The 288,358-nt window shown below is 42.9% G+C and overlaps 10 protein-coding genes, 1 long non-coding RNA gene and 3 other non-coding genes across 25 annotated transcripts; 2 read left to right on the top strand and 12 right to left on the bottom strand.

Annotated features, from left to right (window-relative positions):
- Positions 1 to 5,010: 5,010 nt before the first annotated feature.
- Positions 5,011 to 8,065, bottom strand: LOC139553096 (large ribosomal subunit protein uL22). Its single transcript, XM_071365083.1, has 7 exons — positions 8,011 to 8,065; positions 7,498 to 7,547; positions 7,146 to 7,186; positions 6,710 to 6,844; positions 6,168 to 6,266; positions 5,464 to 5,655; positions 5,011 to 5,090 (listed from the first exon to the last, which is right to left on the bottom strand). The coding sequence occupies exons 2-7, from the start codon at positions 7,535 to 7,537 to the stop codon at positions 5,043 to 5,045; spliced, it is 555 nt and encodes a 184-aa protein (XP_071221184.1). The 5' UTR covers positions 7,538 to 7,547; positions 8,011 to 8,065; the 3' UTR covers positions 5,011 to 5,042.
- On the bottom strand, positions 5,181 to 5,250 carry LOC139540224 (small nucleolar RNA SNORD58). The gene has a single exon (XR_011668128.1). It is a non-coding gene; the product is annotated as a small nucleolar RNA SNORD58 (small nucleolar RNA).
- Positions 6,366 to 6,435, bottom strand: LOC139540221 (small nucleolar RNA SNORD58). The gene has a single exon (XR_011668127.1). It is a non-coding gene; the product is annotated as a small nucleolar RNA SNORD58 (small nucleolar RNA).
- On the bottom strand, positions 7,269 to 7,338 carry LOC139540226 (small nucleolar RNA SNORD58). The gene has a single exon (XR_011668131.1). It is a non-coding gene; the product is annotated as a small nucleolar RNA SNORD58 (small nucleolar RNA).
- Positions 8,066 to 13,164: 5,099 nt separating the features above from the next.
- Positions 13,165 to 51,925, bottom strand: LOC139536867 (malignant fibrous histiocytoma-amplified sequence 1 homolog). The gene is made up of 3 exons (XM_071337567.1): positions 48,525 to 51,925; positions 16,886 to 17,225; positions 13,165 to 16,713 (listed from the first exon to the last, which is right to left on the bottom strand). Exons 1-2 carry the CDS (start codon positions 51,463 to 51,465, stop codon positions 17,095 to 17,097), a joined length of 3,072 nt encoding a protein of 1,023 aa, XP_071193668.1. The 5' UTR covers positions 51,466 to 51,925; the 3' UTR covers positions 13,165 to 16,713; positions 16,886 to 17,094.
- A 1,068-nt stretch (positions 51,926 to 52,993) lies between these two features.
- Positions 52,994 to 55,840, bottom strand: LOC139536861 (3'-5' exoribonuclease 1-like). The gene is made up of 7 exons (XM_071337553.1): positions 55,630 to 55,840; positions 55,324 to 55,502; positions 54,739 to 54,961; positions 54,491 to 54,574; positions 54,261 to 54,370; positions 54,031 to 54,145; positions 52,994 to 53,916 (listed from the first exon to the last, which is right to left on the bottom strand). The coding sequence occupies exons 1-7, from the start codon at positions 55,714 to 55,716 to the stop codon at positions 53,674 to 53,676; spliced, it is 1,041 nt and encodes a 346-aa protein (XP_071193654.1). The 5' UTR covers positions 55,717 to 55,840; the 3' UTR covers positions 52,994 to 53,673.
- A 22,586-nt stretch (positions 55,841 to 78,426) lies between these two features.
- LOC139536850 (myb/SANT-like DNA-binding domain-containing protein 4) lies at positions 78,427 to 82,208 on the bottom strand. 3 transcript variants are annotated; one of them, XM_071337543.1, is made up of 11 exons: positions 81,750 to 82,208; positions 81,388 to 81,458; positions 81,124 to 81,300; positions 80,972 to 81,033; positions 80,803 to 80,889; positions 80,674 to 80,715; positions 80,432 to 80,605; positions 80,317 to 80,352; positions 79,664 to 80,218; positions 79,273 to 79,384; positions 78,427 to 79,178 (listed from the first exon to the last, which is right to left on the bottom strand). In XM_071337543.1, exons 1-8 carry the CDS (start codon positions 81,905 to 81,907, stop codon positions 80,317 to 80,319), a joined length of 807 nt encoding a protein of 268 aa, XP_071193644.1. In that variant the 5' UTR covers positions 81,908 to 82,208; the 3' UTR covers positions 78,427 to 79,178; positions 79,273 to 79,384; positions 79,664 to 80,218. The 3 variants fall into 3 exon arrangements, with proteins under 3 accessions (XP_071193644.1, XP_071193636.1, XP_071193627.1); XM_071337535.1 differs by having other exon boundaries at positions 80,317 to 80,605; XM_071337526.1 differs by having other exon boundaries at positions 79,664 to 80,605.
- Positions 82,209 to 82,299: 91 nt separating this feature from the next.
- Positions 82,300 to 88,373, bottom strand: LOC139536837 (protein phosphatase 1 regulatory subunit 3B-like). Of its 3 annotated transcripts, XM_071337510.1 has the most exons (3): positions 88,011 to 88,333; positions 86,824 to 86,908; positions 82,300 to 84,568 (listed from the first exon to the last, which is right to left on the bottom strand). In XM_071337510.1, exon 3 carries the CDS (start codon positions 84,519 to 84,521, stop codon positions 83,676 to 83,678), a length of 846 nt encoding a protein of 281 aa, XP_071193611.1. In that variant the 5' UTR covers positions 84,522 to 84,568; positions 86,824 to 86,908; positions 88,011 to 88,333; the 3' UTR covers positions 82,300 to 83,675. The 3 variants fall into 3 exon arrangements, with proteins under 3 accessions (XP_071193611.1, XP_071193602.1, XP_071193595.1); XM_071337501.1 differs by lacking the exon at positions 86,824 to 86,908 and having other exon boundaries at positions 88,011 to 88,373; XM_071337494.1 differs by lacking the exon at positions 88,011 to 88,333 and having other exon boundaries at positions 86,824 to 87,999.
- A 26,140-nt stretch (positions 88,374 to 114,513) lies between these two features.
- Positions 114,514 to 137,629, top strand: LOC139552878 (G-protein coupled receptor-associated protein LMBRD2B). 2 transcript variants are annotated; one of them, XM_071365019.1, is made up of 18 exons: positions 114,514 to 114,632; positions 120,657 to 120,874; positions 121,516 to 121,631; positions 122,826 to 122,924; positions 123,066 to 123,233; positions 123,428 to 123,638; positions 123,757 to 123,831; positions 125,628 to 125,741; positions 128,052 to 128,235; positions 128,620 to 128,801; positions 129,007 to 129,140; positions 131,212 to 131,317; positions 131,406 to 131,503; positions 132,709 to 132,812; positions 132,905 to 132,951; positions 133,062 to 133,191; positions 133,453 to 133,579; positions 133,725 to 137,629. In XM_071365019.1, the coding sequence occupies exons 2-18, from the start codon at positions 120,701 to 120,703 to the stop codon at positions 133,786 to 133,788; spliced, it is 2,133 nt and encodes a 710-aa protein (XP_071221120.1). In that variant the 5' UTR covers positions 114,514 to 114,632; positions 120,657 to 120,700; the 3' UTR covers positions 133,789 to 137,629. The 2 variants fall into 2 exon arrangements, with proteins under 2 accessions (XP_071221120.1, XP_071221112.1); XM_071365011.1 differs by having other exon boundaries at positions 114,582 to 114,706.
- A 139-nt stretch (positions 137,630 to 137,768) lies between these two features.
- LOC139552719 (calcyphosin-like protein) lies at positions 137,769 to 147,689 on the top strand. Of its 3 annotated transcripts, none has more exons than XM_071364771.1 (5): positions 137,769 to 138,016; positions 140,634 to 140,782; positions 141,077 to 141,254; positions 141,366 to 141,575; positions 147,140 to 147,689. In XM_071364771.1, the coding sequence occupies exons 1-5, from the start codon at positions 137,999 to 138,001 to the stop codon at positions 147,239 to 147,241; spliced, it is 657 nt and encodes a 218-aa protein (XP_071220872.1). In that variant the 5' UTR covers positions 137,769 to 137,998; the 3' UTR covers positions 147,242 to 147,689. The 3 variants fall into 3 exon arrangements, with proteins under 3 accessions (XP_071220872.1, XP_071220932.1, XP_071221009.1); XM_071364831.1 differs by having other exon boundaries at positions 137,772 to 138,086; XM_071364908.1 differs by having other exon boundaries at positions 137,981 to 138,086; positions 140,641 to 140,782.
- On the bottom strand, positions 147,644 to 151,411 carry LOC139552621 (interleukin-7 receptor subunit alpha-like). Of its 2 annotated transcripts, none has more exons than XM_071364551.1 (8): positions 151,215 to 151,411; positions 150,867 to 150,987; positions 150,529 to 150,677; positions 150,216 to 150,367; positions 149,713 to 149,872; positions 149,494 to 149,587; positions 149,311 to 149,392; positions 147,644 to 149,217 (listed from the first exon to the last, which is right to left on the bottom strand). In XM_071364551.1, exons 1-8 carry the CDS (start codon positions 151,294 to 151,296, stop codon positions 148,786 to 148,788), a joined length of 1,272 nt encoding a protein of 423 aa, XP_071220652.1. In that variant the 5' UTR covers positions 151,297 to 151,411; the 3' UTR covers positions 147,644 to 148,785. The 2 variants fall into 2 exon arrangements, with proteins under 2 accessions (XP_071220652.1, XP_071220746.1); XM_071364645.1 differs by having other exon boundaries at positions 147,644 to 149,214; positions 151,215 to 151,409.
- An 11,515-nt stretch (positions 151,412 to 162,926) lies between these two features.
- LOC139552509 (unconventional myosin-Vb-like) lies at positions 162,927 to 246,896 on the bottom strand. 2 transcript variants are annotated; one of them, XM_071364351.1, is made up of 40 exons: positions 246,651 to 246,896; positions 222,354 to 222,464; positions 221,530 to 221,701; positions 218,885 to 219,029; positions 218,165 to 218,321; positions 215,934 to 216,077; positions 215,083 to 215,164; positions 214,760 to 214,867; positions 214,475 to 214,584; positions 214,078 to 214,343; positions 212,938 to 213,019; positions 208,134 to 208,274; positions 207,492 to 207,614; positions 203,859 to 203,942; positions 201,253 to 201,405; positions 200,476 to 200,573; positions 198,591 to 198,677; positions 197,531 to 197,642; positions 196,717 to 196,928; positions 196,369 to 196,525; positions 193,743 to 193,982; positions 193,233 to 193,469; positions 192,121 to 192,214; positions 185,141 to 185,274; positions 184,932 to 185,051; positions 184,692 to 184,826; positions 184,371 to 184,433; positions 180,379 to 180,621; positions 177,952 to 178,046; positions 172,017 to 172,094; positions 171,290 to 171,488; positions 170,982 to 171,075; positions 170,634 to 170,780; positions 170,313 to 170,464; positions 170,059 to 170,148; positions 169,642 to 169,792; positions 168,999 to 169,287; positions 166,319 to 166,493; positions 166,059 to 166,139; positions 162,927 to 165,968 (listed from the first exon to the last, which is right to left on the bottom strand). In XM_071364351.1, the coding sequence occupies exons 1-40, from the start codon at positions 246,726 to 246,728 to the stop codon at positions 165,816 to 165,818; spliced, it is 5,592 nt and encodes a 1,863-aa protein (XP_071220452.1). In that variant the 5' UTR covers positions 246,729 to 246,896; the 3' UTR covers positions 162,927 to 165,815. The 2 variants fall into 2 exon arrangements, with proteins under 2 accessions (XP_071220452.1, XP_071220534.1); XM_071364433.1 differs by lacking the exon at positions 172,017 to 172,094.
- Positions 246,897 to 257,455: 10,559 nt separating this feature from the next.
- Positions 257,456 to 258,444, bottom strand: LOC139536834 (uncharacterized). Its single transcript, XR_011667406.1, has 3 exons — positions 258,294 to 258,444; positions 258,045 to 258,170; positions 257,456 to 257,959 (listed from the first exon to the last, which is right to left on the bottom strand). It is a non-coding gene; the product is annotated as an uncharacterized lncRNA (long non-coding RNA).
- Positions 258,445 to 263,653: 5,209 nt separating this feature from the next.
- On the bottom strand, positions 263,654 to 286,839 carry LOC139536822 (rapamycin-insensitive companion of mTOR-like). Of its 3 annotated transcripts, none has more exons than XM_071337474.1 (37): positions 286,428 to 286,839; positions 286,244 to 286,291; positions 284,930 to 285,027; positions 284,235 to 284,299; positions 283,904 to 284,035; positions 283,749 to 283,812; positions 283,436 to 283,562; positions 283,181 to 283,350; positions 282,993 to 283,060; positions 282,765 to 282,832; positions 282,539 to 282,621; positions 282,194 to 282,281; positions 281,981 to 282,071; positions 281,824 to 281,890; positions 281,602 to 281,682; positions 281,327 to 281,427; positions 280,474 to 280,639; positions 280,281 to 280,382; positions 280,123 to 280,169; positions 275,117 to 275,252; positions 274,697 to 274,896; positions 274,341 to 274,467; positions 273,963 to 274,127; positions 273,724 to 273,800; positions 273,559 to 273,637; positions 273,258 to 273,455; positions 272,213 to 272,305; positions 271,682 to 271,788; positions 271,294 to 271,547; positions 270,061 to 271,141; positions 268,466 to 268,643; positions 268,193 to 268,277; positions 267,817 to 268,011; positions 267,514 to 267,645; positions 267,268 to 267,391; positions 267,001 to 267,139; positions 263,654 to 266,923 (listed from the first exon to the last, which is right to left on the bottom strand). In XM_071337474.1, the coding sequence occupies exons 1-37, from the start codon at positions 286,474 to 286,476 to the stop codon at positions 266,849 to 266,851; spliced, it is 5,160 nt and encodes a 1,719-aa protein (XP_071193575.1). In that variant the 5' UTR covers positions 286,477 to 286,839; the 3' UTR covers positions 263,654 to 266,848. The 3 variants fall into 3 exon arrangements, with proteins under 3 accessions (XP_071193575.1, XP_071193558.1, XP_071193568.1); XM_071337457.1 differs by having other exon boundaries at positions 267,514 to 267,672; positions 286,428 to 286,838; XM_071337467.1 differs by having other exon boundaries at positions 267,514 to 267,672; positions 271,309 to 271,547; positions 286,428 to 286,837.
- Positions 286,840 to 288,358: the final 1,519 nt, after the last annotated feature.

The following is a 288,358-nucleotide window of genomic DNA, read 5'->3' as shown; positions in this document are numbered from 1 at the left end:
CACAAGACAGGTAAAACAGATCAGGGTGTGACAGAAATTGAAACAGGTCCGCAATGCTTCATGCTAGAAACAAGCTGTAAAATACAGTGCATTCGGAAAGTATTCAGACCCAGTGTCGATTTTAGCATATAAATCTTGGGGCAAAAATAATATAAATAAATGTGGGATGTATGCCAGCAAAGCCACTACACAACACTAAACAATGCATGAATTGCACTATAACGGTGACAAACGGTGCCCACAAACTGTTAGGGCCTACATAAAGCTGTCCCAACACCTTACCACTGCTACACCTGGCTATCAGCAGAGCCTTGTCTGGCAGCGAACCAGTTCATTCAGCCTCATTTACTGCCTTAAAAAAAACATAGCTGGGTTCCCGAGTGGCGCAGCGGTCTAAGGCAACTCAGTGCTAGAGGCGTCACTACACACCCTGGTTCGATTCCAGGCTGTATCACAACCGGCCCTGATTGGGAGTCCCATAGGGCGGCGCACAATTGGCCCAGCGTCTATATAAGGTCCCATAGTTGACAGTGCATGTCAGAGCAAAAACCAAGCCATGAGGTCAAAGGAATTGTCCGTAGGGCTCCGAGACAGGATTGTGTCGAGGCACAGATCTGGAGAAGGGTACCAAAACATTTCTGCAGCATTGAAGGTCCCCAAGAACACAGTGGCCTCCATCGTTCTTAAATGGAAGAAGTTTGGAGCTGGCCGCCTGGCCAAACTGAGCAATCGGGGGAGAAGGGCCTAGGTCAGGGAGCTGACCAAGAACCCAATGGTCACTCTGACAGCGCTCCAGAGTTCCTCTGTAGAGATGGGAGAACCTTCCAGAAGGACAACCATCTCTGCAGCACACCACCAATCAGGCCTTTATGGTAGAATGGCCAGACAGCTGTCTTGTTAGACTTTTGACATTATTGATTATAGTCTGCTGCTGGAAAAACTTATGTGTTATGGCTTTACACAGTTACTTGCCTAACAGAACACAGTGTTCTTTAATGGAAGCCTATCAAATATAATACAGTTAGAATCAGGAATTCCCCCAGGGTAGCTGTTAAGGCCCCTTGCTTTTTTAAATTTTTACTAACGACATGCCACTGACTTTGACTAAAGCCAGAGTTTCTATGTATAGGGATGACTCAACGCTACACACATCAGCTACTACAGCGACTGAAATGACTGCAACAACGAGCTGCAGTTAGTTTGAGTGGGTGGCAAGGAATAAGTTAGCCCTAAATATTTCTAAAACTAAAAGCATTGTATTTGTAACAAAACCCTCACTAATGTGGAAAATGAGAAAGTTCAGATGACTAAACTGCTTGGAGTAACACTAGATTGTAAACTGTCATGGTCAAAACATATTGATGCAGTAGTATTCCGTCTATAATAAAGCGATGCTCTGCCTTCTTAACAACACTATCAAGAAGGCAGGTCCTACAGGCCCTAGGTTTGTCGTACCTGGACCACTGTTCAGTCGGGTGGTCATGTGCCACAAAAAATGACTTTTTTTGCAATTGAGCCAATTGCAATTGGCTCAGAACAGGGCAGCACAGCTGGCTCTCTGATGTACACAGAGAGCTAATATTAATAATATGCATGTCAATCTGTCTTGGCTGAAAGTGGAGGAAAGATTGACTTCATCACTACTTTTATTTATGAGAGGTATTGACATGTTGAATGCACCAAGTTGTCTGTCTAAACTACTGGCACACAGCTCAGACACCCATGCATACCCCACAAGACATGCCACAAGAGGTCTCTTCACAGTCCCCAAGTCCAGAAGACTATGGGAGGCACACAGTACTACAGTCGTGGCCAAAAGTTGAGAATGACACAAATATTTTGTATGATGGCAATTTGCATATACTCTAGAATGTTATGAAGAGTGATCAGATGAATTGCAATTAATTGCAAAGTCACTCTTTGCCATGCAAATGAACTGAATCCACCCAAAACATTTCCACTGCATTTCAGCCCTGCCACAAAAGGATCAGCGGACATCATGTCAATGATTCTCTCGTTAACACAGGTGTGAGTGTTGACAAGGACAAGGCTGGAGATTACTCTGTCATGCTGATTGAGTTCGAATAACAGACTGAAACTTCCAAAGGAGGGTGGTGCTTGGAATCCTTGTTCTTCCTCTGTCAACCATGGTTACCTGCAAGGAAACACCTGCCGTCATCATTGCTTTGCACAAAAAGTGCTTCACAGGCAAGGATATCGCTGCCAGTAAGATTGCTCCTAAATCAACCATTTATCAGATCATCAAGAACTTCAAGGAGAGCGGTTCAATTGTTGTGAAGAAGGTTTCAGGGCGCCCAAGAAAGTCCAGCAATAAAACACCTTTTGGAACAGCGGGGACTGTGAAGCAACACAAACATTGGCACAGACACTTGCATACACACGATAACATATGCACTATACATACACATGGATTTAGTACTGTAGATATGTGGTAGTGGCTGAGTAGGGGCCTGAGGGCACACTGTGTTGTGAAATCTGTGAATGTATTGTAATGTTTTTAAATTGTATAAACTGCCTAAATTTTGCTGGACCTCAGGAAAAGTGCTATGACAGCAGCTAATGGGGATCCATAATAAATACAAATACTCAGTAAAAGGCACATGGCAGCCTGAATGCTAAGTGTCACGTCTGGAGGAAACCTGGCACCATCCCTACCGTGAATCGTGGTGGCAGCATCATGCTGTGGGGATGTTTTTCAGCGGCAGGGACTGGGCGACTAGTCAGGAGAGGGAAAGATGAACGGAGCAAAATACAGAGAGATCCTTGATGAAAACCTGCTCCAGTGTGCTCAGGACCTCAAACTGGGGCAAAGGGTCACCTTCCAACAGGACAACGACCCTAAGCACACATCCAAGAGTGGCTTTGGGACAAGTCCCTTAATGTCCTTGAGTAGCCCAGCCAGAGCCCAGACTTGAACCCGATCGAACATCTCTGGAGACCTGAAAATAGCTGTGCAGCAACACTCCCCATCCAACCTAAAAGAGCTTGAGAGAATTCGCAGAGAATAATGGGAGAAACTCCCCAAATACAGTGGTGCCAAGCTGGTAGCATCATACCCAAGACTCGAGGCCGTAATCGCTGCAAAAACCTGTTTTTGCTTTGTCATTATGGGGTATTGTGCGTAGATTGTTCAGGAATAAAAACGAATTAATCAATTTTAGAATAAGGCTGTAAAGTAACAAAATGTGGAAAAAGTCAAGGTGTCTGAATACTCTCTGTATATTGTTTTGTTTCTTTGACATTCAGAGGCTGAGCTACAGCCTATAGCCTACGAGACCAAAAATGGATTTTGCTTGAGAAGTAATCTAATTATGTTTCTATCAATTGAATTAGCGATTCACTTTCTGTACAATATATGTTTAAACGCAGACAGCTTTTGAGGTAACAGTTGTGACCTTGTCTTGTTGGGTTAAGCAACGGAAGGAGAGTAGCCAGCAGTTAAAGCTTTAATCTTTTGGTGTCCGTAGTCTAACTCTAATTCTTACAGGACGAAGTGTCAACAACTACATATCTAAGGCTGGTGATCTGTCTTCCACTTTGTTTAATTATTATTTGGAATATATGGGTAACTTTTCTCAAGCATTCAAGGAGTGCTTAGGTGAATATATATTTTTCTTAAGGGACGGCCATAAATTGGAGGTAACCCTTATAACGTTTACTCCCTAACTTGCCACTGAGTCAGACATATGGCTCCAGGTGAGACCGGAAAATTATTTTTATTTAAATCAGGCAAGTCAGTTTAGAACATATTCTTAATTACAATGACTGCCTACCCCATCCAAGCCCTAACCACGCTGGGCCAATTATATGCCGCCCTATGGGACTCCCAATCATGGCTGGTTGTGATACAGCCTGGAATCGAACCAGGGTCTGTAGTGACACCTCTAGCACTGCGATGCAGTGCCGTAGGCTCCCGAGTGGCGCAGTGGTCTGAGTGACAAACTACCAACCGGGGGAGGAAACGGTAAGCTACTCCACTTGGACGTTGCGCAGCATAATGGTATGTACTGAACTACACGTTCCCCTAAAACATTCAAACATTATTGAACAGGAGTATATTCATTCAGCCGGACGAAACAGGGAGACTTGAATTTGTCCAATAAATTTGCAAAACAGAACATTTGGACTAATAATTAGGCCTACACCCGACACGTACGCTTGCAGCGTTCTCCAACCGACAACCCCTCCCCATTTTTCAACGTGTCGTTCAGAACAGCACTGCATACGGTTAATTCAACGTTGCAATGTTTTTTCGTACTGAAAGCAGACCAGACTGGCTCTCAAATTTGAGTAGGCTACACCTGCCCTCTGTTGGCGGTCTTGACTAAGCAGTTTGTAACTAGCATTCGATTGAAAACTAATTGTAGACAAAGTCCTTCCATGATGTAGGCCTATTCAAACAGGCAGATGTTACTCAGGTGACTATTATTCGAATATTACTAAAATGTTGCCATGGTTAATCCTGTAGAGGCCTACATCATGGGTAGGGCTCAAATCTGGACATTGGCACCACCAAGTGGAGAAAGGCAATTATCCAAGTGTAGACTAAGTCAAATGCACAATTTGCTCCTTCATGTGCACAGCCCTGGTCTAAAATGCTTGAGGGGGTTCCTGAAATCCTCAGACATTTTTGTCTATCGTGGACTCAGTCACTGCCATCTTTACAGATCCATCCACCCCTCCTATGAATAAGACTGCATTAGTCACAAATGCTTGCTTTCACCATGTACATGCATGCTGTGGTTGTTACAGAATTTTACAATGGATTCATCTCTTATAAGGCCGCAATATTTTCAGTTCTGCGTGTGATATTTCAGCAAGTAACAAACTGCATCTGAACAGCATTGCCGCTAAGCTACACGACTGTCCATTTATTATGTCGGTTTGTTTGAAACCATTTGCCTCGATATGGAATATTGGATTTAAACATTTTACACGAGCAGTAGGGAATTTCCAAATACACTCATGAAGTAATGAAGCGTGAGACTGTTTTGGTAAGAATGGTTCCATTTTATTTACATTTACTCCCGTGCCATGAGTTTCTGCTTCTTCAGCTTCTTCTGAGAAACCTGCAGGACAAAGATTGTCAGACCAACATATACACCATACCAATTCTGACAATACCCACATTCGAACAGAATGACAAATGTAAATGTGTGGTTGCTCAGCCTCGTTCACATTTCTTTTCATGGGTAATCCAAAGGTGTCCTAAGAAAGTCATCACTGCAACCATCTCATACAGGAATGTATAAAAATCATAATGGTAAGGTCTGATTAGACTTCATGATTTATGATGCCAGAAGGACAGTAAACCATTTTGTTCCCATCTGCAGAACTGTTGTTCCTTCTAATGATGCTACTTTTACATGAGAAATGTGGAAGAGTAAATATTATGAGAAAGATACTAAGCAGATTGTGCAAAAGGCTTTGGCGCATGTGCACCTTTTTCTTAGTGGCGACCTCCTCCTCTGGTTTGGGAACAATCTGCTCCTTCTCTGTGAGGATCATCTCAATGTGGCATGGAGAGCTCATGTAGGGGTTGATGCGACCGTGGGCACGGTATGTGCGTCTGCGCATCTTTGGGGCCTTGTTCACTTGGATGTGCTCGATCACCAGGGAGTCAACATCCAAACCCTGTCAGAATAGAGCGAAGACAAACCGGTCAACAAGTAAAGCCACGTAGTTGTCAGATTTATAGACAGTACCTAATGCATACCAAGTTAGATTGGTCATACAAGAATCATGACGACTCAATTCCAAGAATTTTCATGGTTAACGGTCATTGCAATCATGAATTGTGTGCATTACACAGCTTGAACACAAATAAAAGAACAAATCCCAAACATGCAGACTTTGCTACAAGCTTGATAGCATCATACTTTCACCCATCTCTCCACTAGGGCTAGGAATTGCCAGGGACTTCACAATATGATATTATCACTATACTTTAGGCGCCGATGCAACATGTATTGCGATTCTATATGTATTAAGATTCAATAATGATTTTATTGAGATTCCATGGTCCAAACACATTGCTCACCATGTCTACAGCAGAGGGACAAGAGAAAGCCATGAAAAAAGTACTACTCTCCACTACAGGCACGGCACAATAAATCTCAGGCCTCTAGCAAATAACTCAACCTTACCTTAAGCTCAGCGTTGCTCTCAGCGTTCTTCAGCATGTGGAGAAGGAACTCTGCGCTCTTCTTGGGCCAGCGTCCCTGTGTCCAGTCAAACTGCTTGGCCTGCAGAAGAAAGGTTGTCAGTTGTGCATACCAGACTGGGCCAGAATAAGTGACCCCATTTCTGGTCCACATTAACGTAGACATAAGTGCAAATGTATGGTTGCTCAGCCTCATTCATGTTTCTTTTCATGGGTAATCCAAAGGTGTCCTAAGAAAGTCATCACTGCAACCATTTCATTTCAGTCACCATTTCATTTCAGTCACGCATTAAAAAAACATGCCTAAGTACAAGGTCTGACACCTTTTCAATATTGTAAGGCATTTTGTACCAGTCTCCAAAGCACGTAAAAAAGAAAGAAAAAAGAAGCAATTTTGTAATTTAAAATCCCGCTACTTTTAAAAATGGGAAATATAGGAAAGAGTTAACATTCTCATAAAGATACCAAGCAGTCCCCACTAAAGCCATTTCAATAGAGGCTAGGTCAAATATAACTGAAGCTCACCTGGGCACACCTGCCAACACCCCCATTGTAGCGGCGGAAGGGAACACACTGATGCTTGATGGTAACATCCTTCAGGTACTTGGTGGCCTTACGGATGTGCATGCCTTTGATGGCCTGAGCTGTCTCACGGGTGTTCTGTTGGGAAAAATAAAATATCAATATACTGTAGTAGCTACATATATAAATAACATGTTATAACTTTTGGTCCAATAGGCATGGATGCAAAATTGCTCAGTTATTTGTTAGATATTGTCACATTTGATTCCAAAGGTCTCCAATGTTGTCATCATAGCAAAACACCACACCTACGTCTGTACTCATTTATGTCTACCAATAAATACCACCAAACGTAACTCCCACATTGATAGAATTACAGTAGACAACCAGACTGAAATCAACTTCCTGTCACTCATAGTTAGAAAAGACAACGACTTACCTTGAAGTGAACCCGGAGATTAGAGCCCCTCGACTTGCATGCTGGGGGGGGAAATCCAGCAATAATCAGTGAGGTCACAAAACAAGTATGGTGATTAAACAATGATAAGTTTACGAATATGCGGTTGCTCAGCCTCATTCATATTTATTTTCATGGGTAATCCAAAGGTGTCCTAAGAAAGTCATCATTACAACCACTGCATATAGGTACGTATGACTTAATATCATGGGTAATTGCAATGTCCGTTAAGACTTAACCATGCATGCTGCCAGAAGGATAGTACCTAGCTAGCATTAGCGAGCTAGCCAATGAATGAAGCCAGGGAGACAATCACCACCCAGTAGATACTCACACTTAGTCGGGTTCTCGGGGTCGAGCGAATAGCGGACCATTTTCAGAGACCTGCAAACGATAAAAGGTTTGTTCGTTTGTAACAGACCGGTGCCCTAATCGGCGAACATGTCAGTGGGTTGTTTGAGAAAACAAATCCGACATACTGGAGGATGCGATACGTGTTAGCTAGCTAACATTAGCATAACTAGAACGTTTCTGCTTTAGTTACAACCAAATACGAATAAATCACATAACTACGTCAATACGACAATGCATTTTTTATAAGGATTCAGTCATAGGACGTTTTCTTGTTGGTAGCAAAGGTAAAAATGGCTGGAAACCGGCGTGCTACATTGGGCCAAGAAAATCCCCAATATGACAATATTTTCTTGAAAAGATACAAGCATGAACGCCGACGTTTCTTGTTAGTAGTTGGAATACATGTAAATTAAACATTTAAAGAGTCGGGATGCCGTAGATATTGAAGAGATTAGATGGATTTTCGGACCCATTTGTATGTCTGTTCACTTACTTTCTCAGGCCGCGGAAGGGAAGAGGTAGAAAAGAGCATTCTGGGAGTAGAAGTCGTGAATGTCTTCTCGCGAGATTTTATGAAATTTCAACGGTTTTTTGGTGTAATTTCTGACAAGCATTTATTCCAATGGAAAGAACAATATTAATACTTATTGATGACACACATTTCTCTAACTACCTTCGTATGTATCATATAACATCATACATCCTTATGTGCTTGTACTGTTTTTTGGGGGACCACTCATCTCCACCACAAATTATAAGGTGTGCTGCAGGTCTTATCACTAGAGGGGCTAATCATTCAAATGTTTGTCAGCTAAAAGAGTCTCTCATTTCCTGGTGCTGCTACCTTGGCAAATATTCAACATGGGACCACCTGTGACATCACTGATCTTCAAAAGAGCTCCTTGTTATCAGATAACTAATGCAGATTGTCAGGTAGATCCATGATCATGTTTTTTCTGGATCGCTTATATGTGTTCTCCCTATAGAAGAGGCATATTGATATTTATACTTGGGATATCGCTTTTCAACAGGAAAAGTAAAAAAATCACTGGAGGGCTTCTTTAACCCAAATATTTGTATCAAGTTTTAACAAATTATACTGTAAATATATAAACAGTACCAGTCAAAAGTTTGGACACACCTACTCAATCCAGGCTTCTTTTTATTTCCACTATTTTCTACATTGTAGAATAATAGTGAAGAAATCAAAACTATGAAATAACACATATAGAATCATGTAGTAACCAAAAAAGTGTTAAACAAATCAAAATATATTTTATATTTAAGATTCTTCAAAGTAGCCACCCTTTGCCTTGATGACAGCCTTGCACACTCTTGGCATTCTTTCAACCAGCTTCATGAGGTTTCAATTAACAGGTGTGCCTTGTTAAAAGATAATTTCTGGAATTTCTTTCCTTCTTGGTGCGTTTGAGCCAATCAGTTGTGTTGTGACAAGGTAGGGGTGGTATACAAAATATAGCCCTTTTTGGTAAAAGACCAAGTCCATATTATGTCAAAAACAGGTCAAATAAGCAAAGAGAAATGACAGTCCATCATTACTTTAGGACATGAAGGTCAGTCAATCCGGAACATTTCAATAAATTTGAACGTTTCTTCAAGTGCAGTCAATAAAACCATCAAGCGCTATGATGAAACTGGCTCTCATGAGGACCGCCACAGAAAAGGAAGACCCAGAGTCATTAGAGTTACCAGGAATTGTAGCCCAAATAAATGCTTCACAGAGTTCAAGTAACATACACATCTCAACATCAACTGTTCAGAGGTGACTGCATGAATCAGGCCTTCATGGTCGAATTGCTGCAAAGAAACCACTACCAAAGGACACCAATAAGAAGAAGAGACTTGCTTTTGGCCATTGGACATTAGACCAGTGGAAATCTGTCCTTTGGTCTTTTGAGTCCAAATTTGAGATTTTTGGTTCCAACCGCTGTGTCTTTGCGAGATGCAATTTGTGAACGGATGATCTCCGGCTGTGTGGTTCCCACCGTGAAGCATGGAGGAGGAGGTGTGGGGGTGCTTTGCTGGTGGGACTATCATTTTTTTTTCAACAGGAAAATGACCCAACACACCTCCAGGCTCTGTAAGGGCTATTTGACCAAGAAGGAGAGTGATGGAGTGCTGCATCAGATGACCTGGCCTCCACAATCACCCAACCTCAACCCAACTGAGATGGTTTGGGATGAGTTGGACCGCAGAGTGAAGGAAAAGCAGCCAACAAGTGCTCAGCATATGTGGGAACTCCTTCAAAACTGTTGGGAAACCATTCCATGTGAAGCTAGTGTGCAAAGCTGTCATCAAGGCAAAGGGTGGCTACTTTGAATAATCTCAAATATAAATATATTTTGATTTGTTTAACACTGTTTTGGTTACTACTGTCACACCCTGATCTGTCTCACCTGTCCTTGTGCTTGTCTCCTCCCCCCTCCAGGTGTCGCACATCTTCCCCATTATATCCCCTGTGTATTTATACCTGTGTTTTCTGTCTGTCTGTGCCAGTTTGTCTTGTTTGCCAAGTCAACCAGCGTTTTTCTCCTAGCTCCTGTTTTTCCTCATCCTCCTGGTTCTGACCCTTGCCTGTCCTGACTCTGTGCGTCAGAGTCCAAAATGGTACAAGGCGGCAGGCAGACTCGAGGTCAGGGTCAGGCAGAATGGTCTAAAATAAATATCAGAGCTCAAACCATCTGCCTCCCGTGTCTGCATCTAGGTCTCTCCTTGTGTCGTTATAACTACATGATTCCATATGTGTTATTTCATAGTTTGATATCTTCACTATTGTTCTGCAATGTTTAAAATAGTAAAAATAAAGAAACCCTTGAATGAGTAGGTGTGTACAAACTTTTGACTGGTACTGTATATATATTTTTTTATGTCACGTGCACAAGTACAGTGAAATGCCTTTCTTACAAGCTCCAAACCCAACAATCAATATCAATGAAGCACTAAAACTAATATACGGTAGAACAAAAACAAACAAGAAATTGAAATCAGAAGAACATGAGAAATTAAGAAGCTTTATACACGGTCAGTTCAAATACCATATTTACAATGTGCAGTGATACGGGAGGGATAGAAGTAGATACTGTATGTAAGTATATTGGTAAGGTGACTAGGCATCAGGATAAACAGTGCCTTCAGAAACTATTCACTTTTTCCACATTTTGTTGTGTTACAGCCTGAATATATAATTGATTAAATTTAGATTTGGTGTCACTGGCCTGCACACAATATCCCAATATAGAAGTGTTTTTAGAAATGTTTACAAATTAATAAAAAATTAAAAGCTGAAATGTGTTGAGTCAATAAAACATTTAAACATAAAATGTTTAAACGTGTTAACCCTCGCAAGGCTGCAGACCCAGACGGCATTCCCAGCCGCGTCCTCAGAGCATGCGCAGACCAGCTGGCTGGTGTGTTTACTGACATATTCAATCAATCCTTATCCCAGTCTGCTGTTCCCACATGCTTCAAGAGGGCCACCATTGTTCCTGTTCCCAAGAAAGCTAAGGTAACTGAGCTAAACGACTACCGCCCCGTAGCACTCACTTCCGTCATCATGAAGTGCTTTGAGAGACTAGTCAACGACCATATCACCTCCACCCTACCTGACACCCTAGACCCACTCCAATTTGCTTACCGCCCCAATAGGTCCACAGACGACGCAATCGCAACCACACTGCACACTGCCCTAACCCATCTGGACAAGAGGAATACCTATGTGAGAATGCTGTTCATCGACTACAGCTCAGCATTTAACACCATAGTACCCTCCAAACTCGTCATCAAGCTCGAGACCCTGGGTCTCGACCCCGCCCTGTGCAACTGGGTACTGGACTTCCTGATGGGCCGCCCCCAGGTGGTGAGGATAGGTAACAACATCTCCACCCCGCTGATCCTCAACACTGGGGCCCCACAAGGGTGCATTCTGAGCCCTCTCCTGTACTCCCTGTTCACCCACGACTGCGTGGCCATGCACGCCTCCAACTCAATCATCAAGTTTGCGGACGACACTACAGTGGTAGGCTTGATTACCAACAACGACGAGACGTCCTACAGGGAGGAGGTGAGGGCCCTCGGAGTGTGGTGTCAGGAAAATAACCTCACACTCAACGTCAACAAAACAAAGGAGATGATTGTGGACTTCAGGAAACAGCAGAGGGAGCACCCCCCTATCCACATCGACGGGACAGTAGTGGAGAGGGTAGTACGTTTTAAGTTCCTCGGCGTACACATCACGGACAAACTGAATTGGTCCACCCACACAGACAGCGTTGTGAAGAAGGCGCAGCAGCGCCTTTTCAACCTCAGGAGGTTGAAGAAATTCGGCTTGTCACCAAAAGCACTCATAAACTTTTACAGATGCACAATCGAGAGCATCCTGTCGGCTGTATCACCGCCTGGTACGGCAACTGCTCCGCCCACAACCGTAAGGCTCTCCAGAGGGTAGTGAGGTCTGCACAACGCATCACCGGGGGCAAACGACCTGCCCTCCAGGACACCTACACCACCCAATGTCACAGGAAGGCCATAAAGATCATCAAGGACAACAACCACCCGAGCCACTGCCTGTTCACCCCGCTATCATCCAGAAGGCGAGGTCAGTACAGGTGCATCAAAGCAAGGACTGAGAGACTGAAAAACAGCTTCTATCTCAGACTGTTAAACAGCCACCACTAACATTGAGTGGCTGCTGCCAACATACTGACTCAACTCCAGCCACTTTAATAATGGAAATTGATGCAAATTGATGTAAAAATGTATCACTAGCCACTTTAAACAATGCCACTTAATATAATGTTTACATACCCTACATTACTCATCTCATATGTATATGTATATACTGTACTCTATATCATCTACTGCATCTTGCCATCTTTATGTAATACATGTATCACTAGCCACTTTAAACTATGCCACTTTATGTTTATATGCCCTACATTACTCATCTCATATGTATATACTGTACACTATACCATCTACTGCATCTTGCCTATGCCGTTCTGTACCATCACTCATTCATATATCTTTATGTACATATTCTTTATCCCTTTACACTTGTGTGTATAAGGTAGTAGTTGTGGAATTGTTAGGTTAGATTACTCGTTGGTTATTACTGTATTGTCGGAACTAGAAGCACAAGCATTCCGCATTAACATCTGCTAACCATGTGTATGTGACAAATAAAATTTGATTTGAACCCCTTTGTTATGGCAAGCCTAAATAGGTTCAGGAGTAAAAATTTGCTTAACAAGTCACAATAGGTTGCATGGACACACTCTGTGTGCAATAATAGTGGTTAATATTACTTTTGAATGACTCTCTCATCTCTGTACCCCACACATACACTTTATCTGTAAGGTTCCTCAGTCAAGCAGTACATTTCAAACACAGATTCAACCACAAAGACCAGGGTATTTTCCAATGCCTCGCAAAGAAGGGCATCTATTGGTAGATGAAAAAAACACAACAACAAAACATACATTGAATATCCCTTTGAGCATGGTGAAGTTATTAATTAGACTTTGGATTGTGTATCAATACACCCAGTCACTACAAAGATATAAGTGTCCTTAACTCAGTTGCCGGAGAGGAAGGAAACCACGCATGGATTTCACCATGAGGCCAATGGTGACTTTTAAATTGTTACAGAGTTTAATGGCTGTGATAGGAGAAAACTGAGGATGGATCAAAACATTGTAGTTACTCCACAAAACGAACCTAAATGACAAGAGTGAAAAGAAGGAAGCCTGTACAGAGTAAAAATATTCCAAAACATGCATCCAGTTTTCAATAAGGCACTAAAGTAAAACTGCAAAAAATGTGGCAAAGAAATTCACTTAATGTCCTGAATACAAAGTGTTATGTTTGGGGCAAATCCAACACAGCACCTCACTGAATACCGCTCCTCATATTTTCAAGCATGGTGGTGGCTGCATCATGTTATGGGTATGCTTGTCATCGGCACTGACTTTTTTAAAGATTTAAATAAACAAAATAGAGCTAAGCACATCCAAAATCCTAGAGGAAAACCTGGTTCAGTGTGCTTTCCAACAGACTTTGTAAAGTTGAAAAACATTGCCTGGTACGACGAATAATGATTCCTGTTGTGTCATGCATGCTGATGGCAGTCAGGCTGTTCTGGAGGCAAAGGAGGGTCCGACCCGGTACAAGATGGGTGTACATAATAAACTTACCACTGAGTGTATATCCTGATGCCTTGTCACTTTACCCCTGCCTACAGGTACATATCTACCTCAATTACCACATATCCTTGCACATTGATATGGTATTGGTACTACTTGTATATACTATAGCTTCATTCTTGTGTGTTTTGTTTCTCATTCATAAAAAAAAATCTTATTTAACTCTGCTTCGTTGGGAAAGAGCTTGTAAGTAAGCATTTCACTGTAAGGTCTACACCTGTTTTATTCGGCACATGTGACAAATACAAATTGATTTGATTTAATGTGTAGTTGGCAGAACCAGAGTAAGAACTTCCATTCAAATACAGAGGGTAGAGAAACTAGCCTCTCGACTCTCATCAATATGTAAAATGTGTGACATTTTGTTTCAGAAATGTTATTTGTTGTGATCCTCAATGTCAAGATATATAAACAGTCATCGAGCAGTATCAAAATATTATTCCCATAAAGGTCATAGAGCCATCATATCTACAGTAGTAGCACAGATAGAACAATGAGACAGATATTTCACCAGATGTATAAATGTGAAGCATCAGCTTGGCGTTACCACGGAGGAAGCCCAGTGGCTGGCAGTAGGAGAAAATGGAACGAGATGGATTTTGGCCGAAATTATGCTAATTTTCTCATCGATTAAACATTTAATCTCAATACAGTTTTCTGTTTCCAAAACTAGAATCTCTAACAAAAGTTTCAATTTTTTGTTGTTGTTTAGGAGGGAAAAGGCTAATTGAATTATTGCACACGCGCAATTCACAGAGTATGCCTTCCCTAACAGACATATGCAAATGTATGCTAGCTCGTGCTTGGCTCTGCCCACCTCGCTTCTATAACTGAGTTGTTCGCATTTGAAACGACAGGCTGTGGTCTATCTTGGTTTAGTTATAAAAATCTTTGGTAGTAATGTGTAAAAAAAAGTAGAAATGAAAAAGACGGGGCCTCCCGGGTGGCGCAGGTCTAAGGCACTGCATCGCAATGTGCCACCAGAGATTCTGGGTTCGAGCCCAGGCTCTGTCGTAGCCGGCCGCCGTCCGGGTTAGGTAGGGTTTGGCCGGCAAGGATATCCTTGTCTCATCGCGCACTAGCGACTCCTGTGGCGGGCCGGTCGCCAAGGGTATGTTTCCTCCGACACATTGGTGCGGCTGGCTTCCGGGTTGGATGTGCGTTGTGTCAAGAAGCAGTGCGGCTAGGTTGGGTTGTTTTTGGGAGGATCTCGACCTTCCCCTCTCCCGAGTCCCTACGGGAGTTGCAGCGATGAGAAAAGACTGTAACTACTACCAATTGGGGAGAAAAAGGGTGAAATGAAAAAGACTGAACAATATGGTAATATTAAAACCAGTACTTGGCATACTTTGACCAGCTACATATAAAATTGTATGTACACTCTCACATTGGCCAAGACAGCCACAACATCGCACTGTAAATAATGTTGAGTGGTGACAACTTGTGTTGACATACAAAAATAAAGATATTACAAACAAATGGTGTATTAACTTGTTTCTTCCATGTTTGAAACATATTGCAGTATCTCCCCATGGCAGTGAAAAAACATATTGAAATAAATTCCTCTTCCAACATGACCACAAAGTCTTATGACTCAACAGAGGTCTTCTTTTTCTGTTTCCTTTAGAGAACATTATATTTTATTTACATACAATGATAATTTTTTAACAAGTCTAATGAGAAACCGAGTACCTTTCTTACTGAAGTTGAAATGGCATATCACATATACATCACACCATGGTTTGGTCAGGATATGTTAAAATGAAACATCTTTTCAAATCCAGCTGAACTGGAATTTCCTTGGCATAAAGGCAGTCCCCTGATCTTACATAATACACTCAACAAAAATATAAAACACAACATGTAAAGTGTTGGTCCCATGTTTCATGAGCTGAAATAAAAGATTCCAGAAATTTTCCATCCACACAAACAGCTTATTTCTCTTACATTTTGTGCACAAATTTGTTTACATCCCTGTTAGTGAGCATTTCTCCTTTGCCAAGATAATCCATCCACCTGACAGGTGTGGCATATCAATAAGCTGATTAAACAGCATGATCATTACACAGGTGCATCTTGTGCTGGGGACAATAAAAGGCCACTCTGAAATGTGCAGTTTTGTCACAAAACACAATGCCACAGATGTCCCAAGTTGAGGGAGAAAGCAATTTGCATGCTAACTGCAGGAATATCCACCAGATACTGACTGGTTTGATGATCCATGCCCTTATTTTTTTAAAGTTATCTGTGATGCATATTTGTATTCCCAGTCATTTGAAATCCATAGATTAGAGCCCAATTCATTTATTTCAATTGACTGATTTCCTTATATGAACTGTAACTAAGTACAATATTTGAAATTGGTGCATGTTGCATTTATATTTTTGTTCAGTATGTCTGTCATAATATGTAAGACCCAGCATTTACTTAATATGATACATCTGTCCATTCACAAAGGCTAAAGCAAAGAATAAGGTCTGTACATGGGTAATGTGTGTTCAGGAGAATGTGGTTCATGTATTTGGCTATACAAGACAGTATTTGGTTTACAAACAGCATGATAACGTAGGAGGTTAAGTCAGTTCTCTTTCCTACGTTCATCAATCACAACCTTGACATGTGGACAGAATATGCAGCATTACTGGAAGTTAGAATGGGTAGCAGTCCAGCCAAGAGGTTTCCAACATTTCATGACACCACTAAGTAGTAAAGAGAGAAACCAGTCCAAGTCTTTGCCCACTCATCTCTCTTGTTGTTGAATTGATAGCATGGATAGGTTGATTTCCTGTGTTTCGTCTTGGGTAGGTTGTAGGCAGAGGTTTGTCAGAGTTTTGGAGGGCAGTAGAGAGTAGTTGGAAAAGACACTGCTTGTTGATGGCTTGCATGGGTCTTAACAACCCAGGTTTGCTTTCAGCCAAAGTCCTTTAATACCATCTTTGTCACCATGGTGAGGCATGTAGTAACAGCTGGATAACCTAATAAAATTAAGGGGGAAAAAAGGACAATATTAGACACTCTTACTTATAATTAGATAGTTTGTCAATTACATTTCAACAGTGAATAGAAGGCTCTAAGCATCCAACCCTCTAGTTACCAACCTATGACCCTTTCGAGGCCAATCCTGCAATAATATTTCAGGATACTTACAGTTATCTGCTCTGCTCCATCCAGCTGACGGTGCATATCTCTGTGACCTTGCATGGCTATGTGTCCAGTCAGGCTGCTGCCTGGGTAGGTTGAGGAGATTCAGAGGGAGAGCTGGGGTGTGGTGTTCAGACTCAGGAGTTGGCTAGAGAGGCAGACAGCGTGAGGGTACAGTCAGACAGGACAGGACAGTAGAGGCTAGGCAGAAGGGCTCATTTGAGACAGGGGCTGACCACGGTGGGCATAGGAGGGTAAACCAGTGCCACGTTGACCCGCTCCGAACCGTTCTTTGGGCAGATGATCTCAGTCAGCCCCTCGGGGCGCGGCTGGCTTAGCAGCTCACCTGAGAGAGCGAGATAGAGAGAGCGAGAGAGAGAGCGAGGTGGCAGAGAAGAGGGTGAGTTAGTTTATACAGTTGAAGTCTGAAGTTTACATACACCTTAGCCAAATACATTTAAACTCAGTTTTTCACAATTCCTGACATTTAATCAGAGTAAAAATTCCCTGTCTTAGGTCAGTTAGTATTACCACTTTATTTAAAGAATGTGAAATATCAGAATAATAGTAGAGAGAACGATTTCAGCTTTTATTTCTTTCATCACATTCCCAGTGGGTCAGAAGTTTACATACACTCAATTAGTACTTGGTAGCATTGTCTTTCAATTGTTTAACTTAGGTCAAACGTTTCAGGTAGCCTTCCACAAGCTTCCCACAATAAGTTGGGTGAATTTTGGCCCATTCCTCCTGACAGAGCTGGAGTAACTGAGTCAGGTTTGTATGCCTCCTTGCTCGCACACGCTCTTTCAGTTCTGCCCACAAATTTTCTATGGTATTGAGGTCAGGGATTTGTGATGGCCACTCCAATACCTTGACTTTGTTGTCCTTAAGCCATTTGCAACATCTTTGGAAGTATGCTTGGGGTCATTGTCCATTTGGAAGACCCATTCGCGATCAAGCTTTAACTTCCTGACTGATGTCTTGAGATGTTGCTTCAATATTTCCACGTAATTTTCCCTCTGATGATGCCATCTATTTTGTGAAGTGCACCAGTCCATCCTGCAGCAAAGCACCACCACAACATGATGCTGACACCCCCGTGCTTCACAGTTGGGATGGTGTTCTTCGCCTTGCAAGCGTCCCCCTTTTTCCTCCAAACATAACGATAGTCATTATGGCCAAACAGTTCTATTTTGTTTCATCAGACCAGAGGACATTTCTCCAAAAAGTATGATCTTTGTCCCCATGTGCAGTTGCAAACCGTAGTCTGGCTTTTTTATGGCGGTTTAGGAGCAATGGCTTCTTCCTTGCTGAGCGGCCTTTCAGGTTATGTCGACATAAGACATGTTTTTACTGTGGATATAGATACTTTTGTACCCGTTTCCTCCAGCATCTTCACAAGGTCTTTGCTGTTGTTCTGGGATTGATTTGCACTTTTGGCACCAAAGTACGTTCATCTCTAGGAGAAAGAATGTGTCTTCTTCCTGAGCGGTATGATGGCTGCGTGGTCCCATGGTGTTTATACTTGCATACTATTGTTTGTACAGATGAACGTGGTACTTTCAGGCATTTGGAAATTGCTCCCAAGGATGAACCAGACTTGTGGAGGTCTAAAAAAAAATTATCCTGAGGTCTTAGCTGATTTCTTTTGATTTTCCCATGATGCCAAGCAAAGAGGCACTGAGTTTGAAGGTAGGCCTTGAAATACATCCACAGGTACACCTCCAATTGACTCAAATGATGTCAATTAGCCTATCAGAAGCTTCTAAAGCCATGACATAGTTTTCTGGAATTTTCCAAGCTGTTTAAAGGCACAGTCAACTTAGTGTATGTAAACTTGACCCACTGGAATTGTGATACAGTGAATTATAAGTGAAATAATCTGTCTGTAAACATTGTTGGAAAAATGACTTGTGTCATGCACAAAGTAGATGTCCTAACCAACTTGCCAAAACTATAGTTTGTTAACAAGAATTTTGTGGAGTGGTTGAAAAACAAGTTTTAATGACTCCAACCTAAGTGTATGTAAACTTCCGACTTCAACTGTATATAATACTTAACTATCTAATTGACTGAGAGATTATTTATCCAATGATATCAGGATATGGTGGATTTTGTACAGGAGCCCAAGTCAATGTTTAGCCAAGATTGAAAGAGATTTGATCTGTAAAAAAACAGTTCTTTATTTGTTCCCTAGATGGCGATTTGACTTCATTACCACTGATTTCCAGAGCCCACAACAGAGCAAAATGAGCACAGTAACCACATGTTCAATTCCCTAGAGACCACTGGAGTGGAGGACTCCATCACCTGGCTTAATAACTGCAGATCAACTCATATTGAAAGGGTTTGTCTTCATCAGCAAAATCACAAGGCACTGGCAGGTTGTTTGGGAATGTGTGTGTAAGTGAGAGAAAGAGCCTGTATGTGTGTGTTTGACTGAACGTGCATGTGTGTGTTAATTATACAATTTCCTGTACTCAAGACCGTTTCCTGACTACCAGCACAGAACAGGCAGACACCTCAGCAGTAGAGTGACTTCAGAAAGTATTCACACCCCTTTACTTTTTCCAAATGTTGTGTTACAGCCTGAATTTTGTATTTATTAAATCAAGATTGTGTCACTGTGTCACATTGTGTCACAAGATTGTAATAACAATAAGCAGACGCTGATCCCTTTAAGCATGGTAAATTTATTAATTAGGCCTTGGAAGGTGTATCAATACACCCAGTCACTACAAAGATACCGCCATCCTTCCTAACTCAGTTTCTGGAGAGGAAGGAAACTGCTCAGGAATTTCACCATGAGGTCAACGGTGATTTTACACCTCCATTGCTTGCTGTTTGGGCTTTTAGGCTGGGTTTCTGTACAGCACTTTGAGATATCAGCTGATGTAAGAAGGGCTATATAAATACATTTGATTTGAAAACAGTTAGAGTTTAATAGTTGTGATATGAGAAAAATGAGAATGGATCAACAACATTGTAGTTACTAACCTAAATGACAGAATGAAAAAAAAAAGGTCTGTACAGAATACAAATATTCCAAAACATGCATCCTGTTTGAAACAAGTAATAATGCAAAAAATGTGGCAAAGAAATGTACTTTTTGTCCTGAATACAAAGCATTATGTTTGGGGCAAATCCAACACATCACTGAGTACGACTCTTCATATTTTCAAGCATAGTTGTGACTGCATCATTTTATGGGTATGCTCATCATTGGCAAGGACTAGGGAGTTTTCCCCCCTAGTCCTAGGAATACACCTAAACACAGGCAAAATCATAGAAGAAACCCTGGTTCAGTCTGCTTTCCAACAGACACTGGGAGACAAATTGACCTTTCAGCAGGACAATAACATCAAACACAAAGCCAAATCTACACTGAAGTTGACATTGAATGTTCCCGAGTGGCGTAGTTACAGTTTTGACTTTAATAGGATTGAAAATCTATGGCAAGACTTGAAACATGCTTTCTAGTGTCACGTTCGTCATAATGATGAGACCAAGGACAGCGTGAGTAGAGTTCCACATATTTAATAAAGAGAAACTCATAAACAAAAATAACAAAAAGCACAAACGAAACGTGAAGCTAACTGATGTGCACAAAGGCAACTATACGTAGACAAGATCCCACAACACAAACGAGGAAAATGGCAACCTAAATATAATCCCTAATCAGAGACAACAATAAACAGCTGTTTCTGATTGGGAACCATATCAGGCTAATAGACATACAAAACCCCTAGACATACAACACCCCTAGACATACAAAACCCCTCCATTTCAGAACAATAACAGGACCAGAGCAGGTGCAGCATGACGGAACAGAATCAGGAAAACAGCAAAAAGCTAAAACAAACATCCCCATTCCTTCATCCTCTGCTGCATCCTTAATGGAAGGAAACTAGTTCTAAAAGTAGTCCTGAGTGGCACAGCCAGGGTTCCTCCAAACGCTGTCAGCCAGTCCACAACTAACACGGTATGGGATGTTGTGCAGGAGTTTGTTTGTGATGCTTGGTATTGGTCTGGAACAATGGGTTGTTACATCATTCGTCACTCAATAACATTACGGTCATCCCGCCTGGCTGCCTCCACCTATGACAGTAATGCAGTGCAGCACATACTAAAGCCACTCACTGTCTGTACAAACAGTCTGACCAAACACTGCTACTGTAACTAGCTGGATCATGTACTCACATAGTGTTTTGAAAGGCATGAGACAACAGTAGTTAAATCCTGTCAGTAATACTATATATTATAACATCTCTGTTGCATGCTGGAAAGGTAATCCCAATCAATCTTTTATAGAAAGAGAGAGAAAGACAAAGAGAAAGAGACGGCACAAAACAGAGCACAAGGAGAGAGAGGGAGAGAACATTGCATGCTACTTTTTCTGTGCAAGCTATACTCCCCTGTACCATGTTCAGAGCTCACATGGTTTTTATAGTTAAACTATGGGAATGGATTAGGCCTCAATGTTAATTATTAAACCCTTTTCCTTGGCTAAATACTGCTGCACCCCTCTTGTTTTGAGCAAATCATAATTGGCACTAAAAACCTCTGTTAGGCATCTGCCTAGATAGCTCACTAATATTGTATTGACCCATCAACAGGAGGATCTGGGCTTATCTGCTACAGACACAGATTGACCTGGATTCACTATCTGAAACCTCATATCCTCCAGACCTGCTGGATCAACAGACTGTAGCTCCAGTACGGTCTCATGGGCTGTCTGTGTGACTATGTCTGAGTGTCACCATGCTGTAAAACTAGAACCCTCGTAGCAACCCTATCCGAAAGGTAATGGGGATAGTTAGTTACCAAGGATATGGCTAGTTACCATGGTTGATATTTTCTCTGGTCTTGGTATTTCTAATTAATTTCAAGCGGTGTCCATTTCTTTTTCTGTCTTTTGTCCTGGTTCTGAAACAATGGAGTTCACACATTTTATTTCCTACACAATGTACTTCATAAATTGTTTTCATATAAGAAATGGATGTGTGAATTGAACGGCTGGCTGCAGAGCACTAAGTTACAGTGGCTGAGAAGGCTACGGTCTTCAAACAGACCTTTGGCCCAGACGTAGATGTTTCCAATGGAGTCTCCTGTGATGGCGTCTCCGTTCTCAATAAAGGCCACACACAGCACGTAGTTGGGCTTCTCGTTTTTCTCGTGTACATAACATCAGGAACACCTTTCTACTATTGCATTGCACCTAATTTTGCCCTCAGAACAGCCCCAATTTGTCAGGGCATGGACTCTACACAGGGTCTTTCCACAGGGATGCTGGCCCATGTTGACTCCAATGCTTCCCACAGTTGTGTCAAGTTGGGTGGATGTCCTTTGGGTGGTGGACTATTCTTAATACACATAGGAAACTGTTGAGTGTGAAAAACCCAGCAGCATTGCAGTTCATGACACACTCAAACCGGTGCCGGTAATGGTATTTCTTGTCCTGTTAAATAGGTGTGATTTTTACAGCATTTTGCTTGTAGTGTTGCCGAACACTGCAAAACAGTCAATGTATAACATTAGTTTGCTATACAGGACGTCCTGACATGATGTATTAGTGGTTCCTTCCTGATAATGTTGCTGGCTCCAGATCTCTCTGTGTGGAAATAGGGGGAGGGAGTCTGTTACAGGAAGCAGCACAGATGCTGAATCACACAGCCAGTTATCTCTGCCTCTTCATCTTGGTCAGAGAGAGTCACTGAGAACACTAGTCTCACCTTCATCACTCCTGACTGGGTGTCGGCTAGTAATGCAGTATGCAGACGGATAGAGGAATTGGTTGACCCTGACATCAGGGACTAGGAATGTGCAATTCATCTCAACTCCCCCTCACGGAAATATCATCAGCAGGCAGGTAGAATAATGAGCCTGTACATTCCTGTGCTACTGCTCTGCCCTGCTGGGCTTGATCTTCTGCCAGGCCCTCCATTTCTGCTCTTTCTCTATTTAATTCTCCAGAGAGCTCTACCGCTGCCTCCATAAAAGGAAAACTGATATTTCTCCAGAATTGCTATCATAAGATCCCTTTCTCTGTCTCTAAGAAAGTCCCAGTAGGATGCTGAACATGTTTGGAAATCCCCAAGAGTTTAGCTGAGAACGTCCACGTCTGATCCTTTCACAATGGACTCCAGAGGCCTCAGTCCCTTCCACTTCTCCTTCTTTTGTTTCCTGACATTAGCAGCATGGTCAGAGAGGGAGGAGGCGAAGAGGGTTTGGGGGTTGGAGGAGGGTGCTCATTTCAAAGAAGGCTATTGACAATGATCGATGACAATACACGCAAAGAGATGGGTGGAGAAGAAGGATATGTTTCTGAGGGTGTCTGGCTCAATTACTTTCACATGTCTTTCTCTGTACAGGTTGTTTCTGTAGGAAGATCAGATGTGTCACTTATGGCCAGCCCCTATCCCTGCAAAGGGAATGACCCCCAGCATCCAATCAACAGACTGATTTTACAGGCCTTGTCCCGCCTCCTCCATTCCTTCACAACGTCATAATTTTCCTAAGTTCCAATCAACATCGTCTGATTTTACACACTAACTTCCTCTTACTCATCTCATCCATAGATTACATCATTATCCAATAAAACAGAGGGGTTCCCTCCCTCTTTCCACACCTGCACTTCTCTCCGCAATGGTAGCTGAGAACTCAAAATCACACTAGGGTTTGAAGGAGCTCTTGATAAGCTCGATACAAAGTTATTCACAGGGAAATTACTTGTCAGCTGTTCATTGGCAGTTACTTTGTCAGTATCTGCCAATGCCATGACAAAGCTGGCAGTGTGCCCAGGTCAGGCCTAAAGCAAACAGGGCTGCCAGCTAGCTGCCTTCTGCCCTGTCACTCCACATGAATGAGGGGAGAGGATAACTTTTGACAGCTAACTCAACAGCCATGGATGAAAAACTACATCAAAACGAAGTTCACACGGAGAACAAACACACTGAGCATGTTACAGCCATATCCATAATCACCATTAAGGCAAAACAGGGCAGAGGGAGGGATTGGACAAAGAACAAAATATTATATTTAGTCTCAATACTGAAATCTGCTTAGATCACAGCAAAGGGATTTCAGGAACCAATTCCACAGTTTAATCCTCCAACCCCATGGATAATGGTCCTCGTGATAACATCTACACATGCCTCAGGCAGCCCCACCCCTCTACTGCAGCATTACATGTGCCTGCCATAAGAGTAAACAGATCAATTATTATTCTCTTAAAGCATGTCCACACAAAGGAGAACATAACATTACACACTACACACCCCTACCAACCTCTGTCTGCCTACACAGCCCCCTCTCCCAACTGTCTGTCTGTCTGTGTGTGTTGGGGGGGATATGTTTAACTATACTTGAGGACCAGATGTCCCCAAGAATAGTAATCAAACCATAAATTAGACCAACTGGGGACATTGCCGGTCCACACAAGGAAAAAGGCTATTTAAGAATTTACATTTTTAAGTATCGGCGCATAGCAATTTGAATGATTCAGAGGTCCAAAACTCTAGCACACAATGGCCACACAATTGGAGAGGCTGTGCGTGTGTGTGAAAGAACGCCCACCGCCCAATCATCCATAAGCATGCACACTCAACACACCAGAGGAGGATCTCTACAAGCTCCTGTGTGCTAATTAGTCACACAGGACTGACTGCAGTTTCTGTTGAAACAGCCTGAATAAACAGCCTGAATAATCTGACAGGGAATCAACCTGTATATGGGATTCTCCACGTCATGTGCATCTTTGAAAATATATGAACTACAGATATCTAAGGCTGTGTTTAGAAAGGCTTCCCAATTCTGATGGGTTTTCCACTAATTGGTCTTTTGACCAATCACATCAGATCTTTTCACATCAGATCTTTTTCAGAGCTGATCTGATTGGTCAAAATACCAATTAGTAAAGGGATAAAAATCACAATTGGGCTGCCTGTCTAAACGCAGCCTAAGAATGTCAGGTTTATGGACTTATGTCAGAAATTACCACACTTTGTAACGCCTGGTGTGTTGCTTTAAATACTGCATTTGAACTAAGCCCCATGAATACTGTTTATTGTGTTGTAATAACATCCTGTAATAAACTATACCAATACAGTCCTAACAATCTATTACGTTTTCAGTGGTGCATTCAATAGTGCTGAGTGATTAGGGCTTTTTGAGGACGGCTCGGTTTTGTTTAGAATCGTTAAAATTATCATGTTTTCATAATTTTTTGGACATTAAATGCACTATACATTGTGGGTTGAATTTCGTAACAGAATAAAACAATTCATAAAAGTCCTATGATGGTAGTGAATGCCCATTACTGCTGATCACTTATTAACCATCATTTAGTCACATAACTTTAATAAAATATTTTGTGGTATATGACCAATATACCATGGCTAAGGGCTGTATCCATGTTGCCAGCCCTTAGTTGTGGTATATTGGTCATATACCACAAACACCTGAGGTACCTTATTGCTATTATAAACTGGTTACCAACGTAATTAGAACAGTACAAATAAATGTTATTTTTAGGGTGATTTATCAGGACAGACAAGACTAGCCTGTATCTCAACAACCTCAAATCAGTACATAAGATCATCTTTCACTTCTTCAGGTGAAGTGTCCTCTGTCCTTCAGTTCAACAGGCCCACACATGTCCCTCATCAGCAGCCTACCATTTGACACGTTCACAGAGAAGAGGGAAAGCCAAGTTCAGGTTGCCTGTACATAGTCAGATCAGTTCAGGTTATTCCTGTAAAGTAGATCAGTGTGACTCATACAGTTAGATCAGGAATTAAGGATGTTTAAATATCAAAGTGTTGTTGAGACAGTGACCTTTGAGTTTCTAGTAAACAGATCAGACATCTTGGACAGTAGAGAAGACACAGCGCTTGGGTTGCTACCAGTCATGGAAGCACCCATGCAGCAGTGCCTGGTGTGGGCGTGAGTGAGCAGTGAGCGAGAGGGATGCAGAGGGCAGAGGACACAGCCAGCTGCTCTGAGATCACAACCAGAGGCCAGCAGCTCGGTCAGAGGACTAGCACCACAGTGGGTTAAACAACAATAAGGCCAAGCACGTCACATGAAGCACCCGGGCCACACTAGTCACGATCAACACATTGCCAGACATAGACTGACATAGCACAGTGCTAAATACACACACACACAGAGAGAGAGAGCTTAGCAGCCTTCTAGTGGTCAGATGCAGTTGAGTCAGGGCTGTGCGCTAATGAGATTTCCACACAGGCAGCTGACTGCTCTGCCCACTCTGCACTGTATTGGTGAGAAGGCTCAGGCCCAGACAGAACACCAGTCAAATGTCTTAATGAAAACCACAGCCCCCTAATAACTCTTTCTACTTGCATAACACACATTTTTATCACCAGGGTCATTACCTGCATAATGAGGGTTTTAGATCACCAAACGCCCTGTTCTCTTCCTAGCCTGTCTGACAACGTCTGGTGTGGAAAGTACATTTTGGTCTGGGTAGCCTCAGCCAAGACCTACTCTGTCTCTGTTAACAATTATGCAATCTGATTGCCTTTGGGTGTTGGAACTCGCTTTCCTTGGCCGGCAAACGTAACACCAAAGCTTTCCAGTTTTAGTTGCTGCGTCAAATTGGACTGCCACCTCAATGAGCCCATCATTCGTCTGATGAGGTAACTGACTATAGTTGTTTATGAACAATGCACAGCGCCAGAAAATGGGCTTGCGAATTACACAGCGTTTCCTTCTTAGGCCAGTCGATCATTGACTAATTGAACAATTCCATGAGCTGACGTGATGGGGACAGAGTGACGAATTGGGTTGCCACCTGGGTTTGGGTCAATTTAATTTAAATTCCAGTCAATTCAGGAAGTACACTTAAATTCCAAATTCAATTCTTTTCAATGCTTTTCAACTACGAAAATTAGGAATTGGAATGTGGTTTACTTTCTGAATTGACTGGAATTTAACTGGAATTGACCCCAACCCTGGTGGCCACTAACTAAACATTTCCTACATTTGGGCTCAGATTAACAGATTGCACAAACAGTAGTTTGTGACTCTTGGACTCATTCTACAGTGAGAGAAAGCAGGCCAGAGGACATCTTAGAGGCTAAAATCTAAAACTGTGGATGAGCATTCTCTTCACTGGATCAAACCAGGAGCTGGGAAATGACTAAAGGTTACACAGACATAGACTGGAGACACGACTATCTTAGAGACTGCTTAACAAAGAGAGACAGGAAGATATCGTGAACATTTTCTCAAACACGTTAAATTAGATTAAACTTGTTTGAACAGCGAGCGGGTCCTGCCTCCTGAAATGGATGGGCCCACAGCCTGAGGAATGTGTGCCCTACTCTGTCAGAGGAGATGACTAAAAATGACCCATTCAATAGAGGGTTGCCTTGGAATCTGTGGAGTTTGGCCTGCCCTGCAAACAGCAAGTGGCCCTGCAGAGACTCTAGGGACCTTTAAGATGGAGCGGAAGGTGTGTGTGTGTGGGGGGGGGGGGGGGCTTCCAGCAGCACCTTTGTGTTCAAGATGGCTGTGGTTAAAGTGGAGCTTAATCCAGGCAGGCAGAGGTGAGTTTAATCACAGGGGCATTATCCTGCACACAACTACACTAAAGAGAGGGGAGGAGGCGGCAGTAACATAGTGCAGATAGGAGCCTATCATAGCCAGGGTAGGCAATGAGCTGGGATAAATATCAAATTAATACATCACTCTTCTAGTCATCTGATGGCTATGGAAGGAGTACTAGAAGACCATTATATTCTCCCCTGTACATTGCATTTGTATGTACTCAGAGACAGCTGCTGGTCATCTGCTTGGACAGTGGTGCATGTACCATGAGCGCACACGCTGCAGGGTCAGATGTTAACATCTGCTGCATAATGAGCTGATCACCCTGCTGCAGCACAGCAGGCAGAGCAGCCCCAATGTGCTCCTCTCACTGAAGCTGTCCAATCACATTAAAATCAGACCACTCACACTGATGGGCCTGGCTGATAAGGATGACATAGGGCCCCAAATTACCATCATGTTGATTTTGGACTGACACAATCATGGGGTTTTTCTAAAGGAATGCTAATTAAGCAATAAGGCCAATATACCACAGTTAAGGGCTGTTCTTAGGCAAGACTTAGGTAGAGTGCCTGAATACAGCCCTTAGCCGTGGTATATTGGTCATATACCACAAACACCCGAGGTGCCTTATTGGCATTATAAACTGGTTACCAATGTAACTAGAACAGTCAAAATAAATGTTGTCATACCCGTGGTATACAGTCTCATACACCACGACTGCCAGCCAAATCAGCATTCAGGGCTCAAACCACCCAGTTTATAATATACACTAATGCACTTTTGGATATCTGTTTAAACGCTGGGTTCTGTATATCGGCTTGTAGCATGAACAGATACGCAACAACGAAATGACTAAACATGGGTTTAACTTTGCCAATTGGTGACTGTATCACGCAGGCAAATACACCATATGGGGAAATGGGAGAGAAAGTGAGAGAGATTCCCTCTGTCACGGCCGTCGAATGAAGTGGACCAAAGCGCAGTGTGGTGAGCGTACATATTCCTCTTTATTTGAAATGACGCCGACAAAACAATAAACAATACAAAAACGACCGTGAAGCTTAAGGGCTATGTGCCACAAACAAAGTTAACTTCCCACACAGAAAGGAGGGAAAGGGGCTACCTAAGTATGGTTCCCAATCAGAGACAACGATAGACAGCTGTCCCTGATTGAGAACCACACCCGGCCAAAACATAGAAATACAAAATCATAGAAAACAAAACATAGAATGCCCACCCCAAATCACACCCTGACCAAACCAAATAGAGACATAAAAAGGCTCTAAGGTCAGGGCGTGACACTCTCCTAAATTAATGTAATGATTGTCCACTCAAGCAAAAAAGCTAATTTTCCTCTGTTTCAAAACGTGTTGCATAAACTCTGTAAAATAAATAAGCTCCCAGTAATGGGTTGGGTAAATCACCCGCGTTTCGGCATCACTGTACCTTCTTCAGGGTAAAATCAGGAATGCTCACATTCAAATATAGCCTATATCAAAACATTGCAAATGAACACAGTTCAGTATCCTCTTAAAAATCAGCTAGAGCATTGGATATACATTAATTACATGGTAATATGGCAAAACATGAAAGAAACCATATATACACACAAAAGTATGTGGACACCCCTTCAAATTAGTGGATTTGGCTATTTCAGCCACAACCGTTGCTGACATGTGTATAAAATTGAGCACACAGCAATGCAATCTCCATAGACAAACATTGGCAGTAGAATGGCCCATACTGAAGAGCTCAGTGACTTTCAACGTGGCACCGTCATAGGATGCCACCTTTCCAACATGTCAGTTTGCCAAATTTCTGCCCTGCTAGAGCTTCCCCGATCAACTGTAAGTGCTGTTATTGTGAAGTTGAAATGTCTAGTAGCAACAACGGCTCAGCTGCGAAGTGGTAGGCCACACAAGCTCACAGAACGGGACCACCAAATGCTGAAGCGTGTAAAAATCTGTAACGATGTGCGCTGAGAGTCGTGAACCAAGTTCAGGGAGTGAGTGTTTTAATAAATAAACACACCATAATACAAAATAAGAAACACAAACAACGCACAGACATGACACAGGAACAGAAACAATAATGCCTGGGGAAGGAACCAAAGGGAGTGACATATATAGGGAAGTTAATCAGGGAAGTGATGGAGTCCAGGTGAGTCTGATGACGCGCAGGTGTGTGTAGAGATGGTGACAGGTGTGCGCCATAACGAGCAGCCTGGTGACCTAGAGGCCGGAGAGGGAGCACACGTGACACTCACTACCGAGTTCCAAACTGCTACTGGAAGTAACGTCAGCACAAGAACTGTTCGTCGGGAGCTTCATGAAATGGGTTTCCATGGCCGAGCAGCCGCACACAAGATTAAGATCACCATGCGCAATACCAAGCGTCGGCTGGAGTGGTGTAAAGCTCCCCGCCATTGGACTCTGGAGAAGTGGAAACGCTTTCTCTGGGGAGATAAATCACGCTTCAACATCTGACAGTCCAACTAACTAATCTGGGTTTTGCTACCTGCCCCAATGCATGTTTGGTGGAGGAGAAATAATGACCAGGGGCTGTTTTTCATGGTTTGGACTAGGCCCAATACAATTACATTTTAGAAGATTCTGTGTTTCCAACTTTGTGGAAACAGTTTGGAGAAGGCCTTTTCCTGATTCAGGATGACAATGCCCCCGTGAACAAAGCGAGGTCCATACAGAAATGGTTTGTCAAGATCGGTGTGGAAGAACTTGACAGGCCTGCACAGGGCCCTGACCTCAACCACATCAAACACCTTTGGGAGGAATTGGAACGCCGACTGCGAGCCAGGCCTAATCGCCCAACATCACTGCCCGAGCTCACTAATGTTCTTGTGGCTAAATGTTCCAGCATCTAATGGAAAGCCTTCACATAGGAGTGGAGACTGTTATAGCAGCTAAGGGGGGGACCAACACCATATTAATGCCCATGATTTTGGAAGGAGATGTTTGACGAGCAAGTGTCCACATACTTTTGGTTGTGTATTGTATATCCACCAATTGTGAAAATCAATTTTTATTTTATTTATTTTTATTTAACCTTTATTTAACCAGGTAGGCAAATTGAGAACACGTTCTCATTTACAATTGCGACCTGGCCAAGATAAAGCAAAGCAGTTCGACACATACAACAACACATAGTTACACATGGAGTAAAACAAACATATAGTCAATAATACAGTGAAAAAAAAAAAATAAGTCTATATACAATGTGAGCAAGTGAGGTGAGATAAGGGAGGTGAAGGCAAACAAATATATGTATAAATAAATAAAAATATAAAAGGCCATGGAGGCGAAGTGAGTACAACACAGCAAGTAAAATAAAAACTAAAAATAAAATAAAAAATAAATAAATAAAAAAATAAATAAAAATAAAACAATGGAATGGTTGGTTTGCAGTGGAAGAAAGTGCAAAGTAGAGACAGAAATAATGGGGTGCAAAGGAGCAAAATAAATTAATAAATAAATACAGTAGGTAAAGAGGTAGTTGTTTGGGCTAAATTGTAGATGGGTTATGTACAGGTGCAGTAATCTATGAGCTGCTCTGACAGCTGGTGCTTAAAGCTAGTGAGGGAGATAGGTGTTTCCAGTTTCAGAGATTTTTGTAGTTCGTTCCAGTCATTGGCAGCAGAGAACTGGAAGGAGAGGCGTCCAAAGGAAGAATTGGTTTTGGGGGTGACTAGAGAGATATACCTGCTGGAGCGCGTGCTACAGGTAGGTGCTGCTATGGTGACCAGCGAGCTGAGATAAGGGGGGACTTTACCTAGCAGGGTCTTGTAGATGACCTGGAACCAGTGGGTTTGGCGACGAGTATGAAGCGAGGGCCAGCCAACGAGAGTGTACAGGTCGCAGTGGTGGGTAGTATATGGGGCTTTGGTGACAAAACGGATGGCACTGTGATAGACTGCATCCAATTTATTGAGTAGGGTTTTGGAGGCTATTTTGTAAATGACATCACCGAAGTCGAGGATTGGTAGGATGGTCAGTTTTACAAGGGTATGTTTGGCAGCATGAGTAAAGGATGCTTTGTTGCGGAATAGGAAGCCAATTCTAGATTTGACTTTGGATTGGAGATGTTTGATGTGAGTCTGGAAGGAGAGTTTACAGTCTAACCAGACACCTAGGTATTTGTAGGTGTTCACATATTCTAAGTCAGAGCCGTCCAAAGTAGTGATGTTGGACAGGCGGGCAGGAGCAGGCAGTGATCGGTTGAAGAGCATGCATTTGGTTTTACTTGTATTTAAGAGCAGTTGGAGGCCACGGAAGGAGAGTTGTATGGCATTGAAGCTCGCCTGGAGGGTTGTTAACACAGTGTCAAAAGAAGGGCCAGAAGTATACAGAATAGTGTCGTCTGCGTAGAGGTGGATCAGAGAATCACCAGCAGCAAGAGCGACATCATTGATGTAAACAGAGAAGAGAGTCGGTCCAAGAATTGAACCCTGTGGCACCCCCATAGAGACTGCCAGAGGCCCGGACAACAGACCCTCCGATTTGACACACTGAACTCGATCAGAGAAGTAGTTGGTGAACCAGGCGAGGCAATCATTAGAGAAACCAAGGCTGTCGAGTCTGCCAATGAGGATGTGGTGATTGACAGAGTCAAAGGCCTTGGCCAGGTCAATGAATACGGCTGCACAGTATTGTTTCCTATCGATGGCGGTTACGATATCGTTTATGACCTTGAGCGTGGCTGAGGTGCACCCATGACCAGCTCTGAAACCAGATTGCATTGCGGAGAAGGTGTGGTGGGATTCGAAATGGTCGGTAATCTGTTTGTTGACTTGGCTTTCGAAGACCTTAGAAAGGCAGGGTAGGATAGATATAGGTCTGTAGCAGTTAGGGTCAAGGGTGTCCCCCCCTTTGAAGAGGGGGATAACCGCAGCTGCTTTCCAATCTTTGGGGATCTCAGACGACACGAAAGAGAGGTTGAAGAGGCTAGTAATAGGGGTGGCAACAATTTCAGCAGATAGTTTTAGAAAGAAAGGGTCCAGATTATCTAGCCCGGCTGATTTGTAAGGGTCCAGATTTTGCAGCTCATTTAGAACATCAGCTGACTGTATTTGGGAGAAAGAGAAATGGGGAAGGCTTGGGCGAGTAGCAGAGGGGAGGGCAGTGCTGTTGTCCGGGGTAGGGGTAGCCAGGTGGAAGGCATGGCCAGCCGTAGAAAAATGCTTATTGAAATTCTCAATTATAGTGGATTTGTCGGTGGTGACAGTGTTTCCTATCTTCAGAGCGGTTGGAAGCTGGGAGGAGGTGTTCTTATTCTCCATGGACTTTACGGTGTCCCAGAACTTTTTTGAATTTGTGTTGCAGGAAGCAAATTTCTGCTTGAAAAAGCTAGCCTTGGCTGTTCTAACTGCCTGTGTATATTGGTTTCTGGCTTCCCTGAAAAGTTGCATATCACGGGGGCTGTTCGATGCTAATGCAGAACGCCATAGGATGTTTTTCTGTTGGTTAAGGGCAGTCAGGTCAGGAGAGAACCAAGGGCTATATCTGTTCCTGGTTCTAAATTTCTTGAATGGGGCATGCTTATTCAAGATGGTGAGGAAGGCATTTTTAAAAAATGACCAGGCATCCTCTACTGACGGGATGAGATCAATATCCTTCCAGGATACCCCGGCCAGGTCGATTAGAAAGGCCTGCTCGCTGAAGTGTTTCAGGGAGCGTTTGACAGTGATGAGTGGAGGTCATTTGACCGCTGACCCATTACGGATGCAGGCAATGAGGCAGTGATCGCTGAGATCTTGGTTGAAAACAGCAGAGGTGTATTTGGAGGGCAAGTTTGTTAGGATGATATCTATGAGGGTACCCGTGTTTACGGAATTGGGGTGGTACCTGGTAGGTTCATTTATAATTTGTGTGAGATTGAGGGCATCAAGCTTAGATTGTAGGGTGGCTGGGGTGTTGAGCATGTTCAAATTTAGGTCGCCTAGCAGCACGAGCTCTGAAGATAGATGGGGGGCAATCAGTTCACATATAGTGTCCAGAGCACAGCTGGGGGCAGAGGGTGGTCTATAGCAGGCGGCAACGGTGAGAGACTTGTTTTTAGAGAGGTGGATTTTTAAAAGTAGAAGTTCAAATTGTTTGGGAACAGACCTGGATAGTATAACAGAACTCTGCAGGCAGTCTTTGCAGTAGATTGCAACACCGCCCCCTTTGGCCGTTCTATCTTGTCTGAAAATCTTGTAATTGGGGATGAAAATGTCTGAATTTTTGGTGGTCTTTCTAAGCCAGGATTCAGACACGGCTAAAACATCCGGGTTGGCAGAGTGTGCTAAAGCAGTGAACAAAACAAACTTAGGGAGGAGGCTTCTAATGTTAACATGCATGAAGCCAAGGCTATTACGGTTACAGAAGTCATCAAAAGAGAGCGCCTGGGGAATAGGAGTGGAGCCAGGTACTGCAGGGCCTGGATTCCCCTCTACATCACCAGAGGAACAGAGGAGGAGTAGGATAAGGGTACGGCTAAAAGCTATGAGAATTGGTCGCCTAGAGCTACTAGAGCAGAGAGTAAAAGGAGGTTTCTGGGGGCGATAAAATAGTTTAAAGGAATAATGTACAGACAAAGGTATGGTAGGATGTGAATACAGTGGAGGTAAACCTAGGTATTGAGTGATGATGAGAGAGATATTGTCTCTAGAAACATCATTGAAACCAGGTGATGTCATCGCATATGTGGGTGGTGGAACTGAGAGGTTGGATATGGTATAGAGAGCAGGGCTAGAATCTCTACAGTGAAATAAGCCAATAAACACTAACCAGAACAGCAAGGCATATTTACATTAAGGAGAGGCATGCTAATCGAGTGATCAATAAGGGTCCAGTGAGTAGAGGTTGGTTGGGGTCGTGGCGATCCAGACAGCTGGCCGGGTATATGGCTATCGGTAGCAGCATAGGATGGAGGTCTGTTTGTAGATACCTCGTGCGTTTCCGTCGGTAGGTTAGTGGGGTTCCGTGTAGTGGGGTTCCGTGTGGTAGAGGGGATCAATCCAAATTGGCAAAATAGATATAGTGACCCAAGGAAAAAATAAATAAATAATAATAATAATAATAATAGTTGTCCAATATACTTGTTCAAATAGCAGCCGATAAGACAGCTAACGATTAGCGGGCCTCAGATGAGCGTTCAGGTAACGTCGGGACGGAGGTGCCAGTTGGATAAATCCCTCGGGCAGATAACGTCGGCAGTCAGTCGCGGCAGTCAGTCGTGAAGGCCCGGTGGGGTTCCGTATCTGCAGCAGCAACAAAAGAAACGGGTCCGGATGGTGATGGAACTCCTCAGCTGGCTAGCTCCAGAATGATTAGAGTTTGCTCCGGGGTCGACGTAAGCCAATAGTCACACGGTTTGCAGCTAGCTAGCTGCGAAATCAAGGTACAAGTGTCCAGAGCCTGCGGCTGGAATCCGGGGAAACTGAGAGAAAAAAAGAGTCCCGGAATGCTCCGGTCCGAGTCGCGTTGCACAAAAGTGCCGGTAGATTATCGAGCTAAAGGAATAGCTGATGACCACTAAACGTGGGCAGCTGAAACACCAACGCTAGCCAGCAAACCGGCTAATTTCGGGGCAGCTACAGATTAGCTTCTGGCTAGCTATCGGAGTAGCTTCTGGTTAAGCTTTCAGGCTAGCTTCTGAATTAGCCCCTGGCTAGCTTCCACGATGGATTTTCAGATTGAGGTAAGTAATACTTTTTGTAATTGGTGAAGCGGGTTGCAGGAAAGCTTTTGCAGGAAAGCTTTTGTAGTTGAGTTCTTGGATAATAAAATAGATAAAAGATATGCGAAGAAAGGTGTAAATATATATATATACAGGACACGAACAATACGGAACAGAAAAAGACGTCTGAACTGCTAAGCCACCTTGGATTATTAATTAAAGTACAACCAACAACAGAGGAGTTCATAAAACAGAAGGGCTCCTAAAATAGCTGTCCATGCCTGGGGGGGGGTTGGGGGGTTACCACTCCAGGGGATCATTGTCCGAAGGGGGCTTGAACAGGCTGTGGATGGAATGCTGCTGAACAGCCCTGTGTATTAATTAGGAGCTAACAGTAGTAACTAGGTTATTATGGTCATTAAAACAGACAGCTCGCTCATCTCTGCAATGCTTCCCATCCCCCACCACATAAACAACCCACATACTATAAATATATACACTGACTGGTTGGGTTTAAAGCGGATTCATTTATCGTTCCTTGTGCAGAGCTGAGTAATAGACAGGAGGGCTGCGCTCAGTACAAAAAACCTAGTGGAGGGTTCAATTAAACCGAAACGGTGCTGTTCTGAACGACCAGTTAAAAAACGGGGAGGGTTTAGGTTGTGGGTTAGGGCTGGGCGATATGGCCAACATATTATATCACGGTATTTAAAAAAAAAATTGGACGGTAGTTTTTGTTTTTGAATAATAAAAGTTGTACATTTGCTTTATGAGTAGTGAGTGATCCTAGGGTGGCAACACATACATTCTAAGTGATTTCAATGAGTCTTTCTCCATTCTGATTGTTTTATACAAATTTCAGCACTTTTATCATTTCTGCATTTCCTGTAAAATACTACTCGAGTAAAAGTCAAAAAGTATTTGGTTTTAAATATACTTAAGTATCAAAAGTAAATGTAATTAATAAAATGTACTTATTAAGTATCAAAAGTAAAAGTATAAATAATTTCAAATTCCTTATATTAAGCAAACCAGATGGCACAATTTTTTATATATTTCTTAATTTACAGATAGCCAGGGGCACACGCCAACACTCAGACCTAATTTACAAACAAAGCATTTGTGTTTAGTGAGTCCTCCAGATCAGAGGCAGTAGACAACCAGGGATGTTCTCTTGACAAGTGCGTGAATTGGACCATTTTCCTGTCCTGCTAATAAGCATTCAAAATGTAACGAGTACTTTTAGGTGTCAGGGAAAATGTATGGAGTAAAAAGTACAGTATTTTCTTTAGGTATGTAGTGAAGTAAAAGTCAAAAGTAAATACAAAAATAGAAACTTAAGTAGTACTTGAAAGTATTTTTACTTAAGTACTGCTCAATTGAGAATTTCCACACTGCCACGTAGGGCTGAACAATATGGGCAAATAATCTAGGACTTATTTTTAACCAAATGTTGCAATTGCAATTTTACCTGCGAATTAGAGAAAAACTGTTGGAATCATGGAAACAGAATGACTATTCTAATTCTATAGTTAGAATATAAGAGTGGGCACTTTGAATACAGTGTTGTTTGAGATGACAATGAATTAAAATACCAGGGAGGAGTTATTGTGACTGTCACGCCCTGACCTTAGAGATCCTTTATTCTCTATTTTGGTTAGGTCGGGGTGTGACTAGGGTGGGCATTCTAGTTTCTTTATTTCTAGGTTGGCTTCGTATGGTTCCCAATCAGAGGCAGCTGTCTATCGTTGTCTCTGATTGGGAATCATATTTAGGCAGCCTTTTCCCACCTGTTTGTTGTGGGATCTTGTTTTTGTATTGTTGCCTTAGAGCACGACAAACCCGCACGTTCGTTTCTTTGCTCTTTATTGTTTTTGTGACGGTTCTCACAATGAAAGATGAACCCAAACCACGCTGCATTTTGGTCAGATTCTTACAACGTTCGTGACAGTGACAGGGTAGGAACTAAAGTGTTGATAAGTGTTTCCTAGGGTACACTATAAGCTTTGGCTACATTGCATGTTTTCTCTTAGCTACTTCATGTAGCTAACATATTCCTCTGATTTAGAAGATACTGTTGCACAAACATGCTGATTTAGGTCTACACCATCACTGGTATAATCAGGCTGCATTAGCTAGCTACGTTTGCTCTTACTCAGTACATTTATTAGCTAGCTATTAGCAGCTAACAATTAGCGTCTCACAAGATTTAGGGCAACTTGCTAAGAAAAGACAAACTAGCTGATGTAAGAAACAAACTAATAGTGTCATTACAGAATGCTAGTGGATTTATATTAAGGAAAGTGAAAACAGAATTGTCAACAATGTTGCATTTGCTGCATTGACCATGCAGACTGAACGCAAGTGTCTCGTGGTTGAGGAACATCAAATGCTCTCCTTGAGTGACAGGGGGCATGGCTAGGTCTGTGTGGAAAGCGGCACGGAGAGAAAGAGCGGAGAGAGATGACTCAAGTAGCGAGGTAAACTATAAAAATTGACATTACACATGGCGTATCACATTTAACAAACCAAACATTCGAATACCGGTATATTAGGTAAAAAACCCAAACCGGTCCCTGCATTAATACCGGTATATCATAAAATACGGTATACCGCCCAATCCTATTGTGGGTTAGGGTACAGTCAGCATGGCCGCTGCCCTTTAAATTCATCGTTGCTCATTGCTTCAAGCCACACCCCGCCACACGCAAATGTACCTCAAAGTCTGTTCAAGAATGTTGAAGGTTTTGAGGAAACTGATCTGAGTACTGCTTCCTTTTCCTTCTTCCTCCCCACAGCTCTACATCCTCAACCTTTCCCTTGACACCACATCCTCAAATTCAAGGATCTATCTCAGCGGCTGCCTGCCCAAGCCAAGATGGAGGAAAACACAATCTGATCTTGAACTCTTTATTCTTCACCGTGACACTGCTTTACTTGACTTACTGGCCTGGCAGACCAGGAACAACACAAGTTATACAGCTGAAATATTCAAAAGCAGCAATTCAGGTCAAGTGCTCATGCTCCATCCAAGACTGTCTGACCAATGGCCCATTTCCACTATTACTATCAGTTCCAGATCTCTGACCACGTCTGACCGGAAGGAAAGCCTGAAGGTGCAGGGCTATAAACAGGAGTGCCCTAATTTAATTTCCAGACACCAGCTCTCTTTCACGGTAGACAATGGCCTGACAAATTCAAATAAGAACTGCTCCCTTCTAGGAAAACTCTACGTTTTAGTCTTGATGGCTTTGTTCATGTCATATTCATTCAACACATCCAGGATTTTGACTGATGCTAGTGGGCAACCTATGTTGAAAGGGATTTGATATAATTCATAACACAAAACGAAGGCTGGCACCAGGCTTCTAGAAACCATAGATGATGAATACAGCAACACCACTATCTTCGCACAGGATTGTGGACGAAAATAAATCTGCAAGGAATGCTGGATTCACTAGAAAATATATTGACTAGAAACAGTGGCGGGACGAGCATTTAGCAGCAGTGTCGCTGTGGTTGCAAGGCCAGTGTTTAGTACACACATGGTTTCAAACTCTAGCCAGCCTCTTGGCTGTACACTATAACAGTCCACTCCAGACAATTTTCAGCCCAACAGCATTTCGCTACACTCGCATTAACATCTGCTAACCATGTGTATGTGACCAATAAAATTTGATTTGAGTACTGTAGATGTGTTCTGGGAGGAATACACAGTAATCACAGCAACATAGCAAGTAAGTTAAGTCAAGTCATTATTTTGTATTCTTATTTTTTAAGAAAATTAATCTTGACAGACTAAGTCAAGAAAAACAAATCTAGACTTTTATGGCCAAACATTTCAAGAGTCTATGCAAAGATTTTATTACAATATACTGTGTAATGCTCATGACTCAGCCATAGAAAAACAACAGTATTTGATATAGTAGATAGAAAATTGCCTTTTTTGTCCGTCTGGGAGTTGTATGTAAGCCAATCTTGTTTAGAAGAATCCTTTATTCACCTCTTTAACCTCAGACATTATGTCTCCACCCACCCCATTGGTGTACCGCCTATGTGATGAGGTCAGGCTCCCAGGTGACCATTGACATCATTGCCTCTGTGGTCCTACAGAATAGAAGCTGTGAACCAATTCCACCCCCACTACCACCGTCTCCGCCACGTCTGAGAGATAATGCAGCAGACAGGCTTACTGCTTTCAACTCCAGGCAGATTTCATACAGCAAAATAAAATAAAAAGTAGAAAATATGAAAAACATTTAGAGCAGACTAAACAATCCAAAACCTGCAGCAACCTACAGCAACTCCCAGAACTGATTTAGCTCACTGGTGTCTCATCTACCTAAGCCGTGTCATTCAGTGTTCATGTGTGGTTGAGAGGACAGGAGTAATTCCTCAGGCTCTCAGCCAGATATTTAGCTCCTAGCTATAGCATGAATGAGATGTTCTTATTTTCTACCTGTATCTTAGTAGGTAGACCTATGTTGCCCTATTTAACTCTATGTAAGGTCCATATTTACTGAGAGATGTCCATAAGACCATTACCCATATGATGGCTACAGTGTTAAAAACAAAACGGCCTAATCTTCTTTCATGTCAACAGCTCATTCACCACACAGACATACACACACAGAGAAAGACAACTCAGAAGGTCACAGCAGCACGAGGGGCAATATGAGCTCTATCCTTTTCACTTCCAGGCTTGTCCCCGAGCCAGGAAACTCAAAACATCTGAACCTCTCCATCAATGCAGAACCTCCCCCAGGTTCTGCCACTAATACGATGGCTACAGGTAACTGCAAAAATAATGGAAACACAAGTAAATGAGGGATACAAAGTATATTGAAAGCAGGTGCTTCCACACCGGTATGGTTCCTGAGGTAAGTAAGCAATTAACATCCCATCATGCTTAGGGTCATGTATAAAAATGCAGGGCAGGCCATCATTTTGGCTACAATGGCTATGCCCCCATAGGATGACAATGCCCCCATCCACAGGGCAATAGTGGTCACTGAATGATTTGATGAGCATGAAAACAATGTCAACCATATGCCATGGCTGTCTCGGTGACCAGATCCCAACCCACTTGAATGCATGGGAGATTCTGGAGCGGTGCCTGAGACAGCGTTTTCCACCATCATCAACAACAAAAAACGAATTTCTTGTGGAAGAATGGTGTCGAATCCCTCCAATAGACTTCCAGACACTTGTAGAATCTATACCAAGGTGCATTGAAGCTGTTCTGGCTCGTGGTGGCCCAACGCCCTATTAAGACACTATTTTGGTGATTCAGAGGGGTTGGTTAAATGCGGAAGACACATTTCGGTTGAATGCATTCGGTTGTACAACTGACTAGGTATACTTTTCCCTTTCCTTTATTTTGGCAACCTTTATGTCTCTGCCTCAACAGTTGTGATTGACCCACATTCACTAGATATAACAACTAAACATTAAATGTAGGCCCTTCAGCAGCATACAAAGTTAGTATTAATCAATACTCTTCACTTCATGTGTATTTGTAGTCTAGTCTGTGAACTCTCAGATCTCCAGTCCATGGAACTTTCCCAAAAACAGCTTTACTTTGGTTGTGAGATTCTGGCTCATTCTGCCAGAGTTCCTTGTGCTTGGCAGTTACTGTGTGGCAACAATCATCCCCAGCCTTGAGTGTCTCCTCCTGACCCTGCAATCAGTCCTTGGCCAGAGTGTCTGAGCTGTGTCATTTCCCAGCACTTCCACGAGCAGAATGTTTTTATTGGTAAAACACTGTCATAACCGGCCGGGAAGTCCCAGCTCAAGAGCTTGCAAGAGACTGACAGACAGGATTTCAACTTTTGCCTCATTAATACTCTGTATTGCCAATCCATGTAATCAATAAAGCTACTGGTACTGACAGCTACATATTCCTCAAGATTTCTAAAGCTGGTTTGCTCAATTTACAAACAATAAAACTTAGCCGATCCTGACATCTTCTCTGTGATTCCTGTGACAGGTATAAATGTTGTGACTTCTCTTACTTTCTCTTGGAGGCCTTTGGTTACATTGGCAACACACACACCCATAAAATGAGACAGTCTTCTCTGGCTCCTGGGGTAAAGCACACCAAGTTATCTTAAGTTGGCCTAAGCTTTTTCAGGATATTCCCCAGGGGATGTACAGAACCTGTAAGAAGCCCAATTAAAATGTCTGCCATGTGGTGAGAAAACAATACATGATGACTGTATGACTGATCTATGCTCCTAGATGGAAGGAAGAGGATAGACTAAGACTGTAATAACTGGCAAGCAGGGAGCCCTAGGGGCATGTATGACTCCACACTATTCATACTCAGAAAACAGCTAGCTCTTCCACAGTGAAAAGACTCCAGTTTTCATATTCACTTCAACAAAAAAAGGTATCAGGTCAGAATTAAACTGAAATAGTGTCCAAACAAATGTTCCAGTGAACGGAGTTGTCTTCATACCATCGTTACTGGGCAGGCAGCCGCAAGTCTTTCAGCCAATCGCATCTTTCATAATACAAAAGAGTGCAGCAATTAAACAGGAAAAACTGTCTAACTATTATACCACTAAAGGTGTGGGTGGAGGAGGCTGTGAGGCTACACTATGTAAACAGCTTGAGGGTAAATGGCTTTTGGTGTTTGTGTGATTGTATCTATGTGACTATGAGTGTGTTTTCTGTGATTATCTAACCATCTCACCTTTGCCTTCTTGGCCAGTCACCTGCAGGACACTTCTCACTAGCGGCCTAATCCTATCATATCTCCTAACTGGATTAGAGGGGCTTCCTCAGCAGTAGTGAGTCAGAGGGGAAAGTGCTCAAGGATTCACCTGGATCCCTACCCCTCAACTGTAGGCTATACTTCAACCTGGTAACCACAAAGTCAAAAGGACATAAATATGATTTCAAAAGAGTTTGATGACCCAAAAGACCAACCTTTTACATATCCTACTTTGAAGTCACACCTTTTATTGAAAAGCAACAGTGATATGTAAGAAAATACACCATGGTATGCCAATGAAATGCATCTATGTTGGTTATCATCTTGGGATGTAATTGCACCATGTATGCTAAGTAGTTCACAGGTTGTCAAGCTGATAGGCCAGCGGGCCAAATATATTTGTTGTAATGTTACTGTACAGCTATTCTCAGAGTAGTAAGCAGTTGGCCAGGCAGTGAGCAGGTTGTGGTACTGTACTGGAAAAGGGCAGACCGTGGGTGTCCAGCCAGAGATCAGGCTCTGGTTTCTCACACGTCTCCCACTCAGGGTCGACTGACGGCAGCTCGGATATCTGCACACACACTTTGATCTGCTCAGTTTCAGAAACATATACCATACCTCCAGCAAAGCCCCAGGGCATGTCCTCAGCAGGGTTTCCGTTATTTTATTTTTTGTAAAGCCGATAAATAAAAACTTCCACCGACCAATTGTCCCATTGCGAAAATGTTTTTTTTGCCTATTCATTGATGGAAATACGTACATTTAAACCAGTCATACTTATCGGTCTATGGGTTAATTTGTATAATTTAGTGGAATTAAATTGCTGTGTGTGTATATATTCATTATGCATCTTATTTATCACACATACACAGCATAAAGATACAGCGCCTTTGAGCGGAAAATCTGAGAGACAGCGTTTTTATGAACCCAACCATTGCACAACAATTCTAAAACTGCAATCGTGTGTTAAAAATAGTTTTGATGGCCACGATTAAAAAGAGATACTACTTTTAGGCCTATTTCTCAACCGGTAGAATAACTAAAGCACACTTCCAATTCACCATTCAAATGCAAAGGCAGGCTTCATCAGTAACCTATATCTCTCATGTACTTTGACATCAGTGTTTTCCTGCTAATTGTATTATTAAACTAACGTTTGCACGTAGACTATGGCCTTGTGAGCATTACGGCACTTATAATGTGAAGATCTAATAGTTTATCAACATTTTAAGCTAAATGTTCTGATCGGTTGCATCAGACTCATTGCTTTTAAACTTTTTTTTATTTTTTATGTAGCCTATGCCTAATGGTTGTATGAATTTAGGTTCTATCGTCCCACAACTGTCCCAGAGTCTGCCTGGAATAGGCTATTTCTTTCTCGACAAGCTGACCAATAGAATAGGTCAACTTTTCTACTGTGGGAGAATAGTATATTGATGTAGGCTAGTGATTGTTGCTCATTACTCATGTTGTTGACTGAGGAAAAGTAAATGTGGACAGTTACGCTAAGATCTTCGAAGTCCGCATCGGAATTCGGTAAAACGGGCGCACATCCTCGGCTTGCATGTTCTGTTAAAATGAATTCCCATAATCTAAAATGTGATTTTTGTTATTCTGAGCACCATGGGTGGATGCCCTAATCATTTATGCACCCAATGCATATGGGTCTGGTAAATTTCTCAAATGTCTGGTCAATTAAAATGCTGCTGGTCGAATGTCCGGGTGCCACGATTTCATAATGGACACCCTTGTCCTCAGGTTAACCCCATGTGGATGCTGTACTCAACACCAGCATCACACAAATGACCCTGAATGATGCAACAGGGTGATGACTTAACAAAACAGGTCTAGGGGACCCTATATACAAACTAGCCCAATGTCAGGTCTGAAGCTGAACCTTTTCATATCAGTCTGTCTGTAGGTCTACAACACCCAGTTCAAAACACAGCAACATTGTTAAGCTCAAGGTATGCAATGGGACCAAAATATCCACTGTTCCAATAACCTACAAACATAAATAGCACCAGTGACCAAATCTACATCTGGTCTGACACAGGAGTTGCTCACCAGAAAGAACTCGCCAAATGACATTCAAATACAAGTAGGACTGTTTTTCCCATGAAATCCCCTAGGAGGAGGTCAATGACAATTCCACCAAAACTAGGAATATTTGAACAGTCTATCACATCCTTTCAGTTCACGATAAGTGTTATTAACTGTCAGATGAGCAATGAACCAATCTGGGTGTGTGGAAATAATTAACAGCACACTACTAATTACATTTAATTAAGTCATTTAGCAGAGTGACTTAAAGTAGTGAGTCCATATATTTTCATACTGGTCCCCTGTGGGAATCAAACCCATAACCCTAGCATTGCAAGAGCCATGATCTACCAACGGAGCTACACGGGACCACTACTCACTCACAACCCTCATTCTGTCATTTAACAAATGCAGTCACAGTCACAAGCACAGACTCTCTCTCGCTTACACAACAAACATATGTTAACACACACACACACACACACCATAAGGTTGGAGAGGTTACATCGTGTAGGCATCTGCATAGCTGAAACTTTTTCCAGCCATACAGAGGCAGATCAGGTCATGAATAGAAACAGGAATGTATGCCTTTGTTTGATTCAGAGATTTAGCAGGAAACAGATGCAATTAAAGGTTATTGCAATAGAGGTCTTCCCTATAGATTTCACAGAAGAATGAGTGTATTCAAGAGCCCGCCATGTTCAGTCAAACGGAGAGAGCCCCAAAAGTGAATCAACAAGCAGTAGCAGCCAAAAATATGTCTATATAACAGATAAAAAGCTGTGCAGTTAAACGGAGGACAAATAGGTTGTGGAAAAAGTAGTCAATTTGTATTTCTTTACGGGGACAAAGCAGGGGCAAACATCACATTCTAAAGGAACTGAAATAATCAGACAGCATGCATACATGAGAGAAATCTATAACAGCTACCATTGAGTTGCTCCAATTAACAGGGCACAGTCCATGGCGATAGACAGGTGCAGCTGAGAGCCAGTCACCTGCAAAAGTAAGTACTTGAGTCACTGTATGCTTCTGCTTAACCTGGTCTTGACACACACACCATGGGAACAGTGGTGGGGGTGGGGCATTCCAAGTGCTTCAGGGAGCTGCCAAACAGACGAGCACATCCTGTCGCAACGCAAATCTAGGATAAATCCCTCATTAAACTCTCTAGGATAACACTCAAGGGAGGATGTTACCACCATAGAATTAGGAATTAGAATACTACAATGGACATCTCTATGGTTACCACCTTTACCAGGGCTTAGGACCTCAATGAAAACAAACTCCCTCATAAAACCAAGGGAGAATCAGTGAGGGAACTTCATTTAGGATACATTGATGAATCATATGCCAACAGTCTAAATGAATGGCAACATTGTAAGGATTGAAAACAATCTATATCCTTTTTCCAATCAATTCATGTCATATATTTGAAGCTCTGTCCACCCTTCCAGTTGTTCCAGTTCAGATATTGGCCAGTCTAGATTATGAAGCGTACAGTTGGTGAGGGTCAGGAGTAGGCTACAGGGCTAAAGTTCCATTCCTTGAATTCCAATCACTAACCTGTAACACATTACACCCCCCACTCCATCAACAAAACAGTCACCTCCCTTCATTCCTTCTCCCACCCCATTCACTGGGTCAAAGTCTCCCAAGTATCCAGATTGACAGTTGAAGGAGTTCCTAAGTAAATTGTGATGATAAACTGAGAAGGCCTTGGTGTGGATGGAAGTGGACACAGAGAGAATGTAGAGGAAGTTGCAGTTGTACTGTAGAAGAATAAACATTCAACTTTATGAGAGATCAGATGCCATAACATTGCTGCCTCACAAAAATGTGTTGCCGACAAAGTAGAGGAAATGCTTTGACCCTTCCAAATAATGTCAGGGTTGTTTTTCTCTGGTCCAGACACTAAAGAAACAGTTCTTTTCAACTCAAGCCAAACCATCAGCGTATGATAGCAGATCCAAACTTACTTCATTAGCCAAGCAGAAAGCCTAGATTGTGGTGAAGTAACTAACTCCTATCTAGCAGAAATTACAACGAAGCATGCCATGAAATGTGGTACATTTACATGAACACAAAGCCATCACCATCTACTTACTACGCAGTTAATTTTTTTTTTTAAATAAACTGTTTAGTACACCAAAACAGTTGACAATCATCTTGCTAAACTTAATGTCTACACTGAGTATATCAAATATTTGGAACACCTTCCTAATATTGAATTGTCCCCACCTTTTGACTCTACAAGGTGCCGAAAATGTTCCACAGGGATGCTGGTCCATGTTGACTCCAATGCTTCCCACAGTTGTGTCAAGTTGGCTGGATGTCCTTTGGGTGGTGGACCATTCTTGATACACACGGGACACTGTTGAGTGTGAAAACCCCCAAAAGTGTTGCAGTTCTTGACACAAACCAGCACCTATGTTACAGTCCTTGGTTTTTCCATTTTATACTTGCAGGTTGGAAGTGCACTGATTTGTGTCACCTCGTTAGTCAGTCTATAGTACACCTGTGCTGGTTGGTCATCTCGTCAGAGGGAAGGTGTTTCACCTGTGCTGGCCCAGGTGCAATTTAAGAGTGGCTGGCCCAGTGCTACAGTTGTCTTGAGAGGCCGAGGGTTAAAACCTTTAGTTGGCTTTCCCTATTCTTATTTCTAGACAAACAATCCTTTATCTCATTTAGTTTTTCTTCCTGTCTTTAAGTTTGGTGTGGGGTTTTCTTTTGTTTTGCTCTTCTTGGGCAAATTTAGTGGGCGTGCATGGTAGGTGTCTTTTAGGTTCCAGATGTTGTTGCTAGTTAACTTTCAGTGGACACCCCCATGAGTATCTTTCAGAACCCCTTTTAAAACCCCACCTGTTTGGTTTTGGTTGTTGGTCAGTGACTCTTAGTTAATTCCCTCTTCTGTTTGAGTGACATTTTTGGTTTTCTTCCTGGGGAACGTAACACCTACCATACCCTGTTCAAAGGCACAAATCTTTTGTCTTGCCCCTTCACTCTCTGAATGGCACACATACATAAACTGTCTCAATTGTCTTAAAAATCCTTCTTTAACTTGTCTCCTCCCCTTCATCTACATTTGATTGAAGTGGATTTAACAAGTGACATCAAGGGATCATAGCTTTCACCTGGATTCACCTGGTCAGTCTGTCATGGAATGAGCAGGTGTTCTTAATGTGTTGTATACTCAGTATATGTTGTGACTTGTGAAATGTGGCAAACTACAAGGGCATACAACACATTGTGCTTGTATGTATTTTCCCATGTCTCCTCTTCTAGTTAGACTAGATGTCATATACTGTATCTGCCAGAGAACTGCCTTACTTTGATCTACCAGCCAGTTTATGTGCCTAGCTAAGCTCCAGTGTATTAGTATAGTAGGGGCTGGTCTGTGTCCCGGCTCCCAAACCAGTCAGACTGACAGTTGCTCCGGAAGCCCAGGCATGCCAGTGGAAGAGCTCTGAAAAAGCACTGCCTCGTGTCTAATGATTCAAACCAGCAACAGCGCAGATGTGAACTAATCCACAAAGAACGCCAAAGCGCTCCCTGAACCAGAGAGGGGGATGAGGGGAGCGGAGCGTGAAAACGAGAGTATGTGGGGAGCTGACACAGGGAAAATGAGGAAGAAATAAGACGAAGGCCAGGGAATAGGGTAGATACAGCTACCCATCCAGCTGGCAGAAACCCAGCTGTCATTCTTGTGCCTGCTCCATTCAGGGCCACACCTACCTCAACAATCCTGGTTGGCGCATAGCTCCAGCACTAGACTGCTTCAGCACAAGATACAAACAAGATCTGCAGCATGAAAAGGCCTATTTAAAAACACTATTTAAAATGGAAAGACATTTTAAAAAGATTCTCAGAGTCAGGCAGACTTTCTGTCATAACATAGGGGCAGGAAAAGGAGTAGGTATTCTATTCACACTGAGGAGGTAATACGATGATATCACAGCAAAATTCTCTAAATAGTAATGAGACAATGTACACTTGTTCCCACTGAAAGCACAAATAGGGAAATCTTTACTGATTTTGCCATATGTGCGTACACACACCTACGGATGTCAGGATGGCATCGTTTATATCATAACAAAGAGCTGACTATGGGCTTGCTCATGCTGTATGATCTATTGTACTCTAGTCACATTATAAGAAAATAAAGGCAGTTGCATTGCCATGGCAACTCTCGGTCTACACAGCCATGTCAGAACTTGTCCATGATCTCAGCAGGAGGCCCAGAACAGACAGCTACGAGGCCAATTTGTGTCTCTGAGGTGGGGCTTGGAACCCACCTCACCTTGTTTAGCCTCCATCCCCACTGACTGATAGAACTTCAACCTAAAGAGTAATCTTCTCACCCACAGCAATAAACCCCTATTTCTATTGAATATAGAACAAGGGCAGTGCATGAATGTACAGTATGGTTTTCTCTTTCTCACTCAAAGCAAGAGATATTGTTTTTAGACATTTATAATAGGAAGAAACGTTGTTATTAGCGTTGAATTATTCCCTTTCATCCAATAAAATGTATCAGATGTCCCTTCCATGAGATATTTCCATAATGCCATGATTCTAAACCCCTGGTAACCGAGGGGTGGGGGGGGGCAGAAAGAGAAAGGACAGCATATTTACCCGGAAAGGTGTGTGGGTTGGGTGACCCTCTCTTGAGGCACTTGGAACACAGAACATGAACAGTGTAGTAGAGCCCGGGCCACTCCTGCAGAAGGACATTCAGCTCCTCAACCAGTGGGATTATCGCTTGCCAAGCAGTCCAGATATTTGGCAGGGAGGCATGGCTGGCTATGGACAGTGACTCGGCCTGCAGCCTGCCCCGAGCCGGCTGGTAACTGACCACCACAGGCACTTTACCGCGATAGGCAAAGATCTGGTGCCTACCGTCTGACCGCTGAACCACATGGCTGTTGATCTGCACACTGTAGCGTGCAAACAGTCCAGGAGGGAAGAGAAAGGGGAAGCTGTATTCAATCTGCAGCTGCTCCACAGAGAAGAACTGACTAGCAGCCACTGAGCTGCCGTTCACCCAGGCCTCGGCATGGGGCTCCTCATTGCTGACATAGCTGGGGAACTTGTACCAGACGGTGGCCCCGTTCAGAGGCTTGCTGCGGGGCTTGTTAATGCAGTAGCAGACCCCCATCTTCTCTAGCAGCTCCATGATGAGGTGGAGGTCCTGCTGGGTTTGGATGAGAGGTCTCAGGAGCAGCCGGATGACGTTAGAAGGCAGGAGGCCGTGGCTGAGGAAGCCCTCCACTTGGTGCTGTAGATGGGTAGCCCTGAGGTTCTCTCCCTTCTCCCCATCTATAACTACACTGGCCCTCCTCTTGTCCCCCTTCTCACTGTCCGATAGTAGTCTCTCCAGCAGCGTGGACTCATCCCTCTGGAAGAATACGTTGAGGATGGCAATGAAGCGTGGCAGGTTGTGGAAGACATACTCCTTTAGTGTCAGACTGTCCTCGAAGTAGAGTAGCTTCCCACTCTCGTGTAGGTAGGACAGGGCACTCTGCAGGCGGTCCTCCGTGAGCCCAGCCTGGAGGCCCAAACGGGCCGAGTCCCACCACGAGAGCCACAGATCCTGGGGCTTAAAGTGCAGCTCCTCCAGCATCTGCCAGGACTTGGGCAGCACGCGGTGGAGGTTGGGGAAGATGTCGCGATGGTCAGCCACTGACATGAGCTTCTCCCTCAGCCTCTGGATATTTATCTGGCTCTCCGTGCAGCTGACACACAGGACAGGGGACAGGATCTGTAGCCTGTGGTTCAGCATGTACTGCAGCTGGGCTTTCTTCCGTCTCAGGTTTTTGTCTGTGACGCCGTAGAAGAGGATGTGAGGGCTGGAGGTGCGGACGTTGTAGCCCTGCTCCAGGGCCTGGTCCACCTGGTGGGCAAGGCTCCGCAGGCAATGGGTGTCCCACTTCTCCTGCAGGGAAATCTGTCTGTGGATATCAAGGCTCTTCCCCTCCACCTCCATGTCTCCACACAGGTCTGTGTGCGTGCCCACCATGCAGACCACAGCGTGGGGCACTTTGGCATTGAGGAGATGGAGGAAGTAGCCCACGTGGGTGTAAAAGTTCTTGGGTGAGTATGTTTTCAGATTCACAACAAGGATGTACAGAGCACCAGGTGAGAGAAAAAAAGGTTTGATGAGGTCATAGTTTGGCTTCCCTGACAGGTCATACACTAGAAATGTAAGACTGCGATCGGCGTCCGCTACCCAGTTAGTCACATCAACCCCTTTGTTTCCCTGAGCAGAGTTGGCATCCTGCTGCTCACTCACAACACTCTGCCTGAGCTGTGTTTTCCCAGCATTTTTCATTCCCATCAGGACCAGTTTTAACCTGGGTTTCACAGCCAGCTGGGAATGTGCGAGTTCCTTTTGATAAGCACCGATGTAGGGGATCCCTTTCATACAGACCTCATAGGGAGGCTGGATGAGGGGGTTATCCTTCACCTTCCAAATGTTTACCTTCGAGAGTTTTCCAAAGTTATCTGGAAGTATGGCTATTTGGTTACCCTGTAAAACAAGCTCCTCCAATCTATTTAGCTCCACAATGGAGTCGGGAAGATAAGTAATGTTATTATTGTCTAACCAGAGGTTTGCCAGCCTATGCAGCTGGCCTATCTCCTCTGGAACAAAAGACAGTTTATTTCTGCTCAGGTAAAGCTCTTCTAGTCCTGTGATGTTTAGGATAACCTGGGGAAACTCCTCAAGCTCATTAGAGGATAGATTGACCATTTTAAGTCTCTGCAGGTTGCCAAAGGAATGAGGCAGAGCTGTGAGGTTGTTACTGTCCAGCATCAGGCTCTCTAGGTTGTGCAGGTGACAGAACGTGTCTGGTAACGTGGAGATGTGAATGCTGCTGAGCCACAGGTTCTTGATGGACTGCAGCTTAATGATGTCATCTGGTAGACACGCAAACGTATTTCCAGAGCAGTCGAGCTCCTCCATGTCACTGAGGGCAAGAATCTCTGGGGGAAACTGGTTCAGCTTGTTGTGATCAGCATCCAGAGAACGGAGCCTCTTGAGCTGTGAGAAGGACCTCGGGAAATCACATATGTCATTGAAGCTTATGTCCAGCTCCTCTAAACAATGCAGTGCCCCAATCTGTGATGGCAGGTACTGGATGTTGTTGTGACTGATGCAGAGCTTTTTCAGCCCCTTCAGCAGGCCTATGTCCTCAGAGAAGTGGCCCAAGCAGTTGTGGCTCATGTCCAGCTCCACAAGAGGACCCAGTTCAAACACCACAAAAGGAACTGTGACAAATTTATTCCTGCGGAGGACAAGGCTACGCAGGTTTGTGAGGGTTGCCCCCAATCCTTCTGGTAGCTCGTGCAACGAGTTATTGCCCAGATTGAGTACCTCTATATCGTTTATATTTTCAGGTAGAATGATTTTCTCCCTGTTTTGGGAGCAGAGGGTGAGTTGTCGCAGGTTGCTTCGCAGCTTCCTAGAGCGGAGTGCAGCATCTCTCCACAATTTAGCCGTTTTGAGATTGTTCTCCTTGTCCCCCATGGTTTTGCAGACCGACACCTCCTCCTTGTTTTCATTGGGAGGAATCATCAATTATCCTGGCAATATGGTGGTCTAGGTGCCCTTGTGTCATCGATTAGTGTTCTTATCATGAACAATCCAAACAGAGAAAACGACAGTAATTCCATTTCGAGCAAGAACAAGAAAACATCATGCTTTTCAATCGAATCAATACTGGACTTGGCCAGCAGTGCTTCACGCATCTTTATCTACGGCCGCGGACCGCACAATGAACAGGGAAACTTACCGAAATTTCAAATCCATTTTAGAACACAGGCGGTTGGGCTGGCCTAGCCAGCACATTCTCTAGTATCGTGGCATCCAATCGCGTCCTATTATCAAAAAACAAAGCATGAAATCAAACAGCGGCCAACGTCTCATCCTTGTGCCTCGCTCGCTCATCTCTCTGCCTGTGATCTCTCGTAAACTAGTCCTTACTGCTCAAGAGGGAGTGGAACAGCAGCAACGCCTAGATTAACACTGCGTCAGATTTTTCCCCTACTTGGTTTAGTTCTCGATTGACTGCCCATGATGACAATGTATTGTTATTGCTAGGCAAGAACATTTATAAGATTAAATAAAGGAATATGTATTTTATCTAGAGCGAGAGGTGATTTCCTTATTTAGATTTAAAAAACTTTTTTTTACATCTATTTTCCACACCCATTGAGTTGAGAAAGTTAAATGTATTATTCTATATTAAGCTAATTTTTCCATAATTATTCTGGTCAGGTTGGATATAAAATTATTTTATAAGAAAAATACCAAATAGTATATAGAATGTAGTTTCTGCAATGCTGTTTTGATCAAACACCAGATGTTATTGCGGAAGATAAAAATATCCCTCTGCGAAAAGGTTATTTTCAGTAGCAGACATTGAAACTTACATGGTGCAAACATGACTCACTGGGACAAATACAAAACACGTACCACTTTCTCTTGATGGGAAACAGTGCGTGTTCTTTCGGCGCGTTATCTGCTATGTCTCCATCTAATGGCTATGATGCGACTGCACCGGGTTAAGCAAAACCATTACGTCACCATATTGTATAGAATGTTGAAATGTATTTAATTTAACTAGAAATCATAGACTTACCGCTTATGGTAGAAATTTGATTGGTTTTGTACTTAACAAAAAAAAATCTTGAACCTGATGCCATGAAGCACAGATGTGTTAGAAATGTTAGGGGTTGTACCAATTGTACATTGAAAGATTTAATGCAAATGTTATGCTAGTGTGTATTACAATTGTCCTTATCCATCGATCAGTTGGCACTGTACATCGAGTCCATCAAGTTCAAATCGATTATAAAATGCAGCATAACAAAAACCAGACAGACAATACATGTCAAGGTCTGTCAAAGGCCTTTAAACTATACTGCCCCCAGAAAGTGAAGAAAGCAGGCTAAAAATGAACATCACCCACTACTAACTCCTATTAACCAGAACTGGCAATAGTTAAGCAGTATAATAATAGGCATTTATATAATTACCAGTGTCAGGGAATTAATAGAAGTACATTTTAGTTGCTTAAAAAAAATAAAACAATTGTACTTGGTATGGTTTGTAACAAGGCAGTAGAATTACTGGAGTTTATACATATTTATTAGTACTAAAAGAAATTGTTAAGACAATAGCTAAATAGTTCATACATTGTTTGCATGTGAGCTTGTGCAAAAATGTATCATGTAAATCACAAAGTATATGCATTGCTTTCACCAAACTTAAAGCCGACATCCTCAATTGTCTTGAACCGATTTTAAAAGCCTTGTGTGCTCTGTAAAACTCATGCAAGGCCTCTAACAGACACAGTCAAGTAAATTTGTCTGCTTTACACTAGCAGCCCATTTCTGATCTTTTGCCCAATTATGGGCAAGAGATCTGATCTGATTGGTCAAACGGTTAATTAGTGGCAAAAGATCCAAAGTGGGCTGCCTGTGTAAACTCAGCCTTCGAGGGTTAGCAGCAAAGATGTTTTTGTTTTCAGACAATATGAAAGACAAATTTAAAAATCATTCTTTAAAGAAAATCCCTAGCAGATGGCACTACTAGTCCAATTAAACAACTATCCACACAGTCCCACAATTTTGAAAAAAAATAAAATAAAAACAGACTCTTCGATTGAGTGGGAAAAGTGCTATGATTTTTTTTAAAGCCATGGGGGTAAAACAGACATGGGATGCCTGCTTGAAGGCCTCAATGCAGGACTCTCAGAGCCAGGGGATGCGGAGCCGAGGTCTAGTCTCTGCTGCGGGGGGTATGTGGGGGTGGGGCTCCTTCCACAGGGGCAGAGCTGGGCACAGTCCGCAGCTGTCCTTCGTGCATGCGCTCGTTGATGCGCAGTTGGCAGCCGTCTTGCAGCATGCGCATCACAATGTGGGCAATATTGCGTGAGTCATCCAGGCCAGAGTGAGGGCGGCCCTCGTATTTTAGTCCCAGCTTCTCAAGCATGCTACTCAGCTTGGTCTGGGTGCGAGGGACCTGTGGAAAAGGGAAGATTCTATTCTACTCAACATAGTGTATCTAAGGAATGTCTTACATGCTTCTACATTTAGAGAGATTTCAGCTAATTGCATATCATACAAAAAAACAAACCTTATAGAAGTTCCCGTATAATTTTTTGATGTTGATCCACTTCTTTGCAAACTGTGGATATCTGAGACGATTTAAACGGCACTGGGTGTTCATGAACTTGCTCATGTCCCAAGATCTGTGGAAATAACAAAAGCATATAGTTGTATACTAATGAGAACACTTAATATCTTGCTAGCGTTATCATTAATACACCAAAGCAGTGTTAGTACCCTCTGCCCACACTGACATACCCGTCTGTAAGAAGAGTGTATTTGTATTTTGTGCCAAGCTCTTTCTCCTGAAGCCAAAGCACAACCCGCTCAAGGACATCAGGGAACGTGTCTGCGTCATCAACCATTTTCTGGCCAAAAAAAAGCAGTTACAAACTCTTTTATCAACATTACATTGTGTGAAGTATTTTGAATCATACTATTCAAGTCCTTCAAAATAGTTCAGTCAACGTCTATGCCTGGTGTCTCACCTGTGTTATTCCTGTCAACTTTACACAGAACTCTGACAGCTGTGTGTTGACTTCTGGTCTGACATATTCCTGAAAGGTGTCTTCCTACAAGTAAAACCAGTGTCAATCATGATACCAAAACATTTGTGTATTATTTGCGTCAACAACTAATGTTAAATCAAAAGTCTATACAGCTATGACCTGTATGATCGTACACACAAGCCTAACAATGCATTGCTTCTAACAATGTCCCCTCCATTCCCACTCACAATCTCTAAAGTGTGCGTGTTGAGCAGGACCATTGGGAACTCAATGATTTCATGAGTAAAGTCAGCGGGGTTGTCCTGTTCACACGTTGCTTCAAAGTCCACCACGCAGACGTAGTCGTAGTAGGTATCCGTGGCTTCACCCGCTGTCACAGACTGCGTCATCGACAGCTTCTGTTTCTTGTAGTAGTTCTTCAACCGCTTCTTCATCACATCCTTCACACCCCTACACACACACACACAAATTGGGATCATTTAACATTCAGTGGAATGGACCTTCTTCAGTGGCATGTCTAGCAGCTCTGGGATTTCCTAACACAGAGATCCTGGGGCATATTCATGAAGCTGGTTCTGTTGCAAAACGTTTCTTAAAAACAGGAGCAAACGGAATGGGGAGGGACCAACTTGAATTTGTCAAATAAAAAAATCTCGATTTAGTTTGGAATAATGATTACACCCCCGATCTCCAATGGATTATGATTGTAGCCATCTCCTGCTGAAACACTACACTAGTTACAGGATTGTAACGTGGTATGTGATTACATACAGCACAATTCCTTAGCAACTGAAACAAGTGTTCCTACATACCTTGTGTCAAGCTTCAATTCTGCCAGTTTGGCCCGAAGCTCATCCTTGTTCATGCGGTTGATATGTCCATTTGCAAGAGCAATCTCTTTGTAAACAGGATCACTGAAGTCGCCGTGAGTAGGAGATGCTTGAGGGACGGGTTCACCGATGTTACTACAAACTCTGACTCTGCTGCAAGACTTTGACATATAGGAAGGAATGTACCGTCAATGTTAGTCACATACTGTAGCTTCCTAGCTAGTTTAACATATCCCTGGATTATATTTCTACTCCAATCTTGCAAGCTAGCTAGCAGTAGCTACTAACCTTGTCATCTTCCTCCGGTTTAGAGGACAATTTCACATTGCCACCCCTGTCTTGAACATTCTCCTTGTATTCCTCCATTTTTGACATAGGATTGTCTCAACCAATTTGGGGGGAGGTTAGCTTGCTAGTTGCTAGCTAACTGGTAGGGTGTATCTTGACTGTGCTGACTCTTGACTGTGTTGTTTCCGCGCTTTCTTCCCGCGTCAGTGCTCTATTACGCGCATTAAATTATTTATATATTTTTTAATATCCGAAGTGTATCGCTGATCAACGTTACATGATAATAGAAAACCACTGTTTTTATTCATGGTTTTCCAATCTTGTTCTGACAAGACACGTTGTCTTGTCAGAAATAGTGTGTGAAAAATAAACAAACATTCCGGTGTGGTGATAATCATGATTTGTCGACGGCACAGATGGTTTGTGTACATAACAGGTTAGGATAATTAACGTGGCAGGTTAGGAAAATTAGGTTAAGGTTAGGAAAAGGGGTAGGCTAATATTACAGTTGTCAACAACTTGTCCCCGACGCGACCAGTAGATGGCGCTGTAGGCCTACTCCATCTAGCCAGACGGGTAGAACAAGAGGTGGTGCTGAATCCAGACCCCTCCTCTCTATAGGAAACATACGGACAGGAACACCTTCCTTAGAGGTGACAGTTTTCCTCCACGTCTACTTATTAAAAGTCTCCCTGTAAATCAATTCAGCCGCACCAGAAGAGTATGCAGCTCTGATGCTTCTTACCAGAAACAGACCATGTACCTCACACAAAGATTTAAGGAAAGGGGGTACAAAGACAATTGGGCAAAACATACCAATTATCGTTTTGAAGAGCTAACACAGTTGGAACGCCTTCTTCCAAAAGTTAAAGAAAACGCAGAACATGTCCCCCACTCTTCACCCAATACTCACCATTGGGGAAGGCATTTAAAGACATTATCAGGAAGCACTGGTACATTATTGATAGTGACCCACAATTGAAACCCATCTTTAAATATCACTCAAGTATGGTCTTTAAAAGACCCCGAAATGTGAAAGAAATTGTGGTCAAATTTGATTATCCATCAGAGAAAAGGGAAACTTCTTGGACAATGTTCTGGAGGGTAATTACAAATGTGGCCAATGAGCTCAATGCAGTTTCAAGTACAAATTTGACTAATTTACCCACCCCTGCACAGGACGAAGATGTAAGATCAAAAGCCTGATTACCTGCATGTCAACCAATGTTTACATATTGAAATGTCCTTGCGGTCTGTCTTACATAGGGAAGACCCGTAGAAGCCTTAAGACCCGAATCAGTGAGCACCGCAGCAAAATACCGACTTGTGAGACAAAAAATCAGGTTGCTGTTCCTTTTGTACAAGCAGGACATCCTATTAGTTCTTTGAGATACATTGGAATAGAAATGGTCAAGATGTCACGCAGGGGAGGGGACATTGAGAGGAAACTTCTTCAATGGGAATCTTTCTGGATCCACAGGCTCAACACACTGTCGCCACTTGGTCTTAACGAGTTCGACTTAAAACTGTTTTTAGATTCAAAATGTCCAAATTATTTCGTTTTTTTTATCCTAATTGAATATTGTGTGTATATACACAGCACCAGTAAAAAGTTGACACACCTACTCATTCAAGGTGTTTTTCTTTATTTTTACTATTTTCTACATTGTAGAATAATAGTGAAGACATCAAAACTATGAAATAATGCATATGGAATCATGTAGTACCCATAAAAGTGTTAAACAAATCAAAATATATTTTATATTTAAGATTCTTCAAAGTAGCCACCCTTTGCTTTGATGATAGCTTTGCACACTCTTGGCATCAGGAAGTGATGTCACTGAGTACTGCCCCAATACTATTCATGATTAACCACTCATGGTGTGATCGTGATAACATACAGAAACTCGACCTAGAATACCTCACAATCAAATGCCGACCGTATTACCTCCCAAGAGAATTCTCTTTGGTTATAGTCACAGCCGTGTATATTCCCCCTCAAGCCGATACCACAATGGCCCTCCAAGAACTTCACTGGACTTTATGCAAACTGGAAACCACATATTCTGAGGCCGCATTTCTTGTAGCTAGGGATTTTGACAAAGCAAATTTGAGGAAAAAACTACCGAAGTTCTATTAACACATTGACTGTCGTACTCGCGCTGCTAAAACACTTGACCACTACTACTCCAACTTCCGGGATGCCTACAAGGCCCTCCCCCGTCCTCCCTTCGGCAAATCTGATCACGAATCCATTTTGCTCCTCCCTTCCTATAGGCAGAAACTCAAACAGGAAGTACCCGTGCTAAGGACTATTCAACGCTGGTCTGACCAATCGGAATCCACACTTCAAGATTGTTTTGATCACACAGACCTGGATATGTTCCGGGTTGCCTCTGAGAATAACATCAACGAATACATAGATACGGTGACTGAGTTAATCAGGAAGTGTATAGGAGATGTTGTACCCACTGTGACTATTAAAACCTACCCTAACCAGAAACCGTGGATAGATGGCAGCATTGGCGCAAAACTGAAAGCGCGAACCACCGCATTTAACCATGGAAAGGTGACTGGGAATATGGCCGAATACAAACAGTGTATTTATTCCCTCTGTAAGGCAATCAAACAGGCACAACGTCAGTATAGAGACAAAGTGGAGTCGCAAGTTAACGGCTCAGACACAAGACATATGTGGCAGGGTCTACAGACAATCACGGACTACAAAGGGAAAACCAGCCACGGACACCGACATCTTGCTTCCGGACAAGCTAAACACCTTCTTCGCCCGCTTTGAGGATAACACAGTGCCAACGACACGGCCCGCTACCAAGGACCGTGGGCTCTCCTTCTCCGTGGCCGACTTGAGTAAGACATTTAAGCGTGTTAAACCTCACAAAGCTGCCAGCCCAGATGGCATCCCTAGCCGCATCCTCAGAGCATGCACAGACCAGCTGGCTGGAGTGTTCACGGACATATTCAATCTCTCCCTATCCTAGTCTGCTGTCCCCACTTGCTTCAAGATGCCCACCATTGTTCCTGTACCCAAGAAAGCAAAGGTGACTGAACTAAATGACTATCGCCCCGTAGCACTCACTTCTGTCATCATGAAGTGCTTTGAGAGGCTAGTTAAGGATTATTTCACCTCTACCTTACCTGACACGCTAGACCCACTTCAATTTGCTTACCGCCTCAATAGATCCACAGACGATGCAATCACCATCACACTGTACACTGCCCTATTCCATCTGGACAAGAGGAATACCTATGTAAGAATGCTGTTCACTGACTATAGCTCAGCATTCAACACCATAGTACCCTCCAAGCTCATCATTAAGCTCTGGGCCCTGGGTCTGAACCCCGCCCTGTGCAACTGGCTCCAGGACTTCCTGACGGGCCGCCCCCCAGGTGGTGAAGGTAGGAAACACCTTCACTTCGCTGATCCTCAACACAGGGGCCCCACAAGGGTGCGTGCTCAGCCCCCTCCTGAACTCCCTGTTCACCCTTGACTGCGTGGCCACGCACACCTCCAACTCAATCAATGAGTTGAATAACTTCACATAATTGTAAGGGAGGGTTTGACATACATACATTAGTCTAAATATAATATTTCTGGATTAGAATTAGGCTAAAGGTAAGGCGTCCTTATGTCCTACATATGTCCAAGCAGCTGGCCGTAAGGTGTTCAAGCTGAGTTTGTGATGTCTATGCAATGTATCTGTATGAGTTTCATGTCAGGTCATGCTGCCAAGGGAAATGCACACTCTCAATGTGGAATTTTGTCTTTTCTTAAAAATTAAAATTACCTAAATCACATGTGTCTTGCTCAGCTGTGATATGAGAGTGATATGCCTTCGAGAAACACACACAAAAGTAGGTAGTCATTACTGCCCAGAATCCCACCAGTCTAGTCTCACAGTAGTTGAGCAACATAACTGAGGATGATGTTTGTGATGTTGACTCAACTTCATGTCAGATCATGCCAAGGGAAATTCACACAAATTGTAGAGCCCTTTTCCTTAGTAAAGTTTGTCATCACTTAAAGGCGCTGAATGGTCAATCTGACATCTGCATTTGCCGTTCAGCATTTACGGTGGTATGGCCTCTGCAGAAGTCAGGGCATTCATACTTATTGCGCTTTGCGAAGCAGCGCAGAGCTGTTGTCAAGATGGTAGGTCTACATGGGATCAGACACCGCAGCCTTCCAGTGGCAATAATGCTTACGTTTGTTATGTAAATTTGTTTAAAAGTCATTCAGATGTCATGGAAAATGTGTATAAACCCTTAATAGTGAATAATCAGGTCTCTATAGCATAATGTAATTTGTGAATTTCTGTGAACATAGTCTAATGGACCGACTTGGAAATAGATAGCTCCTGCACTTCTTTCATCCCAGGTCAAGTACTGCTTAAAAATACCATTTATAAAGGCAGCATATTGCTCTTTGTGATCAAGACAGATCAGACTATTCTCCTCCTCACTTAGTTCACCTTTAGTGAAATTGTTTTAGGTGTATTTGACATAGCCTAGCAGTGAACTCTTCAGCAAACAGTCATCTGTTAATGGGGCAATCTCAAATCAAATCAAATTGTATTTGTCACATGCCGAATACAACAGGTGTAGACCTTACTGTGAAATGCTTACTTACAAGCCCTTAACCAACAATGCAGTTAAGAACATTTAGTTGAGAAAATATTTACTAAATGAAGTTAAAACAAAAAGTAAACTCAAAATAACAATATATATATTTTTTCACCTTTATTTAACCAGGTAGGCAAGTTAAGAACAAGTTCTCATTTACAATTGCGACCTGGCCAAGATAAAGCAAAGCAGATAGACACATACAACACAGAGTTACACATGGAGTAAAACAAACATACAGTCAATAATACAGTAGAAAAATAAATCTATATACAATGTGAGCAAATGAGGTGAGTTAAGGGAGGTAAAGGCAAAAAAAGGCCATGGTGGCGAGGTAAATACAATATAGCAAGTAAAACACTGGAATGGTAGATTTGCAGTGGAAGAATGTGCAAAGTAGAAATAGAAATAATGGGGTGCAAAGGAGCAAAATAAATAAATAAATACAGTAGGGGAAGAGGTAGTTGTTTGGGCTAAATTATAGATGGGCTATGTACAGGTGCAGTAATCTATGAGCTGCTCTGACAGCTGGTGCTTAAAGCGAGTGAGGGAGATAAGTGTTTCCAGTTTCAGAGATTTTTGTAGTTTGTTCCAGTCATTGGCAGCAGAGAACTGGAAGGAGAGGCAGCCAAAGGAGGAATTGGCTTTGGGGGTGACCAGAGAGATATACCTGCTGGAGCGCGTGCTAATAATGAGGCTATATACAGGGGGTACCGGTACCGAGTCAATGTGCGGGAGGTAATTAGTCGAGCAGCAGTGCAAAAACAAAGTGGGGTGGGGGTGCAATGCAAATAGTCCGGGTGATTAATTCATTAATTGTTCAGCAGTCTCATGGCTTGGGGGTAGAAGATGTTAAGGAGCCTTTTGGACCTAGACTTGGAGATCCGGTAGCGCTTGCCGTGCAACAGAGAGAACAGTCTATGACTTGGGTGACTTGAGTCTGCCAATTGTTTGAGCATTCCTCTGACACTGCCTAGTATATAGGTCCTGGATGGCAGGAAGCTTGGCTCCAGTGATGTACTGGGCTGTAGGCACTACTCTCTGTAGCGCTTTCTGGTCGGATGCCAAGAAGCTGCCATACCAAGCGGTGATGCAACCGGTCAGGATGCTCTCGAAAGTGCAGCTGTAGACATTTTTGAGGATCTGGGGACCCATGCTAAATCTATTCAGTCTCCTGAGGGGGGAAAGGCATTGTCGTGTCCTCTTCACAACTGTCTTGGTGTGTTTGGACCATGATAGTTTGTTGGTGATGTGGACACCAAGGAACTTGAATCTCTCGATCCGCTCCACTACAGCCCCGTCGATGTGAATGGGGGCGTGTTCGGCGCTCCTTTTCCTGTAGTCCACTATAATCTCCTTTGTCTTGCTCACGTTGAGTGAGTTTGTTGTCCTGGCACCACACTACTAGGTCTCTGACCGCCTCTGAATTCTGCAGTTCCTACATCCGTTTTTGGACTTATAAATGAATGATATATACCCATTGATTTTTGAAGAATATAACTTATAAATGCCTCATGAGCCTAGTTCAACTGTCAGAACCCTAAATATAAGCTTGCTTTACTCCAATGTTTGTAAACAAAGTAAATGTAAACAAACTATATAGCCTCAAAACATGGTTAAAACTACAATTTTGATATTGTGGATGGTCAGACCTTGCATCCATAGCTTTATTTATTTAGTGGTTACATATTTTCAGCCTCATTCCTCAGATTTGACCAAAACAGTGGTGGGGAATCACTTTGTTATTCTTTCAACTTCTGATTGCTGCTTTAATGTATGGCTTGGTGCATATTGGTGTCTGAGGGTCTTTCTGAATATAGGTTGGCTGGTAGACCTTTGTACAGGTTGCATGCATCAGTCACATCTATAGATATCTGTAAGCTACAGTATCGGAGTTCATAGTGACTAGGTCATCATTAATGATGAGTCAAATAAACCTTTAGTTATTCTTTTAGCCCTGAGTGCCAGTGAGGGGTATCCTATGGAGCAGGTTTGAGGGGTTAGCGATGCAACTTTAGTCAACATTATTTGTGTGTATTATGGATCGTCATTAGTTGGGGTCAAGCAAAATTAAGGCAGTTATACAATTTTAAAAACGTTACAATACATTCATAACATATTTCACAACACACTAAGTGTGTGCCCTCAGGCCCCTACCTGTCACACCCTGACCTTAGAGAGCCTTTTTTATGTCTCTTTTTGGTTTGGTCAGGGTGTGATTTGGGTGGGCATTCTATGTCCTTTATTTCTATGATTTTGTGTTTCTATGTTTTGGCCGGGTATGGTTCTCAATCAGGGACAGCTGTCTATCGTTGTCTCTGATTGGGAATCATACTTAGGCAGCCCATTTTCCCACATGTGATTGTGGGTAGTTATCTTTGTTAGTGGCACTTAGCCCTGTAAGCTTCACGGTTGTTTCTTCGTTTGTTGGCGACATTTACTCAAATAAAAGAAAATGTACGCTGACCACGCTGAAGTTTGGTCCACTTCTTTCGACGGCCGTGACACTACCACATATCTACAACACAAAATCCATGTGTATGTTATCATGTGTGTGTATGCAAGTGTCTATGCCTAAGTTTATGTTGCTTCACATTCCCCACTGTTCCATAAGGTATATTTATATGTTTTTTTTAAATCTGATTCTACTGCTTGCATCAGTTACCTGATGTGGAATAGAGTTCCATGTAGTCATGGCTCTATGAAGTACTGTGCGCCTCCCATAGTCTGTTCTGGACTTTGGGACTGTGAAGAGAACTGGCATGTCTTGCAGGGTATGCATGGGTGACTGAGTTGTGCGTTTGTCGTTTAAAAACAGACAGCTCGGTGCATTCAACATGTCAATACCTTTCACAAATACAAGTAGTGATGAAGTCAATCTCTCCTCCACTTTGAGCCAGGAGAGATTGACATGCATATTATTGTTTGCTCTCGGTGTACATCCAAGGGTCGTGCTGCCCTGTTCTGAGCCAATTGGAATTTTCCTAAGTCCCTCTTTGTGGCACCTGACGACATGACTGAACAGTAGTCCAGGTGCGATAAAACTAGAGCCTGTAGGACCTGCCTTGTTGATGGTGCTGTTAAGAAGGTAGAGCAACGCTTTATTATGGACAGACTTCTCTCCATCTTAGCTACTGTTGTATCAAGTCCGAGTTCAACTCCGGATAACCGGTCATACGAAAGTGGCTTACTTTTTATACAGATACATTTCTATGCTAACGAATCCTAACTTGTTCCAGGGCAGGCTAACACGGCTAATTCCACTTACCCTGAATGAAATGACTCTGCCACAGTGCTTGACTTGAGATGAAAGAAGTGCAGGATCTTTTTCCATGTCTGTCCATTAGACTATGTTCACCGAAATACACAAATGACATTATGCTAAAGACACCTGATTATTCCCTGTTAAGGGTTTATACACATTTTCCATTACTTTTAACCAAATGTTCATGACTATTATTACAGCCTACATGAAAAAGTAAGCATTGACACTGGAAGGCTGCTGTGTCTGATCCCATGTAGACCTACCATCTCCTGCCGTTGATCTTAACCCCCAATTTCAAACCGTTTACTGTCACGCACAGATTCAGACTAGCGGCAAATAAACTTGAACAAAGCGGAATCAGGAAATGAATGCCCCCTCTCCATTCTATTCAATGTAGAACCCGCCTTCATTCTGCTTTGATCAATCGATTTTGCCTCAGTGTGTGTATCTGGGCCGGCGATAGGCTACTTAGTTTCATAGAAGAGGTGGTACGCAATTCCTCCAAAATATTAAGTGCCGTTACGGCACTATGGACAGCACTTGCCCAAGTCAAGCACTGCTCTGCCACAAGTTGAAGACCAATTAAATCAGATTCCCTCCCTCTTGATTTTTAAAATGTTTCACTAAAGTAGTGCACTGAGACTTTACAACAGCTGTATTAGCGGACCAATACAGCCTTCTGCAGCGGGTAGAAAATGTGTTACACACACACACACACATTTTAGAGCAGTTGTTTCTAAAAATGTGTATGTGGGAATAAAGTTTGTGACCTGGGAAAAGTCATGACCTGGGAATCACCAGGAACTTCACAATACGATATGATGATAATTAGGTGCGGATACGATATGTATTGTGATTCTCACAATTCTATGTGTATTGCGATTAGATACCCCCACACCATCATACCTCCTCCTCCATGCTTCACAGTGGGAACCACACATGCGGCGATCATCCGTTCACCTACGGTACTCTGTGTCTCAAAGGCACAGCGGTTGGAACCAAAAAAAGGACAGATTTCCACCGGTATAATGTTCATTGCTCGTGTTTCTTGGCCCTGTTGGTCAATTTCTTCAACAAATAATCAGGTCTATATAATTATCAAACATACATTAGTAATGGAAAGGAAACACAGACTCTAAGTATTAAAATACTCCTTTTAGTAATACAATTTTAGGCAGAAGTTGATACAGAGTATTGTATAACAGTATATGATAGTTCTCCCTAAGTTCTGAAAAATGTCTAAGACATCCTGTAACTCATATAGCCTCCCCAATCCCCCATACGTAGCTTTCCCTAGCAACAACATTTTTATAAATCTAACCTCCCACTGACAGCAGGATGAGTTTGACCGAAACTTGACCTTTCATCACAAGTATAGAGCCATAACAATGTGATCGAGTGTAAGCATATTCTGATAGGTGGCTGGTTTCATCAGGTCTGTGGCAGCCTTGTGTTCTCGGAAAACCAGATAACCACGGTGGGATCCAGACAGGAGGAATCTGAATGTAGACGCCTTCTGATAGTGTCTGAAGGTCACAACACTCAAAACAGGTTTTAACACACACACAGAGGTCTCCTGAAGAGGAGACCTTACAGTTTATCATAACATCATTTATTAACCCTTTAAAAGGTATAAGGCCTTGGTTTAACCTTCTTCATTCCCCCTTTGAGGCCACCAGACCTCAACAAAAGTAAAGCAACTCAAGCATAGTAATTATAAGAATCATCCATAAAAGGTGTATTAGATTGCAAGCAATCCTCAGGAGATTGAGGATAAACAATAAGGTTCTGGGGGATGAGGAACATGAAGCATAAACATGCCTGGCATAGCCTTATGAAGTACACATTTGCCAGCTGCACAGAATGCACAAATGCAAATCAGCAGAACAAGCACGGGGGCCAATAATGGGACTAAAATGGAAAACAACTTAAAACCAACATTTCCTAGTTTATCTTTCAACCACCCAAACAGGAACCAGGAGTCTTCTCCTGTGGGGGTGTAGGTGTCAGCCAACTGTTAATTCTTTCAAAATCTCTTGTCATATTATCAGAGGAGTCAGGGAGAAGCATAACACATTCCGTGGCAGAAATAGAATTTAGGGCCCTGCAATATCCCCCCTCCTTAGCTAGGATATAGTCTAATGCCAAGCTATGCCTGGCTGTAACAGCTTTAAGATTCTGAACATCAGTGGAAAGGAGGGCAAAACCAGCAATAGTCAAATTCATATGAGCCTGCATGGAGTAGGTGATGTTGTTAATCCAATCACCTATGACAACTGATCCGAACAACTCACTCTGACCTGAGGGTTTTTCAAAACGACTACAAACCACTAGGCGTGGCTCGTCTACTCAGATTTTGGACCATGTTTACCCATTGATTACTGGTTTTCAATTGGTTCTCCTGGATCTCTATTCCTTTGAGCAGAGACTGCTGGTACAGAATAAGAAGCACCAAAAACATGTACCTTAAAGGTTTACCCCAAGTTTTATTTTTAACAATGTGACCATAGTGGTCATGTGTAATAACATCTGGGTCTGGATGTGCACTCTTATCTGTTATGATGGTTGGGACGTCTTCTGGCAGTGTGATAGGTGGTGCCATCCCTGGCGCTCCTGGACCTTCACTGCTCTTGGTGTTGCTGCGATGACCTGGTATGGGCCCATCCATCTGGGGTGGTTCCATTTTCTCTTGTGGAACTTCAGCTTGATCCATTCTCCAACATCAACAGGTAGGCTGTCTGGGTCGCCCTGTTCTGGAACTTCCTGGGCCTTCCTGTATTGGGAATACAAAGACCTAACAGCATGGGTTAGTTCCTTCATATATTTGTTCAAATTATCATCCAGAGCAGTCAGGTCAGTCAGTTTTGGAGTCATTCGTCTGTGTCTGAACGTTCATTGGACGGCCAGTTAAGAGCTCATGTGAGCTAAGCCCTGTTCCGCGGTTTATACTATCGTGCATTTTCATCAAGACTAAAGGGAGACACTCTACCCATGACTTCCCTGTGGATTGGCATGCTTTGGCAAGCCCCCCTTTTATGGTTCGATTAGCCCTCTCAGTAATCCCGTTACAAACAAACCTCTGGTCTATCCCCAATTGGGCAGCCACCTGTGCAACCACATCTCCTTTGAGATGGGTGCCATTGTCTGCGGAGAGAACTTTCCTTACCAAAAGTTTTGCTACCGTTTTAGCATCACAGTGCACGGTTTGAAATGCTTCAACCCACCTGGTAAAGCAGTCAATTATTACCAGGCAGTATGTCTTTCTTTCATTTCGTTCAGCCATGTCTATGAAATCCATAGCTAAATGGGTGAACGGGCGGGCCGGCGCTGTAAATTTCCCTGGTTTCAGGGGGGTACCCTTACCAATGTAGTATTGCATGCATGTAGTACATTTATTTTGCAAATTTCAGGCGACACAGAGGAGACAAAAGGCAGAACTGGTTTTCCAGAGAGTGATTGCCTCCACAGGCCATCAGGGCCTCTGGAGCAGGCTCTAGACTCCCACAAAGGGTGATTAAGTGCATCCACAGCCTGGTGTTGGTCCAGATCAGTGATTTCAGACGTACACAGGGAGGCAAGCAGAACAGCATGAGTATGGCAGCGGGAAGCAGCATTCTTAGCAGCAGCATCAGCAGCTGCATTATCCAAACTAACACTGTCAGTGTTACCTGTGTGGGCAAGGACCTTAATAGCCAACTTGGCAGGAAGCAACATAGCTGCAAGCAAGGCTTCTATCTGTAAATGGTGTTTAATAGGGGTACCAGACGCATTAACAAAGTTCCTACCTTTCCAAAACCCCTATCCAAGACAGGCAAACACCAATGGCATATACAGAGTCAGAATAAATGTTAACCTTCAAACCACTACCTAATTTACATGCTTCAGTAAGTGCTAGAAGCTCAGCTTGTTGTGCTGAGCAATGTTCAGGCAAGGGCTGTTCAATCAACAATGACCTATCCAGTGAGACAATATCAAACCCTGCATGTTTCCTACCAGTCTCCCTATCAATAAAGGCAGAGCCGTCAACAAAGAGAGTAACATCGGGGAGCTCAATAGATTCATCATAAAGGTCAGGTCGGGCCTTTGAATCGCATTGGACTTGGTCAGGAAAATGTTGCTTATTCTGCAGTGGGAACCACGGCTGGTTTGTCACAGGAGGCTGTTGGGGCCATCCATATTGTCAACCATTCATTGGTTGAGTCTGAGAAAAGCAGGTTGTGGCTGTCCAGTGTAGGCTGATCTTCCACCTTGGAAGTTCCCTCTGCCAGCGTTCCCTCTCCATTGACCTCTCCCTCTCTGCTGCCAGGGTAACTGCTGCTGTGGTTGGTGAGGCACATGTTTCGCATATGGCCTGCCACACCGCAATACCAGCACACTGGCGGTTGTCTCAGTGTTGGTAGGTATGCTTGTGGGTTCCCATATGGTTGAGGAGGGAACGGAGTAGCAGGTGCTTGGGTAAACTGTGGAGAAGGCAGTGGAGGAGGCTTTTTGTTACAGCCACCATTAGATTGGTATTTCCTGTGTCCAGTTGGGCTAGCTGGGCCTTCTTGAGCTGTGTCTCAAGGCCAGTCTTCCTTGCTTTTTCTTCAGTCTTCATCTTTTTCCAGGCTCTGCAGTGATGCGGGGCAATTGTTTCGCTGTGTCCAAGTCCCCAAAACTCCTTTTGCTGCATACTCTGTGAACCGACAGCACACGCATGAGAGTCCTTCAGACTATCGGGAAACTCGCCTTCTTCAATTTCAGCTCCACTTTCATGTTCTTTCAATTGTTCACGTTCTCTCTCTTTTCTTCCCACTGTCTTATGTATTGTTCACTTCTTGCTCTTTCTTCACTTTCCGCTCTCTCTCGTCTTATCTCCTATTCTCTTCCTTTGTTAAGTTACTTCCACTTATCCTTTTGTCTCGGTCTTCATCATCACAATGTCGTCTGATTTTGTCAACAGCTTTATCCATTTCTCTCTGCACCTTCTTTTCTTGAGCTGCCATGAGGTCCTTTGCCATGGTAACTCCAGGATAGAGAGGTGTTGATTGTGTCTTGGCATCATTCCATACATCTCCTAGTTCTTGATACATTCTACCTGGTGCCGGTGGTGGAGAAGAATTATCGCCTGGAGCTACTAGTTTGTTTGCGAGTAGTGGATAAATTCCTTTAAACCTATCTCTGCAGTAGGGAGGGTGTGGTGGAGCGCTGCACTCTAGAGGAAACTTCTGTCTTGACGGAGGCAGGGTCTTTCATCTTTGTCAATTCCTTTTTCAAACAGGTAGCTTTCTGTTGAGTCCAGAATAGGTTACTGATAAAATAATTTAAATGTTGAAAGATAATGCTTAAATAATTCCACTCTGAAACCTTATAATTGTATGAAATTGATTAGAATCATAAAATTATAATATAATGATGTGTGTAGTTTTAGTCAGAATTAGGTTAAACAATGTATCTGTATAGTGGAAAAACACAGACTGTCTGAGCAAGGCGTAGCTCAGGATTTGAACTTGTATGTGAGGGCCGAAGAAAGATACCGAGAACAGTTAAACTGTGTTTGGACCGACCTGGCTAGGCCTCTGAGGAATTTATGAGGGCATAGGGAGTACTTCTCAAGGTTTCCCTAATCTCGGGGGAATGTAACTGTCGGCTGGGTAGTGATACAGTGGTGAGAACTATGGAGAAGGATAAAACTCACCTACTGTTTGTGTGGAAGTATGTGCGTAGGATACCTACTGTTTGTGTGGAAGTATGTGCGCAGCTATAAAATGGATGTCTTTGTATAATGGACTTCAGAACATTCTCGTGAATAAACACGTTGATTTTTGTAAGCTGGGACTCTTGTCTGCTTCATTCAACCAGAATCTTACAAACTCTGGGTTGCAGACTGAGTAGATTAATTGAAGTTTATGAACATTGATAACAAAATTCTCATAACAGTTACCCTCAGTTTTTAACATCGACCAAGCAGTCACAGAAAACAGGGTGGATTTTTTAAATTTTCCTCTTTCCCTTGGTCTTATTTTCCTGCCTTCTTTTCACAATGTCCTGCACATGTTGATATTTGGTTTTATTAAATGACCCATCTGTAGGTCATCTATATTCAGTGGCGTCTTTAAAGCTGAAAGCTGAGGTTAAGTATTTTTTTATAGTGGGGTATTTCCCAATTAAAAACTGTAGAGGGGTGGCAGGTTTAATTGTGAGCGGCCCCTCAGACAACTCTGAGCTCCCGTCTGCCATATAAACAAAAATGTTCTTATTTTTTAATTAGGCTCTGCGTGTAATGTGAATATAGATAAATGAATGCAAAATAACCCTATATGTGTATAATCTGTCCCTTAACTCGCATAAATTCATTTAAAGCAGGGTGATAAGTAAGTGACAACTGAATACCATGTAATGTATGGGTGGTGTAAAATAATCATTCTCTATAATCATCCTCTTTTAAAAATGAACCTTTCCAGAAATAAGTCTCTCACTGTTGCCGCCTGCTATCGACCCCCCTCCGTTCCCAGCTGTGCCCTGGACACCATTTGTGAATTGATCGCCCCCCATCTAACTTCAGAGTTCGTTCTGTTAGGTGACCTAAACTGGGATATGCTTAACACCCCGGCAGTCCTACAATCTAAGCTAGATGCCCTCAATCTCACACAAATCATCAAGGAACCCACCAGGTACAACCCTAAATCCGTAAACATGGGCACCGTCATAGACATTATCCTGACCAACTTGCCCTCCAAATACACCTCCGCTGTTTTCAATCAGGATCTCAGCGATCACTGCCTCATTGCCTGTATCCGCTATGGGTCCGCAGTCAAACGACCACCCCTCATCACTGTCAAACGCTCCATAAAACACTTCTGCGAGCAGGCCTTTCTAATCGACCTAGCCCGGGTATCCTGGAAGGATATCGACCTCATCCTGTCGGAGGATGCCTGGTCATTCTTTAAAAGTAATTTCCTCACCATCTTAGATAAGCATGCCCCGTTCAAAAAATGCAGAACTAAGAACAGATATAGCCCTTGGTTCACTCCAGACCTGACTGCCATTGACCAGCACAAAAACATCCTGTGGCGGACTGCAATAGCATCGAATAGTCCCCACGATATGCAACTGTTCAGTGAAGTCAGGAACCAATACACGCAGTCAGTCAGGAAAGCAAAGGCTAGCTTTTTCAAGCAGAAATTCACATCCTGTAGCTCTAACTCCAAAAAGTTTTTGGACACTGTAAAGTCCATGGAGAACAAGAGCACCTCCTCCCAGCTGCCCACTGCACTGAGGCTAGGTAACACGGTCACCACTGGTAAATCCATGATAATCGAAAATTTCAATAAGCATTTCTCAACGGCTGGCCATGCCTTCCTACTGGCTACTCCAACCCCGGCCAACAGCTCCGCCTCCCCCGCAGCTACTCGCCCAAGCCTCCCCAGCTTCTCCTTCACCTAAATCCAGACAGCAGATGTTCTGAAAGAGCTGCAAAACCTGGACCCGTACAAATCAGCTGGGCTAGACAATCTGGACCCTCTCTTTCTAAAACTATCCGCCGCCATTGTTGCAACCCCTATTACCAGCCTGTTCAACCGCTCTTTCGTATCGTCCAAGATCCCTAAAGATTGGAAAGCTGCCGCGGTCATCCCCCTCTTCAAAGGGGGTGACACCCTAGACCCAAACTGTTACAGACCTATATCCATCCTGCCCTGCCTATCTAAAGTCTTCAAAAGCCAAGTTAATAGACCATTTCGAATCCCACCCTACCTTCTCCGCTGTGCAATCCGGCTTCCGAGCTGGTCACGGGTGCACCTCAGCCACGCTCAAGGTACTAAACGATATCATAACCGCCATCGATAAAAGACAGTACTGTGCAGCCATCTTCATCGAGCTGGCCAAGGCTTTCGACTCTGTCAATCACCGTATTCTTATCAGCAGACTCAATAGCCTTGGTTTTTCTAATGACTGCCTCGCCTGGTTCACCAACTACTTTGCAAACAGAGTTCAGTGTGTCAAATCGGAGGGCATGTTGTCCGTACCTCTGGCAGTCTCTGGGGGTACCACAGGGTTCAATTCTCGGGCCGACTCTTTTCTCTGTATATATCAATGATGTCGCTCTTGCTGCGGGCGATTCCCTGATCCACCTCTATGCAGACGACACCATTTTGTATACTTCTGGCCCTTCCTTGGACACTGTGCTAACTACCCTCCAAACGAGCTTCAATGCCATACAACACTCCTTCCATGGCCTCCAACTGCTCTTAAACGCTAGTAAAACCAAATGCATGCTTTTCAACCATTCACTGCCCGCACCCGCCCGCCCACCACCCTGGACGGTTCCGACCTAGAATATGGGGCCAACTATAAATACCTAGGTGTCTGGCTAGACCGTAAACTCTCCTTCCAGACTCATATTAAACATCTCCAATCCAAAATCAAATCTAGAATCGGCCTTCTATTTCGCAACAAAGCCTCCTTCACTCACGCCGCCAAACTTACCCTAGTAAAACTGATTATCCTACCAATCCTTGACTTCGACGATGTCATCTACAAAATAGCTTCCAACACTCTACTCAGCAAACTGGATGCAGTCTATCACAGTGCCATCCGTTTTGTTACCAAATCACCTTATACCACCCACCACTGCGACCTGTATGCTCTAGTCGGCTGGCCCTCGCTACATATTCATCGCCAGACCCACTGGCTCCAGGTCATCTATAAGTCTATGCTAGGTAAAGCTCCGCCTTATCTCAGTTCACTGGTCACGACAACACCCACCCGTAGCACACGTTCCAGCAGGTATATCTCACTGATCATCCCCAAAGCAACACCTCATTTGGCCGCCTTTCCTTCTAGTTCTCTGCTGCCAGTGACTGGAACGAATTGCAAAAATCGCTGAAGTTGGAGACTTTTATTTCCCTCACTAACTTTAAACATCAGCTATCTGAGCAGCTAACCGATCGCTGCAGCTGTACATAGTCCATCTGTAAATAGCCCACCCAATCTACCCACCTCATCCCCATACTGTTTTTATTTTATTTACTTTTCTGCTCTTTTGCACACCAGTATCTCTACTTGCACATCATCATCTGCTCATTTATCACTCCAGTGTTAATCTGCTAAATTGTAATTATTCGCTCTTATGGCCTATTTATTGCCTACCTCCTCATGCCTTTTGCACACACTGTATATAGTCTTTCTTTTTTCTACTGTGTCATTGACTTGTTTATTGTGTTATTGACTTGTTTATTGTTTACTCCATGTGTAACTCTGTGTTGTTATCGGTGTCACACTGCTTTGCTTTATCTTGGCCAGGTCGCAGTTGCAAATGAGAACTTGTTCTCAACTAGCCTACCTGGTTAATTAAAGGTGAATTTTTTAAATTAAAAAATAACAAAATAAATATGGAGCAACCACGAAATAGTAAATGGTTCAAGATGATTTAACCTCCACAACAATCCTGGGATCTCTGTGATAATCTTTTCCTTCCAAGGGAGAAACTATTACTTCAACACTATTTCTTTTTAAAATAACATGGGTCAGTAACACACGGGTAGGTCTATTTCCTAATACAGCAAGGATGTATGTATTAAGTTTTATACCCCCACAGGCAACTCTTCCAGCATCTGATCCGAATGTCCACTCAGCTAATTCAAATACACGGGCATTATATTGTTTATAACGAACTCCTGATTTAAATGTCCCACCATCCAATCATACCACACAGAAGACATGATACATAGAACAATTACAGAATACCTTATCAGAATAATCTCAACAATCGGTGTTTATACTTGGAATTTCACCTTAAATCCACTCACCAAGTCTCACAATAATAAACATGTAACCCAGGAACGTATAACCTATTTCCACCTATGTGGTCTTCCTCCCACGGGTTGTGTAACAATTATTCCACTATTACAAAGAAATGTAGGTTCATATAAATTTAATAGCGAGGCGCCACTTACTTGCCAGAATGACTCATTAACCACAACGTTCTATAGATAATTACAGACTTCAGATATAACAGGCGTCTGCTTACCTTAAAATTTTGTAGCGCTTGACGTGGATCAATGGTCAGTCCAGCGATGTGGTCACTGACTCCTGGCTAGTTCGTCAAAATGTTGGTCAATTTCTTCAACAAATGATCAGGTCTATATAATTATCAAACATACATTAGTAATGGAAAGGAAACACAGACTCTTGTTTAAGGAGTAATATATTCCTTTTAGTAATACAATTGTAGGCAGAAGTTGATAGAATACAGTATATGATAGTTCTCTCCCAAGTAATGCAAAAAAGTCTAAGACATCCTGTAACTCATATAGCCTCCCCAATCCCCCTTACGTAACTTTCCCTAGCAACAACATTTTAATAAATCTAACCTCCCCGACAGCAGGAACCATCTTACCAGCAAGTAAAAACTCAGAAATGGGTTTGACCAAAACTTGGACCTTTCATCACAAGTATAGAGCCATAACGATGTGAACGAGTGTTAGCATATTCTGACAGGTGGCTGGTTTCATCAGGTCTGTGGCAGCCTTGTGTTCTCGGAAAACCAGATAACCACGGTGGGATCCAGACAGGAGGAATCTGAATGTAGACGCCTTCTGATAGTGTCTGAAGGTCACAACACTCAAAACAGGTTAACACAAGAGACCTTACAGTTTATCATAACATCATTTATTAACCCTTTAAAAGATATAAGGGTTTGGTTTAACCTTCTTCAGCCCAAGCAAGTCTCTTCTTATTGGTGTCCTTTAGTAGTGGTTTCTTTGCAGCAATTTGACCATGAAGGCCTGATTCACACAGTCTCCTCTGAACAGTTGATGTTAAGATGTCTTTTACTTGAATTCTGTGAAGCATTTATTTGGGCTTCAATTTCTGAGGCTGGTAACTCAAGGATGCTTGTCCTAGGTCTCAAGAAACAAAGAGATCTTCTGTTGAATCTGATAATTAATCTTGATGGTTGTACTGTCGTCTCAAATAAAACTGTGAAGGACCTCGGCGTTACTCTGGACCCTGATCTCTCTTTTGACGAACATATCAAGATTGTTTCAAGGACAGCTTTTTTCCATCTATGTAACATTGCAAAGATCAGAAATGTTCTGTCCAAAATTGATGCAGAAAAATGTATCAATGCTTTTGTCACTTCTAGGTTAGACTACTGCAATGCTCTACTTTCCGGCTACCCGGATAAAGCACTAAATAAACTTCAAATAGTGCTGAATACGGCTGCTAGAATCCAGACTAGAACCAAAATTTTTTATCATATTACTCCAGTGCTAGCCTCTCTACACTGGCTTCCTGTTAAGGCAAGGGCTGAATTCAAGGTTTTACTGCTAACCTACAAAGCATTACATACCTATCTTTACGATTTGGTCCTGCTGTACATACCTACACGTATGCTATGGTCACAAGACGCAGGCCTCCTAATTGTCCCTAGAATTTCTAAGCAAACAGCTGGAGGCAGGGCTTTCTCCTATAGAGCTCCATTTTATGGGATGGTCTGCCTACCCATGTGAGAGATGCAGACTCGGTCTCAACCTTTAAGTCTTTATTGAAGACTCATCTCTTCGGTAGGTCCTATGATTGAGTGTAGTCTGGCCCAGGAGTGTGAAGGTGAACAGAAAGGCACTGGAGCAACAAACCGCCCTTGTCGTCTCTGCCTAGCCGGTTCCCCTCTCTCCACTGGGATTCTCTGCCTCTAACCCTATTACAGGGGCTGAGTCACTGGCTTACTGGTGCTCTTCCATGCCGTCCCTAGGAGGGGTGCGTCACTTGAGTGGGTTGAGTCACTGACGTGGTCTTCCTCTCTGGGTTGGCGCCCCGCCCCCCCCTTGGGTTGTGCCGTGGCAGAGATCTTTGTGGGCTATACTCGGCCTTGTCTCAGGATGGTAAGTTGGTGGTTGAATATATCCCTCTTTTGGTGTGGGGGCTGTGCTTTGGCAAAGTGGGTGGGGTTATATCCTGCCTGTTTGGCCCTGTCCAGGGGTATCATCAGATGGGGCCACAGTGTCTCCTGACCCCTCCTGTCTCAGCCTCCAGTATTTATGCTGCAGTACTTTATGTGTCGGGGGACTAGGGTCAGTCTGTTATATCTGGAGTATTTCTCCAGTGTCCTGTGTGAATTTAAGTATGCTCTCTCTAATTCTCTCAGGGGACCTGAGCCCTATGACCATGCCTCAGGACTACCTGGCATGATGACTCCTTGCTGTCCCGAGTCCACCTGGCCATGCTTCTGCTCCAGTTTCAACTGTTCTGCCTACGGCTATGGAACCCTGACCTGTTCACCGGACGTGCTACCTGTCCCAGACCTGCTGTTTTCAACTCTCTAGAGACAGCAGGAGCGGTAGAGATACTCTGAATGATCGGCTATGAAAAGCAAACTGACATTTACTCCTGAGGTACTGATCTGTTGCACCCTCGACAACTACTGTGATTATTATTATTTGACCATGCTGGTCATTTATGAACATTTGAACATCTTGGCCATGTTCTGTTATAATCTCCACTCGGCACAGCCAGAAGAGGACTGGCCACCCCTCATAGCCTGATTCCTCTCTAGGTTTCGGCCTTTCTAGGGAGTTTTTCCTAGCCACCGAGCTTCTACACCTGCATTGCTTGCTGTTTGGGGTTTTAGGCTGGGTTTCTGTACAGCACTTTGAGATATCAGCTGATGTAAGAAGGGCTATATAAATACATTTGTTTTGATTTATTGAACTTATCCTCTGCAGCAGAGATAACTCTGGGTCTTCCTTTTGTGTGGCAGTCCTCATGAGAGCCAGTTTCATCATAGCGCTTGATGATTTTTGCAACTGCACTTGAAACTTTCCAAGTTCTTGAAATGTTTCATATTGACGGACCTTCATGTCTTAAAGTAATGGACTGTTGTTTCTCTTTGCTTATTTGAGCTGTTCTTGCCATATGGACTTGGTATTTTAGAAATAGGGCTACCTTCTGTATACCACCCCTACCTTGTCACAACACAACTGATTGGCTCAAACACATTAAGGAAATACATTCCACTAATGTCCTTTTAACAAGGCACACCTGTTAATTGAAACGCTTTCCAGGTGACTACCTCATGAAGCTGGTTGAAAGAATGCCAAGAGTATGCAAAGATGCCATCAAGGCAACGGGTGGCTAATTTGGAGAATCTCAAATATATTTGGATTTGAACCCTTTTTGGTTACTACATGATTCCATATGCATTATTTAATAGTATTGATGTCTTCACTATTATTCTACAATGTAGAAAATAGTAAAAATAAAGAAAAACCCTTGAATGAGTACCTCTGTCCAAACTGTTGACTGGTACCATACATACAATTCAAAAGTTTGGGGTCACTTAGAAATGTTCTTGTTTCTTGTTTCTGAAAGAAAAGCACATTTGTCCATTAAAATAACATCAAATTGATCTGAAATACAGTGTAGACCTTGTTAATGACTATTGTAGCTGGAAACGGCTGATTTTTTATGGAATATTTAGATAGGCGTACAGAGGCCCATTATCAGCAACCATCACTCCTGTGTTCCAATGGCATGTTGTGTTAGCTAATCCAAGCTTATTTTAAAGGCCAATTGATCATTAGAAAACCCTTTTGCAATTATGTTAGCACAGCTGAAAACTGTCGTTCTGATTAAAGAAGCAATAAAACTGGCCTTCTTTAGACTAGTTGAGTATCTGGAGCATCATCATTTGTGGGTTCGATTACAGGCTCAAAATGGCCAGAAACAAATACCTTTCTTCTGAAACTCAGTCTATTCTTGATCTGATATTATATAAATTATAAACCGGTAGACTAATAACTGACATCAACATTACTATTAAGACTAAGTGAGGTGTTTGTGTGTTTTGTTAACAAATGGCACAGTATGATTCTCTATCAAGAAGAGTGTCTTTTAGATCTCCCAGTCTTGTTTCAGTCGGGAACTGACCAATAAAAATATGTTAAGAAACGAAAAACACCCTCAATCAAAACCGTCTAATTACAGAGTGCTGGTATAATCGCTGTTGATCCTCCCACTTGTTGACACACCCACTTTCAGACACTCCACATATGTAGTTAACCATACTTGTAGCCATGTGTGACATGCATGCGCAGTTACAAGCCTGCTTAAGTTAGCGGCAGGCGGACGAGCAATATCCACTGTCGTATTAAGGATGAAGCCTGGGGCCTGTTGCACAAAACTAGGATAAGGGATTAAGCCAGGATATCTTGGTGATCCTGGCTCAATTGATCCGTAATCCGGTTGCACTAAAGATGGATAGGGGGCAGGAGGATATGTTATGGTATAAATTACCATGGAGATTTATTCTGTGGAGCTAGCCTGCTCCAGACCAGGCTAAATTCCAGGATCTATTTAATCTCATCCCTAATGTCAGTCAGCAGTCACCACAAATGGAAACCAATAGTTATTTCACTGCTCACTATACATTGTTATCACATATAACTAGACCCACTGTTATTATTTAAACGTTTGTGATCATTAATTTCAATGATTTTGGATAAAAAATGATTTTTAGATGATGTTGCTATCATTAGATAATTTACAGTTTCCCATAGACTATAAGGCTATATATAAAATGATAGAATATTAGGGCCACAGAGGGGAAAAAAACACAAGTCATAATATTGTAACCAGTTGTTTTAAAGGAGGACAGTTGTTAAAATGACAGATGTGGGGCATTTCGTGAAATTGTACTTCAGTATGGTTTCATAAACAAAGACATGCTGATGTGCCAGAATATTAAGTATCACATTGTCATAAGTATCAAAACTGTAAAAACAATATGTAGCTTTTCTGCAGAAAGAACCAGCCTCATAAATTTATGACTTTATCCTTTTTCTTCAGTGTGGCCCTAGTACTCTGTCATATAAACAAATACACATTCCATATGAATATAAAAACACAATGTGTAACATTATGTTCCTTTATTGAATAAGGACAAAACAAAGCAGGTAAACCATCAGCTCCTTTCGAAACTGAAGTCACAGTGACTCTACAAGATGGAAAGCACAGAATCCAAGCATATTATACAAAATGATACATACACATTCAAAGGTCTGTATATAACACACCCTGCATGTCTGCACACTAAAATAAATGCAGGACAAATCCATACACATCAACTGAACAGACAAATGAATGGATGCAGTAGCCTCCCTGCAGCCTTGTATTACACACAGTATACCGCACAAACATCGTAAGAGGCCAAATTCGTCAAAAAACGAACCCAAAAAAAACCAAATTCCTCTGCCACCGCAGGACATATTTAACCAAAATTGAAAGCACACATACTAACTAAAATAATTCAACACATATTGGTCCCTCAGCAGCCGACCACTGTCGTCATCAGGGAAGATTGCCGGATTGTCCCAGTCCATGGCTGGTGGCACTCTGGGGGCCCTCTCCTTCCTCAGGCAGGCCACATTGTGGAGGACAGCACAAGCCACAGTAATATCACATGCCCTAACAGGGCTGACCCTTAATTTGTGAAGGCAGTGAAAGCGTGCCTTCAGGAGGCCAAAGGTCATTTCAACTCTGGCCCTGGTCCTGGCATGGGCATGGTTGTAGGCCTGCTGTGCTTCCTGGGGGTCTGTGAAAGGTGTCAGGAGAAAAGGCTGGCAGCCATACCCCCTGTCTCCCAGCAACACACCAGAGAATTCACCTGTCAACACAAAATCTCATCATTACTACCTCATAAACACAGTGATATTCTTGACACAGCCATGATGGTTATAAATAGGGGTTGTGTGGCTTACCTTGTGATAGGCACTGATAGATTTCAGAGGCCCGAAAGATTCTGGAGTCATGGACTGAGCCAGGCCATTTTGCCACAACATTGCTGATCACACAGTCAGCATTGCAGACCATCTGAAATCATAAGATGAGGAATATTACACCAATCAATGCACATCACTGGCAATGCAGTGTTCGTCAATGGACAATATCAAAAAGTTATGTTCACCTGAACATTAATGCTGTGAAAGGATTTCCTATTCACAAAATCGGCCTCATGGGCACCTGAGGGGGCTTTTATCCTTATGTGTGTGCAGTCCACTGCACCAATGACATTGGGGAAACCTGTCACACAAAGTAATGAGTATCCTACTATGTGTTAACAGTTGTCCTGTAATTTGTAGATCCTCTTACCTGCAATCCTATAGAACTCCTCTTTGATGTCACAGAGTCTTCTGTGGCCAGGGAAGGAGATGAAGACATCTGCTAATGCTTTGATAGCCAGACACACACTCCTTATTGTGCGGCAAATTGTGGCCTTGTTCAGCTGTTCTGCATCCCCCACTGAGTACAGGAAGGCTCCACTAGCAAAAAAGCGCAAGGCCACACAAACCATTTGCTCCACACTCAGTGCATGGCTCCGTGCAGTGCGGTGCTTAATCCTGGGACCCAGTAGTCTGCATAGATACCTGATGCCATCTGCAGAAAACCTGTATCTTTCATATAGATGGTCATCAGGGAAGGCCAGTGGGTCCAACCGGTCCCTGAAGACCCTTTCTCGCCTGAAGGCTCTCCTCAGCACAAGTGCTTCTTCATCCACCACATCTCGCACGAATGGGCATGCCATTGTCAGAGCAGAAAGGAACACACAATTTTGGGCCTTCATATAGGCTAGTGGCCACACCTGGTGCTGGGGGGGTGGGCAAAAGAGGGCGATGCCTTATAACGATGACTTGGTTGTACTGATTGCTGGGAAAATAAAAAAAACCTTAGAAAGATGCCACCGTCCTGTGTGCTCACAATAAGAGCTCATATGTCATGGCTCACTTGACTTTACGAGAATATACCTAATTTTTATTTTGAGCTGTGTCATCTTCTTGGAGCTGGGGGAGGAAAGAAAAATAATGATTAATACATTTGTGTTACAGTTAGCATACAGTGTACATTGAAGGCATATCTCACCTCCCTCTCAAGTTTTTTTATTTCAAGGTCCAGTTTCCTAATTGTCCTCTTTTTTATTTCGGACTCCAGTGCAAGATTTTCCATCTTTTTCTTCTTGTACTGAATGTCTATGTCTGCCAGTTCTATTTGGCGCCGGAGGTGGTTGCCATACAACTTTCTGATAGCTTGTGAGCTCTGTGAACACAATACAATTAGCGCAGCTGGAATTTGGCAGGATGTGGTGTCCTTTTATTAATACGCACTATGTTGCCAGGCTGGTTTTCCCACTGTATAGCATCTGGGTCCTGTAAAAGAAATTAGATTTTTTGATTTTGATGAGGACTCCTCACCATTGTAGAGTAAATAGTACTTTCACAGTCTTAACATGATACCTCATGCCTTCTGGAATCCAGAGAGATGGTCTCCTCCTCATCATCGTCTCCATCATGTGCTGTTGCTGCTGCACTGGGGCCTTCACCCTATCACATTTAATCGGATTCATATTGAAGCTAGTAGACAAGACATGCCAGGCCTACAGTATGCCTTTGATGGAGTACTCACTGGATCAGCATCGTCTGGTGCTTGTGCTGGTGGCTCTAACAGGAACACAGTGCTGCCAGACACTGCAAGGCAATAGGTAAACCAAAGTCAGACAGTCCAAATTGATTCAATATGAATGTGGTTGTATCCCATGTAGAGATGGAAGGACATACCTTGAATGAAGCGGGTGGCATCTTGGGAGGAACCTATGCTCGTCTCTTTCCCCCCAGGGATCCCCTCTAAGACGGGCCTGCCTTTATTTAGCTCCAAGGCCATGTCCTCTGCTGGGGTAAGGTCAGCCTTTGGTGACCCACCACCCGTGCCTTGTCTGTGGGTATTCTTTTTCACTGCTAAAACAGTACAGACAATGTGTGAGCAGGCACCTTCTGGGTACAATATATGCTTGTGCTTTGTTAAATATTAGTCAGGGACCATACCATTCTGCAGAATGTTCTTGTATTTGATTTTGACCTGCTGCCATGTCCGTTTTGGCCCGTTCATGTTTAATCTACACACACACACACACACACACACACATTTAATGGAGTCACACTGCAAAAAATTACTTGGTATTTTTGTCTTGTTTTCAGTAAAAATATCAAAAAATTTATCATAGCTTTATACAGTGTGATGGAGTTACTTTACACAATTTCACTCATATCTGCAGTGCATTTCAAATAAAAATTTAACCGTTTCATAATTACAGTACAACTGCATTTTTGGAGATGTGAATTAAATATTTGAATTGTAATTGTGATGTTTCAGCGGAGCGGTGAGTGTGTAATTGTGCACTACTTACGCATTCAGGCGGTCTGCAATACTTTGCCACGCTTTTTCTCTTTGCTTTATCACTGTGGCGGTGTTGCCTTTCTTCTTAATTATATCTTTTACCTCCTCGTATGCCTCCATGAGGATTTGTGCTTCCGACGGGGAAAAGTACGCGGCTCTAGTTGCCATGGTAAATCAGTTAATCTGTGGCGGGGTCTATTTGAGTGAGCCGTGAGCGCGCACCTATCCAGGATTGGTTTCACCTGGCTTAATGAATCCGTGTCTGCTCATCCTGGCTTGGTCTTTGTGCAACCAATTAAGCCTGGACGCACGTTTTGGCTTCATTGAGCTCAGCTGAGTCATTTATCCCGGATGTCTTAATTCTACTTTTGTGCAACAGGCCCCTGAGCTGGAATGTGAAGCTAACTGAAGCTGGTTAGTTTTTAGAAAACCCTGAGTAGATATAGGTTGCTTCAAAGGATACCCATTATCATTTACCGATTTGTAATCAAAAAGCTTTTCATATCACCCACAGTAATAATACCACCTCTGTACTTCAAAGAGTTTAAACTAACAAAATATTCTTGAGCTCTGAACATTTATTTCACGTTTTCAGAATCAATATAATACAGCATCTTAAAAAGATAATTTATCTGACCTACAAAATCCATCCTAATACTTGTTTTTAAAAACATATCCAATTACTTATTTACATCAAGCAGCATAGTGAACACAGTAAAACATTTCAATTGGAGTAAATGAAAACATGAGCAAACAGAAATGTGCATTTCTAAAGTTGAGTCCCAAATTAATTCCTACCGTTCCCTCCTTTAAAAATGGAAGGAATTAACACACAACCACACCAGAATGAACTTTGTACAAACGTATGGTGCAAATCCAGAAGTGACTTAAAGGCCCCATTTCAATTCCGAGGTCTATTACTTAACAGACATCAAATTAAAGAACTCAAGAAATGTGACTTGAGGACATGGACGTTTGGTTTCCAAATAGATTATTTAAATCACTGAGTTTGACATCCATAATTAGAAACACCGTTCTTCCAATTATTCAGACATTTATACATGTTATGTGCATCATACAGATCATCATAAGTGAAAAGCTATACAAGTAGTTTTTTTTTTTTTTAACTAGATCAGCTATAGCTCTTTTCTCTTTCATGAGATAGTTGTTTTGCATAATCTCTTGTTTTGTTGCTTTTTGTGATAAAAAATATATTTCATATTCAATAGGCTACATTGATATTATATTAATTAGTCTTACCAGTTAGTGTAATTTTCCTGTTGAGTCAACAATGGCTCATCTCAACACATAGATAAAGATACAAAAGATAGATGGTCCAGTAAACACCTACACTGAGAAATTTCTGTTTATTAAACCGGTCATGCAATCAGTAAAATGTCCCATCTGAGCATTGAAGTTTTGATCATCCACAGAGAGTATATAGCCCCCATCCAAAAACCTTAATATCCTTATAACACCCCCTTTCTTTTTCTTATTGCTTTTGTTCCACCGAGCATGGCAAGACTGGCCTCCTGTTGAGTGAATTTTAAAAGAAATTAAAACATTTCACAACTGATCTGGAACAGCCCTTTGAACAAAAACACACTTTAAAAGGATACTTTGGGATTTTGGCAATGAGGCCCATTATCTACTTCCCCAGAGACGTTTTTATGTCTGTGTCCAGTATGAAGGAAGTTAGAGGTAGTTTTGCGAGCCAATGCTAACTAGCATTAGCACAGTGACAAAGTCTATGGGTATCTGCTAGCAGATACACATAGACTTCCAGTCATTGGGCTAACACTAGTTAGCAATTGCGCTGGCGCTAGTTAGCAACTTCCTTCAAACTGCACGCAGATACAAATGGTATCTACGAATTAATACGACTCTCATTGCCAAAATCCTGAAGTATCCCTTTAAGTATGATTTTTTTTTTCTTTCAGTAGTAAGGTCGAATCTCCTCATATCCTGAATATCTTGGCCACTCTGGGCAGATCCCATGGGAGTACCTGGGACTACCGTAGTGATCGAAGTGAATTCCCAAATCAAAGGAGTGCATCTGCTGGGTACTGCTGAAGCTACCCTGGCCATCACTCTTCAGAGCAGACCGGATAATCCTGTAGTTCTGGCCCTGGTTGCTGTCCCAGTATGTCTGGCCATTGACTTCATAGCAGATGGCAAACTCTACCTTCTCGTGTGGTATCAGTGCAGCTGGAAGGGAAACCTCGAAGGAGAAGGTGTCACAGTCCGAGCCTGTGTATGTGTCCTTGACATAATGGCACTCCAAGTCGGTGTAGCTTTTCCAGGTGTCAAAGGTCAAACGCACCTTTAGAGACTTCTCAAAGGACAAGTTTTTTACCTTCACAGTTCCAGCCAGTGCCCTCTTTTTCAACATGCAGTTTTCCAAGCAGACAAGCTCGGTCTCCAAACGCTGGCGGAAGAGCAGGTAGTCAGAAGAGGGCTGGGTGAAATCCAGCACCAGTCTGTCCTCATCTGTTAATTTGAGCGCAGCGCTGAACAGATCTGTGATGTTGAGTGGAATGTCAATGGCATCGTCGAACAAGGAATAAACCTTCACCTTGGTGAGGGCCAGGCCATTGTGGTCGGCAAAGGACACTCGCCTTTTGGGTTTCCCATTCTCCTCATGAATAGCACCCTCTGATTTAATCTGTTTAGGAGGAGCAGAGGATTTGAACCTCAGGCAAGGGTTCAGACAGGGTCGTAGTGGTTCCAGTGACTTTGGGGTCCTGTAGCAGAAGTCGTCGTTCGACAGGTAGAGCGGCATGGCAAACTCAATCAGCCTGGTGGACTTGAGGAAAAAGGCCAAATACACTAAGGGGAAGAAAAAAAAAAAAACATACCAGAAAGTTGTGGTGAAACAATTGTCATTCGACATCTGCTTCAGACAATGTTTGCCAGAGAACAAATTCTCTACTGAAATGCATACAGTATTCTTGCTGAATTTGCACACAAAACATTGTGCAACAGTAGGCTACATGTGTGGTCACAGAGAAACATAGCGTCTTTGACTTTCATGAAAGGAAATAGCCTATTTCAGCTGACAGAGGTCCCGATTTATGTGCAGCCATCACATGCCTCTGTGTTGTATAAGATCAATGTTTAAGTTACCAAAAGGTATTCTCTAACCTTCTTGTTCAAGGTGTATTTGTACAGTCATTTGAAAAAAGGGAAGATGATCATTTATAGCCTTCTGAAATGCTGTTTTTTTATTGTCTCCATACCTACATTTCATGTACTTGACACTTGATTGGCTAGTCCTGTCTTGAGGTGGTGAGGCAGCAGCACTGTCATCAGTCCACTGATATCTGACTAGGCAGCATACATTGCATTCGGGAAAGTATTCAGAACCCTTCACTTTTTGTTACGTTACAACCTTATTCTAAAATGGATTCAATTATTTCCCCCCTCAATCTACAGACAATACCCCATAATGACAAAGCAAAATTTGGTTTAGAAATGTTAACACATTTATTTAAAAAAATAACTGATATACCTTTTTTTACAAAAGTAATAAAACCCTTTGCTATGAGACAAGAAATTGAGCTCAGGTGCATCCTGTTTCCATTGATCATCCTTGAAATGTTTCTACAACTTGTTTGGAGTCCACCTGTGGTAAATTCAAATGATTGGACATGATTTGGAAAGGCACACCTGTCCATTTAAGGTCCCATAGTTGACAGTGCAGGTCAGAGCAAAAACCAAGCAATGAGGTCGAAGGAATTGTCTGTGGAGCTCTGAAACAGGATTGTGTCGCGGCACAGATGTGGGGAAGGGTAACAAAACATCTCTGCAGCATTGAAGGTCCCCAAGAACAGTGGCCTCCATCATTCCTAAATTGAAGAAGTTTGGAATCATCACAACTTTTCCTAGAGCTGGCCACCCAGCCAAACTGAGCAATCAGTGGAGAAGGGCCTTGGTCAGGAATGTGACCAAGAACCTGATGGCCACTGACAGAGCTCCAAAGTTCTCTGGTCTGTGGGGACCAAGCTTGAACCTTTTGGCCTGAATGCCAAGCGTCACATCTGGAGGAAATCAGACATCACCTGGCCAATACCATCCCTACAGTGAAGCATGGTGGTGGCAGCATCATATTGTGGGGATGTTTTTCAATTAATCAATTTTAGAATAAGGCTGTAACGTAACAAAATGTAGAAAAAATGAAGGGGTCTGAATACTTTCCTAATGCACTGTAGTTCCTGTAAACTTTGCATTAGGCGTATGGTTGTTTTTGTCATACTAGTTGGCGTTGTTTGGTATGCCTACTTTGTCTGTCCGTATAACTATTCTATTTCTAACGACATCTGTCGGTATTTCGTGATCCAAGCCCATGCTTGCTTGATATTATTTATTCTCGCCTAGGCATGTTTACAGAGCGACAGATCATTAGAAAATAAAAAATGTAGATAGTTTAAGTGTCGGGAAAGAATATTTTCACTCCGCTCGAAAGTGAAACATGGGGCAAGCGATTTAGCCTAACTTAATCTAAATCTGTGTCTGGAATAAATGAAAGCAGTAGTAGCCAGCCATGCATGCATTAGGCTATTTATTAGCCTATTTTGTTGATAATTGAATAGGACTTAGTAAATCATGTGCATTTTCATCTGTCGGGGTCGTTTACCTTTGAACAAAGATGCGCTCTGAGTGATAGGCTTCTGGTTCATAGTATGAGGACAAAAAAAAACATAACTAGTAGCTAGTATTTTAATAATCTTCGATTTGATAGCGTCAGTACGTTCAGACCCGTGGGGTTCTCCAGCTGTATTTACAGCGCACTTCCGGGTTTTCCGATCATAAGTCAATCTGATTACGAGTATCAACTGTGATAAAACGGATACGATAACGAGATCGGCACAACCCTAGTGTTCACTTAAGACCATGCAGCAAAACGTTGTAGCAAATTCAGAGTGCAGGCTGACATGGACTCAATCCTAGGTCTCTTTGCATGTCAGTGGCAGAGCCAACAGTTTCTTCACTTGGTTGTGCTCATAGCGCACCATGGTCGTTAGATTATACCTATAGTCTGAAGTTGCAGGGAGAAACGATGTGTGTGAACAGTGAAACCTCACCCACAAAAGGCCCCAGTCCTTGACTCACAGCATTCGCCTTTACCCGCTGTCCTGTCTGCTCTGGGGCACCTGTGAAAGATTTCGCCTCAAATGCACACATTCATTTACTACTGTGGATGAGCTGGGTCTCTGTCCTGCACTGTAATATTAGCGTCCACTTGAACCATTTTAGAAATCACTGTTTTCCTAACCACCAATATTTCAACTTAAATTTTTCAAACTACAAGGTAAATTAGAACATTTGGGAAAACGTTATAAAAATCTATTTTACAGGGTAAAACATTTTTAAATGTAAGCATTTTAAAAAGTTTAATACTTTTACATTTTACGAGTGCGTCTGAACATTTTGAAAGTTAAACATACTAATATCATTCAATTTGAACGATCATATTCTATAATTGGATTAATAAGAGTAACACGCCCCCTTGGACTATACATTGTGGTTTACCAACAGCATGGCTCTGTACATTGTGGTTCAAAGCGATGTTCTACGTGCCGTTCCCAAAATGAAAATGGCTGCTGTGGCTTCTGTTACATAGTATGAGGACAAAAAAAAAAGTGCGTTCCGACCTGTGGGGTTCTCCAGCTGTACTTACTGCTGAATACACAGGTCGGACCTATTCTGGCTAATATCTGGCTAGTCCAATGCTAGCGCCTTGTATAGGGCTGGCTGTATGCCCCCATTGGTTCTCGAGAGCTAATTTGCCAGACTTTTTTGGCTACACTACTAAACTTTAACCACTTACATGGATTTCAGAACAGTAATGATACAGATATGGCTATTATTTACTCAGTGTTACGTACATGCTGTCCTGTATTTAGTATTATACCAGATGAGATTCGTGCCCTGCATTAAGTATTACGCCAGATGAGATTCGTTCTCCGCTCTATTCTTTTAGGGGTATATTCATTCAGCCCATTCGGTTGCAAAACGTTTCTTAAACAGAACCTACAGGAACGAAAAGGGACGGACCAAAATGAATTTGTCCAATAGAAGTTCCGAGTTTTGCTCAGTTTGGTTCTTAAACGGTTTCCGTAATGAATATACCGCTGGTTTCAGCTTCTTTGAATATGGAACAAAAACAGTGAACTCAATGTTATAGGCTAGGTTACTAAAAACTGCAAACTGGAGTGGTTAGTAACTAACACAAAAGTTATATTTTTATTCAGTCAAGAAACAAGCTTACCTTGTGCAATTTGTGAGAAATATTTGCAATTAATTAAGTGATAGGGTACGTCTGTCTACCAGTCAGAAATCACCATTGCACGGTCCTCAGCGGTAAAAGCTCCTCTTCCGTGTCGTTTATATGTGGGCTACAATGTAGGTATAGATATCACTTTTGCAGCAATGTTACTCTATAATTGCTACAAATCAATGACCTGTCGCAACTTCACGAACTGTATCCAGTTTCAGTCATGCCACCGGCTCTTGCTTTAAACGCCATACTGGGTTCACAGGGTATATAAATAAAAGAAAACATGCTGGTTTCACGTGAACGTGTACCTGTAGCCAATCACAGTAGGCCGTGAAGGAATGCTCGGTGAATGATGGGGCCTGTTCGAGACAGTGGTTATGGTTTTGTAGAACGACTGTGAGACCGTCTGTTCCGGTGACTTTTTCAAAGGACATTCTACTCCAAAATGAATGAAAATAAAAACATAATCTCAATATAATAGAATTAAACCCAATAACATATTGGTCCATATTATCAGATTATGCTGTTTTGCAATAAGCATTATCACCTGTAGCCCAACTGATCGTCAGTAGTAAGGGGGAAATCAATAGTTACATATCGCAATATTATTTTGAATGATATTATATCGATGTTTGGACTCCGCTAGTATCGATTTGTAAAAATAGGTAGTGTTAGCTAGCGCTAGTCGGCTGTATTTGCACCTGCACCAGGACTCTGATATTTTTTATGTTTTTAAATAGTCTGCCAACGTGTTTTCAGCTCTTTTAGTTCCGTTACTGATCAAAACTCATTTTCACGTCTCGCTGCAGCAGACATATAGTGAGCAATATGTTTGGAACATCAAATCGCAGTATCGAATCACAATACATACACGAAGAGAGTCAGGAAGCAGGTACAGAATGAGAGTTTAATAACAATGATGAAAGGCAAATGAACATAACAGGAGATGCATACTGAACATGAAAACAAACCAATACTGCCTGATGACTGAGGCTAAATAAAGGGAAGGTAATCAAGGTGATGATGAAGTCCAGGTGTGCGTAATAATGTGGAGAAGGTGTGCATATAATCAGTTGCCAGAACCGGTGGTTAGTAGACCAGCGATGTCTAGCGCTGGAGAGGGGGAGCAGGTGGGGGTGTGACAGAATCGGGAGAATTGCAATACATATTGTATCGGCACCTGAGTATGAGATCATATCGTTTCGTGAGGTCCCTGGCAATTACCAGCCCTAATAATCAGTGGCTATAAATAAAAAGGCTGAAGGAGAGGGTTGCCCATCTGCATTTACACCATTGGGCTAGTCATTACCTAGTCCTAGATCACAAACACTACAATTTATTTTGTTGTTAGTTAGCAATATATGACTTGATTGTCCCCCAAAAACATGTATTGAATGCTTTTAAACCTGTTAAACCCGATCTGTGTTACATTGGGTGTGTTTGAGCAGTAAGGCTAGATGAAAAGTAGACGAAAAGTCAAGGAGTGAAGTTGGGGGAGGTGCATCTGCGACAGCTGAGTTGGACACTGTTGTGGTTTACCAACAGCATGGCTCTGTGCAACATGGCAGTGTTGCCATTGTTTCTAAAAGTTTTTCTTTGTAATGTCCAAATAAACACGTCTCCAACCCCCATATCACACACTCACAAGGTGTCAAAAGCATTCCACAGGGATACTGGCACATTTTGACTGCTTCACACAGTTGTGTCAAATTGGCTGGGTGTCCTTTGGGTGGTGGACCATTCTTGATACACACAGGAAACTATTGAGTGTGAAACACCCAGCAGCGTTGCAGTTCTTGACACAAAACGATGCGCCTAGAAACTACTACCAAATCCCTTTCAACCAATCATTAGGGTGTTTTTATTTGATCCACACGAACGTGACCAAAGAAGTGACTGAAACAGGAACCAACTTTGGCATTCATGTATACATGAATGTGATATTTGAGGCTCTCTCTCATTAGTGGCAATTGTGTGTAACGATGCCAGAACTCAGATATGATGTCATTGTTTTAGCACTATCCACTGAGTTTTTAAAATACGGCGCTCACTATGCTTCAATGTGCCAATAAATCTACTTTTTAGTTTTTTTCAAATTGCTGGTGTCTTGAAGTTAAAATTGGGATCATGTGTGCTTTGCTAATAACCATACCAAAAAAAGAGCAATGTACGATACTGCGAAATTAGCAAAATTTGTGGTAAGTGCATTGAGGCCACCATCTTTATGCACCTCCGCTACTGATAGTAAAATGTACACACATATATTTACAGTTTGTTAGTGTGTGATATAGGGGTTAGAGACATGTTTATTTTGACAATACAAAGAAAATATTGTATAAACAATGGCAACACTGGCATGTTGCACTGAGCCTTGCTGTTGGAAAACCACATCAGTGTCCAACTTTCTGCTGTAACGGATGCACCTCCCTGATTTCCCTCCTGCAGTCGGTTGCTTCAGCCTTACTACTCAAACAAGCCCTTGCAGAGAAACTACATGATCAAAATCACATCACTTCATTGGTCTGACATCATATAGAGGGGAGGAGCAAGCTTCAAACTAGAAGCTCATCAAAGCACATGGTAAAAAATAAAAATAAAAAAAGCACATGGTAAGATCAGTGACATAGCTTTTTTTAATGTTTTAATGTTAAGGTTATAAAACTGTCATAACTAATGCACTGTGCCAAATTGTGACGTAAACATGCATACTATGTACTTGTACATCAAAATAAATTAAAAAGTTGACAATATTATGTTTACATTTTCTAATTGAGTAATCTTTGTTGTTGTCCCGCTTTACAAACTATAGCTAGCTAAGGTAGGACAGTATTATAATTGGATCTCTTTCCAATGTAGGAAAAATATCCAGTTTACATCAGGATTCCCTGTACTTAGGTTAGGCAGGGCTCTGGTTCCTGTAGTACCGTTATCCTGTTTAATTTACATATGTGCCAATACAATGGCATCAAACAGAACAATAGTAGGGTGAATTCAGAAAAGTGGGACACTTTTTGCATTTCTGTCTTCTGTGAGCTCTTTCGATATGTATCCCACACATGATAATATAACAACAAAGCATAAATTGAATTGTACTAGTGGTACAATTAGGACTATAACAATGTTGTCCGAGTTTATCTAACCTTCTGTCCAGTTTACCAAAAGCAAACTGAGAATATGGTTTGGCTCAGTGTACACAAATGGGTGTGCCATGCCTCCTGTGAATAGGATATCAACATTTGTCCTTTTTGTGTGATTAGGAAACATCTTGAGGATTTCAGAAATGTATCATGTGTTGGACTAATATGTTGGATATATGTCGAAAGAGGTTACAGAAGACAGAAATTAACTTTTTTCTGAATTCAGCCTAAAGATCCACTGTATATGTCATGTTTTGTCTTTGATCTTCATGTCTTGTCCCTGTGCTTCCCTCTGCTGGTCTTATTAGGTTCTTTCCCTCTTTCTCTCTCTCTCTCTCCTCCTCCCTCTCTCCCTCTCCCGCTCTCTCTCTCTATCGTTCCGTTCCTGCTCCCAGCTGTTTCTCATTCTCCTAACGACCTCATTTACTCTTTCACACCTGTCCCCTATTTTGCCCTCTGATTAGAGTCCCTATTTCTCCCTCTGTTTTCCGCTTCTGCCTGGTCGGATTCTTGTTTGATGTTTGCTGTTCCTGTGTCCTTGTTCCGCCCTGTCGTGTTCTTTGCCTTCTTCAGATGCTGCGTGTGAGCAGGTGTCTATGTCAGCTACGGCCAGTGCCTTCCTGAAGCGACCTGCAGTCTGTGGTCGCGTCTCCAGTCGTTCCTCTCTATTGACGAGAGGATTTCAGTTCCTGTTTTGGATTGACCATTGATAATATCCAGGAGAATCATTATTTGTTTAATACTGGAATAAAGACTCTGTTACTATTACGTCGCTTTTGGGTCCTCATTCACCAGCATAACAGTATACATCCAGTTGAAGTCAGAGGTTTACATACACTTAGGTTGGAGTCATTAAAACTATTTTTTCAACCACTTCACACATTTCTTGTTAACAAACTATACTTTTGGCAAGTCGGTTAGGACATCTACTTTGTGCATGACACAAGTAAATGGACAATGACCCTAAGCATACTTCCAAAGTTGTGGCAAAGTGGCTTAAGGTCAACAAAGTCAAGGTATTGGAGTGGCCATCACAAATCCCTGACCTCAATCCTATAGAAAATTTGTGGGCAGAACTGAAAAATCGTGTGTGAGCAAGGAGGCCTACAAACCTGACTCAGTTACACCAGCTCTGTCAGGAGGAATGGGCCAAAATTCACCCAACTTATTGTGGGAAGCTTGTGGAAGGCTACCCCAAATGTTTGACCCAAGTTAAAAAATTTAAAGGCAATGCTACCAAATACTAATTGAGTGTATGTAAACTTCTGACCCACTGGGAATGTGATAAAATAAATAAAATCTGAAATAAATCATTCTCTCTACTATTATTCTGACATTTCACATTCTTAAAATAAAGTGGTGATCCTAACTGACCTAAGACAGGGAATTTTTACTCAAATTAAATGTCAGGAATTGTGAAAAACTGAGTTTAAATGTTTTTGGCTAAGGTGTATCTACACTTCCGACTTCAACTGTATGAATCAGGCCAAAGTTGGTTCCTTTTTCACTCCAGCTTTGGTCACGTTCGCGTGGGTCCAACAAAAACATCTTATTGATTGGTTGACATATAGTGCCTCCCACAAGTCAGTCGATGGCTGCATAGTGCTTCCGGTGAGAAGCAACTGCAGCAACATCAAAAGAGGCATGACCTTTGATCACATGTAGGTTTATGCAGTTGACATGTAGGCGTAAGTCTGAAATTTTTATCCCCATAATGGAACAAACTTTGAAAGGCGTTGGTCACTGATGTAGCAAAATAGAGCCGCTAGAACTCCGACCATTTAGTCCCGGTGTCCCCTATGCACTCAAAGTAAATGCTGAGCAATATTGCCAAGCAATGTTGCTGGCAATGGGGTGGGGTATGATACACTGGACCAATGAGGAAGCATATATTAACTTAAAACAACATTTCCCCATTGAATTACTCATCTCATATAGTTTGTTGTTGCCTGTTGACTGCCACATATGTAGTGGAATGTAAACTCAGCAAAAAAAGAAACGTCCTCTCACTGTGAACTGCGTTTATTTTCAGCAAACTTAACATGTGTAAACATTTGTATTAACATAACAAGATTCAATAACTGAGACATAAACTGAACAAGTTCCACAGACATGTGACTAACAGAAATGGAATAATGTGTCCCTGAACAAAGGGGGGGGGTCAAAATCAGAAGTAACAGTCAGTATCTGGTGTGGCCCCCAGCTGCATTAAGTACTGCAGTGCATCTCCTCCTCATGAACTGCATCAGATTTGCCAGTTCTTGCTGTGAGATGTTACCCCACTCCTCCACCAAGGCACCTGCAAGTTCCCGGACATTTCTGGGGGGAATGGCCCTAGCCCTCACCCTCCGATCCAACAGGTCCCAGACGTGCTCAATGGGATTGAGATCCAGGCTCTTCGCTGGGAATGGCAGAACACTGACATTCCTGTCTTGCAGGAAATCACACACAGAATGCGCAGTATGGCTGGTGGCATTGTCATGCTGAAGGGTCATGTCAGGATGTGCCTGCAGGAAGGGTACCACATGAGGGAGGAGGATTCTTCCCTGTAACGCACAGCGTTGAGATTGCCTGCAATGACAACAAGCTCAGTCCGATGATGCTGTGACACACCGCCCCAGACCATGATGGACCCTCCACCTCCAAATCGATCCCGCTCCAGAGTACAGGCCTCGGTGTAACGCTCATTCCTTCGACTATAAACGCGAATCCGACCATCACCCCTGGTGAGACAAAACCGCGACTCGTCAGTGAAGAGCACTTTTTTACAGTCCTGTCTGGTCCAGCGACGGTGGGTTTGTGCCCATAGGCGACGTTGTTGCCGGTGATGTCTGGTGAGGACCTGCCTTACAACAGGCCTACAAGCCCTCAGTCCAGCCTCTCTCAGCCTATTGCGAACAGTCTGAGCATTGATGGAGGGATTGTGCGTTCCTGGTGTAACTCGGTCAGTTGTTGTTGCCATCCTATACCTGTCCCGCAGGTGTGATGTTCGGATGTACCTATCCTGTGCAGGTGTTGTTACACATGGTGTCACACAGCCAGGAGTGGTGGGTGCGGAGTCAAGCGCAGAGAGCAGAGGATAATGGGGAAAACCAAACTTTATTACGGTATCCAAAAGTAACGCCAAAAACGACAGGCGAAAATAAATATGTCCAACCCAAAACTGGACACCAAACAGTCAGTGAACATAACACGCAACCAACCTAGACAAACAGAGAACAAGCCCGCACAAAAGCAGGCGGGCCTAACAGGCTGAAATAGCCCTGAAACAAAACTCAAACAAGAAACAGGTGCAACCAATAAGACATAACAAACAGAAAAGGAAAAGGGGATCGGTGGCAGCTAGTAGACCGGCGACGACGACCGCCGAGCGCCGCCTGAACAGGCAGGGGAGCCACCTTCGGTGGAAGTCGTGACAGTATCCCCCCCCCCCTGACGCCGCCGGCCTCGAGGGCGACCCGGAGGGCGAGGCGCAGGGCAATCCGGATGGAGGCGGTGGAACTCCCTCAGCAGTGATGGATCCAAGATGTCCTCCACCGGTACCCAGCACCTCTCCTCCGGACCGTACCCCTCCCAGTCCACGAGGTACTGTAGGCCCCTCACCCAGCGTCTAGAGTCCAGAATGGAACGTACTGTGTACGCCGGGGACCCCTCGATGTCCAGAGGGGGCGGAGGGACCTCCGGCACCTCACCTTCCTGCAGGGGTCCAGATACCACCGGCCTGAGTAGAGACACATGAAATGAGGGGTTAATACGATAGTAAGAAGGAAGCTGTAACCTATAACACACCTCGTTTATCCTCCTCAGGACTTTAAATGGCCCCACACAGTGCGGCGCCAGCTTCCAGCAGGGCAGGCGGAGGGGCAGGTTTCGGGTCGAGAGCCAGACCCGGTCCCCCGGTGCGAACACGAGGGCCTCACTGCGGTGACGGTCAGCCAGCTTGCTTGAGTGATTCCTGGACGGCTCTCCAGGTCTCCTTTGAGCGCTGCACCCACTCCTCCACCGCAGGAGCTTCGGTCTGATTCTGATGCCATGGTGCCAGGACCGGCTGGTAGCCCAACACGCACTGGAAAGGTGACATGTTAGTGGAGTGGCGGAGTGAATTCTGAGCCACCTCCGCCCATGGGACGTACCTCGTCCTTTCACCTGGCCGGTCCTGGCAATACGACCGCAGAAACCTACCCACATCCTGGTTCACTCTCTCCACTTGCCCATTACTCTCGGGGTGAAGAGGTCAGGCTGATCGAGACCCCCAGACGCTCCATAAACGCCCTCCAAACTCGGGACGTGAATTGGGGACCCCGATCAGAGACGATGTCCTCAGGCACCCCGTAGTGCCGGAAGACGTGGGTAAACAGGGCCTCCGCAGTCTGTAGGGCCGTAGGGAGACCGGGCAACGGGATGAGACGGCAGGACTTTAAAAAACGATACACAACGACCAGGATCGGGGTGTTCCCCTGAGACGAGGGAAGGTTGGTGAGAAAATCCACCGACAAATGAGACCACGGCCGTTGTGGAACAGGGAGGGGCTGTAACTTCCCTCTAGGCAGGTGTCTAGGAGCCTTGCTCTGCGCGCACACCAAGCAGAAGGAGACATAAAACCTCACATCCTTGGCTAAAGTGGGCCACCAGTACTTCCCCCTAAGACCCCGCACTGTCCTCTCAATACCAGGATGACCCGAAGAGGGTAGCGTATGGGCCCATCTAATCAAACGATCACGAACACCAAGCGGCACGTACTGAACACCCGCTGGACACTGAGGAGGTGCAGGTTCCAACCGTAACGCCCGCTCGATTTCCACGTCCACCTCCCATACCCCCGGTGCTACCAAACATGAAGCTGGAAGGATGGGAGCAGGATTGATGGACCGCTCCTCGGTGTCATAGAGACGGGACAGCGCGTCGGCCTTAGTATTAAGGGAGCCTGGCCTATAGGAGAGAGTGAACCGAAATTTGGTAAAAAACATGGCCCACCTTGCCTGACGCGGATTCAATCTCCTCGCTGCTCGGATATACTCCAGATTACGGTCAGTCCAGATGAGGAAAGGGTGCTTGGCCCCCTCAAGCCAATGTCTCCACACCTTCAGAGCTTTTACCACAGCTAACAACTCCTGGTCCCCCACGTCATAGTTCCGCTCCGCCGGACCGAGCTTCCTCGAAAAGAAAGCGCAGAGGCGGAGCTTCGGTGGCGTGCCCGAGCGCTGTGACAGCACGGCTCCAACCCCAGCCTCAGACGCGTCCACCTCCTCTATGAACGCCAAAGAGGGGTCCGGATGAGCCAGCATGGGAGCGTTGGTGAACAGCTCCTTCAGAAGACTGAAGGCTCTGTCCGCCTCCACTGACCACCGCTAACACGCCGGCCCCCCCTTCAGCAGTGGGTGAAGGGTGCAGCCCTTGTGGGTGACTGGGTGAAGGGTGAATGGGTGCAGCCACCTGACCAAAACCCCGGATAAACCTCCGGTAGTAATTGGCAAACCCTAAAAACCGCTGCACCTCCTTTACCGTGGTCGGCCAATTACGCACGGCTGTAACGCGGTCACACTCCATCACCACACCAGAGGTGGAAATGCGATAACCCAGGAAGGAAACGGCTTGTTTGGAGAACACACATTTCTCAGCCTTGATGTACAGGTCATGCTCCAGCAGTCGCCCAAGTACTTTACGCACCAGAGACACATGCGCGGTGCATGTGGCGGAATAGATCAGTATATCATCGATATACACCACCACACCATGCCCGTGCAGGTCTCTGAGAATCTCGTCTACGATAGATTGAAAGACGGCTGGAGCATTCTTCAACCCATACGGCATGACGAGGTACTCATAATGGCCAGATGTGGTACTAAACGCGATCTTCCACTCATCTCCCTCCCGGATACGTACCAAATTATACGCACTCCTAAGGTCCAGTTTTGTGAAAAAACGCGCTCCGTGAAATGATTCTACATCCGTGGCGATGAGAGGTAGCGGGTAACTAAACCCCACTGTGATGGAATTTAGACCTCTATAATTAATGCACGGACGCAGACCTCCCTCCCTTTTCTTCACAAAAAAGAAACTCGAGGCGACAGGTGACGTGGAGGGCCGAATGTACACCTGTCCCAGAGATTCAGTGACATATGTCTCCATAGCCACGGTCTCCTCCTGGGCCAACGGGTACACGTGACTCCTGGGAAGTGCAGCGTTTACCTGGAGGTTTATCGCGCAATCCCCTCGTCAATGAGGTGGTAATTGGGTCGCCTTCTTCTTACAGAAAGCGATAGCCAAATCGGCATATTCAGAGGGAATACGCACAGTGGAAACCTGGTCTGGACTCTCCACCGTTGTCGCACCGATGGAAACGCCTCTGTACCTACCTGAACACTCCTCTGACCACCCTTGGAGAGCCCCCTGTTTCCATGAAATCTTAGGATTGTGATTAGCCAGCCAGGGAATCCCCAGCACCACTGGAAACGCAGGTGAATCAATAAGGAAGAGACTAATCCGCACCTTATGATCCCCCTGCGTTACCATGTCCAGTGGAACCGTGGCCTCGCTGACCAGCCCTGACCCTAATGGTCGGCTATCTAAGGAGTGCACGGGGAAGGGTTGATCTATCGACACCAGCGGAATCCCTAGCCTCAACGCGAGTCCATGATCCATACAATTCCCAAAAACATGTGACCAACAGGGAGCTCTGGGTGAGTCTGGTGCTGACTAACTCTGGGGTGACCGAGAAGTGCTCTGCCTGCCCTCTCGACTCCCAGACGAGCTCCTCCAGCACTGATCGGCAATGTGTCCTCTCCGACCACAACTGGTGCAGGAGGAGCCTCCTCCTCCGGTCCCCCTTGATGCGGCCCCCCTAACTCCATAGGGATTGGCGCGGGAGGGCCAGGAGGTGGAACTAACAGGGCCCGTTCTGGACGCCCGCGGGCAGCCAGCAGGTTGTCCAGTCGGATCAACATATCAATGAGTTCGTCGAGGGAGAGGGTGGCGTCCCGACAAGCTAGCTCCCTGCGGACGTCCTCCCGGAGGCTACACCGATAGTGGTCCATCAGGGCCCTGTCGTTCCACCCTGCTCCAGCGGCCAAGGTCCGAAACTCCAGCGCGAAGTCCTGCACGCTCCTGCACGCTCCTCGTCTCCTGTCTAAGGTGAAACAGCCGTTCACTCTGGGTAGTGGTCCCTAGCAGAGTCTGGGCCATTCCACACTGCATTGGCCCACTCCAGGGCTCGACCCGTCAGACAGGAGATGAGGACACTCATGCTCTCCTCACCAGAGGGAGTCAGACGAACGGTAGCCAGGTACAGCTCAAGCTGTAGCAAGAACCACTGGCACCCAGCCGCCGTTCCATCGTACTCCCTGGGGAGTGCGAGACGAAGAGCACTGGATCCGGACGCCGCCAGAGGAGTAAGTTGAGCAGGCGTAAGTTGATTGTACCCTGATGAAGACAGCTTGCCTGTCGAAACGTTGGTAAATTAAATATTTTTGCATCTGAGCTCCTAGAGTGTGCGGCTCTCCTTTATTTTTAAGTTTTCTACTCCGCTAGCCAGCACCTCGCCTAAATAGGTGTGCGTTTCTTTTTCTTCTAGAAGTCTCTATGGGGGTGCCACAGGGTTAAATTCTTGGGCCGACTCTCTTCACTGTATACATCAATGATGTCGCTCTTGCTGCTGGTGAGTCTCTGATCCACCTCTACGTAGACGACACCATTCTGTATACTTCTGGCCCTTCTTTGGACACTGTGTTAACAACCCTCCAGACGAGCTTCAATGCCATACAACTCTCCTTCCGTGGCCTCCAATTGCTCTTAAATAAAAGTAAAACTAAATGTATGCTCTTCAACCGATCGCTGCCTGCACCTGCCCGCCTGTCCAGCATCACTTCTCTGGACGGTTCTGACTTAGAATATGTGGACAATTACAAATACCTAGGTGTCTGGTTAGATTGTAAACTCTCCTTCCAGACTCACATCAAACATCTCCAATCCAAAGTTAAATCTAGAATTGGCTTCCTATTTCGCAACAAAGCATCCTTCACTCATGCTGCCAAACATACCCTCGTAAAACTGACCATCCTACCGATCCTCGACTTCGGCGATGTCATTTACAAAATAGCCTCCAATACCCTAATCAATAAATTGGATGCAGTCTATCACAGTGCCATCCGTTTTGTCACCAAAGCCCCATATACTACCCACCACTGCGACCTGTATGCTCTCGTTGGCTTGCCCTCGCTTCATACTCGTTGCCAAACCCACTGGCTACAGGTTATCTATAAGTCTCTGCTAGTTAAAGCCCCGCCTTATCTCAGCTCACTGGTCACCATAGCAGCACCCACTCATAGCACGCGCTCCAGCAGGTATATCTCACTGGTCACCCCCAAAGCCAATTCCTCCTTTAGTCGCCTTTCCTTCCAGTTCTCTGCTGCCAATGACTGGAACGAACTGCAAAAATCACTGAAGCTGGAGACTCATACCTCCCTCACTAGCTTTAAGTACCAGCTGTCAGAGCAGCTCACAGATCACTGCACCTGTACATAGCCCATCTGTAAACAGCCCATCTATCTACCTCATCCCCATACTGTATTTATTTATTTATCTTGCTCCTTTGCACCACAGTATCTCTACTTGCACATTCATCTTCTGCACATCTACCATTCCAGTGTTTAATTGCCATATTGTAATTACTTCGCCACCATGGCCTATTTATTGCTTTAACTCCCTTATCTTACCTCATTTGCACACTGTCACGCCCTGGCCATAGAGAGGTTTTTATTCTCTATTTTGGTTAGGCCAGGGTGTGACTAGGGTGGGCTTTCTAGTTTCTTTATTTCTATGTTTTCTATTTCTTTGTTTTTGGCCGAGTGTGGTTCCCAATCAGAGGCAGCTGTCTATCGTTGTCACTGATTGGGAATCATACTTAGGCAGTCCTTTTTCCCTCCTTCAGTGTGGGATCTTGTCTTTGTTTTGAGTGCATGTAGTTTGCACAACGAAGCTGTTCTGTCGTTGTATTGTTTATTGTTTATTGTTTTTTGGTGTACATTTAAATTAAAGAAGAATGTACGCCTACCACGCTGCACCTTGGTCTCATTCCGACGACAAACGTTACACACACACTGTATATAGACTTTTTGTTTTCTTTTTTTCTACTGTATTATTGACTGTATGTTTTGTTTATTCCATGTGTAACTCTGTGTTGTTGTATGTGTCAAATTGCTATGCTTTATCTTGGCCAGGTCGCAGTTGCAAATGAGAACTTGTTCTCAACTTGCCTACCTGGTTAAATAAAGGTGAAATAAAATAAAAAATAAAAAATATTTTATTCTATACTATTCTACGGTATCTTAGTTATTACTTAATAATGTTTACATATCTTGCATTACTCATCTCATATGTATATACTGTATGCTACACTATTCTACTGTATCTTAGTCCGTTCCGCTCTGACATCGCTCATTCATATATGTATATAGTCTTAATTCATTCCTACTTAGATTTGTGTGTATTGGGTATATGTTGTGTAATTTGTTAGATATTACTTGTAGACATTACTACACTCATATTCTTGCATTATTACTGCACATATAGCCCAACGTTTCTAGAACTAAAGTTACATGAATAACATCAATAACTCTAAATAAAGCATATAGGAATACCTATTTCGTTGTGAACCGCTCGACACAGAATAGCCGCATGTGCACACCCCTCAAATCGTTTGGAGAAAATATCCTTTCAATTTTATTCAGCTTTGTTCAATTGTATTCTTCATACTATAAAATAATGCCACGGAATTCTAAGAAAATCTTGTCTGCTAAATGAACTTGTGTAGCCCACAGCCATTTGGCATAGCCAGATCAGAACCTAACATAAGGACAACTCAGTGTGTCACGGCCGTTTAAAGGAGAGGACAAAGGTGCAGCGTGGTAAGCGTACATTTTCTTTATTTAAATCAAAATGACGCCGAACAAAACAATAAACATTACAAATACAATCCGTGAAGCTCAAAGGGTATGAGCCCTAAAGAAAGTAAACTTCCCACAAAGACAGGTGGGAAAAAAGGCTACCTAAGTATGGTTCCCAATTAGAGACAACGATAGACAGCTGTCCCTGATTGAGAACCATACCCGGCCAAAACATAGAAATAGAAAATCATAGAAACACAAAACATACAATGCCCACCCCAACTCACGCCCTGACCAAACCAAAATAGAGACATAAAAAGGATCTCTAAGGTCAGGGCGTGACAGTACCCCCCCCCCCCCAAAGGTGCGGACTCCGGCCGCAAAACCTAAACCTATAGGGGAAGGTCTGGGTGGGCATCTATCCGCGGCGGCGGCTCAGACGCAGACCCCGCTCCACCGCTGGCTCATCCCACTTTGGTGGCACCTCTGGTGCGGGGACCCTCGCCGCCGACCCCGGATTGGGGACCCTCGCAGCGGGCCCCGGACTGGGCACCCTCGCTGAAGACTCCGGACTGGAGAACATCGCTGGAGGCTCCGGACTGGAGACCGTCTCTGGAGGCTCCGGGCTGGAGACCGTCTCTGGAGTGGAGAGACACACAGGAGGCCGGCTCTGGGAGCAGGCACAGGACTCACCAGGCTGGGGAGACATACAGGAGGCTTCTTCCTTGGCCGAGGCACCGGATACACTGGGCCGTGGAGGCGCACTAGCGGTCTCGAGCGCAGAGCTGGCACAACCCCTTCTGGCTGGATGCCCACTTCCACCCGGCAAATGCAGGACGCTGGCACCGAGCACACCGGCCTGTGAATGCTCAACCAAGACACAGTGCGCATCACCCCATAGCACGGGGCCTGACCAGTCACATGCTCGCCACGGTAAGCACGGGTAGTTGGCTCAGGTCTCCAACCTGGCTTAGCCACACTCCCCGTGTGCCCCCCCCAAAACATTTTTTGGGGCTGCCTCTCGGGCTTCCTTGCCAGCCGTGTTAGCTCATAACGCTGCCGCTCCGCCTTAGCTGCCTCCAGTTCCTCCCTTGGACGGAAAAAAGGCTACCTAAGTATGGCAATTGAATACTTCTTCCACCACTGGTAAGGTTGGATGGGGAGCATTGGTCTCTCTAAAGATGTTCGATCGGGTTCAAGTCCGGGCTCTGGTTGGGCCACTCAAGGACATTCAGAGACCTGTCCCAAAGCCACCCCTGCATTGTCTTGGCTGTGTGCTTAGGGTCGTAGTCCTGTTGGAAGGTGAACCTTCGCCCCAGTCTGAGGTCCTGAGCAGTCTGGAGCAGGTTTTCATCATGGATCTCTCTGTACTTTGCTTCATTCATATTTCTCTCAATCCTGACTAATCTCCTAGTCCCTGCCGCTGAAAAGGATAATCAATGTAAACAGGATGCACCTGAGCTCAATTTCGAGTCTCATCGCAAAGGGTCTGAATACTTATGTAAATAAGGTATTCTGTTTTTTATTTCTAATACATTTGCAAAAATTTCAAAAAACCTTTGGGGTATTGTAATTATGGGGTATTGTGTGTGGATTGATGAGAAAAAAATAATAATTTAAGCCCTTTTAGAATAAGGCTGTAACGTAACACAATGTGGAAAAAGGGAAGGGGTCTGAATATTTTCCAAATCAAATCAAATCAAGTTTATTTTATATAGCCCTTCGTACATCAGCTAATATCTCGAAGTGCTGTACAGAAACCCAGCCTAAAACCCCAAACAGCAAGGAATGCAGGTGTAGAAGCACGGTGGCTAGGAAAAACTCCCTAGAAAGGCCAAAACCTAGGAAGAAACCTAGAGAGGAACCAGCCTATGAGGGGTGGCCAGTCCTCTTCTGGCTGTGCCGGGTGGAGATTATAACAGAACATGGCCAAGATGTTCAAATGTTCATAAATGACCAGCATGGTCAAATAATAATCAGGAGTAAATGTCAGTTGGCTTTTCATAGCCGTTGAAAACAGCAGGTCTGGGACAGGTAGCACGTCCGGTGGACAGGTCAGGGTTCCATAGCCGCAGGCAGAACAGTTGAAACTGGAACAGCAGCAAGGCCAGGTGGACTGGGGACAGCAAGGAGTCATCATGCCCGGTAGTCCTGACGCATGGTCCTAGGGCTCAGGTCCTCCGAGAGAGAGAAAGAAAGAGAGAAGGAGAGAATTAGAGAGAGCATACTTAAATTCACACAGGACACCGGATAAGACAGGAGAAGTACTCCAGATATAACCAACTGTCCCTAGCCCCCCGACACATAAACTACTGCAGCATAAATACTGGAGGCTGAGACAGGAGGGGTCAGGAGACACTGTGGCCCCATCTGATGATACCCCCGGACAGGGCCAAACAGGAAGGATATAACCCCACCCACTTTGCCAAAGCACAGCCCCCGCACCACTAGAGGGATATCTTCAACCACCAACTTACAATCCTGAGACAAGGCCGAGTATAGCCCACAAAGATCTCCACCACAGCACAAACCAAGGGGGGGCGCCAACCCAGACAGGAAGATCACGTCAGTAACTCAACCCACTCAAGTGACGCACCCCTCCTAGGGACGGCATGAAAGAGCACCAGTAAGCCAGTGACTCAGCCCCTGTAATAGGGTTAGAGGCAGAGAATCCCAGTGGAGAGAAGGGACAAATAGTGTGTGGACTTTAAATTGGACTTTGAATTGCCTTCAAGTCGCTGCAGTTGCTTCTCACCAACTGCACCATGCAGCAGTCACCTGCATTGTGAGAGACACTATTTGTCAACCAATAACTAGGGTGAATTTGTTTGACCCACGAAAACGTGGCCAAAGGCATGACTGAAACAGGAACCAACTTTGCACCAATTCTAAAGCTACAGGGGATACAAAGGAAAGTCATATTTGATACCTCTCTCTAACCAGTTCATTGTACACACGTTATGTTTTCAGTTTGTGAGTGTGTGATATGGGGGTATAGAAAAGTTTATTTATACATTTATACAGAAATACTTATATAAACAATAGCAGATATGTTGACACTGCCATGTTTGATGAGCCTTGCTGTTGGAAAACCACTAGTGTCCGACTTTCACAGATGCACCTACCAAGAGTTCACTCTGCTTCTATAGCGTACCATATGCTTCCCAGTCTAAACAGTTCACACATATATTAGGACAACATTTTAGCTTTTGTTCGTTTTGGTCTTCAGCATTTAATTTTTTGGGCTGTTCGTGCATACATCTTTTTTTATTTTTGGCATTTGGCAGACGCTCTTATGCAGAGCAACTTACAGGAGCAATTAGGGGTAAGTGCCTTGCTCAAGGGCACATTGACAGGTTTTCACCTAGTCTGCTCAGGGATTCCAATCAGTGATCTTTCAGTTACTGGCCCAACGCTCTTAACCGCTAGGCTACATGAGGCAAGTCAAAGTTTGGATGCCAAAGTTTTCGTCAGTGATTGGTCAAGGGTACTACCCCTAGTTTGTTGTCATTCAACGAGATGATTAGTTTTTATGTTTAAAAAATTCACCTGAGAAACACTGCCCCAAGCCCCTTAGCTAGATGTAAAATTGCATGACTAAGGCCTCCTTTGCAAAAATTCAAAATTAATGACAGATTTCTTGATTTATCTTATATTAATTCTGACTATTCTGAGGAAGTGTTCCTGGTTATGTTGTTGCTATAGTGGCCCAAGAGGGACAAACAACAGTAATATTGCAATTTTTTTCTAGTTTTTCAAACAACAGTCTTTTGGGAGTATGAGAGCACAGACGGTTGCTTCAACAAGCCGAGTTCGGCTAAAAGCCAATCGAACCTATGTTTGCTGACGCTTTTAGGTTTACTGCTCAAATACACCGATTGTTTGCCACAAAACTATTTGGAAATGGTCCTTGCTATCAGGAATCCTTGGGACGTCCCTACCCCATTGAAGTTGACATTTAAAATGCTTAAGGTTAGGTAAGGGTTATGGTTAAGGTTAAGGTTAGGGTTTAGGATTTAGGACTCACTCTAAATTCTTCCGCTGTTCTTCTTCTTCTTAAGTATTATGAAAAAAAGTTTATAGGTGCATGCCACCACCTATTGTATTGGCTGTGTACCACACTACTATTCTGTAGTATGAATTCATTACACTTTGTGAAAAAATTGCCTTACCAACTAACCGTACACCCATTAAGACATCATCACTATTCCACTACTTTGGCTCTATCTGATCCTACACCAGGCCAGCAGCCTGGGAGGATGGGACACTATCGTTCAAAACACCTTTTAACTCTTCTGCAGTAAAGCAGTCCTTCTCTGCAGCTGCCATCACAACATCTATCCTCTGTGATTTATGTTCCATTCCTGCAGTACAGTTGACAACCATGGCGATGAACACCAAAAAAAAAAACCTTAGTGAAGGACATGCTATTCCTATCACTCTCTATTGACCTCAGCCTACTTACAGGGATCTTCTTAGGATCCCTCACCCTGGACCCATCTACTACGCTCTTCAAATCAAAGTCTATTACCATGAAATGCTTAGTTACAAGCTATTAACCAACAATGCAGTTCAAGAAATAGAGTTCAGAAAATATTTACTAAATAAACTAAAGATGAAAAAATAACAAAATAAAGTAACACAATAAAATAACAATAAAGTGGCTATGTACAGGGGATACCGGTACCGAGTCAATGTGCGGGGGTAGAGGTAATGTGTACATGTAGGTAGGGGTAAAGTGACTATGCATTTATAATAAACAGCGAGTAGCAGAAGTGTAAAAACAAAGGGGGGATACATTTTTCAGCAGTCTTATGGCTTGGGGGTAGAAGCTATTAAGGAGCCTTTTGGGCCTAGACTTGGCGCTCCGGTATGAACAGCGAACAGTCTATGACTTGGGTGACTGGAGTCTGACAATTCTTTGTCCCTTCCTCTGACACTACCTAGTATTTAGGTCCTGGATGGCAAGAAGCTTGGCCCCAGTGATGTACTGGGCTGTAGGCACTACTCTCTGTAGCGCTTTCTGGTCGGATGCCAAGAAGCTGCCATATCAGGTGGTGACGCAACCAGTCAGGATGCTTTCGATGGTGCAGCTGTAAAACTGTTTGAGGATCTGTGGACCCATGCCAAATCTTTTCAGTCTCCTGAGGGGGAAAACATTTTGTTGTGCCCTCTTCACAACATTCTTGGTGTGTTTGGATCATGATAGTTTGTTGCTGATGTGGACACCAAGGAACTTGAAACTCTCAACCCGCTCCACTACAGCCCCGTCGATGTTAATTGGGGCCGGTACGGCCCGCCTTTTCCTGTAGTCCACGATCAGCTCCTTTGTCTTGCTCACACTGAGGGAGAGGTTGTTGTCCTGGCACCACACTGACAAATCTCTGACCTCCTCCCTTTAGGGTGTCTCGTTGTTGTCGGTGATCAGGCCTACCATTGTTGTGTCGCCAGCAAACTTAATGATGGTGTTGGAGTCGTGTTTGGCCGCACAGTCGTGGGTGATAAGGGAATACAGGAGGGGACTAAGCGCGCACCCCTGAGGGGCCCCAGTGTTGAGGATCAGCGTGGCAGATGTGCTGTTGCCTACCCTTCCCACCTGGAGGCGTCCCGTCAGGAAGTCCAGGATCCAGTTGCAGAGGGAATCAAATCGAATCAAATTTTATTTGTCACATACACATGGTTAGCAGATGTTAATGCAAGTATAGCGAAATGCTTGTGCTTCTAGTTCCGACCATGCAGTAATATCTAACAAGTAATCTAACCTAACAATTTCACAACAACTACCTTATACACATTATTAAAGTGGCTAGATTTGAGTCAGTATGTTGGCAGCAGCCCCTCAATGTTAGTGATGGCTGTATAACAGTCTGATGGCCTTGAGATAGAAGCTGTTTTTCAGTCTCTCGGTACTCGCTTTGATGCACCTGTACTGACCTCGCCTTCTGGATGATAGCGGGGTGAACAGGCAGTGGTTCGGGTGGTTGTTGTCCTTGATGATCTTTTTGGCCTTCCTGTGACATTGGGTGGTGTAGGTGTCCTGGAGGGCAGTTAGTTTGCCCCCAGTGATGCGTTGTGCAGACCTCACTACCCTCTGGAGAGCCTTGCGGTTGTGGGCGGAGCAGTTGCCGTACCAGGTGGTGATACAGCCCGACAGGATGCTCTCGATTGTGCATCTGTAAAAGTTTGTGAGTATTTTTGGTTACAAGCCGAATTTCTTCGGCCTCCTGAGGTTGAAGAGAGGCCTTCTTCACCACACTGTCTGTGTGGGTGGACCATTTCAGGTTGTCCGTGATGTGTACGCCGAGAAACGTAAAACTTCCCACCTTCTCCACTACTGTCCCGTCGATGTGGATAGGGAGCTGCTCCCTCTGCTGTTTCCTGAAGTCCACGATCTCCTTTGTTTTGTTGACATTGAGTGAACGGTTACTTTCCTGACACCACACTCCGAGGGCCCTCACCTCCTCCCTGTAGGCCGTCTCGTCGTTGTTGGTAATCAAGCCTACCACTGTAGTGTCGTCTGGAAACTTGATGATTGAGTTGGAGGCATGCATGGCCACGCAGTAATGGGTGAACAGGGAGTACAGGAGAGGGCTGAGAACGCACCCTTGTGGGATCCCTGTGTTGAGGATCAGCGGGGTGGAGATGTTGTTACCTACCCTCACCACCTGGGGGTGGCCCGTCAGGAAGTCCAGGACCCAGTTGCACAGGGCGGGGTCGAGACCCAGGGTCTCGAGCTTAATGACGAGTTTGGAGGGTACTATGGTGTTAAATGCTGAGCTGTAGTCGATGAACAGCATTCTTACATAGGTATTCCTCTTGGCCAGATGGGTTAGGGCAGTGTGCAGTGTGATGGCGATTGCGTCGTCTGTTGGGACGGTAAGGAAATTGGAGTGGGTCTAGGGTGTCAGGTAGGGTGGAGGTGATATGGTCCTTGACTAGTCTCTCAAAGCACTTCATGATGACGGAAGTGAGTGCTACGGGGCGATAGTCATTTAGCTCAGTTACCTTCGCTTTCTTGGGAACAGGAACAATGGTGGCCCTCCTGAAGCATGTTGGAACAGCAGACTGGGATAAGGATTGATTGAATATATCCGTAAACATACCAGCCAGCTGGTCTGCGCATGCTCTGAGGATGCGGCTGGGGATGCCATCTGGACCTGTAGCCTTGCGAGGGTTAACACGTTTAAATGTTTTACTCACATTGGCTGCAGTGAAGGAGAGCACGCAGGTTTTAGTAGCGGGCCGTGTCAGTGGCACTGTATTGTCCTCAAAGCGAGCAAAGAAGTTGTTTAATTTGTCTGGTAGCAAGACATTGTGGTCCGCGACGGGGCTGGTTTTTCTTTTGTAGTCCGTGATTGACTGTAGACCCTGCCACATACCTCTCGTGTCTGAGCCATTGAATTGCGACTCTACGTTGTCTCTATACTGAAGCTTAGCTTGTTTGATTGCCTTGCGGAGGGAATAGCTACACTGTTTGTATTCGGTCATGTTTCCGGTCACCTTGCCCTGATTAAAAGCAGTGGTTCGCGCTTTCAGTTTTGTGCGAATGCTGCCATCAATCCACGGTTTCTGGTTGGGGAATGTTTTAATAGACGCTGTAGGTACAACATCACCGATGCACTTGCTAATAAACTCGCTTACCGAATCAGCGTATTCATCAATGTTGTTGTTCGACGCTATGCGGAACATATCCCAGTCCACGTGATCGAAGCAATCTTGAAGCGTGGAATCCGATTGGTCGGACCAGCGTTGAACAGACCTGAGCACGGGTGCTTCCTGTATTAGTTTCTGTCTATATGATGGGAGCAACAAAATGTAGTCGTGGTCAGCTTTTCCGAAAGGGGTCAGGGGAGGGCTTTATATGCGTCGCGGAAGTTAGAATAACAATGATCCAGGGTTTTGCCAGCCCGGGTCGTGCAATCGATATGCTGATAAAATTTAGGGAGCCTTGTTTTCAGATTATCCTTGTTAAAATCCACAGCTACAATAAATGCAGCCTCAGGATATGTGGTTTCCAGTTTACATAGAGTCAAAGGAAGTTCTTTCAAGGCCATCGATGTGTCTGCTTGGGGGGGAATTTACACGACTGTGATTATGATCGAAGAGAATTCTCTTGGTAGATAATGTGGTCGGCATTTGATTGTAAGGAATTCTAGGTCAGGTGAACAAAAGGACTTGAGTTCCTGTATGTTGTTATGATCACACCATGTCTCGTTAATCACAAGCCATACACCCCCGCCCTTTTTCTTTACCAGAGAGATGCTTGTTTCTGTCGGCGCGATGCGTGAAGAAACCAGGTGGCTGTACCGACTCCGATAGCGTGTCTCGAGTGAGCCATGTTTCCGTGAAACAAAGAACGTTACAGTCTCTGATGTCGCTCTGGAAGGCAACCCTTGCTCGAATTTCGTCTACCTTGTGGTCAAGAGACTGGACATTGGCGAGTAGTATGCTCGGCGAGCGGTGCGCGATGTGCCCATCTACGGAGCCTGACCAGAAGACCGCTACGTCTGCCCCCTCTGCGGCGCCGTTGTTTTGGATCGCCGACTGGGATCCGATCCATTGTCCTAGGTGGTGGACCAAACAGAGGATCTGCTTCGGGGAAGTCGTATTCCTGGTCGTAATGTTGGTGAGTTGACGTTGCTCTAATATCCAATAGTTCCTCCCGACTGTATGTAATAAAACCTAAGATTTCCTGGGGTAACAATGTAAGAAATAACACGTAAAAAAACAAAATAGTCCTAGGGTCCTTAGCTTAGTGATGAGCTTTGCGAGCTTTGTGGGCACTATGGTGTTGAACGCTGAGCTGAGCACCATGGAGCAATATGGTGTTGAACGCTGAGCTGAGCTGTAGTAAATGAACAGCATTCTCACATAGGTGTTCCTTTTGTCCAGGTGGGAAAGGGCAGTGTGGAGTGTGATTGAGATTGCGTCATCTGTGGATCTTTTGGGATGGTATGCGAATTGGAGTGGGTCTAGGGTTTCTGGGATGATGGGATGATGGTGTTGATGTGAGCCATTACCAGCCTTTCAAAGCACTTCATGGCTACCGACGTGAGTGCTATGCGACGGTAATCATTTAGGCAGCTTACCTTCACTTTTTTGGGGGGCACAGAGACGATGGTGGTCTGCTTGAAACATGTAGGCATTACAGACTCGGTCAGGGAGAGGTTGAAAATGTCAGTGAAGACACTTGCCAGTTGGTCCAGCATGCTTTGAGTACACGTCCTGGTAATCCGTCTGGACCAGCGGCTTTGTGAACGTTGACCTGTTTAAAGGTCTTGCTCACATTGGCTACGGAAAGAGTGATCACACAGTCGTCCGGAACAGCTGATGTTCTCATGCATGCTTCAGTGTTGCTTGCCACAAAGCGAGCATAAAAGGTTTTTAGCTTGTCTGGTAGGCTCACATCACTGGGCATCTCGCAACTACTGTAGGTTTCCCTTTGTAGTCTGTAATAGTATGCAAGCCCTGCCACATCTAACATGCATCAGAGCCGGTGTAGTAGGATTCAATCTTAGTCTTGCAATGACGCTTTTCCTGTTTGATGGTTCGTCTGAGGCCGTAGCGGGATTTCTTATTAGCGTCCGGATTAATGTCCCGCTCCTTGAAAGCGGCAGCTGTAGCCTTTAGCTTGGTGCGGATGTTGCCTTTAATGCAGTACATGGCTTCTGGTTGGGATATGTACGCACTACCACTGTGGGGATGGAATCGTCAATGCACTTATTGATGAAGCCGGTGACTGAGGTGGTATACTACTCAATGCCATTGGATGAATCCCAGAACATCTTACAGTCTGTGCTAGCAACACAGTTCTGTAGCGTAGCATCCGCGTCATCTGACCACTTCCGTACTAAGCAAGTCACTGGTACTTTCTGCTTTAGTTTTTGCTTGTTAGCAGGAATCAGGTGGATAGAATTATGGTCAGATTTGCCAAATGGATGGAGAGGGAGGGAGAGCTTTGTATGCGTCTCTGTGTGTGGAGTAAAGGTGGTCAAGAGTTTTTTCCCCCTCTGGTTGAAAGGTAAAACGGATTTAAGTTTGCCTGCATTAAAGTCCCCGGCCACTAGGAGCGCCCCTTCTGGATTTCCTTGTTTGCTTATTGCCTTATACAGCTCGTTGAGTGCGGTCTTAGTGCCAACATCAGTTTGTGGGGGTAAATAGACAACTACGAATAATATAGATGACAACTCTCTTGGTAGATAGTGTGGTCTACAGCTTATCATGTGGTACTCTACCTCAGGCGAGCAATACCTCGAGACTTCTTTAATATTAGACGGCGCGCACCAGCTGTTATTGGCAAATAGACACACCCCCCCGCCCTATGTCTTACCAGACGAAGCTGCTCTGTTCTGCCGATGTACGGAAAACCCAGCCAGCTCTATATTATCTGTGTCGTCGTTCAGCCACGACTCGTGAAACATAATATATTACAGTTCTTAATGTCCTGTTGGTAGGATAGTCTTAATCGTAGATCGTCCAGTTTATTTTCCAATAATTGCACGTTGGCCAGTATTACGGATGGTAGTGAAGGTTTACTCACTCGCCTACGAATTCTCACAAGGCACCCCAACCTCCGCCCCTTTTTTCTCTGTCTTTTCTTCACGCAAATGACAGGGATTTGGGCCTGGTCTTGAGAAAGAATCTTTGACCAGTTCGAGGTGAGTAACTGTTCTGATGCCCAGAAGCTCTTTTCGGTCATAAGAGACGGTAGCAGCAACATTATGTACAAAATAAGTTACAAACAATGCGAAAAAGCAAACAAAATAGGACAGTTGGTTTGCAGCCTCAGCATATGACACCTTCTGCACTACTCTGATCATGGCAATCTCAACCTGTCTTTCTCTCACCGGACACCTCTGATCTCCAGCACCATGGGTACCCCTACAGTTTACACACACAACTTTTTCCACCAATACTAGACATTCTTTTGTCTCGTGTCCTCCAGCACAGTTCTCACATCTAGGAATTTCCCTCCCTACACACTGCTTCCACATGACCATAAGCTTGACACCTAAAAAACTGTAATGGATTCGGGACAAAAACTGACACATCCTAACTTGACTTCATCTTGTATAAACTCTGCACCAAAACTCACTAGTACAGAGAGTGTCTTCTCTCTTTCACCAGTGGGTTCCACTGACTCCAAGTCCAACATCCATTCGGGTGTACCCGCCATCTTGTGACTCATGAGAGCCGCACGTGGTGATCCTGCAAGGGAGACTGGGTAAGACAACACGTAACATCCCCAGTTCACGGGTTGTCCTTCCACTGCTCTGTTGTTCGCTTAATACACTGAACAAAAATATAAATGCAACATGTAAAGTGTTGGTCCCATGTTTTATGAGTTGAAATAAAAGATCCCAGAAACTTTCCATATGCACAAAAAGCTTATTTCTCTCAAATGTTGTGCACAAATGTGTTTATATCCATGTTAGTGAGCATTTTTATCCTTTGTCAAGATAATCCATTCACCTGACAGGTATGGCATATCAAGAAGCTGATTAAACAGCATGATCATTACACAGGTGCACCTTGTGCTAGGGACAATAAAAGGCCACTCTAAAATGTCACACAACACAATGCCACAGATGTCTCAAGTTTTGAGGGAGCGTGCAATTGGCATGCTGACTGCAGGAATGTTCACCAGAGCTGTTGCCAGAGAATGTAAAGTTAATTTCTCTACCTTAAGGCACCTCCAATGCTGTTATAGAGAATTTGGCAGTACGTCCAAACGGCTTCACAACCGCAGACCACGTGTAACCATGCCAGCCCAGGACCTTCACATCCGGCTTCTTCACCTGCGGGATCGTCAGAGGGGGGGGTGCGGAGGAGTATAATTCTGATTGGCTGGGCCTGGCTCCCAAGTGGGTGGACCTATGCCCTCCCAGGACCACCCATGGCTGCGCCCCCGTCCAGGCATGTGAAATCCATAGATGGGGCATCATTTATTTATTTCAATTAACTGATTTCCTTATGTAACAGTTTAACTTTACGTCCGTCCCCTCGCCCCGGGCGCGAACCAGGGACCCTCTGCACACATCAACAACAGTCACCCACGAAGCATCGTTACCCATCGCTCCACAAAAGCCGCGGCCCTTGCAGAGCAAGGGGAACCACTACCTCAAGGTCTCAGAGCAAGTGACGTCACCGATTGAAAGGGTATTAGCTCGCACCACCGCTAACTAGCTAGCCATTTCACATCCGTTACACTTATATGAACAGTACCTCAGCAAAATCGTTGAAATTGTTGCATGTTGCATTTATATTTTTGTTCAGTATACTTTAGTCTGAGACTGCCATCATTGAAGTTGTCTGTGGTGACGAGGGGCACGAGGGGCATTGTACAAAACAATCGTCTCTAACCAATCAGATTATCAAAGCCAATGACACATTTTCAAACTACTGCTTTACCCATGTGTGTTCTGGCCCTGGCCCAACTCATCGGTTTCTGACCAATCAGACGGCCTCAAATGTGTTGGCATTCGGTGAAGTGTCAGGGAGATACTCAGATCCAGACTCATTGTGGAGAATAAATGAATGTCTGTGGGCGTGGCGTTTGGCTGGAGCAAGGGGGTTTTCTCATTTGGAAAAAAGACCATCTTCCATCCTCCCTCCATAACTTGGAAAGGTTGAGTAGTCGAGGATTGTGTCAATTCGTTAGTAGTCACATAGGCAGTGGTGGAAAAAGTTCTCAAATGTTATACTTGAATAAAAGTAAAGACACCTTAATAGAAAATGACTCAAGTAAAAGTGAAAATCACCCAGTAAAATACTACTTGAGTAAAAGTCTAAAAGTATTTGGTTTTCAATATACATAAGTATCAAAAGTCAATGGAATTGCTAAAATATACTTAAGTATCAAAAGTAAAAGTATTAATTATTTCAAATTCCTCATATTATGCAAACCAGACGGGTAGCCAGGAGCACACTACAACTCTCAGACATTAATTTACAAACAAAGCATTTGTGTTTGGTGAGTCCGCCAGATAAGAGGCAGTTGGGATGATCTCTTGACAAGTGCGTGAATTGGACCATTTTCCTGTCAAAATGTAACGAGTACTTTTGGGTGTCAGGGAAAATATATGGAGTGAAAAGTAAATTATTTTCTTCAGGAATGTAGTGAAGTAAAAGTTGTCCTAAATAGTAAAGTACAGATACCCCAAAAAACGACTTAAGTAGTTCATGTATATCCATGTATATCCTCCAACGGAAGAATGTGGAAATCTGCCAAACCCCCATATTGTTTTATCTATAAAATGTCTTGCACAACTAATTTCATTAGTTTTGATCACAATATGGGATCCACCCCTGTAAACATAATTTTGCCTAAGGACCATCTCATTTCATGCAAGCGTATTCACGTTCACTATCCTCGACGAATCTCCTCGATCAACTTTGACCAAAATCAAAAGGAGGCGAGAAAGCACGCAGTAGGTAAGCCTGTCTTGTTGATAAAGGTCCAAGGTAGCAGGCTAGGGAAGGCTCAAGGATTCTGGATAGCACTAACGTTTTAGAAACGCATACACTACCCATCATCCCCGGCTGCCATTACGCAAACCAGGAAGAACCAAGGACGTGACGCTAATTCTTCCATGGTACACGGTAGCTGTATTTTACAATATCATAACTGTGGTACTGTGATTTTGGCTGGATCCCTAACAGTCGAATGGTGAGATAATTAAGCGTACCAGCAACACTGTGTGTTCGCGAGTCGTGGTTCGCTTATGTTAGCGAGCATTTTTGATAGGTCGTTTGTTGCTATTAAGTATTATTTCGACGGGGCCCCAAACGCGGCAAAACATCCAAGGGCAAGGCAAATGAAGCATTAGCCTGTGAAATTAGATTGTTTTTAACAAGTGTGAAAGCGTCTTTGCTCGTTTGTTATTGATTTAACTACCATACCAGCTAAATACGTTGTGTGAGTTACCGTAGCAAGCAAGGTGGCGCTGTCTTTGCTCAATTAACTTGAGTGAATTCTTACATGGGCTTACATTTCTTTAGTTACTGTAATGACCCTACACTGGTGATATCTCTCTCAATTTCAATTATATTTAAAATTAAGGGGCTTTATTGGCATGGGAAACATATGTTTACATTGCCAAAGCAAGTGAAATAGATAAACAAATGTGAGAAAATAAAGAATTTGCAGTGAACATTACACACACAAAAGTTCCAAAATAATAAAGACATTTCAAATGTAGTTGTCTATATACAGTGTTGTAATGATGTGCAATTAGTTAAAGTACATAAGGAAAATATATAAAATATAGGTTGTATTTACAATGGTGTTTGTTCTTCACTGGTTGCCCTTGTAGCAACAGGTCACAAATCTTGCTGCTGTGATTGCACACTGTGGATATGGGAGTTTATCAAAATTGGATTTGTTTTCTATTTCTTTGTGGCTCTGGGAAATCTGTGTCTCTATGGTCATACATTTGGTTGGAGGTTAGGAAGTGCAGCTCAGTTTCCACCTCATTTTGTGGGCAGTGTGTACATAGCCTGTCTTCTCTTGAGAGCCAGATCTGGCTTTGTTATGGAATGTTTGGGAATCGCTTCCTTATAGGTGGTTTTAGAATTTAACTGCTCTTTTCTGGATTTTGAGCATAAGCATTCTGCTCTGCATGCATTATTTGGTGTTTTACGTTGTACACTGAGAATATTTTTGCAAAATTCTCCATGCAGAGTCTTAACTCAGACTGTTCTAGTGCCCTGGGCCATTTTGTTGATATATATGTTGAAGAGGGTGGGGCTAAAGCTGCATCCCTGTTTCACCCCCCTGGCCCACTGGAAAGAAATGTGTGTTTTTTGACCATTTTAGCCGCACAATTTTAGCCGTTTTAGTTTGTTTGTCAATTAGGGTGTACGTGGTGAATACGTAGTAGCCACATAGCTTGTGTGTAAGTCGTGGTTTGCTTATGTTTGCTAGCTAGCATTTCTGATAGGTTGTTTGCTGCTGTTAAGTATTATTTCAAAGGGGCCCCAAACGTGGTAAAAACATCCAAGGCAAATTAAGCATTAGCCTGTGAAATTAGATTCATTTTTATTGTTTAACAAGTGTGAAAGCGTCTGTGTTTTTTGCCAGTTTTAACCGTACACTTGTTTGTATACATGGATTTTATGATGTCATATGTTTTGTCAATTTGTATAGCAGACCCTCATGCCAAATTGAGTTGAAAGCTTTTTGAAATCAACAAAGCGTGGGTGAATACATGGTCAGCCGTACTGTAATTTGGTAAAAAGCCAATTTGACATTTGCTCAGTACATTGTTTTCACTGAGGAAATGTATGAGTCTGATGTTAATGATAATGTAGAGGATTTTCCCAAGGTTGCTGTTGATACATATCCCCCGGTAGTTATTGGGGTCAAATTTGTCTCCAAGTTTGTGGATTGGGGAGATCAGTCCTTGGTTCCAAATATTGAGGTGCCAGAGCTGAGGATGATGTTAAAGAGTTTAAGTATAGTCAATTGGAATTTGTGGTCTGTATATTTTCATTTATGATACCATCAACCCCACATGTCTTTTTGGGTTGGAGGGTTTGTATTTTGTCCAGTAGTTCTTTGTGTGATTGGAGAATCCAGTGGGTTCTGGTAGTCTTTAATAGTTGATTCTAAGATTTGTATTTGATCATGCATATGTTTTTGCTGTTTGTTCTTTGTTATAGAGCCAAAAAGATTGGAGAAGTGGTTTATCCATACATCTCCGTTTTGGATAGATAACTCTTCGTGTTGTTTGTTTAGTGTTTTCCAAGTGGTTAGGTTCTTAAATTACATTGAGATGATTTCTGACGTGCTTTTCCTTTTTGTTTTAGTGATTTGCCATAGTTTTTCTGGGTCTGTATTAGGGATGCACGATATATCGGTGAACATATCGGAATCGGCCGATGTCTAGTTTAACGTCCCGATGTGCAAAACTGATGTCAAAGCTGACGTGCATACTTATATAACGTAGGTACATGATGTAATGAAGCCACGTAAAATTTTGCGCTATACGTGCAACACAGCATTCCTAAACTAGCCCACAATGTCTGCTGTGTGGATCGAGCAGTCATTTGAAAGAGTAACAACATTTCAGCGAGACAACTCAAAGGCAAAATCCATTGACGCCAAGATAATGGAATTCATTGCCCTTGACAATCAACCGTTCTCTGTTGTGGGTGATGTTGGCTTTCGCCGACTGGTCGAGCACCGGTACACACTACCAAGTGCGCTATTTTTCAGATGTTGCCCTACCGGAGTTACACAGTAATAGGGTCACTGCTATTAGCTTCACAACATGCATACTATGGAACGTGGTTTGGGTCTTTGCGTGTCAAAAAATATACAGTAGCACTGTCAAAGCTGTACAAACAAGCAAACACCGGCCACGAATGATGTGTTTACAATACTGCGTTGGTAAAAGCATAATTTGTTCTATCGCAACTTCTGGGGTAGCTAGCTTTAGCTTGGTACCTAGCTAGCACCAATACAACTAGCCTGAAAACAATGACCAGTAGAACCTGCAGTCATTTTCATTATTCTTAGCAAGGATTTAGGAATCCTTGTGAGTAAGTATTAGCTAGATTGCCACTTGTTGTTCGACTATTGAAATTGAACTTCAGTTCATGAAAATACATAGCTAGCCAACTACTTAACCCTGTTGCCCAAAGCTAACGTTATAAGCAGGCAGCTAGCTTCATCTGGCTAGTGTTGCTCGACCGGACTTGGTTATGTGTTGTGAAGCTTGCCACAATAAGGATTAGGCACAATAGTGGAATTTTCAGTTTGATTTCAAAATACAAGTTTGTCATTGACAGTAATGCAAATGAATATAAATAGTAGAATTATGCCAAACTTTTATTTTGAAGGCTAACTGCAAAGTACAATATTGTGGCTTATCCTTATTGTGGCTAGCTTCACATAGATGTGTCCGACCACCGTTAATCAAATAAGAACTGTCTTATAAATTAGGGTTATTTTAGATGATGACACCTAGCTATATAGTTAGTTAGCTAACAAAAGCCACTGAAACAAATTGTCGATTTGCTATGTTTTTGGGGAAGAACATTGTTTGCATCCATGAACTAGCTTTTTTTTATGACCAGCACTGTAAGTGCGTGAGACAACTTTACCAGCATCATTTATTTTTTATTTTTTTTATTTTACCGTTATTTTACCAGGTAAGTTGACTGAGAACACATTCTCATTTGCAGCAACGACCTGGGGAATAGTTACAGGGGAGAGGAGGGGGATGAATGAGCCAATTGTAAACTGGGGATTATTAGGTGACCGTGATGGTTGAGGGCCAGATTGGGAATTTAGCCAGGACACCGGGGTTAACACCCCTACTCTTACGATAAGTGCCATGGGATCTTTAATGACCTCAGAGAGTCAGGACACCCGTTTAACGTCCCATCCGAAAGACAGCACCCTACACAGAGCAGTGTCCCCAATCACTGCCCTGGGGCATTGGGATCTTTGTTTAGACCAGAGGAAAGAGTGCCTCCTACTGGCCCTCCAACACCACTTCCAGCAGCACCTGGTCTCCCATCCAGGGACTGACCAGGACCAACCCTGCTTAGCTTCAGAAGCAAGCCAGCAGTGGTATGCAGGGTGGTATGCTGCTGGCTATCATAGCATAGCATACGTATCGATGAATCGTTGTGACATGAAATACGAGTGATAGTGTAATCAATGTGTAGTAACTATGTAAAAAATGTATGAACCTGTTAATCTTTTATGTGACGAGCAGTCATATTCAGGTCCTGATTGGTCAACAAGCTTATTTGACACGTCAAATAGTGTTAAATAGTATATTTTTTGACACACAAAGACCCAAACGGCGTTCCATAGAAATGGTTGAGAATGAAACGACTGAACAAATTAACAACGAAACAGCACAGAAAGTAAGTGAAAGAAATAGGTGCCAACAAAATAACTTTTTGGTCAGTGTGGTTGTGTGTGTGTGTTTAACCTTTATTTAACTAGGAAAGTCAGTTAAGAACAAATTCTTATTTGCAATGACGGCCTACACCGGCCAAACCCGGACGATGCTGGGCCAATTGTGCGCTGCCCTATGGGACTCCCAATCACGACCGGATGTGATACAGCCTGGATTCGAACCAGGGACTGTAGTGACACCTCTTGCACTGAGATGCAGTGCCTTAGACCGCTGCGTCCGTGTGTGTGTGTTAACTATTTAACTGGACTCGAATGCTTAAGGCTGAATTTTCTTAAAATATCGGGTATCGGTATCGGGTTTTTTGGCATGGAAAATATTGAATATCGGTGCATCACTAGTGTCTATGTTTTTGGTTAGATAGGTTTCTCAATTTCTTACTTTGGTTTTTGCATTCTATATCAAACCATTTGTCTAGGGTTTGAATTTTTGGTTACCTTATTGTTTTTTGGCATATTTCCACACTGTTTTCCTTCCATCTATAGCATTTCTTAATATTATTAAGTTCCTTTGGCATTGATGACTCATGATTGAGCAAAGCTATGTTCAAATAGTGTGCTTTTTCTGTGATCTATTAGGGGTGTCAGTGGACTGACTGTGAAAGCTCTAAGAGTCTCTGGGTTAGGGTCAGTGATAAAGTAGTACTACTGCCAAGAGATGAGCTATAGGTGTACCTACCATAGGAGTCCCCTCGAAGCCTACCATTGACTATGTACATACCAGCGTCTGACAGAGCTGCAGGAGTTGTGACCAGTTTTTGTTGGTTATGTTGTCGTAGTTCTGTCTAGGGGGGCATAAGGGGGAGGGATTGCTGTCACCTCCAGGTAGGTGTTTGTCCCCCTGTGTGCTGAGGGTGTCGGGTTCTGAAATGTAGGTCGTCACAGTCTAGTACATGTCCCTGAGCCTGGAAATTGTTGATTTCCCCCTCTAGGATGGAGAAGCTGTCTTCGTTATAGGTAGCACACATGAGGACATTTCTCTCTGTTGAGATAATTTCCTTAATAATTTCTAGCCAGATATAACATTTTCCTGTTTGACTAATTTAATAGAGTGGGTTAGGTCTGCTCTATACCAAATTAGCATTCCCCCTGAGTCTCTTCCCTGTTTCACACCTGGTAGTTTGGTGGATGGGACTACCAGATCTCTCTAACCTATAGGGCAACCAGTTGGTCTGTCTCCTTTATACCATGTTTCTTGTAGGATGAAAATGTCTGTATTTCCAATTAGCTGGCCCTGCAATGGCTTATATTATGACATTGTTTTACCACAATCATATTCATTCATGCCATTTCTTTGGTTGTGTTATTGTAAACGTTTGTTTTATGTAGAGCAGAATGTTCCCATTCTCATTTAATCATGCTCCTTTGGAGCAAAACAAAAGACCCTTTCAGACTCGGACAGACCAATAGGTCTTTTGTAGGAGACTACTCGTGGCTTTGGAAGCCAATGAAAATGGGTTCATTATTTTCTCAAGTAATTGACAGAGGGGGAGGGGAGTGTGTGTCACTCAGTGAGAATGATGCTCTGCCTGAAACTTTCAAAAGAAGAGCTACTTGTCTCTTAGGAGTACATACACATATTTGTTTAGACCATGCAATATTACTTTGTGATGTGATTTTTTTTCTTTTACACCCATCTATTGAATAGTCTTGGGATTTATTTGACATATTTCTCTCTTTTTAGTGACTGTGTTGCTGGTTTCGAGAGCAATAAGAGAGGCAGTCAGGATGAGTGGGGCTGCGCTGGGCATTGAGATAGTGGTGGTGTTCTTCCTGGCTCTGTTCCTGCTGCATCGCTATGCAGACTTCCGTAAGCAGCAGAGGATGGTGCTGTTTGGTACATTGCTGGCCTGGTACCTGTGTTTCCTCATCGTCTTCATTCTTCCTCTGGACATCAGCACGGTTAGTACTATTGCCCTCTTTCATCACCAAAACCCCATCTTATCCATTCCCTTTTTCAAGAAACACCTAACTTGGATGAAAATGGTGACCAGTAACTTGGTGTGTCTGTGTGTTTGCAGACCTTACTGATATCAAATACAATTTTATTTGTCACATTTTTCGTAAACAACAGGTGTGTACTAACAGTGAAATGCTTACTTACGGGCCCTTCCCAACAATGCAGAGAGAAAGAAAATAAAGAAATAATAGAAACACAATGAGTAATGATAACTTGGCTATATAGACAAGGTACTAGTACCAAGTCAATGTGCAGGGGTACGAAGTAATTGAGGTAGATGTGTACATATAACTAGGAATAAAGTGACTAACTGCAGTGTATGTGATGAGTCAAAGTTTGTGCAAAAATGGTCAATGCACATAGTATGGGTAGCTATTTAATTAACTATTTAACTAAACCATTTAGCAGTTTTATGGATTGGGGATAGAAGCTGTTCAGGTTCCTGTTGGTTCCAGATTTGGTGCATCTGTACTGCTTGCCATGCGGTAGCAGAGAGAACAGTCTATGACTTTGGTGGCTGGAGTCTTTAACAATTTTTAGGGCCTTATGTTCCTTTGTCTGTGTGTTTGTTTGGACCTTTCAGACAATCTACAAGCAGTGTAAGATTGATCATGAAGAACATGGCTCCGTATCCCTGGTGACCCCACTGATATCCAATCAAACTGCAGGAAACTCCACTATGGCCACACCCACTAAAAGGTGAGTGCCTAATCCCTAGGGTCTCATCATATGTTCACGTGTCATAGGATTAGGTTCAGCACTCAGGGTAATGACATGACAGAGGTCAGGATTTGGTTGAACAAAACACTAGCATGTACAGTAGTTACCAAAGACCAGGGATCAGGGTCCTAGACAGAAAGCATAAGGCAGGAACCATTGCTGTAATTCAAAACATGAGACTGTGTTTTAGCTGTCTTCTCAAAATGGTTTTGCACAAACTGATCTAAATGGGATTAACAGGAAGATTTTGTTTATCTGCTGTCACACATTCATTTGCAACAGCTAAAAGTCCACTCTCTTCCCATCGTGAAATGTCAAGTACATTGGGTCCTTTTTATACTGAACAAAAATATAAACGCAACATGAAACAATTTTACTAAGTTACAGTTCATATAAGGAAATCAGTGAATTTAAATAAATTCATTAGGCCCTAATCTATGGATTTCACGACTGGGAATACAGATATGCATATGTTGGTCACACAATGGGCATCAGGATCTCATCACAGTATTTTTGTGCATTCAAATGGACATCGATAAAATGCAATTGTGTTCGTTGTCTGTAGCTTATGCCTGCCCATACCATAACCCCACCACCATCATGGTGTACTCTGTTCACAACATTGACAACAGCAAACCGCACGCCTCCACGACGCCATACACGTTGTCTGCGGTTGAGGCCGGTTGGACTAACTGCCAAATTCTCTAAAACGAAGTTGGAGGAGGCTTATGGTAGAGAAATGAACATTAAATTCCCTGGCAACAGCTCTGGTGGACATTCCTGCGTCATTATTCCAATTGCACGCTCCCTCAACTTGAGACATCTGTGGTATTGACATTTACTGTGGTATTTACATGTTGCATTTATATATTTTTTCCAATGTAGTTTTGCTTGACTGTCATTATGTACATTGTTTTCTCCCAGACAGTCTGACATATTATCCTAATAGTCTATACAAGGCAAACATTGAAGTTTCATTGTTTGACAATGAAGATCAACGTTTATGTGCTTTGCTCCAGTATCTTTTTTTTGATTCCTCTTAAATAGGTCACCATCAGTATAGCATTAGGCAGTAGCTTTTGTCATTTCATTCCCCTCCAGATGTTAATTTCTTCAATGTTTCCAGACCTTGCTAACTGCATATCAACACTGTTTGTATGTTTTCCATGACAGTGTTCCAAAGGTGTGTTACAAGCCGTGGAGCTACATTCCGGATGGAATCATGCCTGTGTTCTGGAGGGTTGTTTACTGGACCTCTCAGTGTCTCACCTGGTGAGTGCTTGACACTGTTTGGCCTTGTATTTAATTGTACTGGAAACACTACTGATCAGAACTGGTCTCTAAGTTTGTTCATTTTGTCTGATATACTAAGAGACTACAGCTGCCTTAATCCAGATCTTGTTGGCTTTGCAGGCTGCTGCTGCCCTTCATGCAATCCTATGCACGCTCGGGGGGCTTCTCTATCACTGGGAAAATAAAGACGGCACTGATAGAGAATGCCATTTATTACGGGACATACCTGCTCATCTTCGGATCGCTGCTTATCTACGTTGCCGTTCACCCTCAGTGGCACCTCTCCTGGTGAGTGCACAGCAACATGGACAAATTAGACTTGGAAAGTGCGCTGTTGACTACAAAAAAAAAGTTACCATTCTGCATTTCACCTCATTGTACTCTATACAACACAGTACTAATATAGAAAGGTAATTAGAAGGAACCATGTATGTCTTTGTCTCACTTAAATCTTGTTTGGTCTGTCCCTTTGTCTCTCTCAGGTATGAGCTCCAGACAATAGGCATCACTGCAGCCAACACCTGGGGCCTGTTCCTGCTGGTGCTGTTGCTAGGTTATGGCCTAGTAGAGATTCCGCGCTCATATTGGAACGCCTCGCGGCAGGGACACCTGCTCATCAAGACCTACTTCAAGGCAGCCAAGCTGATGACAGAGAAGGCTGATGCAGAGGAGAATCTAGAGGACGTCATGGAGGTAGGGAATGATTACTGCTCTGACTACAACATTTAAACATTATAGCGGTCTGTTTCTTAGAAACTGAGTTGAATTGTGTTTAATTGATGTCCTTCTATTTGCTGTTGATCTGTTTTAGGAAGTGAGAAAAGTCCAAGAATCCATCAAGTATAACCACCCACTGAGGAAGTACATCGATACTATTCTTAGAAAGGCAAGATTAAAGAAGGACAAAGCATCAAACAAAGAAACAATGACATATTCTCAGTAAAGAATGTGGAGCCCAACCCCACAATGTTATTGAATGAGATGTGTGCACTCTCTCTATGTGCTTAAAGTGAGGATTAAACACGTGAGGAATGTGAAGTGGCCTGAGAATGTCCAGTGCCTTTGTTGATCCTAACCATAAACTTAGAGGTCGCATCATTGCATCTGTCCCATTATGGGGCACTGCAGTCCTCTACAGTGCCTTTGAAAAGTATTCAGACCCCTTGACTTTTTACACATTTTGTTACATTACAGCCTTATTCTTTAATTGATTCAATTGTTTTTTTATCTCCCTCATCAATCTCTACACAATACCCCGTAATGACAAAGCAAAACCAGGTTTCTAGACATTTTTGTTCATTTATGATTTTTTTTAAACTATCACATTAACATAAGTATTCAGACTCTTTACTCAGTACTTTGTTGAAGCACCTTTTGCAGCGATTACAGCCTCAAGTCTTGAGTATGACGCTACAAGCTTGGCAAATGTGTATTTGGGGAGTTTCTCCCATTCTTCTCTGCAGATCCTCTCAAGCTCTGTCAGGTTGGATGGGGAGCATTGCTGCACAGCTATTTTCAGGTCTCTCCAGAGATGATCGATCAGGTTCAAGTCCAGGCTCTGGCTGGGCCACTCAAGGGTATTCAGAGACTTGTCCCGAAGCCACTTCTGCGTTGTATTGGCTGTGTGCTTACGGTCGTTGTCCTGTTGGAAGGTGAACCTTCGCCCCAGTCTGAGGTCCTGAGCAGGTTTTCATCAAGGATTCTCTGTACTTTGCTCCGTTCATCTTTCCTTCGATCCTTCCTCTGAAAAACATCCCCACAGCATGATGCTGCCACCACCATGCTTCACCACCATGCTTCACCGTAGGGATGGTGCCAGGTTTTCTCCAGACGTGACGCTTAGCATTCAGGCCAAATAGTTCAATCTTGGATTCATCAGACCAGAGAATCTTGTTTCTCATCATCTGAGAGTCTTTAGGTGCCTTTTGGCAAACTCCAAGCGGGCTGTCATGTTCCTTTTACTGAGGAGTGGCTTCCGTCTGGCCACTCTACCATAAAGGCCTGATTGGTGGAGAGCTGCAGACAGGCTTGTCCTTCTGGAAAGTTCTCCCATCTCCGCAGAGGAACTCTAGAGCTCTGTCGGCTCACCTCCCTAACCAAGGCCCTTCTCCCCCGATTGCTTCGTTTGGCTGGGCGGCCAGCTCTAGAAAGAAAAATCTTTATTTTTTGGTACCCTTCCCCAGATCTGTGCCTCGACACAATCCTATCTCTGAGCTCTACAGACAATTCCTTCAACTCCATGGCTTAGTATTTGATCTGACATGCACTGTCAACTGTGGGAGTTAAATATAGACAGGTGTGTGCCTTTCCAACTCATGTCCAATCAATTGAATTTACCACAGGTGGACTCCAATCAAGTTGTAGAAACATCTCAAGAATGATCAATGGAAACAGGATGCACCTGAGGTCAATTTAAAGTCTCATAGCAAAGGGTCTGAATACTTATGTAAATAAAAAAATTAAACGTATCTTGTTTTTAATAAATTAGCAAAAATGTCTAAACCTTTTTTTCGCTTTGTAATTAGAGTGTCTTGTGTGTAGATTGCTGAAATAATTTTTAAAAAAAATCTATTTTAGAATGAGGCTGTAATTTAACAAAATTTGGAAAAATTCAAAGGGTCTGAATACTTTCTGAAGGCACAGTATCTGTCTCTATGATCCTAACAGAGTTTTCTCTCTTAGTGCCCTGTGGAGTACCAGGAGAAGATGGGCAGAAACATGGATGACTATGAGGACTTTGATGACAAACAGAACACCTATCCTAGTGAAAAGAACCTGGTGAAGCTTCACAAACAGGTACATTTAAGAAATGTTCACATTATTAGCTAGTCAACAGTTTTATTTCGCGATTTTGTGTTCTTTGTCATATTGCTGACTATATCCAGACTTCTATAAAGGGTCAAGCCATTTGAGTTCAGTCACTTTTTGACAGCACCCCTTTTAATTTCAATGAAACCTTCCATACATACACTAAATATACAGCAGTATGTGGACACTCCTTAAAATGAGTGGATTCAGCTATTTCAGACACAACCGTTGCTACAGGTCTATCAAATGGAGCACACCCATGCAATCTCCATAGACAATTATTGGCAGTAGAATGTCCTTACTGAAGAGCTCAGTGACTTTCAACGTGGCACTGTCATAGGATGCCACCTTTCCAACAAGTCAGTACATCCAATTTCTGCCCTGCTAGACTTGCCACGGTCTACTAAGTGCTGTTATTGTGAAGTGGAAACATCAAGGAGCAAGAACGGGACCGCTGAAGCGCAAGAGCATAAACACCCACTACTGAGGTCCAAACTGCCTCTGGAACCATGTCAGCACAATAACTGTTCATCGGGAGCTTCATGAAATGGGTTTCCATGGCCGAGCACCCGCATATAAGCCTAAGATCACGATGCGCAATGCCAAGCGTTGGCTGGAGTGGTGTAAAGCTCGCTGCCATTGGACTCTCTGGAGTGATGACTCATGCTTTACCATCTGGCAGTCCGACAGACGAATCTGGGTTTGGTGGATGCCAGGAGAACTCTACCTGCCCCAATGCATAGTGCCAACTGTAAAGTTTGGTGGAGGAGGAATAATTGTCTGTGGCAGATTTTCATGGTTTGGGATAGGCCCCTTTGTTCCAGTGAAGGGAAATCATAAAGCTACAGCATACAATGACATTCTAGACGTTTCTGTGCTTCCAACTTTGTGGCAAACGTTTGAGGAAGGCCCTTTCCTGTTTCCTGCATGACAATGCCCCAGTGCACAAAGCGAGGTCCATACAGAAATGGTTTGTCGAGATTGGTGTGGAAGAACATGACTGGCCTGCTCAGAACACCTTTTGGATAAATTGGAACACCGACTTCGATCCTGGCTTAATCGCCCAACATCAGTGCCCGACCGCACTAATGCTCTTGTGGCTAAATGGAAGTAAGTCCCCGCAACAATGTCCCAACATCTCGTGGAAAGCTTTCCCAGAATAGTGGAGGCTGTTATAGCAACAAAGGGGGACCAACTGTATATTAATGCCCGTGATTTTGAAATGAGATGTTCGACAAAGAGGTGTCCACCTACTTTTGGTCATGTAGTGTAGGAATTACGTTTTAAATTTTAAACTTTCAAAGCGTACCACAAAGATGGTTGGTCTAAACTAAGAATGTTGACTTTAAATTATACAGTCAATCCTCCATAGGTAACGTATTGAAATATAGATAATAGAATAGACATGACCATTTAAGGTGACAGATGGTGGGTGGACCGGCAGCCTTCTTTGTGGTAGTAATTAAAAGTTATAATTTAAATTTCAATGGTGTACCAGCTAAATTGCAGTGATCTAAAGGGATAAGTCCATTCTAGGAATTATTTTTCTATGATTGAAATGACACCCGATGGCAGGCACAACTCAAAAACCACAGCTGATGTAAAGTAGGGTCTAAGATACAACAAATGTGAATATGAAAAAAATGGGAGTTTACACGTTTTTAGATAATTTACATTAAAGGTTAAATGTCATAATTTGTATAAAAAAAATTGTTTTCAAGAAATTATAAAATGGTTTGACAACCCTGTTTGTAAGCTTTTAAATTATATCAAACTCAACCGTTTATATTTTCCAGTGATGAAGACATGGATGTCTCATGGTATGGTTGGGTATGCAAAATGGGTTAACTTTAATGCTTTGGCATTTAGGAGATAGAGGTGCTAAAAGTTAACCAATGCTTTCGCATTTAGGTCTAAAAAGTCACTTTCTGATGGGGGAAACATGTATGTAATTATTATTATTTTTAAACATTTTTTAAAAATAAATCAAACGGGATGCTGTCAAAGTGATTAAATTCAAATGGATTTATGGGGATTCCGAGTGGCTCAGCAGTCTAAGACTGCATCTCAGTGCTAGAGGCGTCACTACAGACACCCTGGTTCGAATCCAGGCTGTATCACAACCGGCCGTGATTGGGAGTCCCATAGGGCGGCGCACAATTGGCCCAGCGTCGTCCGGGTTTGGCCGGTGTAGGCCCTCATTGTAAATAATAACTTGTTCTTAACTGACTTGCCTAGTTAAATACAAATTTACTCTAAACCCTAGTTTGAGGATGTGGTTCTTTTGTGAATGGTCAGGTGATCTACGCAGTGCAGAGGCACAACAGGACCCATGTCCAGTGGCAGATCCTCCTGCAGCAGGCTATGCACCTGGAGGACGTGGCTAAGAATGAGACCAGCTCAGCCCACCAGTTTGTTCACAGCTTCCCCTCCACAGAACCAACTAGCTGGCTCAGCCCATACTTATACACTCCTACTGTAGGTGGGTGTCACAGATCCTCACAGTTCACACCTGGGTCAACTCTACAACTGAGGGTTCACTCACACCTACAAACAAAGCACGAAGCAGGTTAAACTTCTTTAGGAAAACAGCCCTAATGTTGCAAACATCATCATTATGTTGTCATCTAGAATCACACTGATTTATTTTCCAAGCAATAGCGCAACATATTTTACATACAGCAGGTTTTTAAAGGACCAAAGAGTTTTTAGTCTGCGTCGTGTTTTAATTTTTACCATAGACAAAATAATTCCCATACTGGTATTGTCACAGCCCTACAGTCTTCCATTCCTCTCCTCACTTGGAATTTTACTAAATTCCTAAGATCCTTGGAGACCTTTATGTGTTTATGTTGTTCTTCTCCAGAGTGGTACTGGGAGTGCCTGCTGAGACAGTGGTTCTACCGTCTGCTGGCTGTGTTGCTGTCTCTGTTCTCTGTGGGTGTGGTGTGGTCTGAGTGCACCTTCTTCAGCACCCGGCCCGTCCTCTCACTCTTCGCTGTCTTCATCCAGCTCGCTGAGAGAGACTACAACTACTTGTACATCGAGGTGAGACGCCAATGGAAAGCAATTACCGGTGTACTACTGTACTAATCTGGTAATATCTGTATAGAAAGAAAGTTGCACACTACATGCTCCCAAAAACATTATGTTATCTGATCATATCAACATCCAGTGGGTTTCTGTTGTGTATGCATAATTCAATTAGAGGTTGTCGGGTCTCTCACATAAAGGTTATTGTTTTGTCCACTAGATGGCGTGCTTCATCACCATCTTCTTCCTGTGTACCTGCGTTTACTCCACTGTGTTCCGGATCCGAGTGTTCAACTACTACTACCTGGCCTCACACCACCAGACTGACGCCTACAGCCTGCAGTTCAGTGGCATGTGAGTGGGTGGTAGAGCGATGTGAGGAGAGGAATGTGGTTCTGATTAGACAGCATTAGCTAAGTATTGATCTCGTAAACAGATCTATTTAAACATAACTGGTACCGTCAAATATGTCGGGAAGGAATGGGATGTGTGGGATTACAAGTAGTATTTCCTGTGTTTGTGTTTTTTGTTGCTGGTTATTTGGACAAACCACGATTTCATAGGTGTTTGCGTCTTTCGAATTTCCAGAAGGGGGGACATTCGGCCCATAACTTTCAACGAGTGTGTGGAGCTCCTCGTTCCGCTCCTCGTTCTTTCATCTCTTCTCTTAACATGTATGGACACAGAACTTAATTGAGCAGCTGACCAATTACGTGAGACTTTAGTTCTGGTTTAACCATGATTAGCTAAGTATCAAAGAGACAAAACATCTGTCGAAATCATGTATATGGTAAAAATTTAGGAAATTGACATTCAGAAAGTGGTGTGTATTTTTGGTTTGGCTGTATTTGTGTGGACAGAACTAAACTCAGCAAAAAAAAAGAAACGTCCCTTTTTCAGGACCCTGTCATTCAGAGATAAATTGTAAAAATCCAAATAACTTCACAGATATTAATTGTAAAGGGTTCAAACACTGAACATGCACATGTGGAACGGTTGTTAAGACACTAACAGTTTACAGACGGTAGGCATTTAAGGTCACGGTTATGAAAATTTAGGACACTAAAGAGGCCTTTCTACTGACTCTGAAAAACACCAAAAGAAAGATGCCCGGCTCATCTGCCTGAATGTGCCTTAGGCATGCTGCAAGGAGGCATGAGGACTGCAGATGTGGCCAGGGCAATAAATTGCAATGTCCGTACTGTGAGACGCATAAGACAGCGATACAGGGAGACAGGACGGACAGCTGATCGTCCTCGCAGTGGCAGACCACGTGTAACAACACTTGCACAGGATCGGTACATCTGAACATCACACCTGCGGGACAGTTACAGGATGGCAACAACAACTGCCCGAGTTACACCAGGTTACGCACAATCCCTCCATCAGTGCTCAGACTGTCCGTAATAGGCTGAGAGAGGCTGGACTGAGGGCTTGTAGGGCTGTTGTTAGGCAGGTCCTCACCAGACATCACCGGCAACAACGTCGCCTATGGGCACAAACCCACCATCGCTGGACCAGACAAGACTGGCAAAAGGTGCTCTTCACTGACGAGTCACAGGTTTGTCTCACCAGGGGTGATGGTCGGATTCGCGTTTATCGTCGAAGGAATGAGTATTACACCGAGGCCTGTACTCTGGAGCGGGATCGATTTGGAGGTGGATAGCCCGTCATGGTCTGGGGCGGTGTGTCACAGCATCATCGGACTGAGCTTGTTGTCATTGCAGGCAATCTCAACGCTGTGCGTTACAGGGAAGACATCCTCCTCCCTCATGTGGTACCCTTCCTGCAGGCTCATCCTTGCATGACAATGCCACCAGCCATACTGCTCGTTCTGTGTGTGATTTCCTGCAAGACAGGAATGTCAGTGTTCTGCCATGGCCAGCGAAGAGCCTGGATCTCAATCCCTTTGAGCACGTCTGGGACCTGTTGGATCGGAGGGTGAGGGCTAGGACCATTTTCCCCCCCAGAAATGTCTGGGAACTTGCAGGTGCCTTGGTGGAAGAGTGGGGTAACATCACACAACAACAACTGGCAACTCTGGTGCAGTCCATGAGCAGGAGATGCACTGCAGTACTTAATGCAGCTGGTGGCCACACCAGATACTGACTGTTACTTTTGATTTTGACCCTCCCTTTGTTCAGGGACACATTATTCCATTTCTGTTCATCACATGTCTGTGGAACTTGTTCAGTTTGTCTCAGTTGTTGAATCTTGTTATGTTCATACAAATATTTACACATGTTAAGTTTGCTGAAAATAAATGCAGTTGGCAGTGAGAGGATGTTTCTTTTTTTGCTGAGTTTATATTGTATTTGGACAGCTGTACTTCTCAATGTCCATACATCCCTTACTTTGCACCAGGTATATGTTTGTGTAACATGATATAATGTTAAATGTCTAATGTAGTCTTTTTGCTCTTTAGGCTGTTCTGCCGTCTGACCCCTCCTCTGTGTCTGAACTTCCTGGGTCTGATCCACATGGACTCTGCTATCTCCCACCAACTGAAGGAGCAGACGGCCTACACCTCTGTAAGACAGCACATCCTTCTGACACTGATGGAACATATTCGTTGATGTATCATCAATATGAGGAAAATAACACGTCACTCCTCTGCAGATCATGGGTTCTATGAGGGTCCTATCGTTCATCGCTAATGGCTTCTATATCTACTACCCCATGCTTATATTGCTGCTTTGTATCGCTACCTACTTCAGGTGAGTCTAGCCTGCTGTTTAGATTATGAAATTACAATACATTCGTGGTGTAGACAAACGCATGAATAATACTACGATACAGAATATCAACTTTCTCTTCTACAAGGAGTACTCCACCAATGACCCAAAAGGATTATCAGCACACATAAGTTAGCCCTACATATTTCAAAAACTAAAAGCATTGTATTTGGAACAAAACATCACTAAACCGTGAACCTCAACTAAATCTTGTAATAAATAATGTGGAAATTGAGCAAGTTGAGATGACTAAACTGCTTGGAGTAACCCTAGATTGTAAACTGTCATGGTCAAAACATATTGATGCAGTAGTAGTTAAGATGGGGAGAAGTCTGTCTATAATAAAGCGATGATCTGCCTTATTAACAACACTATCTACAAGGCAGGTCCTACAGGCCCTAGTTTTGTCGCACCTGGACTACTGTTCAATCGTGTGGTCAGGTGCCACAAAAAAGGACTTTGGAAAATTCCAATTGGCTCAGAACAGGGCAGCACTGCTGGCTGTATACAGAGAGCTAATATTAATAATATGCATGTCGATCTCTCCTGGCTGAAAGTGGAGGAGAGATTGACTTCATCACTACTTTTATTTATGAGAGGTATTGACATGTTGAATGCACCGAGCTGTCTGTCTAAACTACTGGCACACAGCTCGGACACCTATACATACCCCACAAGACATGCCACAAGTGGTCTCTTCATAGTCCCCAAGTCCAGAAGACCATGGGAGGCACACAGTACTACATAGAGCCATGACTACATGGAACTCTATTCCACATCAAGTAACTCATGCCAGCAGTAAAATTTGATTTTTTAAAAACGGATTAAAAAAACACCTTATGGAACAGCGGGGACTGTGATGCAACACAAACATAGGCACGACACACACACACACACACACACACACACGATTAACATACGCACTATACATACACATGGATTTAGTACTGTAGATATGTGGTGGAGTAGGGGCCTGAGGGCACACGGTGTGTTGTTGAAACTGTGAATGTATTGTAATGTTTTTAAAATTGTATAAACTGCCTTCATTTTGCTGGACCCCAGCAAGAGTAGCTGCTGCTTTGGCAGGAACTAATGGGGATCCATAATAAATACAAATGCATACATACTGTGCAAGAACAAGCATTGATTTATGACAGATCATCCCTGATTCTGTATGAACCCTTTAGCCTGGGTACCCGCTGTCTGAACCTCCTGGGCTTTCAGCAGTTCGTGGGAGACAATGAAATGACCTCTGACCTGATTGATGAAGGCAAGGAGCTCATTCGACGAGGTTTGTCCCCACTTGATCTGAATGAAAACCATTTGACAGTGGAAAAAGTTTGTGTTGTCAACTCAAACCACTGATTTCTGTGTTTCTGACAGAGAAAAGAAAGCGCCAAAGGACAGAGGATGGAGAGAACCGGCGAAGGGTGAGTCTCGAGATAAAATGTTCCATGCCCTTTTTAGTGTGTGTGTTGGTTTTTATTTTTGCAGAGTAACGGATCAAGGTGTTAACGTCGGGCTTGTTCCTGTGTTCTAGGAGTGGAAGGAGCGTTATGGTAACACTCGGGAAGACACTGCCAGGAACAGGAATAGAAATGAAGCCGCAGAAATGACGGAGACCAACTACTCTGATACTGTGCCTATCCCGAACACTAGCCCTAACAGACGTAAGTGATTGGTCGCAAAACCTACTTGCATTACATTGTGCTTGTTTCCTACACTTAAGCTAGATTTTACTCATTGCTTTTGTTAAACAATGAATCAATGTTTTGTTTGCTCTTGTAGAGTCATGGCTTATCTTGATGACACGAAGGATACACCCCAACTTGTAAAAAAAAAAAGAAAGATCTAAGTCCCTTATTACATGTATCTGAATTGAACTGCGGAAGGCAGTGATATGGTATTGATCATTGTTTTTTCTTCAACAGAGGTGAAATACTCTCGGACTGGCAGAGGAACAGAGAGAGATTCTATAGAACTTCTCGAGGACGCAGAGCCTTTGGACTTCAATGCAGAGACTCTTTCAGACGACCCTCTTGAAGCAGACTCCACCAGGTAAGAGGTCCTCCACTCCCCACTTTATCTAAATAAGTGTGTTAGTTTCACTTTCTGCTCTGCTGTGGATGATACCTCTAAGCAAATAACACAAAGTATGTGCTGTTAAACATATATATGCGTACTGTGCCTCTCCATTTTGCAGGCATGTACCAGGCAGGTACCTGTCCATGTCCTCGTCACGGAGCAGAATCTTTGATGATGTTTGAGAAGAGTAGCGAGGGAGAGTCGAAGGAACAGGAAAGCTAAATATTGCACATGAATTTATCCTCCACTCATCCACCTTGCAGGGAAGACAATAGGAAGGAGAGAGACTCTCAGGCTCTGTGAATGTAGCACGACCTCTTATCTTCCACTCCACTGTTGGCATGATGTATCTGCTGCTCCTTGTCTCCAATAGCTTGTCTTCTGTCAGAACACGTCAGTGGCTGTTGATATACACTTCCCTATTAGACCGATAGCTGTCCTCCCCTGTGCAGCATGTCATGAATGCAGATCCGTACCCCATTTGGGCTCATCACTGTTTCTCATCCGTTAAACCACTTCGTCATTTCTGTTATTACTTATACATGAATTTCCGTTCAAGGTCCTCTTCCTGTGGTATCCCCTGTGATCTTTACAATGGATCTTACCTCAAAAATCTGGTTGATGGGCTGATTACATTGTTCATCATTTTGATGAGAAGATAAGTAATTACTACTAATTTAAGGATATTTTTGGAGGAAGACTTATTTAAAAGTCTTAACCCACGAAAAGTTATTAACTTTCTACTTATCTGTCAGCAAAATAGAAATAGTGGGAAAAAGTATCAATGTTTCAATGGAGCGGCAGGTAGCCTAGTGGTTAGAGCGTTGGACTAGTAACCGAAAGGTTGCAAGATCGAATCCCCGAGCTGACAAGGTAAAAATCTGTCGTTCTGCCCCTGAACAAGGCAGTTAACCCACTAGGCCGTCATTGAAAATAGGAATTTGTTCTTAACTGACCTGCCTAGTTAAATAAAGGTAAAAAAAAAATTGTGTTGCCAGTCTTGTATTATCCTGGTATATGGACGGAAGGACAGTTGCTTAGGTCTGTTTCGGAAGCTGCTACCATAGAAACTGAGTGTACTGTATTTAGACCTTTAGTTTAATGTGCAATCTATGTGATCCAGCCCACACTGAGTTAACTGAATTAACAGTGTTTGTACTGCCCATAGATCCTGCCCTGAGATACAGTATTTGTTCTTATCGTTCACTTGAATTGATGTGAGATTTGTGCAAATCGGATCTCAAGTTGGAATTTGGCCCATAATGCTCGAGATGTTGCTGAAATTGATGGAGGTCAACTGATACAGCTGATACTAAAAATAGATTTACCATTGCTCTTAATTGTGATATATTCTCTATGTTCTATTCCGAGTGTCAAAATGACCTTACGTTTGTTTGAAAATATTTTTTGTGGATTCTGTTGACAGGCCTGTTTTAAAAGTAATGTTCTATATTGTGTCATTAGCAATTAAGTGCTTGACATAAGTAATGCCTTATTTATTGTCAAACTATTTGAATTTTAGGTGTTAAATTATCTACTGAAGTCTTTTTGGGATATCATTGTGCCATATTGTTTTGTTTATTTGACTGCATTACAACAATGGCAAAGGCACATTTTTTCCAGTTATGATTTCATTATTTTTGGTTTAATTACTTGGATCAATCAAAAAAGAAAAGTGAACTTTTTAAATGTATTGCATATAAATATTTGTTCTTATGTTCTTCAAGAGGTCTTGCTGGAAGGTACTGCGAAGCAACAGGTCATTGTGCCACTGAAATACATTGTCCTAGAAATATGACTTCATATTGTGTCAACTTGAAACAACTACTGTAACTGTATGAGCTTGGTTGGATGAGGAATTCAGGTAAAAACACAGTCAGAAGCATGCAGGTTAAATGCATGGTATTCACCATTTTGAAGGAGTTGGACAATTATTATAAAATCGTGTTAAATTGTAATCTGTTGTAAATAATATTTTAGATTTAACCAGTCCCCCGTCTCTCAATGTATGTGTTAATGATGCTCTTATTTAAAATGTCAACACATGTACAACATGCTATTTATTCAAAATTAATTTAACTGCATCTGTTAAGGTCACTGGTAACCATGGGCTAAAAAAGGGTCTTGTCAGGTTGGATGCCCCTTGAACTCCTTACAATCTCTTTTTGTAAAAAGTAAGAAATTAATTAAATTGATTTTGTCATCCATTTTGTATGTTGTTACATTCTGATTTTGTATTTTTTGTTGTAATTCATATATGTTATGAATACAATATGTTACAAAATTTGTTGTGCTTAAGATCCTGGACTGCATCTTTAAAGTAAAGTTCCTAATGAATTATACAGACGTGTAGTGTTAGTGAGATACTTTTGGTCATGTAGTGTATGTGGAAACCTGTTTGTCGAACATCTCATTTCAAAATCATGGGCATTAATATGGAGTTAGTCCCCCCTTGCGGCTATAACAGCATCCACTCTTCTTGGAAGGCTTTCCACTAGATGTTAGAGCCAGTGGTGTAAAGTACTTTAGTACTTTCAAGTATTTTTACTTAAGTTGTTTTTTGGTGTATCTGTACTTTACTATTTATATTTTTGACAACTTTTACTTCACTACATTCCTAAAGAAAATAATGTACTTTTTACTCCATCCATTTCCCCTGACACCCAAAAGTACTCGTTACATTTTGAATGCTTAGCAGGACAGGAACATGGTCCAATTCACACACGTATCAATAGAACATCCCTGGTCATCCCTACTGCCTCTTATCTGGCGGACTCGCTAAACACAAATGCTTTGTTTGTAAATTATGTCTGCATGTTGTACTGTGCCCCTGGCTATCCGTACATTAAAAAAAAAAAATAATAATAATAAAAAAAATAATGTGCCATCTGGTTTACTTAATATTAGCAATTTGAAATGATTTATACTTTTATTTTTTACTTTTGATACTTAAGGACATTTAAAACCAAGTACTTTTAGACTTACTCAAGTAGTATTTTACTGGGTGACTTTTACTTGTCATTTTCTATTAAGGTATCTTTACTTTTACTCAAGTATGGTAATTGGATACTTTTTCCACCACTGGTTGGAACATTGCTGCCATTCAGCCACGAGCATGAGTGAGGTCAGGCACTGATGTTGGGTGATTAGGCCTGGCTCGCAGTCAGCGTTCCAATTTATCTCAAAGGTGTTTGATGGGGTTGAGGTCAGAGCTCTGTGCAGGCCAGTCAAGTTCTTTCACACTGATCTCGACAAACCATTTCTTTCCACTGCTCCAGACTCCAATGGTGGTGATCTTTACACCTCTCCAGCCAATGCTTAGCATTGCACATGGTGATCTTAGGCTTGTGTGCAGCTGTTCTGCCATGAAAACCCATTTGATGAAGCTCCTGACGAACAGTTATTGTGCTGATGTTGCTTCCAGAGGCAGTTTGGAACTCAGTAGTGACTGTTGCAACAGAGGACACCATTTTTTCGCTCTTCAGCACTCAGCGGTCCCTTTCTGTGAGCTTGTGTGGCCTATAACATTGCGTTGTTACTCCTAGACGTTGCCACTTAACAATAACAGCACTTACAGTTGACCAGGGCAGAAATTTTACAAACTGACTTGTTGGAATGGTGGCATCCTATGACCGTGCCACGTTGAAAGTCACTGAGCTCTTCAGTAAGGCCATTCTACTGCCAATATTTGTCTATTGAGATTGCATGGCTGTGTGCTTGATTTTATACACCTGTCAGCAATGGGTGTGGCTGAAATATACGAATCCACTAATTTGAAGGGGTGTCCACATACTTTTGTATATATAATGTTGATAGGTAACCTCAAACTGATTTTGGTGAAGATGTTTTGGTTTTTCTTTGTATTTCATTTTCCCTGCACATGTACTCTGATGCTGGATTGTTATAATTTATTAAACCCTGGTGTTGGTCCTCGTTTTTTATTTTTTATGTAGTATTTAGACTACAATAGCATGTATTATACCACTGTTGTGCAAATAAATAAACTAAAGCATCCTTAAATTATGTATTCGGCTCATCATATTTTGTGGAGAGGACTGGCAAAGTACAGCCAGGATCAGTGGCACTTATGGTGCACTTGAGTAACCTACCATTACAATAAGGAACATTCTATTTCTATCTTTGTTGCCTGGCTCGCCCTGACCTCGGTATGACTGCAGCACCTAGAACAATGATGGTTTAGTATCTTTGTTTAGAAACTCTGGCTGTGTTCGAGAGGATCAAACCCGTAATGTATCATGGGGAAATTGTGACTGACCGATTGATCTACAAATAAGTTATTTATGATGCAGGTCAGTCAGTCGAAACAAGCCCTCTGCCTATAATCTACAGTAGGCGACCTGGAACAAGGGGAGAAGGCAAGCCCGCATTTCTATGGAAACTGTAACGCAGGTGGGGAGAGGAGCCGCTGATGTTTGTGTTGTTTGACAGTTAGCTACAGGTTGCTTTACAAATTTGTAAGGTAAGTTTCTCGCCTCTACAGATAAAGTAGCAAACAAACTCGAAATAACGTGTTTGGTATTTAGGAATCTAATTATCTAAATGTATACAGTCCGACTTTATTGTAAGTACGGTCATAATGCAAGATACTTGCTAGGCTAGGTTGACCGTTCAGCTAGCAAGCGCCAGGGACGTGTTCAGCAGGACGTAACGGGTTGGAAGGTTCATATATAAATATGTAGAACAAACGAGTTTGGGCATGGGTGTCAAACTTATTCCATGGAGGGCCTAGTTTCTGCAGGTTTTAGTTCATTCCTTTCAATTAAGGCCTAGACAACCAGGTGAGGGGAGTTCTTTACTAATTAGTGACCTTAAGTCAATTGACCTATATATTCTGTGTGTATGTATTGCAGTGGTGGGCCGTCAGGGCCTGCAAGGCCTTCTCTGCTGGCCTAAACATCATCAGAATATAATATTTTTTTAAATATATTTTCCCACATATGTATTCAATTATTCCCCAGAGTAAGAGTTATACTCTTCATTTCATAGCTTTCCTCTTGGTTGCACTACTTCCAGCCCCAGGTTGAGATTTGGAGGGCTGGTCTTTATGTTAGATCTTTTATCCAATCATATTCAGCCATCATGTGTTGCCAGGGGTCTAAAATCTGCCCTCATGCCTTCAGAATCAACAGTGCGGGCGCTTGTAGCTTATAGTGAATGGAAATTAAAATTTTGTGTCAACCAATCAGCTTTAGAGTTGGCTATTGTACGCCTGCTGGCTGGCTCCAGTGTTACACAGGAGCCAGCTAGCAGGCGTAGTGCGTGCACGTCTTTTGATTGGATTACCAATATTGAGAGGCAGGTCCTATGGGCAGGTCTATGCAGATCTAGGAAACTGAATTTGATAAACGAATTAATTCGCGTTCTACTAAGCTGTTTTTTCAACCCACAATGGCGGAAGGATGAGAAGATATCGATTTGGTCGAGGATATAATTATAACGCCATTCTCAAGACGAACTTTTCAAGAAAAGTTAGACATTGTAAGGAGAGGTCGCCCGACGCCACAAAGCCTGTCACAGGCGGGAAAGGGGTTCGTTCGCTCGCCACTTTCAAAGTTTCAACTACGAGCGCTGTCAATGGCTCACAGGCTCCGAGAAGCACTGCAAACTGTACTGCTGGGAATGCCTATTATTTGCAAGTGATCGATTTGGTGTTTGGAGCCACACTGGCTTTGCAAACTTGAGTTGTCTGTTAAACACTGTTTACCCAAAAATGTCAATTTGTCAATTTCAAGGTGACGCAACGCCTGGTTATACTGCGTTTCTGTCTAAATGTATAGTGTCTAGAGCCATGGCATCATAATGATGGTAATAAGAGGTGGATTAATTCGGGTGGGACTGTGTAGTACCTCACTGAAGGCCTAGGCCCCAGGCCCACGGCACGCCACTGATGTATTGATATGTAAGGTATGTGTGACGTTTTTAAATGTATGTAGTTATGTCCTTGAGCTGTTCTTATCAATTAATGTTCTGTATTATGTCATGTTCTGTGTGGACCCCAGCTTCATGGTCTTTCGCAACAGCTAATGGGGATCCTAATGAAATAACAAGTGCAAGGGAGGAGCGAAAACCTGCATACACTCAGCCTACTGTGGAATGAGTTTGACACATGTTCCCTAAGGCTTTGTCACAGAGCCGGCTCCAGGCATAAGCGACATAAACAGTTGCTTAGGGCCCCCGGCCTCTAGGGGGCCACAAACCCACCAAAAATATTTTTTTATTTCTTTTAGGAACTCAGTCGGGATCTCAACTTACTATTGAGAGTAAGAATAGGATAATGCACCAGGTGCAATTTAGAATTTTGGTTGAACATCATTCAGCGGTTTTTCTCTAGTTATGTCAGTCACTGACCGTCACTCAATTAGCCTTGCCAGCTAACCATTTTTAGGTTTGTAGTTAGTCTAGCCAGCTATCTAAACTTGTAGTAATCATGGCCAAATACCAACCAGGCACGTGCCCAGGGCCCTGACCTCCAGGGAGCCCCCATTGATTTTGTTAGTCAGTCTCACTCAGAAATCATAACATGTCTTAAGTCATGGCAAAATGTGTATAATTACAGGAAATTAGCTTTAAAACTGCTAAATAAATTATCCACCCCATTGGTAAAATGGATAGAATTACAGGAAATTAGCTGTGAAACTGAATCTTTTTTCTGTCTGCCCCATGGCAAAATGAGTAGAATTGCATGACATTTTTTATGAAATTGCTACATTTTGTTTATGCCCAATGGCAAAATGTTTAGAATTGCACTTTTTTCTCTCTGCTGTTGAGGGGAGCCACTAAAATGTTTTGCAGCAGGTGGGAGGGCCCCCAACCAAATCTTGCTTAGGGCCCCTAAAAGGCTAGAGCCGGCCCTGCCACACAGCTCTAGCATTATGTTTAATTTATCTTTGTCTACAACATCACTCATAAACTGTACTAGACATCACTGAAATGTGTCAATGTTTTCGGCATCAAATCGCACTGTATGCATGCAAATCAGCGATGCAAATTGATTACCTGCCTGCAGACTGCAGGTATCATGGCAGGGACGTCGCGACATGATCGGGAGATGGCGGTGAATGCCAAAAAACAGCTGTCTGTATGCACAGACCCTGTGGATCGACTGAGGATGCAGTGTCTCGCACGAGGCTCTTCTGGCATCAAGGGTCTGGGCAGGTGAGAGAGTGACCAGAATACTCTTATGTGTAGGGCACAAGTAATGGTTCTGTATCAAGTGATGTGTTGCCCAGGTCATCAACATCAAATGTTTGATAGAGTAGCAGTAGTGATTGATCAAACATTGTACTATAGGCAATCCTGTCAGGAAGGCTGTGTCAAGAAGACAGCTCTAGATTGGCTTCTAAAATGCAAGGATTGTTTTGACAACGTTAACTCCAAGAAATTATTAATAATTTTCTTCAACTGCCACCTATTTATATATATTTTCTTCTTCAATGGTTTATCTGTCAGAACATTCAGGATAATGGATGATGACAACAACCGTATATTGGATGTGAAGGAGTTTATGAAGGGGCTTAATGACTACGGTGTCCTCATTGAGAAAGATGAGGCCATGACAATGTTTCAACGTTTTGACCGGGACAACAGTGGACCCATTGACTTTGATGAATTTCTCCTCACTCTCAGGGTAAATATGAGTGGTAGGGGTAAGCCTCTGAATTACATGATACATTTGATCATACTTATTTAATCTGTGAATTTTGTCCATTATTTCTGGTTGTGCTGGTTATGATCACAGCCCCCGATGTCCAATGCCAGGAAGGAGGTGATCATGCAGGCCTTTAGGAAGCTGGATAAGACTGGTGACGGGGTGATCACTATTGAAGATCTTAGTGGGGTTTACAACGCCAAGTACCACCCCAAATATCAAAATGGGGAGTGGACAGAGGAGCAAGTATTCCGCAAATTCCTGGACAGCTTCGACTCTCCTTACGACAAGGACGGAAAGGTAATACTGATAACATCACACCATACTGACCTGGTCACTTTCAGGCCTTGGGGTTGTAAAATATGGAAATGTTGGATAGAGGTTATAGTGGGCTTATCAGATGAGGCTGGTGGGAGGAGCTATAGGAGCACAGGCTCATTGTAACGGATGGAATGGAATTAATGGAACGGAGTCAAATGTGGTTTTCATGTTGTTGTTTTTTATTTTTTTTATTTTTAGTGGGTGGATCAGCTTTAATATTGCGGATTGATTGGTGCTTCCATCAATGTAATTGTCTGAATCATTTCCAATCCCCCATATGTTTTGGGGGTAAATAAACACTACCGTTCCAAAGTTTGGGGTCACTTAGAAATGTCCTTGTTTTTGAAAGAAAAGCAACTTTTTGTCCATTCAAATAACATCAAATTTATCAGAAATACAGTATAAACATTGTTAATGTTGTAAAAGACTATTGTAGCTGGAAACGGCAGATTTTTTCAAATGGAATATCTACATAGACGTACAGAGGCCCATTATCAGCAACCATCACTCCTGTGTTCCAATGGCACGTTGTGTTAGCTAATCCAAGTTTATCATTTTAAAAGGCTAATTGATCATTAGAAAAACCTTTTGCAATTATGTTAGCACAGCTGAAAACTGTTGTCCTGATTAAAGAAGCAATAAAACTGGCCTTCTTTAGACTAGTTGAATAACTGGAGCATCAGCATTTGTGGGTTCGATGACAGGCTCAAAATGGCCAGAAACAAAGTACTTTCTTCTGAAACTCGTCAGTCTATTCTTGTTCTGAGAAATGAAGGCTATTCCATGCGAGAAATTGCCAAGAAACTGAAGATCTCGTACAACGCTGTGTACCACTCTCATCACAAAACAGTGCAAACTAGCTCTAACCAGAATAGAAAGAGGAGTGGGAGGCCCTGGTGCACAACTGAGCAAGAAGACAAGTACATTAGAGTGTCTAGTTTGAGAAACAGACCCCTCACAAGTCCTCAACTGGCAGCTTCATTAAAAAGTATCCTCAAAACACCAGTCTCATCGTCAACAGTGAAGAGACGACTCTGGGATGCTGGCCTTCTAGGCAGAGTTGCAAAGAAATAACTCCACCAGTCCTATTTATGATATAATTTACAAAGATTATACCTTTTTTTTGTAATGTTATTGAAAAATTACGTTTTTTTAATCAATTAGTGTATTTGAGTTTAACCACAACATTGTTGTATTATTTTTGTTCTGTCTTTTCAGGTGGATTAAACTGAAATTGCAACCAACTTTCTATGGCTTGTCTAAAAAATAACAATATTTTGGAGATTTCGTTTTAAAATAACCAAAAGTAAGCGGTTGTAATCTGGATAAAGGGGAAAAGGCCATTCTTGAACATGGGGTGAGACATTCTTACTAATTTACTAGAGAACCATTTTGGATTTAAGTATAACTTTTGTATGACTGATGCCTTTAGTGAGAGGTCTAATGCTTTAATATTTAATCATTTCTGCCCTCAGAATTCATAGTCATTATATAAATAGGCCCTTTTAATTTTGTCTGACTTGCCATTACAAATAAAATTGAATATTTTTGCTCATATAATTTAAAAAGCAGGTTGCTAGGTGTAGGCAAAACCATACGCAAATAGGTAATATGTGATATGACTAAAGAGTTAATCAGTGTGATTTTTCCACAAATAGACAGGTATTTTCCTTTCCATGGTAGCAAGATCTTATCTATTTTTGCTAACTTTCTATTAAAATGTATTGGAGTGAGATCATTTCTTTCTTTCGGGATATGTATACCAAGTATGTCCACATCCCTGTCAGACCATTTTATTGGTAAACTACACAGTAATCCAATACGTAATATAGTACATTTATCAGAATTTGGTTTTAATCCAGAGAGGTTAGAAAAAGTATCTAGATCCTCTAAGAGGCTGTGGAGGGATTCTAATTGTAGATTTAAAAGAAAACATGAATCATCAGTGTACAATGACACCTTTGTTTTTAAGCCATGGATTTCTAATCCCTTATTGTTGTTAATTTTAACAGCAAACATTTTGATGGCAATAATAAATAGGTGTGCCGATAGTGGACAACCATGTTTTACTCCTCTTGACAGATTAAAACTTTCTGAGATGTAGCCATTATTTACTATTTTACACCTAGGGTTACTATACATAACTTTAACCCATTTTACAAGAGATTCTCCAAAATTGAAATATTCCAAGCATTTATATATAAACTGCAGTTGTACTTTATCAAAAGCCTTTTCAAAGTCAGCTATGAAAACCATGCCTGGTTTCCCTGATATTTCATAGTATTCTATTGTTTCCAGTACTTGTCTTATATTATCTCCAATGTATCGTCCATGTAAAAAAAAAATGTCTGATTAGGATGAATAATATCTGACAACCTTTTTAATTCTATGCACTAAGCATTTAGCTATATTTTTTGCATTACAACACTGAAGTGTAAGAGGCCTCCAATTTTTTTAATGGACTGGAGCTTTATATATACCACCTGGATCCTGTTTCAGTAATATTGAAATCAGACCTTCTTGTTGAGTGTCCGATAATCTACCATTTATATAGGAGTGGTTATAACATGCTAATAATGGTCCTCTGAGTATATCACAAAAAGTTTTGTATACTTCCACTGGTATGCCATCCAGCCCTGGAGTTTTCCCGGACTTAAAGGCTTTAATTGCATCAAGAAGTTCCTCCTCTGTAATTTGGCCTTCACATGAGTCTTTCTGTGCAGATGTTAATTTTATATTATTAATAGGAAAAAATCCATAGAATTAGCTTCGGTTAGTGGAGATGGAGGAGACTGAAATGAAAACATATGCTTAAAGTACTTTACTTCCTCTTTCAAAATATAATTCGGTGGATCATGAGTGACTCCATCATTTGTGACAAGTTTCAGTACATTTATTTTGGTAGCCTTTTTATGTTGAAGATTGGGGGAAAATGCACCAAAGTATTTTTCATATTCCATCCAGTTCGCTTTATTTTTATAATATATTACACTTGATCTTTCTTGAATAAGTTCATCCATTTATTTTTTATTTTTCCTCTAACTTGCTCTGAGGCTCTTATGGTACAGTTTTTATTGCTATCTATCTGTACTGTTAGTCCTTCCATTACCTGTGTTAATATGGACTCTTTTGACCAAAATTGCTTTTGTTTTATAGATGAGTATTGAATTGCATGGCCTCTAAAGGCACATTTAAAAGTGTCCCATACAATAAGGGGATCTGCTGTACCTATGTTATGTCGGAAAAGTCCGTTATAAATTCTTCTGTCCTAGTTAAAAACAAGTTATAATCGAGTAAGCTTTGATTCAATTTCCAATATCCTCGCCATGTGGAAATTCTGTAAGAGTAATGTATATGCCAATTATCTGATGGTCCGACCGCATTCTGTCCCCATCAACACTTTTTAAACTTTTGGTGCCAGAGAGAATGACATAAGAAAGTAATCAAGATGACTAGCTTGATTAAGGCTCTGCCATGTATATCGCACATTATTATTATTATATATATATTTTTAAAATGTCATATGTTTGATGTGTTTGATAACATTACATTTATTCCATTCAAACCATTACGATGAACCCGTCCTCCTATAGCTCCTCCCACCAGCCTCCTCTGGGTCTTACTATCGTCCACCTCTACTGTAGTGTAAACCTATACTGCTAAACTTACCTGTACATTATTCAGTCAGATATGTATGAGATTATCTGGACGCATGAGACATTTCTTAGTCTCCTGACATTTACAATACTGCATATCTGTCGAACCATCTTAAACTGTGTCATATCATGTCTTATTTCTGGAACATATTAGGTCACACAAGAAGAGTATGAATTGCTATACAGGCGTGAGATCCTCCATTGATATGGATATCTACTTTATTATCATGATGAAAAGTGCCTGGAAACGTATTAACTAATGTCTTCATGTGTCAATGTTTAGGGTAAAGACTAAAGAGCACTTAATCCTGGGATATGGACGGCAGAGGTCACATTTTATTTGGATAGTCATGACCCTATAGATGGTCATACTATCAACAAACTATATGTTGATAAGCAACTGCTTGCTAAGGTTACGGTTAGGTTTAGAATGAGGGTTAGTGTAAGGGTTAGGGTTAAGTTTAGGGTTAGGATAAGAGTTAAGGTAAGGGTTAGTTTGGGTTAGTTGAAATGTGACAATTTTTCAACATCTACTGAACATCTACAAACCATCTACTTGGGACTATCCAAATATAGTGTTACCATGGGAGATGTCATGGTATATCTTTTCACTTGTCTTTCTAGGTGCAGTAGTTTAGTGGGGTGTAACTCTCTACATTCAATTCTTTAGGGCTGTCCTCAAGGTGTTTACACTGCTCTTAGCCATTTTGTGTCTTTAGGCCTATTTCTCAAAGCTGTCAAACTGTCAGAGCTGTCAAACTGTTACAGTGCAACATGTATGTTTCTTAGTAGTACAATTATAGTAGAAATGGTAGCTTGGTGGAGCTGTTTCTCACTGTCAGCCAGCAGATGTCAAGGTTTTGTTTTGTCTCTAGTTAGATATTGCACCTTAGTCGCGAGATTAACTAAGCATTTAGATGTTAGCTGAAAATGTCTGAATCTCAAATCAAATTTTATTTGTTACATACACATGGTTAGCAGATGTTAATGCGAGTGTAGCGAAATGCTTGTGCTTCTAGTTCCGACAATGCAGTAATAACCATGAGTAATCTAACCTAACAATTCCACAACTACTACCTTATACACACAAGTGTAAAGTGATAAAGAATATGTACATAAAGATATATGAATGAGTGATGGTACAGAACGGCATAGGCAAGATGCAGTAGATGGTATAGAGTACAGTATATACATATGAGATGAGTAATGTAGGGTATATAAACATAAAGTGGCATAGTTTAAAGTGGCTAGTGATACATGTATTACATAAAGATGGCAAGATGCAGTAGATGATATAGAGTACAGTATATACATATACATATGAGATGACTAATGTAGGGTATGTAAACATTATATTAAGTGGCATTGTTTAAAGTGGCTAGTGATACATTTTTACATACATTTCCATCAATTCCCATTATTAAAGTGGCTGGAGTTGAGTCAGTATGTAAGTGGTGGCTGTTTAACAGTCTGATGGCCTTGAGATAGAAGCTGTTTTTCAGTCTCTCGGTCCCTGCTTTGATGCACCTGTACTGACCTCGCCTTCTGGATGATAGCGGGGTGAACAGGCAGTGGCTCGGGTGGTTGTTGTCCTTGATGATCTTTATGGCCTTCCTGTGACATCGGGTGGTGTAGGTGTCCTGGAGGGCAGGTAGTTTGCCCCCGGTGATGCGTTGTGCAGACAATCTGCACTGAAGAGCAGGTATTGATGAGGGAACAAAAGGTTGTGACACACTCAACTCTCCCACAACATTGTCTGTCCCATTCACCTCTGGTTTTTAGTTTTCAGCCTTATCAGGGTTATGTTGAGTGTCTGTCTCTATCTGACACTGATGGTGTGGGCTGGTTCAGGGAGCGCTGTCTGTCTGACATCCTTCCCTTCTGCAGGTCACCATGGAGGAGTTTCTCAACTACTACTGTGGAGTCAGCGCCTCCATCGATAGTGATGTCTATTTCATTCTCATGATGAAAAATGCATGGAAATTGTGAGTTTTAAGTTGATAACTTTATGATGATTTTTAATGGACAGTTTTTCAAGGTGCCTTCATAAACAAATATTTCATTTTGGAAATCATGTTGACAAACGAATATTAATAATGTCCCCCCCAAAAATAAAAAAATAATGTGCCAATGATATGCAAATGATTATGAATGACTTGTAAATATTTCGTGCTATGTGAAAATATGTATTTTAATTATACAGTCCCTCTCTCCAGAAACAACCAATATTCTGTATTGTAGAATTTGAAATGTGATGTATCTGTACATCTGTGTTCCACAGTTCCTATGTTAGATACATCTTTATAAAGACACGGGAAATCATAAAGACTGATAAATCAAAGTACAGTAATTTCAGGAGATGATGAAAGCAGAGGAAATGATACAACTGCATTTGTGAGTGGAATTAATCTGTTTAATAAAAATGTTAAACACAAAATGTAACAACATGGTCATTTCTACACAGATAATGCCGTCACATTTGTCAGATTAAAATAAACAAATACCGGATCGGTACAGATTTTGTACAGTAAAATAAAAACAAAGCAGTAATTTGCCGATGGTGACTTTATGTTTAATGCTCTGCTAAAGTCTCACAAAGTGTTCAAGAAAATAATAAAGCGTTCTGCATTGAAAACTATAATGTATGATAGTACATAGTATAGTATAATACTATAATACATCCAAGTCAGTGTAAAAAAAATAACATACCGGTAACTGTGCAGGAAATACAATCACTTATGTGCAAAAAATGTAAAACATAATGACAAACAAACACATAAACTGTGATTAAATTATATATAGAATGTGTAGAAGGGTTTAAACCCCGAGGAATTGACATTCTAGGGGCTCTATTCAATCCGTATCACTGAAGCGTTACACATTGCGCAATAGAAATTGAAGGGTAATTTCCGATTGAGCCGACATATGCAACGTTTACCGCGAATGCATTCTCCGATAACGCAGGAACATTGCCTTTATATTTCATTCATGCTGTAACGCTGAACTTCCGCAATACGGATTGAATAGAGCCCTAGGTTTATTTAGCAGCTGTTGTCATGGTAAAGAGTATCTCTGTGATATGAAGCAGCAGTATGTATAACGCCAAGGTGTCATGGTGGCTCGTCAGTATACCGACGGGGTTGATATAGTATGGGATGTGCAAACACAGAAAGGATAATAAGGGAGGTGTCGCGTTGTATTTCAAGTTGTTTAAGTCCTCCCTTGTCTTGTTTCTTAGCAACTAGCAACAGATTAATAACACAAAACCAAACAAACACAATGAGGATGATTCCTGTTCTGTCTCCTATCATTTGTAAATAACATGTGCATTGAGTTCTGCTAGTCTCTTGCGATACTGGGAGTCAGTGGATAGTCAGTTTGAGTCACGGTGAATTAAATGGACTTCAAATAAAAGCAGCCAAAGTCACTCAGGGTAAGAATGTAATAAGCAGCTATAATTCATCTTGAATAGATAATTCTGTCTGTCTGTCTCGCTCCCTCTCTGTCTGTCTGTCTGTCTCTCCATCTCTCTCTCACTGGATCTGATAGAAACTAGACATGGTGACATAAGCCTCATCCTTGCCTCCTTGCTGAGTAGCACCTAGCCCCTCAGGACCAATGTTACCATCACTGTCATCTGTCTCCACGCTCTCAAAGTCACTCCTCAGATCCAGGAACCCCACAGTGGAGCCACTGTTCCCACTGCTCCCCGCCCCACCATTGAGGTGCACTCCTGGGGACTCACACCTAAGCAGTATGGTCTCCGACCCTCCACTACTGGTGGTATGGCAGGACGTCGTATCCCCATCACGCTCTTGAATGAGGCATTGATCTTTGACCTCAGCGAGTCGATGGGAGTCAGAGTCAGGGGGTAGGGAGGTACGGTCTTGCTCCTTGTCCGGCTCCACCAGCTGGATGTTGAGGTCACTGAACACCTCGGGGCTAAAGCTCACAGGTGGGCCCTGCTGGGTCAAAGGAAAGAGACGGAATAAAACAATATCCTCATAACTTATTATGGCCATTATCGTTCACTGTCTAGTGCATATCAGAGGACTTACCTTCATTGGCTCATAGGTCTGGGCGATCTGGAGAAGTGTGTGTTTGGGATGTGGAATGCTTGGCCATATGAAGGAATGTATTCTGTGAGGACAGAGAGACATCCAGAGGATGACATGGAGGACATGCACACACACACACAAAATATGATGTGCAGAGGAAAAGGAGATCAATTTGATACTCACTGTTTTCTCCAGAAAATACCAACTGCCAAAGTAACCAACAGCAGAGCAGCAATGGGCACGATGAGAGAATAGGAAAGCACCTGCACGTCTGTCTCTGTAGGGAAGTGGGAGAGAGATGATGCATGTGACTCACATTTCCTGTACCTTGCTCTATCACTTCCACCTAACTACACAGTCCAGATATCATGCTATGCTTTTTAGATGCAAGTCCTTTTTTACCTGTGTTGGTGCTGAAACTGATAGAGGTGCTCCACTCACTCCAGCTGCCATCAAAGTACCCCCCGCTTGGCTTGGCTCGCACCTTGACATTATACTCTGTGTTCTTATGGAGGTACTCGTTCCCCTCAATGATCAGAGGCTGATAGGTTATGTTTTTAACCTTTGAACAGGGTACACCGTAAAAGAAGAACAAGACAATAAGACACCTTCCTAATATTTAGTTGCACCCCCTTTTGCCCTCAGAACAGCCTCAATTGAATGATATTCTCTGATGAAGGTCGACTGACCGAAAGCTTAGCCTCTATTAAAATAAATCTGTCGAAGTGTGCAGAGACTTTTTCCTGTTTCTCCAGTTTTGCGTTTTGCCTCCTCCGCCTTCACTAATCAGTTTTGAGTGTGTGGTAGATTCTGCCTATTCTGATTCAATGATATGGAAATTATGGTAATATAATTAAGCTTTTGTATCCACAAATCCAAGAAAAATTGGCTTTTGGCAATTGTACCAGAGTATTTTTGACACTCCAGATGCGAAGTTGGAACAGTTGATTGCTGGGTTTCAGGTAATCCTTCAGGTATGGATTACCAATGTATATAAGAGCCCGGTTGGAGCTCTTCAGAAATGTGGCATTCACCACCCAAGGACTCCTGGGTTTAACTGAAACATAAAGATCGATAAGAAAGACGGGATAAGTGTTAAGGGCAATTGATGCAAGTGCCAACTAAGGGCTATCAATTGATAGGTGTCATGTAAAAATGCCTCATGTTACTTTCATTCAAACCATAGGGTGAGAATGTATGAAATACATGATAACTTACTTATTTTTTTCAAACTCATTGTTTTCCAAAATGTGCCACCTCGTTTTAATTGAACGGTGAGATTATACGATCGCAGAGTGTCCAGGTCTGTAAATGTGACATTATTCCCCTTCTCTTTCAAACAGCGTTGCTTTTTGTAATCTGTGTAGCTGTAAACATAATGTTAATAAAATCACCTTATCAATAAATTATTTCTTAATCCATTTGAGGATTTTACACATCTGGATATCTGAATATGCAGTAAGGGTGTTCTTCCACCCATGATATTTGTCCTTTGTGTTGTATAAACTCCTAACTAACACAACTGATGTTCAGTGGTCTTCTAGGAGGTTTATTACCAAAGACTCATGGCTTTTATGTCCTCCATTTCATCATCATCATCGGTGTCATCATCAAGGTGGCAGGTTAGGCTGTTTGCTGCCGAGACACTGAGATGAGAGGTGCAGAGTATTCTGGGTTCTGGAAGGGAAAGGAAAGGAAAGGAAAGGCAACAAAACAAAACAATTTCAGTGGTTTGAATGGGTTCAAGAGCAGCAAACCTTTTGTCAAATACATTTTGGTACAGAATGAGAATGAACAGTTAATGTTGCACCATCACTGTGTTGGACACAAATAATGCACTTAGACTTCAGGATTAAATCAGTGAATCATTTAAATAGAACTCTTAAAGAGGAATGGCAGCTCACCATTGTCAACCAATTCTTCTCCACTTTGAGAGTGCACCAGAACCGGGAGCATGAGTAAGGCAATCCATAGGCTGTATGCCATTTCTCACAAAGCAGTCACACTAATGTAAGATGTAGTGCCCCCAAATACAGAGGTGAGACTCTGGCGCACACACGCACAAGGAACTCAAAATGTCTCAGCTGTCTCACTGAACTGTCAGTATAAATATGACAGAGGAGAGCAGAAAAGAGAGAGGGAGGAAGAGAGAGACACACACACACACACAGAGAGAGAGACACACAGAGAGAGAGAGAGGGAGGAAGAGAGACACACACACACACACAGAGAGAGAGAGAAAAATGGAATTATCTTTTCAAGACTAGAGCTGCTTATTGCATTCTTACTCTGAGTGACATTGGCTAAGGTTTTGAGATGACAGTATAAAATGTCACCTTTTATTTGAGGGTATTTTCACATATAATAGTATTAGTATCTTATTAGAATCCCCATTAGTTACAGCCAAAGCTGTTTAGAAATGAAAAGCTGTTCAGGAATGAAAGCACTTTACGTATCTAGTCATAAGTATTTGGACAAATTCTCTTATATTTTTATTAAAGTAGTCAAATGTTTAGTATTTGGTCCCATATTCATAGCACACAATGACTACATCAAGCTTGTGACTCTACAAACTTGTTGGATGCATTTGCAGTTTGCTTTGGTAGTGTTTCAGATTATGTTGTGCCCAAGAATAGAATATGTTTTAGAACACTTCTATTATGGATGCTACCATGATTACAGATAATCATGAATAACTCATGAATAATAATGAGTGAGAAAGTTACAGAGGCATAAAGATCAAACCCCTCAAAGAATGCTAACCTTCCCTGTTATCGGTAATTGTGAGAGCTATAGCATGTCTTGGGGGTATGATCTTTGTGCCTCTGTAACAATTGTCGGGTAAATGTTTCAGCAATGGGCAGGATAACCCTAACTCTAATTTAAAGATGATTATTATCATATTATGAGCACACTATTCTCAGGGATATAATGGGGCTCAGTCTTTGAAGTTTTATCTGGGTTTGTGCCATGGCACCAGATCACATTCTTATGAGAGAATTTCAGAGAATTGCTTGTGGAGGTGGGGGATGCCAACTCAAGCAGTGCTCTAAGCATTACAATATGAGCAAGGCTTGCTGTTATGGACACCTTGTATACTGTATTTACACAGAAGAATATATAACCTTTTCCATTCAAACACTTTTTTAATAGAGTAAGGATCTGGTCATTTGAACATTGGAATAATGTTCAGATTTCTTTGCTGTTGTGAAACAACCTGAGACATACATGCATTTAACAAGAAGATATCCTTCCTGCTTTTGTACCAACAACCATGAAGAGAAAAACAAACCAGTAACCTATACAAAACACTTCCTGTCTACTCAAATGAACTGTTTTGGTTTCAAATGAGGTCAGAATGTACTCATCTTACTCAACACTAACCTTATCATTGAACAAGAGTTTGAGAAAAAGGAGCATTTACCACAAAGTTTGTAGAAATGTTCAAACCATTTCCCATTACAGGATGTTGTGAGAATGACTTAACATTTATGCTTATTTCAACAGGTTTCAGTATTACAAAGACAAGGTTCCATTGCATTTGTGATATGACCAATGTGTCCTGTAATGTGACAGGAAAGGAAAACCCCTTACTCTGTTAACCATTTCCATGTTATGGTAAACTTTTGGGGTATTCTGAATTCAGCACGTTTTTTTTCTGCGCTTTTACACTTCAAATTGAAGAGTTTCATTCCAAAATGCTAAACTCAGAAAAAAAAGAAACGTCCTCTCACTGCCAACTGCGTTTATTTTCAGCAAACTTAACATGTGTAAATATTTGTATGAACATAACAAGATTCAACAACTGAGACATAAACTGAACAAGTTCCACAGACATGTGACTAACAGAAATGGAATAATGTGTCCCTGAACAAAGGGGGGGGTCAAAATCAGAAGTAACAGTCAGTATCTGGTGTGGCCACCAGCTGCATTAAGTACTGCAGTGCATCTCCTCATCATGGACTGCACCAGATTTGCCAGTTCTTGCTGTGAGATACCCCACTCTTCCACCAAGGCACCTTCAAGTTCCCGGACATTTCTGGGGGGGAATGGCCCTAGCCCTCACCCTCCGATCCAACAGGTCCCAGACGTGCTCAATGGGATTGAGATCCGGGCTCTTCGCTGGCCATGGCAGGTCACTGACATTCCTGTCTTGCAGGAAACGAGCAGAACGAGCAGTCTGGCTGGTGGCATTGTCATGCTGGAGAGTCATGTCAGGATGAGCCTGCAGGAAGGGTACCACATGAGGGAGGAGGATGTCTTCCCTGAAATGCACAGCGTTGAGATTGCCTGCAATGACAACAAGCTCAGTCCGATGATGCTGTGACACCGCCCCAGACCATGACTGACCCTCCACCTCCAAATCGATCCCGCTCCAGAGTACAGGCCTCGGTGTAATGTTCATTCTTTCAATGATAAACGCGAATCCGACCATCACCCCTGGTGAGACAAAACCGCGACTCGTCAGTGAAGAGCACTTTTTGCCAGTCTTGTCTGGTCCAGCGATGGTGGGTTTGTGCCCATAGGCGACGTTGTTGCCGGTGATGTCTGGTGAGGACCTGCCTTACAACAGGCCTACAAGCCCTCAGTCCAGCCCCTCTCAGCCTTTTGAGGACAGTCTGAGCACTGATGGAGGGATTGTGTATTCCTGGTGTAACTCGGGCAGTTGTTGTTGCCATCCTGTACCTGTCCCGCAGGTGTGATGTTCGGATGTACCGATCCTGTGCAGGTGTTGTTACACGTGGTCTGCCACTGCGAGGATGATCAGCTGTCTGTCCTGTCTCCCTGTAGCGCTGTCTTAGGCGTCTCACAGTACGGACATGGCAATTTATTGCCCTGGCCACATCTGCAGTCCTCATGGCATCTTTCTTTTGGTGTTTTTCAGAGTCAGTAGAAAGGCCTCTTTAGTGTCCTAAGTTTTCATAACTGTGACCTTAATTGCCTACCGTCTGTAAGCTGTTCGTGTCTTAACGATCGTTCCACAAGTGCATGTTCATTAATTGTTTATGGTTCATTGAACAAGCATGGAAAACAGTGTTTAAACCCTTTACAATTAAGATCTGTGAAGTTATTTGGATTTTTACGAATTATCTTTGAAAGACAGGGTCCTGAAAAAGGTCAGTTTCTTTTTTTGCTGAGTTTATATATCAATTTTCTGAAATGTTGGTAAATTAGCTTTTATTGTTTAAAAAACGTATTATAGAGATCGGTGTGATTTTTCACTATCTAATCATGGCATGGGGTTGTTCAATGACAGACATGTATTTGTTTAAAATCCCTTGATGGTTTCATTTCAGAGAGACAAATAATCATGTTTTTTTGCTAAATGCAATATATGTGCCTCACTCTCAGAGAAATAAGTAGTACTGCTAGGTTTTACACAGTCAAATGTAACAAATAACTACATTTATAATAAAGAAATGTACAAATGCTACATTTGTGTCGTCAATATTTTTTTGTCAGTCATTTAGTGGATGCTCTTATCCAGAGTGACTTACAGTAAGTGCATTCATTTTAAGACAACTAGGTGAGACAACTACATATCACTGTCAAATATACAGGATACGAACATTCCATTCCAGCTAAACAATGGATTTTAAAAAATCTATTAATTAAACATCTGAAAACAGTACACACACAAAAGTACCCATAAGCAATTATTTCTGATGAAAAAACACAAATGCTAAACATTAGTGGATATAGCGCTTTGTAAATAAACTCTTCATTTGTGTTAGTTTTCTGGCTTTCAATTCAGTTTAAATATGGTTTGTAATGCCCCTTTTAGTTCTTATTCACTATTTATGCATCTGACCCATTGCAAGTTCTTAGAAGATCCCAGCTAAGAGAGTCCAGCACAAGCTGGTAAGACCTATGGTCTGTTGGCTTCACTGTGTACACAGTGGTGTTTAAGGACAATGTAGAAATGTATTCATTAAAATGCCTCACATTTTCCTGACATACAAAAAGTAGGTGATGTAAGCAACACTCAAATGGCTTCTTGTCTAACATCAAACTTTCAACTTTAAAACTTTAATGTACAGTATTACCAAACTGCACTGATGAAAATAAATATTTTGACTAACGTGTTTATAATGATTTAACAGTAGAGAATTTTTTTAAATAAATACATTAACAGTAGAGAGAGTAAAATACCCTAGATCTTTCATATTGTGAAGGAGGATTGGAGGGAAGGTGAGGGACGAGTGTGTGTGTGTGTGGAGGTGTGGGTAACTGCGGGTGCTCGTGGGCGGAGGGTAGATGTTGGTGTGAGCTCTCGAATGCATCTGTGGGTGGCTGCTGTGGTTGTGATGCTGGGTTTGGTGTAGAAGAAAGATGAGAAAAACCTGTGGGCGAAGGGAAAGAATCCTATTCCTCTCTACACTCACTGGCTCTTGCACTGTTTATGTTGAGGGGCCACCTCTGAGGGGTTAACTCAGAATTAAAATATCACCTAATTTGGTCTGTCAATGAGAGATTACTAAGAGGTATACTACAAAGCAGGTTCAAGGAGCTAACTTGCCTAAATGTTCTGAAATCACTTTTTTTTCATCTTAAAAAATACATTCTTTATATGGGCATTGTCTAATTTACTAAACAACCAAAAGCAATTGTTTCTGGCTGTTTTCAAAATAAGCTGGCTATAACTAATTGATCCTGCTCTGTAGTATACCCCTATCCACTACACTGATACCTGAGTGAGGGGAGATGGTTATGAGAAGGGTGAAAGGTTAGTCAACACTTGCCTAGCTGCACACCATTCTCTGGAATGCTCCGTAAAGCCTGGTTGGCACACACCTCTCTCTCCAGAGTTCTGAAGGAACCAAGCAGCCTGCCCCGCCTCCCCCTATGAAACCACACATTGGTGGCCTTATCTCTGCACTCATCTCACAAACATCATCTGCTGTGGTTTTTTACCTCATGCCTCCTCTCTGCTCTGCAGCACTTCACACAGCCCTGGGAGTCTGTTCTCTAGTCTGTTTTGCACTCTCTCATTGTGGTCTAGATCCTCATCCTTTGACTGTGTGTAATGACTATTTAGCAAAGTGCTTAAGGATGATGCATGGTTCCTGTGTTCTGGTGAAAAGGGTAAAACTGTATTGATGAAGTGAAAAACAACAGCAAAAACCTCAAACACAACAACAAAATGACATCATTAATCAAAAACCATAAAAACACATCTCCATCAGCTATGTAAACAGATTGGTAGAGTAAGTGCTGCTTATGCCAACTCTGACCTCATCCTTCAGATATATCCCCTATCCCAACTATGAAGCCACACGGTGATCTCTTACTACTATTGAAGGGCTCATTTCCAGTGAAGCCACACCAAAATAAGCAACTCTTTGAAACTATGTCTCGGCAGCCACATTAATCTCTCCGCTGCACAGCAACTCTGTGAGCTTCCTGCTTCCTTTTGCTTGTTTATCTAACCAAGGTTGCACTCAACATCATCAGTTTTGCAATATTCTATAACAGGCACAGTGCCTATAGAAATTGCCTATAGAAAGTCTTAAACATTTTTCACATTATGTTACAAAGTGGGATTGAAATAGATTTAATTGAAACATTTTGTCATTGTTCTACACAAAATACTCCACAATGTGAAAATAAATTCTACAAAGTTCTAGAAATTAATAAAATTAAATAACTAAAATATAGTTATGGTGTTCACCCCCTTTGTTTAGGCAAGCCTAAATTAGTTCAGAAGCAACATTTGGCTTAACAAATCACATAATAAGTTATATGGACTCAATCTGTGTGAAATAATAGGGATTGACATGTTTTTTGAATGACTACCCCTTCCCCTGTCCCCCATACATACAACATCTATCTGTAATGTCCCTCAGTCAAGTATTGAATTTCAAGCACAAATTCAACTACAAAGACCAGGGAGCTTTTCGAAAGCCTCCAAAAGAAGGGCAGTGATTGGTAGATGGGTAACAATAACAAATCAGACATTGAATATATCTTTAAGCATGGTCAAGTTAATTAAACCACACAGTTCAATGGTTGTGATGGAAGAAAACTGAGGATGGATCAACAACATTGTAGTGACTCCACAATAATGACCTAAATTACAGAGTAAAAAGAAGAATACAAATATATAGAATAAAAATATTCCAAAACATACATGCAACAAGGCACAACAGTAATATTGCAAAATACATGGCAAAGGGATAAACGTTTTGGTCTAAATGCAAAGCCTTACGTTTGGGCCAAATCCAACATATCACTGAGTAACTGCCCCCTTACTTTCAAGCATGATGGTGGCTGCATCATGGTATGGGTATGCTTGACATCGGCAAAGACAGGGGAGTTTTTCAGGATGAAAAGGTACGGGATGGAGCTAAGCACAGGCAAAATCCTAGAGGAAAACATGCTTCAGTCTACTTTACTCTAGACACTGGGAGAGGAATTCACCTTTCAGCAGGACAATAATCTACAACACAAAGGCAAATCTACGCTGGTGTTGCTTACCAAGACGACAGTGAAAGTTCCTGAGTAGCCAAGTTACAGTTTTGACAGAAATCTGCTTGAAAATCTATGTCAGACTTGAAAATTGCTGTCTACCCATGATCCCTAACACCTTGACAGTGCTTGAAGAATTTAGAAAAGAATAGGTAAATATTGCACAATATACAGTGGGGCAAAAAAGTATTTAGTCAGCCACCAATTGTGCAAGTTCTCCCACTTAAAAAGATGAGAGAGGCCTGTAATTTTCATCATAGGTACACTTCAACTATGACAGACAAAATTAGAAAAAAAAATCCAGAAAATCCCATTGTAGGATTTTTAATGAATTTATTTGCAAATTATGGTGGAAAATAAGTATTTGGTCAATAACAAAAGTTTATCTCAATACTTTGTTATATACCCTTTGTTGGCAATGACAGAGGTCAAACGTTTTCTGTAAGTCTTCACAAGGTTTTCACACACTGTTGCTGGTATTTTGGCCCATTCCTCCATGCAGATCTCCTCTAGAGCAGTGATGTTTTGGGGCTGTTGCTGGGCAACACGGACTTTCAACTCCCTCCAAATATTTTCTATGGGGTTGAGATCTGGAGACTGGCTAGGCCACTCCAGGACCTTGAAATGCTTCTTACGAAGCCACTCCTTCGTTGCCCGGGCGGTGTGTTTGGGATCATTGTCATGCTGAAAGACCCAGCCACGTTTCATCTTCAATGCCCTTGCTGATGGAAGGAGGTTTTCACTCAAAATCTCACGATACATGGCCCCATTCATTCTTTCCTTTACACGGATCAGTCGTCCTGGTCCCTTTGCAGAAAAACAGCCCCAAAGCATGATGTTTCCACCCCCATGCTTCACAGTAGGTATGGTGTTCTTTGGATGCAACTCAGCATTCTTTGTCCTCCAAACACGACGAGTTGAGTTTTTACCAAAAAGTTATATTTTGGTTTCATCTGACCATATGACATTCTCCCAATCTTCTTCTGGATCATCCAAATGCTCTCTATCAAACTTCAGACGGGCCTGGACATGTACTGGCTTAAGCAGGGAGACACGTCTGGCACTGCATGATTTGACGGCGGCGTAGTGTGTTACTGATGGTAGGCTTTGTTACTTTGGTCCCAGCTCTCTGCAGGTCATTCACTAGGTCCCCCCGTGTGGTTCTGGGATTTTTGCTCACCGTTCTTGTGATCATTTTGACCCCACGGGATGAGATCTTGCGTGGAGCCCCAGATCGAGGGAGATTATCAGTGGTCTTGTATGTCTTCCATTTCCTAATAATTGCTCCCACAGTTGATTTCTTCAAACCAAGCTGCTTACCTATTGCAGATTCAGTCTTCCCAGCCTGGTGCAGGTCTACAATTTTGTTTCTGGTGTCCTTTGACAGCTCTTTGGTCTTGGCCATAGTGGAGTTTGGAGTGTGACTGTTTGAGGTTGTGGACAGGTGTCTTTTATACTGATAACAAGTTCAAACAGGTGCCATTAATACAGGTAACGAGTGGAGGACAGAGGAGCCTCTTAAAGAAGAAGTTACAGGTCTGTGAGAGACAGAAATCTTGCTTGTTTGTAGGTGACCAAATACTTATTTTCCACCAGAATTTCCAATAAATTCATAAAAAAATCCTACAATGTGATTTTATGGATTTTTTTCCCTAATTTTGTCTGTCATAGTTGAAGTGTACCTATGATGAAAATTACAGGCCTCTCTCATCTTTTTAAGTGGGAGAACTTGCACAATTGGTGGCTGACTAAATACTTTTCCCCCCCACTGTAGGTGTGCAAACCTCTCACCCAGAAAGACTGTAATCGCTGCCAAAGGTGCTTCTAACATGTATTGACTCAGGGGGGCGAATAGGTATAGTAGTGTATTATTTTGTATTAATCTTTTACACATTTTTGAATTTTCCTTCCTCTTTGACATTACAGAGTATTTTGTGTAGATCATTGCTAAAAAAAAGACAATTAAATCCATTTTGATTCCACTTTGAAACACAATAAAATGTGAAGAAATCCAAGGGGGTGGTAAACTTTCTATAGGCACTGTAGACCTGATTGCAGAGGTAACTTATTGTGTTTTTGCCTACAAAATTGAACTGAATGGCTTTCAAAAATCTGTTGCACAATAATAGTTAGAAAAATGTCAATACATCCCAGGTCATCTCTGCTAAACTACACATGGAAAATAAACCTGCAGCAACAGGAAATGTGAATTATTATGTGGATTATAATTAATGGACATTTTTGTAAGTGTTAATACATTTTTTATAAGGGAATATCTGTAATTTCAAAGAGAAGATTACAAACTTCAGAAGCCTTTTTAACCCTTTATGCTTGTGGGAATTGGTCTATATAGATAGGGCTAAAATGAAATGTTTCTTCAGGAGAAATATGAAATGCATAACCATGGTAGCAATAGAAAGGGAACCGTTTAAAGATAAGGAGGAAATGGTTAGACCAAAGGGGAGTGAGTACACATACACAACAGTTTGACACAAGACCGAATCCAAACACTACAATGTTGATGTTATGTGCATTGCACATTTACTGTACTTTTCACCACATTTGTTGATAACGAAATCTGAAAATACTCTGGATACGTTCAGTAACATGATAAGACTATTCCTGGAAAATGTGGGGTAGGTGAAAATTAAGACAAAAAAATGACAAGGGTTTGAGTGAGAGGACTAACTGGTGTCTCCAAGTGGCCACATACCTCTCCAAAGTGTGCAGTTTCTTAACAATTTCAATGCACTTTTATGACTCAAAGAAGTCTTCAACAATAAGGTACTTTTTTGAGCTCTACTTGCTGTGCCATAGAGGCGCAACCACACATTTGTTAAATTTGGAACACAACCCCCCACCTTCACACAATTACTGTTGTTGTTTACCCAATCCAGAAACAGTCCATTATAAATCACAATCTGGGTTCAGGTGGGCATGATTTGAAAGCTTGTACTATTGCCAACATGGCTAGCTAAGTTATAAAATATGATCTTACAGTGTTAAGCTTTCACAGGGCAGTTCAGAGAAACAGACTGTAATGTTGATGCCCATAGAAAGGAGTGATGAGTGCATTCAGGTGCGTGTGCCGCGACAAATTATCTTAACAATAAACAAACATAGGCTGATTCTGTTCAGAACAACCTAGGGTATGACGACATGTCATCTTGTAACTGTACAACAAATATATTGATCATAAATGTTGACACTGTATATGAAATTTGTTTTATGATTTGCAAATGTGAAGTGCACATTTGGACTCACGGGTGTTTGGCTCGCTTGTATGACATCAAAGTGGTATTTATTCTAATCCTCAACGTGTCATCTTTTAAAATACAGATTCCTCTTAATTTACAGAAATTCCCTCTCTCAGACAACTAAAGATTTCCAAAAGTTGCCCAATTAGCAGGAGGGATGGGGGAAATTTCTTGTTGCTCACGATGCTCAAGTTCAGAACAGCTGTCAGTCAAAACCCATGCAGCACTGTGAAGCGCAGAGCCAGAGCTCTGATGTCATGTACAGCAGGTTACTGTATAGCCACTACGCTCCAACTTAGGTGCTTATTAGTGCCCAAATCTGCCATTTTCAACCATATACGGGTACTAGTGTAAAAGGCTACACCTCAAATAACCTACAAGTTTTAAATGTATTGCATTGCAGGAAAGTTATTTTGCAACAGGGTGGTCAAATTAAGATCCTACATCTGTAGCTCCACACTTTCCACGGCACATAATCTTGCATCACCGGCATATCTTTTGACCAGTTGGTCAAGAAATCCCCTTCCTTACGTCACTCTGTAATTATGTTCAACATTCAGAATGTAGAGTGAATGTCGTCATCTCACAATGTTTATACCCTGTTCTAATCATTATCAGATGAGGTGGTGTTCTCTGAGGTTTCTGGTGCAGGCTGAGCAACGAGATACTGGGTCATCCCCTGAGAGTCAAAGAGGAACCATGTGTGGTTTGTAAAGGCCAATTTGACCACATGCTCGTCTGAGACACTTTCATCTATGTAAACCTGCTAAAACCCGGAATCTGTGGAACTGTAATTTGTGATATGAGTGCCAGAAAGTAGACAGAGATAATGTCGGTGGTTCTGTCAATAAAGATCAACCTGTCTGTGTCAGCCTTACTGTCAAATAAAAATGTAAACTTGGTCTGGTGTGTTCTAGCGGTCTAAGCCACTGCCTCTGTAGCACATGTACAATGTACCATTCCCAGCTTGGGTTCGTATCAGATCCACTGCTCTTTCAGCATTCTCTCTCCTACCTCTCACCTCTATCTATCCACTAAACATAGAAAATACTTACAAATATATTGAAAAACAAAACCAAATAAAGTCATGCAACACTACCTATCATTTCCTCACTGATCAGCTTGTTCTGAGAACAGAGTTACCAACCACCTGAGATACTGAAGGGTAACCTCGGACACCTGAGATAGAGAGACAGCCATTCAGGTGCAGCTGCTCAGGTACAGTAGAGACACAACCAACAGTATGTTACCATGGGAAACAACCAACAGACTGCTACCATGGGAAACAACCAAGAGCCACATTCACAAAGCCTTCCACACACCGTGTGTGTGTGTGTGTGTGTGTGTGTGTGTGTGTGTGTGTGTGTGTGTGTGTGTGTGTGTGTGTGTGTGTGTGTGTGTGTGTGTGTGTGTGTGTGTGTGTGTGTGTGTGTGTGTGTGTGTGTGTGTGTGTGTGTGTGTGTGTGTGTGAGAGAGGAGGAGAGACAAAAACAGGGAAGGGGGGGAGACAAACATTCTACCAATACCCACAGATGCCAGGTGGTTGCAAGGCTGTGGTTGGTATGGAGAGATGAGGGTAATACATGGAAGGAGGTAGAGACAGGGTCATGTTGTGGTTCATCTTCCCCATCTGTAGTTGTGCTATTAGCTAAGAGTAGAGTGAGATCTCACACAACACCAACGCAGATGCACCATGCTGCCGTGCCTATACAGTGCTGTTAAAGTATACTGACAGGTCTTTAGGACAGAGTGAGCTGTCCTTCTGAGTAGTTTAAAACTTCCCCAGGGGAACTCCACACAGCTTATAATGCAATTCTGAAGTTGGTTTTTGGTATTCTATCAAAACCCCCAAAGTATTTTCAGTGCATAATTCACAACACAAAACATGTATTCAACATTTTCTATTTTTTATTTGGCCTTTTGTAATACAATTTTTTTCAAAGAAAGATTGTGAGGTTACATTTTGTTCAAACCGAGTCAATACATTGTATATTATTTTCACCCACTGACTAAATAAGTTTCCTAATTATAGAGATATAAGAGAAAAACTGTACCTCCCCCGACCATAAAACCACTGGCATATGAATGTACTTATCATTTACTCATCCACAAAACCAGATCATTGGGAGTTTTCAATGCTTCATCTAACATCTATTAATTTAAGTACATAAATACATCATTCACCATGTCACCAAATTGATATTGTGCAACATGTACTATTCTGCATACATGCAACACACTTCAATAAAACACATCATCAATAAACTTTAGGGCAAGTGAGACCTCTGCTTTAGAAAGAGCTTCAAAACTAAGGACAACATATCAATGTATGAACGCTTGCATCCACACTCTAAATCACACACCAGTTCCTTTACTCCTGTTCAATTTCAGCAATGAAACTTATGACATAGAAAACACAAACAATGTATACATTTATCAAACTTTTATGGCACACAGGGCCCATAGACTAAAGGCCTCTCTGGGGGTGTGGCCCCTGTGAAATATATTATTCTGTGTATAGCCTCATGATATAATGGGTATATGATCGTGAATTTTGACATATAGTGAGGAATGCAGTGAAACGTCGTATAAAAAAGCATGAGTTGGCGCACACTCAGAAAAATGTTGTGTAGGAGGTGCTGACTAACGGCGAGTAAACTGTAGGCTATAAAAATAAAGAGTCACAGACTATATACAAGCTCCCAGTAATGTATTGGGTAAACCACCAACGTTTCGGCATCACTCTTCCAGTCTTAACATAAGCAATACCAAATGCTTTATAACTGACAGAGAGCAGCAGAGAGGGTGTTATTGGAACTCTACTATAATGTCCCACAATCCACAGAGGACTGTTATAAAAACACACTGTGCGAAACATACAGAGGAAAAGGAATGACACTCAAAATGGGCGAGTAGTAGCGTTAGAACAACTCTGTCCCCCTTTACCATAAAAAACTCCACTGTATTCAAAAAGAAACAAGCCACATTAACATATTCCAAACAAAACACGAGGTGAATCAGGGATGCTCCTGTACACATTACTGGCATTGTTAGTAGCTAGAGACCTTCCACACACCGGCTTTGCTCTAGTAAAAGCTGCTCTGATATCTCTGAATGGAGGCTAGGGGAACTGCTCACTAATGGTTCTGGGATTTGAAAAGGTGCTTACAACTCCACAGAGGAACAACACCAGTATTAGTGTTTTCTAACCAATAGGATTGGCAGAACAAAGCAGAAACACAGTGGAGTTGCAGACATGATCTTTTATTATTTACTTCAGTTTCATGGAGCTGAGGGCACTTTATCTCAAGTGAAGACTGAGGGTATCGGAGTATCATAATGAAGTTACCTCGACCTTCCACATACTCTCCGCATCACAACTGTAACGGCAGTCCAAGGAAACGGCAACAAAGAAGACATCCTTTGAGAAATCAGACAAATGTCGCTCTCGATTACTTAGGATCAAAATGTACTGTCAAGTTTCCTTAGTCCTCTCATCAGTAGTCTTTGATAGCTGTGTGGCTCTTCCTCTACCTGTCTGGTGGTACTTCTCATTTTCTCTGGTCTCACTTACTAATAAACAGTCTCTCACTTCCATTGAATCACTCTGTCCTGCAGCAGACTGTCCTGGCATGGCCACAGATCTGTTGGTGCCGTCTTACCAACACCTGCCAGTCATCGTCATGCCATGCAGGAGTTGGCAAGACAGCACAAACAGATCTGGAACCAGGCTAAGACTGTCCTGCTAGAATTGCTGTTATCTTACTCCGCACAGGACACTCAATATCTCATGTATTACACCTCTCTAGTTCCATTTTAAAATGCACTTTCTCCTGCCCTCTCTACTCAAGTTCACCAACACATGCATCTATCGGACTTACTTAATCCTCACTTACATAAAGCTTGGCTTTGTTTCTCTTTATTCTGAGACGATACCGAACATTTCAATGAGATAGCAGAGTCAGATAAATTGAATTCAGAGTAAAAACAACAACACATCTCTCTGTTGAGAGCTTCAGACTTCCTGGACCTTGCAGGAAACTGTGTGCTCTTATCTAAAGACAATAGTTTCTTCTATGTAAGATACCAAATAAAACTTGAGCCTCAGAAGACTGAGGATTCCTCAAGGCGTAGGAAAGATAGAGAGAAGCAGAGCTACAGGGCTGTGTGCAGTGGGAGTCCCCAACAGAGCCACTGCAATGCAGTGCTGCTCCTGTCTGCTCCTAGAGAGGAGTAGGCTGAGACATAGAGAATTAACTCATCATGAGGAAGACCGACAGTGACACAGTAGAACAAGACACCTTGGATGCTAGGCAGAGTGGCTAACTGGAAATGAATGCTTTGTCAATGGAAGTGTGAGTGCACACATTTACACAGATTCAATTAATCTGTGAGAGGAATTAATTACAGTGTGCTTACCATAAAGACTTCTTAAAATGAATAAAATAAATTACTGCATGGGACAGAACTGATGGTTAATCATTGAAGCACAGCATCTCAATAGTCAGCTGTAGAAGACACCAAGGGAGGCTGCAGTTGTGGACAGGTATAAAGGATGACTTAATACCACATTCTGCTGGATTTACACAGACAGAGACTTGACAGACTCCATTATTGGTCAGTTGGAAGGTTCTTTGTCTTCCAGTGAGTCCTGGAGTCTTGTCGCCCTCTGCTGTTGAGATCAACAGCTAGAAGTAAGTTACCCAGGTTAGAGGGAGCTCTTTTGGGCTCTGCTCTTCTTTGCTAAGAACCAGGCCTGTGGTAGGCCTTGCTGAAGCCTCAGACTCGAGTGAGGAAGTCTAGGCTTAGGTTGGCAGGGATGTGCAGGGTCTCCAGGCTGAGGGCGGAAGGGGTGTAGGGGAACAGGACAGGGAAGGTGTGCTTGGTGTCCACCAGGAGCATTGGGACATCGTTCCTATCCTGCAGACGATTCTGAGGACAACAAGATAGACAACATTTGGTTCAAAAATATATATAAAAGAAAAAATATAAAAATTGATTAAATAGATTAAGTATTGTTACCTGGATGTTTCGGATAAAGGACACAGTGACTCTTTCCTCAAACTCGTTGAGCGGGGTGTAGAGGTTGAGAATTTTTACGATCTGTGCGATAAATAAGACACTGGTTAATACTCTTCCTGTGAACTTTGAGATAGAGTTGTTAGTAGAGCTCTGTGTGCCGGATGCAGTAGGATTGGTGATGTGATGATGAGAGTGGAGCTCTGTGTGCTGGATGTGCAACAGATTTGTAACAGGTTTGTGTAACAGGTGTTTAAGTGTACCTGCTGCATGGTGAGAGAGGTGCACAGGGAGCAGATGGCCTCGGCATCCTGGGACGTCTTCTTCTTGACCTGCAGCAGCTGGGCGGCCTGGATAACGGGCCCTATGTTAACCACCGCCCCGCTCTGGTGAAGGTTCTTCCCTCTCAGCCACTCCTCCATCTGACTGATGTTGTACCTGACCAATCACAGTGAAACACACTTAGTATAGAGCCACCTCTTAAGTGAATAGCCTTCATCAAACCCATTATGCTACTGTAATGAGCTACAGTAATGAGCTACAGTTCTTCTCCCTCTCTGTAACAGTACTGAGTGCTCCTGTCCTCTCAGCAATACAGTATGTACCGTTAAAGGGAAACTCCACCCAAAAATTATATATAGTGTGATGGGCGAGCACGGCCTAGACCCAGAGATAGTCCACTGTTCAAATCAAATCTAATTGTATTTGTCACATGCGCCGCATGAAGGAAAAGGAAACCGCACACTGCTCTTGATACTTTGTAGACTCTTTTATTAAATCTCATGTGCAATCATTGCCATCATATGTAAAGGACTCTATAGACTTCATAAACAAGATCTCACCAATAACGGGTTTAAAAGAAGACTGTATTTTGGTCACATTAGATGTCGAGAGTCTTTATACCAGCATTCCCCATGTGGGGGGGCTGGCAGCACTAGCACACTATTTGGGAGACAGAGATACTAATGAATATCCACCAACAAACTTCATTCTAGAGTTGGCTGAATATGTTTTGACGTACAACTATTTCAGGTTTGATGATGAATACTATCTCCAAACGAATGGAACATCGATGGGCTCTACATTTGCTCCGAGCTATGCCAACCTCTATATGGGTCTTTTTGAAGAACGTTTTGTTAATAATGAAAACGAGAATCCATTTTTGAACAAAGTCCTTAAGTGGTATCGATATATTGATGACATTTTTTGTATATGGGTAGGAACTGAAGAAGAACTGTCAGATTTTATGGCACTACTCAATGACATTGACCCCAATCTCAAATTCACTATTGAACGTGACACTAAACGTGTTCATTATCTCGATATGTGGATTGAGAAATCAAATGGAACCTTGTTTACAAGTCTATATAGAAAAGAAACGGACAGAAATACTCTATTACAGGGTGACAGCTTCCACCCTGAGCCATTAAAAAGAGGACTTCCAAGAAGCCAATTTTTTAGACTGCGCCGTATATGCCACTCCACAGAGGATTATCTAGAAAAAGCAGCGGAGATGCGCATGAGGTTTCTAAAAAGAGGCTATTCGTCACAATGTGTGGATGAAGCTCATAACTTGGCATTGGAAAAAACACGAGATGAACTGCTACAAAAAAGACCCGCTAAAGCTAAAGAACACTCCGTAATGTTCACAACCACATATACTTTGAATTCGCGAAAAGTGGGAGAGGTGGTCAAGAAACACTGGCATATTTTATCATCGGACCCAGCTTTGCCGGCTGAATTTAAATATCCACCACGTATTGTGTATAGGAGAGGTCGCAATTTACGCGATAAATTGGTTCATGCCAACTGCCAGCCACTTAAGAAAATTAGCCAAGCACTTTTACGCCCTCTACCAAATGGTAGCTATAAATGCAGAGGATGCGCACAGTGCAACAATATGATGAAGTGTCAATATTTCTGTCACCCACACACAGGAAAAAGGTTCCAAATAAATGACATTATTACGTGTTCCACCACCCATGTTATTTACATTATTAAATGTCCATGTGGGCTCTGTTATGTCGGTAAAACCACCCGCTCTCTCAAACAGAGAATTAGTGAACATAAAAGTTCAATCAGGAGAAACGACAGGGATTATCCAGTCGCTGTACATTTCAATGACATGAAGCATGACATTTCCACCTTTAGATTTTGTGGCATAGAGAAAGTTAAGATATCAGACAGGGGAGGTGATATTAATAATACTCTGAGTAAAAGAGAATGTTTTTGGATTTTCACCCTCCAGACATTGTTTCCAAAAGGACTTAATGATGAAATGCCTTTGTATGTTATGCTGTGAATTGGAACATGAAATGTGTGTTTCTTGTAGATTATTCTGACGTTTTTCATATGATGCACATTTGTGGCCTGCTGGAGGTCATTTTGCAGGGCTCTGGCAGTGCTCCTCCTTGCACAAAGGCGGAGGTAGCGCTCCTGCTGCTGGGTTGTTGCCCTCCTACGGCCTCCTCCACGTCTCCTGATGTACTGGCCTGTCTCCTGGTAGCGCCTCCATGCTCTGGACACTACGCTGACAGACACAGCAAACCTTCTTGCCACAGCTCGCATTGATGTGCCATCCTGGATGAGCTGCACTACCTGAGCCACTTGTGTGGGTTGTAGACTCCGTCTCATGCTATCACTAGAGTGAGAGCACCACCAGCATTCAAAAGTGACCAAAACATCAGCCAGGAAGCATAGGAACTGAGAAGTGGTCTGTGGTCACATCTGCAGAATCACTCCTTTATTGGGGGTGTCTTGCTAATTGCCTATAATTTCCACCTTTTGTCTATTCCATTTGCACAACAGCATGTGAAATTTATTGTCAATCAGTGTTGCTTCCTAAGTGGACAGTTTGATTTCACAGAAGTGTGATTGACTTGGAGTTACATTGTGTTGTTTAAGTGTTCCCTTTATTTTTTTGAGCAGTGTATGTAAACATACCTGAGCTGCATGCCAGTGCTCCAGGAACAGACGTCTTTCCTGAGCAGCAGGTTGTTGAGGGTGATAGCGTTGATGCTGTAGAACAGCTGCCGGACCACCTGGCTTGCTATCTCTGGGTCCAGGCCGTGCTCGCCCATCACACTGTGGAACTGGCCCAGCTGTTTGATCAGGGCCTCTAGGGTGTAGCTCCCCGGGCCCTCCCCGTCCATACTGGAGGAGCGGTTTCTATAACCCATGGGCTTTACTCCCGCCAGGCTGGGGATGCTCTCACTCTCCAACATGGCCGACACTGTCCGGGGGAAGGAAGGAGATAGTCGTTCATGCGACGTATTCATTAATGAATTAATACATTTCTATAGGTTTGATTGTTTATTCATCTAATTTTAGGAAACCTAAGTACTGAACTATAAGTACTGAACTATAAGTACTGAACTATAAGTACTGAACTGTGTAAACGTAGATCAGTAATAGAACGGAATAAACATACAGTATAAAAGCCAAATATCATGTAAGTAATTATATCAATGTGAAAACAGCGGTACAATCAACCCAGAATGAAGAAAAAGTTGGTCCCTTTCCAATTCCATTGTCCCTAAACTTTGGACCATACAGCTCTTGGCCCCTAGCTCCCCCAGCTCCTCACCGATCATGGGCTGCATCATGTGCTCTGCCACCTTGATGAGCTGCTGGTAGATCTGAATGGAGAGATCACTCAGCACCTGGCGGTACTCCGCCAGGTCAAAGTTCTTCAGGCAGTGTTCATTCTGTTTGGCTGTGTTCTGAGTCATAAACGCCTGGGAACACACAACAAGACAGGGATGACAGTTGTAGAGTGTTACAATTTGTAGAGTTTACAACAAGTGTATTTATGTTCTATTTACAAAAGTCTGTACATCTTTAAAGTGCATTGTGTATGGAGAGAGATCAAAGAGTAATCCGATTGTATAAAATGTCTGTAAATCTACATCTTATTTCAATGAGTTCAAGTACTGAACATCTAGCATCTCTTCACAGTTTTTAATGAGCAGAATGATCTCTGAGACATCAAAGTAAGTCTCACCTCATCTCCACTGTACTGCTTGAGACAGTGCAGCAGACGACTCGTGTTGGCCAGCCAGAAGGAGGTCATCTCAAAGTCATTATTGTTTTTCTGCATTGGAATTGCAAAATGAAAGTGTTAAATACCAGAATCGCTGTACTTTATTTCTGACCAATCTTTCCTTGCAACTGACTTCCAAAGATCCATCGCAAACAGACATTAAAATATGTATGAAATCTCAATCCATATGTGTGAGTAGAACTCTGTATCTGTACCTTGAGGACCTTCTTAATGGCGTTGATGTTGGAGGTGAGCAGAGAGTGGACCTTCTGGTCATCGTTGATGTAGTCCGCATGGCGGATGCACATGAAGAGGATGTAGGCAGGTAGGCAGGGCACTGTTGCTGATACAGCGTGGGGCTTCATGTCTGGAACACCAAACAGCACATAATAACACTGAAACAAGTTCATCCACAATTTCAGTGATCATTGTAGTAATCGTGTGGATTTGAGAATATAATGTTACGTTCTGGACTGGACAGGTGTTGTACTTGTGATGCGGTCATATCGTAGCTGATTTGAGTTGCAATGTCGTACCAGTGATGAGTGTTTTGACCAGCAGAGCCTCGTCCTCCTTGTAGTACTCCAGCATGCCCTCAAAGTCCTTCTCTCTGCGCTGGACAGTCACCTGACGGGTCAGCTGTGGCTTGGCCTTGGTGGGCTGGGATGATGCAGTCAAAGACACTGGAAAGGGCAAAAGACAAAGTGGTCACTAATATTGCCATAATCATCATAGATATACATATTAACCATCATACTGTAGGTCCATCACTAGGCCTTCATTACAGCTTAGTGAGACCAATACAGACAGTATTCATTAGGCCTTTATTACAGCTTAGTGAGACCAATACAGATAGTATTCATCAGGACTTCCAGCTCTCTCACCTTCCAGATCTGGAACTTTCTTCATGTAGATCCTCAGCTGCTTCTTCAGCTTCCTCTCGTTCTTCTCCAGTTTCTCCACAAGCTCTTTTAAGTCCTGTAGTAGCAGAAACATTCAAGAAGGTCAACACAACACTATAACTTTCAGAGCTCTGGACTGTTCCATTCCAATAGGTGTCCTTGGGCCCGTATTCACAAAGAGTCTCAAAGGAGGAGTGCTGATATAAGATTAGTTTAGCCTTTTAGCTCATAATGAATAATAAGACTACATGGATGAGTGTGTAGGGGGTAGGAGGTTGCAGTGTTCTCACCAGGTTGTCGTTGGTGAGGCGGGTGATCTCCTGCTGGACGCTGTACTCCACCTGGGCCTCAGGGGACAGAGACATGGTGTGGTTCAGCATCTCCTGTTTCTTCTCTATGTCGTCCTTCAGCAGCTCAATCTGGGTGTTGAACGCTGCCAGCTCATCCTCGTGCTTCCTGGCCTGAGACTGAAGCTGGGCCTCCAGCAGCCTGGGAGAGAGGGGGTGAGGGGAGACAGGGAGAAAAAGAAAAAGGAGAGAGGAGTTGAGGGGGAGACAGGGAGACAGGGAGAAGAAGAAGGAGAGAGGGGGTGGTTACAATAAGCCTAAAGCTGACCAAACCGTCACAAACTTCTACCTTGTAGAATTCCTGTACCATAGTGTGGAGACTTACTGTATTAAATATGGTTTCATATGTCATAAACATCATAACCGCCACAGTTTGAGATTCTTTTTGTCCCATTAAATGTTCTATTTTACCACAGACATAGGAAGAGGGTAGGAGATTAAGCAGGAAGGCAGTGAGTAGAGAAGGCAGTAAGCAGGAAGGCAGTAAGTAGAGAAGGCAGTAAGCAGGAAGGCAGTAAGTAGAGAAGGCAGTAAGCAGGAAGGCAGTAAGTAGAGAAGGCAGTAAGCAGGAAGGCAGTAAGTAGAGAAGGCAGTAAGCAGGAACGCAGTAAGTAGAGAAGGCAGTAAGCAGGAACGCAGTAAGTAGAGAAGGAAAGCAGAAGACGACAACCTGGCCACTTGTTTTAGACCCTGGTATGCCAGGCCCAGCTCGCCATCTTCATTCAAATAACCCCAGTCTGAAGCTTTGCTACCGCCGGCAAGGCAGGAGAGAGAGACAGACAGACAGACAGAGACAGACAGAGACAGAGAAAGGAAGGAAGAAAGAGAAAAAAAAATGGACAGATGAAAACAGAACAGAGCAAGAGGAGTTAGCACCACAGAGAGTTAGAGCAGAAACCTCAAGAGGAAGCAGAGATTTTGCAGTTAAAATCTTATAACTGACAAAGCAAAAAGCCCTCACACACACACGAACAGGTACAGACAGACAGAGACAGACAGACACAGACTATCATCTCCTCTAAAGCACAGTGAAGGACCTCTCTCCAAGCAAAAGCTTCTATATGCACCTACACCCACAGGGATGTTCACCCTTTTAAAACCAGACCATTTCTGCAGGGTGAGAGGGTGTCATTATATGGCCACCTGCCTCTCATTACTGCCATCTATCTGCTGGTTCATGTTGCCATAACGATGATGTCTAACACTTCCCTACAGGTTAAAAGGTTCTGCTCTCCAGATACAACAGAGGTGCTAAATATCCCTGGTGTCTAGGCTAGATTCCTCCAGCCGGGCCAGGACGCAGAATGAAAGATAAATATAAAAAGGACAGGAATAGATGACGAGGGAATGGAAGATTGCTCTGGGTCGAGATGAATCTGTGTGCTTCGAGGGGTTCATCATGAGCAACACAAATGTCTTCCCTCCCTGGTAATCTGAGAACCATCTAAAACCGGGGGGGGGGGGGGGGGTCATGAATGTAGAGAGATCCGGAACAATAACACTGTGTCAACAACAATGGGGTGGAATCAAAAGCAGTGTGCAGTTTGCCATCAGTATGTCACCAGAACATCAGAATGATGGGTACAGTTTTGATCAGAAAGATGACCTGATGTTACTCTGAGAGGAAAATGCCAACCGACTATGTGACAATTCTGAACTGTCTCTCGGGTCTAGCCTAGTTAAAATGTTCATTTGGGAAAAGCTGCACTGCAATAGCTTTTTGGTTTGTCTGTCTGTCTGTCAGGTACTGACGCACCCCAAACATCCCCTTTAGCAGGAGTTTGAGTTCCTCCACACGGGGAAATGTTACGGGTCACTAGAGGAATAGAGTCAAACGATTCTTTGTCCCAGGGGCAGTAAGGTTCCTGAACGTCTAAAACCACCAGTAGGACCAGCGGACTGGCCTACAACTAACATTGCAGTTGACAGAATGTTATATTGTGTATAGTGTATATACTGATGATTGTTAATTGCTCATGAACTGCACTTTATATTGTCTGTGTGTGTCTTCTGTCTATCTCGGATTGTATTTTTAATGTACAGTGGCTTGCGAAAGTATTCACCCCCCATGGCATTTTTCCTATTTTGTTGCCTTACAACCTAGAATTCAAATGTTTTTTGGGGGGGTTTGTATCATTTGATTTACACAACATGCCTACCACTGACGACGCTAAATATTTTTTCTTGTGAAACAAACAAGAAATAAGACAAAAAACTGAAAACTTGAGCGTGCATAACTATTCACCGTCACATAGTCAATACGTTGTAGAGCCACCTTTTGCAGCAATTACAGCTGCAAGTCTCTTGGGGTTTGTCTCTATAAGCTTGGCACATCTAGCCACTGGGATTTTTGCCCATTTTTCAAGGCAAAACTGCTCCAGCTCCTTCAAGTTGGATGGGTTCCGCTGGTGTACAGCAATCTTTAAGTCATACCACAGATTCTCAATTGGATTGAGGTCTGGGCTTTGACTAGGCCATTCCAAGACATTTAAATGTTTCCCTTTAAACCACTCTAGTGTTGCTTTAGCAGTATGCTTAGGGTAATTGTCCTGCTGGAAGGTGAACCTCAGTCCCAGTCTCAAATCTCTGGAAGACTGAAACAGGTTTCCCTCAAGTATTTCCCTGTATTTAGCGCCATCTAACATTTCTTTAATTCTGACCAGTTTCCCAGTCCCTGCCGCTGAAAAACATCTCCACAGCATGATGCTGCCACCACCATGCTTCACTGTGGGGATGGTGTTCTTGGGGTGATGGGAGGTATTGGGTTTGCGCCAGACATAACGTTTTCCTTGATGGCCAAAAAACTACATTTTAGTCTCATCTGATCAGAGTACCTTATTCCATATGTTTGGGGAGTCTCCCACATGCCTTTTGGTGAACACCAAACGTGTTTACTTATTTTTTTCTGGACAATCTTCCGTAAAGCCCAGCTCTGTGGAGTGCACAGCTTAAAGTGGTCCTATGGACAGATACTCCAATCTCCGCTGTGGAGCTTTGTAGCTACCTCAGGGTTATCTTTGGTCTCTTTGTTGCCTCTCTGATTAATGCCCTCCTTGCCTGGTCCGTGAGTTTTGGTGGGCGGCCCTCTCTTGGCAGGTTTGTTGAGGTGACATATTCTTTCAATTTTTTAAATAATGGATTTCAGTGGTGCTCTGTGGGATGTTCCAAGTTTCGGATATTTTTTTATAACACAACCCTGATCTGTACTTCTCCACAGCTTTGTCCCTGACCTGTTTGGAAAGCTCCTTGGTCTTCATGGTGCCGCTTGCTTGGTGGTGCCACTTGCTTAATGGTGTTGCAGACACTGGGACCTTTCAGAACAGGTGTATACAGTTGGGAGAAGAAGTATTTGATACACTGCCGATTTTGCAGGTTTTCCTACTTACAAAGCATGTAGAGGTCTGTAATTTTTATCATAGGTACACTTCAACTGTGAGAGACGGAATCTAAAACAAAAATCCAGAAGATCACATTGTATGATTTTTAAGTAATTAATTTGCATTTTATTGCATGACATAAGTATTTGATACATCAGAAAAGCAGAACTTAATATTTGGTACAGAAACCTTTGTTTGCAATGACAGAGATCATACGTTTCCTGTAGTTCTTTGCAGTGTGTTTGCACACACTGCAGCAGGGATTTTGGCCCACTCCTCCATACAGACCTTCTCCAGATCCTTCAGGTTTCGGGGCTGTCGCTGGGCAATACGGACTTTCAGCTCCCTCCAAAGATTTTCTATTGGGTTCAGGTCTGGAGACTGGCTAGGCCACTCCATGACCTTGAGATGCTTCTTACGGAGCCACTCCTTAGTTGCCCTGGCTGTGTGTTTCGGGTCGTTGTCATGCTGGAAGACCCAGCCACGACCCATCTTCAATGCTCTTACTGAGGGAAGGAGGTTGTTGGCCAAGATCTCGCGATACATGGCCCCATCCATCCTTCCCTCAATACGGTGCAGTCGTTTCCACCTCCATGCTTCACGGTTGGGATGGTGTTCTTGGGGTTGTACTCATCCTTCTTCTTCCTCCAAACAAGGCGAGTGGAGTTTAAGACCAAAAAGCTCTATTTTTGTCTCATCAGACCACATGACCTTCTCCCATTCCTCCTCTGGATCATCCAGATGGTCATTGGCAAACTTCAGACGGGCCTGGACATGTGCTGGCTTGAGCAGGGGGACCTTGCGTGCGCTGCAGGATTTTAATCCATGACGGCGTAGTGTGTTACTAATGGTTTTCTTTGAGACTGTGGTCCCAGCTCTCTTCAGGTCATTGACCAGGTCCTGCCGTGTAGTTCTGGGCTGATCCCTCACCTGCGTCATGATCATTGATGCCCCACGAGGTGAGATCTTGCATGGAGCCCCAGACCGAGGGTGATTGACCATCATCTTGAACTTCTTCCATTTTCTAATAATTGCGCCAACAGTTGTTGCCTTCTCACCAAGCTGCTTGCCTATTGTCCTGTAGCCCATCCCAGCCTTGTGCAGGTCTACAATTTTACCCCTGATGTCCTTACACAGCTCTCTGGTCTTGGCCATTGTGGAGAGGTTGGAGTCCGTTTGATTGAGTGTGTGGACAGGTGTCTTTTATACAGGTAACGAGTTCAAACAGGTGCAGTTAATACAGGTAATGAGTGGAGAACAGGAGGGCTTCTTAAAGAAAAACTAACAGGTCTGTGAGAGCCGGAATTCTTACTGGTTGGTAGGTGATCAAATACTTATGTCATGCAATAAAATGCAAATTAATTACTTAAAAATCATACAATGTGATTTTCAGGATTTTTGTTTTAGATTCCGTCTCTCACAGTTGAAGTGTACCTATGATAAAAATTACAGACCTCTACATGCTTTGTAAGTAGGAAAACCTGCAAAATCGGCAGTGTTTCAAATACTTCTTCTCCCCACTGTATATACTGAGATCATGTGACAGATCATGTGACACCTAAATAAAGTTCACCTGTGTGCAATACAACTAATTATGTGACTTCTGAAGGTAATTAGTTGCACCAGATCTTATTTAGGGGGTGAAAACATACCACTTTCTTTTTTTTTTTTTTTACATTTCACTTCATCAATTTGGACTACTTTGTCTATGTACATTACATGAAATCCAAATAAGAATCAATTTAAATTACAGGTTGTAATGCAACAAAATAGGAAAAACGGCAAGGGGGATGAATACTTTTTCAAGTCCCTGTACGCACAGAGCCGCAACCACAATGCCTAGGTGTCTGGCTAGACTGTAAACTCTACTTCCAGACTCACATTAAGCATCTCCAATCCAAAATTAACTCTAGAATTGGCTTCCTTTATTCGAAACAAAGCATCCTTCACTCATGCTGCTAAACATACCCTCGTAAAACTGACCATCCTACCAATCCTCGACTTCGGCGATGTCATTTACAAAATAGCCTCCAACACTACTCAACAAATTGGATGCAGTCTATCACAGTGCCATCCGTTTTGTCACCAAAGCCCCATATACTACCCACCACTGCGACATGTATGCTCTCGTTGGCTGGCCCTCGCTTCAAACTCGTCGCCAAACCCACTGGCTCCAGGTCATCTACAAGTCTTTGCTAGGTAAAGCCCCGCGGTATCTCAGCTCACTGGTCACCATAGCAGCACCCAACCGTAGTACGTGCTCCAGCAGGTATATCTCACTAGTCACCCCCAAAGCCAATTCCTCCTTTGGCCGCCTTTCCTTCCAGTTCTCAGCTGCCAATGACTGGAACGAACTGCAAAAATCACCGAAGCTGGAGACTCATCTCCCTCACTAGCTTTAAGCACCAGCTGTCAGAGCAGCTCACAGATCACTGCACCTGTACATAGCCCATCTGTAAATATCCCATCCAACTACCTCATCCCCATACTGTATTTATTTATTTATCTTGCGCCTTTGCAACCCAGTATCTCTACTTGAACATTCATCTTCTGCACATCTATCACTCCAGTGTTTAATTGGTATATTGTAATTACTTCGCCACCATGGCCTATTTATTGCCTTACCTCCCTTATCTTACCTCATTTGTACACACTGTATATAGACTTTTCTACTGTATTATTGACTGTATGTTTGTTTATTCCATGTGTAACTCTGTGTTGTTGTATGTGTCAAACTGCTTTGCTTTATCTTGGCCTGGTCGCAGTTGTAAATGAGAACTTGTTCTCAACTAGCCTACCTGGTTAAATAAAGGTGAAATAAATAAAAAATGGCCCCATGGGGATAATAAAGTAATTCTCTTCTCTTGAACATTCTGTAGCTAAACTGGGTCTGTTGGACTACAACTGACTGATGTTGGTAGTAGAACTGAAAGCTGGGCAGAGGTACAGTCGTGAACATCTCTAGGCAATCTCCAGTTGGACAAAACTACAGTAGGCAACACTTATGTAATTGTCTGCAGTCACATAGAATGAAAGCTGAACCACCAGTGTGACACATTTTCAATCCAATCCATAAGTAACCATGTGATATTTACATTGAAAAACATTGCTGCCCATTCTGTGCACCAGTGGGTATGAGAGAAAAAACAGAAACATCCATATTCATCACAGGCCTGTTTGTTTTCCATTACTGCACTCACAATAGTAGGTACAGAAAGACAAACTTACTTCTTAGACTCACAGAGTCCATGGTAGGCCCTCACAGCCTCCTCCTTGTCTATGGGCTTCTTGCTGTTGGTCCATTCAGGCACGTTATTGGTTTCCTATGGAGAGGAGAGGGGGATAAATGTATGATACCATCGGGCCGGTAGTAAAGACATTGGGAGAGAGTTGGTGGATACAACTGCTTTATAAGGTAATGAATAATGCAGACATTTATCAATTCATCTATTTCTCTCTTTAAATCAAACCCAATCAGTGTTTAATACTCACTCATAAACCTCAGTCATACAGTATGAGGGGTTGGGTTAAATGTGGAAGACACATTTCAGTTGTACAACTGACTAGGTAACCCCCTTTCCTTTCCCTTATATTGTAGTAAAACTGTCCTCAACACACTTTCAAACTACAGGCCATCGCCTGTCTAACTCTGCATCTGAACCAATCAGTTGGGGAAGGAATAATCAGAGAGACAGGCCATCATCTCTGAGGGCGAGACAGGCCATCATCTCTGAGGGCAAGACATGTCAATCATAATCACAAATAGCCTCCAACACTCTACTCAGCAAATTGGATGCAGTCTATCACAGTGCCATCCGTTTTGTCACCAAAGCCCCATAACCACCCACCACTGCGACCTGTATGCTCTCGTCGGCTGGCCCTCGCTACATATTCGTCGCCAGACCCACTGGCTCCAGGTCATCTATAAGTCTTTGCTAGGTAAAGCTCCGCTTTATCTCAGCTCACTGGTCACGATAACAACACCCACCCATAGCACGCGCTCCAGCAGGTATATCTCACTGGTCATCCCCAAAGCCAACACCCCCTTTGGCCGCCTTTCCTTCCGGTTCTCTGCTGCCAATGACTGGAACGAATTGTAAAACTCGCTGATGTTGGAGACTTATATCTCCCTCACTAACTTTAAACATCAGCTATCTGAGCAGCTTACCAATTGCTATAGCTGTACACAGACCATCTGTAAATAGCCCATCCAATCTACCTACCTTATCCCCATATTGTTTTTATTTACTTTTTTGCACACCAGTATTTCTACTTGCACATCATCATCTGCACATCTATCACTCCAGTGTTAATTTGCTAAATTGTAATTACTTCGCCACTATGGCCTATTTATTGCCTTACCTCCTCACGCCATTTGCACACACTGTATATAGACTTTTTTTCTCTATTGTGGTATTGACTGTATGTTTGTTGATTCCATGTGTAACTCTGTGTTGTTGTTTGTGTCACACTGCTTTGCTTTATCTTGGCCAGGTCGCAGTTGTAAATGAGACCTTGTTCTCAACTGGCCTACCTGATTAAATAAAGGTGAAATAAAAAACATTTAATAAAAAATAAATCCTTCTAAGGAGTATGACACGCCAAGCATATCCTCGACTAACCTAGAAGGTGGGACTGGGAGAGAGCCGCTCAGTAGTCTGATATATTAACTAGACAGCCACATAAAGAGAGTCATGATACTGACAGTGATCTCTTCCTCTTTCTGACACATCTCTCTCTCTGTTAGGGAAATGTCTTTGTGAGGCGTGAGGAGGAATGACAATTGGAGAGATACGCCTCGGTGATGATTAAAGACTGTTTGTTCTGCTGCCTTCCACACCATCATCCTTTCTGCTCTCCTGTCCTTGAGTCGGCGCTGAGGCACTCCCTCTCAAACCAAACGTCTGGCTGCCCACGGTGCTTAACAGCATGGGGAGATCGCATTAACAATGCTCTTCATCAGGACATAAGTTCAGGTTAATACACTGCAGGAACATTACCATGTTAGGACTGATCTGCCATCGACTCCCAGTCTTTTACACTCCTAGTCCCATCTCTGTTGGAGGTCTCTGTCATAAGTCTCATAATGACTCTAGTTACATACTAGTCTATACATACTAATGATCTGTGGGGCTCAGTTGGTAGAGCATGGCGCTTGTAACGCCAGGGTTGTGGGTTCGATTCCCACAGGGGAGCAGTAAAAAAAAAAGTATGAAAATGTATGCACTCACTACAGTAAGTAGCTCTGTATAAGAGTGTCTGCTATATGACTAAAATATATCTATTTTTAAATGTAGTGTGGCTGTACCTTTGTCTGAACCCAACTAGAATGTAACATTTGTTCAAATGTTTCTTATTCCAGTTTTTTGTTTTGTGTAAGAAGCTGAAGACTGTCTATCATGTGCTTTTCATTCGGCTGATTTGACCCAATAAAGTTTCAGCACATTATAGTCATGTTGCCCATCAACCCAGAGTCACAAACAAGAAAAGTATATAATATGTGTATATTAATGTGTATATAAAAGTATATTAATGTGCCTGTAGATAACCTTTTGATAAGCAAACAGGGACATATAAAGTGGACAATCAATGCTGCATTTCCCAAGTACAGGCAACCAAAGCCATGTCAATTTAACTCCCAGTTTGTCAACTTACGATGTGATTGGTTGTCTCCTCCTTCTGATGGGCTGCACTGACAATCTGAGTCCTGAGGATGAGGACCTCCTCCTTGCGCACTTCCAGTTCCTCATTGGCTGCTTTGAGCTGGCCAAGCAGCAGGTTGTAGCCGTCCTGAAGCTCATTGGAGGAGCTGTTCTGGGAGGCGCGGTCAGCAATGGCCTTCCTAAGTTCGTTCAGGTCGTTCTTCAGCTTTTTGTTCTCAGACTCCAGCTCCTGCCTCTGTGGAAACACACGGCCAAAGTACATAGAGATTTATTGACAATCTAAAATTTAGTTTATGTAATCATTGGTTATCAAAGTGATTAAATACCAAGGCTCACTGTTGGAAAGAATGACAGTGATTGATAACAATAAAAGTAATAAAGTAATATACACTGAGTGTACAAAACATTAAGAACACCTGCTCTTTCCATGACAGACTGACAAGGTGAATCCAGGTGAAAGCTATGATCCCTTATTGATGTCACTTGTTAAATCCACTTCAATCAGTGTAGATGATGGGGAGCAGACAAGTTAAAGAAAGACAACTGAGCCATGGCTTGTGTATGTGTGCCATTCAGAGGGTGAACGGGCAAGACAAAATATTTAAGCCCCTTTGAACGTGGTATGGTAGTAGGTGCTAGGCACATCGGTTTGTGTCAAAAACTGCAACGCTGCTGGGTTTCATGCTCAACAGTTTCCCCATGTGTATCATGAATAGTCCACCACCCAAAGGACATCCAGCCACCTTGACCACTGTGGGAAGCATTGGAGTCAACATGGGCCAACATCCGTGTGGAATGCTTTCGACACCTTGTAGAGTCCACGCCCTGACAAATGGAGGCTGTTCTAAGGGCAAAGGGGGGAGGGGTACAACTCAATATTAGGAAGGTGTTCTTAATGTTTTGTACACTCAGTGTAGAGCAGAATAATATGTGATTGCTGCCACATTGAGTATGTTTACATGCACGCTAATCATTTGATATTAAACTGATTATGGCAGTAGGCCGAGTATGGAAATAGTAAAACGCCTTACTCCGCTCATCTTAAATTTGCATACGGTCATAATCGAAGTAAGCATACGCTGATTAAAACACTGGTTTTCTGAGCAATCTTTAAAAAATGTAAGACATGTAAACAGCTTAATTTGCGTTCCAGTTGTGTATTTGATCTGCACATGTGCCAGCACTGGTAGCGCAAGCCTCCCTCTTATGCACGAGTGGAGTTCGGAAAAACTGAAAGTATGCATCTTACAAATGATTTTCACATGCAGACTTTATAGATCCAAACTCAGAATGAAACTGCCTTCGCAAAAACAACATGGTCACCGTGAAACATGATTTTTTTTTATTGCAAATTTTCTGCATTTATGAAAGTCCCTTTAGGTAGCCTGACTTCAGATGTGTACATGTAAACAGGATTATTAGGGAAATCATTCTTCTTGCAAAGCATGTAAACATTTTAAATGATCTATTATAGTAATCGGACTATCCACAATAATCATATTATTGTGTGGATGCAACTGTGCTCATTGTGAGTAGCTTAGTAAGTAAATCTTTGTAGAGACATCAAAACTATTTGTACTTGATTTTCATTTTAGCTATGGCAAGTAGCTATTTATCTACAGTATGGCAGGGGTAGGCAACTTGATTCAGCCGCAAGGCAATTTTTGTCTGACTGAGCGAATGGTCGGGGGACCGGAAAAAAATTATAATAATTTGTACACTGCAAAGTGACCACAACTAAGACCAAAAAGAGATTGTATTTGAAATAACATTTCATACCTTGATTACATTGAGACACGATCACGTCTATTTTATTTGTGGGAATACTTGGAAACAGATCTCCTAAATTAAACACATTTTTAGCTGAATTCCTAGTGATTCCTGCAAATGCTGGGGGGCCCCCCAAAAAAAGTTTGGGGAACCAATTATTTTTAACTTGCAGGCCGGTTTTGGCCCGAAGCCTCCTGTTACCAAACTCTGAGCTAAGGAATATAGGTAAAAGCCAGCCATGGCTTTCAGACTACTGCAGTTGATAAATGGATAGACTGACAAGATTATTCATATTCTAAGATACCGTACCAGTGACTAATTGTGCTCAACTCTCTCTCTGCAGTGAGTCCCTTAGCATAAATAAAAGCACCAATAGTAGTTATAAGGTTCACTTCTGCAGACTTCAAGTTCCAATGGGCAACATTTTGCTCAGCTACAATAGGACCCATGGCTCAAACCATGACACACACATTTTACTGCCAATCAAATCTAAACCCTGTGTCGTGTGGTATTATGGTGCTATTGACCGAGATGCAAAAAGCAAGCCCCCTGTATAGATGGACCAAATTTGTATTTATTTTGTAATTTTTCTATTTGGGGGGTTAAAGGTACAATCTTCAAATTAAAATAATTTCATATATTCAGTTCATATCACATTTTCATTTATTATTTTCCATATATCTATCTATCTATGTTGTACCTGTGGTAGCAGGTAAAAAAATTTACAAAAACAATATTCTAAAATGTTAAAATTTGATTCTCTTGTACTTTGAACTCTTGTACTTTTGATTAAATTCAAAAGCACCTTGAGATGGACTCTTCTGATAATCTTGTAATGCATCCGTCTTAATCACACTGTTGATCTCAACTGTGCAATAGAAGTTAATGATTTATCCATGCCAAAAGCAAGAGTGGTTCTCTCTCACCAAGGCACATATGGTGAACATGAGTTATTAAATAAAATAAATGTCTTTGTGTTTGCGTGCTCTCTCCCTTTACACATTACCTGAACATCAAATTCTGCTCCTGGGGTGCCCTCTCTCTTTACATGCCCCCCCCCCCATCAGAGCATTCCTGCTGCAACCCTGTCACTCTATTCCCACTTACCTCTCTCTCGCTCTCACCCAAATCCTGCCTGTCCCACCGGCATCTCTACCCAACTCTCTCCACAAACCGCTCTATTTTGTCTAAATTCTACCATGTACCCATGCCGTGCCTGCCTGCCAGTATCTCTCTCTATCTTACCATGTACCCATGCCGTGCCTGCCTGCCAGTATCTCTCTCTATCTTACCATGTACCCATGCCGTGCCTGCCTGCCAGTATCTCTCTCTATCTTACCATGTACCCATGCCGTGCCTGCCTGCCAGTATCTCTCTCTATCTTACCATGTACCCATGCCGTGCCTGCCAGCCAGTATCTCTCTCTATCTTACCATGTACCCATGCCGTGCCTGCCAGCCAGTATCTCTCTCTATCTTACCATGTACCCATGCCGTGCCTGCCTGCCAGTATCTCTCTCTATCTTACCATGTACCCATGCCGTGCCTGCCAGCCAGTATCTCTCTCTATCTTACCATGTACCCATGCCGTGCCTGCCAGCCAGTATCTCTCTCTATCTTACCATGTACCCATGCAGTGCCTGCCAGCCAGTATCTCTCTCTATCTTACCATGTACCCATGCCGTGCCTGCCTGCCAGTATCTCTCTCTATCTTACCATGTACCCATGCCGTGCCTGCCAGCCAGTATCTCTCTCTATCTTACCATGTACCCATGCCGTGCCTGCCAGCCAGTATCTCTCTCTATCTTACCATGTACCCATGCCGTGCCTGCCAGCCAGTATCTCTCTCTATCTTACCATGTACCCATGCCGTGCCTGCCAGCCAGTATCTCTCTCTATCTTACCATGTACCCATGCCGTGCCTGCCTGCCAGTATCTCTCTCTATCTTACCATGTACCCATGCCATGCCTGCCAGTATCTCGCTTTATCTTACCATGTACCCATGCCATGCCTGCCAGTATCTCTCTCTATCCTCTGGAAGTTCCACTCACCCATAGTTTCAGAGGCAGGATGGCCAAAGACAGCAGAACAGCCAGAGTGAAGAATAAATCGAACACCACAAATAGAGACATCCCACTGCAGACTAGTACTGCACACTGTCCGTGTATGTATGCTAGTGTGTGTGTATCTGTGTGGTGGTGGACGGATCTGTACCTTGAGACTGCTGTAGGCCAGGTCTTCACTCTCTTGCTCTGACGTAGTCTTTGGCTCAATTCCCTAAGAGAGATTGTAAATCGTAATCATTCCACTTCAGGTTGATAAGGCGGAGGCAGGCCGCTATTGTGCAATGTTATTACCCAAGCACCAAGCTTGAGGATCACGATCCTGATCTTAAACTTAAAGGTATTCAAGACAAAATCTTTTTAAGGTCAAAAGTTCAACCTGCAGTAAAAAGAGAAACTTCTGTGTAGGTATTTTAGAAGTATACAAAAATAAGCAAGAAAATAACTACACTAGACTGAGACATGGGCCCACCTTGCAGTTAACCTGGTCCTCCATCTTTTCCAGGTTGACTTGCAGTCTCTTCCTCTCCTGTTCCAGCTCTCTAACACGCTTCTGCAGCTTCATGAACACACCAATGTCCATTGCTGCCTTCTCCACTCCCATCTCCTGCAGGGTGACAATGTCAGGTCACAACAAAAAACTAGCACAAGTAACTATGTACAGACGGTATAAGGCTGTATAAGACTGGTTCATACTGGTTGAGGGTTTTACCTCTACGATTTGGATGGCATCGTCAGTGTCTCCCAACTCCGAGGTAGAAATGGAAGGATAGTTGGAGTCAGACTCCAGGCTGCTCTGAGTAGAATTGTTTCTCTTGTGGCCAGGTTGGAACTGAAGGGTAGGAGGAGACAGGGAACCATTGGACATCTATCTTGGCATAAGACACTTACATGCACACACAGGCACACACATACAGTTACCTTGGCCTCCTGTAGGTTGTCATATCTCTGCTCCAGTCTGGAGAACTCCCTGAGCAGGTTCTGGTAGCTCTGCCTCTCGTCATCCAGCTCTGCCTGGACCCGACCCACACTCTGGGATGCACTGCTCTCCTGGTCTGAAACACAGACACACAGGACCAGTCCACATCAATCATTTTCATTCACTTCCAACTGAGTCTCTTCTTTTACACTGAACAAATATATAAATGCAACACACAACAATTTCAACAGTTTTACTGAGTTACAATTCATATAAGGAAATCAGTCAATTTAAATAAATGAATTAGGCCCTAATCTATGGATTTCACATGACTGGAAATACAGACATGCATCTGTTGGTCACAGAGACATTACATGACCAAAAGTATGTGGACACCTGCTCATCGAACATCTCATTCCAAAATCATGGGAAGTAATATGGAGTTGTTCCCCCCTTTGCTGCTACAATGGCCTCCACTTGTCTGTGAAGGCTTTCCATTAGATGTTGGAACATTGCTGCGGGGACTTGCTTCCATTCAACAAGAGCATTAGTGAGGTGAGGTCGGCAATGATGTTGGGCAATTAGGCCTGGCTCGCAATTGGCGTTCCAATTCATACCAAAGGTGTTCGATGGGGTTGAGGTCAGGGCTCTGTGCAGACCAGTCAAGTTCTTCCACACCAATCTCGACAAACCATTTCTGTATGGACCTCGCTTTGTGCACAGGGGCATTGTCATCCTGAAAAAGGAAAGGGCCTTCCCCAAACTGTTGCCACAAAGTTAGTAGCACAGAATCGTCAAGAATGTCATTGTATGCAGTAGCGTTAAGATTTCCCTTCACTGGAACTAAGGGGCCTAGACCGAACCATGAAAAACAGCCCCAGACCATTATTCCTCCTCCACCAAACTTTACAGTTGGCACTGTGCATCGGTGAAGGTAGCATTCTCCTGGCATCCGCCAAACCCAGATTCATCCGTCTGACTGTCAGATCATCACTCCAATGGCGGAGAGCTTTACACCAGCCGACACTTGGCATTGCGCATGGTGATCTTAGGCTTGTGTGCGGCTGCTCAGCCAAGGAAACACATTTCATGAATCTCCCGACAAACAGTTCTTGTGCCGACGTTGCTTCCGGAGGAGTGTTGTCCCACTCCTCCTCAATGACTGTGTGAAGTTGCTGGATATTGGCGGGAACATGCTCAATGGGTGACATGTCTGGTGAGTATGCAGGCTATGGAAGAACTGGGACATTTTCAGCTTCCAGGAATTGTGTACAGATCCTAGCGACACGGGGCTGTGCATTATCATGCTGAAACATGAGGTGATGGCGGCGGATGAATGGCATGACAATGGGCCTCAGGATCTCGTCACGGTATCTCTGTGCATTCAAATTGCCATCGATAAAATGCAATTGTGTTCGTTTTCTGCAGCTTATGCCTGCCCATACCATAACCCCACGGCCACCATGGGGCACTCTGTTTGTTGACATCAGCAAACTGCTCGCCAACACGACGCAATACACCCGGTCTGCCATCTGCCCAGTACAGTTGAAACCGGCATTCATCCGTGAAGAACACACTTCTCTAGCGTGCCAGTGGCCATCGAAGGTGACATTTGCCCACTGAAGTCGGTTACGACGCCGAACTGCAGTCAGGTCAAGACCCTGGTGAGGATGACGAACACACAGATGAACTTCCCTGAGACAGTTTCTGACATTTTCTACCAGACATTCTTCGGTTGTGGAGCTCCTGGGCTGGTGTGGTTAGTGTGGTCTGCGGTTGTGAGGCCGGTTGGACGCTGGAGGCAGCTTATGGTAGAGAAATTAACATTACATTCTCTGGTAACAGCTCTGGTGGACATTCCTGCAGTCAGCATGTCAATTGCGCACTCCCTCAAAACAACTGTTTTTATTGTGCTTTGTGACAAAACTGCACAATTTGGAATGGCCTTTTATTGTCCTCAGCACAGGGTGCACCTGTATAATGATCATGCTGTTTAATAAGCTTCTTGATATGCCACACCAGAGGAAGGCCCCAAAAAATTGTCCAAGACTCCAGTCACCCAAGTCATAGACTGTTCTCTCTGCTACTGCACGGCAAGCGGTACCGGGGTGCCAAGTCAAGGTCCAAAAGGCTCCTTAACAGGTTCTACCACCAAGCCATAAGACTGCTGAACAATTAATCAAATGGTCACACGGACTATTTACATTGACCCCCCCTTTGTTTTCACACTGCTGCTACTCGTTGTTTATTATCTATGCATGGTCACTTCACCCCTACCTACATGTACAAATTACCTCAACTAACCTGTACCCCCGCACATTGACTCAGTACCGGTACCCCCTGTATATAGCCTCATTATTGTCATTTTATTGTGTTACTTATTGAAGGAAAAAGGAAACCGCACACTGCTCTTGATAGTATCACCGATATTTAATAAGCTTACGTATCGGCCTCACGGCCTTCGTCAGAGCTTTTGGGATTTTTGGAAATTTGCACCCTTATGTAGACCTGGCCCCACCCACATCCGTTCTACACATCGAAGGGGGTTGGAGGCAAAGGAAAAACAAATAAGTGCTACCAAATATAACAATATGCATTTCATAGATATTACAAAAGTGTATAAATAAGGCGTATTGAACACGTCTGTAAAACCTCAATGAGGACATAGCAAGTTTTCATTAGTCATCGTACGAAAAACGTCAGAGTATTACAATAGGGAAAAACGACAAAACTTTCGTTCAGCAATGGGGTGAAATACTCAACAAATGATCATTAGATTTAATGCTATTAAATCGTGGAACATGTGTCGAAGGAAGTGAAAGAAGTTGAAGTTAAGATTAGCGAACATGAGGCTATAATGAAGGAGATTCTAGGCCCTAATTTTACAGCCATAGACGACACGATCAAGCAGTCCATTGGGAAATACAGAGACTCTCTACAAGCAACAAAGATCAAGAAATACCAGCGAGACACAGAGGACTACCAGCTCAACCAGGTGTACGCATGGGAAAGCCCAAGGACAGGAACACGGAGAGGCCGACGGAGGGACGCACCACTGATCGGGGGACGCAGATACGCAGCAGCGGGAGGACATGGAAACTTGGACACAGAGGCATCCACCGAGAGCGAATTCCCTACAGACAGTGACTCCAGCTACCATGGCACACAGTCCGTTTTTTTTTAGCCCGTAAGCAACAGAGGGCTCCACGAAAGAAAAGAAACGATGCAGGAGAGGCAAGCGGTCGAAGAGGAGACCAGGAACACAGGCCGTGGACACGGAGCTACAGCAGGACGCGGTAATTAACCTCTCCAAAAAAGACCTTACTGACGCTCAAGTCTCAGTCTTATCTAAGGGCCTCTCTTTTGTACCTACCTAGTTAGGTATTTAGTAAATAAATAATTAAACCCAATTTTGTATTGCTGATTCAACTTGTTAGCCAGGGTTCGTGAAGATAACCAAGAATTTACAACTTTCAGATGAGACTGAAATAAGGTGACGATTAATATTGACTGCTATTGATGTAAAATATTATTAGGTCTTCAAGAGTTTATTCGGAAGACAAAAGCTCTATAAATATTATTTCATGGTGCCCCTCGTCTCTAGTTAATTACATTTACATGATTAGTTCAATCAGGTAATATTAATTACGGAGAAAGTATTTTATAGAATAGCATGTCATAACACTTAATCCGGCATAGCCAAAGACACGACAATGGGCTCTACATTTGCTCTGAGCTATACTAACCTCTATATGGGTCTTTTTGAAGAACGTTTTGTTAATAATGAAAACGAGAATCCATTTTTGAATAAAGTCCTGAAGTGGTATCGATATATTGACGTCATTTTTTGTATATGGGAAGGAACTGAAGAAGAGCTGTCAGATTTTATGGCACTACTCAATGACATTGACCCTAATCTCAAATTCACTATTGAACGTGACACTCAACGTGTTCATTATCTCGATATGTGGATTGAGAAATCAAATGGAACCATGTTTACAAGAAACGGACAGGAATACTCTATTACAGGGTGACAGCTTCCACCCTGAGCCATTAAAAAGAGGACTTCCAAGAAGCCAATTGTTTAGACTGCACCGTATATGCCACTCCACAGAGGATTATCTAGAAAAAGCAGCGGAGATGCGCATGAGGTTTCTAAGAAGAGGCTATTCGTCACAATGTGTGGATGAAGCTCATAATTTGGCATTGGAAAAAACACGAGATGAACTGCTACAAAAAAGACCCACTAAAGGTAAAGAACACTCCGTAATGTTCACAACTACATATACTTTGAATTCGCAAAAAGTGGGAAGTGTGGTCAAGAAACACTGGCATATTTTATCATCGGACCCAGCTTTGCCGGCTGAATTTAAATATCCACCACTTATTGTGTATAGGAGAGGTCGCAATTTACGCGATAAATTGGTTCATACCAACTGCCAGCCACAAAAGAAAATCAGCCAAGCTCTTTTACGCCCTCTACCAAATGGTAGCTATAAATGCAGAGGATGCGCACAGTGCAACAATATGATGAAGTGTGAATATTTCTGTCACCCACACACAGGAAAACGGTTCCAAATAAATGACATTATTATGTGTTCCACCACACATGTTATTTACATTATTAAATGTCCATGTGAGCTCTGCTATGTCGGTAAAACCATCCGCTCTCTCAAACAGAGAATTAGTGAACATAAAAGTTCAATCAGGAGAAACGACAGGGATTATCCAGTCGCTGTACATTTCAATGACCTGAAGCACCTTTAGATTTTGTGGCATAGAGAAAGTTAAGATATCAGACAGGGGAGGGGATAAAAGACAAAGTTTTGGGATTTTCACCCTCCAGACATTATTTACTAAAGGACTTAATGATGAAATGCCTATGTATGTTATGTTGTGAATTTGAACATGAAATATGTGCCTATTGTAGATTACGCTGACGTTTTTCGTACGATGTACCCAATGACTAATGAAAACTTGCTATGTCCTCATTGAGGTTTTACAGACGTGTTCAATACGCCTTATTTATACACTTTTGTAATATTTATGAAATGCATATTGTTATATTTGGTAGCACTTATTTGTTTTTCCTTTGCCTCCAACCCCCTTCGATGTGTAGAACGGATGTGGGTGGGGCCAGGTCTACATAAGGGTGCACATTTCAAAAAATCACAAAAGCTCTGACGAAGGCCGATACGTAAGCTTATTAAATATCGGTGATACTATCAAGAGCAGTGTGCGGTTTCCTTTTTCCTTCATCTTGTTCAATTTTTGCCATGCACCTGCAAATTAGATTGCACAGATGTGCGAGTGCCTTTTGAATATTGTGTTACTTATTAATTCTTTTTAAAATAAGAAAATATTTACAAAATAAACTTTAACTATTTCTTGAACTGCATTAAGGGCTTGTAAGTAAGCATTTTACAGTACGGTCTACACCTGTTGTATTCGGCGCATGTGACAAATTTGATTTGTCAGGTGGATGGATTATCTTGGCAAAGGAGAAATGTTCACGAACAGGGATGTAAACAAATTTGTGCTTTTTGGACAGGGACATTTTTGGGGATATTTTATTTCAGTTTATGAAACATGGGACCAACACTTTACATGTTGTGTTTATATTTTTTGCAGTGTACTATTGCTCAATTGCTGTCCTGTAGATGAGCCCCCAATTCAGTTAAGGCAGTGACCAGAAAACTAAGTTACAATACTCTCCATTAGAGGTATTGAATATCAACTCACCACCATTTCATGTGTTCATTTGAGGGATAGATGATTGTATTGCCATGATTCCAGATAACTGCAAATGCAGTCTTTTCTATCTGCCCCACCCCCCCACGGCTCAGCTCCATATCACACAGCCTCTCTCTCTCTCTCTCTCTGAAGATATGGCCGTAATAAAATATGACAGGGGAATTAAACACAGATTGAAGAGGCTCTATTAGTTTCATGATCTGAAACCTACCCTTGCATGCGTTATTTGAATGTATATATCAGCTTTATATGCTCTGGAGGGCGGTCTGATGACTCTTTTCATCCCCATGGTTCCTAAGAGGCCCATATCACACTATGAGGGATTGAATAAAAAGGCAAAATGACTGGGATCATAGTATGTTGCTACTGTACTGATAATGTAAGATATTAATAACAGGGGTTCTCTGGTATGTAACATCCCTAGCTCAATATTATTACACCAGCCTGGACAACATGCTGCTCTAACTGCCAGTAGAAAAGAAAAAGCACAATAATGTTAAAGTACACAGTGCTAGCACTCAACCCAAGAGGACCCCAGAGAACCTATTAGTAACGCTGCAGATAAAGAGAGCAGATTAGGCCAATAACTCTACTCTGCCTCTGGCTAGCTATTTCAATTTCCACCAGAGAAGACTGTCCGGATGCTGGTGACATTATTACGAAAAATGATCTCCTTTCATTAACTGCTCTGTGATGAAATCTCCTGGTTGAAGTATTGCACATGGCCTTCAGATAAGAGAGGGCAGTGTTAATATTCAGAGATGATGATGCTGTAAACCATAAGTAACTTCTTATTGACAAAAAGAAGTCCATTGACAAAAGGATTTCAAATGAACTATCAATAGTCTACCTATACAACCTGACTTTAGATTTAGCACATATACAGATAGATATTTTAAAGCTAATAGGTGACACTTCCCCACATGCACCCAGTGATAAACAATGGCTGACTTCAGTCTCAGGTTAAACATTTTATTTTTTAAGTCTCACATTGCTGCTGCGTAACTTGATGCAGTTTCTGCTTCTCTCGTCCTACTTCCAAACAGAAACCCCTTTTGTGTGGGGAAACAAGCCATCCCTCCCTTCAGGGCAGGGTTAGCAGTCTGCAGGGCTAACTGTGAGTCTACCATTTTACCTTCAACCACTCCTGTACATCAGCTAATCACTGTAGCGCTATCGTTTCCCTTTTAGGGGTTTGAAGAGTGTAGGACATCTAAAAAGCACTCACCTTCCGTGCTCTTGGAGTGGTGCAGAATCCTTCGGTTCATCTCCTCCTTTTCACTCTTCAGCATAGAATTCTCCCTGTCCAGTTCCTCCACTCTCTAAGAAAAATAAAAAAAAAGAACAAGAGCTTGAATAAAATAAAGAAATAGAGACATTAGAAGGAGCTGGTTGGCCGTGAGCACAAGTTCAAGAGCAATTGATTTTGTTTGATCTATTTTCAATTGCTACTTCAATCCGTGGGGAACCTTGAAACACAATAGATGCTACATACTTTAAAGGTCCTCTACAAGTGAGCAAAAGGTCTTTCGTTTATTTCTCTTTAAGTGACTTGAATATGTAGTTCCTGTGTGTGAGGCTCTCATAGTGATGTCAGACAGAGCTAGAGAGCCAGGGACAGCCCCTGCATTGTGACAAAATGGCCGACTTGACTCGGAGAGAATCAAAGGGCCAAAGAGGGGCGCCCATTACCACTGGGGCACTGCAAAAGCCCACACCCAATGTACATAACAATGTCTTTCCTAATTCCTGTCAGGAGGCCAAAACAATACAAAAATATATGCATTGTATCACTTTCAGGTCAGTAGGAGAACACTGATACAGTCCAATTAAATCCATTGTGAGATTGTTAGAGGAAATCCATTGAGAATCAGGTGTTTTACATTCAGTAAAAACGCTGCTACAAGCATTTTCTGTAGCTACTCAGGCACTTAACGGCTGTTTTCACCAACGCGTTTCAGACAAGTAGGTTTTATTCATTCAACAGAAGGTTCAGTAGTCCAATAACTCTGAATGATGTAAATGGACAGAGAAAGATGGCAACCTGTCTGCTAATCAGAAAAAAGTCTGTCCTAGCTTGAGGTACTGCACAACCACCATTCATCCTAGTTCATGTGGATGCAGAGGATTGCTCTCTTCAACACCTTGTTAACAGCATACAAAATCCCAACTATTTGTATTTATTAGGGATCCCCATTAGCTGCTGCCAAGGCAACATCTACTCTTCCTGGGGTCCAAACATATTAAAGCACTTACATTACATATAAAACAAAAGATAAAGCAGTGACAGCCTTGTAAAAAGAAAATGTACTTTCGCCCCTTTAGTGATTGATAGCTCACCTGTTCCAGTCCCATCTTCTCGTTGCTGTGCTTCTCCTCCAGCTTCTTCATGTGGGTGTGTGCTTCCTGGAGCTCAGCCCTGAGCTTCTCCAGCTCATCCTGAAGAGAGGTCAGCTGACTGCCGTCTCCCTGGCGACTGCGCATCATCTCCAGCTCCTTCTGCAGCTTGTTCACCTCTGAGCCCAGGGAGGCTTTGGCCACCACCAGCTGCTCATTCTGAGTCTTCAGATCGTTGCTCTACACAGTGAGACAGGAGAGAGAGCTCTGGTTACTAATATGGGACATAAATTTCAAATCAATCACTTTTTAACATAATTTACAGACAGTTTAGTCTAGCTAAACGGCTTTAGCTGTGCCAAAATATGACTGCAAATGGAAATTAATATTGTGCCAAAATATCGTCCTTTCATTGAGCCGTCTTTGCATTATAGCACTCATTGTGTAGGCTACTAGCCTTATAGAACAGTGTACTCCTATAAAGTGGGTCGAACCATGGTTCTTTGACTGTACCTGGTCATCCATCTTCCTCTGCAGCTGGACGATCTTGTTCTCCATGCCCGTGTTGAGCTTCTTCAGATGTTGAGCGGACCTCGCTTCAATCTTCAGCTGTTTCAGCTCCCGCTTGGCTCGCATGCAGCGGTAGGCACACTGGATGGTGATGGCGGCGTTCCGTGCCCGCCTGAACTTCCTCCTGGTGAGCCAGCCTCGGACATGCTTCTGGATGATCATGGCTTTGTGGTGCAGAAGGAACTGGGGAGGTGGAGAAGGGAGGTAGATAGCAGAGACAAGGAATCATTTATTATACTGTACAATCAATGTGATGAGAAATATGTAGGTAACTTCAGAATTCCCAGTCGGGGAAGTTCTAGAGATCTCAATCCAAAGGGAATCTTGTGTATCTGAGAAGGCACCATAGAAGGCAGCATTTCTGCAAGGTCCGCCTGATCACATTCCATTTCAAATCGGAGGCACTTCGTCTCCAATTTTCCAGTCACACAAACTGGACAACAAGTCCAACACTGAGTCATCTTCTCATGGAACACTTTACTCCTGATAGATCGCTAATATGTTTCAACAAACCGTCATTCTGTTACCAAACTTTGCATCTGCACTGTTCTTAAAGTATTTTTGTCCAATTTTCAGTGGATAAAAAAAAAAAATGTCCTTGTGCAAAGAGTTGTATGATTTGTTTAACTTTGCAATCATTGGTTTTTGTTTGGTTTACAGTTGAAGTCGGAAGTTTACATACACCTTAGCCAAATGCATTTAAACTCAGTTTTTCACAATTCCTGACATTTAATCCTAGTAAGAATTCCCTGTCTTAGGTCAGTTAGGATCACCACTTTATTTTAAGAATGTGAAAGGTCAGAATAATAGTAGAGAGATTTATTTATTTAAGCTTTTATTTCTTTCATCACATTCCCAGTGGGTCAGAAGTTTACATACACTCAATTAGTATTTGGTAGCATTGAATTTAAATTGTTTAATTTGGGTCAAACGTTTCAGGTAGCCTTCCACAAGCTTCCCACAATAAGTTGGGTGAATGTTGGCCCATTCCTCCTGACAGAGCTGGTGTAACTGAGTCAGGTTTGTAGGCCTCCTTGCTCGCACACGCTATTTCAGTTCTGCCCACAAATTTTCAATGGGATTGAGGTCAGGGCTTTGTGATGGCCACTCCAATACCTTGACTTTGATGTCCTTCAGCCATTTTGCCACGACTTTGGAAGTATGCTTGGGGTCATTGTCCATTTGGAAGACCCATTTGCAACCAAGCTTTAACTTCCTGGCTGATGTCTTGAGATGTTGCTTCAATATATGCACATAATTTTCCTTCCTCATGTAGCCATCTATTTTGTGAAGTGCACCAGTCCCTCCTGGAGCAAAGCACCCCCACAACATGATGCTGCCACCTCAGTTCTTCACGGTTGGGATGGTGATCTTCGGCTTGCAAGCCTCCCCCTTTCTCCTCCAAACATAACGATGGTCATTATGGCCAAACAGTTCTATTTTTGTTTCATCAGACCAGAGGACATTTCTCCAAAAAGTATGATCTTTGTCCCCATGTGCAGTTGCAAACCGTAGTCTGGCTTTTTTTATGCCGGTTTTGGAGCAGTGGCTTCTTCCTTGCTGAGCGGCCTTTCCAAGTTATGCCGATATAGGACTCGTTTTACTGTGGATATAGATACTTTTGTACCTGTTTCCTCCAGCATCTTCACAAGGTCCTTTGCTGTTGTTCTGGGATTGATTTGCACTTTTTGCACCAAAGTACGTTAATCTCTAGGAGACAGAACACGTCTCTTTCCTGAGCGGTATGACGGCTATGTGGTCCCATGGTGTTTATACTTGTGTACGATTGTTTGTACAGATGAACGTGGTACTTTCAGGCATTTGGAAATTGCTCCCAAGGATGAACCAGACTTGTGGAGGTCTACAATTTTCAGATTTCTTTTGATTTTCCCATGATGTCAAGCAAAGAGGCACTGAGTTTGAAGGTATGCCTTGAAATACATCCACAGGTACACCTCCAATTGACTCAAATGATGTCAATTAGCCTATCAGAAGCTTCTAAAGCCATGACATAATTTTCTGTAATTTTCCAAGCTGTTTAAAGGCACAGTCAACTTAGTGTATGTAAACTTCTGACCCACTGGAATTATGGGCAAATAGGGGACAGGTGTGAAAGAGTAAATGAGGTCGTAGGGAGAATGAGAAACAGCTGGGAGCATAACGGAACGATAGAGAGAGAAAGAGAAAGAACCTAATAAGACCAGCAGAGGGAAGCACAGGGACAAGACATGATCAAAGACAAAACATGACAGATACAATGAATTATAAGTGAAATAATCTGTCTGTAAACAATTGTTGGAAAAATTGCTTGTGTCATGCAGAAAGTAGATGTCCTAAACCGACTTGCCAAAACTAGTTTGTTAACAAGAAATTTGTGGAGTGGTTGAAAAACGAGTTTTAATGACTCCAACCTAAGTGTATGTAAACTTCCGACTTCAACTGTACATTTTAAAGTGAAAAATTGTATCAGCATCATTCTTTTATGGTGGAATTGCCCGTACAAAACCCAGGAAAGAGAAGGTGAAAAGGTGAGCCAGTGACATGACAGGTAGTGTTGTGGTTGTAATACCTCCTGGAAGATCCTGCGCGTTAACATGCCCCTGGTAAAGGCCTGGATGGTGACAACAGCCTGACTCACTCTTAGATAGTCCCTCCGCTCTCTGACCATACGATACTGCTTCTGGCAGATCAGAGCAGCGCGGGTTAGACGCAGCTGCTCCGCATACCTGAGACAGACGGGAGAGAAAGACGGCAAAAAGAGGAGGAAATAAGTTACTGGCACTGATATTGCCAAAAACATTTGGGATAAGTGATTCATGACGCTTTTTGTGTGATATATCAAGAAAAATATAATTATTTGTATTGAATTGACCGGCTGCTTTGTTATTGTAACAGAATGTAGTGTTTCTCCTCTCACCTGCGGGCCATGTATCCACGGCCATATCTCTGCAGGTTGATGGCAGACTTCCGGATCTTCTGGTAGCGGACCCTCTGCAGCCAGCCTCGCACCGTCTTCTGGATCTTGATGCAGGCGGAGCGGAACTTGTCTGCCCTCAGCTTCTCCAGGTAGGCCACTTGGCCTGCTCTGAAGAAGATCTTGGTCTTACCAAACTGGTACTTGTCTGGGTCCTGGTGAGAGAGAAAGACAGCTCCATTTTGTTTCCATTAATTCATTAACGTCAGTTCGATCAACTGAGCATCAAGGCAGTTACATCAGTGGGCATGACCAAACACAAGGTTAATTAGTTTCCACCCAGCTAAGAAATCCATTACATACTGTCCAAAGATTGAACACATTTATTAACCTGAATAAACTCCATATTCTCTTGCTCATGTACAGAGATGGAGAAAAGCAAGAAGCCAAGAGAATACCTCCCAGACTACGCATACTTAATTCTCCATCATTCCTAAAGAGCACAGCACTATTCCTCCATCAGGACTGAAACTCATGATCTGCCTTTTTACATCCCCATTCCCCAGGTTATACATTCAAAGCTGTTTCCTCCCAACACTGGATAAGTTAACATATACTGTATCAGAACAGACATGCAGTAGGTTCTATAATGTAACGATGGACGGCTCCTGAAGGAGTTAGGGAGCTCTGTTGAAAAGAACAACATTCTTCAACCAGGGGAGGAACAAAAGTAATCCAAGAGAGATTTCTTCAGACATTCGTACATTTCCTCTCCCATCTTGATTGGGGCTTCTGGGCTGAAACAACTCTTTCTTACCTTGACCAGGGTCTCCAGCAGGTTCCTGCACACCAGCTTCTTGTCTCCAACAGTCATATCTGACTTCTTCATGAGGACTCTGTATCTGTTGAAGAAGTCTGGGTACGTCCACCTGGAATCACAAAGGACTGGCTGAGAATCAAATATATCAGAAAAATATATGTTTTAAAATCCTTAGGAGTCAATTGACAATCGAATTAACATACTAAAAACATCTCCATCAAAATCAGTCTCTCACTAACACGAGGGTGATTTCCGTTTTGCTCTACAACACCCCACAAGTGTCACGGGCCTCATCTGAAGGTAACCCGGTACCGATTTATTTTTATTTTTATGAAAGTAGTTTTGTACCAACAAAAAAAGGGGTTAAATGTGTGTCCAAAAAAATTATATATTTCATCAGCTTTCTTATAACTCCTAAGAATAGGACAGATACTTCAAAACCTTATTCCTTATCATACATTTTTTCACTGTCTGGTTTGCCATTTATGAACATCTTAGTCAATGCGTTTCTATAGGCTATAGTAGTAAAATTCAATATTTTATCAAATCATTTTTCAATATATATTTTTGATACCTATACAGTAGGTGTCCTAAAATTCAAAATAAAATATCTAACTGATCCATGGTATGACCATCTTAAAAAATGATATATGCTAGCTTAGTAAAACCCAGTGGTGCATTGCTCTCCTCCTGTTCTCCCTCAGGGAAGCAATCATCTCAGGAGAGACGGAATTCAATGTCACCCCTGCTTAGGAGATCGAGAAAGCCCATTACATCACAGAGGAGTACCTTAACAATCACATCCTATTCTATTGTAATATATAGTAGAATAATAATATATGCCATTTAGCAAACACTTTTAGCCAAAGCGACTTACAGACTTGCGTGCATAATTTTTGGGGGGTGGCCCCAGCGGGAATCAAACCCACGCCCCTTGGCATTGCAAGCGCCATGCTCTACTAATTGAGCCACAAAGCACTACAACTCATTTCTGTGCTTCGACTATCGCACACAGCAGAGAGCGTAACAGTAGTGCTCTGTATGAGAAGCATCTTACCTTGATGGGTACCCAGCAGCACTGATGCGGATGGTCTCCAGGACTCCACATGCTCTCAGTTGCTGCACAGCTCTCCTAGACTCAAACCTGCAACAAAGACGGGGACAAAATAAGTTTTGTTTTTAGTTTAGGTTTATTAATTGACCCATTTTAAAAACAAGCACATACATTTAAAAATAAATAATAATACATACATGTAAATGAGTAAAATCGTCAAGGATAACACAATAAAGTCTGACTTATTTCCATTGTGATCCTCTTGTGACAAGATGGCTCGGCAAGATCAGCAAAACGGTTTTACACTGTATGCAGCGAACACTAACACAAAGAACACACATACAAAGTTTCTAGATTGTTCCACCATCACAATGAAAACCCACTTGCATTCTGGGAAGAGGGTTAGTTACAATACACAGACAAGAAAAAGCTGTTCCTCTCTTCCTACCTGAGCTTAAACTTCTCTTTTAGCAGTGTGCACATCTCCATTAGGTAGAAGACAGAGGCATTGAGAGGATGTGAATGTTAGTCGGCTAGGTGCTGCCTTGGCAGACTGACTGTGTGTCCTTACATACAGCCTTCAGTATGTTTGCTACAGTCCAGCCACAGCATGTGACTCACGCAGGCACACCATTCGATTTAGAGACCTTGAATAGGCCCTTGTGCTGAAGAATGCGTCAAGAAGATGCCAACATAACCTGACCTCTGCTTCTTTCTTGTTTTTCTGAAGTAAACATTCTGTCTACAATGTGTGCTGTTTAAGACCGATACACTTCCTAAACCGAACATCTCAAATCAAAAGCCTGTGGGTATCTGCATTGACAACATCCCATCTTGTATAGGTCATTGCATTTGCTATATTTAGTGTTTTCTCAGGAGTTAGGATATCTAGAGTGCTGGTTTAAATGTCCCATTCTACACTGCTTATCAAGACAACATTGTTTATTGAGTCTTTATTTTGGATGAGAGTTTCCAGTAATAGTCAACATGGTTGTGCCAGGGTGAGCAAGAGAAAAATGTATGATTAAGATTAAAGGTAGACTCAGCGATATGGCATAGATGCAGAAAGTAAACAGCATAGCGGGCCAATTTCCACAACAACTAAGAGCATTGAAGCGTGATGCTCAACTTCTCAGCTGTTTTGGGTCCAGTGGCTACCACGCTGTGAACAGCATGAAGCGAACCTGTGCACATGCGCAGATACTGTGTGTGACTGTGTGAGAGCAAAGTCTTGCATCTCGCTCATCTCAATATCTGCGGTGCTGCCATTTCACAGTCTACCTTTAAGACGAAGATCACTTCATACGTCAACTGTACCAACTCCCGCTTCATCCCAACCCCTCCCAAAGACACACATACATAGGCTGCTGGGGGAGGGGGGGCTGATACACTGGGTGCCCATGGAGCAGTTGTTGTGGGGGCCACAACGACAGGCGATGGCATCATTGATATCAGCTACCCTCTGGTTGCTAGCTCACTTCAACAGATTTTCCTCGTCGGACACGGGATTCGATCTGGCAACCCTCTGTTTACTGGCTCACCCCTCTAACTGCTAGGCTACCTGCCACCCCAGAGTTTGCACAGTGCTGAAGGGGACTTGAGAGTTACTCAACAAGAGAGAGAGAATCAGTACCTCAGGCTACACTAGGGCGAAGGCAACCAAAGAATAAACACAGCATGCACACCCAGGTGATGTCGCTCTGTCTATCCCACACAATACTATCTCCTGACTGTCTTTCCACCTGACTACATGCATGTTCTTTAGAGTTCTATTACATATGCAAATATTACCTCACCATGACCATACCACATGTTTCTTAAGCTGTGGGAGACCACAGGCTTATAGGTCTGATTAGGGAAGGGAGTCAAGGTATGAATATTTACTCACGAGAATGCCTCCTTCTCGTCATTAGGCTTGATGCAACGCACATAGTGGGGGGTGGTGGCATTCAGGGTCTCCATGAGAAGCTGCAGGGAGCTGCGGAACTACAGTAAACAAACAGAGGAGCAGAGGATGAGAAGTACTGCAGGGAGCTGCGGAACTACAGTAAACAAACAGAGGAACAGAGGATGAGAAGCTGCAGGGAGCTGCGGAACTACAGTAAACAAACAGAGGAGCAGAGGATGAGAAGCTGCAGGGAGCTGCGGAACTACAGTAAACAAACAGAGGAGCAGAGGATGAGAAGTACTGCAGGGAGCTGCGGAACTACAGTAAACAAACAGAGGAGCAGAGGATGAGAAGTACTGCAGGGAGCTGCGGAACTACAGTAAACAAACAGAGGAGCAGAGGATGAGAAGCTGCAGGGAGCTGCGGAACTACAGTAAACAAACAGAGGAGCAGAGGATGAGAAGCTGCAGGGAGCTGCGGAACTACAGTAAACAAACAGAGGAGCAGAGGATGAGAAGCTGCAGGGAGCTACGGAACTACAGTAAACAAACACAGAAGGGGATGAGAATTGCCGCAAACGCAGAGTTAAACATCTACGATGGGGAAAGTTCTTACTCCCCCAAACATTTTCAAAATACAGACTTGTTATGTCATTGCTTTCTATTGAAAGGTTCAATACACTCTTTAGAAATGCACTATGACAATGGCACAGACAGACTCCTGCCCAAAGGCACGTTGATTGAACTCAGGCCTCATAGTGTCAGACGGGATGCTAACCTGGTGGCCCACGGTTTTCCTGTGCTCCTTGTTGGGGACTTTGGGTGTTGGTTTGGACGCCCGCACGTTGACCCTGGAGGACTTGCTGGAGGAAGATGTGGAAATGCTGCTGTCTTTATTAGTGTCCTGGAACAGATCTGCCACGAGCTGGAACTGGGAGATGGGGGACAAGTTAATCACATTAATCATTCATATGTTTAGCAGAAGGTTTCATCCAAACAACTTATCATAAAACAGATTATATTATAACTGATTTTACAGCTGGATAACAACATCAAATCCCCAAACCACACCAAAAGTTGCGTGAAATTTCTACAGTTTTTCATAAGATACAAATCGTGCTATACTGCAGGATCCAGTGAAATAGCAGTGTGTGTTAAAGAACTGTCACGAATGTCGTAATCCTCCTCGTTTGAGGAGGAGTAAGGATCGGACCAAAACGCAGCGTGGTTTGAATACATACTTAATTTAATGAACGAAGACGAAGAACACTAGACAAACTATACAAAAACAACAAACGAACGTGAAGCTATAAATAAACAGTGCAGACACAGGCACCTGGCATAGACAATAACCCACAACCCACAATACAAAACAGGCTACCTAAATATGGTTCCCAATCAGAGACAACGCAAAACACCTGCCTCTGATTGAGAACCATATCAGGCCAAACACAGAAATAGACAAACCAGACATACAACATAGAATGCCCACACAGATCACACCCTGACCAACCAAAACATAAAACATACAAAGCAAACTATGGTCAGGGTGTGACAAGAACACTGATGAGACTACAGTAGTGAAGAGCATGGCTGGACGGAACGTCAATAAACCAGCGTTCAGTGTTCAATAAGGACCATTCTGTAATCACATCTCCTCAGCAGAACCAGTGAAGGGGACCAATCAAGCAGCAGCATCACATCTGATCATGACAGATAGAGGTGTATGCAGAGGGAATACTGATACTGGCACATTCATATTCCTGTCACAGATACGGCTGGTGTGAGGAGACTAATGATACAATCCAGTCCCACCAAACATACTGATAACTATTCTCTCATACTCCTCTCTGCCAAACTTGCCAAGAGTGTTTCATTCTGACATGAACATTAACGTTCTTCAGGACAATGTTTCCTTCATAGCTTTGTAAAAAAAGAAGCTCTCTGTAAGCTGGATTGTATTTATGGTCCTTCTATGAAGATTTGTGGAGATTCCTTGCTCCATCCTTCTCCTCAGGCTTGGGGCTTGAGTTAGCAGGGCTGTCAGGCTGTGAGATATTACAGTAATGGTCCACTGTGGAAAGTATTATCAGCTGGAGGAAGTTTCATGACCCTCACGAGTCCTCTAAGGCTCCACTCTGTTGACAGGTTTCTCTGTCACTGTCATCCTCAGCTAGATATGAGGGTTTAATGAGCTAGGGCCTCAGAGACAACTATGGTGCAAAACTCACACAAGAAAGATAACTGAAATGACAGGTATAGAAACAGAAATGCAGTACAGGATATTTTACAATATTGAGACAATATTATGTCTTCATCACTGCTTTTGTTTAGCAAACCTTGACTGCATCTAAAATGTATTTGTTCTATTCAGTCCTTCTGATACTCCTCCGTGCTGTTCAACAGAGCTTGGTGTCTTTCTGATAGAAAATTGATTTGCTTCCACTGACAAGATGCTTTTAGACAGAACATGAAATATGAAATCTCTCCTTGCCTCTCAATATTCCCTCTCATTTACATGCTCTTAATGGCTGTTTCATTAGTAATGCTGAGGAGAGGACATTAGGAGAGAGGAAGTCAAGATGGAAGAAAGTGAAAGGGCAGAATACAAACACCAGATGAAGGGAACTAAAGTTGGTATTTGTCCCAAAGAGAGTGAGTGGCAGTGGGATTGTGAAAGTTAACTGAAATTAACTGAACTCAAATGACTGAGAAAGCCAATGCACACTTGGTTTATATCGCAAAGGTCATGCAGAGAACATGTGCTGAAGTTACGTTCCAATCCAGCAGTTTGAGTTTGGCTTGGAGAGGCAGGAGTCAGAGGACCTCCAGAAAGAGTGTGTGTGTGTCTATGTGTGTTGTGATTGTGACAGTTCATCTGCAATATAGTAGAATGTTGATATGACTGCTTAATTAACATTCAATGTATTTCAAATTAGAATGTAAAGCAGGATTTAAAACTGTAGGATTCATGTGAAGTGTTGACAAGTTGTCAGCCTGGCTTTAAACAACAACTCTATCTGATAGGAGCTATACTTCCCAGAATAGGAACCTGTGAAACGCTTTCAACTTGACACTTTCTAAATCATGTAACTTTTTTGCATAGTTTCACTCTGTCCCAAAACTGAAGCCTCTTTAAGCAGTAAACTCATTTGGTAAAAGCTTTACAGCGCTGCTTTTCTAAGAAAGAAGTCCATAAATGCAGTAAAAGCCAAAGGGTTGGATGTTAAATCAGGTAAAGCTTAAAAATAGACATCTTTCTCCAGTTAAGTGGGCAGTGTGTTTAGTGTGAGAGGTGTCCACTATATGATATAGGAAATAAGCAGGAGTATTATTATGGCTGTGAAATTGTGCTCGTGGCTTAATGATATTATTCTCTCTCACCTTGCTGGCCTTCAGAATGTTAATCTGTTCCTCGTAGACAGTGTCTCTGTTCTTCTCCAGGAACCCGTCACACTGGTACTCAACCTGCCAGGGACAGAGGTAGACATAATGGACTGCACTTATAGAAATATACAGTACATCTAAATACACTGACAACTAAATAAGCAAACATTTAATCAACTATGGTAATTACAGTGCCTTCAAAAAGTATTCATACCCCTGACTTATTTCACATTTTGTTGTGTTACAGCATGAATTCAAAATTGATCAAATACTTTTTTCCCCCTCACCCATCTGCACACAATACCCCATAATGACAAAGTGAAAACTTGTTTTTAGAAATGTTTGCAAATGTATTGAAAATTAAATACAGAAATATCTCATTTACATAAGTATTCACACCCCTGAGTCAATAGATGTTAGAATAATCTCTGGCAGTGATTACAGCTGTGAGTTTTTCTGGGTAAGTCTAAGAGCTTTAATCACCTGGATTGTACAATATTTGCACATTATTATTTTTTTAATTCATCAAAAAAGCTCTGTCAAGTTGGTTGTTGACAATAGCTGGACAGCCATTTTCAAGTCTTGCCATAGATTTTCATGTTTTAGGTTATGTTCCTGCTGAAAGGTGAATTTGTCTCTCAGTGTCTGTTGAAAAGCAGACTGAATTAGATTTTCCTCTAGGACTGTGCCTGAGCTTAGCTCTATTCCGTTTCTTTTTATCCCCAAAAACTCCCTAGTCCTTGCCAATGACAAGCATACCCATAACATGATGCAGCATAACATGATGCAGCCACCACCATACTTGAAAATGTGTACTCAGGGATGTGTTGTGTTGGATTTGCCCCAAACATATTCAGCACATGAAAAGGCATTTCTTTGCCATTTTTTTTGTTGCAGTTTTACTTTAGTGCCTTATTGCAAACAGGAGGAGGATGTTTTGGAATATTTTTATTCTGTACACTGTACATTTAGGTTAGTATTGTGGAGTAACTACAATGTTGTTGATCCATCCTCAGTTTTATATCACAGCCATTAAACTCTGTAACTGTTTTAAAGTCACCATTGGCCTCATGGTGAAATCCCTGAGCAGTTTCCTTACTCTCTGGCAACTGAGTTAGTGACTGGGTGTGTTGATATACCATACAAAGTGTAAATAATAACTTAACCATGCCCAAAGGGATATTCGATGTCTGCTTTTTATTTTTTACCCATCTACCAATAGAGCCCCTTTGTGAGGCATTGGAAAACACTATTATTGCACACAGAGTGAGTCCATGCAACTTATTTTGTGACTTTTGAAGCACATTTTTACTCCTGAACTTATTTAGGCTTGACATAACAAAGGGATTGAACACTTTTTGACTCAAGAAATATTAGGTTTTAAATTGTAATTAATTTGTAAACATTTCTAAAAACATAATTCCACTTTGACATTATGGAGTATTATATGTAGGCCAGTGACACAAAATCAACATTTAATCCATATTAAATTCAGGCTGTAACACAACAAAACGTGGAAATAGTGAAGGCGTGTGAATACTTTCTGAAGGCACCATATGTTCAATTATGGACTCTGGATAGTTGTTGGGTCAAATCGCAAAAGAGCCACACAATCCTGCTGTTGTGCCCTTCAGCAAGCCACTTACAGGAACTGTAATTGCTTAACTAACTAAACAACCAGCTGTATATCAAATTATTTAATGTATGATGCAGTTTAAACAGAAGCATTTGCTGAGAACAGAAAGTTATGAACCAGATTAGTTCATATTCTGAGTTTATGAAAGTGTTCAGTCAGATGTTGAGTAACATGGGGAAATGAGTGCAGGCATTGATTGGAAGGAGATCCCTCTCAGTCAGAGTCTATCGTCGTTCCCATTTGTCTGTCCATCAGCAGCCCCAGCCTCCAGGCCAGTCTGGTCTAACACTTTACCCTAGCTCTCTCCTCTTTCTCACAGATAGGGTTGCAGGTTGTTCTCATTATACCAGATGTGAGATAGAAAGAGTGAATGAGTGAATGTAGGTCCTACACGTTTTCACTTGGAGAGGGAGTTAGATGAAGAGAAACACCCTAAGGGAATCGGTTTAACGCCATCTTAACAGAGGAGAGCTGGGGGCATCCTCTCTACATTAACAGGACTCTCATATACCTTGTTTGTCATGGAAATTACCATGTTAAATAAAGGACAACGCTATGGCTGCCTGCCTTTCATCTATTTACACGACCCACATTTGGCATCAGACACACAGGCAGCACTTCACTGGGGAAGTCTGTATTTAAAGTGCTAGCTCCTCTAAGTAGGAGCTAGTGTTGCTCTTTGAGTTAATTAGAGCTTGTGTGATAATGAGGAGTGGAGAGGACACTGAGCTCACTCACACCAACACTATACAGTACTCACACCAACACTATATTACACCAACACTATACAGTAATCACACCAACACTATACAGTACTCACACCAACACTATACTCACACCAACACTATACAGTACTCACACCAACACTATACAGTAATCACACCAACACTATATTACACCAACACTATACAGTACTCACACCCACGCTATACAGTACTCACACCCACGCTATACAGTACTCACACCCACACTATACAGTACTCACACCCACACTATACTCACACCAACACTGAAGCAGTTTGGTTTAAATACGTTACCTTGCTTAAAGGTTCAATCTGCAGTTGAAACAATAACAAACCGCCACGCCGCCACTGATTTGGTAAATAACTCAGGATGGGGCTGGAGAAATGTAATCACTCTCAGATTAATAGACAGAGCTATGGATGCAAGGACTGGCCATCCATGAGATTGGATGTTCTAGTTTTAACCATGTTTTGACGCAATACAGTGTTAACAATTGCATTGTTTACAAACAAAGGGATAAACAAGCTTCTATTTTGGGTTCTGATGGGGTAAGACAGTTGGACTAAGCTCATGAGGCATGTATAAATTATACTCTTCAAGAATCAATGGGTATATATCATGTTTTTAATTTTTTTTTAATATATATATTTTTTTAATTTTCTCCCCTTTTCTCCCCAATTTTCGTGGTATCCAATCGCTAGTAATTACTATCTTGTCTCATCGCTACAACTCCCGTACGGGCTCGGGAGAGACGAAGGTCGAAAGCCACGCGTCCTCCGAAGCACAACCCAACCAAGCCGCACTGCTTCTTAACACAGCGCGCCTCCAACCCGGAAGCCAGCCGCACCAATGTGTCGGAGGAAACACCGTGCACCTGGCCCCCTTGGTTAGCGCGCACTGCGCCCGGCCCGCCACAGGAGTCGCTGGAGTGCGATGAGACAAGGATATCCCTACCGGCCAAACCCTCCCTAACCCGGACGACGCTAGCCCAATTGTGTGTCGCCCCACGGACCTCCCGGTCGCGGCCGGCTGCGACAGAGCCTGGGCGCGAACCCAGAGACTCTGGTGGCGCAGCTAGCACTGCGATGCAGTGCCCTAGACCACTGCGCCAATATATCATGAATTTAAAAGTAAAAAATGGATGTAGCAATCGCAGATTGCCCGTTTAAGGCCAATGATGACCTCAACCAACAACCTTGGGGTCATCAAATGTCACCTAACTGAAGAGCCATACATACAGGTCTACCCACCTTATCAGCAAAGTGAATGACAATGAAAGATGTGTTGGACATCCGTGGTTTCTGGAAATGGACGCTGCTTGAAAGGCGATCGTACAGCTTCTGGCACCAGTTCTGATCTGTCCCTTTTGGCACCTGTAGCAGCAGCGGGTGGAGGAAAAGAAGGAAAGAGATAGAGATGATATAAAACCATGGAGGAAACCAAAACGTTCTACCCACGTTATTTGTGCTCAGAATCCTCATTATTTTGAGGTTGTCCCAAATTATCGTCAATAACTTCAAAGGGCTGGGGGATGAGACAGGATGAGTGAAATAAATAAGTAATCTGTTTTGTTCCAAAGGCCTTAACTCATAAAGATCTGGATGCAGGCAGGGGAAACAGAAGCAGGCCACGATGTGTACATTACAGCAGGATGAATCCCATTAACTGAGGCAAGAGGTTTAAAATGCTGGGATCAGCAGTACGCTTTGCTCTGCTCCCCACTTCAACACCTGAGAGTACTTAAGTGCACCCTGCACTATAACTCCTCCCATGGCCAAATGTCCCTATAAACCTCCCCACTAATAAGTTAAGAACTATGTACTCTGGAGCTCTGGAGTAAAGACAGTGTTGATTTAGGACTAAGACAATATATGTAAGACAGGGTGCTCCACCTTGCACTCCTCATCCAGCAGGTCCAGGATGCCCAGCTTGGCCTCTATGACATCGATACAAGGCTGGTTGTCATAGAAGTCGATGAGCGTCCAGGGGATCTGCTCCTTCATGTACTCCTCCTGCTCCAGCTTGAACACATGCTGAGGACACAGAGGAGACAACTACACAGTCAGCTAAAGCACAGCAGGTTATCAGACTAAGTCATGAATTATTTCACTTCAATAAATACATGTTGAGTCATGAGGTTAACAGCGAGAGGTTAAGTTCTCATGAGGTTAAGTTCTCACGTCTCCTCTACAGAACATTGGAAACTAAGGTAAAAGGTAGGTAGACAGAGTCATTAGAAAATTTATTTTGTTACTGTCCATATGTAGCTTGTTTTTGGTCACAGGTCCAGGAATGGCTGAAGAATTGCAACATTTATCTGGAGCTAACTCTGCAGATAGCACTACTGGGTGATTTGAAGTCATAGTCAAATCGATGAATAATATAATTATACTTTAAGCAAAACATTTTAACTTTAACTTACAATCTGTAGAAGCTATGAGAATAGAAAGGTTCAGAACTTTTGTGAAATATCACAGCACAGACAAAAAATATATGGCAAATAGAAATCCTATATGGATGGTGTTAAGAGATAGATGGGAGGGGTTGAATGGAGTTGAAGGGTGGGAATAATAACAAGATAACTAATGTAAAATATACTGTGTCTGTAAAATGTAAATGGATTCAGAACCTTTGTAAAACAGCACAGTTAAAAATCTATGTCAAAAAGAAATCAAACTGGGTGGACATCAGAAATAGATGGGAGAGGTTGAGGGTTGAGGAAGAACAGGTCTAAAAACAAACAAAATATAACTATTGTAAAATAAATTGTCCGTCAAATGTATATAGGATGTATTACCTGGAAGTAGAAGCCTAAGTGGTGTTGTTAATTAGTTTACTCCAATTAGGGGAGAAGTGGTAGGGTTAGTGGAAAATAATCAAGGAAAATATATTTATATATAATATATATATATACACACAGGTATTTTATTAGGATCCCCATTAGCTGTTGCAAAAGCAGCAGCTACTCTTCCTGGGGTCCACACAAAACACATACAGTGGGGAGAACAAGTATTTGATACACTGCCGATTTTGCAGGTTTTCCTACTTACAAAGCATGTAGAGGTCTGTAATTATTATCATAGGTACACTTCAACTATGAGAGACGGAATCTAAAACAAAAATCCAGAAAATCACATTGTATGATTTTTAAGTAATTAATTTGCATTTTATTGCATGACATAAGTATTTGATACATCAGAAAAGCAGAACTTAATATTTGGTACAGAAACCTTTGTTTGCAATTACAGAGATCATACGTTTCCTGTAGTTCTTGACTAGATTTGCACACACTGCAGCAGGGATTTTGGCCCACTCCTCCCTACAGATCTTCTCCAGATCCTTCAGGTTTCGGGGCTGTCGCTGGGCAATACGGACTTTCAGCTCCCTCCAAAGATTTTCTATTGGGTTCAGGTCTGGAGACTGGCTAGGCCACTCCAGGACCTTGAGATGCTTCTTACGGAGCCACTCCTTAGTTGCCATGGCTGTGTGCTTCGTGTCGTTGTCATGCTGGAAGACCCAGCCACGACCCATCTTCAATGCTCTTACTGAGGGAAGGAGGTTGTTGGCCAAGATCTCGCGATACATGGCCCCATCCATCCTCCCCTCAATACGGTGCAGTCGTCCTGTCCCCTTTGCAGAAAAGCATCCCCAAAGAATGATGTTTCCACCTCCATGCTTCACGGTTGGGATGGTGTTCTTGGGGTTGTACTCATACTTCTTCTTCCTCCAAACACGGCGAGTGGAGTTAGACCAAAAAGCTCTATTTTTGTCTCATCAGACCACATGACCTTCTCCCATTCCTCCTCTGGATCATCCAGATGGTCATTGGCAAACTTCAGACAGGCCTGGACATGCACTGGCTTAAGCAGGGGGACCTTGCGTGCGCTGCAGGATTTTAATCCATGACGGCGTAGTGTGTTACTAATGGTTTTCTTTGAGACTGTGGTCCCAGCTCTCTTCAGGTCATTGACCAGGTCCTGCCGTGTAGTTCTGGGCTGATCCCTCACCTTCCTCATGATCATTAATGCCCCACGAGGTGAAATCTTGCATGGAGCCCCAGATCGAGGGTGATTGACCGTCATCTTGAACTTCTTCCATTTTCTAATAATTGCGCCAACAGTTGTTTCCTTCTCACCAAGCTGCTTGCCTATTGTCCTGTAGCCCATCCCAGCCTTGTGCAGGTCTACAATTTTATCCCTGATGTCCTTACACAGCTCTCTGGTCTTGGCCATTGTGGAGCGGTTGGAATCTGTTTGATTGTGTGTGGACAGGTGTCTTTTATACAGGTAACGAGTTCAAACAGGTGCAGTTAATACAGGTAATGAGTGGAGAACAGGAGGGCTTCTTAAAGAAAAACTAACAGGTCTGTGAGAGCCGGAATTCTTACTGGTTGGTAGGTGATCAAATACTTATGTCATGCAATAAAATGCAAATTAATTATTTAAAAATCATACAATGTGATTTTCTGGATTTTTGTTTTAGATTCCGTCTCTCACAGTTGAAGTGTACCTATGATAAAAATTACAGACCTCTACATGCTTTGTAAGTAGGAAAACCTGCAAAATCGGCAGTGTATCAAATACTTGTTCTCCCCACTGTACATATGCACACACACACACACACACACATTAGAGGTCGATCAATTAATCGGAATGGCTGATTAATTAGGGCCGATTTCAAGTTTTCATAACAAATCGGTAATCGGCATTTTTGGACACCGATTATGGCCGATTACATTGCACTCCACAAGGAGACTGCATGGCAGGCTGACTACCTGTTACGTGAGTGCAGCAAGGAGCCAAGGTAAGTTGCTAGCTAGCATTAAACTTATCTTATAAAAAAACAATCTTAACATAATCACTAGTTAACTACACATGGTTGATGATATTACTAGTGTATGTATCTAGCTTGTCCTGCGTTGCATATAATCGATGCGGTGCCTGTTAATTTATCATTGAATCACAGCCTACTTCGTCAAACGGGTGAGGATTTAACAAGCGCATTCGCAAAAAAAGCACTGTCGTTGCACCAATGTGTACCTAACCATAAACATCAATGCCTTTCTTAAAATCAATACACAAATATATATTTTTAAACCTGCATATTTAGTTAACATTGCCTGCTAACATGAATTTATTTTAACTAGGGAAATTGTGTCACTTCTCTTGCGTTCTGTGCAAGCAGAGTCAGGGTATATGCAGCAGTTTGGGTCGCCTGGCTCGTTGCGAACTGTGTGAAGACCATTTCTTCGCTAACAAAGACAGTAATTAATTTGCCAGAATTGTACATAATTATGACATAACATTGAAGGTTGTGCAATGTAACAGCAATATTTAGACTTAAGGATGCCACCGTTAGATAAAATACGGAACAGTTCCGTATTTCACTGAAAGAATAAACGTTTTGTTTTCGAAATTATCGTTTCTGGATTTGACCATATTAATGACCTAAGGCTCGTATTTCTGTGTGTTATTATATTATAATTAAGTCTATGATTTGATAGAGCAGTCTGACTGAGCGGTGGTAGGCAGCAGCAGGCTCGTAAGCATTCATTCAAACAGCACTTTCCGGCATTTGCCAGCAGCTCTTCGCTGTGCTTCAAGCATTGCGCTGTTTATGACTTCAAGCCTATCAACTCCTGAGATTAGGCTGGCAATACTAAAGTACCTATTAGAACATCCAATAGTCAAAGGTATATGAAATACAAATGGTAGAGAGAGAAATAGTCCTATAATAACTACAACCTAAAACTTCTTACTTGGGAATATTGAAGACTCATGTTAAAAGGAACCACCAGCTTTCATATGTTCTGAGCAAGGAACCTAAACGTTAGCTTTTTTACATGGCACATATTGGACTTTTACTTTCTTCTCCAACACTTTGTTTCATTATTTATTTGAGACTAAATTGATTTTATTTATGTATTATGTTAAAGTAAGTGTTCATTCAGTATTGTTGTAATTGTCATTATTACAAATATATATATAAAAAAATCGGGCGATTAATCGGTATCGGCTTTTTTGGTCCTCCAAAAATCGGTATCGGCGTTGAAAAATCATAATCGGTCGACCTCTACACACACACATATATATATATATATGTATGTGTTTTTATATATATATATATATATATTTATATAAAAACACATACATATATACACACATATACAGTTGAAGTCGGAAATGTACATACACCTTAGCCAAATACATTTAAAGTCAGTTTTTCACAATTCCTGACATTTAATCCAAGTAAAAATTCCCTGTCTTAGGTCAGTTAGGATCACCACTTTATTTTAAGAATGTGAAATGTCAGAATAATTGTAGAGAGAATGATTTATTTAAACTTTTATTTCTTTCATCACATTCCCAGTGGGTCAGAAGTTTACATACACTCAATTAGTATTTGGGAGCATTGCCTTTAAATTGTTTAACTTGGGTCAAGTGTTTCGGGTAGCCTTCCGAAAGAGTCCCACAATAAGTTGGGTGAATTTTGTCCCATTCCGCCTGACAGAGCTGGTGTCTAAACTGGTACTGTATATATATTTACAAAAACATATATGGGGGATTGGAAATTATGCAGACAATTACATTTATGGAAGCTACAATCTATCTGCAATATCAAAGCTGATCTACCCCCCCAAAAAAAATCTAAGTAAAAACGGTAGGTAGCTAGATTACAATATAGTCTCAAACTCACCTGGTTGAACTGCTGCTGAAGTTTCTCATTGGCGTAGTTGATGCAGAACTGCTCAAAGCTGTTTATTTCAAAGGTCTCAAATCTGTTCAGATGAAGAGAAAACATTCAAGTGATTAATGAGTCAGAAGTCTCTGGTCTCCTGTCATCCTGTGTTGTGGATATAGTGATTCTCAAATCTAGGGCCGAGAGGAAAACTGCACCAAACAATCAACACGCATTCAAGGCTAGAGTTGTCATTCAAATCCAGGACTTCAGGACTGAGATGTTTATTGATCCTACGTATGTAGGGAGGTGAATAATCTGTCAATGTGCCCTTGAGCAAGGCACTTCACCTTAACTGCTCCTATAAGCCGCTCTGGATAAGAGCATCTGCTAAATGACTAAAATGTAAATGTAAATGTATGCCTGATGTGATAGCTGAAAATACAATGCTGAATAGACAGAGGCCATGGAAAACTGGTCTTCTGAGTCACTGCTTGTGAAAAGCATGTAAAATAGTGACCAGGCTGCTGTATCTGCTGAATGTCTTATTTGGGGAGAGGTTTCCACTGTAGCTCAGTATCTCTTCCCTCCCTGCCCCAGCAGCCAGCCTTATCAATAATCTAACCCACAGCAGGGAACCAATTAGGCCTTCAGTCAGACAGGGTCAAGGAGAGGAAGAGCGCAGCTCCCCCAGTCAATATGGTTCTATACACTTAGAATACTGTAATGAGAATATGCACTTAAAACACAGTGGATGGAGATATTTAGCTGGAGAAACGCAGAGCGCTCACACATATGCGTCGACACAGAGGCACATCTGCAGACTCGAGGGCACACACACACTGAGTAGTTATGAAATCTACTCATCAAATATCAAGCTTCTTCGTACCCTAGTACAAAGAACATGGTGTGACAGAACTGTGAGACAAAATTAAGAATGTGGGATTGAGATGATGTTGTTCTGTGTGCCTGCTGTCACAGTGTGTTAATTTACTGCAAGCCTGGGATTACTTTACCATTCACCATGGCTGAGATTTCATTCCTGGCGCTGGCAAGAAAATCAGTTCTCACACAGTCAAGTTTCTCTCACAATTCAAACCAACCCACTGTTGAGCTTTGTTTTTAGAGGTTTTGGGGAGCACAGGTGGACAGTCTTACCCGTAGATGTCCAGAACACCAATGAAAGAGTGTTGTTTGGAGGAGGTGTGCAGAGACTTGTTGACGTACTCCACAATCCAGTCAAACATGTGGGCGTAGATGTGCTTGGCGAGTGCGTCGCGTGCATTAGCCGCCTGTTTGCGGGACATGTTCTTGACGTAGGTCTCTGACGTGGTAACCAGCTTCCTGTGACATAGCCAGTGCTCCATCTGCTCCAGCTCCACCCCCAGCAACTGGCAAAAATGCGCCAAGTGAGGGTCGTTCTTCTACAAACACACACACACATCTAATCAACAAATTAGGTATGAGGTATAGAGAAGATACATGGTTTGGGATTGTGATGTGGAACTAGAAACTCAAACAGAATTAAGCTGGATAAGACTGGATAGTGACATACTAATATGTGGCAGGAGTCTCCGTCTCTCTCCGAGCAGATCTCCACGTTTCCCAGATGCAGGATGGAAGCTATGATTCTGAATATGCTGCTTTGATTGCTGTCGTTAACACCTGTCAAACAACCAGAGTAAGGTGCATGTTAACAGTTGTTCCATCGGGAGATGGAAAAATAACATGTTTCTATTTCTCTTTTGTGTGATTAGAACAAAATTCCAATCAGTCTTTACGCCTGTTCTAATGTAGATGTGTTGTTGCTTAGAACGTACCCATGCAGTCAGACACTTACCCAGTAACGTAAAGGCTTCTCTCGTCTTCTCAAAGTCCTCAGCATCATTAACCCCCTCAATGAAGATGTTCTCTCCTTGTGATGTGAAGATGAAGTCCTCTGCACTGGCTTCAGGATGAAAGCAGCAGTTAAGTAGCGATATACATTAATGTATAAGACCAGTGTTCTTATTAGGAGGCCTTGACAGGCATGATAGGCATTCCATTATTCTCTGAATCCTTTAGTATGAGAAATAATTGCCTCTAGTAAACATGACATAAAGAGAATAAATTGCTTATGAAACAGATAGATAGTGGAATATTGAATTAATCTGTGACACTTACTCAAGGCTAGGTCTTTGAACTCTGGCAAGCTAGCCGAGGCACACAGCTGGTAGAAGATGTGGTAATTCCTCTCATCCTCAGCCTAAAAAGCAGAAATATACTACAGATATTATATCACTTAAAGGACCAATGCAGCCATTTTTACCTCAATATTAAATTATTTCTGGGTAACAAGTAAATACTTTACTGTGATTGTTTTCAATTAAATTGTCAAAAAAGCAATTTCTCAAGCAAAAATGTTGCTACAACTGTCTGGGAGTGGTCTGAGCGAGGGTCCTAATTGGAGGAATCTAATGGGAGAGACATATAACCTAAAAACTAGCTGTTATTGGCAGAAAGGAGGGCAAAATCACTTTGTTATTGGTCTATTAACTTATTCCACCTGGTGATGTCACCAGGGAGTCCAAAACATCATCCTTGCAAAACAAGCTGCAATTTCAGTCTTTTCCAACAGCTCTTACAATAAAAGGACATTATCAGAATTTTCACAATTTCACAGTATTATTTCAACCTGTGGAAATATATATAATACACAGGAAAATCATATTTTCATAATCAAATATCATTATGAATTTATCAAAGTACTTAAAAAAATAAATGAATAGAGCTACAAGATTAAATTACAGCCCGGGGGAACTCCTGATCTAACAAAACTACCCAAGTCTTTCATTCACTCAGAATATATTATTGATAAAGAGTTAACGAGGCCTGGAAAAATGTGTCAAGTTAGGGCTTAATCAAATGCTTATTTAAACTAAGGAAAGTAAATGTGAAGGAAGCATGGACTTGCAGTAGTAATACAGAGTGAAACCAATTTCTTCCCAGACTGAACAGCATGGAGTTACACGTACCTGAAAGACTACCCTTGACTTCTCCAGCAGATACGTGCGCATGTTGGCTCCTATGATGTGATAACTCCTGTCAAAACCAATCTGGATGTACTTCCCAAAACGACTGCTGTTGTCGTTGCGAGTGGTTTTCGCATTTCCAATAGCCTTTAAAGAGAAGAACGGAGCGGGAAAAAGTGTGAGAGTTTCAAAAGAAAATCTTCAAAAGAGATCAAAGGAAAATCATAACCACTGTAAAATATATATTTCTATCCTCTCATATTGTAATTCATACCACACAAAAAACCTTTAGAGTCTCCTTACTGCTTGTAATATACCCTGACAGTCGTAATGCTCCTAATTCTGAGCTGTGACACCTGCCAAGATGGGGCTTGAGCCAGTCGGTCCTTGCATACAGATCAGTCCTGTTTCTGTTTCTTCACTCTGAGTCCATTACCAGCCTCGGGTCAGCTAGATCAGACAGAAATGTCTGACCGCCCTTCTCCTGAACTTCCTGAACGACAGACTGAGAACTTTCTAGCTAGCAGCCTTTCCTGGTCTTATCGTTCCACACAAGCTGAGGGACTTTGCTGTTAGGAAGGTTTCTGCTGATTCAGAACACGAGAGGGTAATGGACTCCTGCTGTGCTTGCTTAGCTTCTTCACATACAGTTTTCAAAATGATTCCCCATACAAGTACTTTTCCGTAGCCTGAACTCTCCAAAGTTACAACTGAAGATGTGGAGTTCCTTATACTTTTTGTGTGCCGAGAAAGTTAACACGATCACGTTTTAACAAGAACCAACCTAATAGTGTTGCACGCTATACCAAAACTCCTGTACTTTTTCAATACTAGAACATGAAAAATGGTTCGGTACTAGAATTTGTGTTACTTTCGGTACTTTTGTCAAATGCGTCTCACGTTATATACGGATTGAGAGGATCGAGTCTGTCAAGTCATTTTTCTGAATCTTCTCAGGGGGGCCGTAGCTATCCAAGCTAATTGCGCTTGAAGCTGACCCAGCACGAGCCACTTTCGAGAACCAAGTGAGAGGACAGAGAGAAAATGCAGACAGCACAACTTATTCTAACAAAAACATCATACCTCCACACCCGCAGCTTGTTGACAAAACTGGCTGCAGAAGCGAACTATGGGAATACTTTGCTTACAGGTCAAATGAGGGCCAGCCCACCGAAACAACTAAGCAAAAATTAAAAATGGGAATTGATGGAAATTATGTAAAAATGTACCACCAGCCACTTTAAACAATGCCACCTAATATAATGTTTACATACCCTACATTACACATCTCTTATGTATATGTATATACTGTACTCTATATCATCTACTGCATCTTGCCATCTTATGTAATACATGGACCACTAGCCACTTTAAACTATGCCACTTTATGTTTACATACCCTACAGTACTCATCTCATAGGTATATACCGTACTCTATACCATCTACTGCACCTTGCCTATGCCGTCTGTACCATCACTCATTCATATATCTTTATGTACATATTCTTTATCCCTTTACACTTGCGTGTATAAGGTAGTAGTTGCGGAATTGTTAGGTTAGATTACTTGTTGTTATTACTGCATTGTCGGAACTAGAAGCACAAGCATTTCGCTACACTCGCATTAACATCTGCTAACCATGTGTATGTGACTAATAAATTTGATTTGATTTGATTTGATTTGAAAAGGTGCTAGAAAGGAGTGCAGTGCAAGGAAGGTTTAGCTCCAAAACAACATAAACAACTATTTTACACATAATATTTGCATTGTAACGTTATTCTACTAGCAACTAAATTTGAATACTTTTTTTGTGATGACATGAACATATATTCAGCATGACATTCATGTGAGCATTATAATAGGATTACAACCCAAAAGTAATGTGAAATGCGCTCATAAAACGTGACGATTTTCAATAGTTACCACAGCCACAACGTCAAAATTGGCAATATTATCGTAAAAAATCTCGAAAACAAAAATTATTTATTTTTAAGAGTTAGGCATAAGGTTAGCAGTGTGGTTAAGGTTAGAGTTAAGTTTAAAATAACATTTTAAGAAGAGACATTGTAGAAATAGGCTGGGTTTATGACTTTGTGGGTATGGTAACTAGTAACAACCTGACTGGACAGCAATATACTTAGACAACTTCCGGTTTGCACTCGATTTCCCTTACTAATATGCCATATAGCTGGCCTGGGCTGGTCTACAGTATGGGATCATCAGCCCATCCTCACCTCCATGATGGGGCTGGAGGCCAGCACCTTCTCCTCAACATTGGTGTCGTTGGCCGACCCTCCCACAGTGGCGAAGAACCGCATGGCGTACTTAGCAGAGACGGTCTTCCCTGCCCCTGACTCCCCACTTACTATGATGGATTGGTTCCTCTCATCTCTACAGGAAGAAGGGATTGAGAAAGACATTGGAGAAATTTTTGTAAGTTATTTACAGTTAAAAAGGTAACTGACCATCAGACAATATCAGATATTGCAATAACGCTACAGTAATACAGTGGATCAATCCTATAGTTGCACAATGCTAATCAACTCTGCATGATTGGAGTTGCCAGGACAATATAGCAGTGGGCCTTTACGTAGGCAGCGACTACAGCTTAATGTGGACATGGTATTGAGGAGGGTGACAGTTAATGTGGACCTGAGCACTGTTATTATCCACCCACACCTTCCATTGAAGACACCGTCTCTGCCTGGACTGCTTATTTAGACCCTCAGTCCCACACCAACACTAGCAAATTACATAGCAAATTGAATTAGGGGTCTAATCAAGTGCTTGATATGCAGCTATGTGCCACACAGTAACAAATCAATTACTTCCCAAAGCAGACTAATACATCAAATGTGCTTATGAAACGGGCAACTGTACCAGGTCTGATACAGTAACAGTATCCCGATCCTGTGTTATAACCAATTAGCTGTACCCAGAGGCTCATACAGCACCTGGCCATCTGCTTGTATGCCTCCTCAGCAACAGCAAAGATGTGTGGGTCCATGTCTCCCATGTTCTGCCCACTGTAGGCATTGATGACCTCCTCTCCATAGATCTGCAGCTGCTCGTAGGGGTTGATGGCCACCAGCACAATGCCTTTGGAGGGGAGATGGAGTGAGGGAAAGGAGGATAGAGAGAACAGTATAGCCAGTCAAGTAAAACATTCAACTCTCTAAAATCACTATAACTCAACAGTGATACTGTAACCGGTAGTTACTTAATCCTATATTTAGTAATATATCTCATATACCCATGTGGATGTGTGTATTTGTGTGTCTCCGGGGGTTGGGATAAAGCAAAAAGACTAATCTCTGTTTGTCCTGTGACAAACAAACTAATCTTCTTATTTAGTTAATCCTATCATACTGTACGTACAGAACAAAATACTATTGTAATTAAAAACACATTGATAACAACCCTTAGTCGTTTTAACTACTACCTTTGATAGGTAAATACTACATAAACCATATCACAACATCTAGATGGCCAGAGGAATGTAGAATGTTCACCCAAGCATGCCCTGGCAGGGTTACTATGGGGACAGATCTCCCTAATAAAAGATGGTGGTGATATCTATGGCCAGTGTATACTCAACAGATTGTCTTTGCTCATTTCCTTTTGTCTGCTTTGTTTAGGATGAATTCCACACACGACTACAGAGCAATCATTGGTTGCTTTAGTCAATGGAACCCTAGTTGATTGGGGATTGGAAGGACAGGTTTGTAAAATTTGGGACAAGTCAACCAGTAAGGTCAATAAAAGCCTCAACCCTACATGGTGTATAATAGACCAGTTACACTAGTAAACATGGAGGACTTTGTAGCAAAAGGTCAGGCCAAGGGCTTTTAGAAGAGAAGCAACACAGGCCACATTGGATAAATCTAATTGATGTTAGTTGGCGCTGCATAAACCAGTGTAATAGATAGCAAGATAAGATTTGAAGACTTGGATCGATTCACCCCATCATATGTAGATTCACCCCATCATATGTACACTATCGTTCAAAAGATTGGGTGTCACTTAGAAATGTCCTTGTTTTCCATGAAAACTTACATGAAATTAGTTGCAAAATGAATAGGAAATATAGTCAAGACGTTGACAAGGTTATAAATAATGATTTTTAATTGAAATAATAATTGTGTCCTTCAAACTTTGCTTTCGTCAAAGAATCCTCCAATTGCAGCAATTACAGCCTTGCAGACCTTTGGCATTCTAGTTGTCAATTTGTTGAGGTCATCTGAAGAGATTTCTCCCCATGCTTCCTGAAGCACCCCATGCTTCTTACGTACCATACGGTCAAGCTGCTCCCACAGCTCAATAGGGTTGAGATCCGGTGACTGTGCTGGCCACTCCATTATAGACAGAATACCAGCTGACTGCTTCTTCCCTAAATAGTTCTTGCATAGTTTGGAGCTGTGCTTTGGGTCATTGTCTTGTTGTAGGAGGAAATTGGCTCCAATTAAGCACCATCCACAGGGTATGGCATGGTGCTGCAAAATGGAGTGGTAGCCTTCCTTTTTCCAAGAACCCTTTTACCCTGTACAAATCTCCCACTTTACCACCACCAAAGCACCCCCAGACCGTCACATTGCCTCCACCATGCTTGACAGATGGCGTCAAGCTCCCCTCCAGCATCTTTTAATTTTTTTCTGCGTCTCACGAATGTTCTTCTTTGTGATCTGAACACCTCAAACTTAGATTCGTCTGTCCATAACACTTTTTTTCCAATCTTCCTCTGTCCAGTGTCTGTGTTCTTTTGCCCATCTTAATATTTTATTTTTATTGGCCAGTCTGAGATATGGCTTTTTCTTTGCAACTCTGCCTAGAAGGCCAGCATCCCGGAGTCGCCTCTTCACTGTTGATGTTGAGACTGGTGTTTTGCGGGTACTATTTAATGAAGCTGCCAGTTGAGGACTTGAGGCGTCTGTTTCTCAAATTAGACACTAATGTACTTGTGCTCTTGCTTAGTTGTGCACCGGGGCCTCCCACTCCTCTTTCTATTCTGGTTAGAGCCAGTTTCCGCTGTTCTGCGAAGGGAGTAGTACACAGCGTTGTACGAGATCTTCAGTTACTTGGCAATTTCTCGCATGAAATAGCCTTAATTTCTCAGAACAAGAATAGATTGACGAGTTTCAGGAGAAAGTATGCTGATGCTCCAGATACTCAACTAGTCTAAAAAAGGCCAGTTTTATCGCTTCTTTAAATCAGAACAACAGTTTTCAGCTGTGCTAACATAATTGCAAGAGGGCTTTCTAATGATCAATTAGCCTTTTAAAATGATAAACTTGGATTAGCTTACACAACGTGCCATTGGAACACAGGAGTGATGGTTGCTGATAATGGGCCTCTGTAGATATTCCATAAAAAATCTGCCGTTTCCAGCTACAATAGTAATTTACAACATTAACAATGTCTACACTGTATTTCTGATCAATTTGATGTTATTTTAAATGGAGAAAAAATTTGCTTTTCTTTCAAAAACAAGGGCATTTCTAAGTGACCCCAAACTTCTGAACGGTAGTGTAGATTCACCACATCGTATGTAGATTCACCCCATCGTATGTTGCCTGTTAAGAGAGGTGGTATAGAGACTTACCACAGTATGTGTAGATGTGATTGGACTCGGTGAAGCGCACTTTGAGGTTGTGCAGCACAGCAGGCTCGTGCAGGTAGCTGAGAGCTGTGAGGTCATTCTCCCCCACCAAGATATCAGGGTTCCGGAGGAAGGGAAGAGCGTTGTCTTTGGGTCCGATGCGGTATTCCAATGGCTGGGACAGATGTTCAAGCAAAAATGTCACAAAAAATTATTACAGCCAAGTGTTTGCATGTGTACCTGTTGTAAGGGTAAGACCCTTTTCCCTTTATCAGTTTAAATCATATTGCAGCACCATCCATAAGAATATTACAAATATTACAATCCACACAGCATATTGAATTACTGAGAAGAGAAATAATATTTTTTTTATGTTAAAGGATATGACGGCATCTAGGTGTGTATGAATCATACCTGACAATCCCACCCTGCGAGGAGTATTAAATAGGAATTGTGATCATGAGTAGGTATGTAGTGGAATATACTGCTGCTACATGAGGTGATATGAAAATCTCATTATATGCTTACGTATTGAAATTACTCTTGGCACAGTGCACTGTAATTTAATAGCTGTATATTTTACTCTCAGAGTTTGCAGTTTTCCCTTAAAAAACACAATTAATGATTTATGGCACTTAAGTTTATGAATGTGTCTGGGCACACACACACACATTAACTGCTTTAATACAGCATGATGTAAAACGCTAAATGTACAACAGCACAGCAAAATAGACTAAAGCATATTGAGTCTTGAGGCAAAGGCTATATTATCCAAAAAAGGATATGGATCTAATAACTGTGGTCTGATCCAGTGGGTAGTATATTACCGTTTCATCTTCAAGTTTGAGGTACAGGATGGGCTCTCCCTCCGTGTAGTCTTTGATGATCTCTGCAGCTCTCCACACATCCTCTGGGTCTGGGATCCACACCCGAGTGTACTGGAAAACAAGAACACATACAAATATATTTAATTTAACTAAATCAACTCATCAATTACTCTGATTATTGTTTGAACAGTTAGATAACATTCCTCCCCCATTTGCCCAAGTTCATAGACGATGTTGTGTAACTTATTGTCAATCGGAAAAAAGAGACTGTAAACTGCTGAATACTCTAGGGATGTTCAAATGATGTACAAAGATAATGCAATGAAAAAGAAAAGTAGTAATTGTTTCAACAAATGCTATAATGAAGAAATGCAGTGCCAATAGGTTGATGTGGCACAGTGGCAATATTGAGGTTGTGTTTGTGACACAACCAGCCTTGAGATATCCCAGATAGGTCTATATTGAGGTGAAAATGCTGACAGATAATTTCTTAACTCTTATTTAGGCCTACCTTTTTGATTACATAACTTAGGATCACATCCAAATTTACTTCAAGATTATTTTAGCGTTAATGACATTTACTCTAATGGGATCCCAAATCCTATCCTGAAGAGACATTCAGCAACTTATTCCATCTTCTAAAAGTATTAATTGCATCTTTCAAAAAAAAAAAGATAATTTAATAACTTTATGGAATTATTATGAGAGAAGTTTGGCCTGCTGTTGTAGATAAAGCTTTTATTTTTCTATCTATTATCAGGATGGTGGGAGTAATTACTCCCTGTGATGAATTATACAGACTATTAGGCTAACGTTACCAATCTGACATCATGTGTGCAAAGAACAGGGTCAAAGTCAGTGTGCAAAATCCAGACATGATAGATTGCCGCGAAAGAAACAGTGTTGTAGGTCGAAAACACCAACACAAGAGAGAGAAGGTATGTTTCCCATGCAATTGGTTTTTCTTTATTGGATACATGAATTCTGCTGGATGATTTGCATAGGTAGTTAGCTAGCGTTTGCTAGCTAGCCTAGTGTTGGCAAGCTAACTCTAGCTAGATAGCTGGCTAACGCTAGTTGGCATTCTTGTTGGGGGTACCAACTAGGCTAGCTAGCTAGTTACCATCTACAGAAAAGACTTGCCATGCAATCTGTTTCGTTTTTTGGTATTAGCTAGCACGCTATGTAGCTAGTTTCCTCACGTTGACTAGCTAGCTACCTAAAGCTGGAAAACATGCTATGGTCGCTACTCGCTAGCTATCTAACTACAGTAACGTTAGCTGGGGTCGATGGTCCTATCTTCCCTGAACCTTGTTCTCAGGGTATCCATACCCCAAGGGTATTAAGTGAGACATACCCAGGATGTTAAATTATGGCTGCAATCCCGCTTACGGGATGATATGACAACAGCCAGTGAAAGTGCAGGGCGCCAAATTAAAATTAAAATTCCTCAGACATACATATGTCTTATACCATTTTAAAGGTAATCTTGTTGTTAATCCCACCAAAGTGTCCGATTTCAAATATGCTTTTCAGCGAAAGCACTACAAACGATTATGTTAGGTCATACCAAACCACAATAAGCACAGCCATTTTTCCAGCGAAAGATAGCAGTCACAAAAAGCAGAAATATAGCTAAAATGAATCACTAAACTTTCATGATCTTCATCAGATGACACTCATAGGACTTCATGTTACACAATACATGCATGTTTTGTTTGATAAAGTTCATATTTATATAAAAAAATCTGAGTTTACATTGGCGCGTTACATTCACTAGTTCCAAAAACATCCAGTGATAGTGCATAGCCACATCGTTTCAACAGAAATACTCATCATAAATGTAGATGATAATACAAGTTATACACATGGAATTATAGATATACCTCTCCTTAATGCAACCGCTGTGTCAGATTTTTCAAAATAATTACAGAAAAAGCAAACCATGCAATAATCTGAGACGGAGCTCAGAACAATAGTAAAATTAGCCGCCATGTTGGAGTCAACAGAAACCAGAAAATACATGATAAATGTTTCCTTACCTTTGATGAACTTCATCAGAATGCAGTCCTAGGAATCCCAGTTCCACAATAAATGCTTGATTTGTTCGATAATGTCCGTTATTTATGTCCAATTAGCTACTTTGGTTAGCGCGTTTGGTAAACAATTCCAAAGTCACAAAGTGCGTCCACTATAACATGACGAAATGTACAAAAGTTCCGTAACAGTCAGTAGAAACATGTCAAACGATGTATTGAATCAATCTTTAGAATGTTGTTAACATACATCTTGAATAACGTTCCAACAGGAGAATTACATTGACTTCAGTTGAGCGATGGAACGGAGTTGCCTCTCACGTAAACGCGCGTGTTCAATGCGTGGTCACCTCATGGCAGTGGTGAATCATTCCTGTCTCCTTCGGCCCCCCTTCACATTAGAGTCATCAGACAAAGTTCTATTGACTGTTGACATCTAGTGGAAGCCGTAGGAAGTGAAAACTCATCCATATCTCGCTGTAATTTCAATGGGATCATGGTTGAAAATCTACCAGCCTCAGAAAAAATCCAAACAGGAAGTGGAACTTCTCAGGTTTTTGCCTGCCATATGAGTTCTGTTATACTCACAGACATAATTCAAACAGTTTTAGAAACTTCAGAGTGTTTTCTATCCATTACTAATAATAATATGCATATATTAGCAACTATGACTGAGGAGCAGGCCGTTTACCTCTGTGCACCTTTCATCCAAGCTACTCAATACTGCCCCTGCAGCCATAAGAAGTTAACGAGCTAGCTGTGTCAACACAATCACTAGTATTGTTAGCTGGATAATACAACAACTATCTAGCTATGCTTAGCTAGCTATATGCCTAAACTATAGAAGTCGTGATTTATGATAACTAGGGGCAATGTAAAGTGTCTATGCTAAATGGTCATACATTCTTCTTCTCTACCACAGATTACCACAAGGTCTCAGACTCTAGGATGGGAAAATACTTACAAGAAAGAAAAAGATTGAGACAGTTGTCGATTTCCACTGTTACGTGTAATGTTAAAAAGGAAAGAAAAAAGACAATCCCATGTTTCTAAATTAGCTAGCTTTCTAGAGAAGGGTGCAATTGTGCCCCCCAATTCGGGGAGTTCCTGCATGTGATTATACACACCATTAGGCTACCACTAATTGCATTCTGAAAATACAACTATTAGTTTCAGAAAATTGAAAAAAATCACATGAAATGAGGCATTATCAATTTCATTCAAGATCAGAACAATATTTTTTGTTTACTATTGCACTTCCACTCTCAGCACATACGTTTCACTTCACTGACGTTTAGGCCTATACTGGAGATGCAAATGATGGCAAAAATAAAAGCCATGGTCTGCTCAACAAATTATCCAAACAGTCCTCCTGACTTCCCATTCCTCAACAGATATGAAGCAGCCTTACTCCCTATTACTTTGTAGCAGTGCATTGTATGTGGGGGAAATAACAGACAAAAGAGAAAAGGAAACTTACTGTTGAGATGTATTAGCTCATCAAAAACATGGCTATATTTTCTCTGAAATCTACGAGACAGGCCAGGCTAAAACTACAGACAATAGAAACATAGTACAGTAGAGTAGGCCAACCTCAGACAGCTAAACTACATAGGGTTCACTGTGGGTGACTGACCACCAAGAAAGATCGATGTGTACATACATAAGTACAGCAGATCGCAAGTTGATTCATGTCAATTTGCTGCTAGCAGAGGAAGAGTGCCAAAACAAAGCATGAGGTGCTGACGGAACAGAAGGGCAGAGGGCTGTGAGTCATAAAGCAGCTGACTCTGCACAGGATTTAGGCTGATCAGCAACATCCCTCCAGTGCATAACTGCATCATCTCCTTTATATCACCCCAGAGAAAACACTACAGAGGAGGAGAGGGGGGAAGGGTGGTAAAAATAACTAAATCCGAAATGTTAATGAATGCTCTGACTCACCATCTTCCCTCCATTGGGCCACATTTGAAAAGGTGAGAGGATGGAATAATGTGTAGGCTATGGTTCACATATCAGCAGACTGAATAAAAGCAGTCAGGGGGATGCAGTTTATACAGTGTTATCAGCCCTGTACTCTGCAATGTCCTCTGTGTGTAAGTCAAGTGGATTTTCAACAGCTGAGCTCGGTGTGTCTCAAAATGGAGAACAAACTCTTTTTGTACGACCTTCACAACTTCATAGGAAACTTCTTAACAAGTTGTCTGTGTTTACTGTTACAGGAGGGCCTGGCTATCTCGGATTGGTGTCATCATGAGTTTGTGCTCTTCACACTAGAATCTCAGCCTGATATCAACACAGTGAGGAGGCAGAGGACACTCTCCCCAGGAGGTTAAACCTGGCATCTAGACTCAGTCACAGAGGGCCCATTCATGTTTAAACAGCAGTAAGCGTAGGCGTCACACCCCCTAACCAAGTGGTGGGCCAACTCCCCTGTAGAAATGCATTACAGATTAGACACCTACTGATGTTAGCCATGACTGGGAGGCTGAGAGATTCAACTTTGAGCGCTGGCTGTCTTCCCCCCAGGCAACACAGAGTCACAGCATATCACGGCAGGCGAGCTGACAGCAGTGCTTTTTAATCCACTTTAATAAGGAGGCAGTGGGCGGGCAGATAAATGGGGGGGAGATGTAGCGATATAAAATAACCTTGTGTAGTGCTGCAATCAACTGTGCTATCACTAATATTACACACGTTTCAGCAAGGGTCACATGGGTTTCGACTCTAGGCACACGTGAAGGTTTGTCTGAAAGTCTGAAACTTTCTCACACAACCCTAGGGAATATCTTATTCTACTGGGAGAACTATTTTGCAGCTTCCAGTAGTAGGAAATATTTTAGCTTATATTTAGCTTATTTGACTTGATCAATACCGTATTTATTACTAAGCTATTAGGCTACATATCAATACCTTATTTATTACTAAGCTATTAGGCTACATAGATAGTAGCCCAATAAAGACGGCAACTAATAGGGACAGCACTCACTTACCAACAGTCCATTTAGCTGTGTATTGGGACATAAAAACGATTCACACACCTTGACTTTATAGAGATTGATGACATTTCACAAAGGTGCTTTCTTTTTTCTCCTGATTGCAAGCTTACGCTCATGTGTTACAATACATCTCCTTTCCACAGAGTTCTTCTTTTCAAAAACAGAGTCCTTGGAAAGAGTATCCAGCAGAGCTGCAACAATCTGTGAAATGTTCCTCCTCACAGACTATGACAGAACAAACGAACTCATACAGTACATTATTTACATCCCAGCGCCAGCCTCAGGCCCCAGGTGGACACATCAGAGAAGGAAACAAACTAGCTCACTGCTAAGAAACTAAGACCCATGCTGATGTGCAACTAAACACCGGAAGATACACAAATTTGGCATTTAAACGACAATACTACAGTCCCAGTCTGCTCCAACAAATTTTAATTTGTGAGCAAATATTTCCTCAGTTACATAACATCTCCAGGGGAGGAGTCAATAGAGGAAACATGAGAGAATGAGAGGGAGCGAGGGATGGAGCTAGGGAAGAAGAGCGCAAGAAGGATGGGGGAGATAGGGAGGGAGGAAGGGGGAGATGTTTAGTCAATGCAAAATGTTTGTAAGCATTTGTGACATCCTGACACTTGTCCATTGAATCATTATTGGCAGAATGATTGAGGAGATTTTGGGCACCACTATAGGCATATACTGCAAGACGAATTCTTACTAGCCTACTCTTTTCATACACTGTTTCTTCATATGAGAGGCTATTACACTAATTGCACATCAAGAAAAGAAAGGATTTGGAAAGGGAAAGGGTAACTGTGCAGTGCCATTCCCTAAGGTTGGGTTTCAAATGTCAGTGTTACTTATTAGCTAAATTGAATGACGTATCAGAGCAGGACTTTAGGCTACTGCATAAGTCCTGTTCTGATACTGTTGAATTAAAAGCTAGTTATGAAGTTATTTCTTTGAAAAGGAAAGAACAAAGTACCTAGAGATATAGTCCCATATTTCAAATCCCATGGCAAACGTTCACTAAGTGCTCGTCCTTAGTAGGCCTTTCCATGAAATTGGATATAAACAATATCTAAAACTGACAAATAATTACAAAGCGGTACTGAAGCACCCCATCTCAGTCACTCATTGATGCAAATAACTTACTTCAGCATTACTGTGCATATGAACCTCCTAATCCAAATCACACTTGTCTGTCACTGAAATGCAAGAATCCACCACTACACAGTCTTGAGTGACTACAGTGGCCCTACAAAATAGACTAAATAGAAGAATTTATAAATAGCACGATGATGCTAAGTGAAAGGATGAACGAAAAGGCTCAGTCCCTCTCTGGATTTTGACAAAGTGCCACTGAACTGGCAATTTGACTATCCTACAGATTGGATGAAGACCTGAACGTTTGGACCATGTGATTGTAAAACAGAGCAGACATACAGTCCACAGCGGTTGCTGCAGTTATTCCTGGCTCTGCCTCTGTGGGTTTGAGTTGAGACAGCCGAATGCTCCACTCAGCCCATCACCGGGAGCGTGTGTGAGATTCAGACTGACACAATGAGGACGTGATTCAGAGTTCAGAGCCTCTCTCAGTCCACTATTGGATGGTGTCGACTAGAGGATGGATCTGCCCGGAGGAGAGTCATCATCAGGCCCGGAGCTCCAGGTTACACACCCTTTCAAAGACCACAAGGTATTTCAGGGACACATCTGAGTCATTTCACTTTGATCCTAACAAGAGTCTTAACGCTCTGCTTCAGTGGCTTCCTTCAACTACTGTATTATTCTCTGAAATCCCAGACCACATTGGCACATTATGAGATGCAACCAGTCTGTCTGGACTCTAGAGAGACTACTACTGCATCACTGATGACTTCAAAATGTAATATTTTCCCAACCAACCTACTAACGTTACTATTTGATCAATGGTTAGGCTATACTGGTGGGAGAAACTTTTAACAATTTACTGTTCAAACCTCAAAGTCAGTTGCGTTTGGGATAGGTTGGTGAATGACAAGCCACAATGGAAGGTTTGGGAGCTATGTCATAGAGCTCTGTAAATTGTCTTTTGCTTTGAGTCAAGAAACTTGCCATGAGGCCTACAGGAGGACACAGACTAACAGAGTTCAAGGAAACAACTCTGACTCCACAAAACCAATGCTGGGTCCATCCATTTCAGTCTTCAATCCACAGCCTCTTGGGAACATAGTTACTTTATAGGGGAGATCGATTTATCAGGTAACTGCCTAGATGCCTGCTGTGTCATCATGGTTTGATCTTACAGTAATTGCGGGAACACTGACACTTACTGTAAAATAAATTTCTGAAATCACCTCCCTTCCTGAATAAATTAATTTGACTGTGAATGTACAGTATAATCATCCATCACCTAATCTACTCTGCCTTTATCAGTACATCCTTCCACCACTACCAATCCATTAGTCAGCTGTCTGCATGAAATTATGGAGACACATAATAAAAATGATCAAAACCTCAAACTTGCTGGCGGCCCTTTTCACCTCCCTCGGCCCCTGGCTGCTCGGGCCAATCACACAGCAGCAGTGTCAGACCAGAGTCACGTAATCTGGTTTGATGGCACAGTTGTAGCTCTGCAGCAGCCCAGTCAGTCTCTCTCAGTGGTCTTTGCCTTTACCCAGGCTGGGCAACATTCTAGGGGCGGACACCATACTGTATGTGACTGTCATGTTTACACTGCTGAGAGAGACTGACTGGGCTGCTGCAGCGCTACAACTGTTTGCCATCAAACCAGATGACGTGACACTGGGCTGACACTGCTGCTGTCCTGTCTTCAGTCAGCTGTTCATTCCACCCCCCCAAAAAACTGTTAAGATGGCTATTTTATTTTTATGATGGTTTTCATCCATAATCATCGGTTACACAATTGTACAGTAATTGTGCCAGCCATAACAGCAGCCCCTGTTGTAGCAGTGTAAGCAACAGTAATGCTTAGGAATAACAGCAGTAGCTACCTTTATAAGTAGAGCTCACTGGTGCTGAAGTAAATCAGCTGCATTGATTGAGTCTGACTTGATTTGTACTGTAAAACTCCCTCTACCCTCTACTCCTCCTCTTTCTCTCACTCGTTACATTCCATTTCTGGTACTGGCATTCCGGCATTTTCCTTCCTTCGCTCCGCTCTTTGCTGTGTGATTTTCTTCAGGTCGAAATAACAACAAACAAGATGAAAGCCCTGTAACATGGCATAAATCATCTTCTACAGAGGCAACAACAGTATGCATGCATGCAGCTTTTGCATCAAACTTGCATCAAACCATTAGTCTATCTTATCAAACAGTCCATCACAACACTATTTCCAAATGTTTATTGCAAGTTTGGACAATCATCATTAATCAAGTAGCCAAAATCCTTTTAGAGAATTACAAGCACATACTGTACCACAGTGAGAAGGAATGTTCACAGTTATCACAGCATGCCGTAGTTAGATATAATGTGGAATTGTTGTTTCTCTTCCTAATTGTGACAATATTCACAATTGCCTCTCAAATGTCATAGATGGAACATCGGACTGAGAAATAGTTTAAGGGTGCAACAGGGTCATCCTAAGTCAACTCCTCCCTGTGCCCATTTGAGTATAATTTCTTCTTGCAGGCCTGGACATTTTAAGAACTTTGAAATATACTGAACAAAAATATAAAACGCAACATGAGCTGAAATAAAAGATCCCAAAATATTCCATATGCACAAAAAGCTTATTCTCCTCATATTTTGTGCACAAATGTGTTTATATCCCGGTCATTGAGCATTTATCTTTTGCCAGGATAATCCATCCACCTTACAGGTGTGGCATATCAAGAAGCTGATTAAACAGTATGATCATTACACAGGTGCACCTTGTGCTGGGGACAATAAAGAGCCACTCTAAAATAGTTCAGTTTTGTCATACAACACAAGGCCACAGATGTCTCAGGTTGAGGGAGCATTCCTGCTGACTGCAGGAATGGCTACCAGAGCTGTTGCCAGAGAATGTTAATGTTCATTTCTCTACCAATGTTGTTTTTGAGATTTTGGCACTACGTCCAGCCGGCCTCACAACCGCAGACCACATGTAACCACGCCAGCCTAGGACCTCCACATCCGACCACCTGAACAGCTGGTGAAACTGTGGATTTTCACAAACAAAAATATTTTGCACAAACTGTTGTTTTGCAGAAACCATCTTGGGGAAGGTCATCTGAGTGCTCGTCGTCCTCACCAGGGTCTTGACCTGACTGCAGTTCAGCGTCGTAACCAACTTCAGTGTGCAAATGCTTACCTTCGATGGCCACTGGCACGCTGGAGAAGTGCGCTCTTTGCATACGAATCCCGGTTTCAACTGCACCGGGCAGATGGCAGACAGCGTATATGGCGTTGTGTGGGCGAGCGGTTTGCTGATATCAAAGTTGTGAACAGAGTGCCTGATGGTGGCGGTGGGGTTATGGTATGGGCAGGCACAAGCTACAGACAACGAACACAAATGCATTTTATCGATGGCACAGAGATACCATAACGAGATCCTGAGGCCCATTGTCGTGCCATTAATTTTCCGACATCACCTCATGTTTCAGCATGATAATGCATGGCCCCATGTCGCAAGGATCTGTACACAATTCCTGGAAGCTGAAAGTGTTCCAGTTCTTCCATGGCCTGCACACTCACCAGACATGTCACCCATTGCGTTTGGGATGCTCTGGATTGACGGCATGTTCCAGTTCCTGCCAATATTCAGCAACTTCGCACAGCCATTGAAGAGGAGTGGGACAACGTTCCACAGGCCACAATCAACAGCCTGATCTTTAATGACTTGTTACTTTAATTTCTTATCCGTATTTTTTTTAACTGCATTGTTGGTTAGGGTCTCATAAGTAAGCATTTCACTGTGAAGTCTACACCTGTTGTATTCGGCGCATGTGACTAATACAATATGATTTGATTTGGCTGATACTCCTCCTGATACGTAAATGTTTTGATTCAATTAGTGTCACAATGGACCTCTACATGTCCCACGGCAAGGCTTAGAAAAAACAACAAAACAAAGCAACCTAAACATACGGTACTTATGGTATGTAAGTTATGCTTACTGAGTACTGTAGTAGTACTTTTTTATTTTATTTATTTAACTAGGCAAGTCAGTTAAGAACAAATTCTTATTTACAATGACGGCCTAGGAACAGATATGTACCTTGTCAGCTCAGGGATTCAATCTAGCAACCTTTCGGTTACTGGCCCAAAGCTCTAACCACTAGGCTACCTGCCACACTAGTACTGTAGTGTATGCCTTTATTAAGAAGCCTGGTGCTTAGCCCATAGCTAAGAAAAATTATGAGTTATGAGCTGACACTCAAATTTGAATTATGAGTTTGTTTCATAAGCTAAGGCATTTAGGGAAATATTGAACATTAGGGATTTTTTTAGAACATATTTATGCAAGTAATCATTTCTTCCGTGACTTATATAAAAGCCTAAGGGGAGCTCACTTGGCAAAAAAATCTATTTTGATGCCAGAGCAGTGAGGGCACTGATTGGCAGGTGTTCTCTCTGCAGTTGGTTCTCTCCAAATCATGTTTCTCAGATGGTGTGCTGAGGCATTGCAAGTTGTCCTTGCTAGTTCCCGATCAAACCATCTTTAATTATGGACCAACACTGATAGCCCAAACACAGTAGGGGGAAAGCCAAGTTCCTCTGCCAATGTGAACAAAAGACAGCCTACATCAGACCCATTTCCACACTGATTAAACTGGGATTAGTTAGAATCTGTGGTTCTTGTTAAACATGGACATGATTAACCATTCTCCAGATTTCAAACTCTTCAAAAAACGAGTTGAAATGCAAAATGAAGAACTTTATAATTAGTGCCGTGGGTGCAATCTAACGTCGGCCCATCGCCATTTGAAGTGAGGACAAGGAGACCGTGCTAAATGAATGCGGAACCTAGATGAATGGAAAGCTGCAGTGGCTTTGTGACAGATCTGAAGATGTCTTTTTGCTTAATACTTCTGTTCTGATGCCACACCCTGTCCCACCCACCCCCTAAAAACACACCAGTATACATACAATAGCCTACCCACACACTTTGCCAAGCCATTCTTCACCTGAGAAACCAACATCAAACCCGAATGCACGAGCATCATTTACCCTGAAGTGACCTCCCATAGGCCAATTACGCCACTCCTTTCCTCTGTCTCAACATATACATCACCCTCCTAAACCAAGCCAATCTATCCTCTCTGCCCTTAGATGTGGTTCATACAGAAGTCATCAGAATCACAATCAACAACAGTTAATGGCCAACTAATCCTTGTTGATAGGATATTGTGGTGGTGTTCAGATAGGCCCATATCTGTAATGTATTCTATAGGTCTTCTCTAAATTGTATGCTGTTAATGAATGTGACCATATTTGGGGAGAATTTCATTTTGGAGGCAGTTGTTTAAATTTGGTCTGTTCTGCCATGTCAAATACTGCTGTGGTGAAACTTTAGTGAAGACTGATCGTAATGAGCCCCAAGCATGTCTCTGAATGACACGTTTTTAAATGACACTCAGCTGAGTATGTGTACCTCTACGCTCCTCTCTCCCAGTCCTTCCTTTTCCACTGTGAAACAAAAAGAAACACAACTGCATATTGGGCGGAAAGAAGTTTATCCTAGAAATATTGTTCCCAATTTTTATAAAATACACACAATTGGCCTAGGGTCGTCCGAGTTTGGTCGGGGTAGGCCGTCATTGTAAATAAGAATTTGTTCTAAACTGACTTGCCTAGTTAAATAAAAAATGTTTTATAAAAAAAATAGGACCATATATGGTAATGAAACTCCCATGACTTGTGATGTTTTGCATCACAGACCACATTACTACAGTTCATCAGAATTCAATCACAAAGAAGCAGTTAGCTCAGCAAAAAAGAAGGGATTCTGCACTCAGACATCAGCCTAAATAATAGGAGACATCAACAAAACGAGGACATAGTAGCACCATGATTCTTCCTAGTAGAGACACAATAGCTAAGAGCTCATCTTGTCATGACATGAGGTACAGAGAGGGTAGTCAAAGCATTACCTGGAGTGATTGTAGGGCCGGGACGATAGCAGTATTGCGATACTCGTTAGTATCGTGGCAAAGAAACAAAACACAAAGCAGATTAGTTATTTAGGAAAACAGCCCTAATGTCGCAAACAGACATCATTATGTTGTCATCTAGAATCAAATGTATTTATTTTCCAAGCTATAGCACACAATATTTTACATTCAGCAGCTTTTTAAAGGATCAAAGGGTTAGGTTTGCTTCGTGTTTTTATTTTTGCAATACTGCTATATTTGCTATCCACCAACAGCTGTTGTTGTGAGTAATACATGCAATCAGTGCTATTTAGCAAACTGACAATGTAGCCCGTGGTCATGAAAGAGTGATGCCATTGCTTATTGTTGAGTACAAAACACAGGCTCAATGAGGATAGGATAGAATAAGACTATAACCCTGCATCCATTCACTTAGTAATGGCTTTGACTACTAATTAGCTGAGCACTACTCTCTCCCTGCCTCTTTCTCTCCTTCTGATCACTCCATCACACTTCCAGCAGACTTAATGAAATTGCTTTTTTTTATTACCATCGGCTGCTGCACTGGGTCGATACAATCAAGCAAGAGTTGGTCTTGCTTGCTTTGTAGGTGTCCGAAAACACAGAAGAGATACACAAGGATGTTTATGATCTCTACAAGGAAACATTGTCACGCCCTGACCATAGTTTGTTTTGTATGTTTCTATGTTTTGTTTGGTCAGGGTGTGATATGAGTGGGCATTCTATGTTGTTTGTCTAGTTTGTCTATTTCTATGTGTTTGGCCTGATATGGTTCTCAATCAGAGGCAGGTGCTTGTCGTTGTCTCTGATTGGGAGCCATATTTAGGTAGCCTGTTTTGTATTGTGGGTTGTGGGTTATTGTTCCTGTTTTATGTGTACTTGTGTTCACGTTACGGGACTGTTTCGTCGTCGTTTGTTTGTTGTTTTTTTGTTTTTGTTTTGTTCAAGTATTCTATTAAAATGAATACTCACCACGCTGCATCTTGGTCCTCCTCTCTTTCGCCCGACGAAGAACGTTACAGAATAACCCACCACCAAAGGACCAAGCAGCGTGGTAACGGGCAGCAGCAGCAGCAGCAGCGATCGCAGGACTCCTGGACCTGGGAGGAGATTCTGGACGGCAAGGGACCCTGGGCACAGGCTGGAGAATATCGCCGCCCTCAGGAAGAGCTGGAGGCAGCCAAAGCCGAGAGGCGGTGGTATGAGGAGAAAGCACGAAAGCGCGGCTGGAAGCCAGAGAGGCAGCCCCAAAAATGTATTGGGGGGGGGGGGGGGGGGGGCACACGGGGAGTGTGGTTAAGTCAGGTAGGAGACCTGAGCCAACTCCCCGTGCTTACCGTGGAGAGAGAGGGACCGGGCAGGCACCGTGATATGCCGTGAGGCGCACGGTGTCCCCGGTGCGCAGGCATAGCCCGGTGCGGTACATAGCAGCGCCTCGTTTCGGCCGGGCTAGAGTGGGCATCGAGCCAGGTGCCATGAAGCCGGCTCAGCGCATCTGGTCTCCAGGGCGTCTCCTCGGGCCGGGGTACATGGCACCAGCCCTACGCATGGTGTCCCCGGTTCGCCAGCACAGCCCAGTGCGGGTTATTCCACCTCGCCGCACTGGCCTGGCTACGGGGAGCATTCAGCCAGGTAGGGTTGGGCAAGCTCGGTGCTCGAGACCTGTAGTGCGCCTCCACGGTCCGGTCTATCCGGTGCCTCCTCCACGCACCAGGCCTCCGGTGGCAGCCCCCCGCACCAGGCTGTCTCTCCGTTTCCTCTCTACAGGTACTCCCTCCTGTCCAGTGCCGCCTGAGTCTCCCTCCTGTCCAGCGCCGCCTGAGTCTCCCTCCTGTCCAGCGCCGCCTGAGCCGCCCGTCTGTCCAGCGCCGCCTGAGCCGCCCGTCTGTCCAGCGCCGCCTGAGCCGCCCGTCTGTCCAGCGCCGCCCGTCGGTCCAGCGCCGCCTGAGCCGCCTGTCTGTCCAGCACCGCTTGAGCCGCCCGTCTGTCAGGAGCCGCCCGTCAGTCAGGAGCCGCCAGAGCCGCCGTCAGTCAGGAGCCGCCCGTCAGTCAGGATCCGCCAGAGCCGCCCTTCAGTCAGGAACCGCCAGAGCCGCCCGTCAGTCAGGAGCCGCCAGATCCGCCAGTCAGTCAAAAGCCGCCAGTCCGGAGCTGCATCTCAGTCCGGAGCTGCCCCTCAGTCCGGAGCTGCCCCTCAGTCCGGAGTTGCCCCTCAGTCCAGAGGCGCCCCTCAGTCCAGACGCGGTCCTCAGTCCAGACGCGGTCCTCAGTCCAGTGGGGCCCTTTATTAGGGTTGCCAGTCCAAGGTCGGCGGCGAGGGTCGCCACTCCTAAGAGGCCACTGAAGCGTGTAATGACTATGGTGGAGTGGGGTACACGTCCCGCGCCAGAGCCGCCACCGCGGACAGATGCCCACCCAGACCCTCCCCTATAGGTTTAGGTTTTGCGGCCTGAGTCCGCACCTTGGGGGGGGGGGGGTACTGTCACGCCCTGACCATAGTTTGTTTTGTATGTTTCTATGTTTTGTTTGGTCAGGGTGTGATATGAGTGGGCATTCTATGTTGTTTGTCTAGTTTGTCTATTTCTATGCGTTTGGCCTGATATGGTTCTCAATCAGAGGCAGGTGTTTGTCGTTGTCTCTGATTGGGAGCCATATTTAGGTAGCCTGTTTTGTATTGTGGGTTGTGGGTTATTGTTCCTGTTTTATGTGTACTTGTGCTCACGTTACGGGACTGTTTCGTCATCGTTTGTTTGTTGGTTTTTTGTTTTTGTTTTGTTCAAGTATTCTATTAAAATGAATACTCACCACGCTGCATCTTGGTCCTCCTCTCTTTCGCCCGACGAAGAACGTTAAAAACATGGATGATCCGTCTTTTAACTTCATTATTCAAATGAGTGTGTGCGTGTGTTTACGCTCACGCATGGCCATGGACTGACAGAATTGTCGTCAGGATGGTACCTTATGCTGTGCTATGCTGTGCTATGCAGAACAGAAGAGACAGAAAAACTAACACATAGCCATAGATCAGAGCTGAACGTCAGACATCTGATTCATAACAGTGAGAATAGTCAATAATACACTGGATGCAATAGTAGTAGAGCCGGCATGATAAACCGGAAAACACTGACCATACCGATCACTTATCGCAGGCATTTTGCTGATTACGGTCAGAACAATAAGAAGCCTATACTAGAGAAATGTGAAGTTTGAAATGAAATACATTTGCTAATATGTGTGATTGTTAATGGGACAATTGACCGCTTCAACAATCAAAATAGTAGTAGTTGAAATTATCATTTTAAACTGGTGCACATTAATGTTACAAATGTGTTGTTCTATTTATCGTTATCACATCAATTCAGGCAGCCTTCTCCAACCAATACTGATAATCTAAAGAGAGACATAAAACAACCTTTAAAAACAACAGCCAGATAGGTGGTACGTTTCTGGAAGCAGGCTCCACCTGTATAGGTGGGTGAAAGGAGGGAAATAGGGGGGAGGAGAAGCAGAGAATAACATTGAGAAAAAGTTGCACTACCGGTTTCCCTTGTGACCCTGATGAAGTAATGTTTTTTGTGTAACGTCTAACAATGAGTGTTTTAAAATGGATTTGCCTTTTTGATACTACCGGTATCCATGTCAGTCAACCAACCTGGACTTCAACAGCAACACTGACAGTAACACTGATTAAACTCATGAGATTGAGAGGTTATAGCACTACTATAACCATACTAGTGGTAAAATAAATATGTTGGTAAACGCTCATTGCCATTCGCGGTGAGTAAAGTAACGCTACCTATACTTTCAATGCATTTTTCTGCAAAAGGTGGGTAAACACTCGCTCAAAATAAAAATGGTGCGTAATAGCCGTTTATGTGTGTTTACCCCACAATACACCAGCGAATATAAGACTGGATATTTTGCCATCATATTATTACAAACATGTCACTTATGATTTATTTATTTTAAATCTAAATTACAGCTAGGCTAACCTTTGGACTGTCGACAAAAATTTGTACTCAAACTTTCATTGCTGAAAGAATATGTTTTCATTAGGCCTTTTCTGTGAATTATGAATGTGTTTTGTAACAGTACAGTAGGTGAAAATCATCTTATCTATGGGATAAGTTGGACTCTGAGGGCAGTAAATGAGAGAACTGGTAATGAAAATCAGACGTGAGTAGAGAGAGAGAAGGTTAACCTGAACAGACTATTCTCAGGGTTCATTAAAAGACACTTTATAACTGGTGAAGTAAACACACACAGGTAAGATGAAAACCCTGAGAATAGAACTACAGTGTTCTATCCTTCCGTTCCAGTGCTGCTAATGTCCCGCCCTGCTATGATGTGTGTCAGCACAATGACTAGTACCTGAGAGGGCCCAAAATCTGTCTTCTCCAGCAAGTGGCGTTTTTCCTTATTTAAAAAATAAGGAGTTTTTGTATGGAGGTCAATGAGAGTGTTGAATTTGGTCAACGAAAAATGGAATGGCCACTTATATCAAAGGCGTGCCTGTTCACATGTGTATCTGCCCTTTCATTGACTAGAATGGTCCCATCTGATCTTGCCTCCTCCCTCTCAGGGGGAGTGGGATATGCAAAAAAACAAATGTCCAATTTGTTCATGTGTGAAATAGGAAAAATGTAAGTACCCAACTAATTATTATTTAAGTGTCTGCTTCATGGCAAAATTCTCCACTGCTTCTTTAATGTGTGGCTTACTGTACATTTATGGTTAACTTCCCTTCAGCTACGATACAAATCGGACCAAAACACTGTCTTCTGGTGTCTACAATGAAATGTCTGTGTGGGAGTATGAAAGAGCCTTTAGAATATGCATGTCTCTAAGTTGGCTCTGAAAGCAAGTGGCTCATTGACAGCCACCCTATTACCAATTATGACAGGAAAGTACTGCTGGCATGTCTAAAAAATAAGGTATGGAGCAGCATTACCGCATTATCTCATAGCTTTCGACATCTTGCAACTGTAAGCAACTCTGGATAAAAGCGTCTGCTAAATGACAAAAAGACAGCAGGGATTCAAACTGAAGAACCCAGTTCCTACATTTGAATATAAAAATGCATTTTATCAAACACAACTATGCTACATTTAACTCTGGGACCCTCAGGATGACAAATCAGAACAAGATTACTGAATGTAAGTAAATGATCTACAGTTGAAGTCGGAAGTTTACATACACTTAGGTTGGAGTCATTAAAACTCGTTTTTCAACCACTCCACAAATTTCTTGTTAAGAAACTATAGTTTTGGCAAGTCGGTTAGGACATCTACTTTGTGCATGACACAAGTAATTTTTCCAACAATATTTACAGACAGATTATTTAACTTATAATTCATTGTATCACAATTTCAGTGGGTCAGAATTTTACATACACTAAGTTGACTGTGCCTTTAAACAGCTTGGAAAATTCCAGAAAATTATGTAATGGCTTTGAAGCTTCTGATAGGCCAATTGATATCATTTGAGTCAACTGGAGGTGTACCTGTGGATGTATTTCAAGGCCCATTTACTAGGATTAAATGTCAGGAATTGTGAAAAACTGAGTTTAAATGTATTTTGTGTATGTAAACTTCCAACTTCAACTGTACCTTCAGAGGTGAATGTATCAAACCAGTTGCCGTGCTAAAAGTGTTGTGCACTCCCCTCAAACAGCAGTATGCTATTTTTTCACTGTAACAGCTACTGTAAATTGGACACTGCAGTTAGATTAACATGAATTTAAGCTTTCTGCCCATATAAGACATGTCCTGTAAAGTTGGCGGTTATTTACAACATTAGCGCACGCTAGCAACAACCGTCCCGGTTTAGGGACACCAATCCCGTAGAGATTCAGCATAATTTATTCACATCACTTCAATCAAATATTTGTTTTATTTGATTTCATTCCAAGTCATCATTTCATCTCTTTTTCTCCCCAATTGGTAGTTACAGTCCCGTCCCATCGCTGCAACTCCCGTAGACTCGGGAGAGGCGAAGCCCCCAAAACACAACCCAGCCAAGCCACACTGCTTCATAACACAACAACCACTTAACCCGGAAGCCAGCCGCACCAATGTGTCAGAGGAAACGCTGTACACCTGGCAACCATGTCAGCATGCATTGTGCCCGGCCCGCCACAGGAGTCGCTAGTGTGTTGGGACAGGAACATTCCTGCCGGCCAAACCCTCCCCTAACCCGAACGAGGCTGGGCCAATTGTGCGCCGCCCCATGGGTCTCCCGGTCACGGCCGGCTACGACAGAGCCTGGACTCGAACCAGACCACTGCGCCACTTGGGAGGCCATCTCATCTCTGTAGAGCTGCTGCCTTCAATGTAGTTCTTCAATGTAAATAAGGCATACTTTGACTGCTGAATACCAACTATCCAATCACTTAGATCATGTATTTTCAAGTAGATAAAGCATCGCAAGTCACAGACAAAAGAGTCTCTGTGTCTGCTCCACACAGATCAAGACCGGACAAGTAAGCAGGTGTGCAATGGTTTATGGTCATTGTAGTTAATTACCACATTTTCTGTGCTAAAATAGGTAGAAACCACAACATCGCACAGTTCGGGCTTGATCTGATTTGGAATTCAAATAATCGAACCGACGTTGGTCAATTAGTTGTTTAAAAACTGAAAAATAACCAACATTTGGTTAATCGCTCAGCACTATAGGTTATTAACTGAGGAGTGCAGTTTGAGAACACACATATAGGACTGTTAATGTACTGCAATCTAGTACCAAAACTAAACATAAAAGCTAGATGGATTGCCAATTGGTTGACATTGAACTGGCCCAGCGAGAAAAAATTATGACGAATCTTCGTATAAAATATCATACAGACAGGGTAGAATATTGCATAGAGATGTCATGTTCCGCAAGGCAAAGGGTCATGGATGAGAGCACCGAGCAGGAATAACTAGAGAGGAGAGATACTCTGATGACAATGCATACAGGTGTATCTTTAGTGTTTTACAATGTCACAGTCCTATTTTAACTACCAATCCACAAAAGGAAAATGTTTACAAAAGGTTTAGTTATTTATTCACATGACAAAGCTTGACTGGTCTGTCCCGGAGTACAGTTTGAGAGAGAGGGAAGTAACCAATGTTCCCTCAAAAAAAAATCAGCAATGAGCCAATTTCAGCTAAGAGCAAACTTCAAGTTCTGAAAAATCTGTGTCACTTCTGGTTTGAGTTTGAGTTTATTATATTTTTACAGGGATAGTGCACATTAATCAACGTTTCAGTAAAAGTGCTGGTTTTAGCCAGTCGGCTAATTTTCAACCGCAGTCCCTGGGCAGGTTATTAAAAACAATTACAATACAGACTATCAATGAGCAGTGAGCACATGCAGAGCAATATAGGACAAGCAAGACATAGCATACAGACAGCGCAACATAGCACAAAAAGCAACAAGACAAAATCCATAAAAGCAACAAAGTGTTTCCACATCTCACAAGCTACAGACAACAGACAACATAGAAAGCGGCAATACACAGCTAGGGATTATGTTCACAAATCTGATTGACCTTGAGCCATGTCTTCATGTTATTTGTGAAAGTGTGATAGGTGGTGCAGTTATGTGTGTCTGATGGCAGTGTATTCCAGACATGGGAAGCTCTCACAGAGAAAGCGGATTTACTAAAAGTGCTTTTCCTTAAGGAAACTATACAGTCACCTCTCATGGCAGACCTTGTGGATCTGCTGCCATATGTTTGGGTTTTCTGCTTAAAAAAAAATACTGAGTGGAGGGGGAGCCAGGCCATTTAGGATCTTGAATACAAGACATGTGTCGGTGTATTGCACAAGATTTTCCCAACTCAGGAGCTCATGCTTTCTGAGGATGTAACAGTGATGATGGCTATTGGGCTTCCTATCAAGCACTTTGAGAGCCTGTTTGTAGACAGACTGAATGGGTTTTAATGTTGTACAGCAAGCTTGGGCCCAACTAGTCAAGCAGTATGTTAAGTGGGGGAGTATCATAGATTTGAAGTACAGTTTTGCTACCTCTGTAGTCAAACAATTTCGTATAAATCGGAAATGAGCTAGGTTGAATTTGGTTATTTGAATTACCTTTTTCACCTGCTTTTTAAAAGAGGGGTTGGAATCAAGTATGTTGCCAAGGTACTTAAAATCAGATACCACCTGGAGCTTCTCCCCTGACACATAGACATCTGGCTCAGTAGCATCTGTTGCCCTCTTTGTGAAGAACATGCATGTTTTTTTTCACATTGAAATGCAAACAAGAGTCACTGAACCACTTTGTAACCTGGGCTATTACAGTAGTGAGTTCTTGTGCAGCTTGTTGTTTGCTCTTTGCATGCACATATATCACTGTATAATTTGCATACATTTCAACTTCAGACCCAGTACAGACAGAAGGCAGATCATTAATGTACAGGCTGAACAGGAGGGGCCCCAGTATTGACCCTTGGGGCACACCCACATCATAGCTAAGAGTGGGCGACAGCTCATTGCTCACTCTGACACACTGAGTTCTGCATTCAAGGTATGATTTCATTCATCTCATGCACATGGTGCGCATTTACTTTGAACACTGAGGCTGTTATGCTTTAACTTACAGTTATAACACAGTGTCCAAGTACTACTGTGGTTATTTGATCATAATGTAGGCCTATCAGAGTGGCTTACCATACAAAACAATGGAGAAAATGCATCCCATAACATTTTAACATGGAAATAGCTGTTCTATCATTTAGCCTACAGTAGCTGCCAATGTGTAGTGTTCAATGTAGGCCAACATTCCATGAGATAAAAAACAAACAAACATGTACAGTAGGGATTGACATTCACCTGTACACTTGTCCTTCAGACAAGGTGGTGACTGAACATGTTGTTGTTTGATGTAAGAAACCACTTTACAAAATAAAATTAATTATTCTTCCCATACCATTATTACAGAGAATCAGACAAATTATGCTACCCTCTGCATGTTTATTGGCTACTTAGTTTATTCAAGCCCGTCTCCAAATACAACACTGCCCCTTTAAGAAATAAAAAAGGCTCTTTATCTGACTTGTTTTTCAAAGATGGCTAGACGCACACATTTTGTGCTCTTGTAGGAAGCAACAACTCCCCCATTGCTAACTAGAAATTTGCTTTAACTTGGCTAATAACTCACTTACTAGCAAAGAATATGAACAAATGTGCACGTGGCTACATGCAGCTCTCACTTAGATCTCAAAACAAGCGCATCTACTCACGACCACTCATGTTGTAACACAGTCCAGTTCAAAGTGAATGGCACAGATCCATATGGCAATGGTCTATTTACAGATAGGGATACAGCAGCTCTGACTGGTTATGGTGCACTGGTCTGTGTAGAGTATGGGCCTGAGTAGTGCCTGTCAATGCAATAGAATCTTTCTCCAATGCGCTCTGCCTACAAGAAAATATCTTGCATAAATCGTTTTGTTTTGGTATGTTGCATTGAAAATGGCTAATATTGCGTTGATTCGATCACAATTCCCACGGTAAAGGGAAACGTAGATAGTGTTAACTACTTCCAATGTCCCAGAGAAGGAACATTGGAAGTAACTACTACATAAGTAGAACAATATTGAGGAAAAGGTGTAACCTGCATGTTTAGACAATAGACTTAACTGAAAAAGCCATTTCCTCAACAAGTAAAACGTTTCTAAAGAGTTCTAAAGAAAACAACAGCTATTTTTGTAATTTCTGCAGTGGAATGTGGAACTGGATTTTGAGTCATGTAGACTAGAGGATTAGTGACAAATAATGTATGTAACCTGATTCTGTTCTTCTCAATCCAATAACTTCAAAGACATCTCTTTTTCAACAATTTGGCTAGGTTTCTTCCTGAAACGAGTAATTCCGGTGATGCTGCACACAAATATCCTAGGTTAATCAATGCATAGGCCTACACCACAAGGAATTATAATAACAATGGTAACAAAATACAATTTCTTTGCTTAGGCATAATATTCATAATACTTATTTTAAACACATCAATCAAAGTCAAAGAGCATGCCGGTAGCATATCTATTGTCTGTACTGTAAACATCACAAATTCCACAAAGGGTATCAGCAGTTTTCGGTCAGCATTTGTCCTAAAGGCTCTATGCTTTTGAGTATATCATCGGGAGATGCTTCATTCAATCTCAATGAAAATCAAGGATAGCCAAAGATGCATGAAATGGGTAAGTACTAGGAGTGAAAAGTGGGAATCTGAAAGGACCACATTTGTGTATTGGTGTCAGCTCAAGTAATTGTTGCATGTTCATTCAACTGTGGGGGCCCCATGTTTGAATAACTAGTGTTGTTTAATGTGTTACTGCATACAGTATGCTACCTCCAGAAATAGAATATCCACATAATTCATGATTACCACAACCCAATTTCTTCACAAAGCAACTTCAGCAAAAATTGCAAGTATCCCAATGTTCAAGACTCACTGTTGCCTGAGAGATCAAATCACAGATTATGAATGATTTAGCTAGCTCATTTTTCCATTCATAAAATAATAAAATGTAGTTATTCTAGCTAAAGACTTGTCAGTATTGAAACATATTTATTTGACTATTATGGACACAACTAGGTCATGCAGTAGTCCACAGGGCTAGAAGACAAGCCAGTACAACAGGGGCGTATTCATTACGCCAATTCTGTTGCTAAACGTTTCTTAAACGGGAGCATGCGGAACGAAACAGGGAGAGACCGATCTGCATTTGTCCAATAGAAACGCTCGTTTTAGGTGCAAACCTGTTTGATTAATGACTACGGCCCGATACCAGAACGAAACTTGCTCGTGCACCTGTCAAACAAGCTGCAATGTCACATCTGAGCAAAGACTCACTGGGACTGCGCTCGAGGCTCGATTTATTTTTTAACATTTGTCATTTCACCTGCATTGAAATACATGACATCGCAGCGGGGAATTCGCTACAATGGCGAATTCTACAATTCAATCCTATTGTCACTATAGATATGATGGCCCAAAATGTTACAATTATGTATCAATGATGTAACAAGAAATCAAACTGTAGCTATAGCAATAGGATAACAAATGTATAGAGAACCAATGATTGTACAAATCACTCACCTTTGAATATAACTCGTTTACGGACATGGTCCAACAACAAGAGCACTCTCCAACAATATCACCGAAACTACGGGAGCATGGAGAAGCACCGCACTATTTATAAACGATAATATCTCATAATTGTTGATAATCTCAAAGTTTTTTCATCTAATTAGAATTGTCATATTCCCGAATTCCAGAGTTGAGCTAAATGTGTTTGCCACTTCTGACCCCTTTCCTGGTGACGGCAGGTGTCTTCCTTGGATGAGTTGTCGAACAACTCAGTTTTGCTTGATCACCCTCATATTCCTCAAAAATGAAAAACGCCAAAGATTTACGACTTGATATGGGTATGCTACCCAGCCCAATGTAGGCTACAAGTGCAAATACATACACTATAAATAGTTTAATAATAGCTTCCCTTTAGTTAATCGCCGTTATACCCATGGACTCAGTCATGTTGACTGGTAATTTACAGAGCCTCATGCACGTTCAGAGTCCGCACGAGACCCCATCTGGCTCATCAGCGCACTACAGTGTATTCGACATTCTAAATTAGAAAGACCAGTGGGGGGATAACCGGGACACAAGAAACATTTTATTTGTGTGTGGGGGGGGGGATCTTAATTAAATGTAACCTTTTTCCTCCACAAAATCTTAATAAACATGATGTGCCTATAGTTATGTTGGAGAGGGGTAACTAATAATGAAACATCTTCATATAGCCTTAGTTCATGCCATAATTTAATCTAATTAGATATTTCCTGAATAGCCAAGGTATGGATAATACTTTTTTATGATTTCCTGAACTCAGTGGACAGTAACTTAGTTCAAGGCTAGCATTGACAAGTCCTAAGTGTTATCTAATTGATTGTAGTACAATATGTGACTTGAACTAGGCTGATTCCTGAAGCCTATGAAAATGTAATGCTTGAACTTTGATATTGGTGACCGTTGAAAGATTACACACATTTGGGGACATTAGACTTTATAAAACACAGCATAATTGATACCTCCTCTTCCGCATTTAGTCCCACTATGATCAACAACATCACAAAATACAACATGTAACGTAGGTCTAAAGCAGTATGTTACCTGGCAGTAAACTTCATAGTCAATCTTCTCCTCTTGTTTTTTCGCTATGGTGTTAGGTTCTTTCTGTTGCCTTTTCATGATGGTGTTATATTCCTTAGATATGTACTAGAAGATTCTGCTACTCGATTCAGAGTTAGCTGTGATTATTCCATGTTCCAGATCATACTGGTCTCAATACATTCTTGCCAGTAGGCTATCTGGGAGTTGAAGCTTCGCTTGAGCAATATTTCAAGCCTGCCTGAGCAGAAGACAGAACAAAACACTCTGTTCCAATAGCAGGCCATGACTCCTCCACTCCCAAACCACTCCTTCTGCAGGTATGGGGTGGGGTGTTGACTGGCTTCACCTGCCAAGCTGCTATATGGAATTAGACAAAATACATTCCACCCATCAAAATCATTAAAGAGAACAGATACGATCACAGATGGAACAGGTCAAAAGGAAAACGTGTTATTTGTCAATGTGGTTTCCAAAAATTCAGTCCAGGTCTTGTACCGGAATACATATATTTTTTTTACGTTCTACAATTTGTATGCATTCTACTGAAGTTCATATGGAACTAGTATACATAACTCGTACTTATAAGGACAAGGGTTTGTGTTATTATGAAATAGGCCTAAAACAGTTAGTTACCAAGATGGATAGATATTACTCAGTCAGTACTTGTGAAATGTTTTCCACATCAATCCATTTGGAGAGGTGTGTATACAAAACTCGTTCCACATCAACAGCAGGTGATCCTAATGTTGGGGCTAACACCATGGGTTGCTTTGGGAAACGTCACTGATAATTAGTATGACTCAATGCTTTGAAAGGGTGTTTCCTGATCATGCCACTAACAGCATGTTCTGATAGGTCAGACTGACCGCTGAAGTCCTATCATCTGCTCAACTGCCTACTGGTATTTCATAAAAGGTATGTGTCATGTGATGAGTCTAAGCATAACAATAGCCTCAATGGCAGTATGGCACTAAAATTCAGTCAGTCTAGTTGGGTGATACAATAAGCTTTTAGTCCAATTCTTATTTCTGGCACCACTGTTTCACACCTTAATTAACATGCTAAGTACTGGCACATCAGACCCCTTGACTTTTTCCACATTTTGTTACGTTACAGCCTTATTCTAAAATTGATTAAATAAATGAAAATGCTCATCAATCAACACACAATACCCCATAATTAGACATTTTTGCAAATGTATGAAAAAAACTGAAATACTTTATTTACCTAACTATTCAGACCCTTTGCTATGAGACTTGAAATTGAGCTCATGTTCAGCCTGGCCAAACTGGGGAGAAGGGCATTGGTCAGGGAGGTGAGCAAGAACCAGATAGTCACTCTGACAGAGCTCTAGAGTTCCTCTGTGGAGATGGGAGAACCTTCCAGAAGGGCAACCATCTCTGCAGCACTCCACCAATCAGGCCTTTATGATAGAGTGGCCAGACAGAAGTCACTCCTCAGTAAAAGACCCATGACAGCCCACTTGGAGTTTGCCAAAAGGCACCTAAAGGACTCAGACCATGAGAAACAAGATTCTCTGGTCTGATGAAACTAAGATTGAACTGTTTGGCCTGAATGGCAAGCGTCACGTCTGGAGGAATCCTGGCACCATCCCTACAGTGAAGCATGGTGGTGGCACCATCATGCTGTGGGGTTGTTTTTCAGCGGCATAGACTGGGAGACCTGTCAGGATTGAGGGAAAGATGAACGGAGAAAAGTACAGAGAGATCCTTGATGAAAACTGGGGCAAAGGTTCCCCTTCCAACAGGACAACGACCCTAAGCACACAGCCAAGACAACACAGGAATGGCTTCTGGACAAGTCCCTTAATGTCCTTGAGTGGCTCAGCCAGAGCCCGGACTTGAACCTGATTGAACATATCTGGAGAGACCTGAAAATAACTGTGCAGCAACGCTCCCCATCCAACTTGACAGAGCTTGAGAGGATCTGCAGAGAATAATGGGAGAAACTCCCCAAATACAGGTGTGCCAAGCTTGTAGCGTCATACCTAATAAGACTTGAGGCTATAATCGCTGCCAAAGGTGCTTCAACAAAGTACTGAGTGAAGGGTCCGAATTCTTATGTAAATGTGATATTTCCATTTTTTATTTTTGATAAATTTGCATTATGGGGTATTGTGTGTAGATTGATGAGGGGGGGAAAAAACGATTTAATCCATTTTAAAATAAGTCTGTAACATAACAAATTGTGGAAAAAGGGAAAGGGTCTGAATACTTTCTGAATGCACTGTATTAGCACATGCATTATCTTAAATATCTCACACACACACTCTACAAGATTGTCTTTCTTTCTCTGCTTTCACTCGCTGTTGATATATCCAGAGAATGCAACTTAATTAAATACAAGAGCACTTAAGCTCATGACACAATGTATTTCACACACTTTATCCCTGTATTACCCAACAATGTTTTGCTTGCCATCATCACGTGAGATTACATTACAGTACAATGAAATCCAGACAGACACTCCTTTATTCATGTACATGCAGGCAGGCCTCCAACTCCACAGTAATATAACCCCGCACATCAACTCGGTGCCGGTATCCCCTGTATATAGCCTCTTTATTGTTATTTTATTGTGTTACTTTTCTTTACTTTAGTTTATTTAGTAAACATTTTCTTAACTCTATTCTCTTAAAACGGCATTGTTGGTTAAGGGCTTGTAAGTAAGCGTAAGTAAGGTCTACCTGTTGTATTCGGCGCATGTGACAAAAATCTAATTTTTATGATTATGCAATTGCAAATTGATTTATCCTTAAATAGGTAAATTTAATATTCCAACAATGTGCTCAAATAGGAGTTTCTAAAATTTAACATTGACATTTTTTATTTACAGCTCTAGTTACTGCACAAAATATAAACAGCTTAATTCCTGGGCAAATCCTCCATCAATGAATGCAATAGCAATCTGCCAATGAGCAAAGTAGAACGTTTATTTCCTGAACTCATGAGTAAGCATCATGAGAAAACGTATTTTATTTGCATTTTATATCACTATACCATTTTCAGAGAAACATGGACAGCTAATTTATCTTAAGAGGATTACAGCGTAACGCGTTTGCCAGAGATGTGTTTTTATGAGGTTAGACATCGTTAAACAGGGTTAGGTGTGTGTGCATGTGGGTGTGTGATAGTTAGAGATAAGTGTTTGTGTACTTTAGCTGAGTAATGAATGGTGTGTGTGCATGAGATGTGTATCTGAGTATGTGTTCGCTGCCGAGCCAGGCCATAAATGCATTTGCTTTACTTCACAGGTTGCTCCAAGTAAGCATGGGGAAGATCTCCTGCATCTTCCTGTTGTACTGCTCCTGGTAGACCAGGCCCTGCTGGTGCTCCTGGTAGACAGGCCCTGCTGGTGCTCCTGCTCTGTCTGAACCCTTCCCTCATCACTCAACTGCTGCTGGGCCAGCAGGTCTGCTTGGAACTCCTGACAGCCCCGTCTCAGACCGGGAAAGAAAAGCAGAGGTATGTATTGATTGGGAAGACTTTAGCTGTGTATAAAAGAGGGTTAGATATATAGAGAAAAAAATTGTATGTGTATTGCTGTGAGGACAACTGTCAGAATATTTTTCTCTTCCTCATCCAGCAGTTTGTTCAGCTCTACTCTCTCCCTGGCCAGCTGGGCTTGTTTCTGCATGTTCAGATCCACTAAGGTAAAAGCACAAACACACACACCATGATACCACATTCCAGGGCACATTCTCAGAGCATGCACAGAACAGCTGGCAGGCATATTCACGATCATTTTCAACCTCTCCTTGTCCCAGTCTGTAATCCCCACGTTTTAAGATGACCACAACCTTCCCTGTCCCCAAGACCTCTAAGACATCATGCCACAATGACTACCGCCCTGTACAGCTCACTTCTGTAATCATGAAGTGCTTTGAGAGGCTGGTTATGGCACACATTAACTCCACCATCCCAGCCACCCTAGACCCACTCCAATTTGCATACCGCCCCAACAGATCCATAGATGACGCAATCTCAATTTCTCTCCACACTGACCTCACCCACCTAGATAAGAGGAATATCTATGTGAGAATGTTGTTGATTGACTACAGCTCAGCGTTCAACACCATTGCCTCCTCTAAGCTCGTCACCAAGCTTAGGACCCTGGGACTGAACCCCTTCCTCTGCAACTGGATCCTGGACTTCCTGATAGGCTGACCCAGGTGGTGAGGGTAGGCAACAACACCTCCACCATGCTTATTCTTAACACAGGGGCCCCGCAAGGGTGTGTGCTTAGTGCCGCCCTGTACTCCCTGTCCACCCATGACTGTGTGGCCACACACGATTCCAACACCATAATCAAGTTCGCTGACGACACAACGGGGGTAGGCCTGATCACCGGTGACGATGAGTCAGCCTACAGGGAGAAGGTCAGTGACCTGGCAGTGTGGTGCCAGAGCAACAACCGCTCCCTCAATGTCAGCAAGACCAAGGAGATGATCGTGGACTACAGGAAACAAGGGGGTGAGCACGCCCCCATCCACATCGACGGGGCGGCAGTGGACCAGATAGACAGTTTCAAGTTCCTCGCTGTCCAAATCACTAAAGACTTAAAATGGTCCAAAAACACTCAGTCGTGAAGAAGGCACAACAGTGCTTCTTCCCCCTCAGGAGGTTAGAAAAGTTAGGCATGGGCCCTCAAATCCTGGAAAGGTTCTACAGCTCTACCATTGAGAGCATATTTACTGGTTGCATCACTGCTTGGTATGGCAATAGCACCGCCCTCGATCGCATGGCGCTATAGAGGGTTGTGCGGACAGCCCCAGTACATTACTGGGGCCAAGCTCCCTGCCATCAAGGACCTCTATATCAGGCGGTGTGAAAAGAAGGCCCGGAAAATCATCAAAGACCCCAACCACCCAAGCTATAGACTATTTTCTCTGCTGCCGCATGGCAGGAGGTGCCAGTGCATCAAGTCTGACACCAACAGGCTCTTGAACAGCTTCTATTCCCAAGCAATACGACTAATAAATACAATGCATTCTGAAACTATTCAGAACCCTTCCCTTTTTCTGCATTTTGTTACGTTACAACCTTATTCTAAAATGGATTAAATAAATGTTTTTCCTCATAAATCTACACACCATACCCCATAATGACAAAGCGAAAACAGGTTTTTATACATTTTAGCAAATTTATTTAAAAAAAATAACAGAAATACCTTATTTACATAAGTATTCAGACCCTTTGCTATGAGAATTGAATTTGAACTCTATTCTATTGATCATCCTTGAGATGTTTCTACAACTTGATTGGAGTCCAACTGTGGTAATTTCAATAGATTGGACATGATTTGGAAAGGCACACACCTGTCTGTATAAGGTCCCACAGTTGACAGTGCATGTCAGAGCAAAATCCAAGCCATGAGGTCAAAGGAAATGTCCGTAGAACTCAGTGACAGGATTGTGCCGAGGCATAGATCTGGGGAAGGGTACCAAAACATTTAAGGTCCCCAAGAACACAGTGGCCTCCATCATTCTTAAATGGAAGAAGTTTGGAACCACCAAGACTCTTCCTAGAGCTGTCCGCCTGGCCAAACTGAGCAATCTGGGGAGAAGGGTCTTGGTCAGGGAGGTGACCAAGAACCCGATTGTTACTCTTACAGAGCTCCAAAGTTCCTCTGTGGAGATGGGAGAACCTTCCAGAAGGACAACCATCTCTGCAGCACTCCACCAATCAGGCCTTTATGGTAGAGTGGTCAGACGGAAGCCACCCCTCAGTAAAAAGCACATGACAGCCCACTTGGAGTTTGCCAAAAGGCCCCTGAAGGACTCTCAGACCAAGTCTCTGAATGTCTTTGGTCTGATGAAACCAAGACTGAACTCTTTGCCCTGAATGCCAAGCGTCACGTCTGGAGGAAACCTGGCACCATCCCTGTGGTGAAGCATGTGGTGGCAGCATCATGCTGTGGGGATGTTTTTCAGCGGCAGGGACTGGGAGACTGGTCAGGATCGAGGCAAAGATGAACGGAGCAAAGTACAGAGAGTTCCTTGATGAAAACCTGCTCCAGAGCGCTCAGGACCTCAGACTTGGGCAAAGGTTCACCTTCCAACAGGACAACGACCCTAAGCACACAGCCAAGACAATGCAGGAGTGGCTTCGGGACAAGTCTCTGAATGTCCTTGAGTGGCCCAGCCAGAGCCTGATCGAACATCTCTAGAGAGACCTGAAAATAGCTGTGCAGTAACACTCCCCATCCAACCTGACAGACCATACAATCTCCATAGACTAACATTGGCAAATACTGACATCGCACTCTGGAACATGTAGTGAGGTTAAGTAATCATGGTTATGTGGGCCAGCTGTTTCTCCTGAACAAGTGACCTGGCCAAGGAATCCTCCAAGCCCTAGTTATTTGCTTTAACTAAAACATTTGGGCTCTCAAGTGGCGCAGCAGTCTAAGGCACTGCATCTCAGTGCAAGAGGGGTCACTGCAGTCCCTGGTTTGAATCCAGGCTGCATCACATCCGGCCGTGATTGGAAGACCCATAGGACGGCGCACGATTGGCCCAGCGTCGTCCGATGATGGCCGGGGTAAGCCATCATAGTAAATAAGAATTTGTTCTTATTTGACTTGCCTAGTTAAATAAATGAAAACGTTTTGGAACTGTTTCATAGTGACCTTTATGAGAAGTCTCATTCGGATTTGTTGATGGAACAAGTAAAATGTTACCATGAAAACTACAAAACATACTGCAGGAGTGGATAGGAGAAGATTCTTTGATCTCGAAAGATCTCTACTGGAGGCTTAGTGCTTAGGCATTTGCTCATGCTGTACAATACCTATCAAAACATTTTCTCTGTCGTCTAAATATTTCACATAATGGCAACATATCAAGTAAGCAGAGAGAAGTGCATTTAAATAAATTGAAGTACAGTTGTTTATTCTTTTGGTTTAATAAGCCCATTTTATTTCAGGGAGCAGTGCAATCATGGCCCAATCAAAATCGTGTTGTCCTCTTAGGTGTGTTAGTGCTCGTTGGAACAAAAATGTGGATTGACTGTATGTACTAAGTTCATGAATCTGATAGCAAGAAGTGAGTGGAGCTGATGGAAATGAGACTGCCTGGAGAACTGGTTTCTATGTGATACTGAAACCCCTGAAGTATATCTCACAGGGCACATAAGATGTGGCATTGTGTGGTACAGGGTTTGGACAGGAGGGACAGTTAATATACGGCTCATCATATCTAAAACAGTCTGTACTGCTAGGTTGTATGAGGGGTTCTGGATTGCTGTGCCAGAGCTTGGAGAGGATGGAGACCCTGTTGTGTGAGGAGAGGATGTGGTGGAGTGTACTGGGGGGGTTTTGCTCAGGCGCTGGTTGTAGTATACATGAGGAGCTGGGACATCTGAGTATATGCTGGATATGGCACCCTCCTCTATCTAGTTTCCAGCATCATTCTCTGGTGCAGCTTCACCAGACTGCACTGGGTCAAGCACTATATCAATCTCACTGTGATGACAATGATACACATAGAGGATTTGGCAGCCATGGTCCTCCTGGAAAACAGGTAAAGAAAGACAGGGTTGCAAAATTCCGTTAACTTTCCCAAAATCCCCTGGTTTTCCAGGAAATCCTGGTTGGAAGATTCCTGGAATTAAGAGGAAATAAGGAAAAAATCCAAGAATCCTCCAACCAGGATTTTTGGAAAACCAGGGGGGAAAGTTACCGGAATTTTGCAACACTAATCAGGATATAACTGCAGCAAGAACTGCTTTCTAGTGCAGGGTTCTATACTGAACCAAAATGTAAACGCAACAATATTTTTTATTTTTTTTATTTTCATTTAACCAGTTAGGCCAGTTGAGAACAAGTTCTCATATACAACTGCGACCTGGCCAAGATAAAGCAAAACAGTGCGACAAAAACAACGACAAAAACAACAACACAGTTACACATAAAACAAACGTACAGTCAAAATCACAACAGAAAAGAAAATCAGAAAAATCTATGTACAGTGTGTGCAAATGCAGAAGAGTAGGTAGACAATAAATAGGCCATAGAAGCGAAATAATTGCAATTTAGCATTAATACTGGAGTGATAGATGTGCAGATGATGATGTGCAAGAAGAGATACTGGGGTGCAAAAGAGCAAGAGGGTAAGTAATAATATGGGGATGAGGTAGTTGGGTGTGCTATTTACAGATTGGCTGTGTACAGGTGCAGTGATCGGTAAGCTGCTCTGACAGCTGATGCTTAAAGTTAGAGAGGGAGATACAAGACTCCAGCTTCAGTGATTTTTTTCAATTTGTTCCAGTCATTGGCAGCAGAAAACTGGAAGGAAAGGCAGCCAAAGGAAGTGTTGGCTTTGGGGATGACCAGTGCAATATACCTGCTGGAGCGTGTGCTACGGGTGGGTGTTGCTATGGTGACCAGTGTGCTGAGATAAGGTGTGGCTTTACCTAGCAAAGACTTATAGATGACCTGGAGCCAGTGGGTTTGGCGACGGATATGTAGTGAGGGACAGCCAACGAGAGCATACAGGTCGCAGTGGTGGGTAGTATATGGGGCTTTGGTGACAAAACGGATGGTACTGTGATAGCAAACTGGATGTAGTCTGAGTAGAGTGTTGGGGGCTATTTTGTAAATGACATCGCCGAAGTCAAGGATCGGTAGGATGGTCAGTTTTACGAGGGTATGTTTGGCAGCATGAGCGAAGGAGGCTTTGTTGCGATAGGAAGCCGATTCTAGATTTAAATTTGGATTGGAGATGCTTAATGTGAGTCTGCATGGAGAGTTTACAGTCTAACCAGACACCTAGGTATTTGTAGTTGTCCACATATTCTAGGTCAGAACCGTCCAGAGTAGTGATGCTAGTCGGGCGGGAGGGTGCGGGCAGCAATCTGTTGAAGAGCATGCACTTTTAAAAGCAGTTGGAGGCCACGGGAGGAGTGTTGTATGGCATTGGAGCTCATTTGGAGGTTTGTTAGCACAGTGTCCAAATAAGGGACAGATGTATACAGAATGGTGTCGTCTGCGTAGAGGTGGATCAGAGAATCACCAGCAGCAAGAGCGACATCCTTGATATATACAGAGAAAAGAGTTGGCCCGAGAATTGAACCCTGTGGCACCCCCATAGAGACTGCCAGAGGTCCGGACAACAGGCCCTCTGATTTGACACACTGAACTCTGTCTGCGAAGTAGTTGGTGAATCAGGCGAGGCAGTCATTTGGCCAGGTCAATGAAGACGGCTGCACAGTACTGTCATTTATCGATGGCGGTTATGATATCGTTTAGGACCTTGAGCGTGGTTGAGGTGCACCCATGACCAGCTCGGAAACCAGATTGCATAGTGGAGAAGGTACGGTTGGATTCGAAATGGTCAGTGATCTGATTTTAGAAGGGCAGGATGGATATAGGTCTATAACAGTTTGGGTCTAGGGTGTCACCCCCTTTGAAGACCGCGGCAGCTTTCCAATCTTTGGGGATATCAGACAATACGAAAGAGAGGTTGAATAGGCTAGTAATAGGGGTTTCGGCGGGTAGTTTTAGAAAGAGAGGGTCCAGATTGTCTAGCCCAGCTGATTTGTAGGGATCCAGAAATTGCATCTCTTTCAGAACATCAGCTGTCTGGATTTGGGTGAAGGAGAAGCGGAGGGAGGGGGGCTTGAGAAAGTTGCTGCAGCGGGTGCTGAGATGTTGGCCGGGGTAGGGGTAGCCAGGTGGAAAACATGGCCAGCCGTAAAAAAAAAAAATGCTTATTGAAATGATCGATTATCGTGGATTTATCGGTGGTGACAGTATTTCCTATGGTCAGTGCAGTGGGCATCTGGGAGAAGGTGCTCTTATTCTCCATAGACTTTACAGTGTCCCAAAACTTTTTGGAATTAGTGCTACGGGAAGCAAATTTCTGTTTGAAAAAGCTAGCCTTAGCTTTCCTAACTGACTGAGTATATTGGTTCCTGACTTCCCTGAAAAGTTGTATATCGCGGGGGCTATTCGATGCTAATGCAGAACGCCACAGGATGTTTTTGTGCTGGTCAAGGGCAGTCAAGTCTGGGGTGAACCAAGGACTATATCTGTTCTTAGTTCTACATTTTTTATTTGGGGCATGCTTATTTAAGATGGTGAGGAAAGCACTTTGAAGAGCAACCAGGCATCCTCTACTGATGGGATGAGGTCAATATCCTTCCTGGATACTCGGGCCAGGTCGATAAGGCCTGCTCGCTGAAGTGTTTTAGGGAGCGTTTGACAGTGATGATGGGTGGTCGTTTGACCGCGGACCCATTACGCACGCAGGCAATGAGGCAGTTATCTCTGAGATCCTGGTTGAAGACAGCAGAGGTGCATTTAGAGGGCAAGTTGGTCAGGATGATATCTAAGAAGGTGCCCATGGTTACGGATTTAGCGTTGTACCTGGTAGGTTCCTTGATAATTTGTGTGAGATTGAGGGCATCTAGGTTCGATTGTAAGACGGCCGGGTTGTTAAACATGTCCCAATTTAAGTCACTGCAGAACGCCACAGTCGTGACACAAGAAGACTCGAGGCTGTAATCGTGGTCAAAGGTGCTTCAACAAAGTACTGAGTAAAGAGTCTGAATAGTTATGTAAATGTGATATTTCAGTTAGAATTTTTTATAAATTAGCAAACATTTCTAAAAACCTGTTTTTACTTTGTCATTATGGGTTATTGTGTGAAGAATCCATTTTAGAATAAGGCTGTAACGGAAGGGGTCTGAAGGGGTCTGAATACTTTTTGAATGTAACCTTTATTTAACTAGGCAAGTCAGTTAAGAACAAATTCTTATTTACAATGACGGCCTACTCCAGTCAAACCCTAACCCGTACAAAGCTGGGCCAATTGTGCGCCGCCCTATGGGACTCCCAATCACGTCCGGTTGTGATACAGCCTGGAATCGAACCAGGGGGCGTCACCAGTAGTGACGCCTCTCGCACTGAGATACAGTGCCTTAGACCACTGCGCCACTCGGGAACCCCGAATGCACTGTATATGCAAAAATAAGATGGAGTGGGACTGAGGACCTACCGGTGGTGTCAACCATTCCGCCTTCCACACTTGCTTTGGAATTGTAGGATACAGATTCTCTTTCACATTGTTGACACAATAATATAAATAGTTGATAAAACAGTAAAATGGACAGGTCCTGAAAAACAGCCACCAATGGAGTTGGAGCTGTCTTTGTAACAGCATTTGACAACATGACAGTAAACACGTTCCTACCATTTCCAGTTTCTGAAGCATAAGATCGTGACCAGCGTGAGGAGACAGGCAGCCGAACTCAGGGAAATGACGATCGCTGTGATCTACTGATCAGCTGTGGAATGGAGTCAGAAAGTTCCAGCTTTTTACAAAGCAGCAGCAATACAAAATACACATCACTTGAATAGGTCAGGACATACTCTGCGGGACCATTTGGACAAAGACTGGTGAAGACTCTCCGCCATCCCCTACTGATGTGAGGGCCTTCACTATGAATCTGTAGGGGCTGATAGGTAGGCCTGTCAGGTTCTTAGCCTCAGCCTCATCTGGCCATCAGAGCAGACAAAAAAAAAGTTTAAAAAAAGAAAGCATAACAAGATATGTTTTAATGTATTCAATTTGTTATTGAATACCATACATCCTCTCTCTGGGTATGTGTGTCATCATACCTGTAGTGACATTGAAAGCTCTCATGCTGGAAGGATGGGAGGTATCAGAGTATTATATGATGTAACCACAAATGAACGCAGTCTGATTCTCAGGGGGAATACCAGTCCAGGAGATCAGAACTGTGTCTGAACCATGCTGTTCTGCAGCCAAACCCTGAACCTGTCCATTTGGAAATAATGAGCAAAGATGGAGAGGGATGGGTCAAATACTATAGCAAAAGGAAAGTGAATGAAGAATTCTGGATTGAATTATTAAGTCAGAAGAGTGGATCCTTACCTAACTCTTTCACAAAGCCATCCCTGTTCTCCAGTAGCTCTGGGACCCGTGGAGTACAGGCATAGATGGAGTGTGTATCTCACCCTCTCTTTAAAGCTATCTGGGATTGAGAAACCGGGACGAGGGAAAGAAGGTTTACACATTTTTCACAAACCAAACTTAACTTGTGACATGCTGTTTGAGCATTTTCAACACACCACCCCCTTACTAAGGTTCATCAAAGATGTGCCTTCTTACCTGATTGGATTCTGGCCTTGGTAATACCAGGTGGTACCTTCTTCCACTCCAGTCTGCATTCAATGTATGTGGGACACCAGTCCACCATGTAGCCACAGCTAGCATTGGGGCTAGCGGACCAGGATAGGTCAAACCCACCATCACGGCCAACAATTTTCATGGAGCTTTTCATTCTGTGAGGGAGCCTGGGAATAGTGACGATCGAGCTGCCAGCAGAGTTTTGGGCTGTAACTGTGACTATGTCCCTCATTGGTAAATTGATCACCGAGGAGAAAATAATGCTGAGGTGGATGGACAATGGTCTTCTGCCTACCCCAGGTCACCTCATAGTCCTTGATCTGCCCATGACTCTATTTCACTGTAAGGGGCTAAAGAGGAAGAATGAATATCACAAACTGTTTAATGTTATGTCTAATTAAAATCTTGATTATCAGCCCAGTCCTCTAATGTGCTGTATGACCAATAGCACATATCGTGTGCACACAATCTTCAAAACATACTTTCCATAGTATAGTATATATCTAACGCTTCAGGAACTGGGACAAAAAAACACACACAATGACATAAAAATTGTGAACTGTATGTATTCAAATAAAATGCACACTGAAATCTTTACACACACTGTGTGTGTGTAATCTGTCTCCCTTTTTACTCTTATTTGAAAAGGTGTGTGTATGTAGTTGCATAGGGATTTGATACTCACTGTCCTCCGTGGTTTGGAAGGTACTATCTCTACTCCAGTCGCTCCATTTCCAGAAGTTCTGTTTTAATCCACAAAGCACCTGCACTTTGTATGTCTGGGCAGGTGCTAGGTCACGTAAAACTACTGACGTAAGATTTATGCCAGAAAATCTCCTCTGTGAATAGAGTGTAAATGGGTGTGGCATTAGTAATGCCTAGTTAATAACTCTATTGTTCAGACTTTGTGAATGGGTGAACCATTCTACTGTAGGTGTCCTACTGTAACTCACCATGCATATGTGTCCACTGTGGTTCAGCTGTACTTTACAAACCATTAACAGCATATTGTACTGCTGCCTATCCCAGCCCCACTGAACACGGGCATTTCTGGCATTCTTATCTGAAGCTACCACTTCCATGGGAGCCAGTAAACTCACTGGAATGTAGAACCACACAACATTCAATGGCCTTGTAAATAAATAGACTGAGAGTAAAGAACAGATTTTTATGTGGTGTGAGGAGTAGCGATCACACTACTCTACCTCTCTTCTTCAGGTCAGCTGTGTCTCTGAGCTCCAGAGCGGGTTTCTGGGAGTCAATGTCCAATTCCTCTCCCCCTGATCCACACGTACTGTTTGGTAGCAGTTTGAGACTGTATCGTGTGGACAAGCTCTGAAAAGTACATGGACGGAGAATGTCACCTCCAGTGATAACTGCACAAAAGCTTTACCCTTTTATTTTATTTGACCTTTATTTAAAAAATAACTGACTAGAAAATCAGTTAAGTCAGTTAAGAACAAATTCTTATTTTCAATGATGGCCTAGGAACAGTGGGTTAACTGCCTTGTTCAGGGGCAGAACGACAGATTTTCACCTTGTCAGCTCGGGGATTCAATCTTGCAACCTTTCGGTTACAAGTCCAACACTCTAACCACTAGGCTACCTGCCGCCCCACCCTGACGAAGACAGCTTGCTGTCAAAATGTTCAAGTCTCTATCCCGGCCCAAGAACACAGCAGAAGGTGAAGTTGCTATCGACTTTAACCACTCTGCTCTTTGGGTAAACCTGTGGGTGTGATGACGAGGCTATCCCTGTAGAAAATAAGGTTACTGATGTGAAGGACCAACATCATGTGTGTGCGTGTGTCTGTGACGTGAAATACAAACACTAACCAGTGATGTTCTGTAGGGGGCTCCATTGACTGGCATAGCTCTGGTATCGGGAGCAGAGCCTGACTGAGTGGGAGGTGCACTCTAGGGGTAAAGCAGAAGTCCAATTCCAGTGATGTTTACTGCCAACCTGGTCTGGTGTGACATCCACAGCTTCCTGAGGACACCCAGTCACTGGTACTATACTTACTTATAATAATCTTGCAAAAGCAACCAGTTGTAGTAAGAACTTCCATTGTTGTAAATTGCATATTATTCCTTGATTTAACAAACACTCACATTGTATACTTCTTTCATATTGTGTTTTAAGAGAACCGCCACATCATAAATCCGTTTGTCCGGTACTCTGTAGGTAGAAGGGCCATCTTCCCATGTTACAGAGATCCTCTGGTGTTGTAGGTTGTAATCCACCCTCACATTCAGAGGTCCAGACAGCAGGACCACTGGAGCTACATAGGTGTAGTCTCATAATACAATTCAACATGACATACAGTACTGTATCAGTCAAAAGTATTGTAACGATAAAGTTTTGTACTCATCATCCTGACAGTTCTGTTCTTGGACGCTTGAGAGGAACAGTGAAGCCCATAGCAGGAAATCCGACATGTTAATCCCATAAGATATATTTTGGTGAGGTGTTGGTTTATAGAGTGAGCCTCAGTAGTCTCTGGTCATTGTAATTGTTTGATTTGCCCATACTATGAGTTTTGTTTCAGAATTTAAATCTAAATTAAAGCGTGGTTCATTTAGGTTGACCAAGATAGGCTGTATGTCACATTCATAATAAGGACGGGACCAAGGCGCAGCGTGTGTAGAGTTCCACATCATTATTACGGTGAAACTTTAAACAAAAACGAAACGTGAAAGTAGTGGTGCACATGCACAAAACAATATCCCACAAACACAGGTGGGAAAAATGGCTACCTAAATATGATCCCCAATTAGAGGCAACGATTACCAGCTGCCTCTAATTGGGAACCATACAAAACACCAACATAGAAATATTGAGCTAGAACACCCCCTAGTCACGCCCTGACCTACTACACCATAGAGAACCAAGGGCTCTCTATGGTCAGGGCGTGACAGTACCCCCACCCCCAAAAGGTGCGAACTCCGGGTCGTAGCCTCCCCCCAGACCCTGGATCTGACCATGGCGCTGGGCTGAACGCCGTGCCTGGACTGGGCACCGGCGCAGAGGGCTCCGGCCCTGGAGCTGGGTTGGACGCCGTGCCTGGGCTGGGCATCGGCGCAGAGGAAGGCTCCGGCCTAGGAGCTGGGTTGGACGCCGCGCCCGGACACCGGCGCAGAGGAAGGTTCCTGCCATGGAGCTGAGCTGGACGCCGTGCCTGGACTGGACACCGGCACAGAGGAAGGCTCTGGCCATGGAGCTGGGTTGGCCGCCGTGCCTGGACTGGGCATCGGCGCAGAGGAAGGCTCCGGCCTTGGAGCGGGACTGAGGAGACGCACGGGAGGCCTGGTGCGTGGAGCCGGCACAGGTGGCACCAGGCTGGTGACACGCACTTCAGGAAGAGTGTGGGGAGCTGGCACAGGACATACCGGACTGGGGAGGCGCACTGGAGGCCTAGTGCGTGGAGCCGGCACAGGTGGCACTGGACTGGTGACACGCACTTCAGGGCTAGTGCGGGGAGCTGGCACAGGACGTACCGGACTGGGGAGGCGCACTGGAGGCCTGGTGCGTGGAGCCGGCACCGGACTGGTGACACACACTTCAGGGCGAGTGCAGGGAGCTGGCACAGGACGTACCGGACTGGGGAGGCGTACTGGAGGCCTGGTACGTGGAGCTGGCATAGGTGGCACCGGACTGGTGACACGCACTTCAGGGCGAGTGTGGGGAGCTGGCACAGGACGTACCGGACTGGGGAGGAGCACTGGAGGCCTGGTGCGTGGAGCCGGCACAGGTGGCAGCGGACTGGTGACACGCACTTCAGGAAGGGTGCGGAGAGCTGGCACAGGACTCACCAGACTGCTGACAGGCTCTTCAGGTCGGATGCCGTGCAGAACACACCTACATAACATTTCTCTCATCTCTCTCTCTCCCAACTTCTCCATCGCCTCCCTGACGGTCTCTGGCTCTTCATGGTGAGTACGTGGAGCTGGCACAGATGGCACCAGACTGATGACCCGCTCTTCCACTCTCCGCTGCTCCGCCGACCACCCCTCGTGCCCCCCCCAAAAAAAAAATCTTGGGGTTTCTGTGGCCGCGGTCCCCGGCGTCGTTGCTGTCCTTCCACCTTCCTTGGTGTCTCCTTCCAAGGAAGGGTCTCACAACCTCCCATAATTTCTTCCCAGGTCCAAAACTCCTTTACCTCCGTCACACGCTGCTTGGTCCTTGCTTGGTGGGATATTCTGTCACGATCGTCGTAATGAGTGGACCAAGGCGCAGCGTGTGTAGAGTTCCACATCATTATTACTGTGAAACTTTAAACAAAAAACCAATAACGAAACGTAAAAGTAGTGGTGCACATGAACAAACACAAAACAATATCCCACAAACACAGGTGGGAAAAATGGCTACCTAAATATGATCCCCAATTAGAGGCAACGATTACCAGCTGCCTCTAATTGGGAACCATACAAAACACCAACATAGAAATATTGAGCTAGAACACCCCCTAGTCACATCCTGACCTACTACACCATAGAGAACCAAGGGATCTCTATGGTCAGGGCATGACACAGTATTCTTACAAAGAGTGTTAATGTTTTTGGAACTGGAGATGTGAGGCATTGCTAGGGGATGTCTTTCCTGTAAAGCAGTGTTGAAAAAATAATAATAAAAGGGATGCATTTGGCAGATAAGCACATTTTTCTCCAGGCTGATTTCCATGCAACAGAGGAAAGTCATGGGCCAGACTGCTTAAATTACACATAAACAAGTTAACTCCCACACACTGGTTTTGGATGATCTGACTCCATACCAAAATCTAAACTCATAGTTGAAGACACATTGATACAATGAAATACAGTGACATAAGTGAGTAGATTATGTTTTTATTATCAATGCATCCCTTTAATAAGACTGATTCTAATGGCCTATATAAAATGCCAAAAACATACATGGTTCTGTACAAGGAAAACCACAAATTGGGGGGGACGACACAGACTTATACACATCTTCTTGTTTTCACTTGAGGAAAAATATAAATAACACTTCTCTTATCGTTGTCTCTCTGTTCCTAAACGGTCCAGGTACATAAAGGCTTTGTTTTCACATCCCCATACAGTGCTTTATCAACACAAGTCCACTTCAAATCATTCAAATGTAGACAAAAGTTAAATATTTAAGTTACTACTTCCTGTTGTTTCAAACAATTGCTAGATAACAAATAATTCTTGGCTTTTCAGTTTAGCTTTTTGGTCCCCAACAGAAAGTAGTACAATTATGTTCCCAAATAATTGACCTTTTTCAATATATATCTGAAACATCAGTATTATGTTCAAATGTGTCTAACTATGAAATGTACTGTAGACTTGACAAAAAAAAACATTTTACCACTATTTAGAATTTCGTTGCAGTTCGTTGAAAAGGTGAACTGAGGCCTCTTAGAATGCAAACATGCAAAATAAGGTTATATGAAGGTATAGTTGAGTGGAAACTTTTCAACATTACGCATTTATACAGAAAAATATTTTCTGTAGTAATTGCATACTTAGTTAAATGTTGATTGCTAAGTGCAATTGCAGTGCACCCCAATCCTCTTTTCACCAGTCCATTTAGCTAACCAATTCATCACTTAACCAAGGCCATTTTCAACAGTAGGCCTAAACACTTCCATTGTCATAATAGTCATATGTGCATGTTGTTGAAGGATTCAGTGCAGCAAGTACCATCTTCAGTCGAAGTGAATCATGTTGGAAAGGACCACACAATGGTAGCCACCACTTCTTTAAAACAGTAATGAAACAATGAGTCAACAGCTAAACAAAATTCAAACAAAAGATGAAATATATCAAACCAGTTAATAACCTATACATGTACATTTGGACTCACAATTAACAGGCATCTTGCATAGCAAAAACCCCCAGTACAATGACTGTTTTAAACCGTCATTTTACAAACATGTAGCTAGATTTCGACCCGGAAGTGGCTGAGTTTTCCAATTAAATGAGTGTTCTTATTGGACCTGAGCTCCACTTCAAAACGTTTACTCCAGTTTCATTATTCCCCAGTTTTACCAGATTAAGAACAAGCAGACAGTGACTCCCAAGGACACTGTCTAAGGAACAGCAACTAACACAGTACTGAGAAATGGAAACTGACAGGAATGGCTTCTGACTGTGGAATGGCAACTGACAGAAATGAATGGAAACTGGCGGGAATGGCAACTGACAGGAATGAATGAAAACTGGCGGGAATGAATGGAAACTGGCGGGAATGGCTACTGAATGACTGTGGAATGAAGCAGCAACTCTACATTGCCATCAAATAGGGACTGTTTTCATGAACCATGTTCTAAAGAAATTTATGACAGAAAGGGTAGCAATCATACATGTCTTCCTCCACTTTAATGAGAACCAAATCTCTTGTTTCAACCCTGCACTTTTACTTTAGGGTTGAAATTTCTAGGTCGTAAACAAAAATAAATGCAGCCGTAGTTTCAAACATCAGTTGAGTAACTGACCGTTAATAACGCCTCTGTGCTGAAACACACAGACGTTCAATGGCAATGATTTGGTAGATTTCACTCCTACATGTAGTTGTTCAGTTCTTAATATAAATGCTTAAAAACACAGACAAACAAAATCCTAAACAAAACAACAAAACACAATCCAGCAAAGGGAAGGAGGAACATTTCCTCTTTAGCACGTCAACAAATAAGAGAGACAACCACCAAACTGCATCAGTGACTGATGATCGTTTGGCTGACCTGTATCTGCCGTCATTAAATAGAGCAATACCAAAAGTATTTTCATCACTATTCTCCTTCACTGTTCTTTGTTCAGGTGCAGTGATTTTCACAATGGCATGGTCCTCTCTCCAGATGCAGAGGTTTTAGTGTTATGCAGAGGAACCCTACTCTTAGTGTTTTAGTCAAAGTCAATGGATCCACTTTGGGAGAAGCCGAGCTAAAAACAACATGCTGTGGTATTTCACACCAGTGGTTGGGATGCAGTCATATATTTTTTTTAAACTGAGGAAACCCTCAGGAATGATGGACCGTTTTAAGTCATTTGGATTTGATTGTGATCCAAGCTCAGTTTGTGATGAATTTCCCAAAATGAGCTCTGTTAAAAACGCTCACAGCTGGCTGCCATCATTTGATCAGATAAAAAAAACGGAATATTTGTTCATCCAGCGTTATCATCCATCATATCTCAAACTTAGTCAATAGGAAGAACATATTTCTTCCCTCCTTCTCCATATTTTCATCTTTGTTCAAATCCCAGGAGGACATACAGTGAGTGCACTCTGGTATGGAGAGGTAAGGGAGGATGTGGGGGCGAAAGGTGACTCAGACCCTACAGAGCTGTGGTTGGTAGTGACTCAAGGGTTTGTGGTTAAGGGGTTAGGGTTGTCTCACACGTCAGGGGTGGGGGTTGACTGAAGTTTGAGGGCTACAAAGTCCAAGGTTCAGGGGGGTGTGGGTTGAGGGTTAACTGAAGATTCAGGGGGGTTGAGGTTTGAGGGTTAAATGAAGGTTCTGGGGGGTGGGGGTTGAGGTTGAGGTTTGAGGGTTAACTGAAGGTTCCGGGGGTGGGGGTTGAGGTTTGAGGGTTAACTGAAGGTTCCCGGGGTTGAGGTTTGAGGGTTAACTGAAGGTTCCGGAGGTGGAGGTTGAGGTTTGAGGGTTAACTGAAGGTTCCGGGGGTTGAGGTTTAACTGAAGGTTCCGGGGGTGGGGGTTGACGTTTGAGGGATAACTGAAGGTTCCGGGGGTGGGGGTTGAGGTTTGAGGGTTAAATGAAGGTTCCGGGGGTGGGGGTTGACGTTTGAGGGATAACTGAAGGTTCCGGGGGTGGAGGTTGAGGTTTGAGGGTTAACTGAAGGTTCCGGGGGTTGAGGTTTAACTGAAGGTTCCGGGGGTGGGGGTTGAGGTTTGAGGGTTAGCTGAAGGTTCCGGGGGTGGGGTGTGATTCATGCTTTAGGGGTTGTGGTTGACTGGAAGATCAGTAGTGGTGACTCAGGGTTTGACAGGCTGTGAGACAGAAGGAAAGGGCAGTAGGGTTGACTCAGGGCTCAGCGGGAGGGTCGGCCGGTCCATTCTTTGGGGGCTTGGAGAGGATGGCCTCTGCCTCTTCGTACATCTGAGGAAGAGACAGAAGTGAATAGAAGAACAGCCAACATGAAATGTTTATTATTTTTGAATGTGTGTGTTGTTTACCGGAATGAATGGCACGTCTTGAAAGAGCTCCTGGATGAAGCGGCGTGCGGACAGACGGAACATGCAGTGGGCAAGCAGGTAAGACACCTCAGAATAGAGACAGATGTCATCGAATGCATAGGGGAACTTCTCCTTGATCCTGTCAAGACAACAGACACAGCCAGGGATATCAACCTCGGTTTGAGTGTGTGTGTGTGTGTGTGTGTGTGTGTGTGTGTGTGTGTGTGTGTGTGTGTGTGTGTGTGTGTGTGTGTGTGTGTGTCTTACGTTAGCAGGTTAGTCTCGTGGCCTTTGATCCCCACTGAGGAGCTGAGGTTGACCACGAGACGCAGGACCTCCTTCCTGAGGAGAACCCTGCCGGCCGGAGATTCCTCTGGGATGGACTTCACTCCTGAGGGGGGAGATAGACCGCAGAGAGCCAGTAGGTTTAGTCCATCCATCTTCAACAACAAAAGAAAACCCTTCGCTTGGACAAAAGCATGATATGAGAGAAAACAAAAACATGACATTTACCCAAAATCAGTTCAGTGCTGCGGGTGCTTCCTGGGGAGCCCTGAGACACAGCATCACTGCACCCGGACACCCCTGACAGTTTGGTTTGGCCCATGACCTCCAGGTGGTTCTGCACAGGCGGACCGCACCATTCTGAGAAAGGGGGTTCCTCTGTCAAGTCTGATGGAGAAACGTGAGTTTACGTTGTTTATCTATCGGTTGCTGATGCTAATAATATAAACATACAAGGAAGTACAAGGATGCAAACGGCACAAATTGATAAACAGCATAATGTCCTGTTTTGTGTTTGTATCTGCCGCTGACCTGGGCTGCTATTGGAAGCGCTGAAGCCGAGCACAGAGAGCCCAGTGCAGTAGAGGCAGTTGTCATCATTGTGTTCTTGTAAACCAGTCTCCTCTGAGCCCAGCAACTTCTGCTGCTCCGCCCGGCTCACCCCCATCAGCTCTGTGATGCTCAGCTGGGAGCGAAGCACTGCATGCCTGGAGTGAGGGCTGGGGCCTGGGAGAAGGGGCACATATCCACATGATCATGCATTTCCCCGCTTTTTATTCAAGCCTGTTGGTCCTGAGTGGGCCTCCTTTATCAGTAGCAAAGCCATCATTCCTCCTGTGCTAAACTCAGTGTTATACAACTCCTTACTGAAGAAAACAGATTGTGTTGGCCCCGGGCTGTTTCTTACCATCTGAGTCTCCAGAGAAGAATTTGGCAGATCTGTCCTCAGAGGGAGGGCTGGTCCTTTTCAGGAAATATGGTGTTTCTTTTATCTAGGAACAAAACACTCACAACTTTATCCAAATATTAACATGGAGTTATGACACAAGTTTAAATAGAGGTCTTAAATAGATTGGTAAACAAACTCAATTTCTTGTAAAATATCTAGAGTAGAAGTAAAATAAAAGGATAGATAAGGGATGAGAGGGTTCAGAGAGAGGGGTCATACGATGGTCAGTACCTGGAACATGTTGTTAATGTCCACAGGCAGCGCCAGGCCGATGAAGTCATCAGAGCTGCCGTAGGTGGCGCTGGACACCATGGATCTCACTGAGGAGGACCGCTGCAGAGTGTTCTGGCTGATGGGGCTCAGCAGATCCTCCTTGTCCAGGGAGGCAAAACTCAGAGCCTTCAGGAACCTGGAGATAAAATAAACATTCAGTGAGTTAGGAGGCAGGAAAGGTCTACCTGCTCATCTTACACCTCATTCCAAAATCATATTAGTTTGTAGGCCAAACCATTCTGACACTACAGATGTTTTCGTGAGAATACCAATTTTCCGGTGTCTCGTGGTCTGATAATCACCGCTGTAGCTCAGCAACCTTCCACCGCTATGCACTAGGCTGACATAGGAAGATGCAGTGGATTGAGACACAGCCCGTGCAAAAACCAAATACACTATACATTCAAAATGATGTGGACACCCCTTCAAATTATTGGATTCAGCCGTTTCAGCCAGACCTGTTGCTGAGGTGTATAAAACCGAGCACACAGCCATACAATCTCCATAGACAAATATTGGCAGTATAATGGCCCGTACTGAAGAGCTCAGTGACATTCAACATGGCACTGTCATTGGTTGCCACTTTCCAACAAGTCAGTTTATCAAATTTCTACCCTGCTAGAGCTGTCCAGGTAAACTATAAGTGCTGTTGAAGTGGAAGCGTTTAGGAGCAACAAAGGCTCAACCATGAAGTGGTAGGCCATACAAGCTCACAGACCGGAACCGCCGAGTGCTGAAGCGCGTAAAAATCGTCTGTCCTCGGTTGCAACACTCACTACCGAGTTCCAAACTGCCTCTGGAAGCAACGTCAGCACAATAACTGTTCGTCGGGAGCTTCATGAAATGGATTTCCATTGCCGAGCAGACGCACACAAGCCTAAGATCACCATGCGCAATGCCAAGTGTCGGCTGGAGTGGTGTAAAGCTCGCCGCCATTGGACTGGAGCAGTGGAAGTGCGTTCTCTGGAGCGATGAATCACGATTCACCATCTGGAAGTCCGACGGACCAATCTGGATTTGGCAGATGCCAGGAAAACACTACCTGCCGAATGCACAGTGCCAACTGTAAAGTTTGGTGGAGGAGGAATAATAGTCTGGGGCTGTTTTTCATGGTTCGGGCTAGGCCCCTTAGTTCCAGTGAAAAAAAAGGGAAATCTTAACGCTACAGCCTACAATGACATTCTATACAATTCTTTGTGGCAACAGTTTGGGGAAGGCCCTTTCCTGTTTCAGGAAAACAACACTCAATATTTCAGGAAATTACAGAAGCAAAACCTAATTCAAGCCAGAGCAGAGGTCAAACTCAGTTGATCTTGTCATCAAAGAATGAGAAGCCTCTAAAGAGAAAGAGGAGCAACAAGAGGAAGTAAGAGAAAGGGCAACTGAAGATCTGAGAAAGAGGGAGGGGGGAATATTCAGAGAAGTAGTAGTCAGTAGTAGTCATGGGAGATTCTAGGAAAGGAGTTCTTAAGGGAGTGTGCGTGTGGACAAGTACGAGTCAAGGGGGACTGAGTGAGTGTGTATGTGTGTATGTGTATGTGTGTGTGTGTTACCGCCGTGGGGTGAGTCTGGAATCCAGGCTGCCTGTCTTCATGGTGATGGTATCAGTGAAGAGCACGTCTTTGGCTGGGGAGGCCAGAGCCTCGCTGTGGGACAGGGACGAGTGGATCCTCTGCTGCTGCAGCCTCTTCAGAGTAGCGTAGCCCAGCGCATCACGCTGACTGGCGTACGTGTCACAGGAAGTGGCGTACTTCAGCGTGGCGTAGCCCAGCGCGTCGCGGGAGTTTGAGTACATGAGGCTGCAGTCCGTCAGGCCGCTCAGGGTGGTCAACGAAGGTGACTTGAGGGACTGGGCGCGGCGGGGGAGGGTGTGGGAGGAGCCGGGGGGCACCAGGGAGGCAGAGCTAGATTTGGACAGGGAGGAGAGGTGGGCAGTGTGGGGCTGGGGGGTGAGGGAGGTCAGGGTCTGGATGGTCTGGGCGCTGATCACACTGTTGAGGCTGACACCGTCCGTGTCGATGGTGGAGGGCAGGGTCTCCCTGGAGGGGCTGGAGCTCATAGAGCTGATGCCGCTGGTGGTTGTGTCCGTGTTGAAGCTCTGACTGCGCGATTTAAACTGAGCCCCCCCGCCCCCTCCGGACGGGCCATCCCCGGCCAGGCGTTCCCGGCTAGTCTGCTCTCTCTGGTTCTCCCCCACCCCTGACCCTCCTACCCCCACTGACCGGCCTGGCAGCCTCCCCTCCCCATCTCCTTCACCGAAGCTGGGGGTGCTGCCCTGGTTTTCAGAGGTCTTGCTGCCCAGGTTGGCAGAGGGGCTTTTGGGCAGGTGGCCGTCATTATAGATTGGGAAGACATCTGAAGATCCAAAGGTATAGCTGGGTTCAGTGACGGTGCGTTTGCGCCCCTGTTCCACTTCCATCCCTCCTCCGTGGTCCCTGGTGGTGCCCTTGGGGTCGCTGGTGCTGCGCAGCATCTTCCCGGAGAGCGACAGAGAGTGGAGGAGGCGGTTGCGGAAGTGGCTGGAAGCCAGGAGGGTGAAGGGGCTGCGGTCCTTGTACTTGGGTCTCATGTACATGGGAGGATCGTCCGACAGGTCACAGTTCTCCAGCCGCTCATCGTCCATGATGTACATACCTGGAAATGACCACTCAAGGTTAACTCTTAGGAGTATGGAGTAAACATTTGGCGATACTGTACAGGTTAAAAATAAATTAATACCAGTACTATGATTACAGACTTACTGGGCTGAGACTTACTGGGCTGAGACTTACTGGGCTGAGACTTACTGGGCTGAGACTTACTGGGCTGTGTGGAGTCACTCTCACTGTTGTGTCTAGAGCTGGTGGAGTCAGAGGCGAGGCTGAGGGTGGAGGGGACAGAGGACAGCAGGCTGGGCGGGTTGGGGGGGGGCTCCATGTCGTCTGGGACAACGGGCCACAGCGTCCGCCGGCTGTGTCTTACAGCGTCCCAGCCGTGCTGCTTCAGCATGTCACAGCCCTGACGTGTCTTTGAGATCAGCCCCAACACGTACAGACACGTCCTACACAGAGACAGCAGACAAACATTATAGAGAGATCCTGGACAGAGATATAGTACTCTTTTGGGACAGTACAAGCATGCTGCTTCGTCAGAAGCACCTTGAATATTGGAGTTGCAAATATCAATGTGTCTTACCCCCTGATGGAGAGAACCTCACAGTGCTGGGCCAGAACCACTATGTCAGGGATCACCCCCTCCTCCTGTAAGAGGTTCAACCCCCAGTTTGATGACCCTATGTTACCCTGGAAACAAACAGTTTAACAACATTAATACTCATGTTATTATGTAAACGATGTGTGAATCTTATCAATAATTGGCACATAACTGTGGAACTCTGATGATGACAACAGATGTGGTAGTTAGTCATTCTCCATTATTAAACTGGGTGGTTCCAGCCCTGAATGCAGATTGGCTGACAGCCGTGGTATATGAGAGAGTATAGCATGGGTATAACAAAACACTTGTTTTTATTGCTTTAATTACTTTAGTAACCAGTTTATAATAGCAATAAGGCACGTTAGGGGTTTGTGGTATATGGCCAATATACCATGGCTAATGGCTGTATACAGGCACTCCGCGATGCGTCGTGCATAAGAACAGCCCTTAGCCGTGGTATATTGGCCATATACCACACCCCCTCGGGCCTTATTGCTTAATTATACTGACCAAGGCCCAAAGTGCTGCCTTTAGCTGTTTGATGCCCTCCCACTTGTCCAGCATTGGGGAACGGACAGTGTAGCTTAGGTCAGGAACCACATTCTGAAGAGAAAGATGAAAAGGGTTTAACTTCTTATGGCTGGGGGGCAGTATTGAGTAGCTTGGATGAATAAGGTGCCCAGAGTAAACTGCCTGCTACTCAGGCCCAGAAGCTAAGATATGCATATTATTAGTAGATTTGGATAGAAAACTCTCTGAAGTTTCTGAAACTGTTTGAATGATGTCTGTGAGTATAACAGAACTCATATGGCAGGCAAAAACCCGAGAAAAAATCCAACCAGGAAGTGGGAAATCTGAGGTTTGTAGGTTTTCAAGTCTTTGCCTATCCAATATACAGTGTAAATTTGTTTCAGGCTTCTACTGTGAAGGGGGAGAGAATAAGACCTGTTTGAGTCAGGTGTCTGGCAGAATGCCATGAGTCAGGTGCGCGCCCGTGAGCGTTAGCTGCGTTCCTTTTCCTTTCTAAAGACAAAGGAATTGTCCGGTTGAATCATTATTTAAGATTTATGTTAAAAACATCCTAAAGATTGATTCTATACATCGTTTGACATGTTTCTACGAACTGTAATATAACTTCTTTGACTTTTCGTCTGGACTAAGTGTCTGCGCCTCTTGAATTTGGATTTGTGAACTAAATGCGCGAACAAAAAGGAGGTATTTGGACATAAATGGACTTTATCGAACAAAACAAACATTTATTGTGGAACTGGGATTCCTGGGAGTGCATTCCGATGAAGATCATCAAAGGTAAGTGAATATTTATAATGCTATTTCTGACTTCTGTTGACTCTACAACATGGTGGGTATCTGTATGGCTTGTTTTGGTGCCTGAGCGCTGATTACTCAGATTATTACATGGTGTGCTTTTTCCTTAAAGCTTTTTTGAAATATGACACAGCGGTTGCATTAAGGAGAAGTATATCTTTAAACGCATTATGCTTGTAATTGCTACTCGACTAGTGTAATAGTGAATGGTTCAAGTAGATGCAGTTACCTGGACTTCCAGTAGATGGCAGCCTGTCTTATCATGGACAAGCTGGCCATACAGATGAACAGGAAGATAAACATTTGGCCTCTGTAACCTTTGGTTGCTTCGGCGTACATAGTTGTCTCCATCGACAGGTTTGCGGTACGTGGTGAGAGCCTCGTTAAGCTGCTCCTCTATCATGTCCACATACTTCAGGTTATAGTCCTGCAAAACACAATGATGTAAAAATTTGTTTTCTATGTTTTCATGTGACAGCGAAAAGATGCAAATCATCATTTATGGCATTGTTGGTTGAGTATAAATGTACCTTCTGCCATTTTTCTAGCTGCTTGGTGACGTAACCCCTCTCACTTAGGTAGGAGAAGCCTTTTGGAATGGACAAGAACCTGGAGATAAGAATCACAGCGGTCAGAGCCAAAGGGACCTAATACAGAAAAGCAAACAATAGCTCAGTTTTCTCCCAGCAGCTTACCGTAGCAGCAGCAGGACACCCTTGTCCCCCAGGTGTGTGAGAGCTGGCTTCATCTGGATCAGAGCATGGAGGTTTGCCTAGAGGGAAAAAAAACACCAGAGGGACATGTCAGCTAATATACTTCTGGAGTCAAAAGCTGCTGGACTAAACTAAAGTACAAGACTGTAAGGTATAACAGTGCCCAGGAAACAGCACATAGCAAGGCACCACAACAGACACTCAGGCCCCTCATCCCTGACCTTGTCCTCACAGGCCTCGTCCAGTATGTCCAACGCCTCCATGGAAATGGTCTTGTTGCGGTCGTGGAGCTGGGTGACCAGCAGCTCGATGCCCCAGTTACTGAAGAACTCCACATTGGCACGAAGCAACACCCGCAGGTGTTTAGTGGCATACAACCTGCAGTTCTGTGGCACACCAACAGAGGGCGGAAGAGGACAGGCTGTCATTCAAAAACACTAACATATGCTCCACTGAAAACACAACAAACCAAATTGCTCATAATGTTGCTTTCCAAACACCTGTGCAAGCTACTCCGACCACCTCTAGGAAACCAAGATGTATCAATTAATGTTTTAATTCCATCTGGGTGTTTTCTGTGTTAGTGGTGGGGTTCTTACGTCAGTGGCAGCAGTGAGGATCTTGGACAGAATGACCCTGGACAGCCCATCACGGCTGTAGTCCAGTATGGAGACAGTGAGTTTCAGCAGGTGGTCCTGATTTTTCAGAGTACAGATGTTCAACAGGCTAGTAGGAGAGCACAGGATACAGAGAATCAATGTACTGCTCCATACACACTCCAACACAATGACTTGAGTGAAGATGAAGTGAGTGTGAAAGAGGACAAAGGAAACTCTGCAGCAGCTTAAAAAGGCATCTTTAAATGGGACAGTTTCCAAGATATTAGGGATCTCCCAAGAGGTACGATCAGAGTACATGTTTGGAAAAACAGACTAGTGGACGGTGAGAGACTGACCACTGGAAGACACTGCACTTCTCCAGCATCTTGACACCGTGCGGGTGTGAGGAAAGAGTGCCAAGGAACAGGAAGTAGTGCTGGCTGAGAGTGGTGAGCAACCCGTTGCTCTGGAGACCGCGGTCAGGCTTGAGCCCAGAGGAAGAGGAGAGCCATTGGACTATGTCCTTCACCAGGTCCTCCAGGTATGCCTGCCCATCCTGACACACAGACAGGGGTAATGTTTAGGTAATGTTGGACATTGATAGAGAGGTCACGTGAAGTCATGTAACTCAATATTTGATTATCAATGGAGTTCCAATATAAAGTTATTTAACTTTGTGTACTTATCATTAATAGGTCTGGATGGTGCAATTCTCGTCCGCTGTGTGTAAATATCAGTAGTCTATTCAAATTTTGCCTCATAGTAAACCCTCTCACCTCCTCAGACTCCAGGAGGAACTCGATGAACTGACATCCCACCACAGTGAGCTGCCTGGCCTTACTGTGGTCCAGCTCCAGGCTGGCGTACAGCTTACTGCTGGGCTTATAGAAGAATAGCAGCCTGCGTACAAACCTGCAGAAACAGAACCCGGTGTCAGACAGAGAGAGAGAGCCCGGTGTCAGACAGAGAGAGAACATTTGGTTTGCTACAGTTACAAACAGGAGGTGAAATAAGTGGTTATCAAATCAAATCAAATTTTATTAGTCACATACACATGGTTAGCAGATGTTAATGCGAGTGTAGCGAAATGCTTGTGCTTCTAGTTCCGACAATGCAGTAATAACCAACAAGTAATCTAACCTAACAATTCCACAACTACTACCTTATACACACAAGTGTAAAGGGATAAAGAATATGTACATAAAGATATATGAATGAGTGGTGGTACAGAACGGCATAGGCAAGATGCAGTAGATGGTATAGAGTACGGTATATACATATGAGATGAGTACTGTAGGGCATATAAACATAAAGTGGCATAGTTTAAAGTGGCTAGTGGTACATGTATTACATAAAGATGGCAAGATGCAGTAGATGATATAGAGTACAGTATATACATATGAGATGGGTAATGTAGGGTATGTAAACATTATATTAAGTGGCATTGTTTAAAGTGGCTAGTGGTACATTTTTACATAATTTCCATCAATTCCCATTTTTAAAGTGGCTGGAGTTGAGTCAGTATGTTGGCAGCGGCCGCTAAATGTTAGTGGTGGCTGTTTAACAGTCTGATGGCCTTGAGATAGAAGCTGTTTTTCAGTCTCTCGGTCCCTGCTTTGATGCACCTGTACTGACCTCGCCTTCTGGATGATAGCGGGGTGAACAGGCAGTGGCTTGGGTGGTTGTTGTCCTTGATGATCTTTATGGCCTTCCTGTGACATCGGGTGGTGTAGGTGTCCTGGAGGGCAGGTAGTTTGCCCCCGGTGATGCGTTCTGCAGACCTCACTACCCTCTGGAGAGCCTTACGGTTGTGGGCGGAGCAGTTGCCGTACCAGGCGGTGATACAGCCCGACAGGATGCTCTCGATTGTGCATCTGTAGAAGTTTGTGAGTGCTTTTGGTGACAAGCCGAATTTCTTCAGCCTCCTGAGGTTGAAGAGGCGCTGCTGCGCCTTCTTCACAACGCTGTCTGTGTGGGTGGACCAATTCAGTTTGTCCGTGATGTGTACACCGAGGAACTTAAAACTTTCCACCTTCTCCACTACTGACCCGTCGATGTGGATAGGGGGGTGCTCCCTCTGCTGTTTCCTGAAGTCCACAATCATCTCCTTTGTTTTGTTGACGTTGAGTGTGAGGTTATTTTCCTGACACCACACTCCGAGGGCCCTCACCTCCTCCCTGTAGGCCGTCTCGTCGTTGTTGGTAATCAAGCCTACCACTGTAGTGTCATCCGCAAACTTGATGATTGAGTTGGAGGCGTGCATGGCCACGCAGTCGTGGGTGAACAGGGAGTACAGGAGAGGGCTCAGAACGCACCCTTGTGGGGCCCCAGTGTTGAGGATCAGCGGGGTGGAGATGTTGTTACCTACCCTCACCACCTGGGGGCGGCCCGTCAGGAAGTCCAGGACCCAGTTGCACAGGGCGGGGTCGAGACCCAGGGTCTCGAGCTTGATGACGAGTTTGGAGGGTACTATGGTGTTAAATGCTGAGCTGTAATCGATGAACAGCATTCTCACATGGGTATTCCTCTTGTCCAGATGGGTTAGGGCAGTGTGCAGTGTGGTTGCGATTGCGTCGTCTGTGGACCTATTGGGTCGGTAAGCAAATTGTAGTGGGTCTAGGGTGTCCGGTAGGGTGGAGGTGATATGGTCCTTGACTAGTCTCTCAAAGCACTTCATGATGACGGAAGTGAGTGCTACGGGGCGGTAGTCGTTTAGCTCAGTTACCTTAGCTTTCTTGGGAACAGGAACAATGGTGGCCCTCTTGAAGCATGTGGGAACAGCAGACTGGGATAAGGATTGATTGAATATGTCCGTAAACACACCAGCCAGCTGGTCTGCGCATGCTCTGAGGACGCGGCTGGGAATGCCGTCTGGGCCTGCAGCCTTGCGAGGGTTAACACGTTTAAATGTTTTACTCACCTCGGCTGCAGTGAAGGAGAGCCCGCAGGTTTTGGTAGGGGGCCGTGTCAGTGGCACTGTATTGTCCTCAAAGCGGGCAAAAAAGTTGTTTAGCCTGTCTGGGAGCAAGACATCCTGGTCCGCGACGGGGCTGGTTTTCTTTTTGTAATCCGTGATTGACTGTAGACCCTGCCACATACCTCTTGTGTCTGAGCTGTTGAATTGCGACTCGATTTTGTCTCTGTACTGGGACTTAGCCTGTTTGATTGCCTTGCGGAGAGAATAGCTACACTGTTTGTATTCGGTCATGCTTCCGGTCACCTTGCCCTGGTTAAAAGCAGTGGTTCGCGCTTTCAGTTTCACGCGAATGCTGCCGTCAATCCACGGTTTCTGGTTTGGGAATGTTTTAATCGTTGCTGTGGGTACGACATCGTCAATGCACTTCCTAATGAACTCGCTCACCGAATCAGCATATTCGTCAATATTGTTGTTGGACGCAATGCGGAACATATTCCAATCCGCGTGATCGAAGCAGTCTTGAAGCGTGGAATCAGATTGGTCGGACCAGCGTTGAACAGACCTGAGCGCGGGAGCTTGTTGTTTTAGTTTCTGTTTGTAGGCTGGAATCAACAAAATGGAGTCGTGGTCAGCTTTTCCGAAAGGGGGGCGGGGGAGGGCCTTATATGCGTCGCGGAAATTAGTATAACAATGATCTAGGGTTTTTCCAGCCCTGGTAGCACAATCGATATGCTGATAGAATTTAGGGAGTTTTGTTTTTAGATTAGCCTTGTTAAAATCCCCAGCTACGATGAATGCAGCCTCAGGGTGTGTGGTTTCCAGTTTACAAAGAGTCAGATAAAGTTCGTTCAGGGCCATCGATGTGTCTGCTTGGGGGGGAATACAGTGGGGAGAACAAGTATTTGATACACTGCCGATTTTGCAGGTTTTCCTACTTACAAAGCATGTAGAGGTCTGTAATTTTTATCATAGGTACACTTCAACTGTGAGAGACGGAATCTAAAACAAAAATCCAGAAAATCACATTGTATGATTTTTAAGTAATTAATTTGCATTTTATTGCATGACATAAGTATTTGATCACCTACCAACCAGTAAGAATTCCGGCTCTCACAGACCTGTTAGTTTTTCTTTAAGAAGCCCTCCTGTTCTCCACTCATTACCTGTATTAACTGCACCTGTTTGAACTCGTTACCTGTATAAAAGACACCTGTCCACACACTCAATCAAACAGACTCCAACCTCTCCACAATGGCCAAGACCAGAGAGCTGTGTAAGGACATCAGGGATAAATTGTAGACCTGTACAAGGCTGGGATGGGCTACAGGACAATAGCCAAGCAGCTTGGTGAGAAGGCAACAACTGTTGGCACAATTATTAGAAAATGGAAGAAGTTCAAGATGACGGTCAATCACCCTCGGTCTGGGGCTCCATGCAAGATCTCACCTCGTGGGGCATCAATGATCATGAGGAATGTGAGGGATCAGCCCAGAACTACACGGCAGGACCTGGTCAATGACCTGAAGAGAGCTGGGACCACAGTCTCAAAGAAAACCATTAGTAACACACTACGCCGTCATGGATTAAAATCCTGCAGCGCACGCAAGGTCCCCCTGCTCAAGCCAGCGCATGTCCAGGCCCGTCTGAAGTTTGCCAATGACCATCTGGATGATCCAGAGGAGGAATGGGAGAAGGTCATGTGGTCTGATGAGACAAAAATAGAGCTTTTTGCTCTAAACTCCACTCGCCGTGTTTGGAGGAATAGAAGGATGAGTACAACCCCAAGAACACCATCCCAACCGTGAAGCGTGGAGGTGGAAACATCATTCTTTGGGGATGCTTTTCTGCAAAGGGGACAGGACGACTGCACCGTATTGAAGGGAGGATGGATGGGGCCATGTATCGCGAGATCTTGACCAACAACCTCCTTCCCCCAGTAAGAGCATTGAAGATGGGTCGTGGCTGGGTCTTCCAGCATGACAACGACCCGAAACACACAGCCAGGGCAACTAAGGAGTGGCTCCGTAAGAAGCATCTCAAGGTCCTGGAGTGGCCTAGCCAGTCTCCAGACCTGAACCCAATAGAAAATCTTTGGAGGGAGCCGAAAGTCCGTATTGCCCAGCGACAGCCCCGAAACCTGAAGGATCTGGAGAAGGTCTGTATGGAGGAGTGGGCCAAAATCCCTGCTGCAGTGTGTGCAAACCTGGTCAAGAACTACAGGAAACGTATGATCTCTGTAATTGCAAACTAAGGTTTCTGTACCAAATATTCAGTTCTGCTTTTCTGATGTATCAAATACTTATGTCATGCAATAAAATGCAAATTAATTAATTAAAAATCATACAATGTGATTTTCTGGATTTTTATTTTAGATTCCTTCTCTCACAGTTGAAGTGTACGTATGATAAAAATTACAGACCTCTACATGCTTTGTAAGTAGGAAAACCTGCAAAATTGTCAGTGTATCAAATACTTGTTCTCCCCACTGTATATACGGCTGTGATTATGATCGAAGAGAATTCCCTTGGTAGATAATGCGGTCGACATTTGATTGTGAGGAGTTCTAGATCAGGTGAACAGAATGACTTGAGTTCCTGTGTGTTGTTATGATGATCACACCACGTCTCGTTAATCATAAGGCATACCCCCCCGCCCCTCTTCTTACCAGAAAGATGTTTGTTTCTGTCGGCGCGATGCATGAAGAAACCAGCTGGCTGCACCGACTCCGTTAGCGTCTCTTGAGTTAGCCATGTTTCCGTGAAGCAGAGCACGTTGCAATCCCTGATGTCTCTCTGGAATGCTACCCGTGCTCGGATTTCATCAACCTTATTGTCAAGAGACTGGACATATTATAATGGTACTTACCTGTGCATTTGTTCATCTTTATTGCTCCGCAGGTTAACGTTTGGCCACTACAGATGGGGAAAAGGAAACATTAAAAAACAAACATAATTTGAACAAAGGACAGTATTGTAAAAGATACTGACTGGAATAAGTATTTATTGCAGTCTTAGTCCACTCACCTTCAATACTGTTGCAATGAGAACCCAGTTCCAGTCCAGGTTCTCTTTGTGGTTGAGGATGTGGCTGTCTCTCAGGTTCATCATAAGAGCATCCTCAGTGTCCTTCAATGCAAACAAGGACAGCATTACAAATACCACTCCAAGAAATCCAAGAAGCTTGTGTTGCAACACAGGGGCATGGTTTGATATGTACCTTAATGACAAAGATATCTCTCTGTGGTCTAAAGTGCTGATCTCTACAGTAGTGAGAAGCCTTCGATTTGCGGATGATGTGGTCCAGGTACAGGCTGTTGGGTTTGGGTCCTCTCTTCTTCTTCTCGTGGAAACGTTTCAGGTAGTTGACCGCTGCACTCGCCCGTCTGAAAAATTATGAAAACAGCTGTTGTGTCCGTGTTAATAATATGAAACTCTCTTGTAGCACATGCATTGGATGTACAAAACATTAGGAACACCTTCCTAATTTGAGTTGCATGGACTCTACAAGGGGTCGAAAGCATTCCACAGGGATGCTGGCCCATGTTGACCACAATGCTTCCCACGGTTGTGTCAAGTTGGCTGGATGTCCTTTGGGTGGTGGACCATTCTTGATACACACGGGGAACTGTTGAGAGTGAAAAACCCAGCAACATTTAAGTTGTTGACACACTCAAAGCCACTTAAATATTTTGTCTTGCCCAGTCACCCTCTGAATGGCACACATACACAAGCCATGTCTCAATTGTCTTAAGGCTTAAAAATCTTTCTTTAACTTGTCTGCTCCCCTTCATCTACACTGATTGAAGTGGATTTAACAAGTGACATCAATAAGGGATCATAGCTTTCACTTGGATTCACCTGGTCAGTCTATCTCATGGAAAGAGCAGCTGTTCATAATGTTTTGTACACTCAGTGTATATTGTTAAATGAGGATTAGGTTAGAGAGTTATGTAACTAGTAATACAGTATTTTCTCCTGTCTGCAAGAGAGTCAATTTCTCACAATGGTCCCTGTCTATAGTGACCCCAAGAAATGTCCTCAGTACTCTATGGTAGGTAGCTGTCACTCACAGTCTCTTCTCCTGGGCGATGTCGAAGGAGGCAGCCTTGTTGATGAGTGTGGGCAGACAGTGCAGGTGGTGGCTATGGGAGTGGGGGAGGATGGTGTTGGCCTGGGAGGGAAACAGAAATAAACAGTTACAACAACAACAATGGGGACCATGCAAAACGAATTCAAAACTGGGACCCTAAAAACGTGTCAAAAACTCCTAGAGCATTTCCTCCTCTGGTCCAGTTCGCTGACCTCACAAAATGTTAACAGCTGAGCAAACAGGGAGTTGAGTTACCATGTGAAGCAGTTCTCCCAGTAGAATGGTGGCTCGCACAGAGATGGGGTCATCAGTGCTTGTGATAACCTCAACGAGACCCTGTTGAGAGGTACACAGGCTTTACACGACAGACAATAGCGGTTTGTGTGTGGGATCTTTAGGTACCAATAGACAGATATGCAACTGCCATTATTGGTTGAATATAGACAAACTTATCGATCCTGATATTGATGACCATACCTCAAGAAGGCCACTCTTGATGAAGGCAGACAGTACCAACGCCAGGTAATTATCCATTAAGTCAGGCCTAAGAGCAGTAAGAGAACAAATGGAGTTTATGCAGATAATGTTTTCCTCAATCATGAGTTAAAGAGTTCAAATAAGTGATGGTTCTTACCTTGATCGAGCTCGATGTGGAAGGATAACTTTTGCTTCAGAAGCCACAAAGCCATCTGATAACCTCCAATTGTCTTGGAACCTGCTAGGGTCTACAGGAGGAATATAGACAAGTATACTTTGTTACCTAATAATACATGGTACATGAGATATATGATAAGAAAATAATGGCTCTTAACTTGAATAAAGACACAAAAAGTGACATTGTACCCACCCACACTGATAAGTGCTTCAATAAAGTCTGCAGTCACAACTGGCACGGGGAGCCGAAATATATCATATATCACCTCTAATAAGCCTTTCTGTGGGAGGTCGAAAGGAACCAGGTTTACACACATTAATAGAGACTTCATTCATTTTATAACATTTTGATGAGAAGACAGAAAATAATGAGTTTTAGGGGTGTGCCCTACATCATTCTTACATTACACTGAGTAACATTGTTATATATGTTATTGAGCACAACCATAAAGTAATCTTGAGGTAAACTGGAGGACACTGCATTCTCCTTCACCTCAGTTGTCAGGTGCTGATAATGTTTATTTGATGCTATACTTACCCTTACTTCCATATTTGGTATACAGAGCAGGCCAATAAGAGACTGGATTCCAGAGTTGCCTGACTTGCACAGGTTAATGATGCCTGGAGTGAGATGTAGACAGTAGGGTCAGATAGGAACATGTTCATCCTGTTTATACCACACCACTAATATCACATAAGAGCTATCAAGGTATATACACACACTCAAACTCAGATATCATTGAATATGAAGGGGTAAAGTTTACCTGACCAGGAGCGAAAGGAAGCAACTATGGACATTTTACTAGCCAGGAAACGAGCCTCCCTGTCTTCCCTGGGGTGGACATCAAAATGCATGATTAAAATCTCCCAAATTATTGAAACAGTCAATACAACACTCCATAAAATACACTGCATAGGACATAATTAAATATACTGCACAGGACATAATTAAATATACTGCACAAATATATTGCACTATCATGCACACTGACTTGAGCTGCCCCTCTGCCGTGTCTGCATTGTGTCTGTAGTGGAAGTCAGTGTAAGGGGCCAGGATTTGCTGGAAGAGAAACAGAAAAAGAAGAACAATCTCATTCAATGAGGAAATAATCCAATTCATCAAATTCCTGTTAATGAATGCTGCTCTTTGTGTGCGAGAGTGTATGTGTGTTGTCAGTACCTCGAGCTCCACATCCGAGTGCACATACTGGCGTGTGTGTGGGTGGTTGAGGAGGTGTAGGATGGTAGTGATGAGTGCCTCGTTGATGCGGCTCAGCTGACAGTCGATCACGTTCTTCAGAATGGTGCTGAGACCACGCCTCTGGGCCACCACCACAGGGTTCTTCACAGCTGCAGAACAAAGGAACCACACAGGGTTTAACCATAACACCACCTATAGTATAGATAAGTGTGTGTGTTTGCTCTTCTAACCTACCAAGTTCACAGATGATGGCGATACAGGCACGAACCATGCGGTCTCGCTCCTGTAGCCCATCGTTGCCCACGGCAATGAGGGAGTTGGTGACAGATGAGGGGAAGAGCAGTGCATTCACAGTGATCATCTGTAGAGGGACAGCAGAGAGGGGACAGATCAATGTCTCACACTCATCTCACATAGTAGTACTCGGGTGATAGAGGGATGTTTATGTTTATCAGATAGACATCTAACTGGTCACATCTCTACATATTACTGAACGGTACATTACGAATTAAATCAATTTAGTTAGGGAGAGGCTGGGCTGTCTCACCTTTCGCACCAGCCTGAGAGCCTGTGTCCTCTCCACCTCATTGCTTTGCTGGATGTCTATGCACCTGGAGAGGAAAATACACAATTAGTGGTTGAAAGGTTAAGTGGGCTCAACATTGGCATAAGACACACACACAGCATATATGTAGCACTCACCTGGCGATCAGGTAGTCCACCTGAAGACGGAGGACCTTCTGGAGAATAGTGCTGTCTCTGACCAGGTAGCGTAGAGCCCTCAGCCCTGCAGCTCGCACTTCCTTAGCCTCGTTCAACAGCGCTAACCGGAGACTAGAACAGGGGAAGAACGGAAAGTGGAGAGAGAGAGAGAAAGACAGAAAGAGGTAGAGACAGAGAGAAAAGTTGAATGAGGAACAATGAATCTGCATTTTAAATCATGGTATAGTAGAAACATCCCAAAATCAACCCAGAGAAACAGCTAGTACTGTACATATAGCACTGGTGAAGATTCATTTCTCAAAAGACTCACCAAATGATGATCTCTTCATGTGTAAACCCAAGCTTCTCTTCTGAGTGGCCTACCTTGCAGAGAAGCTGTGACAGATGGAGAAAAACTAACTGATAAGAACACATCCAAACACAAATAATCAAACATTACATCCAGTTAAAGGGATTATTTGGGATTTTGGGAATGAGGACTCGTGGATACCATCTTCAGGTCTATGTGTCCAGTATGAAGGAAGTTAGAGGTAGTTTCACAAGCCAATACTAACTAGAGTTAACACAATGACTGGAAGTCTATGGGCATCTGAATGGCATGCTAGCAGATACCATAGACTTCCAGTCATTTCGCTAATGCTAGTTAGCAGTTGAGCTAGGACTCGTTAGTAACTTCCTTCAAACTTCACGTAAACATATAAACATGGTATCTGTGAGTTCATCTTACTCTGGGGAAGTAGATAAAGGGACTCATTGCCAAAATCCTAAAGTATCCCTTTGCAGTCTTTCCAACACTCAGTCCTTGGGACCCCAAGGTGTGCACGTTTTGGTTTTTGCCCTAGCACTACACAGCTGATAAAAATAATCAAAAATTAATGATGAGATTATTATTTGAATCAGCTGTGTAGTACTAGGGCAACAACCAAAACGTGACCACTTGGGGTCCCCAGGACTGAGTTTGGGAAACACTGCTTTAATGGTCTGCTGAGATGTTGCCCCACAAACCTTTATGAAGTTGTTCAGGTGACCGAGTTTGCGCATGTTGGAGACTCCTTGTTGCTTGGCAACATTCTGTAGAATTTCCCGAAGGTTGTCTGAAGGATCTGAAATGATACATCAAGGTCAATAAGTGGTCAGTACGTTTATTCACCTGGCTCAACTCTGTTCCAATACATTCCTGTAACAAAACACACAGTGTTCAGGTGAGATGAGCATGACAACGCCTCATTAGTGAATGTGACCAGCAATAAACTGGAAACAGAAACACATTTGGGATCAGGGCACACCGAAATAAAAAGGTAGCCCCACCGAAAGAAGAGTTTGTAATGACACACGACTGTAAAGTCTAGTGTGAATAAAAGTACCCATAGGTTCTATATACATGGTAGGATGTTATTTGTAGGTCCCTGTCATGATTCAACAAATTGTACCATGTTGTTATTTCAACACTACTTGGGATAAATGCAAAACATGTGTTTGAGGCACAGGGTTTAATCAAATCTATTCAACTAAAATTCAGAATGTTAGCACTGTAGTTTGTCTGTTTGAAAACAACCATGCCATGTTTATTCTATCCTGAAGTAAACAATTATTCAGACTGAGGGTAGCAATAGACAAATTAGAGCTATAAATGATTAAAACATTACAATTCTTCAATGGTCAGAATGTATTATTCTATGCTTCAGACAAGTGACTTCAACTTTGGAGCATGAAGTGAATTAGTGTAAAGTGTCCCTGAGGAAATATAGGCTATCACAGGGACAGTGTATTTCTGTAAAAAGGACAGTTACATTTTCTCCCATGATGTAAAAACAGAAACACTGCATAAAGGTCCTTAGCATTTGGATCATGATGATAAGGTAGGACAGTCCTAACTGCTGGTATTAAGCTTCAATACAAGGCATGGGCCTATTCTACAAAAATCAATGAACGGACTGGGACATTTCTCAAGTTGAAAACCAGTGGCATTGAATTAGCGTTGAATTGTAGCTATACAAGCCATATTCAGTAAGGTAGAAACAATGAATGACATTAGCTAGAATCCTATCTATTTCGCTATCACTGTTAGCTATTACTGCAAATCAGATGCATCAAAACAACAATGTGATGATAATGTTATGAATTACTGCTAGCTATGCTAACTAGCTAAATGTAAATAAAGGGGAAAGAAACCCTGTTAGTAACAAGGATGTTGTATGCAGATACATTAGGATGTTCGGCCATTTATTAACTAGCTAGCAGCATTTTAATAATAGGATAGCTATCTACGATTCAATAAATGGGATGCTGACTATCCAATTTCCAATCTGATTCACCCACCTCTGGAAAGATCGAGTGGTACATTTTCCTCCCCACTGTCATTCCGACCTGTCAAAGCAAAGCAAGCACAACAACCAATAAAGGTTAGCAAGGAGACCACAACTAACAGGCACAATGAAAGTTCAGCTTTATGTTTTGGAGGGTTGCTAATCTCTGGTCCAGATTGCAATATCTCTTGTCTCACCTCGCATCCGAATGCTTCGGCTCGGACGGCCTCGGATGCTGACCGCCATCTTTCCAGAATCATTCAGCACTAACCGGATCGGAATCAACAGGGATTATCGCGAGAAATCCCGCACTCATTGCCTCTCCGCCCAACCACAGTTGTCTCATGAAAGAAAAACTATTTTTGCAGCAAATATATACATCTATGTGTTTTGCATCTGTGCTCTCTGTCTGCACCTTGCAATCCAGACATTTCGTGTATTCATTATTTGAGGACAGTGTGGATTTATGACAGCCGGAATTCGGCAAATTTTTCTTGTGTTTCTGTCTGGCCTGTAATTCTCTGAAATTTCTTGTATGATTTTGGTACCTGGAAATGTGTCTCCTGTCCTATGTACAGCCAAAGACGCAAGTTTACATTTGGAAGTTGTTAGGAGTACTTCCCTACTTCCACACTGTGATGCGACGTTGCGCCACTGAGGTATATTAACCATAGACTTAGATAGATATCGCATCATTGTATATGCCCCATTATGGTGACTGTAAGAGCAGGGCAGTGCAATCTCCATTTTGAAGTAATACATTTTTCTTATTCTACTACTTTTCTTATTTTTATCTCTTACTTTTATGTATTTTCTTAAAACTGCATTGTTGGTTAAGGACTTGTAAGTAAGCATTTCACTGTAAGGTGTTGTATTCGTTGTATTCGTTACATGTGACAAATACAATTTTATTTTATTGATTTACCATTCTTAACTTTATTAATTAAGTTACATATGAAGGGAGTTTGAATGCTAAGATTGCTTTGTAAATAAATAAAAGAGAATGCAGCTGTCTTTTTACAGACAGAGAGGTCCATCCCACATTTTTATACGGACTACAATAATGAGTCATAAAGTTGTCCGCTGTGATAAAACGTCGTTGCTTGTTCTGCCCACTATACTTAATTTGCTCCCATTGGAAACGATGCCAATGAGATATCTTGGGTTAGTTAACAGTATCTTCGCTAAAAATGTGCATTCTGCCACTAGTGTTGCCAACCAGATTTTCAGTGAGAATCAGTGGTGTATTTTGCCTAACAGTTTACCCACCTTTGAGGAAAAAAATATTGAAAGAATAGGAGCGTTTTTTTCACCGTGACCGGCGATCAGAATTTAGCGACCAATTGTTTTACCACTACATCACTGATGAGAATTCATATTGTATTTTTGATTTGTCGCTAGATTACAATTTGCCGTTGCTGGGATGATGTCACCTTACCAATTTTCCTTGCTGCGGCACAGCTACGGTACCTGACACAGATTCTCAAATCAAAAGCTAATCTAATCATGTTTTATTTGTCACATGCGCCAAAAGAACAGGTGTAGACCAGGGTTGGAAATGTTTCCACTTGCATCTAAATAAATGTATATTTAATGTTCAAGCACTCTTATTGGTTGGTTCAATTCCGATGACAATAAGGCGTGTTATTGGCCCCGCTTGCAGATAGGGGGAGATCGCGAACGTCAGGTCTCCCCAGTATGAAAATGTGATACAAGGGATTTTACCATCAACATCATTAAGCCATGCACATCTAACGTGCTGTTTCCTATTTAATCACAGATAATAAATAACGCTCAACTGGTACCACTGGCTGGGGTGATTTCTTTGAACTAAACACAACTCAAGGAGAGTACGATCAACATCTGTTACACTTACAGGAAATGCTAACAAGCCCTTAGCCCTTAACCAACAATGCAGTTTTAAGAAAAAAAGTATTAAGAAAGTATTTACTACTTTCGTTTGCTGCAGAATTAAATGATATACAAATCATAGATAGAAACCCTCGGTGTCAATACTCCCAAAAGGCAGGAAAAGTAGCTGAATTTGTTGCTAGACTCTTTATTCAATAAAAGTCTCTGGGGTCTGGAGTATGTTGTTTTAACAGGTATAAAGCCATGGTTGGCGATT

Source organism: Salvelinus alpinus, chromosome 1 (genome assembly GCF_045679555.1).
Source record: "Salvelinus alpinus chromosome 1, SLU_Salpinus.1, whole genome shotgun sequence".
NCBI lineage: Eukaryota > Metazoa > Chordata > Actinopteri > Salmoniformes > Salmonidae > Salvelinus > Salvelinus alpinus.
The sequence above is the reverse complement of the archived record's forward strand: the minus strand, read 5'-3'. Positions and strand labels throughout refer to the sequence as shown.

What these genes read in the sequence shown, in the direction of transcription:
- LOC139536861 (XM_071337553.1), bottom strand. Translation starts at nt 55,716, where the DNA reads ATGTCAAAAATGGAGGAATACAAGGAGAATGTTCAAGACAGGGGTGGC. An exon ending in GAATTGAAGCTTGACACAAG is followed by an intron (nt 54,962 to 55,323) that starts GTATGTAGGAAC and finishes GTGTGTGTGTAG; the next exon opens with GGGTGTGAAGGATGTGATGA. An exon ending in AGTTGACAGGAATAACACAG is followed by an intron (nt 54,371 to 54,490) that starts GTGAGACACCAG and finishes TTTTTTGGCCAG; the next exon opens with AAAATGGTTGATGACGCAGA.
- LOC139536850 (XM_071337526.1), bottom strand. Translation starts at nt 81,907, where the DNA reads ATGGCAACTAGAGCCGCGTACTTTTCCCCGTCGGAAGCACAAATCCTC. An exon ending in ATTGCAGACCGCCTGAATGC is followed by an intron (nt 81,459 to 81,749) that starts GTAAGTAGTGCA and finishes GTGTGTGTGTAG; the next exon opens with ATTAAACATGAACGGGCCAA. An exon ending in TGGATTCCAGAAGGCATGAG is followed by an intron (nt 80,716 to 80,802) that starts GTATCATGTTAA and finishes TTTCTTTTACAG; the next exon opens with GACCCAGATGCTATACAGTG.
- LOC139552509 (XM_071364351.1), bottom strand. Translation starts at nt 246,728, where the DNA reads ATGAAAAGGCAACAGAAAGAACCTAACACCATAGCGAAAAAACAAGAG. An exon ending in ACTATGAAGTTTACTGCCAG is followed by an intron (nt 222,465 to 246,650) that starts GTAACATACTGC and finishes CTTGTTTTCCAG; the next exon opens with TACACTCGGGTGTGGATCCC. An exon ending in CATGATGCAGCCCATGATCG is followed by an intron (nt 169,288 to 169,641) that starts GTGAGGAGCTGG and finishes TCCCCCGGACAG; the next exon opens with TGTCGGCCATGTTGGAGAGT.
- LOC139536822 (XM_071337457.1), bottom strand. Translation starts at nt 286,476, where the DNA reads ATGGCGGTCAGCATCCGAGGCCGTCCGAGCCGAAGCATTCGGATGCGA. An exon ending in AAAGATGAACAAATGCACAG is followed by an intron (nt 275,253 to 280,122) that starts GTAAGTACCATT and finishes CTGTTTCTGCAG; the next exon opens with GTTTGTACGCAGGCTGCTAT. An exon ending in CAGCACTGAACTGATTTTGG is followed by an intron (nt 267,392 to 267,513) that starts GTAAATGTCATG and finishes CTCCCCCCTCAG; the next exon opens with GAGTGAAGTCCATCCCAGAG.
- LOC139552719 (XM_071364771.1), top strand. An exon ending in GGCATCAAGGGTCTGGGCAG is followed by an intron (nt 140,783 to 141,076) that starts GTGAGAGAGTGA and finishes TTTATCTGTCAG; the next exon opens with AACATTCAGGATAATGGATG. An exon ending in CTTACGACAAGGACGGAAAG is followed by an intron (nt 141,576 to 147,139) that starts GTAATACTGATA and finishes TCCCTTCTGCAG; the next exon opens with GTCACCATGGAGGAGTTTCT.
- LOC139536867 (XM_071337567.1), bottom strand. Translation starts at nt 51,465, where the DNA reads ATGATTCCTCCCAATGAAAACAAGGAGGAGGTGTCGGTCTGCAAAACC. An exon ending in CAACCCACACACCTTTCCGG is followed by an intron (nt 17,226 to 48,524) that starts GTAAATATGCTG and finishes TCGCTCTCTCAG; the next exon opens with GTGAGCTGCTAAGCCAGCCG.
- LOC139536837 (XM_071337494.1), bottom strand. Translation starts at nt 86,923, where the DNA reads ATGTGTGCATTTGAGGCGAAATCTTTCACAGGTGCCCCAGAGCAGACA. An exon ending in AGGACTGGGGCCTTTTGTGG is followed by an intron (nt 84,569 to 86,823) that starts GTGAGGTTTCAC and finishes TCTTCCCCTTAG; the next exon opens with TGTATTTGGCCTTTTTCCTC.
- LOC139553096 (XM_071365083.1), bottom strand. Translation starts at nt 7,537, where the DNA reads ATGGTCCGCTATTCGCTCGACCCCGAGAACCCGACTAAGT. An exon ending in CCCCGAGAACCCGACTAAGT is followed by an intron (nt 7,187 to 7,497) that starts GTGAGTATCTAC and finishes TTCCCCCCCCAG; the next exon opens with CATGCAAGTCGAGGGGCTCT. An exon ending in AGGTCGCCACTAAGAAAAAG is followed by an intron (nt 5,091 to 5,463) that starts GTGCACATGCGC and finishes TTTGTCCTGCAG; the next exon opens with GTTTCTCAGAAGAAGCTGAA.
- LOC139552878 (XM_071365019.1), top strand. Translation starts at nt 120,701, where the DNA reads ATGAGTGGGGCTGCGCTGGGCATTGAGATAGTGGTGGTGTTCTTCCTG. An exon ending in CAAGGAGCTCATTCGACGAG is followed by an intron (nt 132,813 to 132,904) that starts GTTTGTCCCCAC and finishes TGTTTCTGACAG; the next exon opens with AGAAAAGAAAGCGCCAAAGG. An exon ending in ATGGAGAGAACCGGCGAAGG is followed by an intron (nt 132,952 to 133,061) that starts GTGAGTCTCGAG and finishes CCTGTGTTCTAG; the next exon opens with GAGTGGAAGGAGCGTTATGG.
- LOC139552621 (XM_071364551.1), bottom strand. Translation starts at nt 151,296, where the DNA reads ATGGCATACAGCCTATGGATTGCCTTACTCATGCTCCCGGTTCTGGTG. An exon ending in AATGAGTTTGAAAAAAATAA is followed by an intron (nt 150,368 to 150,528) that starts GTAAGTTATCAT and finishes TTTATGTTTCAG; the next exon opens with TTAAACCCAGGAGTCCTTGG. An exon ending in GGTATTTTCTGGAGAAAACA is followed by an intron (nt 149,393 to 149,493) that starts GTGAGTATCAAA and finishes CTGTCCTCACAG; the next exon opens with AATACATTCCTTCATATGGC.